At 41.5% G+C, this 251403-nt stretch overlaps 8 protein-coding genes across 23 annotated transcripts; 4 read left to right on the top strand and 4 right to left on the bottom strand.

The window, feature by feature from the left end:
* Positions 1-33440: 33440 nt before the first annotated feature.
* On the bottom strand, positions 33441-36156 carry hbegfa (heparin-binding EGF-like growth factor a). The gene is made up of 6 exons (XM_072395998.1): positions 35921-36156; positions 34996-35232; positions 34697-34895; positions 34459-34611; positions 34271-34357; positions 33441-34161 (listed from the first exon to the last, which is right to left on the bottom strand). Exons 1-5 carry the CDS (start codon positions 35961-35963, stop codon positions 34285-34287), a joined length of 705 nt encoding a protein of 234 aa, XP_072252099.1. The 5' UTR covers positions 35964-36156; the 3' UTR covers positions 33441-34161; positions 34271-34284.
* Positions 36157-37545: 1389 nt separating this feature from the next.
* rufy1 (RUN and FYVE domain containing 1) lies at positions 37546-42512 on the top strand. Its single transcript, XM_072395994.1, has 17 exons — positions 37546-37936; positions 38194-38373; positions 38452-38569; positions 38674-38775; positions 38915-39038; positions 39115-39176; positions 39263-39398; positions 39508-39609; positions 39687-39803; positions 39904-40071; positions 40155-40252; positions 40340-40459; positions 40804-40933; positions 41476-41570; positions 41661-41709; positions 41787-41864; positions 41936-42512. Exons 1-17 carry the CDS (start codon positions 37606-37608, stop codon positions 42077-42079), a joined length of 2154 nt encoding a protein of 717 aa, XP_072252095.1. The 5' UTR covers positions 37546-37605; the 3' UTR covers positions 42080-42512.
* Positions 42513-42651: 139 nt separating this feature from the next.
* On the bottom strand, positions 42652-50537 carry LOC140318260 (heterogeneous nuclear ribonucleoprotein H-like). 3 transcript variants are annotated; one of them, XM_072395996.1, is made up of 11 exons: positions 50475-50537; positions 47443-47539; positions 46779-46934; positions 46528-46671; positions 45522-45660; positions 44621-44799; positions 44338-44450; positions 44076-44211; positions 43905-43988; positions 43705-43797; positions 42652-43488 (listed from the first exon to the last, which is right to left on the bottom strand). In XM_072395996.1, exons 2-11 carry the CDS (start codon positions 47522-47524, stop codon positions 43388-43390), a joined length of 1227 nt encoding a protein of 408 aa, XP_072252097.1. In that variant the 5' UTR covers positions 47525-47539; positions 50475-50537; the 3' UTR covers positions 42652-43387. The 3 variants fall into 3 exon arrangements, with proteins under 3 accessions (XP_072252097.1, XP_072252096.1, XP_072252098.1); XM_072395995.1 differs by lacking the exon at positions 50475-50537 and adding an exon at positions 48476-48576; XM_072395997.1 differs by lacking the exon at positions 50475-50537 and adding an exon at positions 48476-48576 and having other exon boundaries at positions 43401-43488; positions 43701-43797.
* A 114-nt stretch (positions 50538-50651) lies between these two features.
* ankhd1 (ankyrin repeat and KH domain containing 1) lies at positions 50652-75113 on the top strand. 4 transcript variants are annotated; one of them, XM_072395993.1, is made up of 39 exons: positions 50652-51110; positions 54141-54294; positions 60494-60650; positions 60816-60963; positions 61102-61249; positions 61338-61571; positions 61688-61782; positions 62176-62331; positions 62778-62859; positions 63117-63308; positions 63439-63548; positions 63733-63820; positions 64336-64463; positions 64576-64719; positions 64819-64921; positions 65034-65296; positions 65432-65719; positions 65826-66240; positions 66352-66491; positions 66587-66698; positions 66824-66969; positions 67060-67202; positions 67874-68087; positions 68247-68422; positions 68639-68801; positions 68904-68999; positions 69083-69199; positions 69298-69466; positions 69572-69771; positions 69889-70250; positions 70433-70585; positions 70809-70958; positions 71249-72794; positions 72909-73098; positions 73250-73375; positions 73548-73799; positions 73911-74101; positions 74189-74356; positions 74470-75113. In XM_072395993.1, exons 1-39 carry the CDS (start codon positions 50832-50834, stop codon positions 74527-74529), a joined length of 8058 nt encoding a protein of 2685 aa, XP_072252094.1. In that variant the 5' UTR covers positions 50652-50831; the 3' UTR covers positions 74530-75113. The 4 variants fall into 4 exon arrangements, with proteins under 4 accessions (XP_072252094.1, XP_072252093.1, XP_072252092.1 ...); XM_072395992.1 differs by having other exon boundaries at positions 62170-62331; XM_072395991.1 differs by having other exon boundaries at positions 60801-60963.
* A 2272-nt stretch (positions 75114-77385) lies between these two features.
* higd2a (HIG1 hypoxia inducible domain family, member 2A) lies at positions 77386-78347 on the top strand. Its single transcript, XM_072395989.1, has 2 exons — positions 77386-77609; positions 78009-78347. Exons 1-2 carry the CDS (start codon positions 77417-77419, stop codon positions 78173-78175), a joined length of 360 nt encoding a protein of 119 aa, XP_072252090.1. The 5' UTR covers positions 77386-77416; the 3' UTR covers positions 78176-78347.
* Positions 78348-78824: 477 nt separating this feature from the next.
* cltb (clathrin, light chain B) lies at positions 78825-83399 on the bottom strand. Of its 3 annotated transcripts, XM_072395986.1 has the most exons (7): positions 82961-83399; positions 82033-82079; positions 81700-81817; positions 81371-81482; positions 80711-80731; positions 80219-80272; positions 78825-79866 (listed from the first exon to the last, which is right to left on the bottom strand). In XM_072395986.1, exons 1-7 carry the CDS (start codon positions 83121-83123, stop codon positions 79695-79697), a joined length of 687 nt encoding a protein of 228 aa, XP_072252087.1. In that variant the 5' UTR covers positions 83124-83399; the 3' UTR covers positions 78825-79694. The 3 variants fall into 3 exon arrangements, with proteins under 3 accessions (XP_072252087.1, XP_072252088.1, XP_072252089.1); XM_072395987.1 differs by lacking the exon at positions 80711-80731; XM_072395988.1 differs by lacking the exons at positions 80219-80272; positions 80711-80731 and having other exon boundaries at positions 82961-83397.
* A 1398-nt stretch (positions 83400-84797) lies between these two features.
* pdlim7 (PDZ and LIM domain 7) lies at positions 84798-113398 on the top strand. 4 transcript variants are annotated; one of them, XM_072395982.1, is made up of 11 exons: positions 84798-85019; positions 87139-87237; positions 94024-94175; positions 97585-97612; positions 98456-98652; positions 108564-108616; positions 108783-109020; positions 109494-109674; positions 109817-109937; positions 111911-112026; positions 112347-113398. In XM_072395982.1, exons 1-11 carry the CDS (start codon positions 84990-84992, stop codon positions 112431-112433), a joined length of 1302 nt encoding a protein of 433 aa, XP_072252083.1. In that variant the 5' UTR covers positions 84798-84989; the 3' UTR covers positions 112434-113398. The 4 variants fall into 4 exon arrangements, with proteins under 4 accessions (XP_072252083.1, XP_072252085.1, XP_072252086.1 ...); XM_072395983.1 differs by lacking the exon at positions 84798-85019 and adding an exon at positions 86241-86372; XM_072395984.1 differs by lacking the exons at positions 98456-98652; positions 108564-108616; positions 108783-109020; ... (2 more) ...; positions 111911-112026; positions 112347-113398 and adding exons at positions 100487-100503; positions 100801-100872; positions 101522-101676; positions 102086-102122; positions 103800-104033 and having other exon boundaries at positions 84799-85019.
* A 915-nt stretch (positions 113399-114313) lies between these two features.
* On the bottom strand, positions 114314-240412 carry unc5a (unc-5 netrin receptor A). 6 transcript variants are annotated; one of them, XM_072395976.1, is made up of 16 exons: positions 239868-240412; positions 176633-176848; positions 156190-156333; positions 154518-154621; positions 153145-153325; positions 148628-148795; positions 142078-142242; positions 136637-136864; positions 135628-135927; positions 132826-132913; positions 132198-132366; positions 129878-130111; positions 122231-122380; positions 120436-120600; positions 120119-120297; positions 114314-118025 (listed from the first exon to the last, which is right to left on the bottom strand). In XM_072395976.1, exons 1-16 carry the CDS (start codon positions 239959-239961, stop codon positions 117860-117862), a joined length of 2751 nt encoding a protein of 916 aa, XP_072252077.1. In that variant the 5' UTR covers positions 239962-240412; the 3' UTR covers positions 114314-117859. The 6 variants fall into 6 exon arrangements, with proteins under 6 accessions (XP_072252077.1, XP_072252079.1, XP_072252078.1 ...); XM_072395978.1 differs by having other exon boundaries at positions 136676-136864; XM_072395977.1 differs by having other exon boundaries at positions 239871-240412.
* Between the last annotated feature and the right edge of the window lie 10991 nt (positions 240413-251403).

The raw sequence follows: 251403 nt of genomic DNA, 5'->3' as shown, positions 1-251403 counted from the left end.
AGTCCAGACTAGCCCAGTCAATTTAGTGTCCCAGGACCCCTCATGTCTCGGGAGGAAATTGTTACTTGCTCTGTGAGTCTAACCTTGTCTCCAAAACTCAGACACACAGACGTGCACAAACACACATGCAATATACCATTTTGAGTATGAAGTATAGCTTAATGGTGATGTCATAGCCTGATCACTTTACCCGTCCTCTTCCTCCCCTTCCTCTCCTTCCTCCCAAGACCTGGTTGGCAGATCAATGAGGAATGGAAGGAATGAGAGGAGAGGACCTGAATATATGTGTGTGTAAGTGGCTGTTGAGAACAAGAGAGACATGAGTTATTGGCAGGACCAAGCTCTTTACTCCCTCTGTCCTGAATCACACAGAGCTGATGACATGTCTGAATTCTTATTGATACCATGCTATGTCAGCTATTTGCTTCATATTGTGATGGACAGCCCTCAAGGGCTGCAGCCAACTGCAGAGCGGTCTGGTAAATATTAACTTGAGGGAATCTCCTGGAAATCCGCCTTAGGTTTTGTTCACAAGTTCATTGTGGATTGGTGTGCATGGGTCACTGGATTCCTTGAGTATGACGTAAAACCAATGAGTCAGTTCAGGGTGGCCCTGCCTCGCAGTCTGTGGGTATTAGACGTTTAATAATACAGCCATTAGAGCTGCTGCCAGAAACATTAATAAATAAGTCTGTCGGTTTTTCCATGTAGAAAACAGCCGTGTTTATGTCTCTGTCGTCTCACTTAAGAGTCTGTTTCACTGGTCGTGTCATCATAAGTGTGGAATCTCAAAAGCAGTCTGAACAGCCCATGTTGGGCTTTAGAGGACTTAAGATCCTGCAGGGAGCTGTGCATTGTTACCACAGGTCAACACCACAGAGGTGTCAAACAGTTGGCACACAGATAAGCGAAAGCAGCGGGAATGGATGGTAATCTGTTATGGCACAAATAAAAACTGAAAGGTGAACGTCACTCTTGTACTTTGTTCGGTTTTGCCTATTAAGTGGGTCAAAGTTGACAGGCTGCAGCAGCAGTTCACAAGTCCTGTTCTGTAAAAAGGCTTAGTTCCAAATATAGACACAAAATGTATGATCCACAGTTTTACCAGCCTGACTGGAATGATGGCTTGTTTGTGAATTGTAAGGAGACATGAACTCATTTCTGAAAAAAATAAATAAAATAAGTAATAATAATGTGAGGTAATTCATAAAAGGGCGTAAAGTTGACACTACCAGCAAAGCTGTGGAGTAATTTTCTCTATGATGATAAAACCAACACAAAGTATCTTTTTATATTTCCTCCGCAGCTTCGATTTGTAATAGTTTGTTTCATTGTGAACAACAGATCATTTAACAACAGCTTCTAAAGTTCTTTCACGCACAGGAGTGATCCAATCTTTCAATGTTTTCAACTGTTTATTTTTTGTTTATTAAGTCACTGATATTTGTAACCTAACATGTAATAATCCAAGTTAAAGTATAACTGGCCCATTATTTACAAAAGTTATTCATCATAATGAATAGTAAATTTAACAAGAATTTCAGCCAATATCCAGTTTTTCCTACATTTCTGACATTTCTGATCATAAAATGATTGACTCTTTTTTTTTTAGCTATTTGTACATTTCTTTTGAGCTCAGACAGGTTCATTTGGGGGCATCAGTGCCCAGCTATTTCCAGGTGGCCCCTGACACGTTCTACTGGACTTAGGCCTAGGTTCTGTCTGAGTCACTCCAAGACTTACAGAAAGTTTTCCTGAGTATTTCCTGAAACAACTCTTTCTTTCAGTGCTGGGCTGAAATGCAAACCTTCGCCCCCCCTGCCTGAGATCTTGAGCCCTCTCAGGTTTTCATTCATAATTTCCTACATCCATCTTTTTATGTAAATTTTTTATGTAAATGAATACTTTACTTCTTAAGAGGAATCTGGAGCATAACAATGTGTGAGAGAGGCTGAAAATCTTTGAAATGCAACAATACATAATTTACTATTTCCATGATATCATATATCATTACCTCTATCTGCCCACTTCAGTCTGATATAGACACAGTTTCCCACACTCCAGGACTACTGAAATTACAGGGGTGAGTCCTTTGAATTGGCTCCCAGAACAGATGTGATCGTGGTGGTCATGGTAACCATGACACCTTAAGACAAGATGAGTGGGGAGAGTGGAAAAACAAACAATATGTGCAATAACTTAATAGTTATGTTGACTGGACACTTTGACATGCAAGTTTTTACCCTGCAGACTATTTTAGGTGAGCGTCAGATAGGTGTTATGTTTAATTTTCCATCCAAACATAGTGGGGTTTTTTTGTTTTTCTGTAGGCTGAAACCACCCCTGAGCAGATTGTTATTTTCTTTATTCTCTTAAAATTCCACATAACATCAGGCTAACAGTGATTCATCTAAGAGCCCATATACACAGGTGGAATGTTAGACGGCATGATGTAAGCCTTGTTTTCAGTTGTTATTGTGTTGATGGGCGACAGAACACTGCGATACCAGATAACGAGCTCCCTATTACATGGCTTATCATTTTTCTGATGTGAAGTAGACAGGACAGTAAGTGCCAACCAAGGAAAAATAAACAATATCATAAGAAAAACAGTTTTTGTTATGGAAAATGTCATGCAGGTTGGGCTGTGATCAGTGAACAAGTAAAAGAAGCGTCAGTAATGAACAATTGACGTTTGTGATGGAAGACTTTTTCTGTAGGAATGGGAAACGCAGGTGAAGTTCAAAGCGATTACGGTTTAAATCCATTTTGCTGTTTCAGAGTGTTGATCTTATCCAATGAATGAATACCACAGAGTTGTTGTCAAAATTATTAATAACATTTGTACTATTACCAGCAAGCGCTATGAATACAACAATGAGCTATTACTACATTCCAGACATTCTGTATGTGTGACTCAGTAATTTGAGTTTTACGATAAATTAAATATGTACTGAACAACACAACAGACTTAATTTTTAACATAGACAGCTTTAACCCTTGTGACAAGCTCTCAAGACACAGTAATTGTTGGAGTAATTGTTGCTACAGGATATGAGGTAGAGCATAAAATGCAACAGTATTCAGTGATGGGATTTGATATTTTTGTAAAATACTGGCTTGTTTTTGTTCTTTCGTGTACTTGTCTTCATAGGGGATGATGTACAATATGAATCAAAACTGCAGAAGATGAAGCACAGACGACGTATTTCGGCAATTGTAGTGCAGGGTGGAAGCAGGCAGAGAAGGCCTTCTATTGTTATGGAGAGAATAGCAACTCTCACACAGCCAGATTCCAACCTACCAGTATGGTCACGGTCACTTTGATAAGCTTCCTCTGAAACAGTCTCAAAGAATCTGTTGTACTGCTCTGTCAGATTAAAATCACCCCCACCCCCCTTTGAATACTTCATTGGTCTCTTTTCAGACAACAGCTCACAGAGATGGCTGAGCCACAGTGTCCTCGGCATGTGAATGTGAGTAGTGGTGGCTGTTTGATCTGACAAAGCATCTGTGTTAACAGCTCACCTGTAGGCACTGCCATTGTTCCGACTAGTTTCTGGAGCGCCTCAAAGTAAAGCGAAATTTCTTGAAGTGACATATGACCCACTGCTTTTCTTCCTTTTTTTCTAGATTTAAGTGCTGTCTGCGAACCTTTCATTCTGTAAGGTCAACTTTAGGCAAACTAAACATGACAGAGCACATAGTAACTGAAATAAATATCACATGCACACAAGTATACCAACACCCTCTCCTCCAACAATCCATAAGCTACAGTCTGAACGCAGATTCCCTCCTCTGAATGGCTTTCTGTAGGCTGTTCCATGGCGGCAGGTATGTGCTGTACCTTTTCAAGAAACACCCATCTGTCCATCCATCCATGCATCAATTTCTATAAAATATATATTCAGTTCAGGGTCATGGAGGGCTGGAGCCTATCCTTGCTGTCATTGGACAAGAGGCGGGGTACAGCCCGGACAGGTCACCAGTCCATCACAGGGCCTTTGAAGAAACGGATAAATAGTAAAGTTAGTCATTACAAGCAAAATCCATATGTACTGAACTCCGAAGGAAATTAGTTTAATTTACAGACAATGACAAGGATATATAAATAGAGAAATTGTAGAGTATATCCACCTTTGCGCACAGACTCAGGGTTTAAGACAAATGACTGTGCTGACATTCGTGTGGGTGCATGCTTATGTTGGCAATTCTGAGAATGACAAGGTTGCTAAGCTACTAAGAGAGATCATACTGACATACAGTAAATATTTCACTTTCCAAGTCAGAGGGAAAGGGGATTTTATGGAGAAGAATTCATCAAGAATGGCAACAATACAAGACTCAACAGACAAACGGCATCTGTATTCAAAGCAAAGTCCACGTGTAGGGGAAGGAATATAAAAGAGCAGGTAGCAATGGAAAGGTTAAGAAAAGGTCAGTAATTTGAGCAGGATTCTAAAAATAACAAATTCACATCCATCTGACAGAAGTAATTGTTGTCACCCACTAGAAACAACAGGACCTTTTTTGTTAGGTGTAGAAAATATGTCAGATAGGCAGGACATGGTTTTTAGAGTAGAGAAAGAGGGATTCATTGAAAGTACATTTTCATACAAGACCAGATCTCACTATGAGGACTGTACTATTGGGGACATTTGTAAGATTTCTTGATATAAGAATATCCAGTAAGATGTAAGCTGCTGTGAAACCTCAAAGAAGAAGTTCTTTCTCTTTTTGACCTTTGTACACATGGTTGGTATGGCAAGCCGCATGAATCAAAGCAAAACTGAACAGATGAAAAAATGCAGAAACTTACAAAGATTTTGTGTTTTAATATAACCAGAGATATTGCTGTCTATGACTCTTAACCAAATATAAACACAAATACACCTGGTGTAGTGAGTGTAAGAAAGCTACAGAACAAAAATGTAATTAATACCCACTTTGTCACATTTTTCCTTACAAAGATGCAGCATACATTTGGCTACATGAAAGGTCTTGCTACATGAGAATGACCTTTGACACTGTTGATTTCACCACAAATGCTTAAAGGGGAAGGAGGGAATGTTGTCATTAATCTGCAGACCTCCATGCAAGACACCGTTTCAGAATGACTTTGAGACCCATCTCAGACATTTCCACAGTCCTTCACTCTTCTATAACCCTCACACTCATAACTCCTCGCTATTCTACTTCACTCTTACACTCAAATTAGTATGTTAAGGAGAACAGACATGGCTAGGGCTGACATATTTTGCTATTTATGGGTAACGATGATTCCCGTTATGTCCCGCTATGATACTACTCAACTTATTAACACTACAAAGAGGCATGACCACATAACCTTCCCTTCTTAGTTCAGTCTTGAAGTCTTCAGTCTTCATTTAAAGTCTTAAATGGTCATGCTCTTACACCTGATAATTGTGTCATCCTGGACACTAAGATTCATACATGAAGCCCCACTGTTTACTCTCAGTTTGCAGTCTGAGTATCTCCACCACAAACAGAGACCAGGTTTTTGTTCTTAGAGCTCCCATTTTAAGGAACTCTCTGCCCACTGAACTCAGGCGCATTATGTCTCTCACTGCTTTGAAATCCCTCCAGAATTCTTCTCCATATGAAAACCTTTGGAAATGTCGAAACCTAACTATACCTTTTATGTACATTTATTTGCTATTACTCGTTTTACAGTCTAGCTATTCTATGCACGCGTTCTATGGCTCGGTTTGGTTTGATTTTTTTATTCCCTTTTCTAAAGCTTTTTGAACAACAGAGAATTATGCAATACAAATAAAGCTTATTATGTATGGTCCTTTTAATATTGTTCTTTTTATTTCAGGTGCTCATTGTATGAAACAGGTGTAGTTTACCATCTCTATTTAATGCAACACACCTGAATGCAAACTTCACAGCCACAAAGACATCACGGTCTCCCAATTTGCGTCACTTAGTGTGGTCACTGCTTGCTTTCTCTCTCCTTCTCCCCACAGCATTCATTTCACAAAACAAGGGGCATTTGAACTCATAGTCAGAGTTTGGCTGGAAACCTTGGTAATGACTTGTAACCGCAGCAGTGACTCGTCACTTCAGTCACCACAGCACTGGGCAGAGCTACTGTAGTCTGTTTCAGAACCACAGTGTTTCCCTCCACTGGCCTCTGAAAGCATATATCACTGTGCGGTTTTGGAGCTTTGTAACATGGTCTTGGTTTCTTTACGAAATGGTTCTCTCATTTTTCTCTGCAAGATTTATGCAACAGCCAGTCTAAACAACAGTTGAGAATTGGATCTGGAAGTATTTATTTTGGATATATATTTAGCTTATGACCACTGGCCTGGAACATGCGAGCCATGCTAACTAGCTTTGGTAGGGCTATATTTACATAGGGATGGGCATCCATCATAGCAGTGCGAAAGCACAAGCAGCCAGAGAGCAAGGAAGGGAAAGTGTAGCCCATCAGTCACCACAGTCCAATCTCACAGCTTGCCTATTTAAAACACCTCACAGTTTGACCACAACAGTGCAACAGGTCATACACACTACTGGGCCCACAGCTCAGCATTCAAACTCTGCATCCTTACAGCATGCAACCCCACATGTAGGAAAGCAGAACTGCATATTCTTCTTTTTGTTTTGAAATTTAACTAAATTAAAAATATATTTTACCCATTTTTAATGCTAGCATGCAAAATCTGCTCTGTCTCTTTTGCACTTTCTCATCAAATGCCACAGGGCACATTTATGCATGAGCATCTACAACTACACAGCTAGAGTGTTTCCGTGTTTTGGAATAAATTGCTCAAAAGCACCTCTGAGAGAGTAAGTCAGTCTTTGCAGTGCAATAATAAAGCCTAGCTTATATATGCATTATCAGAGCTCAGAGACTCTGAACTTTAAGACATTGTCCTCAGAATGCTCAGAGTCCAGTCTGTCTAGCGACAGAAGAAAAAGCACGAGCAAAAACAGCTGACGGTGACTCCTGGGCTTTTTGCCCTGGCACACTGCACCTGAATGACATCACTGAAAAACACGGACAAAATAACTCATCAACTGTCAAACACATGGAGGATAGACTGTCTGTTACTGCAAATAGATGACCAGACAAATGAGAGTGTGAAAGCAGACAGACAGATAGACAAGGTCAGAGAGCAGCTGACAGCCAGGCATGCTGGGTCACTGCCTATGACTGAATGATACTTAGAGCATCTTTTTTGCATTATGTGTTGTGTAAACCAAAGCATAGATGCATCCATTATTGCAAAATCAATCCCGTATATAATGATGTTATTTTGATAAATATATTGCATGTTTCATAACTTACTGCAGGAATATATTTGAATGCATTTTCACCAAATAGAGTACAGCAAGAACACAATCTTTACTGTATCTGTACTTTTCTGCACATTCTTTTTTTTTTTTTAAATTAATTTGTTGTTCTGCCTTTCTTTTCTCAAAGAAAAGCTAATGGGCGAGTTTATTTGTGTGTGCTCTGCACTACAGCCACAGTTTTATGCTACGGACCTCTGAAAAGCCCCAGCGGACAAACTGAGGCTTACATACCTTGTTTACAACATTAAAGATGTTGAGGTAGATGACAATGACTGTCATCCATCGCACACAGAGTTTCTCAGCATCTCTTGGGGCTTAAATCACATTTAGAGCAATCTGTTGACACCCTGGGCACAAGTTTGCTTTGTATCCAGCACCTAAATTGCATCCAACTTCTGTTTTGAGCACCTGCTGCCCTATGTGTGGATGTGTGCTTACTCCAACAGAGGAGTGTTTAGGATGTATTAAACTCGCCTGCAGCATAAGGTCTGCCGGGATTGCATCTTCAATAAGGGGGGCCAAGTCATTTGCGCACTGGATGAAGAAGAAACCCACCATGTAGGGACATTTGTCTGTGAGCTCAGAAACACTGAAACCCAATAAGCCTCTAAAATCCCCCCTACTGACTGCCTTTGGGGTATTAATAACGCACACCCATAAACACCCTTGCATCCACCTAATGATTAACATTGAGTGCAAGCTATGTTTTAAAAAGCTGTCAGTGATTTTTTGGAGCGTAAAAGTCGGGTAAGTTTTTCACTTTTTCTGAGTGTGAGCTCACTTTGAGCACAGAGCAAAGAGTTCATGTTCATGCTGGGGTCAAGTCTGGGCTGTGATAAAGGTGTGTGTGCACCCAGTTGAATGACATCATGTTAAATTGTAAGTGAACACCCTCAGCTACCCGCCGTCCCCTGACCATGTGGATGCACAAGCCTCTTGGATGGTGAGGTCATGGTGATCTCCTTGTCATGGATTGGGGGGGGGGGTGTTGGCATTGGCTGCTAAATACAGAGTCAGGATGGACGGAATGCTGGCTATGCAAACCCAGTGTACTGTATACTATGTTTGGTTCCCCTACCTTCACCTCTTTGCTTTGTGTAGTTGTTTACAACACCTGTACATATTTGTCTGAGCCTGTTGAGCATCAAACTCCACCACATTTTGTGTATTATTGAGGTGCAACATAAAATCCACAAATTGCCAAGGCAGTAAACTTGGGTCACAGCTGCTCCAGGCACCGAGCTCTGTGTTTAATGACCTCTGCGCTACGGAAAGGGAATGCAGATACAGTGGCAAAGATACAGAGGTGCTATAAATCATGCAAGTGTTGATAGCTGTAATCTGTGAAGTGTGTTTGTGCAGTATTGATCAAATCACATGCTTAAGAAACAAGACTAAGAGAAAAAGAAACACAGGAGGCAAAGAGTATACCACAAAACATAAAAACAGATTATATTCCTTTTTGGGGGGGTTTATTTTGGAAAAGTACTCCAACTCCACTTTGGAAAAGTACCACAAACAGTCTCCAACAAGACAGGGAAGCCTGCACTGCATTCCTGAGTTATGAGGAGGGTTAATCACTCAGTGTGATGTCATGTAGGTTCACAAGTTGTGCACACATACATGTCCAGACAGAGATCTATGTCAACACTATAGGCTACACACCTTAACCAGTCAGGTACATTGTATTCCCTCTACATCAGTTGTCTGAAAAGAACCTTTTTTCACAGTTGTGATGTGCTGCAACAGGGTGAAATGCTACAACAGATTTGTGCTTATTTGTTTCTTAGCCATACAATTGCTTGGATTCATCAGCTCTAAAATTTGGTGCAGACAGTTATGCTCTGCCAGGGATACATTTCAAATCCTTTAGTGATCCTCTGATTTTATTAGAACATTATTCTTTCAGTTTAAAAAAATGCAATGAAAGCCACTTATGATGAAATATTGTCTGAATAAGATGCAGCATTCAACATGCTATCACATCACAATCTTTCTTAAGCTTTTTGAGTGTCATTTTATGTCATGTAGCCTTGAAGAGTGGCGCACTGCCCCGAACTTCTATCCCGACCCAAATCATATCTCTCATCATTCTACAGCACTAAATGACAACCAAAGAGTACAACAATACAGAGTAATGACAGACAAAAATGTGCCCGGGGACACATTCTATTTATGCTCTTTTGGACACCCCAGATGCCGGGTGGTGCCCCAGATGGAAACGACCGTTCCAACTCCTGTATGTTTCTTTGCACATTGGAGTTGGATAAATGCAATTTCAGTCTGCTTGCAATGTATTGTTGTAATGCTTGATTGACAATAAAGTTTGCTTTGACTTTGACTTTGACTTTGACTTAAATGATGTGACGTTACTCTCAGCAATTTACAGTTCCACAATTTACCTTTGTAATGTAGATTTTAAGAGTTCTCAGAGTGGAGTGATTGAGAAATATTGATAGTTTCAGTTAAGAAATGCTCCCATGAGTACTTGAGTACTACATTTAAAAAATAGGAAGATTTCTGGCAAGTCCCACAAAGCAATGATGCATGAAGATGATACACACTACAAATAACTGCAATAAAAAATTCGGGTTATCGTCTTTTTCCTCAAACAACAGCTCAAGCTTCTCAAGCTTTGTGGACCGCTGCCATGAAATTCTGTCATTGTTTGTTTTTTTCATACAGTTTGTGGGAATGAATCGATCCCTCGTTGACTGCAAGGCGTCCAAGCCCCGAGGCAGCAAAGTAGTCCCAAACCACGATGTTGCCTCCAGAGTGCTTTACAGCTGAGAGGGTATTTTTAGGCCTTTGTCTATTTTTCCCTCAAAACACTGTGTTGTATTTTTTGTCTCACATATAAACAGAGCATTGGCCAGTTAGTGTTGTTGAAACCCAAAATTCAGAAATATCACAATATTTTTTTCTATCAATATTATTGTTTGTTTGTCTTACAAAGCAGTGGTTTCCTCCATGCTGCTCTTCCGGCTCCCTGTCAGTTTTCAGATTGTCTGAGTTTGTTCCTTCAGTCTGCATGAGTTCCCGCATCCTGCTTTTCCCCATGCCTGTTTCCACTTTGCTTACTGCCTTCTTATTTATAAATCATTATCTAAGTTTTCCTCTCACTTCCTTAAAAGTTTTTGGGACTCCATGAATTAACTTCTGATAACAATTTAACCTCCCAACTCAGTCAGGTTGGGTGTAGTCGGGGTCTCTAAACTCTCCAACCTTCACCCCATCTTTAACTGTAAAAAGGAGGCAACAAACTTGGAAGGATTTTATAGCCATCCAAGTTTGGAGTCATTCCGATGTAACACGCATTCGCCCTAATGATGACCAAACAGATGAGATTGTACTGTTTCTTTACTATATAATTCTATAATTTAATTTCATTATGACAAGGTTCTGCTGTTGCAGCAAATTCAATTCAGAATGTGCCGATTCCATTGAAATAATTTTAGCTCTTCCCATATGCTGCTGGGTAGGTTAAAAGCTGGTGACAGAAAAACCTGCTGGCTTGAGGAGGCTCTTAGGGGTTATCAAACATGTAAAACTGGCTCTTACGGGTGTGGATATAATCTGTGATGTGGGTTAAACTCGCTGTCGTTGCATCATGTCACCATCCAGCCCCTGTGTGTGAGCCACATCATCAGACTGTCTGTCCGCTTAGATTGGTTTTATTTCCAGTATCAAACAGAATAAGTCTGTCTCCTACATATCCTCTGCATATTTCACGTAATCCATGAGGCGCAGCTGAGGTTGTCTGTATATTCCCTCCCTGTAGTGTGGTTCATGACAGACAAATAAACAAGGCTTTTCATCATGGGAGGCAGCAGTCAGTCAGTCAGGAAAACTCAGACAGAAAGACTTCTTCAGACGTCTTACTTGTGTCAAATGGTTTTTCCCTCTTGTTTTTTCTTCCAAGTGAACACAATTGTGCTCCATACACATATCTATTTTATGCTGACTTGTGAAGGAGTAAAAGACACCGCATCATCCAAAACGTGTCTGCAAAGCTTAGAAAGGGAGGGATATCTTGGCAAAATGCACTGTTTAGTTGCTGGCCTTGGAAAGGGAAAAAAAAGGGGGGAAAAAACCTTTTTGTTTCAGGGATTCCCACCTCACACTCACATGCACACACACACAAACTGGCTGCCCTGCTTGTCTGCAGGCATTTCATTTGAAAACAGCCAGATCCTGTTAGTTAGGCACCAGAGGAGAGTCAGATAAAAGACAATTGCTTAATATTGTTTTGCATTTAGGGTCTGTGTGTGTGTGTGTGTGTGTGTGTGTGTGTGTGTGTGTGTGTGTGTGTGTGTGTGTGTGTGTGTGCGTGTGTGTGTGTGTGCATGGCGGGGGAGATTTTGCTGGAATCATATGGTATGACGCAGACAATGACTACCATGAGTCTCGTCTTATTATGACTCTATGCTAGATCAGAGATTAAACAATTGAACACAGCTGTATCAATGACATAAGTCTTCACACTAAGGCCCACACATGCTAAACCCACAAACACTACCTTTTATCTCAATTCACTAGAAACAGGGAAAGGTGCAGAAACTGTGAGTTAATCCTCATGATGCTATCAGTTCTGCTAATTTACACAACATCAGATTGTCACATGGTCACAAATGCAGCTTGTATAAGGAATACAATCCACACATGAATACCGCCCCAAGACAAAGTTACATCGGTCAGTCACTCAGATAAACATTTGTAGATTGTGGATACTGAGCAAATTCTTGACCATAACTCACTTCAGACCATCTTTAATGAAACAATAACCAGACAAGCCCAGAAAATGATCTCGGACCCCACCCATATCCTTCATTCAGAGTATCAGCTCCCTCCCTCAGGTCGGCGCCTCAGAGTTCCTGCATGCGGACTGAACCGTTACAAGAATTCATTTGTTCCACTCTCCATCAAAGCCGTAAATGGCAACAAAACACTTAACTGTGATTTCAGAACGTATAGATGATGATCAATAGGATTTTAAACTGTATTTATTGTTTTAATTGATTTTATCTTAATACTGAGACAGTGTGCAATAGTCAGTGGAAGGATGTGTATAGAATTGAGAATGTTATGTGATGTTTATGGATTTTAGATTTGGCAGCAGCCAGTGTTTGTACTCAAGATAAATTTCCTTTGGACAATAAAGCTAATCTAATATCAAAATTGGGGAACTAATTATGAATCTATTACCATGGCTAATAACAATATGGGTTTAGCGGGATTCAGTTTCTAAATCTCTAAAAAAAAGTGTGTGCAAAAAGATTCTTGATCTTTCATATAAAACCACAAAGAGGGCTTTCTTCATAGCGAGAGGCCACAACATGTAGTCATAATCTGTTGGCAGCACAGAAGCTGTAAATATTAGCCGAGGAGTGGATTGTGAAGAAGTTTGAGGAATGGCATGAGCAACGGACAGAGTGACAAACTCAAAAATCTTTATGTCGCTGACCTGTGAATATTTTTTCCTTTACAGTGATCACATGGATTACCACTAAATAACAGAAAAATTGTCATCTGGTGGATAATATGTTTTAAGATAGCCTGACATTAACCTGTTTCAGTCTATGTGTCTTGTTATGATTGGTTTTGTAAGTTAGGCGTGATGGCAGTCACATAGGTAAGCTCAGGAGTGCTTCCTGTATTGGCGTGTCTCACGTGTTCAGTTTAACTGAATAACTGGGTCGTCCAGCTCAGTGTTGGCCCAACCCTTAACTGACAGGACACAGAGAGAAGATGCTTTTATATACAACCTGTTACTCCATATTTTTGAAAATCACTACAATGAATCATGGGGTTAGTACCTCTGAACATTTAGCCTCTCAATGCTAGAAAATTCAAAGAATTTACAGTGTCCTCCAATTCAGAAGGAATCCAAAATTAACACTGGGCAAGCTTCAGTGTTTCATTGTAATAGATGAGACTGTGCATAACTAAACAAACATTTTTTTCCCTTGTTTTTTTAGGGGGGGTTGTGAATGGTACACGTTTATGAACTTAACAATGTAAGGAAGAAATTGTCTTTACTGTATACCAGATAGTACAGAAGTATATCCCTCTGTAGTATCACTTAAATGTGATGTGATTCAAAATTGTACTCTCTCTCCATAACTACATTTTACTCAATGCATTTTTTCTTAGGACAACATTTGCCCTTATGAACAAGCAAAAACAAGTTACTTAGTTACTGTACTAAATACACAGACCTACAAAGTAGAACGCCAAAAGATAATCCAACCATGATCAAACAAAGCTGAGTATGCACCAAATGACACAAAAATGGTATGATCTGATTGAGTCTGTCACCTAAGCTGAATCCAGCAGTTTACAGGAAGAGGTTAAGCAAAAGACCCCTTCAAGCAAAGAGTAGCTGAGAGAAACAAAAGTTGTGTCAATTATTACAGCACATCTTCAGAAATTTGTGGTGGTTCCTGATCATCTTCCTGAAGTCCACAATGATTTGTTTCATTTTTTTTTTTTTTTTGCATTAAGGCAGAGGTTGTTACCCAACATCAGTCCTCCAGCTGTTCCATCTATACCACTCATCGCTCTGAGAAATGAGTCCTATCACTGCTGTGTCATCTGCTAACTAGACAATATAATTGCACGGATGTCTAGTGGTGTAGCCACATGTCAGAGTGTACAGTAACAGACTGAGTACACATCCCTGTGGTGAGCCGGTGCTGATAACAATCTGGGAAGAAATTATGCTGTTGATTGTGTTGAAAGCGGAGCTGAAATCCAGAAAAATCAGTCTTACCTAAGTGTCCTTGTTCTCAAGATTGGTGAGAGCTCGATGTCCAACAGTTGAAACAGCCTTTGCAGTGGACCCATTCTGTCTGTCTGTATGCATACTGATGTGGGTCAGTGCTGGTGTCAGACAGTGTTACCCTGTAGGGTTATTTTTGTGTGCCAAAGCACGAAATAACAGCGCAAACTGAAAAAAAGAAAATTAGATTTACATGACGCAATTCGCCTCGATACTGGGTTGGACCGGGTCCACTTAACACATTCCATGTTGCAACATAGTGCTTCAAAGGGGATTGTTACAGTCTGTGGCTGTTCAGTGGTCGAGAAAACGTAGTCTCAAACTAATTAATTGAGGTAAAAGTGACACGGTGCTAAAAAAAAATACACTGTATAATATTTTGCTCAAAGCACTATGACATTTTTGGGATGTGAGGTTTTTAGATGAAGAAATCTTTGTCCTCCTGTGGCCCATTTCTGAACAGCTGTTAGCCTAGCTCCCGACCTCAAAATTCTCCCCTAATTCTCCAAACTGAGAGCACTTTGACCTTGGTTTATTGCAGATAAGACACTGATTACCCCAAAGCACTTTACACAACTCCCCACCTGTTATGGCCCAATGATAGCTGGTTGGCCCGAGCCCCCCTGCACCCCTGAGTTGGCTAGAGAGTATAGAAAATGGATGGGTGGATGGATCAGAACAAAACCAGCTAGGAATGAGGAATATTTCCAAATTTTCCAAAGCATCCTGATCAGACGCGTCTGAGTCAATTCATTCATGAGCAATGATTTCAGATCACCATCATGCATGCACAGGTCTTTATGGTTTGTCATAAAACAGAGTCGTGGCAGAGAGGAAGAGGCATTCCAAAGTGTGGCTGTTTCAGAAGGAAAGCTGATAAGAGTGCTAGTTATAACATCTGCAAAATTATTAAATGAAGTAAACATGGAAACAACAGCAACACACATGCTGTTCTATGATAACATTAGCACCATACTCGGGACATTTCCTTTGACTAAGAAAAGAAATCATAGAAAAAACTTTCTCATTTCCTCCCTTTTGACTGAGAAACTGTTGCTACAACTAACATTAGCCCTCATGCTACTGACAGCACAGCTAAATCCCTTCATACTGGCTGTGCAGGTAGGGAAAGTGTGAGGATGACTTAACCCTCTACATAAATAGTCTCAGTGTATGGTATTTTAAAGCGATTTTATCAAAATACAGAAAAGGAACAAAGCGGATCAATCTGCTATTAGTGGCTAACATGTAAAAAACATTATCACTGTTTCACAGAATGACTCAATGATTAAAATGCGCTGTTATTCTCAGTTAGTATAAGATCACCTTAAAATTGTTCCATAACCTTTTCTCAGTATCGCTGCATGACATTGCATTACTGCCCTGATGTGATGCAATGCAGTGAGTCACCGGCCAAGAGTCAACCCCACCAAGATTCAAGGTAAAAGTTTATCAGCTGCTCAACGATGGTTTCAGTAATTTGGTTGTCGTGAATGTCAAACATTTTTAACAGGCTTTTACAAGGGCTGGGACAGCCACGTGCAATGGAAACAATTCAAACAATCCATGGATCATTCTCCTGGCTCTTCAAGAGAATGTTGAGCAATTTCTTTAAAAAAAAGTTAATCCCTACACGACTGATCTGGTGTTTTTGTCATAGTAAATACATGTGAGCATCTTCCACACTAGCCATTTGTTTCTTTGTGAGATCAAACTTCAATAAAGCCCTACATGACCACATCAAATTATCTTGGGATGTGAGCGGTGAGAGGTGTGTGAGCAGAGATCAAAGGTTTCTCTTTCATGTCAACAAAAGCACTTATACGCAGCCTCCGACTGAAAGCTGCTGAAAGCATTTTGTTGGCAGTAGAACATTCCAGGAGGGCAATATAATATGCTTGCTGTTAAAGAAGCTTTGAAGATACCTGAGTGCTGCTGCCTCGTCATACATTTACTCAGGTTTCATCAGCTGGCTCGGATTGTATTGGGCCAACAAAGAAGAGAGACTACAATAAGGTTTTGTAAAAGGATGTTATTTCTGTGAGTCAGACATCCTTTTGTAAATCATGTTTTATGCAGTTCATACTTGAAGACAGGTAGCAGAAGGTGGCCTCGGGCTACACTTGGCACACTGCTCTCCCTCCTTCCATTGCCTCTAAACCAGGATGCCTCATATATCACATTCATGTGCGGTGCAATCTGAACTGAGACACCATGTGTCAGATAGTGTGTGTGCTTTGTGAACATCACAGAGGTGAGCTGTCTTTTTGCCATAGTCTAGTGTTGGCTGTTATCAGCAGTCAAATGTTGAGAAAAACACAGTGTATCACAGTATTGCTTTTATATTTGATTACGTTATTCATGGTTGCATTGTCACCTTCTCACCAGTGTTTTCAAGTGATTTGAAATCTTTTGGACAGCTATATGAAGAAGTATAATGCAGCACAGCTACAGGATCAGGCATTTTAATCAGAGCCAGAGTTAGGTTACTTTGTAGTGTTGCCAGTGATTGACAAATGCTGGCATTTACCCAAGGATGTTTTTTTTGCAATAGAAAATCAAGCTGTCCACCATCTGAAGGGAAACACACGCACATCTCCAATTATTTAAAAGCAAATAGGACCCATCGCTTTAAAAAGATCCGGGATTGGTCAAGTCTCCCCTCACAGATTTGATTCTTTAAGGCCTGGAAACAGCGGTAGAAGTTTCCCATTCGAATCACAATATGGTCATCACTGCCAACTGCAGCTTTAACTGTACCTGGTTGCAGATGATGGGGAAACGTTTTGTTGGCTGATTGCAGAGCTTGTTTAGTTTCTCTACATACTCACTGTTCAGCGCTGCAGTGGATTACCAAAACAAACTCATAAATCTAAATCATGAAAACCCAAATGGCAATGCAACTTCAGCTCTGACAATGCTTAATAGCCTCCATTACACATTTTTCTATCGGTCAGTCTTTGAAACAATCTTATCTTTGCTTTTAAACTGATTGACCATTACTGCATAATACATATGGAGGCCTAAAAGGCCTGGTGCCCTGCTGTCTCACATTGCAATGTTATACAGTAATGCTGCTTAGTAATGCCTGGCATGTAAGCAGAGCACTGGCTGAGGTGGGAACATACTTTAGAGTATCGTACAGTCCACAGGACTTTACGAGCATTCCACAGAAACAAAGTAGGAGCTCATAAAGGAAACTCTCTTTTTAATAGGAGTCTGAGCTTTTAAACTTTTAGAAGTGAAATTGCTTTTCTATGGAGACCAAGAATGCCATAAACGACCAGGAAGTGTGTTTGTGAAAATACAGACATAAAACTGAAATAGCAGTTTCCCAAAGGGATTATGTGAAAGTGCCACCACCTTGTGAATGGCTCCCCATTGTGGCATTGTGTATATGTCTCTGTATTGTGTTCTCTGGCAGTGCTTATTTTTTTCATTTGAAGGTCAAGACTTGTCGGGTGAAACACACAAAAATTTATCCGATGAAGCAAATGACAAAAAAAAATTGAGCTCTCCCACCCCCTCAGTCTGGCCTTTTATCCCCACAACAATCACACTTCCTCACTCACTTCAAACACTTTGTTATTTCAGCTTCTCAGTGTTTATGGAGGGCAAACTGAAGATCCACTGTTGACTAAAGAGCTGGTGAGGCCACATCCTCTTAAACTGTACTCTACTATTAGCTCAAACAGTCTATAAACACCAGCCATTTTACACTTGTACATCAGCACGTTTTTTCAATACGCTTTTAGATCAAAATGATCCTGCAGTGCCTGCGTGGAGGCTAGCAGCATTTCCATGGCATCACAGGAGAAGTGATCTCACCCAGCCACCCTCTCTTGACGTCTCTCCGCCTGTGACTGCAGCTAGTTTCAGCCCTCTTCTCTGTCTTTCTTCATGTTGGTACTCTTTTGAGACAGTACAGGAACTGGTCAGGGAGGAATGCGGTGGCACAGCAGCATGACACAGCCGGGCTCCCACACAGACATAACAGAATTAGAAAGAGGAGGGAGGGAAGAGTGAGAAAAAGGTGTCATGGAGGTGAAAATGTGTCAGTAAGGAACTTTACTGCAACATTGAAACGTATTAAAGAGAAAAGCCTTTAAAAGTAGGCACCATGAGTGAGTAAAAGAGGTCGATACGTTGATTTAACCACAGAATTTCAAAATAGGACGAGGAAGTGATTAATCAGCTAAGTGTGATGGGTTTTGATGGTTTGTACTTATGCATTGTGAAGAGCAGGACCAATCTGAGTTTTCTGTGAGTCAAAGAGCTGCAGGTTTACACTGGTATTAGCTTATGATGCAGTATGAAGTGATGATATTCCATGTACAGTGCACTAACCAGTGTGTCATGCACTGAGAGGAAACTAACCACTATGTGTCTCTCAGTTTATCATCACATCTCATATTCTACGCTTAGCAGAATCTTTACCAAGTGGATTTTGGTCACATTATGATCTTATCACCCAGACTGCTGAAAAACAGAAACATGGTACATCTAGAGATCACTGGACATTTCATGAACCAGACAAAGCTCACAAACTTTATCAAACTTTGGAGCGGTGGACACACCTGCGCTCATCTGTGTAGAAGACAAAACAAGTCAGCCTTTACAGGAACTGTCTTCTTACTGAGAAAGTAAAACAGGGGTCATGAAGATGCCCATGATTCATTTCACTCCACCGCTGCTTCGAAAGAACTGTATTTACTGAAGCTGTCAACAAAGAGGCCACTACAAGAACTGTTGTATGAAAGGGAAAATTCTAAATGCTAGGTTGATATTCTAACTTGTGTTTGTTGTTAATATGTTGTATTTATGAAAAAGGTTTAATTTATTTCGAGAGTTATAAAAGAAATATAAGCCCTTCCTTCCTGTCATTTTGCATGCAGTACAAAAAGATATATATTTAGACCCTAAAAACAGAAGGTAACATACTTTGACAGGCAGACCTACATGTTTGATTTTAAACAATAATCCTTTATCATAGAAACATGTCGGGATTTTTGAGTGGTCGTCAACCAAACTGCCAAGACTGAAACTGAGTCTTTGTTATGATGATTTAGGCATAGTGTAGTGACTTTGTGGAGATGAGCCACCATTGACAGAAATCCATCAGTTGTCATAACAATGAGGGCCATGTGTGGTGGTCTAGGGATGGTAGGCGCTGGACCAAACCACTCGGAGACAGAGAGAGGGAGAGGGCCTAAGAAGGGGACAGGTCATTACAGCAGCCAGGCTCACAGTTTCAGTTTAACATTGCCAGTTAATCGAACACGCTGTTCCAAAAGTCAGCATACAACATACAAACTCCACACAGGAATAAACCGGGAAGCCTCTTGAGTAATCAGCATAACAATCACTCTGAGGGTGCATTTGAATTGTCAAAAAATGATCTTAAGGAAAGGTGGCTGGAAAAATTTGTAAAGATGAAGGAAAAGATGATCGCACCTCTGTGCAACACTGAAACTGCAGCGGTTCGATACATTTGGTAAAAAAGTACTTAGGATATTTTGTCTAGTGTCATACAAAGGGTATTTCAAATATAAGAGATAATACAAAAAAAGCAACACTTTATCCTCAAGGTTTGGTGTTAAAAACAAGGAAAGAACATTTATGAAAGTGAGAGATAGTGTTGTTGCTCACTGTCACCCTCGTGTCCTCATATTTATCTACGTGAATCACAGCTCCAGCATGACTGGGTGAAAATAATCAAGCTTTGCGATGAAAGTTGTGGCCACAAAGAGTCGAAGGACGGCATTATCTCCTTTGTTTTATAAAGGATGGTCCAATGAATCCTGTGTTAAAGGAGATTTTAAAACAAGCATCGGAGCTCCTTTTCTAAGCTTTTGGAAAGTTCGAACAGCTCTCATCATGGCTGTTAAATACATTCAGGTAACTTAACTCACTTAAGAGGATTCCTAAACAAAATGGGCTATTTCCATCTAAATAATAATGATAATTAACTAAAGTAACTAAAGCAAGAACTAACAGCTATTTACAGCACTGAAAACAGACATATTTGTGTCTGTCCATATGAAGGCAGATGACAGCTGTGATGCTGATGATAAACACAAACTCGGTGTTCAAACATTTGTTTCTATTCCTCCACATCCTCTTCTTCCCCTGGTTCCCTTTTTTGTTTATTTTTAGAAAATTGTATTTTCGGCATGCTCGCTGTACTTTAGGCTGCGAACACCCACTTCTACAAAAAGCTCCTCAAAATAACACAACTGACAGACAAGTGGAAGAAAATTCGGTTGTGTTGGCAAGGGAAAGGGTGCTGGAAAAAGAGGAAAACAAAGAACAATGTTGATGTTTATGCAAGACAGACCTTTTTTAGGCTTGTAGGGTCAGCGGTGTGCCATTGGTGAGTCTGTGTGTGCGTTGGTGAATATGTCTGTGTGTCTCTACGTTTCCGTTTATGACTCTGCAGTAATGAGCCAGGAGGAAGAGCCTGTCCAAATGCAGACAGCGTATCTCCCTTTGCCCGAGGATCCACCCATTGTCACACACAATTAACAAAAACACATGTACGTGTGTGGTGTCATTTTACAGAGCACAGGCAACAATGTGTACGGCTTAGATTGCAAAAGTGTTGGAAAAAAATACCAGGAAGAAGCAAAAAAATAATCATTTAAAAGATAAAGGGATGATGACAGAAGGACAACAGTGTGGCACTGTGTACTGTGATATAAATAGACACAATGGTCTCGACAGAAGAGTTTTTTTTTAGTTACTGTGAAGCAAACTGGATATCAAGATAAGAGGATGGAAAACAGTTTGAGAGGACAGAATGCAGAAATGTGCAGGGCGTGAATTTGGGAGGGCCAAAGACAAATGTCAGCAAAACAAAAACTGAAAGAAAATTCCAGCTCATGGGTGAAGGTCAAGTTGCGTCAAAGATTGTGTGCTGAAAGGTGTTTAATGCAAAGGCCATGTACAATTTTTGACCACATATATTTGAGGTTTGCTTGTAATAAGAAATTAAAGATACAAAGTCCCGTAATTTGTGTTTTATTCAGTTATGGTCTGCTGTCATTATTGGCTTTAACAAGCAGCTCCAGATTTAATTGCTGTAATATTAAAAGAAATTTATAAAAATGTGGTTAAAAAATACTTTTAGGCCTCGTCATTCTGTTCACAAACAAACTAAAAAAGTATCTTGTATGTCCTTATAAGGCCGAAACATTAGCAAACATTTGAATGCTTTGTACATTCAGCAGGAACCAAAGTTGTTGAGGTCAAAGTTAAATCAATATTTTTTTTTCTCCACCAACTCTTGAGCAAAATATCTGGTTTGAGACCCATTAAACAAGACAGACTTCCTTTGACCCATCCTTTCACTTTTCCATTTCACTGTTCCTCACAAATGTCTGGGGGTCAGGAGTTAAAATATGTAGTCAGGGGTTACACACTTTCTACTAACTACTAACTTCTAACTACTACACTCTGCAGACGTGGACAATGTTTTCTGGTAAAAAAAATTGGACATCACAATGTATTTAGAAACAATTTTGTTCCTTACTTACGAGAACAACACTTATGTGTGGTATGTGGTAAACTTAAGACCAAAGTCTGTTCCGTAGTCTTTTATTTGCCTTTGATAGTTGGTTTTTTTTTCGTTTTTGAGAAAAATTAGCGCACCGTGCTGACTCATGTTTGGCGACATGACATACAGCAGAAAAAAACAGAAAATATTAGATTCCAACTTTGTCTGACAGAAACAATAGGAGACAAACATGTGTGTTGGGTGTTGGAGCTTCTAGGGATGACTAACTAACCCTGATCAGGAAAGCTTTAACTCAGTCTCATTGTACTGTAATGCTTCAGTGACACACAAGCACACAAAACCTCTCTTTCTGCCTCACAAAGAAACATCTGCAATCAATTACTCCCACCCAGCAAGCTATAGGATCCTTTAATGAGTGAAAAGCATTTCTCTTTTATGATGTTGCTTTCCCTTCTTGGCATTACTTTCAGTTACTATAGAGATGCACATAAAAAGGCTGAGACTGACTCTACAGACTGGTGTTCAACACAAAGGTTATAGTGAGGAAAATAAGCTTTCACAGTTACAAACTCCCAGCTTGACATTTGTTAATTTACAACTCCCACTATACAAGGTGCTATAAAGAAGTTTCTCTTTCTCTGTCACTATCTCTTCCTCTCACTCTCTCTCTCTCCCACAAACACACACACACAATCTGTTCTTGTGTGTAACAGGAATTTCATGGTGGACAGTAGCCAGAACTTAATCACTCTATAACAATCTTCCTCTGATCCAAGCAATGACTGAAGTAAACCCACGGTGATCTAAGCCTCTTAAACAAAGACTTCTGATGTGGTAGTGTCATTTCCTGGCAGGCCTTTATTCTGACTGATGTTGGGGTCTTTGTTGGTAGATGAGGGGGCGAGGCAATACCCCACTGAAACGGATGTAAGTCGGAAGCGAGCAAGGAGGAAAGAGCCCTGTTAATGAGCACAGAAGCAGGAGGATGTTGTGGTTGGTCACAGTGCAGCAGCTTGGTTTACCAAGTCAATTTCTTCCTAAGGCCTCTGTGGTCGTGACACATGATTGTTCCACAACAGCTGGGCTGAATGTGAGGTCAAAAAAGAAAATAACATAACCGAGATATGGAGGGACAGAAGTCAGTGGCAATTAATGATGTCAGGAGCCTATAATTAGTGTGAGGGAACTCCCACAGTTGCAAACACACCTGCACTCTCAAACAGTCAAAAGGCTGTCTTGTTAAAAAGAAGTGAGACCAAGAGGGGAGCCAAGTTGGAGAAAGGAAAACAGGTGGGAAGGACTGTGAATAAATTCCAGAGAAGACAGATCAGAAAACTGAAAACAAAATTACTACCCGTTTGTTTTACAAGAAGAACTGAAAGTGCTTTCGGTGCTTTTAGAAATGAAGTGAAATGAAAAATGTCAGTGAAGCTTTCCCTGGGTGAAATATTTATTGTTTATTTAAGGCCTAACCAGGAAGCTCTTCTTACTTTAACCAAGTATTCTTACCCATTAGAAACAAGTGCAGAAGAAGTAAAAAATTAAGACTGGAAGTCAAATATAGACAGAAAAAAAGGAGGTGAAAAACAGCACTGTTGAGGTTGGAGTCAAACTTTAGTCCCATGCTTGGCAGTTTGGTGTCCATCTTAGCTGTGGTTTGCACTTGAATAAGGGCCACTAATAAGAACTACAGGATACAAAAAAATGATCTGTTGTTTAATTAATGTAGTGTCCTTCACATCATAAAAAAAAGTGGGCTGGTCTTCAGCCTGAAACTCATGAGGTGAGATCTGGCCTCACAGCAGCCCTGCCAGGCGCATGAGGCAACCACCACAGACCAGCACAGTAAAGACTGAGCTGTGAAATGCACTGGTATTACATGTACACGTAATACATATCAGCCACACAGAGAGAAATAAAAAGACATAAACAGGCCATACCATTCATACCATAACACATTTCACCTCCTGTCTAGGCTTATTTGGAAAAACTTGTGGGAAGCTCGAGTATTTAAAGCTCGAGTATTTCTAATCAAATGACATTTTATGCTAGAAGTCATTTGATTTGAATGGTAGATCTAGTGCTATAGTTGCTGTTGTGATAAGATAAAGGACCAGAAATGTAAGTAATATTAACCTGACAGTGTTCTAGAATTATTAGTATTTTTCCTCGCTACTATAGAGAGGGACACCCTGAAGCTGGATTTAAAGTGCGATGATAAGTGTGCGAGCCTCAATTGTTAACAAAGTAGAAAGATGCATGTTATCCTCCAGTTTTTCATGAGGAAATGTAGTTGAGATATTTTCTCGTCAAACCATCTGAGAATATTTAACAAAAAATTGCAGCTTACTTCTCTTTGGTGTTTTCAGGTAGAGGTCTTTTAGAGGAAGTTATAAAAAGTTATAAAAAATGATAAAAGTAGCAATGACAGTGCTCAGTGGAGGCAAAAATCTACTCAAAATGCCTCTGTCACTATGATGTATTTTCTTGCATCAGTAAAGAAATATATGGAACTGAAACATCTCAATCTTGAACTGAAATCATAGCAACTCAAGCATCATTTAATTTCATTGAGTTTGTGAGGCAATGGTTTTGCAAGAGTGATCTCAGAGACTGATCTCTACTAGCGTTTGTGTTGTCACATCACTTCTGTACAAGTGGTAAATTTCCTCTTTTAGCCAATCCCATGCCACACGTTACTAAACATTGTTGTGACTTGCATGGAAAATCACCATGGCAGATCTTGAATCCGTACCTGGAGAGCCTCTTCAGAAACACGTGCTTCCATTTAGTCAGTCTTATAATGCCAGTCAAAGGTCAGGCAACGACCAACTGTGGATAGTCAACAACACGTTGCCTGAGGATCAACTGTTGCTGTCCAGTCTGTCAGAGTTTTGAAACAAGCGTCAAAGGTAGTGCTCAGTGAAACTTGTCAACCATCAAGAATGACTAGCTATTTCAGCTCACAGACAGAGGATCCAAAGACTTATAAAAACAACAACTGCTCCCTCAGCGATGTGTCACATTCAGATTGGGGCCCAATTGTCCCCCGACAAAGCTTTGGTGCTATGTCACATTCCCGAAATCCACGCTGAAGAGAGGGGCTCAGAGAGGCAAGATATTTTTCACACCGGGGCACAAAGCCACAGAGCGTCGGTTCCTTGACTCATACGAGAGGAGGAAAAGAGGCTGACTAATCACAATAACCATCATCCTGTTGTCTCGACAGTTGCTGTGCAAACTTCCTCACCCATTCAGTTCAGTTATACATATCAAATCCCTCCTCAAGATGAGACAATATTGCTGTTGAATCAGCTGTGTCAGCGCATATGCTTGCTGAGCTGGCTAATTGTAGCGTGTTACTAATCACCTCCATTTTTCATCCAGTAATGGGTTAGATTTTAGAGGGGCTTTTCACATGGCTAAGCCCACTAAAGTGGTCCACCAGGGCCTTGTGCAAAGCTGGCTGTCGTGTGTGGTGCGTTGATAAAGACGGAGCAATCTGGATAGAGAGATTAACTGTGGTGTAATGGGCAGAGATGAAAACTAGATGACATCGCTTAGCTTCCATAAGCTCTGCCCTGTCTCCTGCTAAGTGTGTATTGATGTGCACGTGTGTGCTCAGTGGCAGAGGGAGGCCAGGGGCGCGTCTGCCACGAGCAGACTCCCGCTCTGGGAGCGACCTCACCCATGACCTCATTGAAGGAAAAATCCCCCTCTCCTGATTCTATCTCCTCCCTCTTTTCTCCTCCGGCAGCTGAGTTCTCCTGCATTCCAGCTCTACGAACAGCTCCCACACTGTCTTGAGGCTGCGGCAAGAAAGAGGGAACACACTGAGATACAGTGGGTAGACAGATAGTCAGAGAACTGCAGAGAAAAAAGTCTTGCCAAGGTCACAGACCCTTCTAATAGTCTGTGGGCAGCTCAGGAAGCCTTAGAAGGGAATGTAAATCTGTCTGGGAGTCAGAGATGAATGCAGATGAATGGGGAAATTCAAAGGGGTTGAAATCATGTGGCCGACTCATGAGGCTGGCTATCATGCACTAAGCAGAAGGAAGCTTGAGTGGACATCTTACTAATGCATAAAAAGCAGTACATTTAACTATCCAAAGCTATGTGGTGTGGCTCAGTCAGACTTTCAGTCCATTACTTTGTTCTTGACTAAGAAAATCCGTCTTATATTGACACATCCTAATGTCTTTGGTTATCGACTGACTTTTCTTGTCTCCTTCAGGATTGTAAAAAGGTTTTTTTTGGAAAATGTCCCAGCAAGTAATGGATGGATCACCAGGAAATTTTGAATAGACATTGATGTCACATACTAAAAATGAGTTTTTCTGTTGTGCCGTTCTGCATTTGACGGCTTTCACTGTATTTTTATCTCACTATCTACAGTGCCTTACTGTAAAGATCTGTGTTATTGCGGCTCTTCAGTGGTCTCTGCAAAAACATTGACACTGCAATATTTTCTTTCCAGTACACCGTGACTAATAATCAGCGCCAAACTAATTACAAAAACTAGAACAGTGTGCGGTTCAGTCATGTGTGACGAGTAAACCACACAAATAAACACACACAACAATCACTGTAACACTCTCTGGCACTTGGCGACTTTAGTGTCTGACTGGTTGTGGCTTGGCTGCATCAGCACACTCATGCATATAAAAAGAGGGAGACTGATTAAAGATCCATCAGCTACTCTCCCTCACCTGGCTGTGTTCCCTAACCACTGACCCACTTCTCTCCCCCAACACACTACAATCATAAACCTCTATCTTTGACTCTTTAATGTCCTGGCCAGCTGTTTTATAGAGCACATTTTACTCACTCTATCTCAAATTGAAAATTTGTGGAAGTAAACCTGACTGAGGCATTTTTACCTCTTGACTGCTGAGGTGTGTAGGCCGACAGTGAAAAGTGACTTCATCTGATGTCAAAATTTTTTCACATTTTGATACTTTTTTTTCATCCCATGGATCTTAAAAATTGCGAATAAGCAATTTTCCATTGCTTTTCTCTCAGTGTGTGCAAAATTCATTTGAGCACTTGTTTAACAGCAGGTTTTGACATTAGCACACTGGAAATTTTTCCTATGACTTTCACTTTGACCCAGGGAGGTTCAGAGGACGCTGATGTTATGATTACTTTTTCAGTCTTGATTAGTTTGTATAATCTTTTCAGTGCAGTCCTCAGTCCTGGCTCTCAGTGAGGTGTTGCTGCTCTGGCACCTGCCTCATCAATGATATCGCAAAAAGTGCATCTCTATATTATCATGCAGGCGAAAACTGAAAAAAAAAGAAATTAAACATAAGGTTTGAAGAATTTCCTATGACTTTTACGCTCTGATGTTAATGTAACAGCATCAGTACACAAGTCACAGCTATTGTTAGAATATCTTTCATTTCCATTTCTGATTTGCATTTAGCAGATTTGAATAAGAAAAGTTGAATGAAAACAGCTAAATAAAAAAAAACTTTTGGGCACAGACACTCTCCTGAATCAAGTCTGACCTGGTAAAGATTAAAATCAAGTGAGTTACCGGATGTTTACGTTCTCATTTTTTCCTCCTGTGGATGTTCCCTGTGACTACTGGAGGTTTGTTTTTAGTTAGGATATCGTTTCTTCTGCTGAATTATAAACACAAGGTGCAAAGCCTACACCCGGACAGCTGACACAGTTCATCTTTTCATTTCCAGTCAGTGGAAGTCAAGTTTGGATTTGTTTTTTGTGGCTTTTCAAAAAAGATCACTTCAGATTTGCTTCAGTAGTCAAAACCAACTATTGTGTTGGACCAAAACCTTATTTAGTACAGTGATATGCTATAAATAACAGCTTACTGTGCTTTACAGTCTTCTAAAATGTAACAGGGTTTAAAGTAATTTTACTGCGGCAGGACATGCAGTGTCATCTGTAAAGCTTCTGCCAAATTTACTGTAAATTTAACTGAGATAATTTTCATTGCTCTCTGGTTAAACTGACTGGTGATTCCTTAACTTTTCATCTATCAGCATCTGTCACAATTACTATGTTGAGCCATTAATAACAAATAGAAGTAGTAGAATACCAGGAATTATGGGAAAAATTCCTGACTCAAAATCAGCATGTAAGCAGTGATACTTACATAATATTCACATTCTAATGCAAGCATGTAACCTTGAAGTACCATGTGGGAGACCTGCCAGCATGGTTAAATGTTTATCAGCTGTCTTTTAAGCACAAACCAAACTGTAATTAATCAAACTCCATATACAGGAGGAAACATTGACTTTCAATGGGACAAGAAGTCAGCCTTGATAGATACAACCTTTATAAATGTGTCTTTTGAATAGATTATCTAGACATGCACTGTTATCTGAGCTGTCATCTAAAAGTTTTGTCAGTTTCTTTCTGAGACAATGCATGAGAAAACGAAAACCCTGTCCTTGTTTTAGGGATTGGTTCAAAGGACAGAAACATCCCTCCACTGATATGCTCATGGCTTAGGCATGAAGAGGTATTACTCCATACAGAAAAATCCCTGATCCCTGCACTTTTTTTCTTAACAGTCCATTCAGGATCAAAGTGCAACAATAAAGATTGCTTAAAGTGTTTGCCTTGAGGATGAGAGGTGGTGGAGGATGAGGTGTTTCAACAGTGGCTGACCACAAAGGAAACACAGAGAAGAAGAATGCATGGAGCCCACTCCTTGAGGTAATTAGGAGCCTGCTGCCGTCCTCTGACATCTGCCTGCCCCTCCTTTGTCATAAGCCGCGGTGTCAGCCAACTCAACTAGCCAGCACGCGTTAGGCTGATCCTCTAAAACCACCAGTATGTGCCTCCTTCTACACACACATGTGCATGATGGGCGGATATTGGAAGAGGGTTTTTTTTTCTTTTGGATTTCAGAGAACCGCAGGGTATACTGTAAGAGGCAGAGAAAACAGATGAGTCAACCTTGCAGTCATTCAGTCTTCCTGTCTACTTACCCGCGTAGTGTTGTTTGTGTGACTGGTTTAGTTCAGTGTGTGTTAGATGCTTTCTTTTCCCTTTTTTTTTCTACTTCTACTCCCTCTTTTTGTCTGCCTTCTTTGCCCTCTTAATCCAAACTCTAGTCCCTCTCTCTTCTCGTCTTACCCAGTAAGTAATATGATGCTGCCATTGGTCTCAGTAGGGCCTAAATAGACTTCAGTGAGAATTTAATAGTGTGACCATGACACATAACAAGTGTCTGTCCAGCAAGGTGACATCAGCAGTGGGGAATCTGCTGGTATCCCTGGCCAGTGGAGGGCCAGAGCTGAGTTCAGGTGTTTTTACAACACCACTAGCAGAGCGAGTAAGGGCCAAGGGACCCTAAGCAGAAGAAAAAAACTACTGTAGACAAAGTGTTAAAATTCAAAAAGGTCATGTTCAAAGAGTTGTAACCCTAGCTCTTGAGTCAATCTACAGTTACAGCTTGACTTTCCTAGTTATTTGGACCTCTCCTCGTGTAAGTATACACGTGGTGGAGGGAAGCAAGTTGCTAAACAAAGTCTAGGATGCTGTGGACTGTGTGAAAAAATATTCAAGATATCGTGCCACCTGAAAACTCTCACTGTAGGAGATCATAGAGCATTTTAAGTTTAGCCTAATTCACTGCACAGACGCTGTCTTTACGTTACCTGAACGGTGAACTCGTCAGATGACGCTGATGTTATGGGATCAGAATTTATTTGAGCAGAGTGGCAGTCTGGGAATGCTTTAAGTGAGCTGACACAGAGTCTTATTAGGCTGCTTTCCGTCACGATTTCTGACATGTTTATCTGTCTGCTACAAAAACTTTAAAAGAACACGCTGACACTGAAAAATGTGCTGACTTGTTTTCTTGCTGATTAAAAAAAAACAAACAACAACAGGGATCAATGACACGCTTTGCTTCTCTGTGGAACTGGGGGTAGGAGTACATCAGTTTAAAGACTACAACCTCCCAAATTGTGTGGTCTGACTCGTAGATGTTTTTCAGGAAGTGGTAATGTCATTAATAGCTACTACTTTTGTTACTTTCCTTGTAAGCGCAGTGGTACCTCATTTTAATGAGGTTGTAGAGGGAGTACGCATGAGTTAAAAAACTTCTGTTTTACATGGAATAGATTTGTAGTGTTGTTCGGTAAGTAAAGATTAATCTATAAATGAGTAATTTATGTGATTATTATGCATATTTCTTTATTAGGCATACTTGAGAAACAAGCTTTCATTGCTTAACATTTCTGCCACTATGGCTGTTCAGCCACGTGCATCTTTTGCACCATGGTCAAACAGCCTGCATGTCATTTTTTGAGGTACGAAGGGGAAAAAGGGGAGACGGGAAAAGGATAAGGAAATGCTGGAGAGAATAGGGATGTTTGAGGGATACAAATAAAGAAACTGGTCGGCTTGTTCACAGGAACTGAACAGCAAAGGCCAGAAAAGGAAAAGACAGCTATGATAGGCGGTGACAGAGTGACTGTGACACCTTAAATCTTTTTCATCTACACACAGGCGAAGACAAGTCAGCGCCCTAATAAGTAGAACTTCTCACCTTGACCCACTCTATACCCTCCTTTCTTCATCTTTCTCTACCCCTCTCATGTTACTTTTATGACCTCTCACTTCTTCTTTTCATTCTCGTCAGCTTCCCCACCATCCTCTGTCCTGTGTAAATGAGGCAACACAGACAGCGCCCAACACACTGATCCATCGTAACCTCTTCATGTCATGCAACAATGGCTGGGCCTCTGTCATCACCTCATCAATCCGGGCCTGAGCTGCACGCTGACATAAGGGCTGACTCTTCATTGCGACTTCAGTCAGATGCCTTATCTTAGCTGCTGCCAGATCATGAAGGCACACACATGCAAGTTCATTTTATTTTGCTAGAATACCAAATTGTAAACTTGAACATCTAAAGCAGATTCTGGCACCCACACACACACTCATTGATCCCACATAATAATGTGTTCCTGTTGATGAGATCCGGCAAAAGCGTGATTACATTTGCAACTGTTGGCGTGCGCACTTCCATGTCAGTGTGGAAACTACCCATTGTTGCTTCTCAGCGGGGCAGGAAGCACCTTTCACAACACAACTCACCCTCCTTACACTGATTCAATCCATTGCAGCTACTATAGCATCTGATTACTGAAGCTTTTTTGGCAACATATCAATGTGTCAATTTGTAATGGATTTAGATCATTTAATAAGTAAAGTGAATTTTATCATATAAATTAATGTGTTTAATGTGAGTTTGCATTTGCCGTATAGTTTCTGTGTTTAGCACAGAAGGTGATTATACTGTATAGTCGTTCATTTAACTGCTATTACTTGCTGTGTGTATCATATTCAAACTGTATGTGTATGAACCAATTCAAGCAAGCACACCTCCAAGGAAAACAAATAAGGAACAAAAAACATTAATGATCTTGTTTTTTCCCACAGGCTTCTGGCTCACAATAAAATTAGCCCTTTCCCATGAATTTTGGCCAACCTGTGAGGAAATGCCTTCTGAGCTGTGGAAATATCCTCTATGGCTCTCTCTAGGAATGCTGAATAACAAGGCAAAGTCAAGTTAACTTGACTGGGTTTTGCAAGCCAGCCCCACAAGGAAAATGGGCCACCATGCTGGACATTATTTCCTGGCTGCGTGCCACCATTGCCACTGAGAAACAGTGGCCAGTGAACTCCCTTCTCTCTCGGTACGCTGGTTCTTTGGTGGCCATCAGCCCCGGGAATAGCAGCTATGTGAGCATGACTGCACGGCACTATTTCTGTGTGCTCTGCTACTTGACATTGAGAGGCTGGGATTAGGTGGCTCCACTACTGTAAATGACGAGCTCCCGTCACACATGCAAGCACCCATACATATGAGTACCCTGTAAATACACACATATACTATGAATGTAGCGAATTTGAAATACTGGATAAATGAAAAAATTACTTCATCTTGTTTTTCTGTTGAGAAACACTGGCTATCAGCATACTTCTCCCTGAGAAGAAGAATGTAAAAAAAGCTGAACTGCTGTTCTTCAGTTTCTCAACAGATGGTATGAGGAAAGTTACATTCTGAAACAGATACCACACCCTTGGTTTGACTGAACATCTGTCTTTAACTACCATCCCCCAGTGTGAACATGGAGTTGCCTCAGAATCGTATTCTATTCAGTATATATAGAAAGTATGGGAATCAAATCCACAAACAGTGTTGAAAATTATAATAACTGCTCGTGCTTTACTGGTCTGGTAAGCCCCTTGAACCCACAGAGTCAGGAATGAAGCATTACTCGACCACATTCCCAATCACACACAAACAAACACACACACACGCACACAGTGCCAGTGTAACAACATCCGTGTAGGAGGACTTCAAGAGGTGACTAACATTTGGCCGCCTTTTGAGTCCAGCTGGGTCTTTTGACTCTCCTTACCTACATTAAAACCTGCGGGCGGGCACACATGACAACGTCCTTCTCTTTTTGCCGTACGTGGTCTCTCTGATCCCTGGGCTGTTTCAGGTTTCTTGATACAACACAGGGTGGTGTGCCTTTGAACATGACATCTGTTGGCTGCGTGAGTAATGGTGTGTTGTGCTGTGGCATGATGTGTTGCGGCTGAAAATCAGGTGTTCACTCGCATACACACCTCACATCCGTTCGCCGTGGCTTGGCGCACGCACATCAGACCCTCAGCTGTGAGTGAGTACTGGCTGCACTCTGTGTGTGGTGTGATTGATCCGTCAGCGAGACTGGTGATGCTGCTGTCAACACATGAAACAAATGACGTCTTCATTTTTCATGTGTTCCAGAGAGAAGCCCTCTGAGGAACGTATTCATTTTGCAGGTGTCGTTTCTTCAACTTAGCCTCAAATAACCTGAATTAAACATAACAAACTGGAAAGGCTTTTTGACTCCATATCCACACACGTCTTACTACGAATATTTGCCTTTTGACTGCTAAATAAATGGTGCTGATGGCCAGGATACAGGTGCTTTACTCACACCAAAGACAGGAAATAAAAACATTATATCAGCTATAATTACAGGTCCCAAATGGGCCAAAGGAGCAAACTGGTGTTATCAACATCCAGATAGACATTAATGTGAGGTCCAACTCAGGAAGCCAGCGAAGGATGTGTTTCAGTGAAACATCTGGGTCTCTTGTTAATGTTGACCAGGTGTTCAGCTGTCCCACAAGATATAATGAAGTAGACACTACAAGAGTCAAAAATTCAGATTATCTATTTATTTTGCTCTAGAAAAAAAAAAGATCACAAATAAAAATCACTTCAAGACTGCAGAGCAGAGTTTGAAAGGGTAGAACACTTGAATTCACATTTTCTTTCATGACAGCTTGACAGTTTCTCTTCTGGTAAGACATAATTCAACCTATTCACACCCATTTCTCACTACAGTGCATTCAATATTTGACTCCCTTTTAAACGTTTCCTAGAAATACAGATTGTGTTGCCTTTAATCAGTACACAGCCAGTGGAGCAAACCATAATGACCTTTGTTGATCCGTCTTTATAAAACTGAAGCGGAACATGAAGCCTTTTGTGGCTTTAAGATCCCCGAGCCTGCAGGATTAAGTTGGATGTAGGGGGGGGGGGGGATATATGAAAGAGCAGAGCTCGGCCCTTCCTCTTTACCAATTCTAATGTGGCCTTTAAAGTCTTGAACCCACAACTACTGGTTGGACCTGGGAGCCCAGAACGACCAGGTCCAACTGGTCATACTAGGCAGCTTCCAGGTTTTTCTCTGAAGCACTGCTCATATTTTAATTACACTGAAAAAAAGAAGCCCAACAAACAAAAAAAAAATCAAATCTATTCAATGATCAATTTATTAATCACAGTGCTATTGATCATTTAACGAGTGCCAGAATTAAAGTCAAAAGATATCAAATACTTATGCGTTTTCATGAAATACTAAACAACTCAAGGAGCATCTGCATTTTTTTTTCCCGTTTCATAAATAAATATCGTCCAATAAGAAATATAAAAAGAAATGTAACATTAATATTTTAAAAATTGCTGAAGGTGGTTAAAAATCTCCATAAATACAGTAAGCTTAAATAAATAAATTAAACTTATAAATATAACGTTTACTGTACACACAAAAAACAAAACAAAATGATGATGGCCTTGAAAATATAAAATGCTGTCTCTTGAGAAAGGAAAAAAAAAAACATCCAGATTGAGCTGTCATTGCTGTTAAAAATTTCAGCTCCATTTGAAACTTTTCTTTTCACACAGCCAAGAAGCAGCACAGAGTCCAAACATTGTTCCTCCTTCTTGTTCCTTCGTGCTGATCACATCTCCAGTCCATCTTCTGAGCCTGCTGGTATTCCACTTTCAGACGGGCCGTGTTCTTCTGGGGCCATCAGGAATACGCTCAGCTGCCCTCTGTCCATCTGAAAAATCTGGCAGAACATCAGGCAGGTGCCCTCTGCTCCCTTCTTCATGAACGTTCCTGTTTCCACTGGGACCTCCGGTTGCAGTTCGCATTTGTTTTCCTAGCTTGAGGTAGAATTTCTGCATCTTTGCCTGAAGTGGCAAAAGAGAAAAACTGTGAGTAAATCTAATTTTTACTGAGGCGCAAAGAAAGAGTCAGTGTGTGTGTGTGTGTGTGTGTGTGTATATCTGCAGTACACACCTTGCTGCGTCTCCTCAGTGGTCAGATGACAACCCTAGTTTGACCTTCTCCTCGCTCTCTACATCATATGCTCCCCGCTTGTGAAACCTAAAATAAACAGGTGAAAATTAGCTTGGTCAAAAAACATCATTATCCATGCACTTAATTTGCGTGTGTGTATAGTGAGTGCTTATGTGTGCTTTACTCACCTCAGCATTAATAAAAGGCCAATGATTATGAGGCAGACGGACGACAGCACCACTGCCACAACGGCCAGGGCTGTAGTCCTGCTGTAGCCCTCAGGAGAGTGGGAAGGCAGCGTGAAAAACTCACACCTTTCACCAGAGTACTCTGGGTGGCAGCTGTGAAGAAGATAGCATTTTGGGTTAATGAGTGCGTGGCTTTTGGTGTAGGTAGTGTGAAGGCATAAGCAGCATCCATACTTACACACAGGATGGGGCGCGGATGTGCCTCAGGTACTGGCAGGTGCCGTGAATGCAGAAATCCTTATACTTCTTCAGACAGGGATTCCTCTTATTTCCTTTGCCTTTCCCATTCCTTTTCCCCTTTCCTTTCCTTTTCTTTACCTCTGTGCTTTCGGCCAACAGTCTGGAAGGCAGGTCTTTGGGTTTGCTTGACATGGCAACTGAACCAAAAGAAAATTAGAAAACAGGACAATCGGTTACACTCCTCTGTCTTTGTGTATGAGAATGCAACAACAACAAAGAAAAAAGTGGCCGCCTTACCTCGTGGCTCGTAGTCTCCAGACATGTCATATTCATCATCATAGTAATCATCAACGTAATCATCCTCCTCCTTGTCTTCCCGACCATAGTCCTCAGTTGTGGCGACCCCACTTCTGCTGTCCTCCTCAACCCTCCCGTCTCTGGAGGGCAGGAGGGTGATAAAAGATGCAGCTGAGCGCCGCTGCCTGTCCTTCTCATGCCTGTCGACAGCAGCACCACTGGCCAGTCTGGACACCACTGGGGGGAGAAAAAAAAGAGCATTTAAAACATCAGAATTTGTATGTGATTTTTCTTTGTTGCTCAGAATTAAGATAACAGTAATCTCTTCTTTTTTTTTGTAAAAAATCCAAAAATTCCATCCTCCATCAGGAGGATAACCGGTGCACTCAGGTTAGTATGGGCGGACCACTGCGGGCAAGTTGAAACATGTTCTTCAGAAGGAAGCGCCAGATGGTATTTTGGCGTTATATTAGTGATCCCGGTTAGGCAGCGCACAGGCTCAGACTGAATGCCTTGCTCGCGGGCACGACAGCAAGTGAAAACCATCCAGAAAGACATATTTGCGGATTTTGGTAGATAAATGGAGTGGGTGACAAATGCGCACTCTGCCTCACACACACGCACAAACGCACGAACAGACACTTAGCTAATGTTAGGCAAGAATATGAGTTAAAAATAAATGTATCCAGTTACATAAAGCATGTTCTAAAATAGAGAGATGACCCCGTTAGCTCCCGAGTAGCCTGGCATCACGAGGAGCGCTGTCTTAAAGGTTTGAAGTTTACATGTTACAGCCAGGTCGCGTTTACAGCAAGAAGAGAGAGTCAGGCAAGCGGACACAGAAAGCAAATGACAAACACTGCTGATGCAACTGAACAATGTAGAACCACAGCCGCAGTTTTACGGGAGCGCACACCACACTTACCCAAGGCGTGAACCAGCAGGAGCGCAACGGGGAAAATCCTCATGATGTCAACACTTAAAGCAAAGAAGTTGGGAAAAATTGTTGTATTCCTTTCTCTTGCGCCGACTCCAAATACTCCGTCTTTTTCTTGTGTTTCTTTTTCTGATTTTTTTTCTTGTCTTTTTGTGAATTTATTCCGCCGGTTCACGTCCTCTTGGTGTTATTAGGAAGTAAGACTGACGGAGCAGTCGGAGGCTGTGTGGACTCTCCAGACAGAGGCGCAGCAGTATTTATTGCTCTGCTGACCACGCCTACAGAGTGCTGCTCCTCTCAAGACTCAGTGTATGAGCTGCGATGAACTGGTGACACAATAATCAACACTGAACCAAATGTTTAAAATATAGCTAAAAAAAGTGGGGACTACCCCTTAATTAAAAAAAAAGTAATAACTTAACAGGGACAGGTAGAATCATGTCATGTTGTCACTGATATGATCTCATTGGTCATTGGTCATAAACTGAAGTAATAGTTTCCATGGAAGCTCATTTTAGCAGGAAAATAAAGGAGTCCATACATCATTGCTACTGCAATCTGTGATAATTAAACAATACACAATTGAGAACTGGAGTAATTCTCTTCCCCTGTTAATACAAGAACCTTGTAAGAGTCTCAGCGTCGATGACGCACAGTCTGTTTGCGCCACCACTTGGTAAAGATATTAACAGCAGCAGCACCAATGTGTCCAGATCAGTGGGCTTTTTGTAAAGTTCATTTTCAATAACCCAGGCTATAAAATGCAGAACCAATGAGTGTTTCGTTAAACTGATGTTTTAAACGCTTTATAGGATGTTTGTGGGTATGGAATATGAATGTACAGACATCAACTGATGGCATTTTACGAATTTGATACACTGCGCACTGGTATGAGGGGAAGGCTTGGAAATATTTCATATTTTATAGCCGGATCTGATCAATAAAGTCATAAATGTTTCATTCATGTTCCAAATCTTTCAGAGTCAGCATGAACAAGCTTTAGAGTAATCAGTCCAAGTTTTAGGCTGCATGGTCATTTCCTTTGGCTGACACATCTCTAGCAAACATGCCTCTGGGAGAAAGTTTAACAGCGTAATCGGTCCCAGTAGAAGTTGGGTAGAAACACAGTGATGATATCTTATTATCAGCTAGTGAATCTAACCTTGACTTTATTCAGAAGTTCTACTGATGATACTATGTTGAATAATTACTGTCATTTGTAATATTGCACTTACTAAATCACAGGATTTTACACTGTGACTGTCCTACACTCAGTTCACAAACACACAGCTTTATTGCGGCTCATTCTCAATATATGAACTGTGCTGTTTTTTTATTTGGACCTAAGGCATCAGCTGATTTCAAAGTAACTGTTCAGCCTTGTTAAGAAGGTGGGTGAAGACGTGTCTCTTTCTGTGGGGACAGACGAGGGACGGAGGAGAAGATTAGTTTGATCATTTGGTGTCAAGAGTATAATGGGATGTTCCACGGTGTTGCTTTACTGAAAAAACTACGTTTTTTTTGTATTCCGTACAACGGCGCTGATGCATTGTTTTGTTGATTCGCTGAGCGCCGCCGAATCCATAGAAGAAGAGTAAAGTTCTTACAGAGCGCGTGATTGCGCTGTTCTGATCACGTGAGCTCATGGGGGGTGGGAGAAGGGGGGCTTAAACATGGACGACGAAGCAGGGGAGGTAAACACAGCTGCTGAAGATCACGCAGAAAAACAACAGGTAGATGAGCCCGAAGTTTCGGCTCCCGCGACTCACGGAGAGTCTGACGGGACGTGCGGGCTGGACACGGCCGAGGCGCCGAGTCCGGCTGCGGCAGAGAACAGCTGGTCGGCTCCCATCTTCTCTCTGGCTCGGAGGGCCACGGAGACTATTAGCAGCGGGATGAGCTACGCTGCTGCCCCGAGAAAGCCCTCGCTGGGGTCCGCTGCGAGCTCTCCGGCCGAGAGGGAGCCAGAGGATGATCTGAGCAGCGCCGCAAATAAGCTTCCGGGTAGGCGAGGATTATTTCTGAGCTTTGACAGTCAAACAACAACTTTGCACCTTTTATTTGTCCAACTGTACACACCGAAAGTTACTTCCTCTTACTAATTGTCAGCTGCCAAGACACATGACTCCGTGACATGAAATTTCTGTCAGAAGGCAGTTTGAGCTGTAAATTCAGGATTTTATGGACACGGTCTCTTAAAGCCCTTTTTAATCGTGTTACTGCTGTAATATCAGGGCGTTTTCTTTGTTCTATCTTTCCAGCTCTGGCCCCCAAAGACCACATGGCAGTGGAGAGGTCCAACCTCCTCAGCATGATGAAGCTGAGCATCAAAGTCTTAATTCAGTCCTCCTTGAGTCTTGGCAGGACCCTCGACTCCGAGTATCCTCCTCTGCAGCAGTTTTTTGTTGTCCTGGAGCAATGCCTCAAACACGGGCTTAAAGGTGACACTTACAAACGAACCACCTGCTGTGATGTCACCATTAGAGAAGAAACTTCAGCATTTTGTCTTTTTTTTGCAGCTAAGAAATCCTTCATTGGGCAGAACAAGTCCATATGGGGACCTCTGGAACTTGTCGAGAAGTTGTGTCCAGAGTCGGTCAACATTGCCACGAGTGCCAGAGACCTGCCCGGCATCAGGTGTGAACCATTTCCCACCGAGACTTCTGAGCAAAGCACACCTGCTCTCACCCCCCCCGTGTGACAGTTTGGATGTTCAGGGGTTTTTTTTGTGTGTTTTTCAGGACCGGTTTAGGCAGAGCCCGGGCCTGGCTGCATTTGGCGCTCATGCAGAAAAAAGTAGCAGACTATATGAAAGCCCTGCTGGACCACAAGGACCTCCTGAGGTCGGTTAAAGTGGTCAATGATGTGGAGAGCGAGCGTTTCTGCTGCAGAATAGACAAAATAACATGTTGCTTTTTTCTTTTTCCTGTGAATCTCTTTTGTCGTGTCATTTGTTTTTTTGTTTTTTTTTTAACCTCCTAGTGAGTTTTATGACTCTGGAGCTTTGATGATGGAGGAGGAAGGAGCAGTAATGGGGGGGCTGCTGGTGGGCCTCAACGTAATTGACGCAAATCTCTGTATCAAAGGCGAGGATCTCGATTCTCAGGTCGGTGCTCAAAAGGCCTTCTGGACTTTGTCTTCTCTCTGAGCAGCAAGTTGATCCGTTTGTGTTTCACGTTCAGGTGGGAGTCATCGACTTTTCGCTTTACCTTAAAGACCCTGCCAACAGCGAGACTCCGAAAGAGTAAGAGCTTTCAGATTTCACCTGAGTCGCAGCTGTGCAGGCCAAAACGCACGATCAGCCTCTCATTTGTTTCACTCTTCCATTAGTGATACCAAGATGACAGCCATATTAGATCAAAAGCACTACATCGAGGAGTTAAATCGTCACCTAAGTGGCACCGTCACCGACCTTCAGGCTAAAATGGACTCTCTGGAGAAGACCAACAGCAAACTTGTCGAGGAGGTCAGACATACTTCGTCTGTGATGATTTCCAGTTTATTCGAGCCAAACGCACGCACCATCTGTTTTCCTGACTGTAAATCATGTGTTTGTTTGCCCCCCCCACACACAGCTGACAGCAGCAACCGACCGAATCAACTCTCTGCAAGACGAGCAGGAGCAGCTGAAAAAGCAGAATGAGTCAATCTTACAGTCCAGCCAGAAAAAGGAAGAGGTTTGACAGCAACTGAGTGCAGAGCAATTACTCTACATCTAAAACCTGATCTAATCTGTGCGTCGGTGTGTTTCCAGGCAGCTCTTCAGGACAGCCAGGTGGAGCTGGAGACTTACAAACAGACTCGACAGGGCCTGGATGAGATGTACAATGTGGTGTGGAAACAGTACAAGGAGGAAAAGCGGATTCGCCAGGTTGGGTATCAATACTCAGTGTTGCTATGACCTCACACTTTAGGGTATGTCACTCATATTTTGTGTTTTACCTTTGGTGTTTGCGACGGACCATTTTTAGGAACTGGAGCGTGAGCTGGAGCTCCAGATGGGCTTGAAGCAGGAGATGGAAGTAGCCATGAGGCTACTGGAGAAGGACACCCATGAGAAACAGGACACGCTGGCAGCCTTACGGCTCCAGCTCGACCAAGTCAAGACGCTCAACCTTCAGATGTTCCACAAAGCTCAGGTAGACGCAGGCGTTTGTCCTTTTTCTTTTCTCCCGCACACACTCAGACACTTAACACTCGCACAAATGATTCGGTTTGTCAGGAGTCGGAACGGCAAGCGGAAAAAAAGCAGGCGGAAGCTGTGCAGCTTGAGCAGAGGATGAATGAAATGGAGAAGACCATGATGGACCTAGAGCAGAGGTTGGCGATTGTTTTTTTTTTCTTAATGCTATAATGTATATAGAGGGTTCATATTTGTTGATATAAATGTTCCTTTTAATCTTTCAGACTGCAGAATTCGGAGCGAGAGCGCAAACAGAGCGACCAGTCCGACAAAGACCTGAAGGTGGAGCTGGAAGGAAAAGTGGATGCTTTAGAGAAACAGCTGACAGACCTGGATGCACTAAGGTAAAGTCCCACTTTTAGGGGGAAATTAAAGATGTTTGTAAATCTCCCTTTTAAAAACGTTTGGACTTGTGAGAACTGGCGTTGCGTGGAATGGAAAAAATAACTTCAGAGATAAATGTAGGGGCAAAATGTAAAAACAACTTGGAGCTGAGCTCTAAGAAACACATTTTAGATCAAAGACTGAAGGCAAATTCCGTGTCTCAAAAGGGAAAGTAAAGGGGACATCGCAACACAAGTCATTTTCTTGGTCCATTATGTTACTTTTAGAGCACTTGCAGGTTTTAATGTGATAAAGTTCTTGATGATTCTGTACGGAGGCGTAACGGTGTCTCTTCCCAACACAGGCTGGGTTTGGAAAACGAGCTGCGAGCCGAGAGGGAACAGCGACAAAACTTGCAAAAAGCTCTCCAGCGCGAGCAAGACAACAGCACTGAGCTCCGCACTCAGCTGCAGCAGCTGCAGGGCCTGCACACGGTCAGTGTAACGCACGCACACACAGATTAAGGGCAAGCTTAACTTCTACAGGCACAGAACAGCCAAATCTGCTCCCAAACTATCCCCCACGGAGCTACTAGCAAAGCATGAGCCTTTTTAAATATTTACCCAGGAAATGGCTAACGAAACAGTATTAATTTTTGGACCAGACACAGGTGTAGGTGATGTATAGTGGAAGACAAATCATCAGATTTGATTTCATGGCGATTTAAACCATTTTGTTGGCAATCTGAGGATATTCACATCTAAGTTGGAGGTTCCTCAATATGTAGATCCTTCATTTTCTTTTTCAGGGTGCCCTGATGTAACGAGACAGCTGCACACTGTCATAAAGAAAATAGGACCATTTATTATGTTGTTGGTGCAGTCAGCCCAGATGTGCGGTTTTGTCTGTTTAGATCGTTTGAAATGGTTTCAGCTGAACGCGGTTTTCATCCAACCGTAGCCGTTCTGCAGCTAGCCAGGCAAAAAGCGTCATAATGTTGTGGATCAGTGGCTGATCGGCCTCTTTCCCGGTGCAGGAGCTGCAGGATTTGAAGCAGGAGAAACAGCGGCTGCAGCAGAGGTGCGAGCAGCAGGAACAGGCACTACAGGAGATGGGACTGCATCTTAGCCAGTCAGTATTTCCATCTTTTCTTCTGTCGGTTTATCTTGTCATGCAGCGAGATTATTTTTTTTTCTCACATCATTTTCCTCTTTGTCAAAGGTCTAAACTCAAGATGGAGGATTTTAAGGAGGTCAACAAGGCCCTTAAGGTAACGTGTATGGGAGTAATGAATTGAGTGATTGTTTTGAAGAAAAAAGGCCCTGACTTGTATTCCCACTTCTCCAGGGCCATGCCTGGCTGAAAGATGATGAAGCCACTCACTGCAAGCAATGCCAGAAGGAGTTCTCCATCTCCCGCAGAAAGGTTGGCTTCTCGTAACTTTTAACGCCGTTGCGCGTCACCACAGAAAATCTCACGTTCCATTTTGTTTGCAGCACCACTGCAGAAACTGCGGAGACATCTACTGCAACGGCTGCTCCAGCAACGAGCTGGCCTTGCCCTCGTATCCTCGGCCCGTGCGAGTGTGCGACGTGTGCCACTCGCTCTTACTGCAGAGGAGCTCCTCCACGGCTTCCTGACGACGCCGCCACAAGCTTAGATGTTTCTGAAAGGCTTTCTAATACCGCATTAAACCCCCAAACACTGTTATTTTAAATGCTGAAGTTGAATAGCGAAAATCATCAAATCTGATTCCTGATTTGGTGTCCATGGCGATGGTAACCTGAAATTCAGGTTCGTGTGGTTGTTCTGCTGGAAGACGGTCACCTTTCTACCTTTCTTTGGTTGATAACCAGACTTGTTTTTCTTTTCAAACTGGATGTAATCATGTTGGTGCCCCCTCTGAGATCAGTTTGTTTCAGCTTTTACTGAGAATCTTTTGGCAGTTTGTGAGAAAACATTTACTTTTTATACTCAACTTGCTTTTTTTTCCTCTCTTAATGACAGCTCTAACACCTGGTAAACTTTGTGTAAATGACTGTAGAATGTTGACAACACTTAAATTTCAGAATGTAATATATATGTTAAGGTTTTGTGAATTTGCTACAAATCCATTTCTTTAATTTTGAAATGGTGACTCAAGTTTTTTTTTTTTTTTAAGAATGCTTGATATTTGATAAATTAATAAAGCCTCCTGTTTTTCCAACTCAAGTTTCAATTAGATATTCCAGACTAGTTTTATTCACTTTTTGCACAGAAAATACAAACAGCATTTGAAGCAGTAAAAACCTCCATGGCAGCAGATTTGAAATTCGTTTGTCCTCAATATATAGCCCTCATCAAAAAAAACAAAAACTGCCCTCTCAACAGTCAAAACTGTAGAAAACAAAACACACTCAGACCATGTGATGCCTCCCATTCAGAACAACATCTTAACTGGAAATGATTTTTTTTCTTTTCTAAAAAGTGGTGAACACTGAACAGAAATGAGGTCTAAAACATCATAGGATACCAGACATTTGCGGGTTTTTTCTGCTCATGCACTCAGACTTTGAAACTTGTGTAAATCCACCGGCACAAAGTGTTAGTTTTTTTTTTTTTTTGTTGCTTTTGCTTTTTTTTTTTTTTAAGAAACAGCAGTGTTCGGAGAACTGTAACACAAAATGGCACATTCTGGGTAATGGAAATTGAAAGCATGGTTTCTGTGATGTATGAATCTGTGAGGAATGGGAAGGAGACTTTCTCTTGAGACAACGGATGATCTCGCTTCTCCCTGAAGCTCATCCACCCCGGAGAGAAAAGAAAGGAAGGAAAAGAAAAAAAAGAAGACAAAAACAAACCCTCACCTGACTATCATGTTTACACGGTGAGACATTTTCCAGTCCTTCCAGCGAAATGCTGAGTTAAAAAACATCAAATTAAGGGAAGAGGGAAAAAAAGAAAAGAAACTACATTCCCCATCCCCCACCAAGTCCATTCATTGAGCCTCTGCTTCCTCCTCCTCCTCCGCCGCCGCCGTAGTAACTGCTTCCCATTCCGCCCTGGTTACCTAACAAGAGAGAGAAAATAAACACTATAAGACCGAGGAGTTCACTTTAAAGTCATTCACAACAAAACATCGGGTTGCATTTCTGTTCCCCTGAGGAAAACGTTTGAGGGGCTTGAGAGGCATAAATTGTAATTACTCCTCATCAAAACTCTTACAGATCAAAACAGTGTAGTGAGGGGTGGATGTAGAGAAAATTAAAACAGAGCTGACACTCACTATAGTCACTGTAGCCGCCCATGTTTCCTTGGCTGCTGTACCCACCAGAGTACCCTGAACTTAGCTGGCCTCCGCTGTAAGATGATTGGTTCCCTGTAAACGACAAATCAGGTTTGTTTCAAGGAAAAATTTAAATCACAAACATTATGTGTGATGATGCTAATTTTTGTGCAGCCCCTGTCTGCCCATCATCAACTTACCCATGCCACCCATCATCTGGCCACCATAGGCTCCATTACTACCACCTGCTGTTGAGTTCAAGAACAGCTCCACATAGCGGTGCTCTGAGAGACACACAAGCAATTGTGAACAAGCAGCTTGGAAAAGCCATTAAAGGCAGTTGTTTTCAAATGGACCTTCAGTAAACTTACGCATGTTGGCTTTGTCTTTGGACATGGCTGCCACAGCATCTTCGTGTGTTGCAAATTCTACATCTGCCTCACCAGTTACCCGCCCATCTGGGCCAATCTCAATATGGACTCGCACAGGATTCAATGGAGAGAAGAACTTAAATAAAAACAAAAAGGGGCAAATTAACCCATGATAGACATGTTTAAAACTGCCTGCCCAACCTAAACACCTTCACTAGTCCCAGAAAATGTGAGACGTGTGTGTGATCCTTCTCAATCTTACATTGTAGATGTCTGTCTCTGTGGCTCTGTATGGCAGGCCCCTCATGTGGACACAGTGGCCTGTTGTGCTCTGGAAGGAGGAGCCACCATCGCCATACCGTCCATCCGATACACCTGGATTTACAGTGGGATTAACACTAGGTCTTACCGGGACTTTACTTCCTAATCTTATTAGATATGTTGTGCAGTGTTAGCATGAGAGCACACAGGCTGACTTAAAACAACTGCACAGGTTAAGACCACTGCAACTGCTTTCAACCACTCTTCGGTCCACTTGCACTAACCTCCTCCATATCCTCCTCGACGCATTCTGTCATAGGATCCTCCTCTGCCCATCATGTTGTAGCCGCGACCACCAGAGGGCCGGTCGTAGGGGCCAGGTCTCTGCATGCCCATAGGCTTCCGCTGGGGTTCGTAATGAGTCCGCACCTCAGCGCGGCTACTCTTGAAGATCTCAATGTACCTGAGAGCATAGAGATACCACAGTTAGGGCAAGAAGAATGGATGAAAAAAAACTGCATTTGCTTAATACTGAGCTATGCAGATGCTGTCATGGTGTAGTCGATTGATAGAAATATCTGAATACTCTATTATTTGTTAATAAGATAAAATAAAAGAACAACTTCATTACTTAGTTGGAAAAATAAAAGGAATTATCCAACTTAACAAGGGCCTTGGTAACTTTGAACTTTTCTTATGGTTACCTGAGGCAAATAAGAGAGCTGAGATCTCAATTAGAGGTCGTTATCCTTGCCATGACAGCCAGTTTCCTTGTTTTAGAGGGTCAGAGAGAGCTCCATCCCTATTGCAACCCACTCTAAGCATTACCTGTGACAGTGGGCTCCAGATCCTGGTGTACAGTGGCCCTCTGATTTTACCACCAGGGAGACTCCTTACCATTTATCAACCTGGACTCATGTTTAGTGCTGAGACACCATTTGCTCTTAACAATTTGTTGTGAACTCCAATTCAAGACTCTACTCATATGACTGGATGGTGCCCAAGCACTAATCTTCCCACTGAACATTGTGAGTGTTTGGCAATGGTGCATCGTTTGGTGTATATGCGTGTGGTAAATATATCAGATGTGCTCAATGTAGCGTCAGTTTTGTATTTGGTTCAAATGTTGAAGGTGCACACCATAAGAAAAGCAACTTATCCAGCCAACCAACCAACCATCCCCACCTGTGCCCTATTCTTTCCTTGTGTTTCTTTAGAGCCTTTTCAGCTATATCCTGTGAAGCAAACTGCACGAAGGCCTCCCCCGTACTCCTCCCCTGGATGTCCACCGGCAATGTTATCCCATTTGGCACGATTTCCAACCCTTCAACCCAAGGACAGATAACCCCAGCAGGGGACATATTAAATCACATGCCCAATCACAGAGAGAACTTTGGCTAAAGAGAGTTAGAAAACTTATGGAAAACTATACATCACACACATACCAGTTTAGTTAACTGGCCATTCAAAGGACTTACATTTACTGTGTTCTGGGGATAAAGCAGAAATGATAGGAAAGAGGGACAATATGGAAAAGGGCATTGTGTGGGACACCAGGCTTGTATTGGTGTGTTGATGAAGAGAACAAGATTTTGGTGGGTGACATGAGTAAAATTACTGTTTGCCCAGTAGGTACTATTCTAAACTCTAGGATAAACTGTATACAAGACAAAAGTATCAAAAAGACAAGGGTATGAGGAAACGTGAAAAAGAAATGACACTGGGGTATGAGAGAGGTTATATCAGTGATGAGTGGGACTCCTTCTATCATTAATATATTAGCAACAGAGCGAGATAGCTAAGAATGTAACACCACATCATCAGAACCAGCTTAACCAGCTATAAAAAATATAGATATATATCAATGTGGGCTCAAGATGGAAATGATGTATAAAGATGGGAAATGGTATTTTATAAACAGACTCCAGCCCTCCAAGTTTAAATGTCAATTGCCTTCCTTTTCTGGCATCACTTCCCAAATCCCAAAATAAAATAAAAAAGTAAATAAATAGATAAAATGTTGATACTCTTAAATAACATGGAACAATAGCGATCATCCCCTATAGCAAACACTTCTTTGAAAATGAAAGGCAACAACTAATCTGTGCTGGTACGAGAAAAGATGGGAGAGAAAAAAGTTTAAATTATTAACCTCAAGGGGATTCAAGATAAACCCCTGACAAGACAGTACCTGAGAAAAACTGCACTATCTCCTCCTTGCTGCAGCCGAAAGGAAGGCCTCGGAGCCGCACAAGCCCATCTCCTGCTGTCTCTGGGCAGTTAGGGCCAGTATGCTTCATGACCCAATCCATCTCGACATTGTTGGATTTAAACACTGTTGCAGGAAAAAAAAAAATAAAAAATTTGTTATCACAGCTCAAAGCAAAAACAACCACTGTACTTATAAAAAGGGCCGTGACATTGGTCTGCGGTAGTACGCACCCTCTACATATCTGTGACCCATAGTTTCTCTGTCCTTCTTCACCGCAATCTTCAGGTCATCTTCTGCCTCCAGTTCCACGAACGCCTCGCCGCTGGGACGCCCTTCTCTTGTGTAGGTGAAGTGGATTCCACCTCCATTGTTGAGAATTTTACAACCTGTGAAATGTTTAGATTTATTTCACATTCCCCAACTGCAATACTTGCTCAGTTCCCCCCTCTTTTTTTAAGAAAAAAACCCCCTGTAATGTATACTTTTGAGATGCACCAATCGCTTGACCAGTGATCGTAAAATATATCCGGTGAACAGTCTCTGATAAATCCATCTCTGTGCCTGTCAAATATATCACAATCTGCATGATGGATTATATGCAAAATGTGAAACTGACTCTTGTGGCATATTATTTTTATTGGAGGCCATCATCGTGAGTCAAAGAGGAAGCAAGTTTGCAATTAGTACAGAACTTTCGGTTGATTAGTGCATCCCTGGTAACTATGTATATACTGCCAACGCACAAGACCATTCTCTACCCAAAATGCAGTGGATATCATGCTTTGACATTTTCACATTCTTAAATCCAATGGTCAGGTTTTAATGGTCTCAATCCATTAAAACCCGAATCAACCAGTCATATTAAATTAATTGGTGAACCTCCAACATACACACCTGAGAAAAACCTCTGTACTTCATCCACTGAACAGGACCATGGGAGACCCCTGATTCGCACAACATATCCCTCATCAGCCATGACAGGTCACAATCCCTGAGGGAGAGAGACACTTTAATTCATCATATTTCAGTGAGAGGGATTAGTACATACTGTTAAATATGCAAATGCATAAAAAAAAACCACACACAATTTACTGTACTAATTTTTTTGGGTAAAACTATTAAATTTTTCATACATTTTACGTTCAGTAAGAGTACTACACTGCCACAACTAACAGGTTCTTTAGTTACTTTAAGATGCACCCATAACATATTAGTTGTTTCTTTGTACTATGCGTTTTTTTTTTACAAATGCTTAGCTACAGAACATAGGGTTGTAACTTCCCTCAAAGGTTCGGGGTGATTTAAATCGATTCTGTAAACCTCGCTAATGGTGAATAACGGATGGGTAGCAGCGCCATCTTGAGTCCAATTTGTAGCACCAACTGCCTTGTATCAAGATATAATTCTTAATGTGGCGTTTTCCTGCACCAAAAGTCGGTATGTTGCCGCTGTAAAACTCATAAAGAATAAAGGATACAACCCTACACGCTTCTCCCAAATTGCATGCATCGAACTGATTTAAAGCGCGAACGCGCAGTTAGCCGCAAGCGACACAAAACGTGCAGCAAACTACATTCATTCGACAATTTCTCTGGAAGTGATGTGTTCCGATAGATGTTACACAGTTCGCAGAACCCATACCCCGTTTAAAAAGCAAAGCAATCTTTTAATTATTTTTACTAAATCGCGTGACCCATTGCACACTCTTAACCGCACTCGTATCCAAGAACAAAAGCGGCCTTTTCAGCCTTCGCCATGTTCTTAGCTTTCACGGTTAGCTTTTAAGCTAGCATCGCTAACAAACGTTGGTGTTATATAAGGACGTAAAATACAGACTAGCACATAAGTTGTCAAATTAGACCCACCACAAGTTATCATTTTGCTGTGATATAGTAAAGTTTAACAATATATGAATGAACATATTTACCTGGTTCAGCAAAGATGCAACACGCCGGAATATGTATGATAGGACCTACGTGATGCAGCTGAAACCTTTCCTTATGTTGCCAGGATTACCCAACCATCCCCCTTTCAGGACCCAACCAATTATGGCGCTTAGAAATAGTCTATGCTTTAGACCGTAAAACGGTAGCCATATCTAAACACGTTTGTGATAAATATGTCTATTTTTGTGTTTTGAATTATATTAAAATATGCATTCATTTCAAAGGCGCTAACTCCTCTAAAATTCCAAAAATGACACAAAGTGTGGATTTACTTACATACCTGGCAACCTCGGCTGAACAACCAGACGCCTCTGACTGGCCTGCGTTCACGCCCTAAACTGATGACGTTACTGCCCGAGGCTCTCTGGCCTGGTAGCATCTCCTGGCTACATATTAGAATAACCCTAATTACAATGTTAATGAACCTGTAAAGGGTTATAAGTCTGTTTTTTTAATTTATTTACCACTTTTTTAAGATAAGTACATACTTAACAGTCTTTTTACAAGTCCTCAGAGAGCTCATGCTAATCAGCGCCATCCCAAAACTGCCCAATTTAGACTAGGTAAACACTTTATGACATTAGAGACCTCTCATTCACTGACCAACCAAAATAGATATGTGAGCTTTCGTGCCAATAATGTGTCGCAGTAATTTAATTATGTCAGACTTCAGATGTGTTGTCACAGTGTGAATATAGTGCAATCCTTGAACTCTGGTTTTAGTAAAGTATGGTTAAGTTAGGTAATCATCTAAAATTTGGCATGAGAAGTGAAGAACCAGCATGCACATTTTTCACACAGAATTTCCAGTCCAAGGTGTTGTGGTGTCAGCCCAACGTAGTCCATTTACTGGCCAGATGGAGGCCAGACATAAAATTTTTAGAAACAGTGAAATAATAAATAGGGAACCCCTTGTTGAAATTTGTGCATACATTTTCCCTCCTTTAAGAATTTCCCATAAGGTACTTCATGCCATCCTGTTTTCATCAAGCTGTTTAGAGGCCAGAGGGTGGGCACTATGATAATCACAATGGGCAGCTTAAGTAATGAATCTGTGAATCTCCAGAGGTAGACATAAACTAAATAAACTATTACATGAACTCAAGTAATTAAATCCAGAGGTAAAAGAAAAAAAACAACTTTTTCATAGAATCAACTTACTATATATATCATACATGTTCTAATTTCTATTTCATTACTTGAGTGCTATCGTTTCGTGCTTTATTGCAATTTACTTTAGATACATTTGGATATGTGATATATTTCAGCTTTAATTCTATTCTACTCAACTTAATTGTTAAAATAGTGTTAATTCTGAATCCTGAGGGATCACTTTTATTTTCATAAAGCCTGCCTGTTTATCACAGACACTCTTTAATTACTGTTTCAACATATAAGTAGTAATTATGAGTAAAAATGAAAGGTGTTTTAGGATTTTTAAAAAACATTTTTTTTTATCTAAAGCTGAGTTTTTGCAGTTGCTACAATGGGCCAATCGGTCATCTGGGTTCACTGTGATGAGATACCAGAAGTCAATGGCAGTGCTACAAAATTCAAACCAGACGTTTGACTCTACGTTGTTCCTTTAAATATATGAATATTTAAAAATGATCTTTTGCACCAGAGGGCAACTTGTGTCATAAGAGTTAGCAAAATTACACCTATATAAGATTGTGGGTCTTTGACCAAACTCATCTGAGTACATACAATTGATAAATTTACTGTACTATAAATACCCATATCAAAACAGCTAATTTTAAACGTGAACTAATCTAATATATGCATAATAATGTATTGCATCACATGAAATTTGTCAGTTATATCCCGACAGCCACTATGTCATATAAAATCACACGAAATAAGCGTTTAAATTTCACAGGAGCAACCAATACACTCCCAAATTAGTCCATCTGTGCATATAGTTTTCGAATTTGACTCTAAATAAACTATAGAAACTAGTAACTAGTTAAGTTAGCCTACCATGTCATGTCTTGACGTTCTTTCTACAGCCTCGTGATATTGGTAAACCTAACATGACGTTGCGGTCTCAAGTTTGACAAGCATAAATTTGGACCAATTGAAAACTGAGCTTTTCCATGATAACCCAATAGCGTTAAGAGGATTCCTCGTTGAGGCGGTCTTTCTGAGAAACAGTGCGTATCGGGTTAGGTTGTTAGAAAGTTAATGGCTGGGGGAAAGAGATCCTCCTCAACCCTCGCTTCGGGAGAGTTTCTGGATTCCCTGAAGTAAAATCACGCAAATATCTTCTAAGAAAGCGCCTGGACGGACGTTTAAGTCAACGACTAGCTTGTTAACACACGTATCGTGAACATAAGTATGCAGGATGCAGTAGCCGGGACGGCAATGCTGACGGACGGCTTCGAGGACGAGATTGACTCGGTGACTCCTCGCTCCCCAGTGGCAGGGATGGGGGTAGGAGCGACACCAGGAGGAGTCGGACTAGGGGGCATTGGGATTGGTGTAGGTGGAAAGAAAGTGCGTTTGTACGGTGAACCTGGCGGACCTGCTGCAGAAAGACTGGATTTCAAACTAGCGGCCGCGGCCGTTCTCTCCTCGGGTCCAGGATCCGGCAGCGACGAAGACGAGGTTTCAGAGGTAGCAACGCTAAGCTAGTTAGCTAAGCCTAACCAGAGAACATTCCTCTCCTAGCGCGAGCTGGCTGGCTGCTAGCTAACGCATTAGCTTGCATTTGCCAACCACCCCCTCCCAGGCCGCTAAAATTACGTAAAATTAACCAGCAATGTCATGGAATAATACAACTTGTCAGTTCAGATGCTTCTGGACAGTTCGATGTCGACAGTGTTTGGTGAGACAAGGGCAGTTATTCACGCCAACCGGCTGAAATGTTTTATTTATGCAGCGCAGGCTGTGGCCACGGCCTAGTTCGGGTGGAAGCGACGACGGCCTCGTTTGGTGCTGTCGTCTCGCAACACCCATCACAAGTTTGCAGCCTTCCAACAGCTTTCCAACCACACAAAATAGAAGATGTCCACGGACCCACGGACGAATACGGCCAGCTAAATACCTGCCATTTCATAGTTGTGGTGCAATTACGTCACTTTTCCAAATCATGTAAATTAACTCCGATCGTCCCAGAGCTAACTTTTCAATACGTTTAGATCGTGTTTGTTTCAAGCGGAACTACTCGAATCGTCCACATTTGGTTCTGTTAAACGTGCAGGCTGGGTTATTCACGTTCAGCCTCGGTCGCTTCTCTGGCCACCAACACTGTCAACTTGATTTGTCTCGTCGTATTGGAGAGCAGCTTGAATTCGTGTTGTGAGGTGTCCAACTTTCCATGTCACACACGGGGACAGGTGTGATGGCATCTCCTCACCTCGGCTAAACATACTGTGGACGTGTTTGTAATCTACTCAGACGCACAGTTTAAATAAGATGTCTCTTCAGCCCAAATTTGATGCGCAACTCCACCTTTCGGGCGGTTTTGTAAAAAAACTCAACAAGTGCATGCCTTTTTTTATTATTGTGAGCAGCGTGGTTCAAGATCTTTAGACGTTCTGGGCACACTCTTGTCATGTAATTGACTTGATCATATATGACATCAGTGGACCCAGGAGCTAAAGTTGTTTGCCTGCTAGATGACAAATGATTGGTAGGAACAAACCTATCAAAGGTCTCCAATTTGACATTTGCATAGTATCCTGAAGGGTAATGTTAAAGTTGTAACACTACCATCAGATTGTTATGGACTGCTGAAAGAGTCAGCACCTGACCATCCGAGTAAACCTGTTGAGCTGTCTCTACTATACTTTACTAACATCTGACTCAAGGATTATCCGACCGAAACACTACAGCCATGGCAGTCTAGTAAGGATGTCAGCTGACACCACTGTCAATATAATCTGACTGTTTTTGTCAAAGCGTCAGTCTTGTCATAGTGGAAGGAGGGGAAAAAAAACATCTCAAATTAGTTTGCCACACCACAGGCAATCCGTTGAATCTGATTGGAAATGTATGGCTTATGTGTCATGTTTCCTCGTACCCCCCAAAGTATAGTATCGGGCGGATATGGGACATTTGTTATGGTGTTTCACTTCAATGGTGAACTTGCTGCTCTGGGCTGTAGCTAAAATCTGAGCCCCAGGATTAAGCAGATGCCATTCTAGGCCTTTCCAGCTCTGTGGAGACCAACACTCTGGGAACTGTAGTTCATTAATAGTGAAGACTCTTACCCATTGTTGATTACAAAGGCCTTCGTAGAACTACAGTTCCCATGAGCTGTTTTGTCCAGTGTTCATATGGTATAGCTGAGTTCCTCCTAATTGCTGAATGTTGACTCTCCCAAGATTCGTCCTCTGGGCCAGACCCTGAAAGCCTGCTACAGTTTATGTAATGACACACACACACACACACACACAGATATTACTGTTACTCTTTAACATTATGGAATAAGCTGTTTTACAAACTGTTGAATCACAGTGGTTTGTGATGCAGTCTTATTATTTTAGTCACACCTCCAAGGCACTCTGTTTGCTCAACATTTGTCATGTTTGTACAGTATATGATAATTGATCGCATAGAACATTTCAGAAGAAGGAAGAATATTGTTATATTAATCCTCAGTGCGTGGGGTCAATACGCTCAGGTACCAGCAGCAGCATGTCCCCGAAGATGAAAACCAGCAAAACATTTCTCACTGCAGAGTTCTACCCACAGGGATCTAATAAGACTTCATAATAGGAAAATAAACTTAAATAATCTGATAGCTTGATTTGGACTCTGTACGGATTATTAATTTTCTAGGTTGATTTACTGGCAACCGTTTATTGTTGGGTTTTGTGGGGGTATTGATTCACAACGTTATGAGGCTCGCTATGAGATTTAATCCACATGTCCAAAAATATGTCCTGTAATTTCAACACCATAAACAAGAGGTTACTCCGAAGATACCTGTGAATACAAATCATCGTGACATTGTTTTTTTTTTTCTTCTAGATAACATGTTAAGGTCATGACTTCTTTTTTTTTTTTTTTTCAGTGTGTTGAATATTGATCACAATTTGCAAAATGTTTACCCGAGCAGATAGAAAACCTGGAGTCGTTTAGTTTGACAATTAGGAGGCGCACTTGATCAAGGGAGTAGCTTCTACTTTCATTTGGGTCTTTATTTAGCTGAATAATCTTTTCTGCAGTACATGACAACAAAGTGTGCCAAAGCTCAGGTATGAGACTGTAGTGCTGCGCTTGGGTAGCTGACTCTCAGCTGAATCTCTCTGTGTGTAGGGGTTATAATTCCTCACCATAGTGCTTCCTGTGCTTTGACTCTTATCCCTGAGAGAAACTGTAAATAAACAAGAGCCACATGTCTGCTCCTTTTATAATTGGTGTTCATGTAGGGTGACATTTATACATCCCAATGTAAACTAATCTGCAGAATGAATTATCGTATGACGGGTCATATTTTCACCATCTCCCCCTCACCAGTTGTTCTGTTTTCTGTCAGTAAGCCAGATATTGGCTGCTGAACTTGGTCTGCTGCTTTTTAGACATTAGCTTGCATGTAAAATACAGTGCAAGCTAAGTTGAACATCAAAGTAGTGAAAGGAATGAAAAGAAAAAAGAAATCATCTCTGACCTTTCTCTCTCCCTTTCCCTCACTCTCAGGTGGAATCATTCATTTTGGACCAGGAGGACCTGGATAACCCCATTATGAAGACAGCGTCAGAGTTGCTCTTGTCCAGCGCCACAGATGGAGTAGATTTGAGGACTGTTGATCCAGAGACACAGGCCCGGCTTGAAGCTCTACTGGAAGCTGCGGGTATGACTGCTTTGTCTCAACTTAATTCAGTTTAAGACGTCATTCTCGCTAATTTGCAGTGAATCAGCGTCTTATTTGCCACACCCATTTTTATATAACCTCTCCTAACTTGTGCTTTTAACATGCACTAACTATGAACACCACATCTTTCTGCCTTACACCCCCCCCTCCCCCCCAAAAAAAAACAAAAAAAAAAAAACTACTTGTATCAAGCTGAAATGATCATTTCAAAATGAAGATGATCTTCTGTTTCTGTTAGTATCACATCTGCAGACAGCCTAAAAGTGATTTTGGATAAATTTGTTTAATTAGAACTTGTAATCTCTGTTTAAGAAGGCCTGTATCGATTAATCCAGTAGCGCTGGGTGTCCTGGCCTCATTTGGGCTTGTGAACATTACCGTGCAGATTAACACAGGAACACGCTTGAGCCTCCACAGCATGCACAGGGTTTGTGTTGAACAGCTAATGGCTAATCTCATTTTAGTCCCCTTTCTCCCAGGCTAGTCCTACTCGAAGAGGGGATAACTTACATAATCAGTTTTCTTAAGATCTGTTACAGTTAGTACAATAACAATATAAATTATTTGTTGGTTTATATATATATATATATATATCTCCTCTTTAGAAAATATTTAGTTGTAAATTCTTTTTTGTATAATACAATAATAATATTTGAGTGTAATGGTTGTGACAAAAGGAATTGGGCAGCCTCTTCCTTCTCAACTTGAACAAAGTGGCCACAGCTGTGAAGACCCTCACCAGGGAACATACCAAGAATCTGGTGATGTCTGTGGGCTGTAGACTCGGGACAGGTGTTAACTGTGAAAGATTCACTACTTAATTTGGGTAATTTAAACTTTTCAGAGTCCGTTGAAACGAGCAGTTGTTCACACACTGTTCATTTGAAGTGGGTGCAAATAACTTGGAATCAGGGCTGAGTTATGAAAATCAAACCTGTACATATGGTTGTTGTTAATTTCCATTCTACTGAGATCAAAGAAAAAAAAAAAAAAAAGAATAGACACCATCCTGCTACTTTAATCTGACTGTTAAACTTGAGCGTTTTTAACATTTTTAACAAGGTTTTTTTTTTTTTTTTCAAAATCTAGGCACAAATGTTAACAGATGATCCGCAAAGTATAGCTTATAGGAATACAGAACATCTCTAAAGGAGCATTTCGTTGTGGTTATTGTAGCTAAAGTGGATTCCGCTGTTTATATATCCTGCAAGACTTAGCTGCTTTCATCATAACGAGCTGGCACGATGATCGGCAGGATAAGCTACACGATCAGGCTGCAGTCGTGGGCTAGGCCTTCAGTTTTCTGCGTTGCCCATTTCTGACGGACAGCAGAGGCATCAAAAGCTCTATGTGCATGTGGTAGAGAACAGTGGTCAGGGCTAAGGCTACAACAAAACCGGCTGTCTGGTCTCCTGACAATCACGCTGTCTAATGGCCACTTGCCAAGAGCGTCAGCGATTGTTGGGTTTACCGTTTCATTCACGCTTTACCTGCTTTTCAAGACAATTGCCGAGAAAATCGTGTCATAAGCCTGTTTTCCCAGCATTGTTTTGATTTGCATGTCTAAGAGGTATAAAGAATTAAATGAAAATGATAAAAAATAAATTAATAAATAAACCTCCACTAATGCTCAAAAAAAAAAAGTTTGGACACAGCGCTTTAGGTGGTTTCTGCCTGACATTTTGATGAAAACAACTGAATTGCAGGTAAAGACAAAGATAACAGGAGTTGCATGCCGTTCGACTTATTTAGCCCATCATGAGGTGCATAAAATCTCACACAGTGGTCTGTGCTTTGGCTAGCTAGTTGGAACGCCAACCTCAGCAGGTGCGGCAGTAACACGGTACCGTACACACATGTACGTGACACGGCGTCATAGCTGCGTCTCAGCTTTCATTTAAACAAGAATGGTTTATTTTTGAATGTTAAAAACGGAGATGAAACACAAAATATTTCCAAATCAATAAACTTACAAATGATCATATTACTTCCACATAGAGCTGGCTGTACCTGTTATATGGATTGACAAATGAAAACATTCGTTTGGGATCAGGTAAAAAAAAATAATAATCTCAATGGTGACCTTTACTCCTGGAAAAACAAGAGATTAAAGAAAACTGTTGGTTTAGAGCTCTTAATAAATTTATCGAGCTGTTATTTCTTATTTCTTTTATGATTAAGAGTGTCCTGTAGGCTTATTTATGACGTATTCCAGCTGTAATACAAGTCACAAGTTTATTATTAATGAAGGCTTCTTTTACTACTAGCTGTACCTGGGTGACTCTGACGATTATCATCAGTTCTCTGTACTGGTTATAGATTTAGTCAGAGGCAAAAACAAATGTTGAAAAAGGTGATCGTAGAAAAAAAAGGTAAAAGACAACTGTAGTATGAACTAGAGAAGGTATGTACTTGTCATTGTCCTGTATTGCCGTGCCTGGACTGCTTGAATTGATGGTCACTGACTTCTTCACTGAGTTCTTGTGAGACTTGGAGTATTACAAATAAACATCATCTTAAAGTGACAGCTGTTGGTCTCGGCTGGGATCTGCGCAATTTTCCCCAGACTACATAGGCAGATTACAAGTGCAGTTAACCTTCAAAATGTCAATAATAAAAGTTAATTTGAACTTTGAACATATTCACATATTGCACACTTGAGATGTTCAGTCAAGCGGCGAAAAAAAACTGATGGTGTTTCCCATGTTTCTACGTCAGTAAAGCGGTAAAGAGGCTACTGTTTCTTTTTTTTTTCTACTTGCAGGCTGCAACATTGTATTTATGATAAAGCTATTGCCCCTATCGATACAGTGTAACGGACTGCATTTTAAGATCGTGGTAAAAGTATTTCAAACAGTACACGCGCCTCAGGAAGATGTAGGCTCAGCTACTATAAATGTCAAACATAAATAGACTTTGATATTGACTTTCATGTGAATTCCACATAACATATGCCTTATCAAGCCAGCAAAGCAGCAGGGCCGCACATTAGCCTTTAGTGAACTGTTATGTCAAGCACTTCCTGAACACATACGTATTGCATGGAGCAGCCTCGTGTGCGCTGATAAACATCTTACCTTTGATCCAGAGATGCAAGGCGAAGCTCACTTGTTGAATTATCAGGCGGCTGCAGCAGCAGCAGCAGCGTTGGAAACATCTTCCAACCCTGACTCGGTCAGGAGACCATGTGGGCTTTCATTTTACTGTGAGCGTTGTATTTACTGCATGCCACGGCTAAGAACAGTAGCACCGTCGGAACGATTTTTCACCACTTTTACACATCACACTGTGGCAAGTGTTCGACACGTTCATGTTCTATAGGCAGATTGATTTCCAGAGCTCTAATGTTACACGTCCAGACATGCCACTGATGTCACTTGCAGGGGAGTTTTAGTTACTTTGAAACCGCTATTAGTCCAGCAGAAGTTTATGTAGAATAAGATTATGATACTGAAATGGGTTTAAGCCTGGGAAGTCACCTTCCCAGCATGTGTTTGAACGCTGTAAGTTCTCAAGGGCAAAACCAAAATGACAGTCGACAATAAATAAATAATTATTTTCTTTTACATGATTTAAATAAATGTGCATTTTCAGGGGTTGACCTTTTAACGCTAAACATAAAGGTTAAATCTACAGGATTTTGAACACTGATGCAGATATTTGCGCTGTGACCATTTTGAAGCGTAAGGTCATCCTTACTGCTGCAAGAAGTCGCACCACCTCTGTATGTAATAAGTTCAACGATATAACAGCCAAACATGCTACATGTGCAGTTCAGTGCACAGTCTGCAGCAGCCAAACCTTCCCTGAACAGATGGCCGTCTTCACTTCTCACTAACGGAGCCGAAATTACCTTTACTTCCCTGCGATAGATCGCTCTAAATTGTTACTGTTATTGTCAGTGTTGTCACAGTGTTTGGTCCAATATTTAGCTCCTGCTTTTTCAAAAAAAAATATTTCTTTATCTTTTAAATCAAGTTAAATCAAACCATGATTTTTTTCCAAATTCCAAATGTTTTTCTTTTTCTGGGACCGATCTTAATACTCATTGACCAGACAAAGCGGAAACACTTGAAATAACTGTCGGACTTAAAGAATTTAAAGCACTTCCCATAGCAATGCTATAAGCAACACGTGACACGGCTTTTTTGGCAAAAAGAAACGCAGCAACAGATGCGAAGCACATGAGAAAATATGAGACGATGAAATAGAATATGACATCAGACAATCGGGCAAAGCTGCCTGGTGCTTAAGAAGTGTGGCTCTCCCTGACCAGTTTATTGAATTTGTCGTCTCAAACGTGTCGCAGCTGGTAAACGGCCTTTAGACCAACTCCTGTAGGTCGTTTATAAGTGCGTGCTTAATGTAACCAAACTGTTGCGTCAGCATTAAACGTTGGTCACTCGTTAGCAAAGGTTCGCAGCGGTAGTGTCGCTCCATTTTTCTCCAGGCTCCACCTGCCCTGACACATTTTGTCTTGGTACAACTAGATTGGAGAACTTGTTGTTTGTGTCAACATGGCGGTTTGGGGTGGAGCCGAGCAGCAACGGCTGCTTATGGGTAAACACGCAATGAAAAGATGGTTAACGGTGAAAAGTCTCTCATTGTCCGTTGACATGGTTGTTAATGCGAGATGTATTCCCCAGTATAAAAATGTTAAAACAGTTTCCATGCTCCGTTTACTCTGCTGTAAATCAGGCGAAGCCGTGGAGCTAAAAAGACCTCTTAGCCATTTTTAAAAAGCTTCTAATTGCATTCAAACCGTTTTCCTCCAGAGTAAATTGTTTGTTCCTGCTTAATGGGAAGTTTTCTGCAAGAACGTTGACATTTAGTGAGGTCTTATTTTATATACCGGCTGACACTGTAATCAACAAGTTGGATAGAAATGTTTCCACCGGTTAGTGTTTGTGGTGCTCTGGGTGTATGCAGCGCGGTGGGTAGCCACTAACCAGTTGAGGGAAAGCGAAAATATGTGCAGTACATGTGAGCTTGCCTTGACCTCCATGAGAGCTCTGTCCATTTTGGATTACTAAGAAGTGGCACGGCCTAAATTGATAGAAGTCAGTTACTAAAAGCGTAATTCAGAGCCGTCGTCAGTTGATTGTTTCATACAGAAATAGGGTCAAATAACTGAATTGCCCTCAGTTGATTTATTTTTTTTTTGTTTGTTTTCAGCTGAGGTAATCGTATGATGTCCACCCCCTATCTATATTCAGTCTGTTTTGGTCTAGAAAAGTGTTTGCTTTTGCTGAGCTGATGCAGTAATACATTAATTATCAACTTCCTTGACCTCCTCCCCTCTGCCTTTGGGAGAGTTGTGAAATCTTGGTCTCAGAGACATGCTAAGTTTAGCTCAAGTTGCAGTCCAAGTGGTGAAAACATAGGACCTGGAGGACTGAAGGCTCCCTTCTGCCCTGCTAATAGTTTTGTTGAAGCTGAGCCTGAACCATTCAAAGGATTTTTTATTTTTTTTTTTTATTTATTTATTTTTTTTAATTTTTTTTAGTTCTTCCTTCTTTTGGCCCCTCGTCCTTTATTTTTACACATTTTACACATAAAAGCCTGAGTGGGTTGTTGGTTGGGTAACGGTCCTTGTTCTCACTCTTGAGAGCTTTCAAAACAGGTTATTCGCTAAAAAACAAAAGACGCATTTTCTTTTCACGTGTCCTTTAGCACACACTCTTGTCACCCATGGCCCCATTTTTGGCTTTTTCTCAACGAGCACAACAAACACAAGCACACATTTCCATGTCTCGTGTCAAGTTGATGTCTCGGTAGTTGTTTTTCTCTCTCTAATTTCACTTTCCCGCTAGTTCACTAACAACTGAATCTTATGTTAACTAGTCTGCATCACTAACTACCTCCTTCACTGCATTCCTTGTTGTTGACACACAACTGAGATTACATTCACAATCCAGTTGTTCCTCAGCAGATACTGTTTGAACCTTACTATTCCGAATTATAGATATACATTGAAAGTAGTGACAGGATGTATTAAACGATATTAACAAACGCTTGTGTGTGTGTGTGTCCCCCCCCCCTCTTCTTTGTGTATGCTGCTACTAACCCTGGATTGGACTTGCTGGACTGGACTTGCTTCCTCATCTGGTCTGGTGTGGTTATGCTCCCCTGTGGTTTGCACTGCCCTATGCACCTCTGCCTTCTTGGTGTTCGGCAGGCATCGGTAAACTGTCCACTGCCGATGGTAAAGCTTTTGCAGACCCCGAGGTGCTGCGCCGGCTGACGTCATCAGTGAGTTGTGCCCTGGATGAGGCGGCAGCTGCCCTGACCCGTATGAGAGCCGAAAACACACTCAACGCTGGCCAAGCCGACAAGTATGTATCCCATACTTATTTGATAATCCCTCTGCCCCTCAGGTCTCAGCTGCATGTACTCTTTGCTTTGTGTATGCGTTTCTCTTCAGTGTCTGAGTTAATGTGAGGCGCATGTGTGTTCGCCTGTCACAGTGGCAGTAATTGTAGCAGTTTGGTTATTTTCAGCCGTAGTTTAGCAGAAGCGTGTTCAGATGGGGACGTCAACGCTGTGCGCAAATTGCTGGATGAGGGACGAAGCGTAAATGAGCACACAGAAGAAGGGGAGAGCCTTCTGTGCCTCGCCTGCTCGGCTGGCTACTACGAACTCGCACAGGTATGGAGGATATGAGTTGAATATGTTTTCCTATATTAGTTATTTACTTTTTTTTGAGTTTTTAAAACAAAAAGCAGATTTATTTATTTTTTCCTCAATCTTGAGTTGCTTAACCTTATTTTACTTGCTGTCCTTCAGGTTTTGTTGGCTATGCATGCCAATGTAGAGGACCGGGGCATCAAGGGGGACATAACGCCACTTATGGCTGCTGCCAGTGGAGGTTATGTGGACATTGTCAAACTGCTTCTAGTCCACGGGGCGGACGTTAATGCACAATCTTCCACAGGTAAAACTGCGACCATTTCTTTCATTGTAATTGTTCATTTTAACATCCGTTTTGCTGTCAAATTAACCTCACCGCTGTCTTCTTCCAGGCAACACAGCTCTGACGTACGCATGTGCAGGTGGCTTCGTAGATGTGGTGAAGGTTCTGCTGAAAGAGGGCGCAAACATAGAGGACCACAACGAGAACGGACACACCCCCCTGATGGAGGCGGCCAGTGCTGGCCACGTTGAGGTGGCCAGGGTACTTTTGGAGTATGGTGCCGGGATCAACACACACTCCAATGAGTTCAAGGAGAGTGCTCTCACACTTGCCTGCTACAAAGGTCAGAGCTCTAATATTGTGTTTGTGTGTCATTGGTTTTTGTAAAATCCTCTTTAATGAGGCTTTTCTTACCTTTTTTCACTTCAAACGGCATTTTTATTCCTCCCTTCTGTTTAGGACACTTGGATATGGTGCGTTTTCTGTTGGAGGCCGGGGCAGACCAGGAGCATAAAACGGATGAGATGCACACAGCACTGATGGAGGCTTGCATGGTGAGCATCTGACCCAAACCTCTATTTTCTTTTTCTTTCTCTTTTAAGCTAATAGTTCGTCTAAGACCTCAGGTTTGCTGTTCTTCATGATTTAATTTTTCATTAGTTTTGGTTGAAATTTCAACAAATTGACATATTTTATTCACATGTCATGAAGATTTCCTCACATTTATGTTGTGTTTTTGTTTGACAGTAGAGATGAAAGAAAAAGTCTTTTTATCAGTTGTCTAAGATTTAAGCAAGTGTGTGTGTCATCCTCATATTATGGTAACATTTTACGTACAATGCTGTTTTCAGACCGAAACCGACGATATTTCAGCTGAACTGCTTAGGGAGTCAGCGTATTTATTCAGGTGCTTATCTCTGCATTCTCTGTGTGTCTCGCTGTCCCAGGACGGCCATGTGGAGGTGGCGCGGCTGCTGTTGGACAGCGGTGCGCAGGTCAACATGCCAGCTGACTCCTTTGAGTCGCCCCTCACGCTCGCAGCTTGTGGAGGACATGTGGAGCTGGCAGCCTTGCTCATAGAGAGAGGTGCCAATTTAGAGGAGGTGTGTATAAGGATAGACCCATAAATAACAACACTAGTTTAGGAAAGGAAGTACACAGGAAGTAACAAAAGTAAACCTAAGAAGGCACAGTTCTTAGTCATCCCTTTGAAGCTGTTACTATAAATATGAATTAGCTGCTGTTGACTGATTTCTTTTCTGTGACGACATGCTGCCTTACTGCAGCTGAGATCTAGTGCACTGAACTATGAACCATACTTTTAGCAACAACTCCAGTGATTGGAGTCGTGTGAACTAGATAACTGAAAATGTTCTGGCAACATTTGATTTGATTTTAATCTTGAATACCAAAAGTGAAAAATGTTCTGACTTCATTGAGAGTACAAAGGGCGCAAGTCAAACGAATTTCCGCACCACATAGCAATCTTTCCATGAGTCACAGTCACCCTTGAATTTTCTTATCTGTTAATGCCTCCGATTGTGTCCAGGTTAATGACGAGGGCTACACTCCCCTGATGGAGGCAGCAAGAGAAGGCCATGAGGAGATGGTAGCACTGCTGCTGGCTCAAGGTGAGGAGCTTTGCTCTTAAATCGGGGGAACAGAAACTTGATGTCGAATGCCAGTCCACTGAATTGTTTATACTTGTTTGGCTGGGATCGGTTTTCCCATAAAGTTTCTCTACTTTTGAAAAGGAGGAAGCTGAAGAGTCTGAAAGGAATGCAAACTTGATAGTTAAATTATATGTGTAAGTTGTTCCCTTTTGTGAAAGCAAACAGTCATCGGTTTTTCTAACTTTTCCTTTTTTCTTTTTTTTTTTTTTGTTCAGGTGCCAACATCAATGCCCAGACAGAGGAGACCCAAGAGACCGCCTTGACTCTAGCATGTTGCGGAGGCTTCTTGGAAGTGGCGGACTTCCTCATTAAGGCAGGGGCCGACATTGAGTTAGGCTGCTCCACTCCTCTAATGGAGGCTGCACAGGAAGGTCATCTGGAGTTGGTCAAATACCTCCTGGCTGCAGGTGAGTAAGAAAGAGAAGGCAAGATGGTGCAGATCTGAAAGAACAAGGATGCAAATTATAGGCTTAGCTGCATTAACAAAGCCTTACTCGTACCTATGTGCTTACAATTCTAATCCCTTTTGCCATTCAGGGGCAAATGTTCATGCCACCACAGCAACGGGTGACACAGCATTGACGTATGCGTGCGAGAATGGACACACTGATGTAGCAGACGTGCTGCTACAGGCTGGAGCCAACTTGGTATGCCTCGTGTTTTAATTCCATTAGTCACTCATGATTGGACTTTTGTGTGCAGATGTTACAGTGAACACAGTGACAGAAAGCAAAAAAGAAAAGGCTTGTAGAACCATATCTGCATTATGATTTCTAATACAAATCATATCTCTTTTGTAACTCCACAAATGCATCTTTGTTTGTTCTCTAGGAGCACGAGTCTGAGGGGGGGCGGACGCCCCTGATGAAAGCAGCAAGGGCAGGACATCTCTGTACAGTGCAGTTTCTTATCAGCAAAGGTGTGTTATTGACTAGCTGTTTAGGTTAACTAATGAATGCACTTACTTGGAGATCAATAATCATTTGAACCTAACTCGCTTTGCGACTCTAGTTCAGTGCTTCATCTTCACCCCCCTTACGAGGCCAGCTGTATCATGAAAAATTAGCTATATGAGCTCTGTTAGAGATGCTTGTATTTCCTTTTTTTCCCCAGTTTTATGGTCATGGTTTTTATGTCCAGTTTCCATTTTTTCTCTTACATTTACTTAATTTTTTTGTGTATGGTAAGTTTATGAGAAGAGTATTGCAATAAGAAATGACAATGTCATTACATTAAGGGATCAGAAGTCTTAAATAAAATTTAATATTTTCAGCTGCTTCACCTGAAAATAACTTTGCTTTTATAGTCGATAATATTAAAGTTCTGATAAAGACATTTCGATAAAGTGTGTTTTTGTGAGTTTATCGTGGATATGATTGTGCCCAGGATGAGTTTCTAATTATTCTCATACTCGTGTATTTGTCTCTTGTTTAGGTGCTAATGTGAACAGAGCTACTGCTAATAATGATCACACAGTGGTGTCCCTGGCCTGTGCTGGGGGGCATCTAGCCGTGGTGGAGTTGCTGTTGGCACATGGAGCCGATCCAACGCACAGACTCAAAGTAATGCACTCGTTTGTGATTAACACCCTTTGTGATCAAAAGCCTGCACATCCTTCTGTGTTTGAAATGAACCGGTAATGAAAACCTTTTCTTTTTTCCACACCTTTTGTAGGATGGTTCAACTATGTTGATAGAAGCTGCTAAGGGTGGCCACACTAATGTGGTGTCCTACCTGTTGGATTACCCCAACAACATTCTGTCTGTCCCCGCCCCTGACCTCTCTCAGCTCACACCCCCATCGCAAGATGCCTCTCAGGTATATTCTTCAGTGGATGTTATGGACAAATGGTCTTCTTTTATTAAGCTATAGCTATTGTTGTCAATTGCCTGAGCCTAACATTTCCTGTCATAACAGGTTCCTCGTGTCCCATTCCAAGCTCTGGCCATGGTAGTGCCCCCTCAAGAGCCAGACAGAGCCCCATCAAACATCGCAACACCCCCACCCGTCTCCAGCAAAGGTAAAAAGCGCCATCTCCCAATGGGTATGCTCACAAAGTGAAGTTTTCTCTAAGCCGTTTAGCTTTTATCATATTTCCATGCTAACTTTGATCTCTTTTTGTTTAAATTCAGGCCTGTCCAAACAGAGACAAGCAGCCCTCCAACCCGGAGTCCCCAGTTCAGTTAGCAGGGGGCCTGAAACAGAGCCTCTGCCACCCTTCCACCTGTGCCAGCCTCTAGAATGCATCGTGGAGGAAACTGAGGGAAAGTTGAATGAGCTGGGCCAGAGAATTAACGCTATTGAGAAAGCTCAGCTACAGTCGCTAGAGCTGATTCAGGGGGAGCCGCTCACCAAAGACAAAATTGAGGAGCTGAAGAAGAGCCGAGAGGAGCAGGTAAAATTCATCATTTACTTCCAGTCTGATTAGAGAATTAAATCGGATGGACATGATTACCTTAAATGCTCTTTTGCAAATCTAACACTGTATTGGAGGTTTAGTCAAACAAGGATATGACGGTTCTGTCTTAAGGTGCAGAAGAAGAAGAAAATTTTGAAGGAGCTGCAGAAGGTTGAGCGCCAGCTGCAGTTGAAAACACAGCAACAATTCACCAAAGAGTACATGGAGGCAAAGGGCTTAAAGGAAGAGCAGGAGGCAGGACAGAGTCAAGGGCCGGGGCCGGGGCCGGGGAGTACGATGACTCCTCTAGGGCCTCTTCCCACCACACCGGGCGGTCAGGTACTCACTGGCTCTGACACAGATGAAGAGGCCAACAAAGATGGGGAGCAAGAAGAGCAGCCAGGAGAGGAAGGGGATGAGGTCAATTTCATGGTCATTTTAGTGTCGTTTATTAGTTTTTCCTAATGATGTCAGCTGTCAGCATTTGTATTGACATTGAAGACTTATGCTTTCTGTGTGTTTCCAGGAAGAGGAAGAAGATGACGAAGAGGAGGGTTCAGAGGAAGAGGCAGACGGCGAAGAGGATGATTATCCCAAACTTCCTCAAGTGGGCACAATCCTCTACAGGGATGGCCCACAGCAGCCTCCGCTTCCTCCTTCGCCACAGACTCAACCTCAACCACCTCCCCTGCCGCTTCAGGCCGCTTTTGTCCCCATCCAGCCCTTACCAGACTACAACCCTGCAGACTATCCGGGAAGTACCAGCCCGGAGCTGCAGAGGGTACTGGTGGGGCAGCAGATGCTGGGCCAGCAGCAGCAGGGTCAGGTTCAACAGCTAGCAGGGTTGGGTCCAGGAATGATACCTCAACAGGCTCCAGATGGGCTTATGGTAGCTACACCTGCACAGACGCTCACAGAGACACTGGACGACATCATGGCAGGTAAGGCCATATCTGGTTGCAGAGACTGCTTATTATTCTAACTGGATGTAAGACTTCCACAACCCTAACCTGTGTGTTTGGCTACTACCCCCCCTCCCCTCTCTGTTGCAGCTGTGAGCAGCCGCGTGCCCATGCTGAACACTACAACGTCACCCACACCCTTGTCCCAGCCGCCCACACAGACGAACGCAAACATCGCATCGCCCCCTTCGGTCCTGCCCCTCTACCCCTCTGTTGACATAGATGCACATGTAAGATGGAAAGCTAGTTTGACACGTTGTATTCATGGCCATACATATATGCACACGGTCTTATACCTTCTTCTGGAATGTTTTTTTCCCTACAGACGGAGAGTAATCATGACACAGCGCTGACGCTGGCATGCGCAGGAGGCCACGAGGAGCTGGTGTCTGTCCTTATTGCACGCGGAGCCAACATTGAGCACAGGGATAAAAAAGGTAGGGGAGAAGGATGATAAAATGAGCATAGGAAAAGGACTGGTAATGGTTTTCTAAACATGTGAGTTATGAGTGTGATTTTAATCCATATAAAGTAACACATATATTCTTTCTGGTCTCCACAGGTTTTACTCCTTTGATCCTGGCTGCCACTGCTGGTCATGTCGGTGTGGTTGAGGTGCTCCTGGACAAAGGGGGTGATATTGAGGCTCAATCAGAGAGAACCAAAGACACTCCTCTCTCCCTGGCCTGCTCTGGGGGGCGCCAGGAGGTAAGCGCATCATCTTTCAATGGAACCTCGCATTAAGGACATTGCATTTCAATATTTTTAAAAATGTTATCGTTCTTTTTCCCCCAACAGGTTGTGGAGTTGCTGCTGCTGCGGGGAGCCAATAAGGAACACCGCAATGTTTCGGACTACACGCCTCTTAGCTTGGCTGCTTCTGGGGGTTACGTCAACATCATCAAGATCCTCCTCAATGCTGGAGCTGAAATCAACTCAAGGTGAGCAACAACATGGTTGTAGTTTGTAAAGGTGGGTGTCATTTGGAGGATTCGACACCTCACAGATCATGGCATTCTTTGAAGTAAAATGATGGGACTTGTGTAATTACTTTACATTTTCATGTGTCCTGTACAAAAACAATGCGTCTATAAAGAGTTCCCTTGTCCAACCTGCATTCACTGTTTCACTACATATTGATTACCAATGACTTATTTCTGATGAGTAGTGCGTAGTTTTCCTGTCTACATGTGCAAACCGGTTTGGACATGCACACAGTCCAATAAATGCTACCTTTTGGTAGCTGCACCAGAGCTTCCCATGCATAGGCATCTAATCAGTCAATTATAAAGATTAGGAAAATTGTAGAAATGTGGAAAACAGACTCTCCCACAGAGTCTCTTCGTTACACAATGACCTCACAGCCAAAAGGACGTTAAAACCATGAATTTACCTTTAAGGCTATAACTTCAGAATCAAGGTGCTCTAAGTTGCTGCTCTTGTAAAGCAAAAATGCGTGTTGGATGGCGAGATTGTAATGGAATAATAAAATGGTTTAAATACTTATTTGATTTAATGGAAATATTCACCATATTCATTTAGCCTGAAGCAGACAGACGCTGTTGTGTTTTGGGTTTTGGTCTCTAAAGGATGTACTAACGTGTTTCCACAGGACTGGCAGTAAGCTGGGAATCTCTCCTCTGATGCTGGCAGCTATGAATGGCCACGTGCCAGCAGTGAAGCTGTTGTTGGATATGGGCTCAGATATCAACGCCCAGATTGAGACCAACAGAAACACAGCTCTGACCCTAGCCTGCTTTCAGGGCAGAGCTGAGGTTGTCAGTCTGCTGCTAGATCGCAAGGCCAACGTAGAGCACCGTGCTAAGGTGAGTAGTTGTGCATTTTTTTTGTTTTTTCTAATAAACATTAAAGCAGATGGCCTTCCATTGACTTGATTTAAAATGAAGGTGCATTTCTTAAATTTTTAATACAATCCCTATTCTGGTCCTTTGTTGTTTTTAACCACCGATTGATTGTTTAAGCAGACCGGTCTTACCCCTCTGATGGAGGCAGCGTCAGGAGGATACGCAGAAGTGGGTCGAGTCCTGCTGGACAAAGGTGCTGATGTCAACGCTCCCCCCGTTCCTTCATCCCGAGACACTGCGCTCACCATCGCTGCCGACAAGGGCCACTACAAGTTTTGTGAGCTGCTTATTAACAGGTAAGCGCTCCAGGGCTCTCATGTGTGGAATTGAATTCTAATATTCTTATGAGCCGTTTGTTCTGGTTTCCTTAGAACCACTGAATGCATAGATCATTTAGCAGATGTATAAAGGCACACATCTGGGGATTTCTAACCAGCTGTTAGCCAGAATTTCAGCTGGTTTCCAACCACCAGTTTTTTCTCTTATGGTAACGCTTCTTTCTTTCCTTTTAGGGGGGCTCATATTGATGTACGTAACAAGAAAGGGAACACTCCCCTCTGGCTGGCAGCAAATGGTGGTCATTTTGACGTGGTTCAGCTCCTGGTGCACGCCAGCGCTGATGTGGACGCTGCAGACAACCGCAAAATTACCCCACTCATGGCTGCGTTTCGCAAGGTGCGAACCCGAGATTTAACCCGCGATAGCGTATGATAGATAACCTGTGATGCAGCTCTTTGGCAAACTTCTGGTTACTAACAAATGCACTTAACATTTTAGGGTCATGTGAAGGTCGTGCAGTATCTCGTGAAGGAGGTCAATCAGTTCCCATCAGATATTGAGTGCATGAGATATATCGCCACCATCGCCGACAAGGTAGATATTGATTTCCTCTTCATTTGTCACAGATGTAATCAGGATATGAGCAGAGCATCTATAACTCTAGTTGTTCCCTGCAGGAGCTCTTAAAGAAGTGTCACCAGTGTATGGAGACAATTGTCAAAGCAAAAGACCAGCAGGCAGCTGAAGCCAACAAAAACGCTAGCATTCTCCTCAAGGAGCTTGACTTGGAGAAGGTAATGTTTTTGCCGTGCTCGGGGATATTAAGTTATCCTGAATGAAATAATCAGATTTCAGGAATCATATTTGAATGGGAATCTGTTGTGTCTAACAGTCTCGGGAGGAGAGCAAGAAGCAGGCACTGGCTGCCAAGCGGGAGAAGAGGAAGGAGAAGCGCAAGAAGAAGAAGGAGGAGCAGAAGAGGAAACTAGAGGAGGAGGAGGGGCAGAAAACCAAGGAGGAGTTGTCTGAGATGCAGGAGCAGAAAGAGGATTCAGCCGAAGGTAACCGTGCACTAATTCTTGCTCCACTACCAGAAACTGGACGTAGAATAAGGTTTGTATTGAACAGTTGACTGATACTCTGGTTTAATCTGAATTTTATTCCAGAAACCGAGGTTCCCATCGAACCTCCCAGTGCAACCACCACCACCACCATCGGTATCTCTGCCACCTCCACCACTTTCACTACAGCTTTTGGTAAGAAGCGAGGGAGTGTGGCCACTACCCCAAGCACCAATCGTAAGAACAAAAAGAACAAGACCAAGGATTCAGCGCCCAGCGAACCGATCATATTACAGGATCCACAGGTGAGCACTGCTCCTCCTGTGCTCTTTGGTTTTCTTTGTTTATTAGAAACATAGGAGATTGCATTGTTGTGCATTTAGAAAAAGAAAAGATTCTTATGGCATGAATTTTGTTTTTAGGTTGCACTAGCACAGCATAAGGCTGACAAGAATAAGATCCACGGTGAGCCACGGGGAGGAGGTGGGGGAGTGACGGGCGGCAACAGCGATTCTGACCCCCTGGATAGCACCGACTGTGCCAGTGAGAGCAGCAGCAGCGGGGGAAAGAGTCAGGAGCTCAACTACCTCCCTGACCTCACCTCATCCGCCTCCTCCTCTTCCTCTTCTTCCTCCTCTTCCTCCTCCTCCTCGGCCCCCTCCTCAGGAGCAGCCCAGTCCCAGAGCCTCCTGCCCGGCCCGGAGAAGAGACACTGTCCTCAGCTGCAGACTGAGGGCAAAGTGGACAATAAGGTCACAGTGTCCATCTCAAAGCCAACGCAAAAGTGAGCCTCTGATTAAGCTGAACACAATGTTTTTGTCTATTTCAGTTTTTCTTTTTTTCGTTTGTTCCCGCTGTCGACTTTTCATTCAGCCGGTGTCAGTGGCGAACAACAGATCTTATCCTAACTGTATCACATCGTGTCTGTACGCAAACTGAAGGCGAGTGCTGTCTGTTTTGTCACAGAGCTCCAGATGCAAGCGACTCCACCTCCAACTCTTTGCCCTCACCATTCAAGACCATGGCTCTTCCTGTCACCTCGCCCAACAGTAAGCTCAGCCTCACAAGTCCGAAGAGAGGCCAGAAAAGAGAAGAAGGTTGGAAAGAGGTGGTCAGAAGGTCAGTTCACGGGTTTAGCTAATATTTATACATTACCAAGATTACGTTTTGTCACTCTCAAAGCTGGATATTGCTCTGTTTTGTAAATCGTTTACACATCTACATTTCACACATACAGAGCTAAAGAATTAGTGTATTTCCATGTATTAAGTATATGCAGACTATTAATCTCAATTACCACAGTATAAATCTAAATGTTCACACATTACCGCTTCTTTTACAGATCAAAGAAACTGTCGGTGCCGGCCTCTGTTGTGTCTCGGATCATGGGCCGGGGTGGCTGCAACATCACAGCCATCCAAGACGTGACGGGAGCTCACATTGATGTGGACAAACAGAAGGACAAGAACGGAGAGAGAATGATCACCATAAGGTAAAAACAATGCCTTCTGGTGGACTGTAAATGCTATTGCAGCTTTAATAGACTATAGCAAGCTTTTTAAATTCCTATCCAAATGCAACATTAAACGCATTTGAAACTTTTGCTTCTGATGAGCTTACAAACTAAAATTTACAAACTAGCACCATGCTGCCGGGCAGTTTAAACATGACATTTTAAGGCTGTAGAGTCAGAGGTTTGGGCTTATTGTTTGTGTAATCAGTGTAAATATTGTGCTATTTCAGATTTTGATGTTCTGAATGAAATGTACAATTTTGTTTCAGAGGAGGCACTGAATCTACAAGGTATGCAGTGCAGCTGATCAATGCCCTAATCCAAGACCCAGCCAAAGAGCTTGAGGACCTGATTCCCCGGAATCACATCAGAGCCCCTGGCTCTAAAACGACATCAGCTTCCTTCCCCAGTACCACAGGGGCCACCAGTGGTTCAACCACCGGCCCAAAGGCTCTAAGCTCATTGGTCACATCTGCTGGTGTTTCGTTCCAACCCTCCTCATCTACGTCTTCATCCTCCTCTCAGCCTGGGGGAAAGATCGGGAAGGGGCTGTCGTCAAATGTCAGACAGCCTTTCCCAGTGTCTCTGCCCCTAGCGTATGCTCACCCTCAGCTGGCTCTACTCGCTGCTCAAACCATGCACCAGATCAGACACCCACGTCTACCCATGGCACAGTTTGGTGGCACTTTCTCACCCGCCGCCAGCACCTGGGGACCCTTTCCCGTGCGTCCCGTGAGTCCCGGCAGCGCTAACAGCTCTCCCAAACACAACGGAGGAACCAACAACACTGGGGCTCAGGCAAGACCTAACTCAACCAATAGTGAGCACATCAGCACAGCTAGCTCAGGAACGCCAGTCACAGCCACCAAGACGACAACCACCAGTGCGCCCAACACATCTGCAGCTGCAGCTTCGCCTCATACTCCTAATCCCACTCCTTATAATCCCCAGCCTAGCATCCCCACTCCTTCCTCTGTCAGAAAACAGCTCTTCGCCCCAGACTCCAAGCCTACAGGCGTCACACCTGTGTCTGCTGCAGCTGCTTCTAGTGGCGGTAATGCAGTACGGGGTACAGGTTCTCCCGCACATCATAGTTCCGCTGCATCTACAGCTAATGCCTCTCAGCTGCCAGTCGGATCTATTTCTCAGCCTCCCATCCAGTCAACTAAAACGGAGCCCAGTACCGTCGCCCCTCCTGGAAAAGACAAGCCATCTCTACCTGTAGAGAACCAGCCTGTGTCTGTCAGTGAGAGCCTCAACTCTGTGGGTTTTACTTCTCCTGCAATGGCTTTAGCTTCCAAGGCAGAGCCTCGACAGCAGTTACCACCCCCTCCCTCCTCTGTACAATCCACAGAGGCTCCTCCTCCTCTCCCCAACCCACAGTCCAGCTCACATCTTCCCTCAGTACCTCCTCCTGTTCTCTCACACAATGTTGCACACCCCAACAACACTGTTCCCCACTTCTCAGCCCCTGCACCTAGAGTCTCCCACCGTATGCAGCAACCAGGGCCTTACTATTCCCTCCCAGAGCAGCAGCAGCAGCAGCAGCAACAACAGCAGTCTGTGTTTGTACCCTTCAGTGGTCAGCAAGAACCCCCGAAACAGACCCAAAACCCGACATCCCAGCCAACAAGTTTGCCCCTACAAGCCCAAGCTCAGGCTCCAGGCTCCATTCAGGTCTCTGCAAATCTGGGGATAATGAACGGTTCTCAGATGCAACATGTTGCCAGTGCAGGCAAGCCTCAGCAGATCCCCCCTAACTTCGGTCCCGCAGGCCTCTTCAATTTCAGCAGCATCTTTGACAACAACAGCCAGGTGAGTTTAACCATGACATCTGGAGCATTGCATTACATTTAATCTTTGAGATGTTGCATATGATAAGACCGCTCGGTATTTATAGTTTGGTTAACCACTGTGCTTGACCTCCAGGTGGGAAACAGTCAGGTGTGGGGTGCATGCCATTTGCCTGCTCGATCACCCCCTGAGCAGTCGTACTCGGCCCCTCCAGCCTACATGAGCATGGGCCAAATGGAGAATATGATGGCCCCACCTCCACCAGACAGCTCCAAAGCCCCTGGCTACCGTTCTGCCTCCCAGAGGATGGTCAACAGCCCCATAAGTATGACTGCTTTCTTTGACTTAATAGACATTATTTTTTGTTCGTGTATAAATGACAGAGTTTGTCCCTGTTGGGGTTAGGCTTCAATTTTTAAGATTAATAAAGCCAGAGGAACCAAATTAACTGGATGTTTTATGGTCTGTTCCCACAGCTTTGACGAGCTATGCTACCAGTATCTCTGGCAGTCCTGTGTATCTGCACGGTCACGCTGGGGTTGGGGCACCATCATTCAGTCGACAGCACTTTTCCCCTCACCCATGGAGTGCTTCCACTTCAGGTAAGACCATTTTGAATGATCGATTTCGTACGGTGTATTTGAATTGCATTTTTCTTGGATTCTTGTTTTTTTTTTTTTCTCTTGAGGAGCTCAACAAATTATTCTTTGAAATAACACTCTGAAATGTATTAACCTGAGCGTTTTCCTCCTGTGCTATGTTCTTTGAAACCAGGTGAATCCCCTGTCCCACCTCCCCCCACGGTGTCGTCCTCTGCCCTATCCACCTCAGCCGTAGCCCCTCCTCCGCAGCCGAAGCCAGGCAACACTTCGCAGCAGGACCGGAAGGTTCCCCCACCCATCGGCACAGAGCGTTTGGCCAGGATCAGGCAGACGGGTTCGGTAAACCCACCTCTACTCACGACCAGCTACACGGCGTCTGTCGGACAGGGTGGCATTTGGTCTTTCGGAGTTGGTAGTGCCTCAGGTAAGAGATTTTTAGAAATCTGTAAATTCAACCCAACCATCACATACAGGATTTCAGTTGCATTGTTGCGATATAGAAGGAAAAGGTCCTAACACTGTTTTTTTGGTACAGAGGCCATGTCTGGTTGGTCCCAGCCCCTGATGGGCGGCCACATGATGCACCCGCACCCGCAGCTGCAAGCAGAGCAGTCAGCCTTTTCTCAGCACCAGCCCATGGAGCAGGACGACACGGGCATTGCAAACCCTGCTAACAGCTACCACCAGCCTCAGCATTTGCCCAACAGTTACATGGACTTCCAAAAGGTAACACAAAGCCCCAGTTTTATTGAAAATCCCCCCCGTTTTTCTTTTATCTGTGTGTTTCACCAATAATATGTTGCTCTCTGTTAGGGGATGCCCATGTCAGTGTATGGAGGAACCATGATGACCCCTCATCCTCCCATGGCAGAGGGCCCGGGTGGTCCAGTGTACAATGGTTTGCACGCAGGTGACCCTGCATGGAACCCCATCATTAAAGTGGTCCCAAACAATGCAGATAACTCTGACCCACAACAGCAGGTCAGTTAACATTTCATCAAACTTAGAAGGTGTGCGCAGACATGTGTCATTTATGAGATGGGTTATTTCAGTGGAGATATTCATACTCATTCCATCTTCATCCTGTCTTTCAGGTGTGGCCTGGTACCTGGGCACCTCATGTGGGCAACGTGCACCTGAACCACGTCAACTAGATGGCGTCCACAGCAATTAAACACACACAGCATGACCCACAGCGCAAACATGTAATACCAACAGAGGAGTATGACCGAATGAGACAGAAAAAAAAAAAAAAGTACACCATGTTAACTTTAGTAGAGACCTGAAAGTGCAGAGCAAAAGTTAAAGAATTGGAAGTTCTCTTGACGCCATTCTTTGATGTGCCTATCTCAAACAACTAAAGAGGAAATTGAGCTAAAGCCGTTATCCTGATGTGTCCTGATGATGCATACAAACATGCGCGGTCACCTGTTCAACAGGATCCATTCTCTGCGTAGTTTAGCGATTTTGACTTAAACCCACATACACCGTTCTTGGGCTGCAGGGGGGCTCAACATGAAGTAGCTATTTAAACTTGGCCCAGAACTAGATGATGATGATTACCTAAAGAGAAAGAGAAATCAGAACCTTTTAGAGTGGTAAATACATGTATAATTGTTTACATACTAAAAAGGGTTAAAATGAGAGTAAATTTCATGTCGTATAGTGGCTCTACTTTACGTAGCCTGTATTAATGTGAAATATTTACCTTAATATTCAATAAAAAGATTGAAAAGTATTTGTGTGCTTTTTTTTTTGTTGCTTTTTTTAATTTAACGTTGTTCTTTACATATTTTTCAGTGTTGACTGAACATGCCTTAAACAGACCAGAGGTCTTGGTATTTCATTCATTGGTGAAATTACACTTTTTTTTTTTTTTTTTATCCATTGAAGGCAAAACTACCATGTCAGCGAAGAAAATAGGGAGGGAAAATCCTCTAAATAATCACTTTGTGATTTTTATTTTTTTTTCAGTACTGCTTATGTTTTATTTTTGTGACAATACGTGTAATCGTGCCGAACCTGACGGGGAAAGAGGGAGAGCAAAGAAAAAGAAACTAAACAGAAAGCCCACAGCACACGCTCATGGTCCCCCGAGCTGTCCTACCTACCCAAAGAGCCCCGCCCACCAGATACCACTCAGCACACCCACCCCCCAGGGTGTAGTGTGTGTGATAAGTAGTAATGTCTCGGGTGTAATAAAAACTGAGGGGTGGGGGTATTGAGACATAGAAGCCTGGGAGGAGAGAGGCAGACGTTGTTTACATGCTAATATGATTGAACATTTCTAAACTGGTTTAACGCACAGATCGTTCTTCGCTTTCCAGTTCATGAGAATTGTCTTCTTTGCGATACAAAACACTGTGAGGACCATGCGTGCTGAGTTGATCTCCACGTTGATGTCATCAAAGTCACCCAGTATGCACAGCGTGGGGCATGCAGGAAGACTACACTGGAGCCATGTTGATAGGTCCTCACAAAGCTCAAGCCAGAACTTCTGTACAGGCGCACAAAACCGCAAAGCGTGTGCATAATCATCAGGTGTGTGATCTGTGCACAGTGTGTAACATCCAGCCTGAACATCTTTTGACCTGTATCATATGCTCTTGAATTTGGAGAGCTATATAGTATCCTTCTATAGTAAGTATGACCCAAACCCAAATGTGTTTAATGTTGCAAATAAGAATTTCCAGTGATCTCGATCAAATACTTTTTCTGCATCTGGAGAGATAATTATGGTTTCCAGCAGTCTATGAGATTAATTAGCCTGCATGTGTTAGTAAATGAGTGTCTACCCTTTATAAAATCTGTCTGGTCGGGATGTATTATTAGGGGAGTTATTTTTTTCTATTCTTTTGGCGAGGGCTTTACAAGTTATTTTGAGGTCTACATTTATTAGTGATATTGGGCGGTAGCTGGATGGAAGTATGGGGTCTTTTCCTGGTTTCTGTTGTAGGATAATGTTAACAGAGTTCATGTTTGGGTATAATCTGCCGTTATCCTGAACTTATAATACTATTTTGTGAAATGTAGGTGCCAAAACACTCCAAAATTCTTTGTAGAACTTTGCTGGAAACCATCGAGTCCTGGGGCTCTATTACTTGGCATATATTGGAGGACTTCATGGAGTTCTCCTATTGAGAGAGGCGACTTCAAAGGCATGGCCTTTTCAAGTTGTAATTTTGGAAGGTTGATGTTACTAAGAAACTGATCAATGTTACGGTCTGGTGGATGATTTTGTAATGAATATAAGGTTTTATAGAAGTCTCTAAAAGTGTTGTTGATTATGTCAGGGTCATGGATGATATTTCCTTCTGAGTCCTAACAGAATTGATTATTTTCTCTTTGCTTATCTTTAATTGATTGGCTAGGAACCTTCCAGATTTATTGCAATGCTCAAAGTTCTCCAAGCAAAGTCTTATTATCAGGAACTTTGTTTGTTTATCAGTAATTCAATTTAACTCGAGTTTAACTTTCCTGAATACAAAGCACGTTACAATGCATTTGTCAATCTGCCATTCAAAAACATTCAAACAGTGCGTCATATTGTTACATTATGAGCAAAATCGGTCTTTGGAGCACTGAACTTTACACAATACTGCCACTTGGTGGGAAGAGTGAGTGCATAATGGAGAGAAAATAAATTTGATAATCCTCACATCCAGAAACTATCAGAAATCACGTCAATGAAGCCAACAATTCAAGCTCAAAATGCAGCTCTTGAACAAAGACTGAGATCGCCGAACTACCTAACTTGTATTTGATCACTTAAATACATGCTTTCATTACGTAAAAATACTGAAAAGCGTTCCAGTAACGAGACGCATGCATAACTTATACACGTAAATATCTTAAGAGGAACTTTTAAATGTAGTTATTAGCATTTTTGTTTTCAAACTCTTAGATAAAGTTAAATGTGTGAGCGCTGTAACGATCATCAGTTTTCATCCGTGAGGTTTGATATGAGGACTTTTATTGCGAAGGGAGAGTTAAGTGTACCCGGAAGTGACGTTTTCAGTTCGTCGGTATTCCAAAGTAAATATGGCGGCGGCGGCGGTATCAACACCAGCGGCCCCTGAGCAACCACCCAAAGTCGCTCCTCCGGCGACTGTGCCTTTTGACTTTTCCCAGCCCCCGGTCATCGAAGGCTTCAATCCTTTGCAGAAGATCAAAGATGAAACTTTCAAGGAAAAATTTTTGCGGAAAACCAAGGAGAACCCCTTCGTTCCCCTCGGTGAGTTATGAGAGGGGAGACGCTGCGGAGGGAAGTTACACAAGTGTAGTACATTGCGTCCTCTGCGTGACAGCTCTATTGTCAACGATGTATCTACATCAGGTTAGCATGAAATGTTAGTTTAAACTAATGAGAAACGGAGCCAAAGTATGTAGTTATTTGAGGATAACTTGTTTTTCACTCTTATTATTTAGGTTTATGTACCTTTGCAGTTGACTGCTGTCTAAGCGCAACCTTTCAATTACAATGACCCTGATGGTTATTAAATCATGGTAGTCTTTGCTCTTTGAGCTTGTACCTGTAGCCAACGGTACAGTACCCGTCTACCGCTTATACCTGTCACCTGTATGCGGGAATTGAACCTTATGTGACGTTTTCGGTTTTTCTTTCTCCCTCCAGGTTGTCTGGGAACAGCGGGGGCGCTGATGTACGGCCTCCGTGCCTTCCATCAAGGGAAAACCAGACAGTCCCAGATGTTGATGAGGGGACGTATCTTTGCTCAAGGCTTCACTGTAGTTGCCATTATCGTTGGTGTCTTCACTACAACTTTGAAACCCAAGCAGTGATGGTGGACCGGCGGGGCACCGCTGCCATAGTCCAGTCAACTTTGAATCAAGACCAGATCCATCTTGGAGTTGGGACTCTCCGAACAAGCCACATGATGGCCAATGTGCATAGATGTTGTTCAGATACATATGTTAAGGACATCACTATTTATTGTTTAAAAAAAAAACAAAAGCCCAAGCAAACTGGGAATTGCCCATGGTGGAAAAACGTTTTAAGCCTGCAGAGAACAGCAAAGTAGAATGAGCTTTGTATAAGCAAGTTGCAGTCAAACTGCTATAGTAACACCGCTAAAGGGGGTTGGTGGATTTATTTTCAGATATTTCCTATGTATCGTCATCGGAATAATCTCATGTGTCTGATATAAACTTTACGCTTGAGTTTTGTGTCCTGTGTGTTCATAAAACATTGCACAGCTTTGTTGACGTCACACGTACTTCTCCTCTGCATCGCCACCTTCACTCGTCTCAACTGGAGGCTTTTTCAGTGAGGCTGGGACGAGGTTCTCCTCCAACACCCCAGATTTCACGTGAAAACCACAGGAAAAAAAGGACAGAAAGGTCAACCGAACATCGGATGAGGACGAGCTAGACTTGCGCCCTCAGAAAGAAACGTCGCTCTAAAGTAAATCCGACACACGTTAAACTGAGGTGATCACTCACATTTTTATTTTCCAGTTCCCTTTTTTTTTTATTTTTTATTTTTAAAACATTCATCGTTTTAATGCTGTAAAGTCCAAATAGGCAACATGTGAAGCAATGTGCAGACATCACTGTTGAAAAAGAAAAGAAAAAAAAGGCTAAAGTGTGTTGGGAGCAACACAAAAAAAAGTTAAATGAGGAACAAGGTGTGAATCCTGATCTCCAAATTCAGAGGATACGTCTTTGGTTGCGAGTCGCATTTTATTATTTTAATGGAAACTTGTCCAATTATAGATTTTAAAAAACCCAAAACATCTGGCTTGATTCTCAAAGTGGAGTAAGAGCTAGTTCAGAAAGGCCACAAGCTTATATTTGTGAAAGAGAAACACATAAGCTACCTTAAAAGTGGGGTGGGGGGGGGGCATCATGCAACAAAAGTGAACAACGATTCCACACCGATGAGAGGCAAAAGTGGTTACAATCTAATCTGTGTTCTGACCTAAATGTTAAGTTTATAAAAACAACTAAAAACCAGGCATCCAAAAGATCAGCAGGGAAACCCTGGAAAGTTCATTTATAAGTTACAGGGGAGAGGAAAGTGTGTAACGTACAGTAACAATATTCTCTCGGTATAGTAGTGATAAAGCTGAGCAGCTAAGGGACAGTGTAACAACAGAGCCGACCGTCGTCTCACAGGAGCAGCGGGTTAAGTACATTATGTGAGTGTAATGGGTGTCAAAGAGGGCGGAAAGTTTTGGAAACGTTAGAAACGTACTGGAAATTTTATGGAAAAGGGCGTAGAAATTCTTATGCAATGGGGGGAGGGGGTTGAAACCGAAAAGGCAATGTTACTAGAAGGAAATCCTCCAAACGACAGCGTCTAGCGAACTAGAGGCGTCTGTTTGAGAGAGATGAGGACGGAGCGCATTCGAGAAACATCCTTCGCCTGCTTGTTGGTTTTAGGATTGAAGTCACAGAGGCGGGCGACTCGCTCCCATTCGGATCCCGGGCTGTCCCCGTCAGTCTCTGCCAGGAAAGCCTCTTCAGACGCCCTGCGGGTGGGGGGGGAGAGCGGGGAAGAAACGCGAATGAGTTACAGTAGAGGGAGGGATTGGAGAAGAGTCAAACATGGCGCTCAACCAATCACACGACTAGCACCTGTTCACACGGTACAAACCGACTTCATGCATTTGGTTTTTTATACACATCGTTCGGAGTGTTGAATAAATATTTCATACTTTATTGCAAACATGTGAAACCGTCAAAAATGCAACAACCACTAAATTAGACCTTCAGAAAGAGACTAAGAATTTCAGGGTGGGAGCATGCATCGGGTGAAAAGTGGTCGGGGGGGGGAGGCAGAGAGCATACAACGTTAAGAAAGCATAAGAACGCTAAACCTACACAAAGCCTATAACATCAGAGTTGGGCTGTTTGTAGAAAGCCTTGTCAGCAATCCTAGTACGCGGGCCAAGGCAGAGAGAGCAGGAAAGAGAGGGAGAGAGAGAGGAGAACAGTTTCAGTGTCAAACAACAGGCAGAGAAAAGTTAGGGTGCCATTTAAAAAGGACTGAGAGACAGTTCTGATGAGGCGGACGTTAAACGTTTAAAATGGTCCAGCACCAACTGCTCCATAAAAACACGGCTGCCAATGAGCAAGCTTGGAAGGGCGGTGCATTTCGGCCAGATTAAGACCGCCGTGGCGTCGAGCCGCGGCCCAGATGGGAACCGTGACCTCCGCTCCTTTTAACTAGCACGCTTCCCGTTTGGTTTTCCAGCCGCCGGAACTGGACACGCAGCTCTGGATTAATGTCTCATCAGAGAGCTGTCTCTCAGCGCTCTGGGAAAAGAAAAGAGAAGAAAAAAAGAAACTACAGATGCAGATGCAGAGTGATACCGTGCCAGACTTGGACAGAGTCTGTTGGAGAGTGTGAGAGAAGAACCGGTTAGCTTGGTCAACAGAAGGAGAGGCACAGAAAAAAAACCCCACATTTGTCGGCACAACATACAACAATCTCCGGGGTAGAGGACGGTCTGTCTTTACAGAGGCAATAAACGCATTTGATATAAATTCAGCTGTACGTTATCCGCAGGTCTGTTCAATATCTACAGTCATGGGAGAAACAAAGGAAGCCTTTGCTCTTTCAAAATTCTGCACAAACTGTTAAAAAAAAAAAAACAAATATAGAAAAATAAAAGAAATCTTTTCCTAACCTCATAGTAAGCAGAAAGGATGTATTTAGCTTTTCACACACTGATTCTTTGTTCTTATTCACCTGAGGCTGCGTTTTAAATACCTGGTGTGGACCAGATGCTTTCTTTATCGTGTCCTGATATGTAAAACCTTTGGATTTATTTTCCCCCATGACTGTAGATGCAGTTTTTCTGTGATCACACATTGCCCCCTGGTTCGCTTGACATGGACATCACCAACAACAATTCTTAATCAATTTTAATGAAGAACAAATTCACTTAATTCCAAATCAATACTAAAGCTATCGGCCTGAATACACCCGAGTTAGGTGACATCGCCGGCTAAGCATGTCAAGACCCTCACCTGTTGTTGGCCTTGTTCTTCTCCATCTGCTCGTTCTGGTGTACATGCCAGTCCTCCAACTCCTTCTTTGCTTTCTCCCTCCACTCCGCCTCGGTCGCCTTAGAAGCCGAGTCTTGTTAGGTTGCAACGACGGAGAACAGCAAACATTGTCACGAGGTTCCCAGCAGCGGGCAAACGGAAAGAAAAAGGGATCCACGTTAGATCTGTTACGACATGTTCAGATATACTGCATCACTGGTCTTACAAGAAAAACAATATGTGGTGAAAAATTGCTAAATCCCAGTAGCATCAGAGCATTAAGACCGACGCTCTCCCACTGATTTGCCTACCTAAGGCTTCAAGGCGTGTCTTCTGCTCCTCCCTCCACTTGCGTAGACTTTCCGGTTCTTGCCTCTGAATATCCACCTGGGCAATGGCTGCATAGTTGTCCGTCGGGCCATTGGACTCCTTTTAGAGGACAGGAGACATTTACTGTCTTATAAACAGCTGTTCGGCTGATATGCGGTCTTAAACAGTACATCTGTGATTTTCAGAACACCAAACAGGACTGAAGCAGTACGATTAATATGATCAAATTGAAATATTTGCTTTTGTTCAGACGAAACTCAACTTTGCACACGTAGAAATGGACTTTTTGACAGCAGAGACAAGTTTGCGCTCACCTGAAACATATCTCCATTCACTGTGGCAAGCTCCTCCTCAAAGCCGTCTAACATTGCAGCGAGAGAAACAAAAAACAAGTGTGTTAAGATGAGTTTCCTCAAGTGTTCCAATGTCACCTGTCCTCACAATCTTCTGTAACTTAAGTGTGTGCCCACTGCCACCGTGTAAAGTATAAGCTTCTTGTTGAAATGGTCTGAGACCTCAGAAATGCAGCTGCACCTGTTTGGGCACTGATGTTGTCTTTGCTGCTTTATTAGCCAACATGACAGGATTTTCAGGTGTACAGTCAAAGTATGCGACCCCAAACAATTTATGACCTAAACCTCTGATGCATTACATGTGCTTATAAATGATCAAACTCATTCAAACTTTGTTACACCAAAGATATTGCTTCATAATGTCTTGGTATGGTCAGAATTATTGATAGCGGCCATTAATATTCAGCCATGGCTGACAAAATCCCAATAATTTACACTGAATGTAAAGGGTGACAGAGTTTGTATCATCGTAACAACGCTATTTAGGGCTGTCACTACAAAGTCATCTTTCAGCATTTTAAAATGTTATCAGAGTAAAACGAAATCCTTCATGGTTTAGAATCGCTTGGGAACTTAAGCAGGACGTTTTGAGTACTACTAACGTAATGTACGTAGCCGATGAGCAAAACAAACGCACCGCCGTCACTTAGCTAGGCTACAAAGCTAATGCTCCCGTAGTTAATTATAAAACACCAGGGTCACTTGTGTAAAGTTAATTCATACTTCCACCACCCAGTCGTTTCGACCGGTCATGTTATTTCTAGCGTATGTTGATGGGGTCTTTGTTTGCTGACTTTTACCATTCCGCTTTAAGTACCGGTATATTTATTAGCTAGTTAGCTAGTTTGCCTGCTAAGCGGCGCTGACATTAGCTCAGTCATGAACTTACCATAGTTGATCGTTTGCGGATGTGGCGACTCTGAACCGTCCACTCCTTCGAGCTCCCCAAAACCTTCGCCGTCGTTCTCAATCCCTGCTATCTCACTCTCTTGTTGGGCCAGGAAAGCTGCGGCCGGGTCCTCTTCGGTCGGGTGTGCTCCGTTGTCAGCCATCTTTCACGAAAAGTACAAGTTTAACTGAGCCTTGTAGGTTTTAGCTAGCCGAGGTTAAAGCCTCAAAAATTACGACAGCAGCTGCGCAGCGTTAAAACAAACAGTCCTGACAGGTTTCTTTAGCCTTCCCGGTGCTAAATAAATGATTGCAAACAGTGGTTTAAGTACTTGAATAGTCTCGAAATAAACAAGTTAGGCTTCTATGTGAAGGCCCTCACTGGTGATTCATGATTTCTGCACTTGTTCATCCACTGTGATGATGGAACAAGGGCAGCACCCCGAAGGTACCAGTTTTTTTTTTTTTTTTTGTGGTCGTCTTCTTACAGTTTGTCTCCATCTGCTGGCCATCAGCTGTCCTAACATGAAGCCATGGATCAAACTTCAGCCCCAGTGTCTTTGCTACAGCATCACCTCAGAGAGGTGTTTCAAATGTTGGTGTTATTCTCACTTATTATAGTAAAGATTTAACCCCTGTTCCAACAAGGTCGGGATGCTGTGTGAAATGCAGCGATTTGCGAATCGCATAAACCAGCATTTTATTCACGAGTGATGGAAGCAATGCTTTTTGAGAGGGTTTGGAGGAGGGCACAAATGCTGGAAAAGTAAATTATATTAAAAGGAATAGCTAGAAGAACATGCTACAACCAACTTGAGTACACTGGCAACGTGTTAGTGACGTTACTGGGTGTAAAGAGAGCACCTGAGCGAGGCAGAGTCTCTCAGGAGCGTAAAAATAAGCAGTGGTTCAACAATCTACAAAAAGAACACATCTGTCACTTGTTCCTCGATGTAAGATTGGGAGGACTTTGAATATTCCATCATCTAAAGAAAATGAGTGTGTCATAGAGATCACTGCAAAGGCAGGTTACAGCTCAAGCATGTGACGAGGACGTCATATGTGTGCGTGACCCGGAAACGGCATGGTCATCCCTGGGCTAAAGCGCATTCAAAAGGGACAGAGGCAAAGTTGAAAAGTAGTATGTGGTCACACGAATCCAAATTTGAGATTCCTTTTTGAGTTTCGCTCCTTCCGGAATAAATAGTGGCTTAATAGTTGAAGAGTCCAGGTGCTGGACTGGCCTGCCTGCCTGCCTGCAATCAAGACCTTACTTCTGTTGTGAACATTTGGCGCATCATGACGTGCCAAATATGACAAAGAAGAACCAGGAATCCTATATCAGAGAAGAATAGGACCATTGGGCGGGGGTTTATCTTAATCTGCAAAGACTATAGTTAGTTCAGTAAAAAAAAACAAAAAACTATATACTGGGTTAAACTGTTTGAGTACATCAAACTAATGCAATAAACGCTGTTTTCTGCTATAAAAGCGTCAAAGTGAGGTTCAGTTAAGATAACTTATTTTGGATTTAGTTTCTGCCGCTGCTGACTTGGGTCACTGATTGCAGTTTCTCCCATTTACTGCACTTGTGCCCTGCGAATCGGCGAGAGTTTGTAACATTTTCTTTCTTCTCATTCCCACACCTGTGCATCCAGATTAGCACCAGTTGGGAAAACTAAAGCATTATTATTATTTTTTTCTTGGTGGATATTCAATTCAAAGTGGTGTCGGAGCGATGGAGTGGACACGGACTGGCACGGGATGGTGGAGCAGCTGACATCGGAGCGGAACGGCCTCTGCTGGTTCACTGCCCTGAGCCTCGGCCCACGTGACTCTGACGTCTCAGGCGAGTCCTGCTAAAAAGAATTTGAGGGAATGAGCTCGCTGCTCATCAGAAGGATCTGCGGTGGCGTCCTGACGTCCGCATCGAGGAAGTCCAAAAGGTTGCATACAGACCGATTGTTGTCTTCTTCTTCTTTTTTTTTTTTTTTTACCTCCCTGTATTTGAATCGGTACACTAACTCGCGATGTCTGGTGGACAAGAGGAGGGACAAGAGGTGAGCTAATCCATTTGTCTACACATCCCTGTGCATTCCTGAAGAGGAACTTTCTAAAGCCGACTTAAAAAAAAAAGTCTTCGGTAACCACACAGGATATTATGTGCTCAGAACTGTTCCTTTTCTCTTTTTTTTTCTCCTAAGTTTGCTTGCCACCGCAAACTCCATCGGGCTAGCAGTGCTAAGTAATTTGTCAGAGCCGAAAGTTTGTGCAGTTTTGTCCCGTCCGGCTTCTTACACTCCGAATACTTTATCTCTTAACCGTTCACAGCATGAACTGTGAGCTGTATGAGCTCGCAAGTTAATTTACATTTCTATAAACTATCCAGGTATATACGGGAGTAATGTGACTCCAGAGGACGTTCTGAATAAGACTGAACAGGCGCTACGCCGTTCGCACAAGTCAAACAGAAGCGGTGTGTCTTCATTTATTGACTCGGCCTCTCTGATTGTCTGGACGGGTTAACGCAGAGGCTGGCGTTTAATTATCAGCAGCACATTGACGTTCACGCTCTTAAGTCAAATATCTTGATATAACCCGACTAAAACGAGAGAACAATCAATGTGTGACGTGCTGGTACCTCAGAAGTGAAATGTACCCTCATTACCTGTTGCTGCTGGGGGGGGGACACTGTGTTTGCTCCTAAGCAGCCTGTGTCGCTGCTCTTTCCTTGTTTTTTTTCCTGAGGACTAATCCAAGTCTTCTGCGGTTAAAACTGCACGTACGAAACCAGTTTGAATGATTTCTCTTTCTTAGGTTTTATTGATTAGATAATTTGGGGATTCTTGGCTGGCTGGCCCTGCAGTCTTTTATTAGGAGGACTGTTTCTGTGTTCTCTACGAACACGCCGCTGGTTTTTCCTTTTTGCTCTTCGTGAGCCGCCTCGTCTCTTTTTAGGAGCTGACGTTGAAATATAATTGCCGGTTTGGTTTAGCTGTGTTTCATGCCCCCAAGAAAGAATGTAGGCTCCCGTACGCTTCACTTCAGCCGAGGCCTTCTGCCGTTTCTCAAGTGCACTTTCCTACAAAAAAAATACTTTAAAAAAAGGACTCTCACTTTTATGTGGAGGACCTTTGCCAGAATTTAGGGGTAGCTGACGTTACCTCTCTCCATCCCTCTCCAACCCCCCCCCCCCCCCTCCCCTGTGACTCATGTGGGTGTTGGGCTGAAATAGTTTGGTGTAGTTTTACATTCCTTATATAGCCTCTGAGGAGTGAGCAGAGGCTGCCTGTGTCGCACACAGAGGCATCGGGGTAGGGTTTGCCAACAGAGGCAGAATCTGCTGGCTCCAGCTCACTGACTCCTTAGCTTTCTCCCAAGATTTGGGCTCCGAGCCGGCCCTTGAGGATAAGGTAGGTGGCACCTTGGTTGGATTCCTGTGTGTCTTGAAGACCAATGGCACCTGGGGAGGTTGAGGAGGAGCAAGGGCTGGAGTAGGGGTGCATGTTCAGAGGTCAGCGGTCGGGTCACAGCGAGAGCCAGTGACGTAGCGCTACGCTCGAGTTGCCTTCCATTTCTAAAATTACCTTCTTATTAACCTCCTTGCTATTTAGTATCAGCCGGAAGATAATGATGATGAAGCGTCATCTGATTTGCGTTTTGTATATAAATGTAGGAATGTTGTGACCCAAATGCAGCTCTGGAATGTTATTGCCTCCCAAAAGGAGGTTACGCGGTTGGTACGGTTTGTCTGCTGTTGACACGATTCCTCAAACTTTATGAAGGGATTTGCATGAAGGTTTTACCAGAGGTGAGACGAGGCCCAGCTTGGAAGCGATTAACTTACGGCGTTAATGAGTGTCCAGATCTGAATCTTCATGTTCGGAGGTGTACGGTCTTGGACTGCTTTCACTCTTCTGTGCATACTTGTAATATGATAAGCCTAATTTCAACAGTTTAATGGTTATTTGTGCCAAAATAAGTATTTAAAGACTTTTTCTCACAGGGTTGTTCTATTGGAACGGCAAAGAAGGCGACTTGAATATCATTTCCTTCGTGGAATGTGTGTGTTTTTTAGCTGGAAACAAAAACAGACAACCAGCAGCAAGACCTTGAAGACCTTTTCCTGGCTTTCAGCCTAATTTAAACATTTCCTTTTTTTCCCCCCTCTTCCTCAAGGCTATGAACATGTACACTGTTACCCTCAGCGGCCCCGCACCGTGGGGCTTCAGGCTGCAGGGAGGCAAGGACTTCAACATGCCCCTCGCTGTTTCAAGGGTAAGAAACAACTATCATAATCACCTTTTTGTACTGCTCTCAGTTTGTATGGATCACCAAGGCCTTTTTTCTTTGGCACTCCTCTTAAATGATTTGCGTGAAAGGTCACTCTAAGAAGCCATTTTATGTTCCTCGGCGCTTCTATTTGAAGTCTCTGGGCGATTGGCACGTGTCTTGTCAGTGTTAAGTACCTGTTTGTGTACCACATAATGATCCTGCCTGAGCAGATGCATATCACGTCTCTCTGTCTTCCACAAAAGGCATTGTGTTCAAACTGTGGCGTTTATTTTCACATTTTCATGGCGTTGCACCCCACGTCTTGCGCGGCCGGTCTCGGATTGCAGAGCCTTCTGAATGGGCCGCATTCACCGGGCACAGGAACGTGCTCTTATTTGTCTCACAATGCTTTGCACTCTCCATGTTAGGCCATCTTGTCGTGACAGAATTGAATTTGAAATAAAGTGCAGTTGCAGTCGAGCAGCAACCATTTTCCAGGCCTTATAAGTGCAGTGCAGTGCAGTGCCGCCTCGCCTGACAAACATACAGGCTCACACTTGCAGCTGCACATAAAATAATTCCTGCGTCGCAGCCAGCTGTTGCACTCACAGATCTGCTTTTCTGTTCTGCACGACTTTTCCACTTGTGTAAGCTCGGTTGATCCACAAATATCAAACCGGCTGACGCTTATTAATCAGTTAGTTCTGTCTCGGTTTGCCGGTTCCTTTTTAACAGAGAAAATTGAGTCGTCTCAGAACCCCCACGTGTACGCAAAGTCTCTCTTTCTGACAGAGCGTCAAGACGAGGCACAACGACCAGATGCAGGATTAAGTATTACTCTTAAGTAAACTGCAAGCAGCATCGCACCGAGGCCTGTGCTAGACTGATGTAATCCTGTGGTGATGACAGCAGTTATCACCAACCATGTCAGGACATGTCTTTCATCTGCTCTGCTCTCTGGCAGACATCACCGTCAGAAACGCAATGTTCCTCGTTTGATTCGTGACATTTTCTTGTTTCTACAAAAGAACGAACGGAAGTTAAAATCTTATTTGAAGAATGACCTCAGGAGGACCCCCCCTCCCAAGAAAAACTAAGATTTTGGGTGGGACATAACTCTTGACTTAGATTAATTTCAGTCTAGACAGGCAATGTGTACTGCTGGGTGAATATCAATGGGGGTGAGTCAGTAGTTCTTGTTGAGCTGTGCTCACTAAATGAGTGTGGGAGGCCAGTTTTTCTGCAGTCCAGGTACATTACGCATGCTGATCATTTCCCCGCTGACAGAAATAAGGTTTGTTTTTGTTTTTTCGATTCAAAGCCTACCCGCATCTCCATTTTCTTTCTTTCTTTCTTTTTTTTCAGACTTGAAATATTCATTGCTTCCAATCTTGAATAGGGGGGGAAAGCAAAACAATTGTTTTATAAGCTTGAAGCTGTAACAAGTGGATGGTGGCTAATATCCCGGACACCACCAGGCCTCAGGGTACAAGAGTTATTAGCATGTGCCTTGTTCTGTCTCTTTGCCTCTCAGGGACTGTTGGCTCTCATCCTGATTGTCATAAAGGAAGAGACCGAGAATCCAACAGTCGCAGAGGATGAAAACAGCCCAACAAAGGGCTGTAAACCTCAAACATATACAGCGTCCCTTGGCAACGTGACAACAGAGAACTCAGGCCTGTGCTTACTGGGCTTGCAACGGATGAAATGAGCTAGTGGTTTTACTTTACTGGCTTGCGGCTGATGAGATAAGGATCTTAACTGAGACAGTCATTTAAAAGCCATTACAGAATGAAGAACATGTGGAGTGACAGGACTAAAGGTTTTTAGAATGTCAGTGAGGCAAAGCGATCAAAAGGGATAACTGCTGAAAGATCCAAACTAACTGGGTTTTGCGTAGACAAGATGGAAGACGTTTAGCACAGCTTGAGACAGGATTGTTTATAGTAGAACAGTAACTTTATATTTCACAGATGTCTGTTTGACGCTCTGCAAGTAGGTTGTCTTTTTAAAAAAACAAAAAAAAAACACTTTATATTGATTCGGAACGTCGTGGTTCTATAACTTATTGCCTCTTGTTAGGGAGTTGGTTTATGGCTTTCCTCTACAAACGATCCCATTTCCCTCCCTCTGTCTGCGTGCCTTGAGAGCTATGCTTTCTCAGCATTCCAAAGATTTTTCTCATATCCACCCTGCCGCTGCCAACAGACCATCCTGCTGTCTCCTCCCTGCGTCTGTCTTCCACACTCACTCTTCTCATCCATATGATGAACTCCCCCACTCTCAAGGGGACTCTCTCCCAATGAGATCAGAGGGATGATGAGCATTACTTTTAAGTCACTGTAAATGTGGAAAAGGATGGGGGGGGGGGCAAAAAGAGGAATACATTAACATGCATCAGTTGAGAAAACATGCAGAGTTTTTGAATGTGAGCGTTCTATGTTGGGTCCCTCTGATTTTTCTTTAGTTCTCTTAGTCGAAGCAGAAGTGGTGGTGGTGGTGGGTGGAGGAAATGATGATTTATTTAAAAAAAGACTAAGAAAAAAAAGCCCTTCTTTCAACTTGCGAATCCTCCTGCCTCCTAACAGGCGCTTTGCTGTGCGTTAATAAGGCCGTTTGCCCCCTGGTGTCAAATAGTGCGTCGGCTCATGTGTCCTGGAACCGGCACCAAAAGGCACCTCGTGAGTTACTTCCAGTTTTTTCCAAGGAGTCGGTATTTGATGTCATGGCAATGAGAACATTTCAACATATGGGGGGTGGGGATGCTAAGACGATGTCGGCACATTTTTTTTTTTTTTTTGACCATCCAACCCTTGTGCCGTCTTTTGTTGTTGTGTTCCTCAGGACTTGTGACTTAAATAGACTTTATCTCTCAGCATGTGTTTGTGCCGACATCCTGTTTCAACGAGTTGAGAATAGAATTGAGGATGTTTCAGTTGAGTCTGCCTCACTCTTTTTTTTTTTTTTTTTTTTTTTTGAGGCCTGTCCGTAGATCTACCCCCAAATCTCGGCGCCGTTGCGTTCCATAAACATTATGACACCACAGCTAAGCCTCCTGAGCAGCACCATCTGGTTTCTATCGACAAACACATGCCACACCACTAACATCAAAGCTGGGGTGAAAATTGCAAATGATGTCACATTAATAAGCGAGTGGAGAGAATTTCTTTTCTTTTTGAATGCCTGTCCGGCCTCCCCACCACAGCTGGATGTGTCATGGAGTCTGTGGTCTGTCCGACTTGAAGGCCATCTGTTGCTTTATCACAGGCATCCTTTTTAACATCACACACGCATACACGCTCAGGGGGAAAAGAGAAGCCTTGTTAGAGGGGTGAATTAATAATTCAGTTTGTGCTGATAGATTGGCCACAGGGGGCATTTCTTCTGGTGGGATATGTGCTGTGTTGTGAGCAGTGTTTTTTAGGTGAGTTAGTGCTAGGTGTTCCACTGCAGTCATTACAGGGGCACAGGGGGGAATCACATACTTGCAGGTTTAGTTTTCCATTTCTCAGAGTGATATTTATGGCATTGCATCAGCTGTGCTGTGTGAGTGATGTAAGGACAGACAGTCTCTCAACCCCCAAATAGCCGTGGAAAGAATAAAAGTGAGATGGTGCAGAGTTACATTGCCAGTATATCACCAGTTGTAGACAAACTTTTGTGCAAATTGCCAAAGCAAGCCTAACCAGCTGAGAGCAAATATGAGCCCCTGGCTTTACCTGTAAGGTCTCTCAAGAGAAACTCTCCAAAGCATTGCTGCATTCTGCGAGGTTGGCTAACGGTTTGAAATTTGATAGCAAACCAAAACGGCTCTCCTGCCACGCTCTGCCAAAAAGCTTTGAAACAGGCCACGAATGTTGTCACGAACACTCCAAGTTGCACAGATGTCTTGCTATTAATGTGACTGGAGCTCCTAGAATATTCATACAGAACATGTGGAGTCTGCCTTTCATTTATTAGGTGTCCTTGTCAGGAAGTAATCTTCTTGATTATGCCAACACGGCTGCGTTCAAGCTGTGGTTCTTGTAGGTTATAGTGGTGTGTGTGTGTGGCAAGAAAAAGTGCATGTTTTCCAGTGTCCTTCCCTGTATTGACAAACTGCCGGGGGGGGGAGGACGAGGCAGGTATAGGGTTTCTCTGTCCCTTACCGACCAAAGGTCTGAGCGCAGCAACTTTAACTGCTGCCTTCTCAAGTGAGGGAGCAGCTGCACTCTGAACCTGAGCCAGAAAGGCAGGTGTCTGTGTCCGTCACCGCAGCTCACACGCATGCATATGATATAATATTAAGTCCATAAACTTTAGAACTTTACATTTGTCTCTAACAGTGCATTTAGGTGTCCGCTGCTGAGTGTAAAGAGATCATACTCTGCTTTCTGAGTTTTCTCTTTACCTGCAGTGTTATAGTGTCTCTTTGCTTTTGTGTCAGCGAGAACTGAAAATGCCTTCCAGATCAGAGGTGAAACGTCTTCAAGAACCAAGCAAAGAAGTCCAGTTGCCCAAACACTACGGAATCAGAGAATCTACACCTGCGTCACTCTACGCCATATTTGCATAATTCCAGCCTCGTAGCACATTTGGTATAAGCTAACCAAACCAAACAATGAGCAGCTGTCTTGTGTTCCACCATTTTATGCCATCAGCTGACCAATGGGAGCAGACTCGGCTAATGTAATGCTGAATGGTCTAAGGTGTTGGACCACAGTGAGAGTGCTAGTTAACGCTTTAATTCCATTTCTTTTCAGCTGATATCAAAACGGATGAAAAAGTCATGGGATTCAAAGAGTGATTGGAAATGCATCTGTCTCTTGAACCACAGAGGCTCTGCACTCGTTCGCGATACGTCACATGAAAGCTGTTAGATCTTAAGATTCGTGGTAAACTGGGTTTAAAAACTTCTTACCTAACCCTTCTAATTGCTTCCAGTGACTGCAAATCAAAGGCAACTGAAGTGCTGTTTGAACTTGGCTGTAAAACAAGTGTGATTTTTAAATAACCCCCGAGGAATTAATCTCTTCCCATTTATAGCTCTGCCATGTTTTCACTCGGAACCGACGTAAACTCTTTCCAGCCCGAGCCGTCATCGGTTTGCGGTGCACATTACATCCCAGCTCACGCAAGTGTTTGTGTTTAATGTGCAGCAGAATCAAAGCAGCAGCGAGCGCGAGAGCTTAGCCGAACATGGCAGAAAACCCCTGATTGAGCTGCCGAGGCCTTTGAGCTTGTGATCGAGCGAACATTTACAGGGATCCATGACACCAGAGAATACTCCTGATATTTTTTTATAAAACAGTTTTTTGGTCTTTTTTTCAGTGCCAGAAATCCCGACAGTTGTTCTCTTATCTGATGGCGCACACTTTGTTCTCTGTTTTTCTGTGTATTTGACACCGCTCTCAGGTTTCATTAAGCTGCATCGGTAAGCTGACGAAGCCCGTTCTACTCACAATCTGCCATCTCTTCTCTGTGTATTAGAGGACATGGGTGGAAGCGTTACAAGTGCACATGTTAATAAAAAAATAAAAGTAAAAAAACATTTCCTTTTATAGCGAAAGCTTTGTCAGGTTTTTCCTGTTGTAACAAGACTCCATCCCTGACTCCTGCACTGACTAATATGCCTGCAGCCTGCCCCACAGCCCGAGAGGATGATGTCACTCTTTTGTCAGTCAATGACATACCCATCAGGGTGGGGGGAAAAGGTAGATGGTTCATGCCGGTAAATGACGTGACTCATGGTAACACATGGTGCTTGTCTGCCGCCATCGAGCACTTCTCTCACAGTCTCAAAGTCACATCTGGGCTAAATAAGACGCTGTTGACTGATGACATCACGATAACCCTAAAATGTGTGTTGCTGTGAGTGAAACGGACCCAGACACGCAGGCTCCTCGAGTAAATGATTAGCTGTTAACAGACGGTACAGAAGAGTCAGCTGAACATGGCTTTTGGTGTGTTTAGAAATGCGCGAGACACAGCTGTAACAATGACAGGAAGTTTTAAATACATCCTACTTCTTTGTGTTTGGAGGGGGAAAAAAAAAAGACACCAAGATTATTTGTGTTCTTTCTTATGTCTGATAAATGGTGAATCAATATGGGGGGAAAAAAAGGCAAATTTGAGAGCCGATTGGGAATTATTGATAAAGTTAGCTCTTTATTTTTCCCTCGAGGGTTTTAAGACTCTTATAAGTGTTAAATACCTCCAATAATGGGGTTGGATGCGTCCTTGGTGGATGAGGCTTTGTTCGGCTGAACACATTTCTTCATGATTCTCGTCACATTTTATGCAAACATGAGTCAAAACACTGCATGCACCTACATTTTTATTGCACTTGTTTATTTCTTGGGGCCAATTTAAAGAATCTATCTCTCAAAAAGAAGACGTTCTGTTAACTTTGTCTGATCTTGTATCATCGTCTTTGTTGGTTTCTATTTCAGTAACTTAAAAAAATCTATTCTTAACCTGATGACTGGATAAGGTTAGACTTAAAGCAGTAATGTGTACAGTTTAAATAGTTTTTTTGTTATCTTATTTGGACTAAAGTAAGATGCTTATTAATACTTAACTACACATGAAAGCATTACGAAAGTTAAAAATATTTTGACTAGAGAAACTGTAAGATATGATGGTGAAACTTAAAATTCTTTTTTGTATTCCTAGTATTTTGAAAGGTTATATTTTGATACGCAAACCACACTAAAATGTATATTTCCTATTTATTTTTTGATGATGACCAGTGGTGGGCTTTTTATATTTACTAGAGTTGCACCCGTGTGGCTGTGTTATTTCCTCCAGCTTACACCAGGTGGAAAAGCAGCCCAGGCCGGAGTTGGGGTGGGAGACTGGGTGGTGTCCATCTCTGACACCAATGCTGAGGATATGACCCACGTTGAGGCACAAAACAAGATCAGAGGAGCGACGGACTCCCTCACCCTCACCCTCAGCAGGTAAGTCGTCTGGCAGCGCACGATGCGGCAGAATTAGACTTTTATCTCATTCATAGAGCGCCACAAAGCATCGTGTACTCGCCTTCATTTGTGCTCGGACAAGATGCCACGAAGACCTCAAAATGTACCCAAGTATGACAGCTAGTTGCAAAGTATGTTAAGATTATCATTGGACACAGCCAATCAGTTTTACTTTCCTAAAGGTTTTGGCACAAATTCAGTTTGACTCGCATTTGCAGCAGAAGTTAGTATCTGTGTGTGGGCATGAGATTTTTTTACAACTTAGTCAAGTTTTGCCCAGCAGCTCTAGTTTAAGCTACAGGTGTGTGTGCTTTTTTTTTTTCCCTTTTTATTCTAATCCTTCTCAGAGAAACCTTATGTATCTTGTGTTGTGCCCCAAGTTAAAAAAGAAATGAAAGAAACTTTCTACAGATGGAGCCGCTCTGTTAATCGTGGGCCAGAAAACCTTTTAATTAGCAGTAGAAAGCCCTCCTACAGGCAGCGCTTACACCTGCTCACATTGGTCTCGCCTGAAGTTCTTAACAAAGTGTCTCTGAGGTAAAAGAAGAAGGGGGGAGGAAAAAAAAGTTTCATCAGAAGGTTGATTAGAAGAATAAAAGATTTCGCTCCCAGAGAAAGATGAATTCTAATCATTCAAGAACCCTAAACCCTCAGAAAATGAGAAGGTATCGACTTGTGAGGTAATAAAAGATGAGTTTGCTGCTGTCAGGGGAGTCGTTTTGAATTTTTTTTTCTTTTTCTTGATCCTCACAAGTAATGGGAGAAAAGCTGTTATCTTGTTCAGCTCTTTGTTGCTTACCAGGAGGCTCCGCTTTGAAATTCCTCCACACCTTTCTTTGCCAACTTGGATCGAGGGAGCAGCAGTAGGATATTTAAGAATTTCCAAAAAAGCAGAGCCATCGCTTTGCTGAGCAGTCGGAGCTTTAGACAGCCCGGTTTGCTCTGCATTGTCTCAGCACAATCGACACTCGTCACATTCGTACGACGCAGACTTCACTGCCAGTGGGACTACCCGTGAGAATTAGGGTTTTCCCAACATAAAACCTTGTATTATATGGTGAAGCTAAAATGAGTCGTAGTTTCTTCTTCAAGCAGAACCTCGATACAGTTTCTGAACATATATTTTTGCATTTTGAAATCTAAATGTTTCTTTTCTTTCACCTCTGTATCATCAGTTTTACGGGGACTATTGTGATAGAGCTTTAATAAGCTGGAATGTTTACTTAACACCAGGCATATTTTTCCTGCACTCTGCGGTTTCCCTTGTCCATTTCTCATGTCCTCGTGGATTCCAGCTTTTGTAAACATTTCACTTTCTTCCTCTCTCCTTTTACTCCCCCTGCCGATAAATCCCCAGTCTCCGCTCTTGATCTCTCTCTGTCCTGTTGTCTTTATATCGCAAGAAAAGCAAATGTTGTTTTCCTGAAATGCCATTCAGAGAAGAGCTATTGTCAGTATTATTTATATCACTGCTTTTGTTTTTGTTTTTTATGTCAGGAGAGGAGGACAGCTGCTCTGTGAAGAGATATGGGCTATTGTTTGTTTTAGTGTCTCATTTTGTTCAGTGTCAATGATCATCTGGTGTCTTTTTTTTATTGCTAAGGTTTAAACTTTATCCAGGGCCTCTTATTTAGGGCGCGGACTCAAAAAAAAAAAAAAAAAAAAAAAAAAAAAAATATATAATATATAAAAAAAAATAATATATATATATTATGTATGCAATAGATCCTGTGCTTTGGACAGAGTAGACCATGCAGCGTCTCCACAAACACATAAAGTCCATACTTCAGTGTTTCAGTGTCAGTGGCTGGCCTCCTGGGATGTGATTGGGTTATGTTTGATGTGTGCAAAGTTGATCACAGTGCCATGGAAGATTTCTTTGCGGTCAAATTTCTGACTTTATCTGACATGCGCTTGAAAGCCAAGCACGGATCGGCTGAAATAAGTGATCCATGAAATGAGGTAGGAAATGATGTCATGCAGTGTTCACATTCGGCTCCGGCGCAGATCAGACTCGGCCGCAGCGAGCTAATTTCTTCCAAGAAACGGTGATTTTAATCTTCTCCCGTTCCCGTGTGCCAAAGTAAATCATACACATCCCTGATATTCCCCCCCCCCCCGATTCCATTTGACTCATCAAATTGTGGGATAAGTTAATCTCAAGCTCTATGAATGTCACAATCATTCGCTTCCCAGAGATATGACATGTGCAGACGTGTCAGCACGCCTCCTCTTTTCCCCTCTGTCAGTCAGCGCTGTTGTCGTCCTCCCTTTAACATCGCTCTATCAGTGGCTGAGCAAGCAGTGACAGGAGCGGTTACACATTTCTCATCGTCTCAGGAAGTGCTGCCCATTGTTTTGTGTAGCCTGAAACAATGAGGACAACTTCAGGACTGGTTCATTCTTGCATAACCCTCTCCTAGCGCTGTGCATTCAAACATTGGTCAGGGGATGGTGGTGAGTTATGTTGGGACATGTGCTGTATTTTCTCATGGATGAATCTTTTCCAACTACTCATTTTTTCTTTGAAAAAGCCCCCCTCAGCTAATTAGCTTAGTTGTTGAGATGTTGCCACGGATTGGAGTCCTCCGGGCATCACAAACGTAAACAGTATGAGAAATCAAGTTTAGTTTATTCCACTCATCTGAACCACATGTTTGATAATGAAAAACAAAGAGGCACTTATAAGGAGTTGGGAATGTGACAAATCCAGGAAATGTATTTTTTCTTTTTTTAAGCATTGAATGGTGACTAGTACAGCCTCTTTTAGCTCTCTAAAAGGGGTATTAGGATGATGCTGAAGATGTTAGGACACAATTTATTAAGCTCATCAATAAAAGTGGAAATTAAGCAGGACTATAAATCATATTTCATGCAAAGTTTTTCTTAGTCCCATTCGTAGCCACTCGCATTGTTATCCAAGATTTCACATTTTAGTCGATATTTCAACATGAGTAGACTGGCTAATCAGACTATTAATATATATTATTTATTTTCATCTTGTAAGTTCATTTTGAGGGATTTTGCAGCTATATGTGTAATGACTTGGAGCGGGCTTGAAGTATTGACTTTGCTCTGACAATAAATAGTTTTTGGTTTTTTTTCTTTTACACTGATCAGCCACAGCATTGAAACCTTGTGCCTAATATCCTCCAAGTTCACTCCATGCTGCCAGAGTGGCTCTTACTGCAAGACTGTTCAGGTGAACGTGCACATGAATACAAAAAAACCAACGCTTACATGCTGGTAGATTTTCAACAAGATGGTCACTGTTCAACACTTGGCTTAACATACGTGGTTTTAATCTTTTGGCTGATCAGTACAAGAGAAGCATGAGTCTGAAAGTACGTCATTATTTCTGAGTACCGTCTCTGTCTTCTTTCCTCAGAGCTTTCAAAGCGAGCCAAGATACTAAGGTAAGACTGCATTTGTTTGAAAGTGTGAGCTCCCCTCTGCACCTGGAACACCTGGATGATTTGCTGTGGTGTGTTGCTTGACGACAGAATTGGAGGCTCCCTTTAATCCTTACTCACTATTGAATTAAACACTGCACTATGTCACTTTGTCTTTTACATTCACGTGAATCTCCTGCACTATTCATGCCCCGTGCATTAGCCAAGCTCCAGTGAGCCTCTGAATGATTTGTTTGCTGGATCAAGTGTTGTGAATGTTGCTTTTGGAATTTCCTGTAGTTTCTTTTGTTGCGCCTTGCACAATCCCTGATACCAGAGTACTGATGCATTCAGTCTCTCTCTGACGCTTTTTGGCAGCTTCTTGCCCAACTGATTGCCGTCTTTAATAGTACAATAGGGCTATGAGCTCCCACGTGCCGCACATTGTTATTGGTGAAGAACATACAAATACAAAATCGATGTTCCGGTTTGGTAGGTGTGCTTTTGCAACCCGTGCATAAAGCTCGGTGAGAAATCTCGTTAGTGAGAGATGCCAGTAATACATGACACTTTCTCACTTTAAGCATTTTCATTTTAACTGCAGCAGCAGATTACTTGGACCAGTCCTCTGCTGACAGTCAGTTAGAGTAAAAAAAAAAAGCAGTGTTCCACTTCTTAAGCATTTCTTCTGTGTAGAGAAAAGGCCGCAGGCTTTTACAGAGCTGCTGCTGGAGTTCACTGTACTCAATTGCTGTGAGAGACAGGAAAAGCTCGGGATTGTGCAAGGGCGAAACTTCTTTGTGTGTCAAATGGCTAACTGCATGTTGTGCCTGTGCTGCATTGTCTCCCTCTCCCACACACCCACAGGACTCGCTTCCTACGGTTTCTGCTCAGCCAAAATACTCCTTTGCCCCAAGCACAACCATTAACAAGATGGCGCGGCCATTTACAGCAGGTGGTGGTAGTGCCAACTCAGGACCTGCGATTAAACCTGTGGCCTACTCACCCAAACTTAACACTCCGCGCTCACAGAGCCCTGCCAGCACACAACAGCCACAGAATGGGTAGGTGGAAAAATCAACACTATTACCTTTGGAGCTGTAATGTGACTAATGTGATTTTAATGGTGCTTTTGAAGCCTCATTATTCTAGCTTCCCATTAAAAACAGAAAGCAACTCCATCAGGATGTAAAAGAATGTAGTTTGGTCATTTCTGCTGTGTACTGCCAACAGTCGGTCACCGACTCAAACGCATCACAGCAAAGAGGAATGCAGCTAATGTATGCTGGCTCTCTGCGGAGAAGAATATTTAGTTATTATAGACTTACGACAAAATGGGAAACACGAGATGTGCCTTAGACTGATGTGATATAGAGTGTATCATAATAACCTCTGGAGCTGTAAGTCAGCTTGGAATACTTGGCTGAATTGCGTATTTCAAGCTCCAGCTGATATATCTGTATAGTGGAACATAAGGGATGACTAAAAGCTGATTTAATGTGGATCATTGGTGGATGTGCTTTAGTTCTCAGTCACCGCTCTTTAGTTCTGTAAACTGCTGTGCAGCCATTCTCTGCAGAGGTACGTATTCACTTTCCCACCTTTTGGGAAACAAAAAGCAAACGATGCAAGTCACAACTGGAAATTCTCTGGAGGACGTACGTAGAATTAATCAATGAATGAATGAATGAATGGAAAGCAAAATGTGGGCAAACAGAAAAGAGAAGGCAGCATCAGTCACTTTTACCTCCTGGAGGATGGCCTGTTTCACTCACACATGGTCTCATTCAGAACATGAGTGAAAACGGCTGCACAGAAGCTGTGGACATCGTGGGATCGGGGAGCTGCGTTATGTGCGAAAAGTTTGATCATAGCACATTTTAACCATGATGGGATCCTTTTTCATTTGTGAATTAATTTCATTTTTTGGGAGCACGTCATAAATGGGTCTTGCCAGAACTGAGAGAAATACATAACCCTTGGTGTTAATATTTGATTTGTTTCTTGGCGAGTCTCTTGAAAACCTTACACGGATTCTTTTTCAGGGGGCGGATATTCTTTAACGGATTAAAAAAATAAAAAAAAGTGTCTGTATGGCCCGAGTTTCTCGAGCCATACAGACGGGCCAGGCCACTTCCTGTCATTTGGGTAATGGCAGTGCTCTGATGGCAGCTGCTAGTGAGATGTGGTCTGTCGCTGCATTTAGCTTCACTCATAAATTGTTCTCACACAGCTTTTACTCGCGCACTCCGGAGAGGCTCCGTGTGTGTGAGGCTTGTGCGTAGATGGCTGAATGTCCTCTTGGAAAAGCGGAGAGCCTCATCAAAACCGTTTAGCGAAGAATTTGTTGGATTGGCCACAAAAAGCAGTTGAACGCTTAGCAGCTCATGTTTAATGTGTCCAGGCCTGATGCGACAAAGCAGGTTTTGTGATGTTATTTGTACGGAAATTTACGCTGTCGGCACGTCACTGCTCTGCTATTTAGAATTATTTGACTGAACGCGGTGTAACAGAGATCACGCAGTGGGTTATTTTTATTATTTCCTTTGACAGAAACTGCAGCCATTTGCATATTTCCAAAGCATTTGTGCAGATGGGATGAGGGGATCACAGAAGCAAAGGTTCTGTGCCAGTCTACTGAGTCATTTTGGGTCACGGTGACAGCGGATGATTTGACAGACAAGCAACGCTCTGTTTCTCTCACAAAGCTTGTTGACAATAACAGCACGCCTCGTGTCACCTCTTGCCTGCTGTCTGCATTTAGTTGTATCTTCTATCTCATGTTGTGTCCAACCTTTTGTCACGTATTGACATGTTCTGTCCACCCCCCCCTCCCCCTCTGAGCTCTGACCTCTGTCTCTCATTTTGTGCTTTTCTTCTTTTCTTTCAACTCCACAGATGGAAAACCTTGACAAGTTAGTATATTTCTTTCACGTTTGCAGTCCAGTGTGAAATGTCAGTTTCTTCTTTTCCATTTCAATCCCCATTCACACTCATACTTAGTTACTCCCTGGTAAGTTACCTCTCAACCACTTACCCGTGTCCCCCCCCCAATAATGCTAGAGTTCATCACACCATTTTATGTTAAATGGAGACGTTTACTATCCAGTTAAATGCAACAATCCGAACAAACAAAAAGCTTAATTTTGTATTCGGTTCTTTACTCATTAAAATCCTCTCTCTCCTTTTTCGTTCATGCTAATTTCACACAGTCTTGATTTGGTCTCTGGTCTGTTCCACAGGGGTGAAGCTACTTATTATGACGATATCTACCAACAGTCCAAGTAAGGGGCAGCTGCATGCTGGCTGGGCTGTCAGCTTAGCAGCTTATTATGGTCAGGTTGTTTGTGAAAAGAAAGCGAGGCGCTGATGCTCTTTAGTAGATTCAGTTATTTGGCTTACAGAACGAAGATGGCAGTTCATTAGTGAGCATTCATCCTTTCTCCTCTGCTTGCTTCTTGATGAATGCGTGCATGCTGTAGTTGACCTAAAGCTGCGCTGAAAAAGACATTTTTTTGAAAGCAAACGGTTCTTCTTTTGCTGCTTCTTGAGTTGTTTATCAAATATAAAAACCTTGAGTTTTTTTTTTTTTTTTTTTTTTTTTTTTGAGTTTTTTTGAGTTTTTGAATGCCGAGGTCTGTCGGCTTTTCTAACTTTGACTCCTGTTCTAAATGTGATTTCTGATGTGGTCATTTCCATTTATGAGCCGACGGTATTCCAGTGAAAAACTGTTAGTAATGGGTGCCTTTTAATTCCCTCCTGGTGTGACACTGATGCTTGCTCAACTCGTGTTGAGTGCTGCATGATGTGTTCAGAAGTCTGTAAAAGTTCCCTGCTAACCTGGGTCGGTGCAGTGGGCATTTCGCTACCGTAGATTGGGTTGAGTTAACCACGCCTGCTGTGTGCTGCTGCTGGGTTTGTGTGTGTGTGCAGGCACAGCCTCAGGGTGGAGAACTTGCCCTGTTTTATCCCCAACGACCGCAGCAAGAAGAGGCTGATCCAGGACACTGAGGACTGGCAGCCCCGCACCGGCACCACTCAGTCTCGCTCCTTCCGCATCCTGGCCCAGCTCACAGGCACCGACTTCAGTAAGTCAGGGCCCGAGCCTGGCATGTTAAGAGTGATGGATTAGTGTCTCTTTGTCAGGAGAAAGTGTAGGAGGGGCAGTTGCTACTGATTAAATGATCATAGCAGCTCCCAGGTGATAGCTGTGTGAGTGACAGAAAGGTGAATAACAGGTTTGTCCATTTATTTATTTTCAGTTTTGTAGCTGCAACTTTCAGATGGCCGCTGTCTTCTGTGACAGCCGTGCATTATTTCCCATGACTGTCTGATAAAATCGATTAGATGAAGTAAAAGAAGAGCCTCTTTGAATACAATGTTGAGTGCATTCTTAGTGTGATCTCTTGCCTACATGTTTGAAGTCAGTCAGTAGGTTAGGAGTGCCTTTATTAGCCCGTGAGACGATCTGATGCGTGTCTCTCCTGAATCTCTCAGTGCAGGACCCAGATGATGAAACTATGAAGAGGTCAAGGTAAACATTTGAGTGCCGCTGATTTAAATAGTCACGAGTATTTGTGTTTGTGCACGTGTGTCTGTGTGTGCAGAGGCTTCAGTTTGGCAGTTTAAGAGATGGTCGCAGCTTCTTTTTTTTATTTTTTTTTTTTAAATCTTCCTCTTGTGTGTTGTGATATATTTGCCACTTTAAATTCTGGCATTGCATTTTAATTTCCTAAATGCTGTGCTGTGAACGTGAATGCGAGACTCTGCGAGATGGCGTCGCGAGGTTTTGAAAATGTTTGCTAATTTGCTTTGCTGCTGAAATGTAGACTGGACTAAAAAGTGTGATTCTCGTGTGTTGATGATGATGGTTATTTAAAAAAAACTTTACTCTTAATTTCTAACAGTGGTGCTGAAAGGTTTGTGAACCCTTTAGATTTAGCTTTTTTTTCCATATAGATGGGAGCAAAAGCATTTAGATTTTCAGAAAAGCTAAAAAAAAAAAAAGGGAAAAAAGAGGAAAGTCATAAATTTGACATGAATATCAAACTCTGATATTCATTTGAAGCACTGATCAAATATTGCACACCCGTGTGAGTCCAAACCGAAGGATTAGCCATTCATTATTTAGGGATTAAGTGACAGCGATCCGTCTTGTCTTCTTAAGCCACTGTTTGTGGAAGTGGATCATCGTGGTGTAGACAAAGGAGACTTCAGAAAACCCTAAAACAAGAGTTAAAAAATATTACAAAAAGTATCCCTGAAGAGTTTGGACCTCACAAATCCACAGACACCGAGAAAATGGAGGAAATTTTAAGAATATGAATACCCTCCTCATCGACCTGCAAAGTTTAAGGTTCACAACGCCGCCGAGGAACACAGGCAGCGGTAAACAGCTCAAGGTTTTTCTCACATTAGTTGATGTTAATATTAACACAATGACTTCGGCACTAGTGGCAAAAAAACAAAAAAAACAGAACATCCTTAACGATAACATGGACAAGACGGATGATTGTTTAGACAAAGGAAAATGCTGCATTCCAATATAAAAACGTTTCTGTGGAACGTGGTAATATGGCTTCTATTCATTCTTTGAATCCTGGATTATATCAGCAAAATCCACACCATCAACACCAGAGGTGAACTGAACTTGTGTGGATAACTGCCCAACATCCACGGGACAGTAACGTCCAGGTTACAGTTACGAAGGGCGGCTCGGATCCTTTAGGCACTTTATTGTAAAATATTGTATAATTTTCCTCACAGAGCAAATAGTTTTTGTATCGGTCAAGACTTTGTTCAGCGGAGTTCTCTTCATCTTCTGTAGGACTAAAAATGAAACGACTTTGGTTGTATTTCTGCGCTAGTAAAGGGAAAAATCTGAAGAGGTCTGACTTTCAAGCACCACTGTATGATGATGATTATGAAGCTACAATTCACTTGGATTAAAGTCCAATTATTCTCAGAATTAGTCTTAATAAATTCTTAAGAATCTTTAATATATTATGACTTGTTGATATTTGCTTTGCAAATCTGGTTTGACGTGTGTGCTGTTCCACCTGCGTTACTCCTTAACTACTCTGTCATCTTGTCAATTTGTGCACTTCACTCCACTTTCTGCTCCCCCTGCTCGTTAATTTATTCTTTGCTCTGCAATCTGTTTCTTCCTTGTCTCTCTCTCTGTTTTCATATCTGTCTTGCCTGCGGTCAGGGAAAAGTTCCTCACTGAGATTCAGAGTCCTCGCTACGCTCGTCTGAGGGACTGGCACCACGACAGGTCTGCCCGCTCCCTCAATATCAAATCTTGAGCAGCGAGAAGCCCCGGGACACAGAGCCTGCAAGCGATAACTGCACTGCAATGACTACGTAACAAAGACGACGAAGATAGCAGACTGTCTGATGGCAGTTAGCAAATTCACCTTCCACATACAGATGGGGTGAAAAAGGAAGTTTGGGGAAGCAAAGAAAATCAAATCAAAAAAGAAACATAGCCTTGATGACAAAGCCCAAAGTGGAACCTTGCATACTGAGCCTAAGCGTAAGATCTCCCTTTGTATTTCTGACTTGATGACGGTTTTCCATTTCATGCCGCATTGCTGGGAGTAAACTGGTGGGAATTCTTCTTTAATGGTGAAGTTCAGAGCCTCCTTTGATCTGTCTCTCTCAGCCTGTTTACATTTATTGATCCCTTAAGTTTTCATCTCTGATCTCCTCCTCTAATAGGCATCTCTAACCATAAAGAAAGAAAACCAAGACAAATCTGTGCTTTTATGTTTTTCTTTTTTTTTTTTCCTGCTGTCATCACTAATATCTGAACTATAAAAAAAGAAAAATCTGAAAAAAAAACCTCATGATCTTCTGTCCTTTCTTTCGTGTTTTCATCTTCTTTCATTCATTTTTCAAGCTTAGAATAATTTTCCTCTTGATAACCGACAATGTCTTTTGTTTTTCCCGTGTCTAAGTCGCCTCGGTTTCTTTACTCGACACCGAACGGAAATGATTATGTAGAAGCAGGGGGTTCCTCGGTATTTACGCAGGTCTGAATTAATGGGGTGTCTCCTCAGGTCCTCTGATCAGGGTTCAAGGTTTACTTTTATTGCCTCAGAGGGAAAATTGTTGTGCGCTCGGGCATAAAAACAACAAATGGGCGCACACACACATGAAGTAATACACATCCATAAAAGATGGAGGCGAACAATGAGCGAATGCAGTCTTTTGTCCTTTGCTCTGGCCTGAAATAAACACCAGTGTTCAGCGTGTAGTAAAGATAAAAGATCAACAGTGCCATATTCATGTTTTCAGAGTTTCAGGGAGACTGGTTTCCAGAAGCCATTCCAAACGGGTTTAATGTACTTTTTTTTTTTTTTTTTTTCCTGTCTTCGGTGGCTAGAGGGGGGGAAAGATGGTGCAGTTATAAGCGGCAGCATAGTTGGGCCTTGGCGTTCAAGGCTGCAGCCCTGAGAAAGGAATGGAACCAGGATCTAGTCGTTTTTCAAGAATTTCACAAGGCCTTCTGATATTCTATATTCTCATGAGATGCAAGCTGAGTCATGTTTCAAGATGCAAGCGATGCCTCAGAGTTGTTGCGGTTCATCATATGACCTTTAAACTTGGCTGATGAAGCCTGGAACCTGTTGTGAGCAACTGAGGAGATGGACTGAATTATAAATGTCCCGTCCAACTTGGTTTAAGAAACGAATGGCTTTTATTACAGCGTTGAATTGGATCATTTTCTATCATAAGAAATAAAATGAAGGAAAACGGTTATTTTCGTTACGTGCTAGAAACTGAAACGGGAATTAAGGTCTGTGGACTATGATTTTTTTTTTTTTTATCACTGGCAAGGACATATTTGATGGAAATTGTATCCAAACACTTACAACCCCATGGCTTTAAAGTGACGAGGTAAGACGGTGTGTGTGTGCGTCCACACAGAAGCCTCATCACACAGAACCCTTGGAGACCGGGTATGGTAACATGGGGAGAGTCGTAACGCCACTAATTCTACCAATCGGGGGTGAGATGGGAGTCAGATGATCATTTCCGTGTTTGACCACGTTCTACTCCATCTCTGTGTCGAGCCTGGAAACCGATGCATTCAGATTTTGAGTAAAACGAGATCTTGAGGTAGGAAAGTAATATTATTGGCCAACACCAAACTGTTTACTACTTATAACTTACAGAAATTGAAACTGTAGTTGGTTAGGCAGACAGCGATGCATTTTCCACCGGCTAATTTCAAACTATGCAAATACAGTTGGCTAAACAATGGCTGGCAGGGTTGGGGTGGGCTGTAACATATATCTTAAAAGGTGTTACAACCATCCCCTGACAGAAAACTAATATTTCTTTATTTTTATTCATTTTTAAGCACACCTAGGCAGTGGAAAATAAAAACTGAGAGAGGTGTGCCTACTGATGGCTTTTAAAAAAAAATAAATAAATAAAATAAAAAAAAAAAAAAAAGCATCTGATAAGGTTTCAAAGAAGGGCAAGTCAGTCAGATCAGTGGTGGAGGAACATGGCATCTGCCATGTTAAACTGAGCAGATACTGCAGAGGTTGAGGGACCAGGGAGCCAGTGATGTGCCTGATGTAGGCTACAGGAGCATCTTTAAACACTCATATTGTTACCAGAGTTTGTGTGTGTGTGTTTAAACAGTCTACAAGAACAAACTCCTGGGAGAACCATAGTATGTTTGAGTTATGGTCAGTCACAGATTGTTCTGGATTGTTCTATTATTCCATTTTTTTTTCAAGCATATTCTATGGTGTGGCCTCTGCTTTTGCTTAATTTAAAGTGTTACAACCCACCCCAGTAGTGGGGTAGGTACTACTGGAACACCATGTGTTTGACATTAAAACACAAAGGTCTGTGATATTTGTACAGGGTCTTACATAGATGTAATTTGTAGTAAAGTATTTTAGATAAAAGCACAACCACACGTCTCCCCTACTGTAAATCTCGACGAGTGAGGAGGAGTCGACCATAAAAATTCTAATGAGATACAAAAACACATCATGGGGTGGGGGACGTATAAATGGTTAATAGCGGAAAAACCAATATACCCTTAGAAATGCGGCCTCTCTGCCTTATTTGGCACAGGTGCATTCGGGTTCTTGCAGAGCTGTGGTATCTTTGCCTCCTCACAGTTTGGGGGTGACTCATGTCAGTGGCTTCTTACTCCATAAGAAAAGAAAACACTCTCTTCCTCTGCTGGATGTTCGGCTGCCAACAAACTCCCCCGTTTTCCTCATTGCTCAGCTTGATGCGTCCCACAGGAGTGGAAGCTGGACAACAGGTAGAACAGGAAGAGTTGAAGGAAACGTTCCACGTCAGAGACTTAAAAAGTGAAAAAAAAAACAACACCTTTCTGCTGCGGGTCTGATGTGGGGATCGTGCACCTGCATCACATCACGTCTCTCGCTGCTAAGAGGAGAGCAGAAAGCGGAGAAAATGTCAAGTAAACACGAGCCAGGTCGCTCCAGGTGGGAGAAAAAAAGCTGCTGTAGAGGATGTACTTCAATTTGCACCTGCAACCTTCACCGTGGTGAGGTGCAGTTCAAGAAACCTCTGAAAGTTGTGGGAGAGCTCTTTGCCGCTGGCTCGTTGCCAACGTCGGGCAGCTCGGCAGGGAAGTGAAGCCGGGGCCGCTTGTGTTGACTCGGATGCTGTTTTGTGAGTTGTTAGGTGGAGTCCCAAAAGGCCTGCGAAGAAGAGGGCAGCTGACCCAGGGTCTGCGAGTCAAACTGACTGAAACGGGCTCTGCCCTTCGTTTAACCCAGCCACAAGAGCTCCGTCTCACATGGCAGTCTTTTCACCCTGCTTTGCTGGATTCTTTTCTTTTCTTCTCGCATCAACCTCCTTATTTAGATGGTGTCAGAATGCTGCAGGGAGAGCTCTCAGTTCGCCACTGTGCAGGCAGCGTTCTGGCTTTTGCTCATGCAAGAACAATGTCATTATTTCTCGCTCGTCAGTTCTAAATGATATAGTTGGTTTTATTTATTTTTTCTTGCTGAACTGCCCCTGGCTCTTAGTAACGGCTCCTTTCTGTGTAACTTTTGTATTTGTTTGGATGTGTTTGGAGTGTGATTGATCCGCAGACTAAACCTGATATAAGCTGAACTTTGGAAAGAGGTTGTTGCAGGGTAATTAATTTCACATTTTCTTTTTATCTTCGCAAATGAGACACGATTTCATCATCTTTCATTAGTACATTGTTGATGGCACAGTTGATGATGTAAACAAGGAGCGATGCCTGAGGGGGATGTCATATTTTTCTTCTTTTTTTCCAAGATTAAATGTCTCCAGAGCTCACTGCCTCGTCTCAGAAGCTGTTTTTCCCCTCCCCGACGTTGTTTGAAGATTCTCTGAATATAGTGACGCTTGCTTCGGGTAACATAACTGAGAAATGAGGAAACACTTCTCCACACTCAGGCCTGAAGCCAGCTCGTCTGCATCCAAAGCTGACAGCATGACGCGTCTGATGAGTTTCTCTGCTCTTTGCCTGCGACTGTCAATCAGTGGGAAGAAGATGTTCGGGTTTCTTAATGTCCTCATTAGAGAGGAGCCTCTTTTACCTTTCTCATGCAGGTGTTGCTGGTGTTTATTGGATGCATGTCTGTTCAGCAGTGGTTATTGAAAGGTATTGAATTACATGATTGATTTTTATTCATTTTTTTCCTCACATGGGCTTGTATAATCAAGTGAAAGGGTGTGCAGACACCACAAGCTGTTAGCAGTGGCTCAATAATTCATCACTACTGAGGCGGGGGGGGGGGTCAAACCAGCTTGTTTCACCACAACAGTTATCCAGTTCATACTGATGCTCAGAGTCCTTCACGTAAAAAGGTGATTGGTGGTGGAGATGACCGTGAATGCTGGTATCCAAACGGGACATTCTGAGAAGTAACTATGGTTACCGAAGTGTATGAGTTGTGTGTATCTTTTCTAATTAGTCATCCTTTCCCCACAGCCTTGAGCCAACTCCCTCTCCTGCCAAGGCCCAAACTGCAGATAAACCAGATGGTGAGTTTCTGCTCCTGCTGATGCGTAAAACGAAGCCCAGCAGCTTCCAGTAGAGGTTGTGCTAATAGATGCTTATTCTCAACAGTCAATACCTGTGCACTGGCAACAACAAGGTGACATACAAAGCTGTATGTAAAATGTAGAACTGTCCCTCCTCCTGACCCAGGCTCCAAGACTGCAGCTGCAGGCAGCTCTGGTCCGTCCTGCAGACCTCCGTGGGTCACTGACCCTAACTTCGCTGCGCGCTATCGCCCAGACAAAACCAGCACCGTCGTGACCCAGCACCAGCAGCCCGTCCAGCCGACACCTATGCAGAACCGCAGCTCCATCCTGCAGGCAGCGCAGCAGGCGCCCGAGGACAGCGGGAGGACCCCCTTATGTGGTGCCTGCAATAAAATCATCAGGTGAGGCTGCCGGACAGCGTCGACACAACCAGTTCGATGATTTCTCTTTACAAGAGTAATGTAATGTCAGCGTTTGCTCCTTTCAGAGCCATTTAAGAGATGACTCATATTTTAAGACGGTTAATATGCACAGCGACAGATTGTGTGTCTGCAGCAAATTAAGTCCGTCAGCATAATTCACACAGTCTGGCGACATCTTTTATCACAGAGGACAAGCATTATCCTGTCATTTCACTGATAAAGAGGAACCTTGGTTTTTATTCTGGTCACTGTTGCCAGCAACGAGAAGGCACAAATTGGCAAAGAACAAGAAAAAAAAAAAAAAGAAGACATGTCTCCAGTTTCTGTCAGTGTGCTGCTCCTGTGTGCCATTGTTGGAGCTTTCCACACCTGCATTTTCCTAAGTTCCCAGTTGGGTATCGGATTTCAACACCGACTCTGTAATAATAACTAACAATGTGTCTGTTTTCCAGGGGTCGGTACCTGGTGGCACTGGGGCGGTCTTGGCATCCTGAAGAGTTTACATGCTCGCAGTGCAAGGCTGTGCTGGAGGAGGGTGGGTTCTTTGAGGAAAGGGGCTCCGTCTACTGTACAAAGTGCCACGATAACCGATACGCTCCCAACTGTGCCAAGTGCAAAAAGAAGATCACGGGGGTGAGGGCGTCCTTCTCATATCCAGCAAAGTCTTTCTCTAAAACTTCAAATATATTGTTTCTGAATAAGACTGCCGTGTCAGCTGGTGTTCTGTGAGTAGTCAAATAAAAATCCTGTTTTTTTTTTTTTTTTCTGCAATCAGGAAATCATGCATGCCCTGAAGATGACCTACCATGTTCAATGTTTCAAGTGTGCCGCCTGCAAGGCTCCCATCAGAAACCAAGCCTTTTACATGGAGGAGGGCGAACCCTACTGTGAGAAAGGTGAGAGACTGCAGTCATGCAATCACTGTAAACTATGCAACCTAACTTGCAGAACCACTGCGACACTACACTGACTACTCATGGGTATAATCCTACTTTAAAAAAGAAAAAGATCCTTTCTCTATTGATCCTCTATTGATTTCACATTCATTTCCAAACTTACTGCCAATTGTCAGATTCTCCCATCACATGTTCGGAATCTAAGTGATGATTATTTGAAGAACCTCGGTGTCATTCTATGAAAATCCTCCTTTCATGTCTTTAAAACTGCTCAGATGTTCCTCTACAACTCAGCCTCATTTCACCAGTGAATGCACAAATTAGCAGCGCCTGGCTGCAGGTGCTCGCCCTCACCTGGTGAATGGCTTTGAGTAAAGTTTCGCTCTTGGATTTGGCTGCGTTTGTTTCACACTGACAATCTGCTGCTCTTGTGTCACGCTTTGGTTTTCTACGGCTGTTTATCGCCCCTTTGACTCAAGGTGAATCTTTCTTCAAATTGCCAGTTATGTCAGGTTCCACCTACAAGTTGACAGGAAACGCAGACCGTCTGATTCCAACAGCTACTAAGCACAGTGTGGAGTCCTTATTCGTCTCTTGAGGTATCCTCATTATGTGTTCCAGCATATTAAAAATATAACCGGGACACGTTAAACAGATTTAAATCTTGATTTTTATCAGAGGGGGTCTCAGCTTGGAGCTTCATGAAAGTTAAGAGGGCATCAGCATGGTGAAGAATTCTCTGCTGGCAATGAAGAGTCATACTTACGTGGTTTTGAAAGAAGCTGTTGGGGGGGGAAATGAAATGGCTGTAATCACTTGGCATGTGGTGTCAACAGCCCCACAGAAACTTAAGCTGTAATAGAAAGTTTGGCTTTAACTCGGTTTTGGAATTAAACGGCATTTAACAGTGGCGCTTCAGCAGAAAATATGACACAGTGGCGAAAGAAGAAGCGTGCTCAGAGGGGGGAGTGTGCAGATTGATTAGTTGCAGTGCCACATGGGGAACATCTCAAGCCATGTAAGAGCCTCACGCATGGGCCGAGTGTTACACATTTATTATAGATCTGCACCGGCTGCAAGTCTATGGGTGAATAGAGAAGAAGCTACGTCCCAACACACAGCGTTACGTTTGTGATGGATGTCGTGACTAAGCACAACGTAGCGTTTTAAATTTTTTTTCATTCTATCAAGCCTTTTTGTTTCAATTTTTTGAGGAATTGTTGCTTTTGAGGGGGTTGTGTTGTAAACCTGGCTTTGCAGGCTACAGTCAATCATAAACTGTGATGTTTTCATTTGCTCTAATCTATTTAACTCCAGTTTGCTCTCTGTTGGGTTTTATGAATGGTGTGTGCGCCTCTATTATGCCATCAATGATTTAGAGGGACAATGTGCATCTTGCTCAATACCGAGGCTCTGACGTGTACCGCTGCTTTGCAAAGCCAGAACCCCGAGTACTCGTACTCTGAATAATGCCTTTAGCTCTGATAAACATTCTGCTGCCTCAGCAACTTGCAGGGATTGTACAGCTCTCAACCACTTACTCCTGAGAAGCGGCATTATAACCTGACACTTTCTCCAGAGTCCTTGTGATGAAAGAGACTGGCAAATCCAGTCAAGTATCGGGAGCAATTTCCCCTCATCCTAATCCCCCCCCCACCCCTTACACTATGGAAAGGCACTACTTCTGAACAAATATCTCAAACAGCCACATTATCGAGAGGAGCCGCTGTTTGGCATCAGCACAGCTTCCCCATCGTTATTACCCCCATTCAATCCTTTGAGTGGCTGTTTGGTGGCATATTCCTCATCTTCAGCAGCAGAAAGCTCCAGTTTTTTTTCTAAAAGATAAGTTATAGAACCAATTGACACTCTTTAAGTTGATAACATCTTTTAGATTTGAATGTTGTCATATTTCTCACTCACATCTTGTCTCTTCTTTTTTGTGTGTGTGTGTGTGTGTGTGTGCTCTCCAGACTATGAGAAGATGTTTGGCACCAAATGCCACGGCTGTGACTTTAAGATTGATGCTGGCGATCGCTTTCTGGAGGCCTTGGGCTACAGCTGGCACGACACGTGCTTTGTCTGTGCTGTAAGTCATTTTGATTGATTTGGCTTCTCGTGGCATCTCTTTGCCCTGTATCTTGTGTCTGTCCCAGCACAATGAGACCTGAACAATCTGCCTTCATGTCTCAGCCTCAAACTTCGCCTTCACTCTCTGTCTTTTAACCCGTCACCAGCTGTCCGATCTGTCCACCGCTCTCATTCTGTGAGGAAAACCGAAAGTGAATCCGGTCAACTAGATAATGTCTGCCCTGTCCAGTTGGAATCTGTGTAAATTCACATACATTGGTTAAGTCTGATATCTCCTTTGCCCTGGTTTCTCAATCTGTCTCCTTTCATCTTTTAAAGCTCTGCCAAATCAACCTGGAGGGTAAGACGTTCTACTCAAAGAAGGATAAGCCTCTGTGCAAAAGCCACGCTTTTGCTCCAGTGTGAGAGAGCCAGCTACATCTTCAGAGGAAGGAGCACTTCTTCCTCCACCTCCTCTTTACCCTTTTCCACCCTCTGACACACTCTACATCCCCTCTTTGCCAGCCACACACAGAGTTCAGCTCAGTCTTTTTTTTTTTCTTTTTGCAGACTTCGTTTCTATGCTCAAGGCTTAACGCTAGCCTCACATGCTGTCACTTTACTGGGCTGTTAAGTCAGTTCAGATATCACTGGCTGTAATATAAAAAGTGTTTTACAAAACTGGAAATAATCAAGGAATTATTTCATAACATCGCCAACTTATGGATGTTTTCTTTGAGTTTCTGCATACAAAGTCACCTTCAATTTGCCTAGATTTAATTGTAGTTGATAAAGAAATCATTCTCATTCAAGTCTAAGGTAACATCTTCCAAGTTCAAGGAGTCATAGAGCTTCTAATAATCGCACGTATTGCAGTAATGATCTGCCTCTACTCCTGCATTAAGTGCTGGCCCTATGCTGGAACCTGACCCACTCATTGGCTCTTACCACTGTGCCCTTTAATCTAATGGCAGCCAGTCTGGCAAAAAAAGGAGTAGTTGCATTTCTGCTTGAACAGACCCAAATCCTCAAGAGCTCAGAGTGCAGTATATTTGACTTTGGCTCTGGCAAATCGCAGCACAAACTGCGATCTACATATGGAATTCTGAGTCATGTCGAAATCTTAAATTTATCTGATTTTAATAGTCACAGAAATGGTTCATGGAGAACTTTCTAAATGTTTCACATTCCTGCAGTAAAGAGATTAAGTAGATGAGATTTTTGGACATTTTTAAGTCAGCAAAAGTGATTCAAGATATTTTTCCATGTTACAACGATATTGTGATGAGTACTTTCAGGCCATTGTTGATTATGTATTTATATTGCTTCAGAACTGGCATGTAAGTGTTTTATAGCTGCTGAAAGTTTCAAATAAAACCGTTTAGAAACGCTCCAATGGTTGAATGACTTTCCTAACTGTGCTTAGCGTAGAAATGTATAGAATCCACTGTGCTGCACAGCCGTGTTTCTACAGAAAGCGACGACAAAGCAAGTTTTTCTGTGGTTGGATGTTGGGTATTTGGCTGGTTACAACTTGAAAAATTCACCAGGAATTGTTACTGAATCCTACACACCACTCCTTTAAATTTGCAGTGTAAAAATAAAGTTCTATCCAAGAGGGGGGGTTTCAATTTGTATTTAATAGCTTTGCTAAATTAACTGGTTTTATCGCCTTAAAATGAAACATTTGTTTTTGTAGCGTGGCTCATTCTGCATGGTAGAACGGCTAAATGTCGGCCATAAAAAGATACCTCGAAGAAGACTGAGCAGAAGGAGAAAAGAAGACAACCGTGGAGTAAGTGGTTATGGATGCCATTTATGAAAAAGTCTCAGGGTACAGAATTGAGAAATGGAGGTTCGTGCCTCTTATGTAATGCAAAAGCAGGCACCAGCGCACGAATCGACAAAGTTAAGTGAGCAAGAACATGAAGTGGAGAAGAAGCCAATATAAAACGCGGAATTGACGTTGGTGTGGATTTTAGTAGAAATTGCTGATGAAGAAGACTGTCTTTCAGGTGACATTAAAGTTGCTTATTTCCTCCTCAACACATGACGAAACATGAAAAAAATAAATGTTCTGAGATAGTGGGGTGGAAGGCATTTGAGCTGCCATCTCCATATTTGCCACTAGATGTCACTAACTCCTACTCATTGCTCCTTTAACACATGGCAAGACAAATGTGCATTTCCCCAAAAAATTTCACCTTAAAACAATTTTAAACAAATACACATGCTGACTTTACATGTTCTGTATACGCCCCTTTAAAGTTAACAATTGGATTTTAAGAAAAGAATCCAGTCCTTGATTTAACAATATATAATTTATTTACAACAATTTCGGATTGAATTACTATACATACCTTTCTGAAATGTCATAGATAGATATATATACATAAGGCCAAGTAAATACTTGAAAGCACTTAGAAACGAATTTCCAAAATTCTACCCACAAATCCATATCATTGTCCAAAAAGTATGGAAAATCTCCCTCAGAAGTTTTTCCATTGCCACAAAAGTTTTGACAACAATTTACACTGACAATAAGGAACACAAAAGGTTTAAAAAAAACAAAAACAATAAAAGGATTATACAATTGCATAAGCGCTGTGGCATGTAATAAATACAGCATTTTTGACTTGCAGAAAGGCAAGGGACATTGAACCAAGGAACTAAATAGAAAACCATTCACAAGTACAGAAGTCTATTGTTCTTAGTTCAAAAAGAAAACAGTTCAGTTCGTGACAAGGAGGTACGCACACATCCAGTTTTACTCACGCACATTCGCACAAACACGCACGTCCTCGACACCGAATAGTAATGAGTGACAGAGAGTACAGTGCTGAGATGAAACTTTTTTTCTTTTTTCCCCCCCTAACACAGGGGTGAGCCTACAGTATAAACTTTGACTGAAGCGTGTGTGTGTTACTGACACGAGTCTAAACGGCACCATCAGGCCCAGATTTGAACCGTATTCGTCGCACACGCACGGTAACTGCAGATCTGTTGGATGTGAAGATGGATGCTGAACATCTTGGCGGCTGGTGAATTACATTACTGAAATGTGCTTAGGCAACACATCCAAGACAATGACAAGGGTGATAAAATTTCACATACAGTCTGACTGTACAACTGCCATGGCTCATCTAAACATGCTGTGTCGACACTGGCTTGTCAGTGTCCAAGAACTGATGTCCTCCTCCTCTGATTAGCCTTCACACAGTCCCACAGCAGTGATTCACTAAGCATTAGTGACTGCTGCCACCTTTGCATTTAAATGCTTCGAGTTCTAGAAGTAATCCGGCAGATGTACGCAGCTTAAGGACAAACAAAATGTGTAGAGAAAACGTCCAGTGACACAGCCTCTAAACCCTTAACACTGCAAATCACTGCTAGATCGCCAAAGAACAGTATATAGGCAAACACGTCACGGTTTAGACTTGACAAATGCTGCGCCAGTTAAGTGTCTTTTTTTGGCTTCATATTAAAATATAATTTACATTTGTTTACAAAGTGATAAAATAAATTGACCCATATTACTGCTCAAACAAACTGCATCAACTTGCGAAAGGACAAAAGGCAAAGAAAAGCAGAAACACTAATGATTGGGGCTTTATGCCCGCCGTTTAGACGAAACATTAACTCTGACTCATTCTATGCTAGCGGCAAGTTAAAAACAGTGCTGAAACAAAGTTTTAATGGATACAATAAGAGGATGTTGTGGACTCAAATAATGTTCATAAAACTTTGGTTACCAATTCTGCTGATTTACAATATGCAAAGTGACAGCACATGGCTGGTATAGAAAAAGTATTTACATATTACATGTGGCGATGATTCGGGGGAATCATAATTTCATTTGATAAGGGAATAATCCAAGTGTTTCTATTTCTAAAAAGGTAACAATTCATCTCATGGCATCTCCATATAAAATAGAAATGGATGTGTCAGTGTTCATAAAGGGGAGGCATATCTAATAGGATGGGAGGAATAAGTTTGATGAGTCAAGTTCTGAGATGCCATGTAAAAAAACTTTCAAACTCTGAAAGGGCATTTTTTCCCTCTATGCGAAAAACTGAACGTACATTCCAAATATCTGACAATCATAAATGAGGCTCCACTTAATCTTAAAGGTTGGAATCACTAGAAATGGTAGGATTGGCTTTCCCAGATGTTTAAATGAGAGCTAATTCGATGAGAGGGGCTTTCTTTACAGCTTTAAACAGACAACTTCACATGCAACCCTGAGGCAGACAGAACTATGGCTAGTTTGGGATTGCTCACACCTTTCCGAAGTACATTGCCAAACCTGTGGACTTGAACTGTATTTATGTTGCCCGGTAAGATAAATCCATTACTAAGAAAGTACTGTGTTCCATAATGTAATGCAGAGAAATATAATGACCAAGTGTGTGCTTGCGGTTTATGGATCCTTGCTTGAATTAGCTGGATAACATTTGTCATTTTGGTGAGAAAAAGAACAAAAAAACTTTTTCAGTTGCAGAGGAGCGACAATATCAATAAGCCACTCTCAGTTTTAATCTGAGATACGGGCCTCTCTCTGATGTGGAAATACTGTTTGCCACACAGCAAATATTGAATTCCCACCAACGCTGCTTTATGAATAATATAAACAAAGCTGCACAATTACTGTTTCAACATGACTAATCTTGTGAAGATTTTGAAGAATTTGTCGTCAGATTTTCTGTGGCAAAGTGCTTTAAATTATTCATGTTATAATAACCCTTTTGGCTACCTTCCTATACTGAAGCATTAATGTAATCAAGGGGAAAATGTCATTTTAGAAATGAGTTCTGACGACATTCAGAGCTCACATATTTGTGGCTGGAGAGCCTTGCGGGGCTGTGGCTCCTTAATTAGCTGTGAAATCTGAAACAGAAAAACACCACAATGAAAGACTGGGGTAATATACTGTAACACGTGAAATAAAGCTGATGGATCAAAATCAGGGTCTATAAATAGAAATGGCCTCTGAAATATGACTTTAGTGAAAGAACAGTATTACTCCCTCTTCTCTTCAGAAAAGAAAGGTTCAGAGAGCCCAAACCTCACATATATTGATTTAGAAGCAGGAAAAGCTGCAAAGCTTCTCACTGAATCAAGATGTCAAGATGTTACATTCACAGTAGTGATACCGGCTGGACTAAAAAGCACACACACACACACACAAACGCGCTAGCCAGACGAGACGGGTTTCTGGGGATCTCGCATATAATCTGTTTGAAACCTGCACGCAGGTACAGGATGTGCTACAAGCCGTCTTCGTGTTCAACAGATCATTTACACGTATGACAAACCTGTCACGGTGATAAGAATGTGTCTTGTGATAATGTCATGGTAAAAACCCGTCAATTGCATACAGCACGACGCCTTTTCTATGACTGGCACCTTTAGTTTCATTTCTTACATGTAATTCAGATTTTCTTAATTCAATTACAAAAACAATTTCATGAATTTGCAATATTGACATGTAGTTTTCCATTAGTCAGTGTTACATTTGCATATAGCTCCTATATGACCAGCCAAAAGGTGTGAGGTTAGTTTAAAGCAGGTGTGGACTGATTCATCTTCAAATCTTTGATATGAAATTAAGACTTATCTGACACACACACACACACACACACACACACACGCCTAAACTCTTCCAAATTAGGTTTGTCAATGATTTTAGCTCTGGTAGGATAAAGAAACTCAATCCGTTATAAACCATCTTTTAAAGTGAAGAAGCGAGACATTGGGATAGCTCTGCATTTCAATTCCTGCTGCTGTTGTTGTTAAGATGCTTATTGTGTTGTGAACTTCTACTTTGCACCAGTCTCTCCCCTTTTTCTGGGTTAGCACTCGCCATCTGAGACCAGGAATATCATGGCTTCCTGTTTGCCAATGTCAGCCATGACCGTGGCCAGCTGGTTGATGTTGCCAGTGTGGAAATGTTGTGCCTCCCACAGGTCCAGGATCACAGAGGTTGGGCTCGCTTTGGATGCAAAGAAACTCATGTGTCTGCAGAGTGAAGGAGAGAGGACAACGCAAAAATTAGAGTGCGAGGATAATGAGGGATCAGGTGACGTGCACACAGACAGGACCATCTCTCATTTTCTCTCCAGCAGAAGAGAATCCGGAAAAGCTTTTCAGTTGCTCTTTTTATTGTCCTGCTGCTTCTAGTAACTCTGTCACGGTCGGGCTTTATGGTGTGTTATATTGCTACACCCCGATTTGCTGTGTTAAAGTAAAAAAATGATAAAAGTTATAACAACACGGCCTAGCTCTTGAAGCTGCCATCAAATAGAAAATGGCTTGCAATTTTCATTTGAAGATCAACTCCATAACCCTCATTCCTCTTTATTTGATGTTGAAATTGGCCCTAAATCCCATATAGTAAATCCTATATGGACTTTCACAGTTAGGCCGGATGTGACCTTTTCCATTTTAGGAGCACCACCTTCACGATCAAACCCAATCAATGACAACAAAGCAGTGGCCCCAGCCGGCTGTATATTTGATGTTGAGTGGGAGCTGATCCCCACAGTACCTGAAGATGCATGTTTGATTTAATGGCCTTTTTCTGTTCTTCAAATGTCTAGGGCCTCAAATGCTCTGTAAAGCACACATGGCATTAAAAAACAGAACAGCGTACACCTTTGGCACAAAGAGAGATTGTGCTGTGTGAGTGTTTTGGAGGGAAGGGAGCACACAACCCCCCCCCCAAAAAAATATAAAATCCTGTTCACCTTAAGAAAGGTCTGTCATTTCCTCGTACTGTCCGTTTGCCTACTGAAGCATTCTGTGGTGGCTATAAACATGTGACTGCTTTGGCAGTACACGCAGCCCTGAGAATGCACTGTCACTCTGCCATTTTGAAGCAGTATGATTTTATAGCACAAACAGCTCTCTCTCAGCAGGACAGAACAACAAAGACAAGTGATGGTCATAAAAAATGTCTGAAAATAACCTTCCCGTGCCATAATTCAAATTGGAATAAAAAGTGGGGGGGACTTAGCCTGGCATCTGACATGCCAGCCATGTTATTCACCTCACTGTGTGAGACACCAGCTTATCTTGTAAGGCTCAAACAGAGTTGTTTGCACAGTCTTTAGAAAAAAAGTTCAAATAAGAGGTTCTTGGCATTTTAAGTTTTATTGATTGGTCTCGTTCCGCTAGGTCTTAACGCTTTTACGCAGTCAGAAGCAAACACAGAAATAGAGCATGACTGAATGCCAAGGAGCTGCCGCCTTTCCAGGAAAACATGTTGTTCAGAACAGATCTAACAACGGAGAAGTTGTTCCTTCCTGAGGTCTAAATGAGAATTGATTATGTTGAGCAAAACATTGCTAATTAATCCTGTAGTGCATCAATTCAATTTGTAATTAATTGGGATAAATAAAGTTGATTGGACAAATTATGTGTTACTATTCGATTTCATTACAAGGTAGAAATTAAATTGGAGGATGAGGGATCAATGCCTGGCTCCACTTTGTCTCAGGTACTCTGGTGATAAAGTACAGTGACTGAGAGAACCAATTGGTCTGAGGTCGGCACTGATCCAAACCTATTCCATCTTTTTTCGCCGCTGATGGGCAGCTAGCTCGCAGCCTTTCCAATTACAGCTGTTAAGCAGGATGTAGCAGGTTGCAGTTTAGCTGCAGACTCTAAGCTGCTTACCTGTTTGTGAGGAAAAAAACGAAGATGGGGGTCATGTTTTCTTGCAGAAATGATAGCTGTATCCATCAAGTCCACATTAATCCTATAATGTTAGCCCAGTCAAAAGAGGATTAGTTCTCCAAGGCATTACTTTGTTTACCTTAAGGACAAATACTCGAATTTGGTGAAACACTTCACACTAATTGATAGCGAAGGGTTTTACAAATGTAGAGAAAAACATGTAAATATGAAATCCCACTAACTAAACACAGTCTGATTGCATGTTCTGTTTTCAAGTAGTGCACATCGACTGCTGCAGCCTCCTCTTACTAAGAGTTTGGACAATTGGGGCTATTCAGAGCTTTAGTATCTAAGCTGCCTTTTCCGACACGCTCCGGTGATAATCAGATCTGCAATCAGATGAGGCATTACGGTCTTGTAAAGTCTGTATTTACCTCTCAAGCTTAAGTCTTTGTGCTAGCATTCTCCAATCAGCTCCGTTGGGACAAGGAGCATCCAGGCTGCTGCAGATCTTCTGCCTGATGAGGTATGGGATCTGAAAGGCGCTGGGTCCTGCCAGTGCTGTCGCGCTACTGTCCATTAACAGAAACTCAGAGTCCACTGCTCGAGTGTCCTGGAGGAAGTACCGATAAAGCACAGAATACGTTTTTTTGTTCTCAGTCTCTAATAAAAGCAAGTCTTTTATGAATGATCAGACAGCATATATCACTTGCTTGTTGTTCTAAGTGAGTGGTTATTTAGTGAGAGTTACCTTGGCAATGTTGAAGTCGAGGCCAAAGCTCTGTCCCTCCCCCTCCACCTGCCACACACACAGCTGGCAGGTGAGCTCACAGGTGCTGAGGCTGAGCCGCTCCAAAGTGAACGTGCAGTGCAGGTACCGCTGGGAACCGTTCCAGATGTGATAGAACGGGATCTCCTGCAGAAGAAACATTGCCGAAGCACAGTCAGAGCCGCGTGTCTGAAACACATCATAACAGGACCACCTGCCTAGAGTACAGAGATTATCATTAATTACGCCGACATAAGCTTCCATCGTCAGGTGAAAATCGCTAAGTAAATCTGAGGGAGCAGACTGACATCATTCAAGTAAGCAAAATGGAATAAATGTTCTGTTACTGAGAAATAGAATATCTAATGAGAGTTAAAAGAATGAGTATATTTACAAAAGATAACAAATTTGGGATTTTAAGAGATTACACAGCATATCTGTTTTACATTTTTAATTGAATTATTTTTCTGTATTTACGAACCATTTCTAGGCAGAGCTAAAAATGATGCTGAAACATCATTATACCATACCATTACTTTGAATGTGAACAAAGGACAAACACCTGTATGCATAACAGCCATGAGGCTGGTATCTACCTTTGTTAGCTTTGTTTTTCTTTAAAACTGTGGGGTAGGATTTCCTCAGTACTGACTATTTCAATGTCTTTGTCTCTGCTGCTGTATATTTACTAATTTTATCTTTATTCGACTTATTTGAATAACCCAAGAGAAGTACAGAGGTAATGCAGCAATAAAAGGGCTCACAAACCCCCCCCACTTCACTCCGAGTTCAACCGCTAAAAAGACCTCAGATTGAGGAGTGAAGTGGGGCTGCAGCACACACTGCTAACCAAATGGGGGCACTGTTACCCAGGCAGACCTAATAAAGAGTGAGCCGGCTGAAACTCACAAATGTCTTCAAGGGGCTCCAGGGAGACTAAAGGCCTTTTTGACTGCACTACTGAGAGGGAAACAACACTTCCAAATGAACAGGCACAGTCCAGAGAAATAAGCCTGTGCTCTGGGTGCATTGTTGCTGTCGCTGCTTGCTTGGCACAGCCTGTGTGCTCTCTTTGGGGACCTGGTGCTCAATGCTTACATAGTTACAGCCAGAACATTTCCTAGTTCTCTTTGAATAGCCCTTGTGTTACCATCACTGGGCTGCAGTGCCTTTGACCACGCACATATGGGGAGTGGGATAGAGGTGGAGAAGTTCCAAAATTCAAGTTGCATAGCTCCAGATGTTCACATGGTGCTCTATATTTCAACTGGGCTCCTTCTGAGAGAGCACCAGCTAATATAATCAATCAGCTTGTTCCTCTGGGTGAGCAACCCAGCTCCAAGCACACACTTAAAAAAGATGCACAGTCTATACACATGCAACCGAAAAGGTTCCTTTGACTTAAAACTTATGAGGTAAATGCTTCTTAGTGCTAATCTTTAAAGTGACCAAGAAGGGCTGACTAAAATTAACAAAACTTTCCAGACAGCCTAGCAAACCATGAACTCTCATTAACAATAATAAGTTGCTCCTGAGTAACTCTTAAATGATTACACGTGTACTCAATTCTTTAATTTCACAAGATGGCCAATTTAAAATAACTGTTGACAAGACGGATTTCAAATGGAGAATTCAAACATACATAATAGAAGGTCCAATAACTGCTGATACACTAATTTGACAGATCCAGCCAGGCACTTGTATTACATGTCTGTGCTCCTGCTCTGATCTGGTGTGACTCCTTGCACCTGAAGCCCCCCAAGGCCAGCCAACACACCTGGTAGCCAGCGAGGAGCTTGCTCCTCCAGTGCGCCTGGGGCATGTCATGGATGGACAGGCGCAGATTGTGGTAGCTGTCTTTGAAAAGCAGAACGTGAGGCTCGTCAATCAGCCGGCCGCCGAGCTGCCGCTCCATCTGCATCACCTCCTGAGGAGAGGGAGAAAGAAGCACATTTACTGTCACAGGTAAGTAAAAACATGCAAAACGATCTAGAACTGTTGACATACCGAGTCGGGCATTACTGCTATACAAAACTGAATAACGGGGAACAAGAATGTCTATTCACACACAAGCAGAAATATAAAGTCCAGACGGACAGTCCAGCGGCAGGAACATCCAAAATTTGGACTCAAACAGACACACACACAAAGGCTTTCTTGTTCACACAAACAGTGACACACACACACACAAGCAGCATGAGCATGAGGCGGGGGTGCAGTACATCTTACGATCCAGTATATAGCTTCCCTGTATGCAGCTGCAAAGGACTGGACCGGCCTGTCTCCACAGAGCTTTTATGTCCCCACAAGGCTGGTCCCCTGCCTCAGAGTGTGCAGCTTCCAGCAACTGCATCTGAATACAAATGCAGCAGCACATCCCAGCTGACTGGCTACCTGGGCTGTGATGAAGTAACTGAACGAGCCATTAGTCAACTGCTCATTGTTCTCGCATGGCGAAACTCCTTAATTTCATTTTTGTTTTTGTGCCAGGAGAGATTTGTAAATGCATGCTTAATATTTTAATCTCTGTGGGACTTGCTCAGTAGACCATTTGTTGCCATCCAAATGACCATCTGGAATGAGATGATAATATCCGCCACATTTTCCTCTGATTTATCAATTTGCCTTGACCTGGATGCTGCACAAGTCCTTAGAATTCCAGCTCTCTGGATAACTCTCGCAAGTGCCACCACACACTCCAAACAGACGAGCATATTACAACAGAGAAAACAGACCTTTGAAATTAGTAGTGTGAAAAGAACTCAGAAATAAGATATGTTATTTGAATCTGTCTGAAGGGGAAACAAGAGGGGAGCAGAAGGAAAAACAGGCAGGCAGAATGTGGCACGATGACAAGGAGACATATCTTAAAGACAACAGCACCAAGCGCAAGACATGCGTATAGATAGTGGCCATATGTTGAGCGCTGCATGCCAGCATGGCTGTCCATGGCATGATTTTAGTAAGGATATCTAATTAAGGAGAAGAATAGCTGTCATTTCTATGTGCACAATACTGATTTAATTTTTCCCAGGAATGGGCTGAACTGAATCCCATTGTAATGAAAAGGAAGCTGTTAATTATCATTTGGAATCTCTACCTGCGTTATTTGATATACCCACTCCTTGACTGACTGAGCTCTTTCTGGATCAGCTCAGAAACTGAATTGTCCCGTTCCCTCAGCACATTACTAATTTCCACATTTCCTTCATGCTAGACTTTCTGTTAACATGAATATTACACATTTTGTGATTATCCACCTCAATTCCTGAATTAACATTGTTATTTTTTCTGCCTAAATGCCAAATTACATTAAAAATGCAAAATTAAAAGATTGGATAAGGCCAACTGGAATATAGTGCACACTGTACTGCCACACTAGAGACTTGTGATATAAGCCAGCCCACTTTCTCAGAGAGGGAAGGTCGGACAGCGGCTGTGAATCAAAGCGCCGAGGTCTAATGAGTTAATAACAGAGGGCAGTGCATTCTCCACAGAAAAGCCCCCTGCTATTATGCCTCTTACGGGTACAAAAGGCACATTATGTGGGCTTCCAAAGAGGTTCATTTAAACAGTTCTTAAGCACAATTATTTGTTGGAGGCGATTAGCATTGCAAATTGGCTGGTGGACTTTGATCAGGTCCCTGACCTACAGACACAGATCTATAGGTCTGCTTGGAAGAGAAAGAGTTCAGAATGCCAATTATCTTATTATCAACATCTAGCTGCTACCATGAATACTAAGTGGCCTATCCAGCAGTTTGTCAGGTTCAAGGATTACAATCAAACAAGGTCTGGGACACGGTACTCCTGCTACCCGACAATGACACCAAGCTTAAAGAGGAAACAAACACGATATGAGCACTGTCGCACTTCCTCCTTTTAAGTGTGAATATGTCCTTTAAAAATGACACTGTGACGCTTGCTGTTGTTTATGTGTGTCGAGTGATTGTGAGCGTGTTTGTGAGTGTGTCTCTGTACAGGATTTCAGCATATGTTCTAGACTGAGAGAATAATGGCCCTCTTTACGCCCCATTATCCTGTTAACAAATGACAGCATGAATGAGCTAATAGATTAGAAGCTAAATTTGACCATGTTATTTAGGCTTTCTGGGGGAAAACAATGCAAGCTTTTGAATTAGTTTATCAAACCACATATTAATCATCTCAGAGCTACGTTTTGTTTCCATTCCGTAAAAAAAAAAAGAAGCTGATTCTCTTAAGGCACCTGTACATCTATGGAGATACTGAAAAGCATGAGATGGTCAAGAAGTTCAAGTAGTGCTGGAAAAAAAATCCCCTTTTGTTCTGAAGGAATTCAAGATAGCCTGCGGTGTATGTGTGTGTGAAGACTGAATTAAGAGTCCGGCAGAGCCAAGACCACCCCCTGACATTCGATGAAACTGGCTAAAGAGAGCGGGATGAAGCGGGATGAGTGAAAAGAGCAGGAGAAGGAAAGAAGAGAGACAGAGGCAGCTTAACATTTGTGTCTCCAGGTCACCAAAGTGCCCAGCTTTAGCAGGAGAGATAACAGGATTACTGCAATCATAGCCACAGTTTTCTATGACTTCAACACCCTTTTCTCGCCTCTCCTCACCCATCCCCTCATCCTCTTGGCATGGACCAGAGTTGGGAATGTGACGGACTGGGGCCGGCTCCACTGGGAAACAAGACGCACTCGTACAGCTAATCTCCTCAGGCTGGTGCTGACAGAAAGAGGTTAGCGGCTGCACCAAGCTCACTCTCGCAACAAAAACAACCTGCCATCAGAAAAGCAACGCAAGCTAAACAAATCAAAGTATTAGCAGAGGCCTATAATATTAAGAGCTGGACAGCTACAAAGCGGCAGCCTTTTTCCTCACAGCGAGATCAGGTTCTTACTTGAGGTCTTCTGTTGTACTGGCTTTGTGTAAAATAAACTGATGAGCTTAACTAGCCCTGATGGGGATTATGAGCAGCGTTTGATCAGTAATTAGTCAAGCTACATGCTGTCTGAAACATAGAGGCTCCTCATAAACTTGTACTCACCCCTCCACTATTACCAATGTCGAGCCCTCGTGTTTAAAAATGTGCATTCATTGGGACGATCCATTTTCAGTGCTGCTCTTTTCAGGCAAATGCATTTGTTTATAGAGAGTAGGCTGGCTATGTGGGCTCCATAAATCTGTGTATTTGTCAGCAGGATGTGACAGGCTTTTCCTCTCTGACTGAGAGTCTATCAGTCTGAGCTCCAGTGGCCGTGCCCGCTACAGTCAACTCTGATTAATAACTACAAATAGAAGGGACTTGTCTACTCAGTAATAAATGGGGACTGTGTTTGCTAGGGAAAAGATGCACATTCTGCCTGATAAATCACAGAGCAGGATGGGAGGAAACACTGCACACAGGAACACAGAAATATAATATAGAAACAATTTCTCAGTTGGGCTCGGTGATAAAGCTGACTGTCTTGTTTAACTTAATATCACCAATTACTAGTCTGTGCTCTTCTGTTTTTTTCCTCTAGAATTTCTTACTTGTAACTTTTCTGATGGAGAGATCAGAGAAGCAGTTTGTGTTGCAGTGCGCACATGCCGCTTTTCCCTTCTCTGATGTTTGTGCTAAAATGTAACTGGCTACTTTAGAGATAGCACGAAAATGTCAAAGTGAGAGCACATAAACAGTTTATGAGCCTTTTTAAAGGCAAATAATAACCACCTCTTGAGGTCAAACACTGTACAAAAGAATGCAGGAGTTACTTAACCAGCAAGACATTTAATTAAACATCCATTTAACCCTGGGACATACATTTTTACAATCAAGAGACAAAGAGTCAAATGTATGAGCTGTATTGCATAAAGATAATGATGTTTTAAACACAACAACAGAGATGGAAATTTGTGGCTGTTAAATGTTAATCCCTACACCTAAGAATGATAGAGGATGGAAGAAAAGTCTACATCCATATGATGGCTGCTTCGTGGGGGGTTGGGGTGTACATGTTTGTAGGCCCACTTTTACCTTGAAGGAAACAACTGAAGTCAGAAAAGCTGGAGCTCTTGGGACTAACAATTTTGAAGGAATTAGCTGATAAAGTTCTGGACTAAGTAAAAGTGTGTACAAACAGCTATTCATATATTTTAAAGGACATAATTTGGAAATCCATCCAATACATCAGGAGATAATACAGTGTCCCAAAGAGGTAGACCGACCACGGCCATACCATTTAATGGTTAAAAAGAGATAGAAGAAAAAAAGCATCCAGAATTTAATTACAAACTCTGTTGTATTATGAGCTTATTTTGATCTCTAAACAGTCTCCTACACAAAAGCTGACTTGTATTTCCACCTCTAAAAGATTAATCTGACAGATTGTGGGTGGTTTTTAAATCATTCTACATGTGTTCACAACAACACTTGCTTCCCAAAACACAGACATGTAGGTGTATGGGTGGAACATTTAGTTATCAATAAACACAGATATTTTTCATTATTGTTCCACTGTTAAAATATGACATTTGTTCAGCAGAACACATCCTAAGCCTTCACACTGAAGTCTAAAAATCTGAAAACAAAGGTGTCAGAAAAGACACCTTTGTTGGCACCTTTCCAATTCATTAGTTGTTGGTGATGGGTGTTAAAGGCTTGGTTCACTGCAGGTGTTTCAGATAGTTGTAAAATGGCAGAACATCAGTAATTCTCTCTCACTGGTCTTGCTGGGAACAACCAAGAGCACAGTAAGGGCGCTACCAAATGGCGTTTATGTCTCCTCTGCTGCTGTGCCAGCCTTGGCTGGGCCTACCAAGAGTGGGACACACATTAAATATTAACTTAATTGGTCCCGACAGAGCCCCACTAACATATGGCATGCATCAGACGGAAATGTCACTGTTTCCCCAGAGCTCCCGTACACTTAGGATCAAAGACAATAACATTGGTTCTAATCTGCTGTAATAGGGAGATAAGAGATTCTATGGTGCAGCATGCTCAAGCGCAGCATGCATGCGTGTGTTTGTGTGTCTGTCATTCTCTCTGATGGAAGCTTGTCATAGGAGATTGACAGCCAGCGACGGAGAGAAAAGCTCAGCCCCCTCTCTGGTTTCTACAGTTCTCCTGCCTCTGAACAGCTTTCTTTCTGTCTCCATCAAATGTAAAGCCTGTTTAAATAATGGAAATTTGACTTCTTGACTCAAACACAAGGTGCAAAAGTGCAGGCTGCATGAGCAGTTAAATTCATACGTGTTGAAGGTTTACCGTATATCAACACAGACACTCCACTGAACCACCCCCTGCTACTCCACCACAGTTATATACTACACTTAAGTCTAATAGCAGCCATAGTGAAAGTCTAATCATAACTGGTGTATTTTGAAGATAGTGATTAGTGATTAAGGCCCAACCTCTCCAGGGAAGTTTAATCTCCACTCAAAGTAGTGAATGCACTTGCTAAATGAACTGCTCCCTCCATTATAGCACCAAGAGCAGCGTGGAGTCGTGATTACTAAACAGTGATGGCCACATTTTAAATCACTCACTAAAAACTACAAAGCCCTGGAGAAGCCGTGGCTTACCACAAGACCAGGTTGTGTGAGAGATGCGGAGCTAATGGACTTGAGAGTGTCGAGGGAGGCGCAGAGTATGGCAGCACAAGTACAGAGATAAACAAGCTCAGATGTCCTTTTCCTGCCTAAGAGAGATGGAGAACGGTAGAAGAAGAGCTAGCTTTTGTGCACCGGGACCCTACCTGCATCCAACACAGGAGGCACAAGGTCACAGCAACAGTGACACTGCTGCACTGCAGGTGTGCCACATTTAATGTTTATTTCTATATTAGAACGTGCCAGCCAGCAATTTCATACAATAGCTGTAAGAAGCAGAACTGTGCCACAAAAAGACAAAGATAGATTCTGTAATCCTCACTAAACACCCAGAACCTGTGCACAGCTTTCATTTCATCATCATCTTCTGGAATGTAAAAGTCCCACAGCCATCCATAGATTGTGCTGGTGGCACACTATTGCATGAGGATGTCAGCCATTACAGCCAGCAAAAGTGGATTCCAGTGGGAAGTGGCACTTGTGGCTGTGGGTGGTGTCAGAGGAAGAGGAACAGCTTAAAGAGAGACAGAGAGGTGTGGAGAGCACAAGAGGGAGCACTGAGGGTTGCTGGGAAAAGATTGGGACAGACTCTCCTTTTAATTTACTAATTAACCATGCAAATGAAATCTTAACAGGCTACTCAGAGGCAGTTCTCGGGGGAGGGACCAAGGCATTAGTGCCTGATTATACTCCGTCCATGTGGAGGGGAAAAAAAGGGAAGTGAAATATGCTGCTGAACAAAGTGATGGGAAACTTCTTGGCTTATGGCAGCCAAGCAGAACCTCCGATGGCATGAAAGTAATGAAACATCTCGAGGCATGCAAAGAAAACAAACACAAACATGTATTATTTCAGTCGAGGGAGACCCGTGCACTCCACTTATCACACACCCATGAGCTGCATATTGTGTAATCGGGACTGTGGCATTTTACCATTGTCATGTTTAATTCCAACATGTCTGTACAGATCTCACTAAACTTCTAATATGACAAAGAATGCTATTACATATAATTGTCAACCTATTACTGGGCTGATGTTTACTTGACAAGTCTTCAATCAGCCTAAAAGAGCACATGTCACCCCTCTGTTCATTGAGCTCCACTGGCTTAGCCGCCCGCATCAAATTCAAGTCACTGATGTTAGCTTACAAAGTGCTTAATGGAACGGCTCCCATCTACTTGAATGCTCTCGCAAAGGCTTACGTCACGAGTCGGTCACTCTGGTCGTCAAAGGACTGTCGTCTAGCAGTGCCTACACCATGCCCAAGTGTCGTTCCACCATCGTGGAACTACGTAAAGACCTCTACAAGAGCATTCTATCTATCTTCAAGAAACTCTTGAAGACCCAGCTCTTCAGAGAGCATCTCCTATCCTAGCACTTGCCCTGTACTTCCCTACCCACTACTGCACTTTCTCTCTCTGTACTTCCCTCTATGCCTGCTCTCTATTTCTACACTGTCACCTCTGACAGAGCCTGACTAGTGGTTTTCCTTCTATGTAGCTTATTGACATATTTGTCTCCACAGCCAAAAGGCTTTTTAACAGTGACTGCTGACATGTTTTTCTCAAATGTATTTATTCATTTATTTATATATATTATCATTATTATTATAATAATATGTCATTGTAAATATTTTTTTTGAGCTACTTGACTGAATCCCCCCCTCTGGGGGATGACTAAAGTATTTAAGTAAGTATTTTTCTATTCTATTCTATTCTATTCTATTCTATTCTATTCTATTCTATTCTAATGATAAGAGCATCTGCCAAATGCATAAACATAACAAGTCGTTGCAATCTCAGGCTTCAGATAAAGTAACGGGCACTGCTACCTTTGCCACAACTTACCTTGAAGACGTCCTGTGTGTCGTCCATGCAGTACACCCTGATGTTGTATTCCAGAGTCGAGCAGTATGCGTCTGAGAAGAGCACGAGTCTAAGGCGCTTGGCTGCGCCCATGTGCAGGGACTCTCCCACCAGGGCGAATGTACCCAGCTGCTCTGAGAACAGCCTGCACGTCTCTGCCTCGAGCTGGCAGTAGTAAGGCTCCGACACCAGCTCCTCACCCATCAGAAGGACGTCCTGGAGGAGGTGAGGGGGGAGGAAAAACACAAGGTGTGGATGGAAGGTCAAGCACCCAATTTATGTTCGAGGGGAGTGTAATGTGTTTGCCTCTGTGCTCGATGTGTGTATGTGCAGGTGCGTGTTTGTAAAGGGCTCGTTTGGAAAGTGCTGTCGTACAAAAGACCCCAAACTTAATTCATCCTGCAGTGTGACATCAAACCTGAAGGTCTTTAAAGGTACGTTTCTTGGTAACAGTTCAGATCAGGGAAAAGGGGAGTTTTTTCTTGTTTCAAATTTCCTTTTCACCACAGTACAGTTTACATACTGACATAAAGACGCACATTCCCCTCATACAAAGACACATATCCTATAGAACACCATCAATTTACTTAATAATGCATGAACGAGGTACTCAATTGACATGAAAGGAGACTCGAATAGATTCCTGGCAAGAATAGATGGTTCTGGAGAAATAAAAGACCTATGGAGGTGCAGTGATTATTGGATTATTGAGATTTCCGGAATTTCCATCCATGTTTGTTCAAAAAGGTGAGAACAACTTGCCAACTTATCTTGAAAACAACATTATTAGCTGATTGTAAAACGTATAAAAAAATACAGCACTCAGAGGAAGAATTAAGTGGATATTGAATTTGCCATGGGGGGGGGGGGGGGGGGGGGGGGGCAGATTTAAACATGTTGGAGAAACAACACCTTGAATTTCCTGAAGCTGAAGTTTCGTATCATAACAGCATCCCTAATGAGGACTTGTTAAAACCTCTCGTTCCATCACAGTACAGAATGTCTTTTTTTTTCATGAGATAATTTCATTGCTCCCTTGGCTAATTCAATGAAGACAAAATGGACCCAAGGTGACAACATTTTCTCTAAAATCCTATCATGCCAGTTGACTGACTCTTCCCATTAGCCAATCACGCTGAAGACTAGCTTTCTGCCTGCCAAATGCTCAGTGAGCCCCTCTAGGATCGATTCAACCAGACACAATCTACATCAATAGAATTAGTATTGACACAATTCATTTGCAATGCAACCACAATGCAGTCTCACTTTTTCATCATCTTAATATTTGTTCAAAGTGAAACCGAGAGTGAGGCGGCTCAATTACGCCACTGAGCATTCATCTCTCCTTCTGCATGTCTTATATCAATCTTCACTGTCTTTATGTCACCCTGTCTTGCAATTTTTCTTTTCCCCACCAAATCTGCAATACCTGCTTGTCTACCCTCCCTTCCCATCTGTCCCTCCTTTCTTTCTTCTTCCACTGTCTGTCACACTCTGTGGTTCTTTTCAGCCTCATTCTCCCATCCACCTGGCGCTTCTTTACTGTGCTGGCCACGCAGTTGGGCCGTTGGGCTATATTTGGTCCAGCTGATGATTAAAAGTGCTGGTCTAACCTCTGCCTCAGACAGGCCAATCCATCCCACAGACACCCCACCGCTGCCACACAGGGGAGGCTGAATAATTTATGCAGAATATCGAACATGAAAGAAGACCTACTAAACCTCTAAAGCTCACCAGCACCCTTTCCAAACCACTCTGGATTGTTGAGATGGGTATACTGCCTCAAACTGCATTTGTTTGTGTGCAGGTGTGTGTGGACAAGAATGGTTCTTCCAAACTCTATACTGGTGCAGTCCAGCAGTTCTGGTTACGTTCAGATTTCAAGGTTAGAAAAATGGGGAGGGAACTATGTAATTGGAAGCAGCAGTCAAAAATGGTCAAGGAGCACTCAGAAGAGTACTTTGAGGATCAGTAATTTGCTTAGAGAAATCCTGTTTTGAGAAACATGTTGCCTAGCAACCCTTGAGCTGGAGAGAGCCTGAGCTTTGAGGCTTTTGTTCCAGCCCAACGAGAAAACACCTGATGGTCAATATAATTTAAACCCTGTGGAGGAGCGCTGGGCCAGATCTACCTGCAATATACAACACTGAGTGCAGTGCAGTGTGTATTTCAAGCCACGATCGGTAAAAGTTTGTACTTTTTACACAGAGGCACTCAGTAAGTTCAGTTATACTTTACAGATTCATCGACTGACTTTGTCTCTCTGCAAGGGATTTGTGTTTGAGTTATGATGCAGTCTCACCTCCCAAGCGCCCTCGTAGTTCTGCTTCTTGAGGCGGACGGCCCAGTTATCAAGGCATGCGTCAAAGCAGTGGTCCATGCTGAGGATAACTGGCCGACTCAGGACCACCCCAGGAGGGCCACAACTCACTACGGGGCTCAGGAGGGTCTGGCAGCCTGCCAGGGGTAACCTACGCAAGGGAGAGGTGAACGAACAGAGCTGAAGCGCCTATATTCATTGAGATATTAGTGAGAATTTACTGGTGTCTTCAAAGCAGGATATGATTCTGTCACCTCTGCAAATGATCTAACAGCTGTAACAGAGAATAATTAAAGTCTCCTGGACTCACTGAGTAGCTGGGCCAAGACGTGAGGACTGAGCAATAATATAACACTGTCACAGCGGGCTGCAATGACTGTGCCTTGAGAGGAGGAATGCAGCAGGCAAGATAAACAGAGCTTTTCAAACAATTCATTTAACTTAAATAGTGCAAATCCTGTTAAAAGGCTATGTTATTTATTTACATCCCTCCTCTGTGGTACTGGCACAGACGCTTAAGCTTTTCCTAATGGAAAAGCAGAGCATCAAAACAAACAGCCTTGTAGCATTCAGGGAAGACTGCCAGTTAGACAGTGCTAAAGAGACCCACCTTAAATCTTCCTTCCTCTGAACAGTGAGATAAATCTCATAGATCTTTCCTCTGGGGATGGCCTCGGGAGGAATGAGCAGACTGATTCCTAATGCAAATAACAACAAAGGGAGAAAAGGGGGGGCGTTAGCAAGAGAAGGACAGGCTCATTTGTTTTGACTGAACAACGCTTTTGTCATCTCACAAAGGAAGTCAGCCCACTCGACAAAACTGTACGGCTGCAAAAACAAAAAACAAATCTATTCTGAAGGTCAGAGGCAGCCTCCTTCAGGTGCAGCAGATGCAAATCTCTGCACTGGCGGCAGCACGCATCCCAACGGTCAACAATTAGCTGAGACAAAAGCACACGCTGCATCGCAGTTTAAATGTCCTCCGTCTGCCACCGAGTAGATAATTGAGACCATGGAACAGACTACTCCAGGAAATTTTCCCATCCCCAGGAGAATGCAGGAATGCACATCAGAGAATACAGAGAGCTGCTGAAGTAGTTTTAGTGCTGTGGCATACATGTTGTGATTCCCATGCCCAAATTACCCACTCAGAGTGCTTTTTATAATGTAGGGCAAATAGTGACTATGCAACGCTATTTTAACAGTGTCTTGAATGTAAACTGGGTCTGTTAACCATAAGAAAAACATCTGTTTGAATTAGGTGAAGGTGCCTGAACGCTCACAGCCTTATCTGAGGCCATAAAGCTTGTGTTCAACGCGCCTGCTCTGAAACTGTGATAAATGACAGAAGAAATCCTTCCAGTGAATGCATGCAAGTGTTTCTCTCTTCCTGTGTCCCTATGAGAAGATGGTGCCAATGTGTGGTACAGTCAACATGGCTTTGAGTTAGTCCATGCATAAAATATCTGCAAGAGACAGAGAAAAGAAACGCATACAGAGAGGTAAAGTAGTGGCAAAAACATCAGTAAGAAAGAAAAGAAAAAGACCTTTTCTTCCACAAGATACAGCCGCGCTAGCATCAGCTAATCCAGACAACCTACAATGAGCCAAGTGGCTCATCCTTCAGTATAATTATATAAGCTCCATACTTGGCTACTGTGAAAATGGGGAGCAAAATGGGGGAAGGATGATGGTAATGGACTTTTTAAAAAAATGATAGCTTGTGTCAGATTAATCTTCACTTTGACTGTCTTTATTCCTCTTTCAATGCTCGTAAAACACAACTGACATTTCTAGACATTGACAACTATTTCAACCAGCTTTGTCATTAGTCAGTGGCCTAATTGGAATAATTTGTTCAAGGTTTTATTTCAGGGATTCTTCAGAGTATAACATTTTTGGCACACTTATTTCATCTTGTCTCATCACTACCCTGACCGTTCATTTTAACTATTCATGCCGTGCTGTCTAGATGTAGGTTACTGACAAAGCGTTTTACAAAATGATGCATTTCAGATGCCGCAAAGCAAAATCCCGACTTCCTGTGTGACTTAACTTTTTAGGCCATTATGACCTGATCTAACATACTGGGCTATCAGTTACAGTTCACAGGGCGCCTCAGGTATTAATCAGTTGAATAAACAAAGGAAAGCACTGCAAACAATTTACCTAAATCAGCTGGCTAAAATAAGCCTTTTGTGCATCTTGGCCCCCTGGTAGTAATCTACTTCCCAGACAGAAGTACTTCTTGTATCTGCTTCGTATGAAGCCCTTAAACACTTTTATGTGTGTTTTATCCTGGTGGAAACCTTATAGGAATCCCCGAAGTTTAAGGCTGAATAAGACAGTAAGATGTTTATAGGACTCAGCTGTTGGGGATAAATTCTCCTTGTTAACGTCCAGTCAGACACATTAAATTAGGTGTAATAAAGCAAATAAAAGAGCCTTGTTCTCACAGTATGTTCTCAATATATTAAAGATAGTAAACTGTTTAGATGATGCTTGTTTATTTGAAGTGTAGCAGCACATGGGGCAGCTTGCAAATGCTCGGCTAAATCTCTCTGCCATTATCCTACACAGACTTACAATGCAGTAAGAAGAAAGCATGACTGAATAAAACTCCTTTACCTCAAGGGTCTAATTTATGCATCAAGGTTTTTTTTTCTCCATTTTCATAAATCATATCCACATACACAGAAATTGTCTCTAAGTTGGTTTCAGCTCTTAAGACAAATAAACTATGAGCTGTAAATACAAAAAAAAATCTAATCCCAGGGACTGACATGCAGCACTTTGCTGCTCCTTATTTGTACAGTGCAGTCATCTTGTCTGGTGTCAAAAAGCTCACGGAGAAATAATAACAACGATGTACTGAGTGCCCTCATAGTTGAAAACAACTGAATTTCCGGTCATGAACAATAATGGACAGGAGGAAAGAATGTGAGCTTTTATCAGCCTAAATCAGATGATATAAAGGCATCCACTGGGTCAGTCTTACTGTGAACCAGACAGAACGACCAGACTGAGACTGTTTGGAAAGGAGGGTCTAAATACTTCTAAATAGACTTATTTAGTATTGTTTGATGGTGGGAAAGACAAATGGATTTTCTAATGGCTGATTTAGGCATTAATTGAAAAGCTAAACTACTGTAAAATCTGCTAATTATCATTAAGAAAGTAAAGTATAGATTATACCATGCCAGAATACATGCAAACCACAATTTTAAGATAAACTATAAATCTGTTGAACTTGTATCCTACAATAACGCTGCAGCATTTCCACGGTACTTATCCCTGTGCTACTCAGGTACTGGGCTGCAGAATGAAAACACCAAACATACAAAATGCATATCAGTTAAGTTCAGTGGGTGTAACAAACAGAAACCTTAAGGGACCTTAATGAAAAACCCACCTGTGTTGGGGATTGTCAGCCTCCCACCCAGGAAGTTGAACGTCCCGTAAGAGGTGTTGGCTACATCGCGGGGGAGTGTTTTAAAGTAGCTCTGAGTGGATAGCCTGCTCACAAAATCAGCAGGGTCCGAGTTTAGTTTGCCATTGTGCAGAGTGTGTGAGCCGTTGGGGAGCGGGTCCAACAGAGGCCCGTTGGACATTGAAAACTTCCCAGTGGCATCATGACGAGAGCGCAGGGTGCCTTGATAACTGGTAGTGGTGGTTGTCAGATCAGGCTGGATGGTGAGCAAATGCGAATTCTCTGTTTAAAATCACAAAAACAGAGACAGACAAAAGCAAATGTGTGACTCTCCAAGAGGGGCAGGTGGAGGGGGTTGGTGGGATTCTACATCACAGAAACAGACCTCACACTCTCAAAAGCTGTTGCAACACACACAGAAAACTGAAACAAACACAGAAAAAGGCACATGGTTCAGAAAAGAGAACATTAACGCGCACACATGCTCGACAATACACAAACACAAAGTGCCCCTAAAGCCAGTCAATTCCTGCCCCCTCCCTCTCTATGTCTGTCTATTTAGCAACCGCACAATCAATTCCAAATTGAACTAAGATGCATCTTAGCAACTTGAACGCATAAAGGCTTGTTTTTTTACGCTGAATAACTGCCACTGCAGTCCAGTTCCAGTCTCCTCCTCAGACAGTTGTATTTCTATTACTTGCTGTTGAACCTCTGAGGCTCCGCACAGGCAGTAAACATAGTAAGTACATTTTCTTGACAATGAGGTGGCGGCGAAGCATAATGTGTCAGGCAGGCAAATAGACAGCTTGTGCACCACACACATACACATCCGTCATAAATCTTTCTTGGACCACAAACACATTGTAAACACATTCGAACCACCTCTACAATCACAAACTACGAGGTTCGGTGGTACACGTAGATGATTGCTGCACAGTCACGGTGGGAGGTCGGACAGACGAGGGTAAAACAAAGAACAGTGTCCTACTGCTGTGGGGAGGCCTGCGTGGCCGAGGTGCCCACACACCTGGCTTGCTGGGCTTGATGCCCATGGGCTGGAAGCCAGTGGTGAGGATGGAGGAGTCTGCCACATCAGCATCCAGGCCCTCCTTCTTGCGCCGGTAGACCAGGATGACCACGATAAGCAGCAAAGTCAGACACAGAGCCACCGCCACCATGCCTACGTAGAGCGCCACATCCTCGGCCCCACTCACAGCTGCAAAGAGAGCACAATGAGAAATCCATAAGCAATAAATCTTCTGTTTGGTGGTGTTGTTTTCTTTGCAAGGGTCTAACTTGATCCTGCCATTTCAGGCGGATGACGTTATGCCTGACTTTTTAATGCAAAATGTGGATAAATCAAATGTTGGATAAACATATCAACTTCCAAAGATGAGACTATCCAAAGACAGCTTGGGTAGTGGATTTTCATCGCTATCTTACATCACTTCATACAGGATAAATATATCTTAGGCCAGCATGTTGTTTCTCTCTATTGTCTTTTTCTGTCTATGTAACACCCCCACACGAGACAAGTAAAAAAATAAAATAAAAATAAATAAATAAATCAAGCTTTTGCTCATGAAACTTGAGCACCTGTTTTTGAATATCTCTAGTTAAAGCATAGGAGCGTCTACCTCTCAAAAGTACAGTATGAGGATGACAGCTTAGCCCAGAAAAACATCAGTGTATGTGTGTGTGTTTTGGAGGAGAATGGGATTTGCTCCGGCTGTCTCTCTGGGCTGGTGGAATTTTGTGGTGGTGGAGGAGGCTCCTGGGGCCTTTGTGGAGGGCCATTGTGCCTGGGAGGCACGGGGGCGTAGCGCTGTCAACTGAACACAGTCAAGGAGGGGATGCATTGAGCAGCTCAGCTTTGAGCGATGGAGAACAACAGCAAAGGTTAAAGTGCTGCAGGCTGGCGTGTGCTGAGTTGACAACAAAAGGAAGAGAACAGAAGCGGGAAGAGCAAAGCAAACGTACCAGAAGGAAAATTAGAATTAAAAAGACTAACAGGAAAGCAGAATGTGACCGTGACTGACAGCATGTGCGCGATTTGCATTTTAGGAATAACATGTCCGCAAAAGGTTTGTGTCAAAATGAACCTGATTAACATTTGATTCATCATATTTTGATGAATACTTGAAGACGATCATGTTTTGTTTTTTGCCCATACCATTGTGTCATTCAACTGCTTGACAGGAGCTGCACAGAACTTTGGAAACATCTATTTGACACATTTTAATTGGTGTCAGTGAATCTGTGACAAGAATGACACAATTAAAGTAGCAGAGTGGTATGAGACAAATTTTCTTAAAACAGTATCTTTATCTCTGCAGTTCTCATATCCATTCTTCAGTTTGTACCCTTCGTTCTACTTCTCCCTTGTGAACTCAGTTTCTTTGTCAAAGATTTACCAACAGTTTTTGAGACTAAAGCCAGAATCTATTTCATGTGTGATTATCTCAGTATAATCTGATACTTTAAGTGGTGGGATTATACTCAGCTAACCTCTATTGGAGCTCTGCATAATACCAGAGATCTCTTGACAAGTAATCAATTGTGAATGACTGGCTGGAGATAAACAAGATCACGTGTTATGTTCTAAGCACATGTGCACAAATCCCACTTGTGGCATGAGGAGGCTTGTTGAATAGATACATCCTCCTTGCACCTTTCATGTTGACCATTCTTATATATTCCTCTCTCCTCTGACTCCTCTTTCTGCCGATCTCTGTCCTCAGGGAAGCATAGAGGTGCTTAACTGCAAGCAGTCTTCCACCTCATACAGTGAGCTCCAGAGGAAAAAAAAAAAAACAAGAGAGAAAGAAGGGGGTGGGGGGGCTGAACCTCTTGTTAAAGTTCCAAAATCCAATTGTATTGGTGAGTCAAAGGCCAGATGACGCTGTGATATTTAGACTTCTCAGGTGTACTGCGAGATGTGCAGTCTTAAAAGACAAAAACAACCCCCGTCAGCAAGGAGACGAGCCAGCTTTTCTACTGATTGGATAAACATACCCAACACTGGCCGGCTGCTGTTTACTTTCTGAGGGCACATCAAAGACACCTGGCTAACCTCAGATGCAATGATCCAGTATCTCTACACTTGCTTTCCCCTGCGCACACCATTCTTGCAAGCAGACAATAAAGTCAGACAATCAGACTGCTCCCCTCCCCCTGTCTTTCTTCCTCTCCCTCCACCTCTCTCTTCCTCTGTTCTGACTGTAATCTCTGATGGCTTATCGGAGCATCACTGAGTGAAGTTTTATCTGACCCACCAGGTGTCACAGTGAAACGATCCCAATGCTCACTGCAACTGCCTTCAGCTCCTCCTGGCCTACGCTCATTGATTTCCATGATGCCAGCCAATAATTGAAAGGACATCCATCAAGATTTAATTGACATAGCTAATCAGGTTTTATAATTGGATGAGCTCTACTTTAGTCCCTCTCCAACGTGCCCTCTCTTTTCACACACACTCTGTACCAATTTACATCGCTTCCTCTCTGTCATCCGTCATCCCATCCTCCATTTCCATTTGACTTAATTGCAGGAAAGAACTTCTGATTCTCTTTGTTTTTGACCTCTCGTCATGATTGACACCTGCCTGCCGATAATCTGTAGATGTGATGAGCTTTTTTCTATGATGACCGCAGGCCAGTTTCTGTTTGCTCCCCTCTCCCTGAGCTTTCACTTCATCTCAGACTTGCTCCAGGGCTGGCTGGTTAGGGATCAGTTTCTGACTTGAGATGGGGCGGTATAATTTATATCCTCTGAGGAAATGTATCTGGCCTCTGCTGAAGTTTGAACTCTTGCTGTATTGACAGTCAGCACAATGTCCACACCTGATAGTCCCCTGCTCTTTCTAGTCTACCTGCTCTTTTCTCTCTGCTGCTGATAAATAAGAGCTTTGGAGCCTCCCGCGCCTCTTTGCTGCACATTTATCAGGAGACCAGAGAATATATTTCATCCCATGGCCAAACCCAGTCACTCACCTGAAGATGAATAACCCTGGAGTTCTTAAGGTCAGGGAAATATGGCTACTAAAACTCTCAAAGTGAACGTGACCATTACTATCTCCACAATACAGTTGTCCCATCCCTCAGCGGGTCCTGGTGAAATATGGCCCAAAATAAATGTTCAGCCATTTTTCACACAGCACCGTGACCCTGCTCTGGCAAACAGATGCATGACGAAAGCATCAGCTGCTTTGAAATTAGACGTCAAACTTAAAAGCAGACAAAAGACAAACTGGTGTGATGTGCTTTGCCCAATAATTAGCAACCCCCAAAAATTGGATGCTACTAAAAATTAAGTTAATTACTTTCATTACACACACTAAGCCAAATAATTGTTTTTATGTTGTTCTAATTTCCTGCGCCTCAGAATACGAGCGCTATTATATTTCCCCACTAAACTTCTATGCCCTCTAACACCTGTCTGCCATTTTGGCTTTGGCACGCTGCCCGCACATTAATCATCTCCCTGTGCTGATTTTGCATGGCTACATATTGTGCTTCACTTGTTTGCTTTATGAAAATGATCCTGCTTGGATTAGATCTGTTTGCTTTCAAGCTGTAACACAAAGCTGGGACTGCGCATTGACTCTCATGTGCGCAACGCCCAAAACAATAACCTCATCTAACATATGTCATTTCTGGCTTAATGAGGGAGATTAGAGATGTTCATGAGGTCCTGAAAGCTTTCGTTACATCACGAGTCCCTATGCAGTTGTTTTGTTCGATTACACTGGAAGAGAAGGGGGTCTTTTGTTTCAGGAGGAAGTTTTCCATCTTCGGTAATAGCCTGCAGACATGGTTGAAGTCTGGGAGTTGCTGACAAGCCAAAACCGTCTTGCTGCTTTGCTTATTTTAATACTTCACACAGCAATTGTCTATGGAAACACATCTGCTAGGAACAGATTGGGACAGGCATTCTTCAGAGCCCAGTGCTTCACTCTGCACTGTCAGTGTAAATACCAAGTGACTCTGTGTGTAAGTGTGTGTGTGAGTAACAATGACTGGCATTTTTGTGTATATATCTTGCCTCTCTGAGGAGGTGCTGCTGACCTTTGATGATGGGCCGACTAAGCTTCCTGGTTCACTGCACCAGCCAAACTCAGCTATTGCCTGATATACACACATTTGCATAGACATACCCACTGAGTGCTAACACATATACATAATGCAACATTTGCATGCAGTGGATCTAAGCAGATATTCTGCAACCCTACCCCACTCCCCACCCCCAATGCATCAGTTCGTTTGATCACATCAATCAGTGTAAGATACATAATTCAGTTTATTAATTCACTGGCTCATGTCAAATGAATCCCCATTAAGACTCCAGTATTTACTGACTATATTAGCCAAAGATTACACTATTTATAGCATTTTCTATTTAAGATGCCACCCTCATTGTCTCTGGATGGGAACTAGCAATATGTTTCTGTCTTTGATATCTAGGGAATGACAGAGCTTTCTCTTCATGTCCATCTGGTCAGTAGTGGACCCTGTGGTGCCTCTTTCTTCTCAGCTGCTGGCTTTGGCCCCATGAGCTCTGTGGTTTCTAGTCCTGACAGAATAAACATGCACTATTAATGACCCACAGGGGAGTGTCACCATCACATTAGCTGCATTACATAAAATAAATATTGCACATTGGCTAGTCAACTGCCTGTATCAATATGTGGGTATAACAGAAATGTATGTTCACCCTGAGAATAATCACAGCCACCCAGACCATGTGGTCATTTATCCGGCAGGTTATGTTTTTATCAGTTGATCAGAGATGCTTCAATTCTCACCTCTATTAATAGGTCAGGCGACAACACAGCACATACCCATGTGGCAATAGTGTATTATCCTGGCAGCAAGTGTTGCACTGGTGTTAATTAGAAATGATCGCCTGAAAAGGTCACCCAGGTGGAGGTGAGCCAGCAGTGGTCTGCAGATGAATCTCTTATGTGTGAACAAGTGCCTGATGGGAAGAGCAGCTTTCCTTTCTGAAGCATTTCTATGACGAACTAAACACTAGAATCTGATGCCACGAGGAGGGATGACTTGTTTATTTAATTTGAAGAAAGGAAGGTGTTGACTCTTCCATCTACAGTCGTATTTTCTTTTTAAATGAAAGAAAAGCATGTAGACAACCTTTCACTCCCATCATTCACTAACAGCCTCTCTTCAGGCACTAATTGGTGCTAATCCGATATACCCGTTCAGCATGTATTGTTTCAGAGGCTAGTTATTGCATATGATGAAAGGTTGTGAGCTTTTTGACTTTTTTTCTTTTCTTTTTTTTTAATGTAGTTTCTAATAGTAGGACCCCTGGCTAAAAACATTTCCAAAACTTCATCTTTTCTATTTTTCCACCAGTTGGAACACTGAGTGTAAAGTGTAAAGTTTGCAGTATACGTGGTTGTACACTCACTCTGTGGGCACTGCTCACTGGTACAGTTTAGAGACTGGAGGTCCAGCCCCTGGCAGTCTTTGCCCCCGGTGCCGGGTGAGGGCTGGGTGCACTCCCTGCTCCTCCACATTGAACAGTCTGCTCCGCACGCCGACCACTTGCTCCACTCGCTCCAGCCTCCGTCCACTAGAAACACACACGAAACGAATAAACACATAAGTTGCATGTACACACAAAGCAGGAAAAGCTCAAAACTGATTAATTTCAAACTACTTCATTGTAGTTTACACGGAAAAAGTATTGATCAACAGACATGCTGAACAGTTTCAACACTTGAACAATTCAAACTACACAAAAGAGTTCAGATGCAGCAGTGATGTAAAAGTTGTGGGGTATTTAGTGTGTGAGATGAGAACTGGTATGATGCCCTGTTGCAGCTCACTTTTGATCACTTTTTAGGTACAAGCCTGGTCTCGCTACCTTATAAAGACATGCAAATCGACACGCGCATACTTAAATCCAGCAGCTGCCCAGGGAAACCACAGCAAGTAAAACTGCTGAGGGGAGCCGTACTGTCTCTATTCTGCTTTTGTTGTTTACTTTCTATATGGAAATCAGATGCAACTAAGTTAAACCCCATTGGTGTGAAGGTGCTTCACACAGTACTGTGGCTTCATAGTCCCAGCTGTCAGCAAACCATGTCTGTACAGGAATACCAGTCTTCTTTCATCTGTCAAACATACACGCACCAACTAATAAGCACTAAAGTGCTTTTTTTAAAAATAAATCAACATTTGTGAGAGAAAGCAAAGGAAACAAAGACACTTTGGTTTGATTAGTTTGTAGAAGAACATCTTACTTTGGTGGCTGTGATGTAGCTTGCAGAGTAACTGGATGCAAGACATAATACAGGTGGTATTACTCTGAGCAGAGAAGAATGTGCATTACAACTGCAGTATAGCTATAACTTTGAACACCCTGTCATCAGCAGAAGCAAAATGAGATAAATGGAAATGGGCTTGTAATAGTTCTGAGCACACATGGCTGTAAGAAAGATCAGCAGCTTTTCCACACACAGAGAAAGAGGCCGTTTTCGCAAAGCTGGGGGTAATTTGGCATTGCGGCCAGTGGGGGTGGTGGCTGAGAGTGATATTGAGAGTGACACAGCACCAGGCCTGGGGAAGGTTACTGTTGGGCTGATGGGAAAAAGAGCAGTAATGAGCTCTCATGGGGGGAAAACAAAACAAACTCTTTTTCCCAAATGAAAGGGTGAATGGAACCTGATGAGGACACACACAGACACATCAGAACACATGAAAGATACTCACACACCTCTATGACAGCAGCGACCCTTCCCGTGACTGACCTCAGGGGCAAATAAACTTTAGTGCTCGTTAATCCCGGCAATATAGGGACATAGCCCTCAGAGAGCAGGTCACAAGGCTTTGCTTAATACAACACAAGGGAGGCCGGCTATTATTGCATAATTGTACCAAAAATTGGTTCCATTTGGTTTTCAGGCAAATTCCCATTTGGAAAACCAAGTAAAAGCCACCATGAGCAAATTAGACCAAGTGTGTGAATTAAACTCTGCTCCCACACAAGCCAGTATGTTTGTCCATGAGTGTCCTCAAATGACTGTTGGAGTGCGTAAGCGCATTCGTGTGTAAGCACGTGTGTGATGGGATGCTGACACAGCTTGGGCCTTTTTGCAAAGAGATTCGTTTGGCATAGAGAGTGCAGAACCAATCAGATAACTGTCCTTGTTTGGCATTGAGTGGACCCATCCTTTGGCCAGTGGGCTGATTATCCAGGCTGGGAATGAGAACGACTGAATAGCAAATTACATCCTAATGAATATATTATGTCGCCCCACAGTTTATCCACACCACAGTGAAATGAAGGGATGAGATCAACATCTGCCCTGATGAGGTGATGAAATTCTACCTCTCTTTTCTACCACAAAGCAAGACTAATGGCCATGCAGGTGACATTTTGAAACAAGGAGACTGGTGCAGAAACAGTGATACTTATGAGAATGTGAGACAAGCGCTGCGACCAAGAGCGGAGGAAAAACAAAGAAAGATGAAGGTGCATAAACACTCCTCGATTGCCTGTCTCTGACACATGTCACAAATGTCTGAGAGGGACGCTTTTCACTCAAGTACAGACCACAGAAGGACAGAATAAAAATATCCCTCTCTTAACTCTTTACTAGACGGTAAGAAACATTATTAAATGCAGTTAGGTAAAGAAAATTACCCTTTGCCCCTTTTTTTTCAAAATTTGATCATGAAATTGCAACCAAAACTTGTTCTTTTACCTTGTTAAGAGTTGACACAAGAGAGCTATAATCCACAGCCATGGTTTTTCTTATCAAATTCCCAGAAAGAAATTGTTACAACTACTGCAAAAAGCACCACAGCTGATTTTCAATCATGCAGCACCACAGGTTTCAGGTCAGGCAGGTCTCTGAGGAGGGACAGTAATACAATAACCCAGTGGCAAGTCCCCATTTGGACATGTTGCCAAGGAGAGAAGCAAAAAGAATCCAACCATTCTTTACAGGTCAGTGGGAGGGCCTGTTTGAGACTCTGCTGTTCAAAATGACAAAGGCTGCTGATGGACACAGTCCGAGATCATCGAGCACCTATAGTTTCCGTGTCCTTGAAGGGAACACAAGGAGGTGGACAAGTACTACTGAGATCAGCAGGACGCTCCTCTGCTCCCACTGTATTGTCAACACACATGCACCATACCCACTCCTAATCCCAGTGTTCAAAGGCTGATGGAAATAAAGAAAAAAAATTAATTAAAAAAAAAGTATAAATCCTTTTTCTTTTGTGCATCACACAAATGGGTGATACACCAGAGATTACACACCACGCCTTTATCTGTGGAAAATTCAATACCTATAAAATAATAAGATTTTTCTTGCTGATTGTGTTGCAGGCTATAATCAATAACTACCCAAAGCTGAGTTCACTCCCTTGTGGTGCCTGAACCACTGAAATAAACCAAAACTGAGACAGAGTGCAAAATGAAGGAGGCTGTCCAAAAAAATGATGCATGCCGTCACCAGATGGCCAACGTCGTTTCACAGTGAACTAACGTCCTTTGCCGATACATTTATTTTTTTGTAGCCTTCATTTATTCCATAGATAAAATACGCAGCCTGCAAAGCAGCCTATGATAATATCCACAAACACGTATTACGAACTACATACTTCCAAAGTAGAATCAGACTTTTGCCTGCAGTGCAGAAACTAGACATATGGGTGCATGTGCACAACACTGCCACGCACAAACACATGCTCACAAGCACAAATGCACCAGCCCCAAGTCTGTATATTTTCCATCTAGCTGAATTCTCAAGACTCCTCCGGCATGCCAGAGGGATCAGTACCATATTTAAATTATTCACACAAGTTAGAACTCTCTTCAGGTTGTTTGGTGTTCTGTCTAATTTCAGGGAACAGTTCATTCGTGTGGAGCGAGTGTTATTGTGTCACGTCCAAACTGGAGAATACCATTAGCTACTGGCAAGGATTTTCTGAGTCTTTACTGGAAATGTTGGCATGATCTGACATTTGCCGTGACTATTGGCTCTGACCACAAGTCAGTGCAGAGGCAGAGTCAATATAGGGTGAGGGATGGACTTCAGATTTATGTGGGATACTTCAGCCGGATATGCTGGCACGGAGACAAAAGAAAAGAAGAAGGCAGAGAGGGGAAGGAGAAGTGGAGATAAGCTCTTGCGTAGTTTGGCTACTCGCTGTCTCAAGTGTTGATCTGCTCTGCTCTCAGCCTCGGGCTTTAGCCTCAGCCTCCTCCACAGCTCCCTGCGTCTCTCACAGCATGGAGCCCATCTGATCTGCCACACAGGCCTACGCCAACTCTCATTAAACACTTCGGAGACTTGGACAAAAATACAGATGAGCCTTACTGGCTTCACACTTTTCCAATGAGGTGGGAGCTCACATTTAGATACAACAGTCATCGTGAATAGACGTGGGTAGAGTTTTGTTACTGATGGTGTCAGTCGCTGAAAGCTCAATGTATGTGTATGAAAATATGCTCCTGTGACTGTACTGTTCTGAAGGAATCCTGCTACTTTTAAAATGTAGTAGAGCAAATGGCCATCGGCACTTCAAAGAGAAAATATACATAACGACTTGGCTGGGCATTGCAGAGACAAATTACCCATCTGCATTCCAAATTTGTCACCAATCAACGTTCATTCAGCTAAGAGCATTTTTGATCCCTAAAATAAGAATACAGCAGAATTCAGACGTATAATGTGTGTAAGACAAAATGGACTGCAATTCCAGTATTAGTAGGAGCAGCTAAAAAAATATATTCCTGTTTTCTGTTAACCAACTGGAAGCCCTAATGCTGAAAGTTAAATGCCCCAGAGAGCCAGTGATCAACATGAAATCTTAAGCTTAGATAATTAATGAAGTCTTGATACAAGACCAGCATTAAAGCATGTAATTTTTAGAGCTGAGCTCAAAAACAAAGGCAGTGTAGAGGAAAAATGTCTCTCAAGGCCGACATAAAAAAATAAAGAGCATTACTTCTGAATCCAAATGTCAGCCGTGTCTGAATGAATAACATGATGTCTATCTGCAGAATTACAGCTCCCAATGCTATTGCTTCTTCTCAAGTCTCTTTGTGAGTTGAACTATCTAGGTCCATGAAGGCTACACATACAGAGATGACTAAAGTTGTTATGCAGTAAGCAGTGATACTCTCCACTTGGCTGGTCCCTTGTCCCTTACTGATTGTGACTATGAGAGTGTCTATTCATGCTTTCAGGCTGATGATTCATCTATTTGTAAATTGTGAAGTTGATGAATTGAAATGAGGATTCATATGTATATGAGGGATGCAATTGCTAGGTTGCGAGTGATACTGGGAGACAAAAATGACGGGAACAGCCAGGACTTCAAAGGCATGTCTGTGGGTACACGAGAGCTTCGGTGCCACTTGTGATTGAAAGCAGCAGCTCATCATCTCCAGGCTCTGGTGTAGTAGACTTTGGCCTTGAGGGGAATCCTCTCCAGGTGCAGACATCTGGGGCTGTCTGTGCCACTGATGCTACCAGACAGGTAACAAGTGAAAAAAGAAGGCAGAGGCTGTTCTGTTGCCAAACAACAGGACTGACAGGGGTAAGTGGGGTCACATTGCTCTACCATCTCTCATCAACAGAAAAAAATTGAGTTCTTTCTCCTCCAAAGTCTCTGTAAAATGTGTTCACTGGGAACAATGCAATTTTTGCCACAGCACCCTCATGGCTGGAATTACACACTTTCTCGTTGTGGAGTAAGAGAAAGAAAGAGGAAGGAGGGGTTTGGTCTAACAATAGCAGCTTGGACAGACATTAATCTCTTTAAGCTTATGGAGGTCAGTATCCTGCTTTTTTGTGGAGGAATGTCAAGCATCCCTGGGTACTCCTCTAATTTCAGTTCCAGTACCAGTGGCCCCCGCTCCAATAATTCAAACTCCATCCAGATGATCCTTACATTGCACCATGCATTTGAGTTTCTTTTGTCTTCCTGCTGTATTCCAGTGGGCCATGTTACTTACACTCATGCTTGACATCTAGTGATGTCTTTACATGGGAGATGAGTAACACAACACCCTGATTCACAAAGGAAGATAACCTTTGTTTTAGGCAGGGAGAAGCTGCCACTGCCAGAGGTGTTGTATTTCTTTCTCTGCATTTTACTGAGCGTGGGAGATTTCTCCTGCGGTCAGCATGGCTGCAGCGTCCCAACTGCCTGTCCTCACGCAGATCTGCTCGCAGGCAAACAGCCAGCTCTCTACTTCTCTCTCATTGTTCCTGGTGTCTTTCTCTTTGGCTTTGTTCTTCATTACACTGTATCCGATTCCATCCGTCTCTTTCCCTGCTTCCATCTTACACCTTTGTCGTCCTATCCCCCTCTCTCCCTCACCATCTCCCCCTGTCAGGGGGCTAATGTGGGACTGTAAATGAGGCAGCTTGACTTCCATCTCAGGCTCTCAGAGATCAATATGTGTTGCTCACTATCAGCCAGAACACTCTCTGCCTCTTTGACGCTCTCACAAGGGAGACCGGGCCAGCAAATGAAGTGCCCTGAACTCCTCTCACGTAAACATGGCATGCAAGCCATCATAACTCAGCTTTTTATTGCCTAAATTTACTATGCAGCTTGAACAGCAAATAATAACACATGTACTAGCTGGTTGGACACAATACCATGGCTGTTCAAGCACAAATTTCTCTGAAATAGAACTTGGGTCTGTGCACAGTGCAGATGAACAAGAGGTATGTGAACAAAGTGTGATAATAAGCAAGTTTTAGGATGAGGTCTTAATGTGAAGACTTTTAGGCTCTGACACTGCGTGGGAGCAATCTAACTGCAGAAAGCAACAAAAGCCTGGCAGATCAAAAAAAAGACTTGAAGGTGCTTGTGCTAAAGGGCAGCCAAAATAAAGATGATTTAATGACTTCAAGATGCAAAAAAATGCAGAAAGGAAGCCACAGGAAGCCAAGCGCCACAGGACAAACAGGGTTGCCTGGAGTTACCTGGACAGGTGGCCACACAGGCACTTTTCTGGACGTTCTGCCCTTCACAGGATGTGCCTCCATTCAGTGGCGTGGGATTGGTGCAGCTCCGGCTCCTCTTCTGCCAGCCACGCCCACACACAGCACTGCAGGACGACCAAGTGGTCCACGTGGACCAGCCACCATTGACTGTTAGAACGGCGTTGGGGAGGGCAGGATGGAGGGGTGAGGTAGGGGGGAAGGTTGGAGGGAGGGATGGATGAATGAAGGGACAGAGCAGCCAGGATTACCCGACATGCAGAAAGGAAAAGACGTGCGCTGCGCTAGGAAAATCGTGACTGTTTTTACACTCCTTGGTTCCTCACTGCAAGGTGAGCACATAGAAGAGCAGGAGCACAGGGGGCTGCTTCCTGTGCATGAGCTGGAAATACAGCCAAATCCTGAGGAAACTAAACTACTTCAACAGAGAGCAGAAAACAAGCTAACAGCTTGCCATCTTTCACTTCATTTCTGAGTACAACACAGTTGCTGCAAAGTAACTTGAAGACATTTTAAACATCCCTTCTAAATTTGCCAAGGTTATGCAAAAATATTATACACAAAACTCATTATAAAGTCTGAAAATAATCGCTGTAAAGCCGTGCCCTTTAAAATCATTGCTCATAGTCATACATGCATAAAAAAACAACACCTGCTTCTTGGAAATGCCAACACACTTCTGAAAAATAACTTCACTGTAACATTATTTTTACAGAAAATCAAATTGTCCTTCACACATCCACCTCTGATTTCACACCACTACAAGTTGTTCTATAAACTCAGGATTCCTTGAATGGTAGAGAGCACATTTCTATAATTCATTCCTATTTTATATTTGGAACCGAAAGTTCAGGCTGATCAAAAACTGCATGCTGAATTTCTGTCATTGTAGCCACTTACTGAACCAGTGCTCATGTTCTAAACCCTAACCGTCAATTGACACATAATTGATGCTATTCAGTGTCTCTCACTCATGGCAGGTGATTACATCAAATCATGCAGGTTCAGTCCCTGTATCTACTGTGCTTACGCGGAACAAAGATTTCTGATTTATTGACCTGAACAGAACCGTCGTTCCCTCGCTGTACATACTCCCTTCCTAATTTCTCCCTCTAACTCTCTCCTGTGCTTGTCGTGGCTGAATCATTTCCTTGCCCTCTCCATGCGATTGATTGCCCGCAACAGCGAGGTAAATTGCCAGGCAACTCGGCCCCTGATTACCTCTTAGCACAGAGTAGAGTCACACCAGCCATGCCTTGTTAAAATGCATCTCTGGCCTCCTGTTGAACTCTCTTTGAAAAGTAGCAGTTATTATGACTCGCTACAGCTAGGTAGATTAACTAGCATGCTACAATGCTATGCTCTCAGTTAAATATTTTTTTTCTGTTTTTCAGAGAAACTGTTGTTTTTCAGAACAATTCACCCTCTATCACGATGTAACCCTAATAATACACGTGTCATCGTACCAAGCACATCTCGAGAAGGGGAGTGGTTGCATATGTGGGCACTTAAGCCGTTTTTTAAACATTTTATTGGGTCTACAAGTGAAAATGATTGCCTGATAATACGATTCAATGAATTCTCTCTAGAGAAGTTAACGAAACATTTCTTTTAACAACAAACTAATCAACTATAATCAACACAAGGATTAATTTAGCTTTTTTAATTTTCATGCTGGAGGCTTGGAGGAATGCACCATAATGAGTGTTTTGACACCTCAAGCTCCAAATGAATACATTTCAACTATCGGTAGTCAAAATGCATTCCTTAATTGTCAGTTTTATTCAGAGCAATGCTGCCCTTATTTGGACCCACTCAGAGTTTGTACAGTTAGTAAAACTAAAAAGGGAAAACAGCTAAAAAAAAGAAAAGGAAATTGAAGTGTTTTGCAACGATTGAAAACACAGTCCGTTTCTATGACACGATACAAAAATAAATCTGCTCACAACCACCTTTCCGAAAAAGTTGGAAATTAAACCTCAATTTGAGGACTTGAATGTCATTCAAATCTTGGTTAATTGAAATTGTGCAAAGACAACATGTATAATGTCACAAGACAATTCTGTATCTTTTTTCAAAAGTTAGCACATGTTTAACAGTGTTGAGTCAAATTATTCCCTCAACCTCATGGGTTTGTTTAAATGGGTTTTAAATAAAGTTCATAAATGAAAGTTTCTAGTTTTTTATTACTCTTTTATGCATTTTCATTAAACACAAAGGCTCTAACGCTACACAACAGTATGATCAAGCTTTCTGAGTGCCAGCTCATCCCAATGCTCAAAATCATTTTTAGCTCTTGGTGGCCGAAAAGGTGAAATCTTCAGTGTAATGAATGCTCAATTAGTGTAAGATGACTGAAAACTGACCAACTAATACCACGTTTCAATTCAATTATTTTCACGTCAGGACATTACTGGTCCCTGCACCTATTTCAGAGTAGATTCTCCCCTGCATACATGTGGAATTGACCAGCAAAAAGCAACTTTATATTGGTTAACCAGACAAAAATATAAAATATTTTTCTTAGCATGACTTAATATAAATTTTTCAAATTATGAAAATTATAGGCATATCAAGCTAAATATTCCCTAGTGCATAGAACATTACTACTGTGCATGCAGTTTCTTCGTTATAAGTTTCTGTGACCCCTCTCCCGACTGAACACTCGTGGGCCGTAAGCTAAGATAGCAAATGAGGCCGCAGACTTTATGTTGAGCACGGCAGCTGTCAACAAATGGCCTTTGTTCGTAACTATACCACTTATGGTGTAGATTTAAAAATACTTTGAAACTCTGCTTCTCTAAAGACAGCTTTACAAGCTATTCTTTGGCAAATTACCTCTGCAGATTTGATGCATCTGTCTAAACAGCCTAAGCATTTAGAGGCTGTATTTTTTTTAATTTGTTTCGGGTATTGATGTTCAAACTTTTCCAACATTCAAACGGATGTTTGACCTTCGAAGAAAAATCTGAAAACTCTCACTCCCACTGCCAAATTTTGTTTGTTTATTGCTATTTGCGGTGTTCGTGACTTTTTTCGACTGCAATCTTTTATTCAGAGCATGTGACATCTGCCAATGACAGAGCACAGGTGCAGGACTAATAACATAGCCATCAGTTAAAATCGCTCCCATCTTCTTTTTGTTTAGACAGTTTGCCGAGACACACATTCACACTCCACTTTCACTTAAAATCCACTGAAGCAGCCCTTTCACAGGGAGTTGTGTAGAAGTGGGGAAGTGTTTACTTGTGTTTCACAATGTAACTGCTGTGAAACAATCGCTGAAAATGCTTTGATTCTTTAATTTCTTGCTTTTCTCTATGACTGACTGCAGTGAACCTCTCACTTCCTCATACTAACAGCTAGTAGTAAAGTTCAAGATACAGCGTTTAAAAACAGTAACCGCTCAGTATAGCTTTAATATAAGAGGTATAATCTCAGTTTTGACAAATAACACACCATTAGTTTATCATTAGCTTTTCTGTTTTTTTTTTTACGCAATGTTTGTATTTGAAATACATTCTAAATCAGTAATGATCATTAAACAGGGAATACCCTCTGGAACCTTAAGAGGTGACAATAAATACTCATAGAGCATTACATTTTGTTTTTTTAATTATTTCAAACATATTACTCTTACCCCAAATAACTAATTATATTTAAGATATTGTTTAAGTATCAAAAACCAAATAGATCTCAAAGAATATATGTTACAATTAGTGCATGTGCTTTTCTGCCTTTACAGCACATCATGGTATCTTTTTCTGGCAAACAGCAAAGAAAAACAGATGTGTCAGACCTTGTGCCAAAATCTACATTTCTCATTCATAAAGTGGTCATCCCCGGACTTCTATGTCCTATTTGCAACTGAGAATTACAATGGGCTACAATGCATGGATGCTTTCATTGTGCCAGTACCTATGGAAGTCTCTGTGATAGAAAATATGTGGTTTCTCTGCATTTCAATAAAGGTCAGTCTGCTTATCAAGTCAAGTGATTATTTACAGTGTGCTGTTAATTCAATTTCTCCTCTCTTACTGGATCCACAACAGAGGAAGAGGAGGTGGAGGATGGCAACCATGACATCAGAAATTGCCAGCTTTTTCACAGTGGATGCCAGTAGTATTTTAAGTTGGGCTAATTAATGTGCTAACACAACTATAAATCAGTGCTTGGGGAAATACGGAGCTGGTGTGTGCAAGTTGTCATCATATGCAACTAATATGTTACACTATATGCAGTTATTCTGTATTTAAAACAACTAGACTCTAAGAAGTGAACCTAATGGTACAAGAAACTATGCACCCAGATATATTCCATACCTCATACAACAGAGCATAACAAGCTTAATATGGAAACAAGATGCAATAGAACAGAACAGAACAGAAGCAATAAAATCATTTCCCCAATCTGTTCTTAGGTTTGTATATTTTGGAGATAAATTGAGCTGCGACCCGTTATGAAGCCTTTCACGTTGGGTAAAAGAAGTTATCACCTACCATAGACTAGGACCGTGGCAGAGGTGCTTTTGCGGCGAGCGACGATGTTTTTGGCCACACATGTGTAGTTCCCTGTGTCTGCGAGGCGGGCTTTTTTGATGACAAGATTATGGTCAGCTGTGATGAAAAAATTGGGGTCACTCGCTGGGTCGATCACATCCTCGTTTCTCTGCCACTCCACCTGAAAATAAATATACATCGGTCATTAAAATTGGCTGTGACTCAACAGAAATCTGCTCAGAAGCGGCCAGAGAGGATGTGGACGAGACACATCTGCATGTATGAAAAAAAACAGTGAAGTACTTCTTTTGTTGTGCAATCAGACAGAGAAAAAAAAGACCAGATATGGGACTGGCATGGTTCAGAGAATTTTTTCACTTATATAGTTTATTCACTGGAATATTTATCACTTTTTTTACTTTGTGGAGATAGCAGCTTGTATCTTGCTGTTGGTGGTTTGTGAGCAAAGCCCTTAATGCTCTGTGTAGTTTCTGCATTCACTTGCAGAAGACAAAACTGATGTTATTCTTTTCTCTGTGTATTTTCAGATTGGCTTGCTTGTTTTTTTTTTTTTGGTCTCACTTGACCTTGTGCTGTCTCGAGAGAAGCAACAGTACGGCAGCATTGTTGTTGGTATTACTGCCAGTTGTGATACCGCATGTAATTGGGCTTTTCTTCCTCTTGTGCGCTGTCTTTATTTTCTCCCATGGTGACTTCTGCTCTGATGTTCATTTCTATTGAACCGCAGTTGGCACCTTCCGTCCAATTTCTCTGCAAACTGTCCCTACACTGTTGAGCTGTGATTGGCTTGTCTGCTGTCTCTGGTCTCTGGGCGGTCTGAGTGGCTGGCCTGAGCTCCTGTTGTGTTGTTATTAGAGCAGTTAGTGCCTATCTGGGACCAGGAGGATGCAGCACATGAGGTGAAACAGCTGGCACCACTCTGGTCCTCTAAACACAGACACACCACTGAGAGATGAGCAGAGACTTCAGCAAAACAAGAGTGTATATGGGAGATGCAGAGCATGGACAGACAGCAGAAACACAGAGTGAGATAAGGACAGACTGAGGCAAATAGATCTATTAATTATGGATAGGCCTTTAGAGATGCCAAACGGGGAGTGAAGCCTCTGAGCCTATCCTGAATGATACGACAAGATGATGTGATATATGGCTTCTCAGAGATGTAAGAGAGATAATAAATCAATAATGGGGAATAATTAGAGGTGTGATGGGTTGTCTGTCCCTTGGTGGAATGTGGAGAGATGCCGTTGACCTGAGCCTGAGTCACTTTTTGCTCCTCAACCCCTTGGTGAGGAAAGGGTAAAGGGATGCGAGATGTGAGCCTAAAAATGTCTTCTGTATTTGTGTCTCACCTCGGCTTGTGGCACTCCCTCGGGAGGATGGCAGCGCAGTAACACCTCCTGGTCCAATGCCACTTCTTTACCCTGCGGCTCCTCCTCAAAGTTCTTTCGCAGGTCTTGCAGAAATAAAGATGGAGCAAGACATAACCAATTAGAACATTTGTAAGAGGTAGAGACATTTGAAATAAATCCCCCTGTTTGGAAAGCATGGCCTGGCAATGTTTCTAAATTCCACTCCTGAAATGTCCACCCATGGCCTTACTGAGCACGTCGCACTCTAGTTGGCCCCTAAGCCACAGTGGGATCGGTAGCACCAACCATGTTGCTTATTACAGGCAGCCTGGCTGGTTCAGGGATGTTTGTCTGCTGCCAGAGGGACCAGCATCGAGTAAAAGCAATTGCATTACCCCTCACTCCCACCCACTCTCCTCGCTGGCATCCGCCAGCCTCCAGCCTCCATCTGTATGACGGTTTGGAGCAGCCACACGAAAACAAAGCCCTGAGGCGCCTGGACAAGAGCTCCTGCAAGCCTGGCTGCCTACATGGGGCTTCACATTACGTCTCATTGAGCACTCTTACTGTTGCACAAAGTCCTGCAATATATTAGTCTGTAAGCCCTGGCTGTGAATTACACAGGTAAAAGTGGAAAAATTTGCTCTTTGTGGGGAAAATAAATGCAGGTCTATTTGTACCAGGTGATCTGGGCAGGCTGCAGATAGCTTGTCAGGTTGATGCAAATTTGATGTGTTCCCTCCTCGTTTTGACTCAGCAGAGAACAGTTTGTTATTGTGTTGGGTCATTGTGAGAGTGAATTATTTTTAAAAAGCACGGAATTTCATGACATTCAATTTCATTAAAGCAGATCCAGAAGGAGTGGAGGAAACTTTAGATTTCAAAGACTGTACCAATCTTCAAAAGCTCCAAAGTACGAGATTATAAGAGTGTGCATATGAGTAGCAGGAATGTGCGCCTATGTGTCATTGTTCAAGCATGTGTGTGTCCTTATCTTGCATCTGCCTCACTTTGTTAAGCACTAAACAAGGGTGATAATGATTGTGTGTTTTCAAAATGACTGATGGTTGTGAGACTGTGCAGCATTTGGCTCGGTCTGGAATAATACATATTTATGTGTGAATTAATACAGAGAATGCTTTAAAATACTCAAATGTAAACTGTCTCCTCCTAATAAAGCTTTTGAGGCTGCAGCGAGGGACGTGTCTGTTTTCCCTTGACAGATTTACGACTGCTGCACAGCAATAAATTTCAAATCTGTTTTGATAGAAGTTACATTCACAGGGCTCACAGCTGATAATACTGTAGCTAGTGAAAAAAAAATGCTCATGAATACCAAAATTTAGTGTTCCACTTTTTTATTTTTTTTTAAATAACTGCCTTCATGCAAATACATTACTTCCTCGTTCCGACAGACACGTTCTGACAATTTTGTTCTCTAAGTAGAAGCACAAGATTATCCTTTAACTAAACTGTAATGCTGCAGTTCAAGAGATAGAAAATGCTTTCTGAGCTAATTGTTAATTGAAAGGCAGTCCCTCCACAACCTCTCAGAATTAAAAAGAAAAAGAAAATTAATACCCTCTTATTACAAATTGACATGCAATATGCAAGTGCCTTTTTGAGCAGCCAAATGCATTTGACACCTAGATCATTTTTATAGTGCACTTACAAGCGATCCTGATGTATGCTTTCTGGCTCTTCTGGGTTCCGGTGGTGCTCCATGCGACACACTGACACCAGTACTCATCGAGGCCGAAGATCTTCTCCACCTGCTGTCTGGTAATTTCAATTGTCACCTGCATAACTGGCAGTGCTGCGAAACAAGCACAGAAATAACAGTCAGAGTGGGTGGTCTGAATGGGGCTTGTCCCCATTAGCTTGTATACCAGCAACAAAGAGTTAAACGATGGAGAGAAAAACATAATTAGTTGAACTGAAACCTTCAGAGCATTTTGTACCTTGAACTAAACCAACAAAGTAATTTAAAAAAAAAGCCTAGTAGAATAAACAGGCAGAGAACCATAATCATATATAAACAGAGTGCTTGTTAACTGAGGAAAATGAGACAAGAGCCTCACAGCTATCCTTGGTGTAATTTGCGGGGCGTTAAAACGGCAACAGTTGGAAAAGGAACATGGAAGCGCCAAACAAACAGCAAACAAAAATACTCAGCATAGCCTGCTTCGGTTTTATCAAATCTAGAAGGGGTGGAAGAGTTCACAGTCTATGGAGCATTTCCGCAACAGTGTTGATATAAGAGATGCTGCGGTGACACATGGTAAAAGTGGCTTTATTGCTTTTTTAGGAGACAGGAAAAATAAGCCTTTAAACAACACAAAACTAGGACGAAATCCATTCTGCTAAACTGTCCAAACAATACGGCGTTAAAGTCCTTGTCTTTTTTTTTCCCCCCATGTTTGAGAAGCTATCTTTTATTCCATTTTCTTCTAACTTATATTTGGTTATTTTGCAATCCAGAGGCATTCTTTTATATATTGAGCTGGAACCTTGATCCTCTGCACATGCACCCTTGTGTTTTCACTCCGATAGAGATTGAGACGTTTTCCCTAAGCTTCCAGCTTTCTCTTTAACTCATATTTTTTTTGTTTTGGAGAGAATCATTCATTTGAACGCATACTATTACTTTTTTAGTCACAGGGGACACATCCTGGAGACTGACGGGAGAAGCACACACAGTCCAGTTTATTCAGATTCAAAGGGGAACCTCTCTTCAACTGCCATTTGCATAAAAGCACTTTGTGGCACTCTTACACTCCCCTCACACACTTGATCTGTCTGCACTGATCATTTTGAGCCTCAGACTGAAGCTTTACAAAGTGGCACCTGTCACGACACCAAACCTATACGGCAATTACATACAACTGTTGTTGCAATACATCACACAAAAGATGTCACCCCCCCAACCCCCATATTTCTTTTTTTCTCGACAATTTCATCCAAACCACACATGCTCTGTACAGGCCTGTGTGAGAGCAGGCTGGCCCAGCGGTGACACGAGCTGTCGGGGAGGAAAGTGGAGTGGCTCCATCGCCAGCGGCAGCCGCAGACAGGGATAAGTAGCTGTGAGGGTCACTGGCAGAGCACCGTGTATTAGTGTCTAAGTGCAGCAGATTTTGCTATATGTGATCACTGCAAATGTGAGTACACGTGCTGTGAATCTAGCCCCGAAGCGCCACTCTGAGCATCAACAACACCCTATGCAGCGTGCAAAATTTCACCAACATGTCTGCGCTCATGTATTTTCAACTCATTTGAAAAGTAGAAAATAGTGATATTTTTATACATTTCTATAGGCTTTAAGAATGCACCCAAAAAGTGAAAGTGATTCATTTAAAAACAACTGTAAAAGCCCCCCCCCCCCGTTTAGTCTTTTTATCGTCTGAAGACGAGCTCTTTTGTAATATGCGTTTGTGAGCTGATGTGTGCAAGTCTGCAGTGAGTGTTTGAAACAGACTGAGAGAGCCCTAAAAGCTAAAACAAATGACTAAAGTAACAAAATGGGCACTATAGAGAATGAATAAATGGAGCGGAAGAAATCTCTCTTTTTTCCTTCAAATCAGCAGTGTGGCAACATTCACCCCCCCCCAAAAAAAAATCATGGAAAAAAATTCAGTTTCCACATGCAATTAAGAGATAAATCTCATTGGTGTTGCATTTTGTATATTCAGAAAATAATAAGCTCAATTGTCACATTGAGGAAATTAGACCTCAGACACATCAGGAGTGCAGCAGTTATTATTGGTTAGCTATTTAGAAATATGCCAGTTATATTTTGCACACAAAGAAACAATGTGACAGAGATTTTTCTTTTATTGCTATACAATATAACCATTATGTTTTCATAGTTAATAATGAAATTCATGGAATGCAAATTAGAGAAACATGACTTTAACAACACAGTTGTCGGGTGAAACTGGCTAATCAATATGAAGCGCGGCCTCTAACCTGAAAGTTCAAACTAAATTCTGAAAATGCCTCCAGCCTTGTATATGAGAAACAAAACACTTCTGATGGCCATAATTTAGATTGAGCTCATAGCAGTTCATGTGCACAATATGGGTAAATATATCTGAATGCATACATGATTTGAATACATTCAATACGTACATTGAAACCTGGCATTAGGCGGTGTTCTGGGCTTAATTTGGCTCTACTTACAGTACAAATTTGTTTGAATAATGCAAACCATATTTCTTCTTTGAGCTAGAGGTTGAAAAGATCTGTATGGAGATGCAAACCATGAACAATAGCAACCAGAGGTGAGAAATCCTAAGAAGAGCAATTTGAAGCTCTGCCTGTCAGGCTAATTGCATTCTGTTTCCTTATCTTTTCCTGTCTCTATAATTACCTGCTTTCTGTGTCTGACACCTTCCAGTAACACTCCTCTGAGTCACTCTGTCCAATTTCACTCCAATTAATAAGTAGGACAAGAAAAAATCTCATCACTTTGTGAGCAAAATACAAATTTTAGTGCAGTTAAGAATGATTGAAATTGGGCCCCCCATTTATGGGTCTTTTCCAAAGTTTACTTTATTCAGAGAGATAAAAACAAAACTTTAGAAATACTCCTCGCTCACTGGTAGAGCAAATACTCTGCTGATTCATAGAGTGCCATCTTTCTGGATCACTTATGACTCAATTATATTAATATGGATATCTAATAATATGCTCAGCGACCTCAGAAGTGTTAGGAAATAAAGAGAGTAAGAGGAGATTTACACGTCCTTTCCTGCTAGATCCTAAGCATGCACTTAACATTCCTGTTAAATGATCATTAAAACATGACGCGATTCCCTCAGCTTTCAGTCTGATCTGACGCCCATTTATAAATGAGTTCATATCCCAAACCTCAGTGAAATTACCGTGAAAGTTTCAAAGGGTGATCATGTGATTGACACTGCATGAATCCTAGGCTTAAAGCTGGAACCCTGACGATTTTTATAGGAGTGCCATGGAGCAACTTCGCAGGCTTTGCTTAACCCGAACATTTCGATACTAAAAACAGTAGAATCAGCTCCTTTAGTTGTTCAAATCACCGCTCACTGTCTAAATGTAAAAATAAAAAAGTTATGCTATGAAACCAAAATAGCATCACATTTAAAAACCCACTAGTGCATTTAGAACAAAGAAAAAGAAAATGGCCTGCAGTGTCTCACCTTAATTGTAAATACTGTAGCTTTTCCATCCTAAACTCTAGTGTGTTTTTTAGAAGAGAACTATATATGAAAACATACAGCTTATATGACATACTTAGACACAGTACTGTTCAAACATATAGATTAAGGCAAAATTTCTTTAAACATTGCCACTGAAACAGGAAATAGGTGCAGTGATTCACAGAAACTTGCAAACATAAATGGATAAGGCAAAAACAACAGTTTTATCAAGCTTGAAAGTCAATATTTCATGTTACTTTTGATGTGTCAGTCTTTGCTAACTTTTGCATTTGACGTAGATTTAACCAAAGAAATGGGAACCAATTATGTGTCTTTGTGACAGGCTTGTTAGCAACAAAGTTTCTAGATAAATACAATCAACTAGATTGAATTTAAAATGTAAGGAGTAGATGCAACATTGGTTCATCCATTAAGCAATGTGCCTCTTTTATGCTCAAAAGATTCATAAGTCAGTGTTAAGTGGCATGAAAAAAACAAAAAAAAACACTGACAATCATCATGCAAATAGACTGGACTGAAAGTAACAGATAAAGTAGCCCATGTCCAAAGAAAAAGCCCGAAGAACTACTGATTGAGATCATTTTAAGATTACAAGAGAAAAAGTTTCATCCAATTGGAAAACTAAATTGAAAAAGGTTGTACCTGGTTGAAAGGGAATATACTCGTATGCATGTTGCTAGAAGGGGACTTTCTTTGAGTGAAAGAAAGTGAGACAAAAATGGAGAGACTTTTTCATCTGGATATGTTAGGATTTTTTCCTTCGTGTCACCTCACATTGGCCATGTATTCTTTTGACAGAGGAACACAGACGTTTTGCATTAATATTCTCCAACAAAGACAATTACGAGAGAGCGTGAAAAGATTTTTGTTTTGCAAAACTAAGCATGTTTTCTTTATAGTTTGCCACATCTATTGACGTTTTCTTTTTTTTTTTTTTCTTTTTTTTTCTATTGACGTTTTCTAATGTGCAACATCCATGTCTGCCACTACAAGTAGTGTTTCCTGTTATTCTTAACAATTGAAGGTGTAAAGCAATAACTGTAAAACCAGACAGTTAGCGGGGAATGTTTTAGAGATTTAAGTGGGTGAATCAAATGGGTGGAAACAAATTCAATTTTCAAAATGATCCAATTTCCTGGTAACATTAATTGTCCTGAACACCAAAGTCTTGACTGTGCATGGAACAAAAAGAGAGAACTTGAATCTATGAAGAGAGAAATTCTATCAGTAAAGGGTCAGCTGTTAAAGCATACTGACCGTGGGCTCGGGCTTAGAGACACTCAGCAAACATTCAGATCTTCCTCCAGACTTCCAAAGTTTAAAAAAATGAAACAAAATAAATAAAAGACTACTACTGCTGATGCATATGCAGAATAGCTGACTTCATGAATAACCTGTGTTAACCTGTGGCGAGTCTTCGGGCAACACAAGCTATTACAAGATCCACTTGCACACACAGGCTCAAAGGCCGCATCCATATTTACTGTGGTGTGTTTAATCTGTGGCAAAGACAAGATTATTTACACATTCACTCCATTCAAATGCGCAAGAAGCAGAGTAACAGTTAACAAAAGGAAAGAGGTCACACTGTGAGAGCTCAGACATCCATCTCTGGGTGTGTGTGTAAAATGAGTGTGTGGGTAAGATGAGTCTCCCCCTGAGCCAACAGGGGCTCAACACAAACAGGGTAAACATCACTGGACTCAATCCTGGGTGAGTCGATACTGGGCTTGTCTGAGTGCAGGACTTTATTTTTCTCCCCTTCACTCTTGTTTTTGCTGGCTCTGACCTCAATTCCATAGGGGTCATTTGCTTATCAAAGGCAAGGACTAGAACTTGCCGGTCCTGAGTGTGTGTTCATTGTGAGCAAGGAAATTCAATTAGGCGGCACCCTACAGTGTGTGTGGCTGGGATTCATCAGTGGATATAGGAGGATTAGGGTTGGGTGACTACATCAGGGGAACGCACCATTTCAAGGAGGAGAGTTCACAATGGTTGAGGGGAGACATCACTGATGAATGCTTTTAAGAATGTACTGTCCACGCACCCAGGCAACCAGTTAAAAGCAAGCTGAGAGAGTTCCATTTCCAACCCTGGATCTTCTTTGTACCAGATGGCATCGGTGTCATCACCGACACTGCAAGTGTCCACAGATTTTTTTCAGAAGCCTATGATGCACTCTTCCACTGACAAATTTAGCTTTCCAAGATGAAAGAAATTGAAACACTAGGCCAAGGTGTCAAAACCAACTTTGGAGCTAAGCAGTCAGTAAAAATGATTCCAAAAGCCAAGCCACATACTGGGGGGTGTGGCACTGCCACATATAAATATTAAAGAGTTAACCTTTGGTCACAGAGTCAAGGGCGTATCCGTCTTATCCTCAAGTCTTCACCCTTCAATTACCATGTAAAGAGGCACACTGATGGGTGGCCTATGCTACCTGACGAGGAGAGCAGAGAATGGCAGATGCTGCCATAAATGTCTGTTTCCTAACAAGGATAATGTGGCCTTCTAAGTGAAGCATGGCTCTATTAAATGGCAAAAGAGACATGAGCAGAAGGGGGTGGAGCACACTGAAGCACAGGGTTCACCAGGAAGACACAAGGACCTTCCATTCAGGGATGTTGGTGAGGCTGCGTCTTGAGTCAGTGGGACAGTGTTCTGGGTCAAGGCTCTGCCTCCGGTTATGACCAGCTTTTCAAGAGCTTCTTTTGATTGAACTGTCCATTTTCCACAATGAATGCACACTGCAAGGCCCCTGCTGATGCACTGAATGTCGTTACAGATTATTCATGGCTGACAAACAGGCGCGCAGGTAGTGCTCCAATCAATGCGGCTAGGTTCAGTCCAATGTCACTCCAAGGAGACAAGAAAGCTTCTACTGTGGAGCGGGGGTGAGAAAATGGTGCAGGCTAGATGAAACACTATTGACAGTCACGAAGCCAAATTAAATTCTGAAATGCATCTACTGGTATTATCTGACAGATGTCATAATAATTAAGTAATTCATGCATCCCAACATATTGCAGTAAAAAAAAAAAAAAAAAAATTTCATCTTGTGTGTAATCTAAGAATAATTGTTCTCAATTTAAAACTCCAAACAGTTCAGGGACTTCATTATGTACAACACATATTATTAAAATAGTCAGAAGTAAGACAGAGAAAACTCCAGAATTAAAAAAAAGTATTAATGGGCTGTTCTTCTCTCTTTCAAAACAACCATACCTCAGTCAGGAACACCTCTGAAAACCATTGGCAGTTAACAGATTCCAGTACTAAACCATAAATGCAAGGTAAAACTTTAAAATGCTGAGAAACTATATAACTCACAATATTCTGAGTGTTCCGATTTATTTAAGATGGGCTGAGGAAAGGTGGGAAACTGTCCTGTGGTCTGATAAATCAAAATCATGGACTTTGCATCCTCCAGGCTAAAGAGGACAGGAACCATCCAGCTTTTTATCAGCACACACTTCAAAGACAGCCACTGAGTTGGTGTGAAGGAGAATAAGTGCACATGGTGTGAGCAACATGCACATCTGTCAGGACACGAATAATGCTAAAAGTTTTTTATTTTGTTTTTATTTTAGGTCACTAACGTACATACCTCACATTAATATTAAATGACCCAAAACCCAAGATTTCATTGCAGAGAAACAGCCTCAATGCAACGACTTGAACTGATAGCATTATAAGGCTTACAATGACAGGAAGTGACAAAATGACTTGTGTTCCGTATCCATTTTCATTTCAAAACTAAAATATAATGGATGAAAGCCACATCACACAAGATATGGCTTTATCAGGTCGGAGAAATAACTTCAACGCAATTTCACCACATAAAACGCACTCTAGACTAGATTTGACTTTGAGAAATAATTGTGTCCAATAGCAATAAACCGGTAATGACGCATAAAACTTTAAATGCCACAGGAGAGTGACATGTGTGAGAAACATGCTTACTGCACACAGAACCTCACTACATCCCAGGATATTGTTGTTGCTTTAAATACGCAGGTGTTCACAACTTTGGAATGTGATAATGAGCTGATTCACAAAACATCAAAATAGATTTTCTGTTACAGAGAAAAGACAGCTCATAGCAGTCAGTAAGATTAGGTTCCTACTAACATATTTCATAATTACGCCTGGTTGAGAGCTACCACACAAAAGTCACAACTGATTACATCAAATGGGCATTAATTCAATGCAATAGATTTTCTATTTACGCTGTCCCTCCATAATTAGTTTGCCTAACCTTTCTCTAATGGCAGACATACACATGCACAGTGACAGTGCTGTGATTTACCACAGTGCCCTCACCAACATGCCCTTGTTGTAATTACTCCTCATCCAATATCCTGACCCAGATGATTGGCAAGAGCAGAATGTTCTTGATGCCACAGTCTTCAGACTGGGACCTGCTCCTTTATCTCCAACGCACACCTTGTCCTACTGCGAATGAGAACATGTTGGAAGTGAAGGCCTTAAGCACTTTACTTCTGCTTCTATTACACTTTCCAGAGTGGGAGGATCTGATAATATGTTACCCACATGAAAGCCGTGATAATTTGCTCCATCTAACGGGTTTCTCTCCCCGTTGTCTGAAATGGCCTTGGGTGCTGAGGTAAATAAGGAAAGCCGCGGTAAGGTAAGCCAACCTGGCTCCCGTCTGGTTGCTGAGCGCTCGGTGCCAAACAAATTGCATTAAGGCTTTCCCCTCCCTCGTCGCAACTGAACAGCCCCTTTTGGGCCTTTGGCCCGCAGTGTTGTCTGAGTTGGAGGGTTTTAGTAATCCAGTGAAGGTGTGCAAGCGAATGTAAATATTGAGCATGACAAACAGCATTCAGTAAACAGCCTGAGGGCCCACAAAGGCTACGAAGGTCTTTCTACCAAACTCCAATATTTCATTTTTCTATATTTCTGAAGTTCCTCTGAAATTACGAGTTGTTCTTATTATAACTCCCACTAATCTTAATGTTGACTTATACAGCCACGTCTCCAAACTAAACAAGAATGTTTTGCAATTACTTTTTTTAAATTAACCTTTTTTGCTATTCTGAGTTGCCGAACTGTTCAGAACAGTTCCAGACTAACGTGCACTAAAGCAACCAAAACACAGCATTTGTACAATATCCAAAACCTAATTAAACATATTCTAATAGTGCAGACAAAACATACTTGCAATACTAAGCACAAACATGTTTGACTTGTCACCCTGTCTTTTTCTGTTGGTAACAGTAATCTTGACACTGACTGATTGACAGCCAATTGATAACAGTTTCCTGTCATTCTGAACATTTTGTGCGAGGTATGAAAAATCCCCAGCTAAATTAAGCTTTCATGATTTCTTACACCGCACATTAATGATTAATCAAAGCTAATGAATTCATAGAAAATTAATCAAAATCACACACGTTGAGTAATCTTTCAGATATTGAATATTTTAGCAAATATATTCAGTTCACGCCACAAACTCCAGGTCTTCTGTGAGCTAAATGTTCAAAGAGTGGTAATGCCTGACAAAGAGCAAATAAGGCCTACAGCCAAGGAGGATGGAATTATATCTTCACAATTTAAATGTTATATTGGATCTGGCATGGAAAACACATCATCATGAGGAGTAGAAAAACTGTGGCATAACACTGATAAAAAGATGGTGTCCAAGGATCCATCTCCTCTGAAAGGACTAAATAATATCCTCAAGTCTAACAACCCTTGAACCATGACACAACAGTAGCTGACAACGGCTGCTGGAGTAGGACACGCTTGAATAATGATGCAAAAATTTTTAATTTGACAAAAATCTTTTGCAACGTAGCTAAAAATATACTTGAAAAAAAGTGTCCTGGAAGTGGGATCAAGAAAAGGCTAACCCTGTTTACCAATTAAACATCTAAATTACACTAAATAGAATCGCTGGAAGTTATTCACAACCTCTGTGTGTAATCTGCTTAAATCCTCCACCTACACTGGCTGTCACATGATGCTCCGTTTACAAGGTTTGCATTTGAGCACACACCTTATTGTCGACTCCAGCCACAACTCTTATGTGACGCATCAGTGCTTGAAGTGCTGCAGACTGAGCACAGGTCGAGGCTTTAAATATTCATTTCTTTGTTCAAATGTGACGGTATTAATTATTAACACTGTAGTTGCAAGACAGACATAGCAGATTTTTATAAATATCCAGTCACTGAAAATTGAGAGAAAGGGGTGAAAGTACAGAGTGGACCCTTGATATCAGAGGCAGCAGATGCTGGGAGGTGGTGTTACATCAGATTTAATTAGTCTAGGTGAAGAAAAGTATAGTATATTAAGATTATTTAAAAATTATAAATGTAAAGATAAACCAGGCTGCCTGAGACTTTCAGAGGCGACATTTTATAGTCTAAATTCATCAAAATTACAGTAAATGAGGGATCATTCTAATATAAAAGGTCGTGGATTGTAAGACAAACAGCCCTGATATTTTGTTAATAATGAGCATATATAAATATAACCCTGATTCCAAAAAGGTCTGAACACTGTGAAAAATGCAAATTAAACAGACTGAAAGCAGGAACCCATATTTTTCTCAATTGGGGCACTGAAAATAGAAAGTGTTGAAAGTGCTGAAAGTGAGACATTTGACGATTTCATTAGCTCGTCTCGAGTATGATGGCAGAGCCGCATCCAAAAAAGATTGGTATGGGGGCAACAACAGCCTGGAAAAGTAAGAAAAAAGAAACAACTGGAGGAACATATCGCAACTAATCAGGATAAATAGCGACAGGTTAGTAACAGGGATGGGCACAGATGAAGCACCTTAGAGAAGAAGAGTCTCTCTCTCTCTCGATGGGTTCAGCAATCTGCAAAAAAAAGACATGTCCCTCAACATAAAATTGTGAAGACTTTTTGATATTCCATCTTCTACAGTATCATCAAAAGATTAAGAGCATTGGGAGGAATGTCTGATCGCAAGGAAAACGGCTGAAAGCCAGCACTGCTTTAAAAACAGGCATGATTCTGTCATGGAAATCACTGCATGGGCTGAAAAACACTTCCATAAATCATCTGTCTGTGAGGACAGTTCATCGTGCCATCCACAAATGCAGATTAAAGCTATATTATGCAAAGAAGAAGCCATGTGTGAACATAATCCAAAAACAGCACCATGTCCTCTGGGCTAGAGCTCGTTTAAAATGGACTGAGGCAAAGTGGTAAACTGTTTTGGTATTTTCTAAGCCAACTATGAAATAAAATCTCTAACTGGTGTTTTTTTTCTTTTTTTTCTTCCCACCCCCAGTCTGGCTTCGGAAATTCTAATTTCTCATTTATTACTGACTGCATTATCATCAAGCGCCGCCATTACTAAAATGAACTTGTCAGCTTCAGTGAAAAGTAGCCAATATAAGCAACAGCTCTTAACATTAGCCTCTTAAAACAGAAACAAAACAGATGACTGGATGACAGTGAAGCCCAGTGTTTATGGAGATGATATGTGATGGAGGAATTACTATGAGAGTTTTACAGCAATATAAACTTGCAAGCTGGCCGTTACGCCCTGTGGTGCAGTGTCTTAACAACTTGGGCAAGTTCCATGCATGACTTGCGTTGAGAGAGAGATGAAAAATTGCTGGTCAAGTTTTTCTCAGTCAGTTTGGTGGGTGGTAGTCTGAGCTCAGTGTGCTATGTGTCCAAGTATTACCTCTCAGGCTTTTCCCAGTATGCTCTGTCATATGGTAATAATGTGCTTCAAGGGTTTGAGAGTACTACTGATCTCAAAATAGGCAGATCCTGCAGTGGACAGGAGTGGAGTGTGTGGCTCACTCCACACAAGCCCATGTGGAATGCTGTCTTCTATCTATATGTAGTATTTTGACCAAAGTATGCCAAAAAACCTCTGGAAATCATGTCAGCTTGTGAAAAACAAGCAGGGTATGTCTACTTACTTAGTTATTTGCAGCTTGCCTCTTCTTATTTTATCAAAATGGTCTTGGACTTTGAATTGATTAAATACGAAAAAAGTGAATCTTTGTCATCTCTGTTTCAATACACGCTGCTTTGCGATATCTTGAGAGACACAAGGAAAAAAAAAAGAAAAATCAAGGTCCTAACAAAACAACCACATGTTCTAAAACAACACCAATGAATAATTCATTTGAATCATATAAAATCCTTAGGGTTGCTTCAGGATGGCTTCCATAACAAGACCTCAGCTCTTGCTGTTGTTTTCAAGCCTCATTAAACTTCAGCTAAAACATGTGCTCCACCCTCTGCATTTTTCTTTATCTGGTGTTTGTGATTTACACATTAAGAACACAATACTGCATTCACATGTGTTGCAAGAGGCCAAGAAAATGCTGATAACCGACGTGGGTTTTTATTCCTTGAAACATGAGGCAGAACACATTTTGCCTGCTTGTTTTTCACTCTGTCACCCAGCTGACCTGAAGTCAGCCTCTATTTGAGGTGTACCGTTCATGGACGGTACATTTGAGACTTCGGAATTCAAAAAGTACAATCGGGACTATGCAGGTTTAGATGCCTGTGGTTATAAATGCATCACCCCACTGCATCTCACCTCTTATTTGTGACACTTCCAGTGGAAATTCTTTGTGCGTTTAATATCTTACACAGCACTTTGTGAAGGGATTGAAGCCATTCTTCTTATTCACTGCACAAAATAGTCCTTTCACTGTGGTAGAACTATCCAAGAACCAGGACACCTTGCAAGTTTCGGTTTAAAAAGGAAGAGAGCAGCAAAGTTGATGTTTATTTGAGGACTGTGTAAAATCCCCATGCTGAAAGTCTCCTTGGGGCCAAACACACAAAGCATTAACTGTCAGCTACCGAGTTCCTCTGTCTATCAAAAAAATCTCCAAGGACTATTTAGCTGTCAGCCACCCAACTACACCTCCCAGCTCCACTGTTTCTAAACGAATTTGAGCAGAGCAGGTGTTGATTGACACCACAAACTCCCACTTTGCCTCCCTCTGTCTGCAGAAACACTAACTTCTTTCATTTCCGAGGGAGGTGGAGGTAAGTTGAAAGATAACATTACATTACAGTTAAAGCAAAAAAAATAGACTGAGGCAAAACTTCAAAGTTCATTGCTGACAATCAAAGCAGCAAAGCAGGGAGGAAGTTTCATCCAGTTCATTTCAGCTACATGCTGAATCCAAATGTTTTGAAATTGGGTAATTTTGGAAGCACCGTGGTGAATCTTAGCAACTCTGACCTCCATTTGTACAGCATAAGTGAAGCAGAAAAGGTCTAGCTAATGCATGGGTAATGCTTCTGGCTGCAGCATCCAGACCACCTTTTTCAGCAGAAGTCTTGGTTAATGTAAAGAAAGTTCAGAAATACAGTGATCAGAGACAGAACCTCCATGTACTGTTGCTTCACAATCAAGCAGCTTTCTCCTCTGAAATGTGCTTTAAATGCAACATTTTTGGAAAAGGAAAAAGCTACACTAAAATGATTAATTCATCAAAACTCAGACTTTTGATACTTTCTGCAGACAAACTGCAAATGCAGGATCAAAGGACTGTATGATAACATGTCTGTACCACAGTAGGTTAATAAATAAAGTTGCCGTAAAAGGAAACACTAAGACTGCTGAATGCATTCCAACCTCCGGCAAGGCCACAGCTTTTGTAAGACTGACAAATACGGAATTACTTGAGAGAAAGCAAAGCATGTAGCTGACGTGGGGTATGTTTTGGTGGGAGGACAAAGGCTGTGCGTGTGGGAGAGCGGAGTGGCAGTGTTGTTGTTTGACAAATGGTAATTATCTTTTTTTTTTTTTCTCCCACTTTTGTTCCACTAATTGCAGTTAATTTTGAAATTCATTATTCGTGCATGTCAAGACCAACTTCACAGGAGCATATGCCAAATTTCCAAATAAAAACACAAGATGCGCGGACTTTGTACGAGTCTACTGGTGAGATCAATCAGCGCAGCTGGTTGTTTTTTTTTTTTTTAATTCTAGCTGTCTCACTTTATTCCCACTGCTCCAAACACACTTGCCGTTATCTCAAGGCCAGACAAACACAGGCTTCCATTAAATCCACTTTGAGGTGTGTTGGTGTGCTTTGAGGAAGGGCTTTCACCATGCACATAAGCACACACGTGGATGCAGGCTCTCAGCTGACCTGCCTGAAAGGTCTAATAGAATGTGCTGGCAGATGTGTCACGGGAACAATTCACCTTGCCATCTGTTTTTCAGTGCTTCATTGCCAAATCCTTCCCCCTCCATCCTGCAATCAAGGACAGGATGAAATACAAGTCCCATTATGGGGAAGCAGCTAATAATGCATTATCAATTAGTCCCCTTGGCTACTGATCAATGCTTCGCAGGTGGTACAAGGCCATTTTGTTCATTTAGGACTATATTGTCCTCTTCGCTCCGATACTCTTATTTCCTTCTGCTCATTACATCTTGGCATGCAGACCTATCAGGTTTTGCTTAAATTGTGGCAGGACTTTTCTCCAATATTCCCTTTAAGATCTTTTTAATCACTGTGATGTGGCTTCAGCGCCACGAAGGCAGCTCTATTCTATAATGCCCTAGGACATTGTTGATGCCAATAAATGTCACTCAAGTGAAGTCTTCTGTAAAGACATTTGTCTGGGTCCATGTTAGTGACCTAAACAGAACTGAGAAAGTGAGAAGAAAGAAAAAAGTAATACAGAACGAGGGAGAAGGGAGAATGAAGTGAGTGGAAATTGACGTGAGAGGTGATTGGCTGCTATAATACCAAGGATAAGCACTGCCATATTGAAATAAAGGTTAGAGATCATTTAGGCTAAGCCCAGCTTATCCCCCCTTAGATCAGAAATTAAATATGTCATCACATTACAATCCAGGATCAAGTCAATCAGAAAATATATTATTTTATACAAATTAAACCTCTCTTGCTTGTAGACATCAGGTTTAGTCCCACCGTGGCATAACCCATTATTAGTTCTATTCAGCAAGCGGTGGCTTTAAAAGATTTACTGGCTACGTCATATGCGGTATTTAGACTTCAAAGGATTGACACAGGACATGCTGATAAACCTGCTGGTTATAGAAAGGGCCTATATTCCCTTCCCATGTGTGGTTTTAAATGATTTTTTTCCAGTTATATATAAAAAAAGGAATATTACTTCATCAATATTCTGCATATGATTTCACTGGGAACTATTTCATAAAGCACAAAGCAAATACGTCTCTGTCATCTTCTGTTTTCATGAAGAAGCCTTGTTGACATCCAGTTCAATCAACAAAGAAAAAAATATATAATCTCCCATTTTTATAAGGCGTTTGCTGAGGTTTATTGAAATAGGAATGTGAAATGCATGCATTTTCCACCTGAGAGGGTTTGCTTGCTGGGTGACAATACGAAGCGTGGATCAAAAACGTTTCCATCAATGCTGGCAGATGAAATGCAAACACAATCAAATCAGTCTGGCCAATACAACGAACCGCCGCTCAAATGCCAATCTCCCTTCTCCTCATCATGTGTCTGATGAGAAATCATAGAGTGGGAGAATGTCCTAATCTATGCAAACACACTGTCAGCATTGATTTGTACAGAGGGGATATTTCTTTATTAGGACTAGCCAGACGTCTCCTCTCGGCAACCTGGGAAAGAGACGAAGCTGGTCGGGGCCTCGGAAGCAGTCACAGCCATAACAATTGAGATAAGTTACTGTAGACAGGTAATGAGAACCGATAGACTCAAGGATGGATCAATATTGGACATTGAAACCAAGAGAGGAAGGACAAATTGTGACATTTCTTTCCTTTTTTCATGTTCCAAAGAGTATATGAAACAAATGACCCTGTGTGTTTGTGTGTATGAAGGATGGAGTCCAAACCATTCAAACAATACAAAGGGACATAAACTGTAACTGAGTAGTGGACACAGAGAGCTGGAGAGGCTATTATGTTGCTGCTGCGCTGAATCAGATTCAATAAACAAACCTGTCTGATGACATGTGGATACGACTAATGTAGTCATAACCACGTGTCCTGCTTTTTACCGCTTAAGCTTTCAGCACTGAGTGGCCAGACAGAAAAATGCCTGCATCAGTCCCGAGTCAGTTATTAATTCAAACCAATCCAGTCTCTTTGGCATTTGACAGGACATGGGTGAAGTTTGTCGAATCTTGCCTGTGCTGTGCTGGGCCCAGACAAGCTGCGTATCTGATATTCCTTCAACTCTGGCCTGCAGCGTGAAGGTGAGGGGATTATCGATTGTGGCTTCGGCTCTCTTTGATCAGTTTGTTTTCCATTTGATATTCTTTAGTAACAACAGTCTGCACAAAGTCATTAGGACCCAGGAATCCCTTGATGTTCTCTTTGTGGAAAAAACAGTAGACAATAAAGGGCTTCTTCAAGTACAACAGATGTGTATTTAGAGACAAAATAGTCTAAATTTCAAGTTGTGCCACAGAGAGAGGTAGCAAACCGTCCTATTTTACTCTCACAGTGATTTGAACTCACATGGTGTCAGTAAATTAAATAATTTAAATTATTTTATCAAGATAATGAGGAAAAAAAACCTCACACTGAATTATTTTTGGCTTTAATACAGAGTAATTGATTTTGATACTATCACGCTGAAGCCTAGCAAATCTTATCAAGGTTTTCTTTTTTAATCACACTGAAGAAAAAAACAAGAATGATAATTTAATATCGACTTAAAGCGATCCTAGAGCAATTTTTGGAATTTAGAAAACAAAGTCTAAAAGTATGTGAAAAGGAGCGGCTTTATTTGCTCTGCTTCACCTCCAAATCTCATTTATTGAGCTTTTTTTTTTCTTTCTTCAATTAGCTGTTTTTATGGTTTTATACATAAAACCATAAAAACAATAATATTGTTAGTTGTTTAAGGTGCCATTTTCCTCCATCCATCCATAACAAATTTGTGTTGCCTTGAGTTTATAATTGCATTCCCGTTATCATTTTACTTGTAACTTGTTATTGGAGCCCGTTTTGGCAAAGACACTCTCACAGAAGAGGTTTTTGTTCTCAGTGAGCCTTCCATGTAAAATACAGAACTTGTTTAACTGCCGATTAAAATCCAGCAATGGAAATGATTTCAAAAATATTCAAACAAACTAAAAAAAATGTTTGTGGAGCCAACGGCAGTTATATTTATCTAAGCTTATGAATTATAAACTTAATTTCACAGAATCTTTGTATCCGCCCCAAAGACATGATGTTGTCATGAGATAGCTTCTGGTGAAACCCCAGTTGCTTGGCAACAGGTGCGAGTTTAGAGTCCAGTGTGACTGTGACGACAAGGGTGAGAGGACAGCCTGTGCTGCACACATACCACATTTCGATGCGAGGGCCTCACATGTTTCTTGCAGGAATGACGGAGCTGTCAGTAAACTCCTCAGGGCAGTGGTGACATTAAACAGTGCAAGTGTTTGAGATCGATGTGGACACAGCCAAACCTCTGGACAACCACATGTCCTTCATAACTGCACAGCTCTACATAGGACACATCCGATATGAAAGGCAGTGAAAATGCACAGTGAAGTTGAGAGCTGTGAGGAAGCCTTCGAACTTCACAGAGTTTTCAAAGATGGAGCCCCACACTGCAGCAGGAGTCTGTGGCAGCCAGCACGACAGATTTGTTTCATAGACAAATAAATGCCGACTGTAACAGCTCATAATCACACATGGCAAATGGTCCATCGTCATTAAACGCTGGCAGAGATGTTGTATTTGTAATGCGATGTTCCCCATAAACTCTGCAGTTTATGGGGCACATCATGTTCTTTAGTTATTGACAAAACAAGAGTCATATTGTCAAAGTTAAGGAGCAGCCTCCACAACGTCACCCATCTGATGGCTGTGTAAAACACAGTCTTGCATGTAAAATAATAAGTTTCCTTGAATTAGAATAATGAGATGTGGTTTTAATCTCTCACAACTCGTCCCTAAGAGGTACTGTTAGAGAAGTTCCTTCTCAAAGTGCGGTGTAAAGTCACCGATCATGGAGGACTGAAGGACCATGAAAGTACTGAATAAAAGTCGGGATAACAGCACATTTTCAGACAAATTCTCCACAGTAACACTGATAGAGCTGCAGTGACTTATATGCTTGAAAAGTGTCAGAAATAATTAAGAAAAAGCTTGAATAAAAAGTACATCACCAAACACAGCATGGATAGGCCTGACACAATCGTTCAATCATTTCAATTATTCTAAGTGACTGCAGGGAATTTTTTTCTTTCTTTTTTACAAAAGTTTAAATAGTTTCCATTTTGCCTGTTTACTGAACTAAGAGATATTTCTCCATTAAAAAGTGCTGCACTGTTTATCTTTATGTCCTTAATGGCGAAAATTCGGCTGACTGTGTCTCTTAGGTTGTGGAGCTGAACAACACATTATCGTGGACACATTTTGGTCTTATGCCAAATGAAAAAGGAGACCCCAGTAATTTGGCTAAGGTGAGCTAACAAAGTTACTGATCAAGACCTACACAAGTGTAGAAGACCAAAGTTTTAAATCTGATCTTCACATTTAATTTTCTAGGCTAATTACCTCTAAAACATTCTAATCAGACCATCTGACATTTAGTTTGGACCATAAATTCCGATTTAAGAAATCAGTTTATGCAGGTAATTATGAAAATGTAAGGACAACTCTTCAGATATGTGGTCCTTGCGAGGTCTTAAAATGAGGTAAATACAACCTCAACTGAACAACACCACATGACATATTAGGCTGTCATTATTTTCTTAACAAAGCAAAGCCATAATGAAAACGCAGTGTGTACTTTTTTCTTCATGACTGTTCATATTAAGAGTGTGTAGAGACAAGCAGATAGGGTGCAGCTTTCCCCTTCAAGGAGTCTAACATTTAGAAAATTAATCTAAAGCTCAGCTGGCTTGTTTAGCCCTCTAGAGGCCACTTTAAAGTTTCAAGAGTGCTTGTATGAATTTCAATTTCAGTTGGACTTTAGATGGAATTATTTCAACTAATCATCTCTCCACTCTGAACTGCTTTTCCTTTAGTCCGTTCTTTTCTCTTGCACACAGTGCTCTTAAAAGGCTGTGTAAAAAAATGGGTTATCCACACACAGTGCCGAAAATGTGCTCTTTAAACCAGATCTCCCTCCAAAAGTTGAGTTTCTCTAAACTTAAGTCACATGTCCGATACGTTTACAGAAAACTAACAAAACAGTGATTGTGGTTCTACAGCATGTCACGGTTTGCTAAGGCTTTAAATCAGAAAGAAGCTAGAGAAGTCAAACACCTTTTTTTTTTTTTTGCCGACTCTCTAAAGAATTTCTCCCTTTTTTAAAATGATAAAAATGTACAAGTGCTATTGTATGCTTACTTACCTTTCAGAAAACACAAGTTCTCATACACATTTATTGTCATTATTTACAGCAGCATGACTCCAGCATCCAAAACTGTGCCTCAGGCACAAGGTAAAACAAATCAAACAAAACTGTGTGAGAGATGGCAAGGTTGTGGGGCATAGCGCACTGCTCGTCACCACCTGGATTTAACTAAGCAAATAGGTAAGAGCCTCCCATTGGATAATTACTGCATGGATGATTATGTTTCAGATGACAACAAGTTATTTAACCCTAAGTGATGCAGTGAGTAGCTTCTCATTTCTTAAACAGCCATGTCGGAAGACATATCCTGTGGTTGTGGAAAAGATGTTAATTTGTTCCAGAAGGGTCAAATTATTGGCATGCATCAAGCAAAGAAAACATCTAAGGAGATTGCTGAAACTACTAAAATTGGGTTAAGAGCTGTCCAACGCATTATTTAAAACTCTTGATAGTGATCGGTGATCACTTAAACGTTTGGTGAAATCAAATTGTAAAAAAACAGCAGTAGAACTCAGGGCTATGTTTCATAATGAAAGTAGGAGCCTTAAACACGCACAATGCAGAAGGGAAGTCACGGGATTGGGACTAAACAGTTGTGTAGCCTTATGAAAACCACTTAACAGTGAGGTTAATTGGAAAAAGAGGCTTTGAATTGTAAGGGAGCATGAAGATTAGACTCTGGAGCGATAGAAGAAGGTCATGTGGTCTGATGAGTCCAGATTTACCCTGATGGGCGCATCAGGGTAAGAAGAGATGAGATCTTTTGTTTTTATATACAAGATGTGAAGTGTGTTCAGTTCCTCTTTCACCTGCAGTCAAATGTGTCCACACAACAGTGGAACAAATTAAACTGTACAGCTGTCTCTGTACAGTTCTGCAGTACAAGGATGGATAGTTTGAAGTTCTTCTCCTTCTGAGTGCATGAAGCTATATGTGCAAAGAATGATTTCTGAGTTCATCTTTTTGTGTAGATATCAGTTGTTGTCCATTATTAGATTTAGATTTGTTATGTATATCTTGAAATGCGAGTGCACATTTGTGTGCGTGTGTTCCTGCTGTCCCAGAAAAACCTGTCATTTCTACGTTTCTCATTTCCAATCAGTTGTCAGGCTGTGAATGGGTGGTTTGAATTTGCAGATCGCTTCTGAATCACACCACATCACTGTCATACATGTTTATGACACTGATGGAGGAGGCGGGGGATTGCTACACAACAGACAGAAAAACAAACAGGTCTCCAAGGTGATCGAGAACATTTCTGAGACTGAAACCAATGTGCTTATTATGCGACTGGCAGTCTAAATAGGCTGGGGGATGAGCCAAGAGTCTGATGGAGCACAGTAATCACTGGCAAATTACAAACCTTTTTACAAAACCTAGTTTCACTACACAAACAATTTAAATAATTCTTTCGAGAAAGTGCACGTTTGTGTCAGAAAACTTACAAAAATAGGCGAAAACACTGCTCCTGTTAGCTGTTATGCTTGGAAAGGGCAAATTTGAGACATAATTCAATAGAAATAAATTATCTAGATGGCAGACATAGTTTGTTTTTCAATTTTTTAATATTTTGTACCTGTGGCAGGATCGACAGTCCGCTCAATCAAGTGGTCATCTTGGTGAACCCACTCGCCGATGCACTTGAAGTAGATCTGTGTGGCAGGGGTCGAGCGACAGGTCAGGGTCACAGGCTTGTTCTTTACGATGTACTCGTCCTCCGGCTCAACAAGGAAGTGAGGTAACAAGTCCGAGAATGCAGCAGGAAGCGCCGCTGTGGCATCATGCTCCGAACCTTGGAGAATAGTGACAGAAAAAAAGGAGAAGAGATTTTAGAATTTTACAGGAATGCCAAATATAGATGAAAAAACTTTCCAAGTTTTTCAAGTTGTCAGGAATGCAGGCGCTTAGACTTTTTTTTTCGTGCTTTGCTATTCGATGAGAAGACGCAGCAAATATCTAAAGCAGAAACTCAGCATCCTTGGTGAAATTCAGCTCATGCATATGCATGTGAACCAGCCAGAGAGAGACAGACAGACAGTGAAAGAGACAGACAGAGCTGTAGGGAGCAGAGTTGACAATGACAGAGCTTGGCCTTGTGTGTTGTTAGCTGGGTCAGAGGGGGTGGCAGAGTCCTTACTGTCTTTACTCCAGCTCTTAATCACAGCCCTTTTAACATCACTGCTGATGGACGAGCAGCTATAAATCCTGCCTCAGCCACTAGACCACTTCACACTGTGTTTTACCGCTCTTCTACCAGGACTCTACCCACTTTAAAGCACAACAGAGCGAAAGGTGCAGAGGTTAAAGATGACTGACAGCTCGACAGCCGGTTGACTCAAAATTACTCACTTCCTGTGCTGCTCCAGATGTTTCCTTCTCTTTTGTATTTGATTTTGCAATTTCATGAGAATCTGATGTGACAAACAGGACATGCAGGAGAACAGGAGGGAATATACTCCTTCACTGCAGGGATGCAGGAGCCGTCGTTGCTTGGACAATACTACAATTTACAACAGCCTGTGCTTCTTGAAAAATGATCAAAACAAACACTGGATGACACGAAAGTGCCTACAGCGCACACGTCCTTCCTCCATGAACACAGTTTCGTTCTCTCTCTAAACATATTAGCCTTGTTCGAGAGGCACCGAGAGGACAAAGAACAGAGCAGAAAGAAGGAAATAACCTCTTTACACTACCAATACTCGAGGGAGATCAGTAAATCCCAAAATAAAACCCCTTTAAAAGAGGGGTAATATTAATTTACTGCCCTGAATCCAATATGGCTGACAGACCAGACATTAACAACCTTCTCAATCACTCCCTGTGCAGCAGGAGAGGATGGGAGTCCACATCTCTCATTATGAAGCGGCAACACTCATGCTGACCTTTCTCTTCTCTCGTCCTCCCTTCCCCCACCCGGCCTTTGTTCATCCTTACAGCTTGCTGAAGCACAGGTCACTGATAATATTAAGTTGCGTCATAAATACCAATCTTTTGATGAAGACATTATCTGTCAGTTCTTCCCCCACTACACGTTATATTAATGTCTTTCTTTCTATGCCTTTTTTTTTTGGTCCATGCGCTGTTTCTAATTCATCAGGATGAGATAGAGTGAGGCATGCCGGCGCTGCTGTCGCTGAACCCCATTAATGTTCCGTGTACATGTTTAACTCTTAATGAAAACTAAATGTTCTGTGTCCAATGAACGACATACATCACTGCTGACACTTTACCATTTTCCCCATTTTCCAAGCACATTTTATTACTGCATGCATTTTCAGAGAAAAATATGGCATCTCTCCATTCAAGACAACACAACTGCCAGACATTATTTACTATGTATGCAAATGTGTGTTTGTTGTCTCATGGTGTCGAGGAAAAGGCCACAGTTCATCAGGAATAGTAACTATAATTGCTCTAAACCAGAGCCAAAACTTTGCTAATAAACAGTGGGGGACCAGAAGGTCAGGTTGTTTGAAAATGTGTTGGTCCTAATGATGGTGGCTTCTTCTAATGGGCCAGCTTCCAGCTTTGTGACCGTGGCCATTAGCTGGCTGGGCTGACCCACTGTACTCCTTGCAGACTAAAGACGACAGCTCACTAAAACTGTAGTTGAGACCCACCCCACACCTGCCAGGTTAATCATCTCATAAAAGACAGATAATGTTCAAGCAGGGAATGACACCAAAGCCACCTGAGAAGGATGACAAGTTGAGCAGGCTTGATGTTGTTAACACGGCGCTGCTTCTCATTTGCAGGGGTCACATTCGGTATGAACTCCCAACTTTTGATGATGTTCCCAATTTGTGTTTGCCTGTGTGGGTGCATATGTGTGTGCATCAAAAGAGGAGGGGGGTAAGTCTTCCATTTTAGCACATGTTCCTTAGGTTAATGAGGTTAAACACGTAATTTCTTTCGAGAAGTGAATTGTCATTTTATGGTCGGGGATTCTAGTCACGCACTGCTTTATGTCAAACCCATAATGGAGGGATGATGGGTACTAAATTGGCTTAGATTATTGTCATGAAGCAGCATACTTCAAAGTCAATGTGCACACAGACAGGCACACAAACACACACAGAATATGAGCCACTTAACAGACTTATTGCGGGTCAATGCACAAATCAAATAGACATACAGCAGTCTATGGACACTGCATTAGAATCCTCTGAGTGTGATCAGCTAAGGCCATCATTAATTGTCAACTGCATCCGAGGTCATTGCCAGATTACTGTGTAAATGCACAAACAACCAACACTAGAAGCTAAATGTCTCCCTGGCCGATCGTACAGCCAATGAAGATGATTTAATTGATATAATATACTGGATGTGTTGTCGGGCCAGACAGAGACTGCGTGGCCTCCCGCACGGCTGAAAACTCTTACATGAAAAGAATCTTGGAGGATAATTCTTATTCTTAGAAACGCACAAGGTTTTGACCTCATATTTGGCTGCAGCTGCTATTCTCTGCAGTGACAATTCAACTGACCAAGCACACACACAAAAACGACACACACAGAACAAGGGTGCACCAGCTGTCAGGATGCTGAGCCATGATGTCCAGGGCAGATTTCCTGCTGCACACAGACCCCATGTCTCATCTGTCCAGCTGACCATGTCAACTCCCAAGTCAGGGGCTGAGTGCATCCACAAGGGGAGGAGGTGATGAAGTGATGACGCAGGCAAAAAAAAAAAAACCTTGAATACATAGCGATATATTAAAAAACTAATAGAAAAAACAAACAAACTGTTATATTGTTATAATCACAGTATCTGTATACGCAGACATCACTGCATTTTATAAAACCATCCACCTTCAATATCTAATACTGACTAATGCTTTAATATTAGAATTTGTGCCACTTTTTTGTACAAAAAAAAACAAATCTCAAGTACAATTTTCAAAAACATTTCCACACTAATTGGCTCACTTATTCTCTGCTAGTGTTAGTGAGCTGTATGCTGTCAACATGGCCGGTAAGCATCTGTAAAAAAGTATTCATATTCGAATTCCAAGTTACAGAGTGCACACAGCCAGATGTGGCTCAAGAGGTAGAGCAGTCGTCTACCAATCATAGGCTTGGTTGTTCCATCTCTGTTTTCCCCAGTCTACGTGTTGAGCCAAATGCCACACTGCCCCCAACGTGTTCATCAGTGTGTGTAGGATAGAATAAAGCACTCCGTAGGCCAAGACGGCATAGACTGCTGTACGAGTCTGTGAGGGGATAGATGAATGTGGCTTGTAGCATAAAGCACCGAGTGGTCAAAAAGACAAGAAAAGCGCTTTTATAAATGCAGCTCATTTACCACTGTAACAGTACAAGGATGTCAGCAGGGTGGAAAGCCAACGCTGGAGAGAAGATAACCTTCCTTTGTGTTTGTCCCTAACGGCATCAACACATCATGTGCCCTTTGGAGCAGTTTTTTTTTTTTTTTTTTTTTTTTAAGCAGCAACACGTCCCTGAAGGAAAGCATCATTGAGCAATCACTGGGCATAATTCACATCACAGTGATGAACAGCAGCTATAACAAGTGTTTTATGACACCATCAATTTCTTATGATGTTCTCTGAGATTAATTCAATTAAAGTTACTATCCAGAGTATTATACAATCTCAAGTATAGCAACCGTTAAAAACAAAGAAAAGATCTGACTACTCTTTCTTCGTGGTGGTTTGTTCAAGTGATTTTCTGGCAGCTTTTCAACCACTGAGTGTCTTTAATCAGATTATCACTCTCAATATGATGCTTGCGGTTCTAGCAATGTTCCTGTTCGGTTAGAAAAACTATAAATAAAACTGTGACAACATTTACACTGGGAGGTATCAAGCAGAGGAAATGAAGTAAAAATGGGTTGTGCAAAAAAAAAAAAAAAAAATAGGCCCACTGATTTATGTTTGTCCCCAGATGACAAATATTTAGCTATCTGCGTGTGTGGGGTTCGGAGTAAATTTTTCAGTGAGACAACCATGCTTCAGCAAGCACCCCTTCAACCACAGACACTCGGTCTGTGTCAAACACGCACCCGCTCCCTCATACAGGACATACACACTCGTGGAGACATAACTCACAAATAAGAAAGACATGCGCACGTATGCAAAACAAACGCAGCAAGAACGCAAACTAGGGGGGGCAAAAAAAAATAAAAAAACGCTCACAAACAGCTTCGTCTTTCTCTCAATCAATGAGAGATGCAGAGTTATTCATGCAAAAAAAAGCAGGTTTAAACAATAATGCAAGAGAATGAAAAAACAACTAATTCAAAACCCAAGCAATAGTGCTGGTCATTAAGGCTGGTCTGAAAAACAATCAATTACTGTCAGTAGCTGCACGTGTAACCTGTGTGGAAGCAGCTTAGTGCATTAAATAAACATGTGGGAGAGCTGGCAACCAGAGCAACCTAAACTTCATCGCATCACGTTTGTATCTTTGGTGGGCTGCTGAGAGGCTTAAAAGAAGATGGAAAAAAGAAATAAGAGGCTGAAGGACAGAAGGAGAAGATGTGCCTGGGAGGATGTGGGTGAATATGGAAATTAGTCTCACACATGCCCCATATGACATTATAACAATCTTCTCCCATTTCATTTAATACAAAACTATCTGCTAAGCATATACAACGATGCATGGCTGCACGTCTGGTTGAATATAAACATACAGGATACTAATGACACGCTGCCTACAGTATTCCTGATAAGAATATTTCCATGATAGACGTACTCCTAAAGCTTGGGTCACATCTCCAGCTTTGAGTGGAGATGATTTATGCTGCCAGCTTTTTGTTTTCTCAAACAGACAGCTCTTTGAAAGACTAAATATAATTTTTTATTTTTTTCCTGAGCAATGTCATTAAACAGTTTGACAAAGAAAAAAAAAGTTGGAGTTAAAATATGGTACACAGGAACACAATTAATGAGCTTTACACCTTTGAACAGGAGCTTACACATCTGCTTATTCCGGTTTGTTGATTCCTGTTTATTAATATTTCTTGTCATCTATTTGAAGATATGCCTCAGCGGGGGATCCAGGCAGGGAAGCGACTTTGTGCCGTTTACCATTGACACTAGTGTGACACTCCCAAACACCTTCGCTTCAGCTAAAAATTCAAGGCACCGTCGTCTTGAAAGGCGCGTTTGCCTTGAAAACCTATGAGACCATTCTAAGTTCCTGTCAGTGTAAAAGAGCTGACATTTTGAGAGCTCGACGTAAGTGAGACCGGCTGCATGCGTGAGTATATTCATCTGTGTAAATGTGCATGTTTGTGCAAATGAGTGTGAGTAAATGGTTGAGAGTGAGGCTTCACAAGATGAACAGCTAAGAGCTTGACTCTGTGTATATCACAGCAAGAGTGAGGCAAATTCGTCTTTGCATTTTAAATAGTCGCCTGGTCAAAAATGGAATTCTGAAGCCACAATCTTTACTTGGAGGCATCATTAACAGTGTTTATTCAGTGTCTAAATTGGAAGAAATAATCATATTCATCGCTCAAGTGCCACAGCTGATGCTTTGTCCCTTATTCACTCCCAGATGTTTCCACAGACGGTCCAGCTTTGGGGCTAAATCAGCCTCTCAACAATAATTTCTGTACATTAGGGGTTTAATCATTGGCTGTTGCTTTTACATAAATTCTATAGGCTCTATCATATATTCAGCGATTACACTAATTTGAGTATTTTACAAAATACATAATTCATACTCAAAGAAAAGCAAAAATTTAGTTATGAGTTACAAATGTGCTCCCTTTTGGGTGTTGATACAAAATAATCTAAACAGCACAAAAAGCTTAATTCGGAAACTTGCATAACATATCAACTACTGTCCTGTGTCCTTTTATATTCAACTATACAGCATATTCATCTGTAAAAGAAAGTATCTTTTGCCAAGGATGCCAAGTGTCCAAGTCCTTCAAAACCAATACATTTATTTATTTCAGTATGTTCTGGGGAGTTCAAAAACAGGCAAATAAATGCCTCAACAGCCTTTGCAGAAATTTGAAACACTTGATATATTTGGCTCCATGCTTTGCTATGGTAAAGACTGCAGAGTAAATGCGTCAAACTCTTCAGAGCATCATCTGATTGGTATGTCTGTGCGTGGTGTTTCAAGAAATACACAGATATTTAAACACTTTTGACTAAATAACTACAAGAAATCCTCAAAGGAACTGAAAACATCCAGAACTGTCAGGAGGGGCAGACGTAGGCTCAGACTTTACTATCCAAGGCGCACACATGCTTCTGGATTTGTTGTCCCCTTATGCTAAGCCAGAAAACGAGGTTATCCAGACGCAAGTTGATTATAAAGCTCATAGCAGGCGGGCGGAAGCAGAAATGCAGGCAGAGAAGAAGGCATTCTTAAATCTTTGAAATAGAAGTTGAGGAAATAATTGGAGGAGGGAGGAAGAAAAAGACAAGAGACAATTTAGATTACAAAATTAATCCTTTAATTACAGGATATGCCCACAGCTACATGGAGGTTTCACTGACTGCACTTTACAAATGGAGAAAAAGCCTAGCTGCTGCGCATGAGCCACATGGTTATAATGATCACGAGTCTTAAACATGAAAATAATAGAATGGGCAGGAACATTGTAAATCCATATAGTTTGCAGTGTTGGCAAAATTAAGCATTAAAAAAAGCAAAAAAATAATAATAATAACAGAGCAATAACAGAGAATAAAAAAAACTGCCTCCATTTCACATTTCTCATATTGAAAAAGTGTTATTTTAAGGCCTACAGTCAGATAAAACATATTCTCCCTCAGCTGGCTTTGCAGCATTTCCTTTCAAGAAGTACACAAACAAGCTCTAGCCCAAGCAAACTGAAAAACCTTTATTTTGAAATTACAATAGACAGTCTACATAACTGATGATGCCTACAGGAGCTTCCTAAAGCTATTCTTTCAGCTCAAAATGTTTTTGACACAAACCATTGTTACAGAGCCCGGTGACACCCATCTGCCACCTCAACCTGCCTGTTCATTATTCTTCCTCCTCCCCGTGTCATCGTGCACCACAATCCCAGCAAAGATCTGGGCGGAAACAAAAGACTTGAACCATCTAATTAGTGTGACAGAGCTCGTAGGCTCCCTCAAGATCAAACAAAGAATCAAAGCACAACACAAAGATATTATGCATATGACGCTAAGTTAAAACCTCACCTGTTAAGTTCTAATAAATGTAGCACAATGCCACTACCGAGTTTCTACCTTAACAAGCCAATAGTTCTTATAGCGGTGATGCACCATAGCCCTGGACTTACAATCCACCGTTAGAACAGTGTAACACAGGCCTCGATTCGGAAATTAAGCAGAATTCTTGTGTTATTCTAGATGTTATTTGTTCTTAGATTTATCTGTAGAAAAAAAGAAACGTGAGTTAATCTGAGGTGTGAATGCACGCAGAGCGAAGACAGAATGCAACGGTCCGGCTCAAGACTGGATCTCAGGTGGCTGGGAACGCAAGCAGTGCAGCACGATCACGTTGAAAAGGAAAAAGTCTTCCCAGACAGTGTAAAGAGCGTTCGACTCGGCCTCCTTATGCTATCTAAATCAAGCATGTAAAAAGCTCTCTCAGCTCTTTCCTCGAACTGGAATGTGCTGTGATTGTTAAGTCTACCTCTGATTTTTTTTTCCATGTGGGTAAGGTTGATGGGGAAAAAAAAGGCTAAATTCAATCTGGAAAAAAGATTGAAGCTCAAACATAAGGTAAGCCTGTCATATAAATGATTAGCATCATGATGAGTTGTCAAAGTAATTGTCACGATGTGTGAATTATTGTCATAATCTTCCCAACTCACCACTATGAACACATCTGGGTGAAAGGAAAAGAAATGTCCACATGATTCTCCACCATTTGAGACTTTACTGTCTGATCAATAAGCCATATTTCATGTTCATCAGTTATATTTTTTTGTTTTAAAAAGCTGCTCTTTTTCATGAGGATTAGGCGATTTGGTAAATTTGGGCCAAATATAAATGTGCGTTATAATTGGGGGAGCAGGTGAGGTCAAGGTGACTGTTTATTACTCCCCTCAGGTTGGAACTCCCCATCTTCCATAAATATAAATAACAGTTTATTTACTTCCGTTTAACATTCTCCTCACCGTCAAGCCTTTATGGTGTTTCAATTTATATGGGTCTTGCCTGAATAAATGCACAATGTTGGTGTTTCCAGCCACACTTTATTCATCTGCCTTTCCCTTGGTTATGCGGGCCCCACTGAGATGACGTGTCTGCCCTCTCCTTCCTGTGTTTATCGAAGGGGGGGGCATATTTTGTACTGTAGACTTGTTGATCCTCAGCTTGGAAGCAGAATGGAAAATCACACTTGACACCAACATTTTCATGGAAATAACATCTCATTTGTCTGAGGAGATGAAGTGCGACTGACACCTTTGTCTTCTGTAGTTTCCATGACAGTTTGTTGGCTTATGATAAAATGATGGCATGAAAAACTATTCAAGTTGTTACTCGCGATTATTTGTATGAACATTAATCATCTACTAAAAATTCTGAATTGTTGAAGCTCGAAAAAGAAGATGGAAAAACTCGGTTTAAATGAGTTAGCAGTGAGCTCATGAATGATCACGAGATTCCTCTTAGTTTCATTCGTTTCCTCTTTTTCAAGGTTTTCTTTCCAGTTAGCAAGATGGGCACCTTACAGTCTGTTTTTTAAGCCACTTGTAACCCATCCTCTAGCTGATTTTACTTATTAAGCTATTCAGTTTTTTTTAAGAACAAATCAAATGGAAACATGCCTGTATGTATTCTTGTTTTCGTAACATTTAACACTTTTCTGTATTATCATCCTAATTCTTGGCACCAAGAAAAGCTTGAACCCAACATACAGATATCTGATTCGATAGCAGAGGACAGCCAGCCACTGCTACTCATACAGCATTACAGTCAATATGGCTAAATATTGTTTTTGCACATTTAATGAGCTATGAAAACACAGATACACAAGCTAGGAGACCAACATAAAATGCCAAGTCCAGTATCTGTAATCCACGACTGATGAGAATAATGAATGCTCTAAGAAATGCAGATGTGAGGCAGCTGCAACATCAACGGACAAACATGTTTACCACAATGCAGCATGTTCACATGTAGCAAAGACTCAAATCCAAAGGCTGTGAACCTCAAAAGAGAAATAACTGGGAATTATGTAGATAAGTGTGAACCTGTCTAGAAATGAAAGGCAGAGCTGGTTATCTGATATGACTTTGCCTCCAAAGCAAAACCGAAGCACATCTCAACCTTGCGCATGTTTAGGGTATCAGTCGATGGCAGCAGCAGCGTGGAGAGTGGGAAACTCATTTCAACCTGAACAGCTTTCTGATTATTCTTTACTTTTCTTTTCTTTTTTTTACCCCAGTTCTTTCGACTCTTCTTGACATCACAAACAAAAGCAAAGACACACCGGTGGCTCTGGCTTAGCAATGCATGAATACAGATGGGTTGAGGAAGAAACACTGCTCTCCATATACAGACCACATAGCATCCTCCATCTCTAAAAATGACTATTTTTAAGGAAGTTACACTACATAGGAGAAACTTACTTTAGAGAGTGAAATGAGGCTGCGAACGTGTGACAGCAGCCGCATGTCAAAAATAAAAACATGGATCCGGATGAGGTCCTGATGAATCCCAGAGACAGCTGCTGACCCAACAGCTTAACCTTCTCACTTCGATGAATATTATTCTTTATGAGAATGACTCATTTTTATTTTCGCCTTCATCTATGCACTGGTAATCACTCTTGTAATTTGAACGTGACTTCATACAGAGCCGTGTACATCAACGCTGATGCCAGCCTACCCTTAGAACATGCAGGGTAAGTCTGTACACTGATATCTCAGAAATAAGAATAATGATGCACGCTGATGTGCAGTCACTGCAGATGTCAATAAGGAGAAAATTGTGGAAATTGCGCACAAGTTTAAAAAAGTGGTTAATGGAAAATGTGAACAGCTGCTCACCAACACATCCAAATAAAACCTCCTTGTTTCTCTTCCAGACAGAATCTAATTTGCTCAGCATTTAAAGCTTTGAGACTTTTTTTTTTTTTTTTTTTTTTTTTTTTTTACAAAAGAGGTAAAGAAGAGATGGTAACACTCTTGAGCTCATCGCTTGCTCTGCCTTAACCCTGGGGCTCAAATGTGATGTGAAGGGCTTTAGGCTACTTGAGGCCTGGACGGCTGATGCCTACACAATGTAATTCACTACACCTGCATCACAAAATTCTTTGCCTCGATAGAAATTAATGGTACATCCCCTCATCAATATTAATTTGGCTCATTCAGATGTGAAGCACCCTCTAAACATGGAAACTGGTATAAGCCGATGTTGTGTTAAAAAGGCCTGAACAATGCATAGCATGTCAGTGGGTTTATCATGTTTTAAAGCACTAAGCCTTGAGGGAAATGAATGAAAATGAGGAATTATGATTAGCAGGAGGAGCAAATGAGTTGAGTTAGTCTAATTTAGTTTGAATTCAAGTTTCTTCAGTGGGGAAAAAGAACATTTTAAGAAGAAGACTTATAGTTTTATTGTTTATTTGGCAGCAGTATATTTTCAGAACAAATGCTCATTTTAAAGGAATCTTACTAATGTTCTAAAACACAAGAACACAGTAGTTTTCAGCAAACTTTATTCAAACAGTGTACTTCTGTACAGTGCATTTGTTAGGGAGTAAGTTCAGCTATGGATGAATATATATTTTGCTGTCTTGTGTGTATTCATGGCCCCGGTTTGTTGTATGTGGACTTGACACAAAATGACCAGCAATCTCCATGTTTAAGGTAATGAAGTAATATGTCAATCTGTGCAATATCATGGCTCTCAAATTAGTTTTTCCAAGAAACAATGTTTGCACCTTAATTAAAAAAAATTTTAAAGGTTTTTTTTAATTCAGTTTTGTGGTTCTACTTGAATACATGCTCAAACATTCATAAAGAACATTTATTCTTCCCTTACTGTATTGTCGCGGCACGTCTTTTCACTGTGTCTGAAACGCTCTACTTTGGCTCCCTTTAAGCCCTCTTGAAGGGCTCAGTCTGCTCTGATTGGTGTGCTGATTGATCAAAGGTGCTGAAGAACAAGACAGCAGCTCATTCTTTGTTTGAGACATGTCAAGTAAAGTGCAAGGACAGAAAATCTCCCACCAGCAGAGTTAAAGTGGCATATATATATATATATATATATAAAACTCCCACATAATAAAGTTTGACGAAAGCTGCCTTAAACTTATTGTCTTCATGTACACTGCCTTAATATTCGCCTACAACTAATGTTTGAACTTAGATTGTCACCCTCTACAATTAAAGGATCGTCTTCATCTTTGATCAGTATAAAAAAAGTATTAAAATATTGCATTTTTCCCGCCTGTGTAAGTTGTGAGGTGCCTAAAATTGTGTCAACATGTGTACCTCGTGAGCCTACTGAAGATGTCTGCAACTCACTACTACTTGCTGAAGAGCTTAGAATGGCTGTTAGACTGTACTTGTTTAAAAAACTAAAAACATTTTACACCATCACTAACTTTTTCTCATCTGCGATGACTTATGGAGTCTCTCTCTTCTCAAACGAATCCCCCACGACAATCACTTTCCATAGTTAATGGTGCCATTTATGAGGGATTTCCTGATCAAGATTTTTTTTTTGTCCCCGATATCAAGCAAAGTCATACAAGAGTCTCATTCTGATACTTGCATTCTCCTGCAGCAGGGAGTTACAAACTGCACACCATATGTACATTGCAGTTATCAAAATCAATATCTTGTAGGTGGTTGGCAAAGGTTTTGTACAACTTGGATGGAGATAGATAGTGTTTTATATAAAGTACTGAGAGAGTAGGGCATATTGTGGCTTCAAAAGCACCAAAAATACAACAAAACCAATATTCTCAACCAAAGCGATGAGATGGTCATCATTCTCTTTAATCTTTAAGCCTTTTTCGCTTTCTCATGGAAACTTTCTCTTCCCCTTTAAGTTTCCTCCAGAGCCTTGGTCCGAGCTAGCTGAGTGACCTCATATTCAGCCCAATGTTTAAACTTTAGGTGTCTGGTCAGATCAGTAGGACTCAATCAAGCTCTGTCACAACCTCTTCTTGACATGTTGGAATTGGAGAAATGATGTGGCAACTGCATTGCCCTTTTTTTCCAGATAAAAATATTCTTACGCTACGGACAAGTTTCAAGCTCCTGCAGCAACCCCCTGAGGGGAGCCGTCTACGGGACGGCTGGTCCACCACTGATATTGATAAATCAAAAATGTCTATCAGGATCCTGATCTGACACAAGATATCGACCTGGAACATCCCTTCCATTTATTCTTTGTAACAGTAGTACATGTTTAAATCTACTTCAGTTCCTCTTCATCTTTCACTTTTTTTTAGTTCTACCTTAATTGATCTCATAAAGAAACATTACCTTTTTCCGATGCATATCAAGCAATTTGTGAGTAGCAGCACTATAAATGTGAAAGCAAGGTTTTACCGAAAATTGCAGTGAGTCAACATGTTTACCTCTAGTGAGCCTACTGAAGACGTCTGCAACTCAATTATTCAGTTCTGTAGTAAACTAGAATAGCATTTGAAAAATTCATCATGCTGAACTTATGCGGTGGCTGTTTTCCAACACGGAAATTGAAAACCATTTACTGTGAAGTATGCTAAAAACGGCAAGACGTAATAACATTTTCAAGGTTTACTTAGCCAGAAATAAACACACTACAGGTGCAGTTGGTTGAAGCCGGTGAGGATGCCATATATCTGCTTTACAGCAGATGCCTTCCTCTGTAACCTGAAAAAGTAAGACGGTTGTATTTCAAACAGTTCACAACTCCTAAATCTTCTCTATTGTTTTCAGTTCATGGTCAACACGATAAAGTCTTCCGTGAGTCACTGTAACACAAAGGTTGTGCAGACGAAGACTCAGGTAAAGTGAATCTATCATCACAATGTTTCTTTCTCCTCGCTCACATTTACAGAGAGATTATGACCTCACTCACATTACACAAATCCTTTAAACTGTCCTTGAGCTCTTTCTATTGAGATTTGTTTTCCCATTCAATCTTTTATCCGTGCATTGCAAATAAAAACACTGAGTAAAAATTCATAATGTTTACTTTGTTTTTAAAGTATACATGTTCAGCATAGCAAACCTTTTTCCTGAGTTCTCACTGTAATGGCTGTTCTGTCTTTTTCCTTCTCTCTGCTTTTTCAAATCCGTAAAGAGCCTTGATGGCCACGCTCTACATTACAGAGACAGAAAACTGCCTCCATATCCCACCGAATAATGTGCATGAACAATAGCAAAGCATTAGGTGGCTGGCAATAAATATCTGAAAAGAGGCACTTTGCTCATGGAAAATACACCAATACAATTCAAGCTCTGAGGGTAGTGGAGTAATCTTACAAAGATTGCCGAACACTGCTCGTAACACTGTGAGGAACAGTGGAAAATGCAGTAATGGCAAGACAGATGATTATCAAAATTAACAAGAACACTTTTCATAAATTGAGTCAGCATGTCATACTCTTTCTTGTACGCAGTATAGAAAAGAGGAGTCTTGGAGACTAACTGCAATTGGGGCTTTTCACGTTTGACTGTAAAATTACTTGGAAAATGTGAGTATTAAACCATAGGCTCACTCCAAGAGCTTTTGAATGTCATTTGGATAATGGTCCGGTATTCAGGGTTTTTTTTGAGGAACTGTTTTAAATTGCAAGGCAGGTACCGACCCTGAAAGGCCATGTACCAAGGAACCATCCGGTGAATTTGCTTTCAATGACCATTCAAACTTTGAAAAAGGGAAATGTGAGTGATACTTAATCTAGCATGACAGGCCGGATTTTACTATCAGATATTCTTTGTTTAAATAATGAGCCACTTCGCTCAAGAGAGCTGTACATAGATTGACTTCCAAGGTAAATGTAGGCCGAGTAATGCAGGTCCTGTTAAAAATATTTTGAAGTTTTTGTTTTTTTTTCCTCTTGTACCTCAAATTAAAGAGAGGAAATAGTGTATGGATGCCTCAGGTAAAAGAATGAATTAGGAAGAAACTAATAACCTTGCTCTGTCAAGTACTATGTTCAATCTATAAATGTTCTAATAAGGAAAACACTTCAAACCAGATAAGAACAATAAAAGAATCAATAAACTGGAACAATAGGTTACCACGAGCATAAGCAATTAAAAGGAATAGATAAGCATCACTTTAAATGGGTACGCAACAACTGAGAAAAAATGATACCAACAGGCAGAGGCTGTACGTCTGACTGCAGATTAACTAACACAAACTGGTTAAAGCAATTTGATTGTGCACACTGTTGAGAAATGGACACATCAAACAATAGCTGTGCTCTAAAAGGAGTCATGAGAAAATCTAGAAAAAAAAACAAATACAGAGGGGTGTTATGAGGCTCATCTGAACTGATAAAAAAAAATAGCGTATAGGTCCATTTATTTCTGTGTCCACAAAAACCGAACATTTATTTATCCAACGAGCACGTTGATTTGATTCCAATAAATTTCTGCCTTCAATGTGCACATACAGTATTTGGTAAATGATACGACTATTTCTATTCTAAGCTGTCGTTGAATGTGGACCAACACGACAGTATGACTCAAAGGGCTTTATCAAAATGCAAAACAAAGATATTTCAGTTAGAATTAAGTTTAACAGAGAGCACTGTCATGTTATTTTATACGAGTTCTAGGATCCTCTGCACTAAAGAGAGGATTGTCAAAGCATCTCTGTAGATAAAAGCAGATTGTAGCCACAGTTCACAATCAGGGACTTTTTTCTTCTCTCCAAATTTTATGATGAAAGCTTTGTAGTAAAAATATGTTGGTGTTACTGTGGCAATGCATTGAGCTCTGTAATTAAAGCCACATTTGTAATGAATGCACTGATTACTGTCTTGTCTGCTCTACATGAGTTTAGTTTCCAGGCTTAAATCTACCGCACAGATTCAACAAACCAGTGGTGGCGTATACATGCACACTATTATTATAATTATTGTTGCATTTTCATTAGTGCTGATTTACTGATTGTGGGGAAATATATTAGTAACTTGAGTTGGAAAATATGAACCTAAAAAAAAAACACTGAGGACACTTAAATTACAATTCTCAATTTAATTTGTTTTCAATTAAAAGTCAACTTAACTACCGAAGTCATCTGCATAGAAGTAGGCATATAAAGCACAGCTCACCAATACATGAGTGACCTGAGAAATGGTCATAGATGAGACACCGAGCCTCACAGTGAGGCTGAACCATCACCGATGCCTGCAGTGATTTGAGGAAAGTGTTATTAGTCTCGGTTATGAATGTTTGTCGTTGTGTACAACAGACCTTTTGTTCTGTTTTGTGAAGGATCAGAGTTGTGATGTCCAGTGGCAACCCAACACCACAAATTCCACTCTCCCCATATACCCCACTAGGGGAAAGACAGATTGCATATTTCCTCATCACCTGTGCAGGGGCTGGGGCCCATGGCACCTGCTAGGCGAGCACAGTTTAGTGCTTTCCTTGTCACCTAACGTATGGGTCTATTGATGTGCTGTGACTGGGCCGGGCTGATCCTACCCAACACACATTAAAGCCAGCTGTTGTGCCTCATCTGTCTGTGTGTGAGCTCTGATAACCACTAACAGATAGTAAACACAGGCTACTCCAAACAGAGCACTGCATCTGCCTTCACCCTACATCCTGCAGCTTACAGCAACCATCCTCTCCAAACCATCTAAATCACCGTAGCGATCACTGTGTTTAATTGAGTCCAAGAAAGTGGTAAGTGGGGAAAGAGTTGACTCACTGCACGTATGGTAATTGCGGCCTTGATTACATCCGCCTGTGAGGATTCGGGGAGACTTAATAGAATGGTTTGTGCAATTGCAATCCCAGGAAATGACAATGCAACCTAAACACTACAAATTGCATGCTGCTTTGTTTGGCGCTCATAATTAAGGTTAAAGAATCCAATGATTACAGTAAGTGCACGTAAAAAATAAACAAAGGGCCTTGATAAATGTGTGAAACCAATCCAAACTCATCAGCTAATCAGTAAAATAATAAGCAACAACCGAAATCACACATTTCCTGTTATCCAAACATGATCTAGCAGATAAGTCAATGAGATCGGAGCCATGGGGACACTCTACCTCCCCTGTTGAGAAAGATGACGGAGACGCCCTTTTCAAAGTTGAGCCCATGAACCCCTGAAAGGTCTGTTCATGCCCCTGCCGGCATGAATAATCACCCCCAGCTCCCCTGTAATGTGCTGTGGATGATATATTGGGCCACATTTATTACAGTTCGCTTCCACCTGGCTGGGAGCAGCAAGTCCTCCATTAATAAAAAAGCCAGGCTGCAACAAGATTTCTGCACAACCTATGACTGCAGGCTTAGATCTACTGTTAAAACTGTGTGACCTAATTGGTGAAAATTAGAGTCATGGAGTAATTTTGCCTATAACAAAGTATGATATAAAGTTCCCTTGGTTTCTTATAGTCTGGCTGTAACAGTTCAGGGTCACTTTTTCTGCAGATACTTTTCTGCAGATATAGTTGCACGTCTTTGGTGGTCATATTATAAAATAACATAATCTCAGCAGGGAGAGAAATCAAGAGTCCAAGACACATCCAGCTTTAGTTAGCTAAAACATATGTTGCTGGTAACATTTAAGATTAGCTGTGCAGGATAACACATTCTTATTTGAATGGTAATATGGGATTAAAACAGCTGGCAGTGGTTTTAGAGGATTAAAGCGCCACTACATGCCATCCTTTAGCTGCAAATTAAATGCACAAATCTGCCTGACAAACATGCCACACCAGCTACTTAAAAACAATGCGTGGAGTTTCTGACATCTGGGTTCTGCTGACATGCTTATAAGAAGGCATCTTGAAGAGATGAGACTCCGGCACATTTTAAATCATTCTGTTCAGTCAGGGGAAAAAAAATGCAACAGATTAGTACAACAAAGAGCAGTCTGGCATCTAACCCACGCTGTCTTTTCATAATGACCGTCATGACCTACAATATGAGTCTTTCAGTATAGCATAAGGACTGATGGCATTACTCTTCTTGATGGATAAATAGATTAAAACTAAACGACTAGAAAACAGCGACCCATTCAGACATCTCTGGCAGATTTACCCCAGCTTTTACAAGGCCCACCTTCTCCTTCAATGTGTGAAAGTTTCTGTTTTTCTTGCTGTGCCTCTCCCTTCTACATTATAAGCAGCAAACATGCAAATGCAGGCCTGCAGTTGATAAAGGTCAGCATTGTTAAGGTTCCTGTATGTGTGCGGAGATTGCCTTTAGTACTGTACCGTCTTATGCTGAAAGCCCAAAAGTAGCTCCAAAGAAAAATGTTCCCAGCAAATGCACTATCAGAGAAAAATAAATGTGTGTATATATGGGATTTGTACATCTGTGTCTATGCTGCAGGTGTGCAAAGAGTTCTCAACATGAATCTATTTAAATCCATCCTCCAAAGAGAAATTGCTTATTTGTCCAATTCATTACAGAGTGTTTCATTCTAAAGCGAGGGGCCTGAGAATTCACATGCCTCTTGATTGAAATCATTGCCACTGGGAGAACGTAGCCAACACCCTCGGAGGAGCTGCAATTCTGAAAGTGAGTGAATCATTGATTTTCAGCAGGAAATCATCAAGGCGAATCTATGGTAAATGAGAGAGTTGAGAAGGCAAATGGTCCAGTTCAGCAGGATATTCAGTTATCACCGTCTTCTGTATGAGATGTCCAGCTATTTTTAAGCTTCTGGTTAAGTGAAGACTAGTCGCTCACAGAGGGGTGTTTGTTCTCACTCTTTGGGGAGGTGTAAATGGAAAGCACCCTCAAGTGAAAGAGATTGAAAGAAATTGTGGTCTTGCTAAAAATAAAAAGCAGACAAGAAGGCAATAATATCCCGAACAAACAAAGAGAGCCTATTGTGGGTTCAGTGCCAAAACGGAGCTCTATGAAAATGAGCTGCTTTGATGTTTGATTAAAAAATATCCCTGTTCTCAGAATCTCTTCAGGAACAGTTTGAAAATGAATAATACTTGAATTAGATAATCTAATAAAGGGCTAAAAACTAATTCAATAAAAACACATTTCCTTTGCTTTTTTCCAGATAACAACAGATATAACATCTTAATGTTAACAAATTGTGGGCTTTAAAGTCCCACTCCAGCAGTTATTAATCCCCTAATAATAATTCATTTGTGTTCCTTGAAATGATACATTGTGTAGATTTTGCCATGAAAAAAAACCCTTCAAAGTGGCTTAAAACAGGTTGGGATATGACTCTAGAGAATTGGGATCTTTGAATATGCTTCAGTATCTCTGCCCATTGGCAGATGACTTTGCCTGCCTTGTTTACTCTGACCCCATTTAAGATCTGCTCTGTTAAGCACTTCTAATACTGGAGTCATTCCTTCATAAATGTTTTAACCAGAAAGTAATTCTCAAGAAGAGGAAACTAAATTATACAGGGTAGAATTTGATCGGAAGTGTCTGAATAGTGATGTGTTCACTTTCGATTGCTTTCTACAATATTAGAAAGGGGGATGTCCCAATCAAGAATCTTTTGTCCCAGTTACTGATCCAGATAATTCAAGACTGAGTGTCTGCCGACACCAAGTCTCCAGCTGACACTTACATGTTCTTATAGCACACAGTTGCAAACTAGTTACCATGAGTACATTAAAGTTATTAAAAATGATTTTAGTCAATAACAACCATTCCGATAAATTAACTATTCCTACCAATTCTACAAAATGGAACATGAATTCTAGTTTTCTTTCCAAACAAAACCATACTGAGAAAAAAATGACAATGTAAACAAAGCAAAAGTGTTTGGTTACCCCCCACCAGACAACTAGTGTTACATCACAGAACTAAAACTGGGACATAAAACAGTAAATTCTAAGATAAAACCTGGGGAAAAAAGCACATAATACCTAATGGTAAATGTTCCATAATGACACTAAAAGCAACATTTTGTGCCGTAATGACACTGAACACAGCCCTGGAACATGGATTCACATGGGAAAGGTCTCCCACTGATTCAGTGATACTGGTGAGTTGCAACTGTTTTATTCATCAGAAAAGTATGTGCTGTGGGTATATTTTCAGTGACTCGGTAATGTGCGTTGGCACAGGGTGATGAGGGGTACTCACTAACACTAACCAATACCTATCAATTAAAAAATACCTTCAGCGGGACATCCCTAATTACAAAAGCTCTGCTCATGGGTCGGTCAGTCCTTTCCGACAGCTCATCGCTAGACCTTGCTTTATTGTAGGTGGTGCTCCACAGATCTAAAGCTAAAACCCTTAGCCTGAGTATCAGTGGCTGATTTTGCTTATGATGCGTCATGTAACATAAATAAAACAACTTTAAAGTTACCCAAATTCTGTCCGTCAGTCCTCCGGCGTTTGGTCAAATGGAAAAACATGGTTTTAAAGGATTACACTGTTTACCTAGAGTTATATCAAAGAGTTTTTCACAAATAACTGTCTGCAATTAATCAAACCTTTCTTTACCATTTGTCAAATGACAAACATCGGACAGCAAAAACACCTGAAACAGTAACAGATGCAGTAGACCCTAGAATAAGGTGTTTGGCTGCGATGCTGCTGACAGAAAGAGATAAAAGATTGAGGCAGAAAAAAGCTCCTTGTTCTGAGTGCAGATGTCCTTGGCATGGAAATTATTTTGAGGCAAAAGAATCCAAGATTATATCAGGTTTTAGCCACTTTCTCCCATGAAATGTTACAATGTCGGCTTCTGTTTTGTCACCACGCCCATTTTCCATCTCTCTATATAAAGCACGTAGTAAGAGAAAGTCAAAGTCACTCAGTAGCTATGAAAAAAAGACACACACACACACACACACACACACACACACAACACAATTCAACTCGCAATTATTTGATACATATATTCAAAGTTGTGAACACCTTTTAAATTAACTCAATTAAAGCTTTGTTGGCACAAACTGATTATCAGCTAACAAAGAAAATGCTGAAATTGCCAGTGCATTCCAGACTGTTTTGTCGTCTGATATTTGAATAAAATACATTAAGTGATGTTACAGATGAGTTATGACTCATTTAAACATTCATCTGGCTGGGTCAGCTTGTAACATTTTGAGATTATGCAAGTGATTGACTTGGCCAGCCTAAAGCTACTTGTTAGCTGTGATGGACATGTGCCAGAACCTGACAGGAGAAGGCAGAGAGACTGTTTAGTTTAAATGTCCACATGCAAATCAGCGTGTAAAGGGCTCTTTTTCCTTGTAGTATATTTTCAAGTGACAGAAAGCGTCAACAGGACAGAGGATGCTACACTGCCCTGAAGTTCACCTGCTGCTTGATAAGAACAATAAAAAGGTTGCCAATGTGTTATGGACTGTGTGCACACATCTGTGTGAATGTGTGACTGGATCTCCACAGTAGCTTAAAAGAAAGTGAAAAGCAGTAGAAAAAGGGTTCCGCAGCTCACAAGCTGCTTCCAGTGATTGCTGGGAATTCATTGCTCAGGCAGGAAGAGAAGAAGGAAAGTGTATTTAAAGGATTTTCACAGTTCTTAATGTCGTTTATGACATCTCACCGGCTGCAGCAAGTTGTGGCAACACGTAATTGTGGCCGTGGATCCCATGGCTCATAGACAACCAATCAAGATGGATTCTTTTTCTGTTGCTGGGATTGACCGTGAGTGAATCCTGGTGACTTAGAAAAAGGACATTATTTAACATGGACCCAAAGTGACACTAAGGAGCATTAGGTTTGGGGATGGTTAAAGCACTTGTCACTTTCTAAAGGCATCCATCTGCACAACACTAGCTTCAATCAATAGATAAGTAATCTGCTGCAATGAGAGCCAGCACAGTATTACTCATGGAGTCCATCCTGAAACAGCTTCACCGCCCAGTGCGTGGAGCTGCACAGAGCATGCAGCTCCATCATGAGCAAACTTATCTTTCAGCTGAGCATGACAGTATTGACAGGCCAGAACTAAGAGCGCCTTTGTATTGGCACGATCACTCAGAACGATTGTTCTTTCGTGTTGTAATCTTTTTCTTTCGCTAAAAAGTCAATGCACAGAGTAAACCGAGTTAGTACACTTCACATAAACCTCACCTGTGACACAATCTATGTTGTGAGCTTCATCTAAGAGCTGTACTGGCTCGATAAAAAGGCAAACAAGTGACAATGTTGTAAAGCAGAGGTAACACAGCAGCCCAAGTGTGGCTCAGTTATAGTGCGGTATGCGACATCGCCTCCCTGACATTTAGTTTTCTATTAGGAGCTGTGAAATGTTGCACATGAAATGATGGGCTTGAGACCAGTGAGGATGAAGCAGATCTGTGGGAAGCACCTCTGGAAAAACTGGAATCAATGAGCTTACAAAGGTTGTGGGAAATAGCACCAAAGTAATGGTCAGTGTTTGAGAGTGATTGACATCCACCTCTAAATCTTGGCTGCTTGGTCCACTTTCTCAACCAGCAGGACATTTATAGGTGATTATTCTTGTAGGAAAACTAAAAGTAGGACAAAAGTAATCCCTTTCCTCATTTGGCTAACCTATTTAAAAAGGTCATTATGTGATGAAATTCTGAGTAATTCAATTGTGTTTTTTTTATAACTGCATTTCATGCTATATAATAGGATATATCGAGTATTTTACATAACATTTGCTAATGATCCATGCAGAAGCTACAAATTATTTCACGATGCTTACGTTAGCCGCATTATAAAAGTCAACAAGCTCCTCGGCACACTATAGCTTATTAAGAACAATGACTATACTGTCTGAGAAAAAGATAATTAGTTCTTTAAAAGAGAGCCTCCCCTGCTCCACTTTCTCTGTATATTAATGTCATGTATCATCAAGAAAAAAAAAAGAAAGAACAAAGAAAGAAAGAAAGAACCCAGAATTGTGTTTGTGATTATTTTTGACCAATTAAAAATCAAGAATAAAATGCAAAAAACATCATCATTAAACAGCCGGTATGACTTCGGCTGGAAAGTTAGAGAGTCTGCTCAAATGTTGGTAGTGACTTCTGTAAAACATTTATTCCTCCAAAAGATATTTAACAGGAACATGTCTGAGGATAAATCACTGCTGTGAAATAGCTTAAAGTTGTTAGGGAGGAGCAGCAGCTCTAAAGCAAGAATACATCAAATTTAGATTGAGAAAATGGTTGATATGTCCACGAGTGTCTCATGTAGGAGGCGGCAGCGGTGCTTTGGCTTCTTTCTGTGCAGCTCCTGCCACTGAAAAAACTGAATCTTATTGAAAGCAAATGGCCTCAGCGTTGTGAAAAAACAAAACTCTGACATGAATTTAACAGCCAAAACAAGACTATCACAAGTTTCCAAGGGAAAGGCAAAGGTTGGCTAATGTGCTTCACTGCATAAGAATACAATAAGTCTTCACATGTTCTGCATACCAACCTTCCCCACAGACGTAATTACTGCGGGCCATACCTCCTGTCTGCGCTATTAGGAAAATGGAAGCAACGTTTTGATGCTGTGTGATGATGCATTCGGTGTTTATGTAAAACATTTCTAATAGATGCTAAATCAGTTAATCATCCAGCATGATTTTCAAATGCAAACTACATTCACTCTTTTCTCTTTTGTTGGGAAAAAAAAACTAAAAAAAACCCAAAAAAATCCTTTAAACAATGCATGAGCACACACCATGCCATAGATAAATTTAGAGCCATGATGTTGAAGGGGATGTCCTGCTGGGATTTTTCAGAGCAGATATGGACAGCAACACAGTGGGAAGCTGCATTCCCATTTGCTTTATGCACAACAAATAGATGCAGGAGATTCTCTTAAGAAAATGAAACATGAAACATTTCGTTATTCATTTGGTTTAAAATTCCACTGCTCGATGAGCCTCTGTACAAGTGTCCTTGTGATTTTACTAATGCGCACACTGAATCATCACACTGAACATGAACTGGACATGCAAAGCAACAGAACGCTCACGCCAGTCATTACATTGACATTATAGATAAAGCCCTAACACTGCATGTTGTGATGCTTTGTAACTCACTTTTGCCCAGAATCATTTTTTTTCCTTTTTCAATCAAATGTATTATAATGGACTTAACACATTTAGAGTAAAAAGTTAATGAGACACACACACACACACAAAAAAAGACTATCTGACGTTTTCAGACAAACATGAAAACCTATACACCAATCACATCGATTAGCCCTCTTAACAGAACAACTGGCTTTGGCTTGTAATCTTTCCCTGCTCCATTCGCCATATTTAGTAAAGACATGTCAATTCTTCTGGCGATAGTGGATATTGATTTTTGGGCCACTTTGCTCTAAATATTGCACTTGTACAATAGAGTGGGCACAAAAGCTATTCTCTGGATGAGATTGCTGCGTAGGAGCAGGAGCACTGCTCCAGAAATTTAAAGGAATTTTTGATGTAAATCTGAATGTTTTCCAGCAGGCTCATTGTTACTGGTCCAGAGGCATGCACCTCTGATGGAGGAGCCTCTCTTGTGGTAGACACGCTGTGAAAGGGAATTACAATGTGCTAATGTGAGGTCATGATAATCACAAGAAACATAGCTTCAAGTCCCCTAAACCAGCCGACCGCCCCCCCACACACAGCCACCTTCTCATGCCCAGTACTTGGCTTGATTCCTACCTTAGCTCCTCTTTCCATATGTTGCAGAGATTGGATTATTTGCCATTTTCCAGTTCATTAATGAAGACTTATGCTGCATTTGTAATGAATGTGTCCTAGTTGAAACACGATCAAGTTTCTGGCCTCACTGAGTGCCTTTTCACATGATTGCTTTCACCTCAGTGGTTTGTTTCATGGCAGCAAGAAGCCACTGCAGAGGCCCGGAGAACAAAAGGGGAGTTCTAGCACTGGAACCTAATTACAAAAGGATTTGTTTCAAATGTTACACAGAGAGCACATGAGAGGCTCAGAATTTAAAATACTGAGAAGTGAGATGTACTTAAATATAATACTAAAATTTCTTCAGTACTTCACAGCTTGAAAAAGATTTTTGTCTTTTAGACAAAGTGTCATATTTTATTATTACACTTGTTTGTGTACTTGTAGGATTTAAAAAAAAAAAAAAATTTTAACACCACCAAATGGACAACCAGCATCTTGCTAAAAAAATGAGTCCTGATTCACATCACTTCTACAAACAAGGGACCTAAACAGCTGAGAAGCCAAACATTCAGCTATGTCTTTCAGCCAAAATCTAGCTGCATTCAGACTCTGCAGATGGGGCTGTTGATGCACATCAGCAGTATTCACAAGAAGCCGGATATCTATGGTGACATCCATTTGCATCCATACTCCCTGTACCAATCACGCCCAGTTTATTGTCACCAGCATGTACAGTAATTACAGCTTATACCACTTGTGACTTTTTGCACTTCAGTGATATGAATCTTTTCCTCAGTTTTCTGGGTGACTTTGGCTCTGAAGCCCTGCATTATAAGGAATTGGAGCTCAGCCAAAAAATCTTTTATATATCTCCATTATCACTCCAGGATGTCTTTTCTTTTTTTCTTCCTTTTTTTTTGTTAAGGAGTTAGATGAGGGGATTTATAATGTCTCATTGCCTACACATGCTCAGTCTATATGTTGATGAATGGAGACAGAGCCAGTAGCTGAAAGTCAGTGTTAAACACAAATAATGAAAGAAGGAGAAAACAGCTAGACTTGCTCTGTGTCTCAAGTTCAAAACTAGCACATCTACACTCCCTCACTGACATGGTATGTTGTTGTCTTTTTTCTAACCCATAGACAAGCAGAAATATAAAAACTACACTTCTGTGCTGCAGTCTTGTCTTCATAAAACACATTTGTTTGTGGAAGAAATGAGCACATCTAGCCTTTTGAAAAGCTACAGCATACTACTTAGCAGGGTAGAGCTCAAATTCTAAACAAGTCATCGAGATTATGAAATAACTCCAAAAGGAACCATTAATATTTGGTGGAAAGATCATCTGACAGCTTTCTCTCGGTCCGTTCTAGGAGCGCTCATTTGCAACTTTAATTCCACAAATGGACTCCAAAGCTGTGTTTAAAGGGAGCTAGACAGCCTTAGCTGTGACAGCTAAAAAGCAGTTTCCTTGTAATAAAATAGACTAATGCTGCATAATCAAGTCACGTGCACATTACGTTCTACATGAAAGCTCCTCAGAAGTCAATGTGGTCACACAGTTGTATTAAAAAATTTATCATATGTGTTTCTTCTTTTTTTTTCTCGTGTCTACATCTGCTGTATTTGTCATTTAGAAGGATGCACAGTGGTGCAAACAAGAAATCAAAGCTTCATGGCTGCTAATGGTAATAAGCTGTAATAGGAAATGGGTCAAGAACCGACATTAGGGAGTTGATTGCTGATGTTATTTTATTGCCCTAATACAGTACACCACACACTTTCTTTCTTTTCCACTAAAGCGCCACAGACACACACTGGCCCCCTAATCCTTCAGTGCGAGTTCACTGCTATGACCAGACATCTATCCTTACGCTTTTTCCAAAGTGTGGTCATTTTGTTATGCGTGTTAGATTTCTCACCCTTGCTTTGCTAAAAGCTCAGTGAGTGTGGGGTCGAGTCACTGTGAAGAAATTATTCTTACACAAATGTGTGTGTGATGCTGGGATGGGTGGTGATGCCACTGAGGACGTGTTGGCTTCTCATGCCAGATGAGTGTGGAAATTTGCAGAGCAGAGCGAATTAGCAGCTCCCTGCTGGGACCAAACTGATGGATGCAGAGAAAAAAAAGTAAGGGAGGAGAAAACTCCACGATGGGGGAGAAAATAACCTCAGAGAGAGCAGGAACGAGCGACAGGGGCCAGAGAGCATGGAGCATGGGTGGGTGGGCTGTAAGGGTGGGGGTCCTCTGGGAGAAGCTCGAAGAGGGATCCAAAGCCAGGTCACCTACTCCAGAGAGAGCAGCTGTGAACACTGTGCCCCTGGGAGGAGGGTCACAGTCGAAAGCTCTGTATCTTCTACACCAAGGCTTAGATTCTCTCTTGCTGTCTTCACCCTGCACAGGTCTGCAATAACAAAGCCAATTAAGAAGCCCAAGAGAAAAGCGAGCGCAGTCTTACAGTCGCCTCTCGCTGACTTGGCAACCGGAATTATAGCTCAAGAGAGTACCTTTCAACATCAAATATAGAGAATACCAGCAATTACCATTTTACATTCTCCAGCTCCATCTCTGCAACTGATTAGGTAACTCACAAAAGCCATTTTTTAATTCATCCCAGATGCATGCACACCCAGCACACTGAAATAATTGATGCAACAGCCTAACACCTAGTAGTTTAAGTATTAATGCTGCTAATCTCAGTGGACAGTTTTATTTTCTAATGATAAGCCCAGTGCCGAGTGTTCCCTGTATGCGGTGTTTCAGGTGTCATTTGTTTTTGTCTGGATGTCACACTGCATGACATTAATTCAGATTCAACTGCAATAATCAATATCACAGTATCTACTGTGAGACATGCAGGGGGCTGACAAGTTGATCTCTGCTGCACCGCCTCCATCATCCAGGAGCACATAAAGGAATGTCACTGCAATCATCAGACAGGTGAGGCTGCCGCGTCTGTGTGATGTACTGAAGAGAATGTTTGTAGTTTTTTTTTTTCTAGCAGCTACTGCCACTGTGGTTGAGGCCCCAAGGCTGGATATTATTCCTTGCTATTGTTCTTCTATTGTAGCCTTTGCTTTCAGATTGTCTCTCTGTATGCTAGGAGCCCTATACAAGAAAAAGTGATTGTGACCAAAGGATGCAAGCCCAGATCCTTTTCATGGGTGGCCAGGCTTTAGTAATGTGCTTCTCTGTAACTGTCATCTTGTAGATTTGAAATCCCCTCCCGATCGATTGTACTAAAAGCTCTAATCTGATTGTTAAAAGAGCTGATTTGACAAAGCTGTTATCAAACTGATTTAAGTACCAATCAATAGTGCATTATGTGTGGGTGTCTCTTTTCTTTCAGGGTTTAGAGAAGTTATCCGCTGAGGAATGTCCATCACCTCTCCAATCGCACTAAAACATTCAAACGCACACTTCTTCCACAGGGCATCGTGTCTGGCTTGTTGAAACAAAGTCGAATAATGCACAGTTGCTCAAGTGTGGAAATGAAAAATTCACGTAATCTATTTTGATGTTATAAAATTAACTGGGTGTCTATTGAAATGAGCTCCAAACTCATGTGTGATTGTATTATTTAGGACAGTGTAATGGCCCATGCAGAGTTGTGTAGTTCCGCTGAAAGGATAATTTCTCTTTGAGAACGGGAACGCACATAGACAGCCATTTCAACTCTTTCCCTCTTCCATATTTCCAAGTCTTTCAGTATTCATTCCACACACGTATTCAACATTGGAGGGCAAATAAACTGATTACCAGCAGCTGAAGACACTTATCTTTCAGTGCGATTCAGCTTTGCATTGGAGACCCCTATACAGAACCAGGAAGCACTTCATTATGCTGGTGCTTAACAGTAAGCAAAAAGACCAAACACTGGAACAACACCAGCAAACTGTGGTTACCAACACACCAAACACAGTAAAACCAAGATGGAGTACGACACAATAATCAAGACCTTCGGGCTAAACAGTGTTCATTAGTGGCAGCAGAGCAGAATGAATGGAGCAGCTAACTAATTCTGCAAGCATCTCTGTAAGAGAGCAGCAGGAACAGGGCTAGCCTTAGCCTCATGCTTGCCTGGGTAGTGATGGCCAATTAAGCTCCTCTCTGATGAGCCACGCATACACCCTGTAAGCAATTAGGAGGCTAGGAATCTCTGTTCATTACTGCTGCGTACTACATGGCATTGTCCTGTGAAACGGACATCTGCAGCCATGACATTCCAGAGATGCCAATTACATGTGGCGTTATTATTCAATCAGAATAAGAGAGACATTTTCCTTCATTCGCTGCCTTGATGAGAGTGTTACTGCAGTGAAGTCACCGACTGATGAGAAGCCCTCTGCAAGTTCTCACCAGCAGCCGTTTGTGAATAGAAAGCTTCTATGATTTGACATTCACTATTGTCTTTTCAGATGTGATTTGTCAATATGAAGTTGATAACCAATGAAGGAGCTGACACAAACTAATGCATCACAAGTGATATTGTCTTTTGACTGACAGCTTGCTGCCTCCTGTATTGATTTAGCTCACAGTTCGGGATCCAGTGCCAGTTTGTTTTTTTGGGTGGGGGGGGCTCTAATGCAGTCAAGAAGTCCAGAGACAGACTGCTATTGTAAAGATAACCAAATCTGATAACAGGTACTGTGCACAGAATGCGAGTAACGTAAAAGGCTCTTAAATGTGACCACAGCCATCAATCAAAAGACAAAATATAGCCACGTTTAAACACAGGGAAAAAACATGAGGATTATTTAAAGATGTGGAAATCTATGTGTTTATGCTTTATCTGATTACACCATGACAGAAAACATTTTCAACACATCTGCAGCTGACTGATGCTGTTTTGAGATAAGAATCCTGTTGTGATTTCCTAAATTTAAGGAACAGAAATACGACTGCTGCAAGTGAAGACTTAATATGCCAAGAAAGGAGATGACTTTTATAACAGAAGCCGCTTGAGTAGAAATAATTGTATTCCAAAAAACTGAGGTACAAAATACGTATAATTCACTTTTAAGTGTTCTGTGTTTATACAGTACTAGTACTAGGAGGGTATTATAATTGTTTGCTTTTCATAGGACTTGGGGCACAGATGGAATACATGAGAGCCAGAGGTGAACTAAATAATAGTAGTGTGCAACAGAATTACACAGAGGCTGAAAATAACAATACCCTACTGCTGTAGTTCCACTACTGAATGCCTTATGTTCCAGATGAAGCCCTCGTGTGGAACAATATCCATCTCTGGAACCAGATGAAGTCCATTACATCTGTTTGGAGTCGAGATTTTTCTGCTCTTGTGGCAGATAAATCTGCCAAGGTTCAGGTGGCACCGGCTTTCCAACCATATGGCCATTGCTTGCAAGAACACCAGTATGTGGTCAGCTCTGAGAGAAACGCTGTGATGGAGATCAAAGGCAGGTATTTATCACCTCAGGAAGGCTACTGCATGGGTTTGTTTGTGATATTTGTAGAAGAAGTGGAGTGTAGGTAAAATAAGATTAACCTGAATGGCAAAGTAAGAAAGAGAACATCAGGGAATGGTTGGTAATCAGGCTCAACACGGTGAAACTGTTAGTTTGAATGTGCAAACCTACAGGTTTATCGGGCCAAGGGGAGTAATATGTTCAAGAAAAGAAGAATGTGGCTCTTTCCCCAAGAAATGAAAACTTCCCCCTGGAGGGCTATTGACTAACATCCAACCTGGGGCAGGCGTACACAAACACAAATGAAGAAGCTCACACTTCCAAGCTTTATGATAATTGAGCAGGTTTTATGAGTAATTATACACTATATTCCATCACAGAAAACCCTACTTTTCTGCATTTCAAAGCACATTCAGGTTTGTTGGCTCTAGTCGGTCATAAATTCTGGATCACAGTCATCCAGAGACCAAAGGGAAGCATTCAGTTAAATAACCTCAAGTATAAAACACTCAGACATATCAAATCATAATAGCTCTAGAATCAGCCAAAGAGCAATCCATCTCAACAACAACACTTGGCGGCTGTCGTTTTTGCAGCTGAGCAATATCAAAACTGAAAAAGTGCAAATCAAAACAGGATCAGCATTTTTTTTTTTTAGCTTTTAGACTATAGTCCAACAATGACATGAGCATCTCTAAGAACAAAACACACGCAACAACAGTGGGACTTGATATTCATACTCCAGTAACCCATGATTTCTCATGGCACAGTAAAACAGACAAATAAACTCATGGAATGGAAATCCCTCCATAAGTGAGGTTAATTTAAGATATACCTTTAAACTTCAAGTCTGAGCATGAGTCTAAATACATTTCAGGACAGGCAGGCCAATCCTGCAGTCTCAATGGGCCCTGTTAAGTTTTGATGGCTACTGAATGACATATGACTGAGTAGCAGAGAGGTATTCAGGGGATTCGGAGCTCGGTGCAATCATGAACATATGGACATTAGCATAGGCTGTCGGCAGCCTGCTGTCCCTCAGACTGTGAATTGGGACTGGCCTACCTGATGCAGTGCCTGGCTCTGGTCGGACAACAAGCACACTAAGCTGGAATGGTTCCAGCTTTGACTGGACAGTTAAGAAGCTGGGTGATGGCCAAGGTCATTTGTGGAAGTTTCTGTTAAGTGACAGTAAAAAGTGACAGCATACTTAAACACATCCTGATTAAAAAAAAATATATATATATACACACTTACACTTACATGGGCTTGTCTTGGCTTTCATAACCAATATCTGCAATCATGCAATATACAGTAATTCATCTGGTTTGGGAGGCGACAGTGAACTCAGCCCGCTTGGACTGGTAGCAGGAGCTGATCTCAAAAATCGCAACAAATCAATTTGAACTAGTTGATTTTTTGGGGGGCCAGTTTACATAATTAAAAATTCCAAGCTTTGAATAATAACAGCGAACTTGCACAAACGTAAATATCTCAACAGCAGCGAAGATTAAAAGAGGGAAGCTCTGTTAGCACAGTCAAACAAGTCCGCCACTGAAGCAAAACTGACTTACCCCCTGAGTAAGCACGACTGCACGGTGTCAGTCTAAACAGATTAGTGGGTTACTGTCTCTTCACAAATACTCTGGAAGATCCTGTGCATGTAAACTATGTCCTTTTATCTCCAATACTCCCCGATATGGATACTGAATGTGCAATGTAGTCTTTTTGAGGCCATGTTGCCAGCATCATGTATTACTAGCTTGGGTGTAGGATGCAAAGGTATAGGATACATGAAACTCCCTTCTGCCACTGCAGGGTGAGAGAATCAGATGCATTCTAGTTTGTCCAAGAGCAATTTTGATTGATCTCTACCTTTAACCATGAAACTAAGCTATGCGTTACAAGTACAAATAGACAGCCCAACAGTTTAGCTCTAAGTCTTGGTTAGTTCCTTGTGGGTCAATAATTTCACTCAACGTGGTTAGAGTGGGTCGGAAGGTTGGCGGTTCGATTCCACCCTCACCAATCTCGCAAAAGACTGGAGAACTTGCCGCGGCCCCCAGCAAGTACCCCCATGCTCCCCGGCTGCTGTGAATGGCTCCAGTGCATATGGCATCTGTCTCCATGAGTGTGTGACCCTGTGCATGTGTGTGTTCAACAGGTGCCAACCTGGATGGGTTAAATGCGGAGGAGTAATTTGGTGCATCTACACGACATCTACAATAAAGACTTAATCTTAATTAAATCTAAAAGAATTGATGCCAAAATCCATAGGCACATGGCAGTGGATAACCCTTCTGCTCCATCACTGCTCAGATTTAGTCAGAGCTAAAAGATCTCCCCTATGGTGAATTTTCCTCTTTGAGAAACAGGACAACTTGTGTCAGTGTGCTTGTAGAGATGCATAACAACTCCGGCATTCTGCTGACAGAAATGCCACTACGGAAACGTTCTTTGCCGCCTACGTCTTAGGAATGCAGAGTTCTTGTCGAGGATGTAATATTTATCTTGTAACAACTTGCAGGAGCAGCTTCTGCTTCTCACTGCATTCGATGTGTGCGCTTAGTTATGCAGCTCAGCACTCCATCCATGCCACATTAGCGGCTCTGTGCTACAGATACACTTCCTTAAACGTAGGCATTTCAGAGGACATTTTAACATTGGAGAGACATCCACTCGGCCTTGCACTCTCTCTCTCAATTGCTTTGCTATCAGGACAGCAGGATAAACAGACATAAGCCTGGTTTACTGAAGTGGGCAGAGATATTCTGTAGCACATAAGGGCCAAAGATGGCAAAGGGCTCCTTAGGGCAGATGTGCCTGATTCCCATCAAGCTGACTTACTTCCACATATGGATCACTTGAAGCTTCCATGCCGGAGGGAAGGTAATAACATTTCACCTCAATGAACAATAACTAGGAATCTATAGTTCGGAACAGTCCCCCTCCATTCTATTATATACCAGGTCTTACAATGAAATAATCCTGACCATGATCTCACCTCCCTCTAGTTTCCCCAGCTTGAATGTTCAGCTCTGCATGCAGATGATTCTCCCCTTCCCCCTTGTCACCGGGGTGTCATCTGACGTGCACCTGCACTTAGCCACCATGCGAAGGGCATGACTAAATGCAGGATGTGATCCCTGGGTCGTGGCGCCTTTCAGATTTACATTCCATTAGAAGGCTTGATTAAATCCACCTGCCTTGTGCACCCAATCACCCGGGCAAACTTCTGCTCAAACAATCTGTAGGGAACAGACTGGGTCCACTGAGTGAGACTAGATGTGAGGAACAAAGCAAATGAGCTCTTGGTCAGGGATTCATGCACCGGTCCAGACTTATTATTCTACCGCAGGAAGCATTTATTTTTACCCTTCTCCTCCATTGTAGATCAATATCTTTAATCCCCCAGTGACAGAATTCTGTGGGATATATCAGGTGGGTGGAATGCAGTTCATAAATAGCATCTAAAAAGTTTGGGTATTTGAACTTGATCTCAGTATGAAGAGCCTGCCTGTTGAGCTCAAACACTTTATTTTCTAAAATGGCTTTCTGTTTGTATCTAGTCGAATAAATTAGTAAAAACAAAATTTGACTAACCCTTGGCAGTCAAGCCATTTGCCATCCTGTCATCAATTTTGGTTGTTTTGTTTTTCCAAAAATTATATTTTCAGTAGGTCCCCAAAGATCGGAAAAGTCGAGTCAATTTTGTATGTATTAAATCTTAACTTCAACGTCAATTATAAAAAAAATATGTATATAAAAAAGTTTCAACTTGCTTTTCCCTTAAAGGAGACACAATTTAACATGTCCATCCACCTTTTCTTTAAGGTACTTAAACGTGCTGTAAAGCTGCTGGGTTTCTATTCCTTGTGCAATTCAGGAGCTTTTCAAAAAGCAAAGTCTGAACATTAACCTGCTCGTTAAAAAAAGAGGATCCAGGTCAGCTAATGTCATCAGCTTCAACAAGATCTACATATATTGGTACTCTTCTAGACATCCAGTCACCCAGTATAACATGGCAAAAAGGATATATGTGAATCAATGTGAATTTTGGACTGTACATCTTTGAAATATTAACCCATCAGGAAGCACTTTGCTGGAGACTTGAAATAATTAGTCAATTAATCTATTAATGGGCTGACAGACAAATAATCCAGAATCAGAATACATCAGCTTGGCCTTTTGGACTCTCAAAAGGCTATTTGTTGCCATTTGTGACCTTTCATTGATCAAAAATATTCAAGAAAACATCACATTAATTAACAAAGAACATTACGCAATTATAAATAATGATGAATAATTGGAAAAACTTCACGTTATGATGAGACTTATTTTGTTTCCATGCTTCTTTCATATCATTGCCTGTGCAGGTTATATCAGTGCTGATGTTGAGTATAAAGTTTGTATCTGTAAACGGGAGTTATAAATCCTAAAATAAAAAAATACAAACGGGCTGATATGATTCTGCAGGCAACAAAGCACAGACGTAAATGCAGCTATGAAAATATTATGATGCATTGCCTGAATAAAAGATATATAGGAGGCAATTTTGATTTATGATGTTTTCTTCCACGTGGTTGACCTGCGTATATGTGCATTAAGAGGCATTAGGAAACAATTCCTCTGTGCAAAAGCAGCGTGCTTGCCTGGTGTTTGTTGGTTTTCTACATCTCTAACAGATGTTTATTAATCATGGCTGCACTTCTCTGACGCCTGCTCGATGCTCAGAATGAATAGGCTATTACGCAGATTTGACTGAATGTTTCTAAAATTGCAAAGTAATCTAATAATTTGTTTGAATATGTTCTAAAGCTGTTGATTTGCTCCACACGTGCATCTCATTCAACTCCAATGTGACTGCCTTTGTTTAGAGGTTAATTAAAAGACTTAACTTTGTTCTGAAGCAATTAACTTTACGTCTGTTTTATGCCATTTGCTTTCTCCGAATGACTGAGTGCAATTTGCCTAATTAAGTAAAAAGCATAATAGAAGCTAGTCAACATTGTGATACAATGGAAGTAATGCATCATATGAATAAGTTTAATAGAAAAAAACATATCAAAAATATCTATTGAGCCTGTTCAGGAGGGTTAAAGGCTGTTAAACTATGATAATGAAAGTGTTGTATAACAATTCAGTGCTAAGGAAATATATTATACAGACAAAAATACACGATGTGGATCATTTTGCCCAATAGCAAAAATGGATAAACACTAGGATTTGTGTGACTGGTCATTTGAAAACTCATGTGAAGCAAATCCAAATAGCATACCCTGTACTTACAACACAGCCCAAACCCTTGAATAAGTTCCAGCAGCTCGGAGCATTCCCACTGAGGGTCCTGATCCCCCGTTTGTCTCTGTGGGACGGTAGCATCGTGATACACAAGACCAGGGTAAATGTTTGTGCACAAAAGCCGACCCAGGTCACATTCATAACCATGGAGAGCTCTCTGATTTACGATGTTGCATTTACTCCCTATTGAGCGCAGTTGCACACAGCACATGCAGCATGCAAGCAAGACCCAGATAGCAGCCATTTTGTGCTCCAGAAAATATGAACTAAAGGTGACAAAGGTTTCCAAAGAGGGAAAGGGTTTTCTGAAATAAAATCTCAGAATGTAGGAATAAGTTGAACACAGAGCTGACTAAATATGTAGCGTTTTATCAACCATCATCACTGCCTCTCTGATTTGCTCTTTAAAACTTGGCATAACCGCAGGAGATGCCTCTCTGTAGGTATGACTCGGTACATCAATACATTTCCATATACTGTGCTATCTCACTGATGCAGCTGACATATTCTGTGGAGGAATTGTGTTTCATTGATGATGCAGAGCTCCAAACTGTTTTTTTTTTTTTTACCCCAACTCGTAGCATTTTCATTTAGGTGCATCAGCACATAACTTATGAGCACCACTTAAATCAACTTCCTTATATCAAATTTGTCTTTTCCATCTCAACTGAATTACTGATAACATGTGTTGGTGGAAAAAACAAATAAAAATAGACAACTTACAGAAATACGAAACTGCTGTTTTATCAAAAAAGAGCAAATGTCACACGGGGAAGTTGTGCTGTGAAAGAAAAAGTAAGTTGGAGTTATTTTTCCTAAGAGACAGTAGATACAACGAATCCCTTAAACTTGACCCCTGCCTAAATAAAACACTTCAGTGTGTATTTCTATATATGATCAATTGTTTTATCAAATTGTCAAAAATTCAGTTGTGATGGAAAAAAAAGTATGAATGTGAGAACACTGCAAACACTCTGGGAATGTATTTCACAGTGTGGTAAGCTGTTTTCAATCACATAATCATTTCAGCCTCTTCTGTAGAGCAAAAAGTCAATTCTGTCTTTATGATGCAGCTGGCAGAGAGGCCACAGTTCCATCATTTGTACCCGTTTTTAGTTGCTGTGCTTCACATTAGGATTTAAAATGTTTTTGTTTAAAAGAATTAATTGATAGAGCTAAAAGCCAGTCAGGGCGATTGTGCTTTCTGGATGGACACAAGCATATGACAGGCTGACAGCCAATAAATGATTGCGTTAGTTTGACCAAAACCTGACTTTTAAATTAAATACTAAATATGTTAGTCAGACCAAAATCGTATGAAATCATAAAACAGTAATGCGTAAGTGTATATTTATATATCCAAATTCCCAATAAAGCTGCTCTCATCCACATTTCTTTTGTCAGACTGTAAAACAGCCCATTAAAGAATCGAACATGGGCATCTGTAGGCTCTCTGCTGGTCTCCAACAAATTCATGGCTACATGTTATAATGTTTTGCTGCTACTTGGGTGCAGTCTCATAAATATTTACAACAACTTAAGCTGTGGGCTGCTCTTAGTTGTGTTAGCGCAGTTGTTGGTCTTTTAGCAGCTGCAGTAGAAAAGACAAATCTTTTCACCAGAACCTTGCGTTAAACTCCATATTTTTTGCACTATTCCAAGTGAAACACGATATTAACGATGGATTAGTGTGCCTGTTCAGAGCATGCACAGGTTTCACGTGCAGCTGACGGCATTTTTACAAGTCTCTTGTGACAAACTGCTGATGCTGACTCAGAGGAATAGTAGGTAGTCAGTCAAAGTTTGAACACTTACAACACTGGTGTGTTTATGTTGTTCTTGTAGAGTTAAAAAGCTACTTTTTACAAACTTAACAGAGCCTGGCCATAAATAATTTCTCCTGTGTAGAGCCCAACACATGAGAGTCTACTCTGCTCAAGTGGATCATTATAGTTTTTTTGGATCAATGTTTGGATTTTAAATAAAGGTAGCAACCCTTCTAATTTCCAAACAGCTGTTTTAAAAATATGAACTGCAATGAATTAAGTCCAGAAAGGTGAAAAAAAGTTCCCTTCAATCACCTAAAGTAGATATAAGACCAAAAAACTTTTTTTTTTTAGATTTGATCTCTAAACTCGTTAACAAGACAAATCCAACTGAACTAGGCGGAAGATCAAATCCAACACTTTAGAAACAGGAGACAATCTAGCTGTAGTACAATGTGATTGAAATGGAGATTCAAGGTGGCTGCACAAAAAGGAGAAGTGAAAGATTTATGCTAAACGTGTGCTGACTGACAAAGCAACATCTTCTCAAGGCTCGGCTGGAGATCGGCTTAAATCCTGCTCATAAAATTTATATTAATGCCAGAGGTAACCAAGGTTGTTATTTCACAGTATTTCTCCCAAGTCCATTAAACACATCTAATATACCTTAACATTCTCCAGTTTCCTTGTCTAAGTAGTTTGCCTGAATTGCAAAATTTGTACACATAAAATGTTTATCCCTTGCAGAGTCTTGATGATTTCTGTGACTGTGCCTCTCTGTTAAGGTTGGCTGGTTTAAAGATAAAAAGCTAACAACTCACCCTCCTCTGCACCTGTAGGTACTGTAACCTTGCCATTTCAGGAGATAATAAGACGAGCTGTCTAAGTAGGGGAGGATGTGGGGGGTAATCTCTCTCAGATCTTGCTTAGCACTCTGTCGTAGCCATCTCCTCAGGAATGAGACTTTGACTTGATAACAAGTCACAAAATCTTTCATTCCCAGAAAATACGAGAGCTGTCTATCAACATTTTTGCTGTGAATATGAGAGAAAAGGGAGCAATTTGTTAACTTCTATGCAACAGACTCAGCGGGTAATTCAAAGCTTCAGCTTTCACACCTTTTTTAGCTGACCTATTTTAAGATGTAGAGTTTTTCCCTCCTTATTCCCTGTACATAAGAATAAATCCCAATGCCATAGTTTGCAGTCACTGCCATCAAATTTACTGGCTACCATGGAAACTACAGTGAACTTCAGCATCCATATACCTCATTAACAGATGATAGCGAGTAGACTAAGATATTCTTTATCCCAGGCATACTAAGGCATTAACATAATGTTGCACGTGAATAATAGGCCTACACACAAGGAATGAGTTCTTCCCACCCTTGTGAACAGATACACTGTGCTCCACTGTTGTTCACTGACAAACTAAATTAGCAGATCGATTCATCACTGTACAAACTTTGGATGCATACTAATAATTTGTACTAACAAAGAGACTCACCAGCTTAGAATGTTAATAAAACAACTCTAAGGTAAAAGCAACAACTCGCCTTCTCAGTCAAAATGGTGTCTGACTCTCTTTCTCAAGAGAGAGGAGAAAACATGTCTCCCAGCAAGACGGCAGCAACACCAGTAGTTTGATCTCTGCTTGAGCTCCACTTCTCAATTGCTAGTCACCAAGATGTGAGAGCATATGTCTGGCACTTAACAGCCATGAAAAATAGTCATGGAAGAAACTGGGGGAGAGAGACGGTGACTTTGACTTTACCCTGAGACAACAGCGTCTCAGTTGTCAAAAATATGCTGATAGACAAAACATGCAAACAGAAACGCACGCACACAGGCAATTAAAAGACCTCTGGAGACAGCAGACTGATAGTTTATCTGCATTGTAGCAAAGAGAATTGAAATCCACAGCCACAGATAAGACATCAATCTTCCTCAGTGGGCTGCGTAAATAAATCTGATTATGGACAGAATCATTTCCTCTTTAGAATTGTTTTATCTGCTCATTCCATGCCTCAGTACCAGATAACTAACAAAGTGCTTGGCACAAGGTGACTGTTCGCCTCGTGCTTGACTCGAATCGCTGTCACGAGCCTGTTGCTGAAGATACGATATCGCATCCCATTCCAACTTCAAATTCGGTGTAAAATCTTGCAGTAATACTTTTACATAACATAATTGTTCAAACTGATAATAAAAATTAATGGTGACTGGTGAAAAAAGTATTTTGTTAAACTCGGGAACTATTTCCAATGTTTTTGTAAAGAGACACAGGCTGTGTCTGGATAAACAGCAGTGGGATGCAACTGATAATTACCCCATGAAGACAGAAGTACGCTAGAGTGAACAATTCATGCTGAAACTATAAAGGAGTGTAATTGGTTAGGTTTATGAAGTTTGTACAGTCCAGCATATGTAAGGGGGAATCGCAGGATCAAGCCTGGGGTCAGTGGACCATCCGTTCCACATCCTGAGCCATGCAACATTCACCCGGTTTGGTCATGTCTGGCCATCATGCTAACAGACTCTGCTCCAGTGAAGTTGAAATACCGAATCGAGGTGAAACAGCACCTTTAAGGATCCTTCAAAAGATTCATCCTCATCTTCTGAAATTTCAAGGATGCTTCTGTGAATCCTCAGTTTTCTTAAAAAACCCACAAGGATCCCAAAGATGCTGCAGTCAGAGGATAAGTCACCGCAATGTACAATAAAATGGAATACATTTGTTTTCACCAAGGTTTTTGGCATTGTAATGTGCTCCATCAAAGTATAATTTACTAATATAAATTGCTGTTTGGTAGCTGAATAACAACTAATACCTAATTAACAGCTATGTACATTTTTCAACTGTGTAGAGTGTAAATGTTGTTGGAACTGCTGCCCTGACGGCTGCCCATGTGTTCAAATAGGTTTCTCGAATACACAGAAAGACTCTGCAAGCCCAAGTAGGACGTAATTTGGAAATATCCGTCCTACCAAGGAAGCGTCCTTGACTTTGAGCAATATTCTGTGCTTAATCCACAGAGAAGGAGTTATATCAAACTGACAACGAAACGTGGAAAATAAGAGACAGGCAGAAAGAGAACAGACTGTCCTGAAAACCAGGAATGACAGGAGCCTGCTGGTTCCTTTGGTCGTTGCTCTGTTGCGTACAATTGAAAACGACTTGCAAAGAGAGGCTGATGTCGGACTTGGAAGTTTTCTTTGCATCTGTTGTTAAAGGTAATCCCAGCTGTGAACCTATGTTTAAATCAGTCGACAGTTTTGATAAACACCGTCACCTCGAATCTGTTTAAACTTCCTGAAAATCAACCACAAGGAAAGACCAAGACTGGTTGCGCAGACCAATCAGCTCAGCAAATACAACTGAATATTGTGCGGTTTGCCGTTTTATTTTTTCCAAATTGGAAACTTGCAGGTATGAGCCATTATATCCGATTTTCAATTGCATCTCTGGTATGAACGGACACCAAAATGGAAAGCTCTCTTCAGCCTAATACAGACAAACAAACGGGCTGATGAAAATGCCAGTGATTCAGTCAGCTTGGAGCTATCCTGGATGGCTATTCCTCGCACAGTTGGCCAAATAACCATCTAAGGTCACCAGTGTTTGTGTCTGCCCCGCAGCTGTTCTGCAGCTGGCACTTTTGGAGCGCCTTTCTTAAGGTGAGGAAACTGATCATTTTTAGTATTGATTTCTGATTTCGTGCACACAAAAACTCAGAAAATACAAAACATTTATGACAATCATAGCAAAGCTATTTAATTCAGTTGTCAAAAACAGTTTAGTTCTTCTGTTGACAAATTCAATTCCTCAAACAAGAAGTTAATTGTATGAGTTCTCATAAAAACTTTGCCTTGATCCAACTCTCCAAATCATATAACACACAATATCAACTCAATATTGATTAGACGCTTCACTCGACACGCAGTATATTTAGAGAGGCTATAGTGGAAGAGATAAATTCCTCTCCCTGTAGGTGCCAAGAACACGAGGAGCACAATGAGGGGGAATCAATGTCCTTTATGAATTAATAAGAAAAGTTATAGACGTGTCAAAATATTCACAGCTTTTAAAAGAAAAGTAATCATTTTAAACTTGAACCATTTCCCCCCTTAGACTAAGATGTTGGATGTCAAAATATGTTCTGATTTTGTAAACGATTGCTTTGAAACATAATTTTCTGTATCTAAGACAAAAAAGAACTCTCTGACATAGGAATAAATTAGATCATGTATTACTGGAGTGTACTTTAGGACAAATATTACTGTTCATTATCACGGTTTAAAATGTGACGGAATCCTCCTCAACCAAAACAAACTTGTTGGTAATTTTTGCTAGATCTGATTAGGCGTTAAAGGCATTCGGACTGAGGTCACTTCTCTTGTACGACCTTAATAAGCACAGACAGCCACTAAAAACCAATTTGGGCAAATCAGACGAGCCAGTAGCTAAGCACATCTACATTGTAAAAGGTTACATGCAGCAGAGGAGCGTGGTGACAGAGCATTTTCTTAAAACACACCAGATAAAAGACTAATTTGGTCCAATTTTGCCAGGGGGATGCTTATCTCAGAATTCAAATAAGGTCAAAACAAAAAACAGCCACAGTGGGTGATAAGATTGTGGTAGAAAAGCAAAACAAACCGTTGTAATCCTCCTAAAAATTAGATGCAATTCGGATCCTTGTGGATGTGGTTATGCCTCTTGGTACCATTTACCTCCAGTGGGGACATGACTCACCACAATAAAGGTAAATAAATTAGTGATGGGAGCAATAAAAAAGGAAATGCAGAAGTTAGGCTTATCAGAAGAAAACAACAGCCAAATTTCCTTTCCACACCACGCAAGATAAGAAAACCGGACTTCAATGGAAATAAACGGGAATCATAAATCATCCCAGATTAAATGTTCTGCATACAAAACTTCGGTGTAATCTCCTCCACAACAGGCGACTGTTGTTTTCAGAATTTATCAGAGACACAGTGTGGTTGCACTAGAAGGAAGAAGGAAACTACTTTGAATCACCTTCAGGTTTCATATCCAACACCACATCAGCCAAGTGACAAGATACCAAAACAGAAGTCTGCAGGTTTAGACTTCATCGAACTATTTGATAAATGATGTCAAGAAAAGGACAAAAAGTGCAAGAGCGTATAAACCAAATGTCTCAGATCTTATAGATGTTGGGTTCACCTCCTAGCAGCAATGAGCCGCAGCACAGAAAGTGCAAAATGAGACAGAAATGAAAAAAAGTGTTTCCCTCAGCTTGCTGCTTCACCTGTCTTCAGATGAGGAAAGAAATGAGAGATTGCTGCAACAGAACTGTCTATCATTTATGAAGTGAAACCCATCAGAGCAGGATTCCTCTCTGAAGACAAACGTGGATCAAAACACTTTCTCAGCACATTTCCCTGCTTTTGATCAGTCACTGAAGATGAGAGTTGACTGAGTAATTGACACAGAAAAATATATAGTGGTAACAAATGTGATTAACCATTTTTTGGCATCAAAGTGTGATGCAAAGAATGATGTACAGGAAGTTTAACTATCAAACTAACAACACAGCCTAAGTCACCTACAACAGTCAAATAATAATACTCTGATTTTCTTTTCTAGTTTTGGTCCTTACAAATATTTGTAATGTTTTCAAATGTGATCATTTACAGATCTGAGCTGCTTATCCAAAACCCAACAATAATCAGTTTACTCTCAGTGTCTTATCTAAGCTGAAGCTGGCTGCCTCTCAATTAACTTCTTAATGACAAACAAATTAACAGCAAAACTGTCATTAGAATACGGTGTTATGACACCGTGTCCTCAAACTTGACATTTGCAGCTTTTCTAATTTAGACAACATGCGGGCACATTAACCTACTTTGGCTTGTAGATGATTTGTATTAGAAACACTGTTCTTTTTTAACACTGCACATATGCACTATATGAACTTTTGCAGCAGGTGCACTGAGAAGAGGACCGATCGAAGTGCCAGTGGCTAGAATTGGCCACTTTTTGGCTTCACCAGTCCTGTCGAGATGGGCTGACCACATTCAGATTGTCTGATTCTGGGCAGGTCACATGAGTTGCTGCACAGTTTTCACGCCATGTGCCAGGTTGCAACAATATACTCCAAGTATGTTAAGATCCTTGATGCAAATTAAGAAGACAAAGATCACAGTTTGCTCTGCAATTCTGGTTCATTTGAGCAAGACGGAAAGTGTTTCTGTGAGAAAAAAAATAAAAATGTTGCCTGCCACTTTAGGTGTCATCAGCACCCGATTTCGGCATGATTACACGCACAGACAGATTCAAAAGGTGAGAGCTGTATGACAATAAAGCCTTGTTTAAAAGCCAAGGTGTTTTAAATATAAAGTTAACTAAAACAACAACAAAAAAATGTCCTCCTTGAATTATGACAAATGGAGAGTCCTGAATCTTTTTTTTCCCCTCAACATATCACACTGGATCGGTTGGTGTGGCTCAAGTTGCTGCCGCCATTCCACGTGCTGTAGCTACACCTCTTGTTATCCGTCATACTTCCTGTGCCGTAGGAAAACAACTACCGGTACTTGCACCTGGTAGCATTTAGAGAAGAGGTATGACACTAGCAAGGCTTAAGCATGGGTGAAAGTTGAACAGTTTCTTGGAAGTGGTACAGAAAGAAGAAATCTGATTGAAGATTTCAAGACCACAATGGGCATTTATTCAGGTGTGAATATAAGGTAGCTGTTTCTGTTCCCTCAGCAGAGCTCTGATTTTTTTTTTGTCTAAATCTAAACATTCTCGACTTAAATTCTAAGAAAACAATGAGCAAATTCAACATCCATTTCTCAAAAAGTCCTCGTAACTGACCTCACAAATAAGTGACTTCATCTGTTTAAAATCAGTCTGGTTGAGAGCGGTGGGGGGGCTTTTATTTTTGTTGCCACCTTAAAATCAGGTTCTGATTTTTTAAGTAGATTCTAGTTCTTAGCTAAAGTATTCCTAGAACTTAAAGCCATTATGGGAAAAGATGACGCATTTCATCAAAAACCATCACTGATGGTTCGATGAGGACAAATAAACTGAGTTTTTAAATCACTTTTTGATTTTAATCACATTTAGACATGCCTCAAATTCAAACATATTCTCATGGACAAATCCTGCTTCTTCCACTCCTCACTTCCTCCAATCCACAGCACATTCACACGTCATTATTGTCGCTAAAGCTCAACTCACATTGCCATTTGTTTTAGTGAGGCAGGACGGATGATTCATTACTCTACTGTCTCAGACCTGAAAAAATGAAGGAGAAAAAAACAACTACAGAAATACATTTTGAAGCATTTAAAAAAAAAAAACACAACCTCTTTAACCCACTTCAGTTTTTATGTGAACAACTCCAATAAGTATAATTTCAAAGCTGTATAGATAATCATAGGGAAAACAGCTTTTCACATGCAGCTGCAGAGAGGGAAAAAACACAAACAAACATAAAAACATAAGTAGTATGCAGATGTACAGCAGCAAAGGCAGGAGTAAACTGTACATTAGACAGTTCTTCACAGCTGCAGCGTGCCACCACTGACAGCAACATAACCAGTGTGGTCGTTCTGAAACTGAAAACAATTTCCCCTTGTTCTGGGATGTGCATACATAATGCACGAACCCAACACTAACCAATAAATCAGACTGCCAACCCACATGTGATGAATGATTATGACTGTATGCCAAGAGAGTGAATCAGTTGCACCTGTAGGCCAGTGGTCATTTGTTTTGTGATCGCAAAGGGCACAATGAGCGATAGGCACCCTGTTTGAGTGAGCCCGATTTGGTTTGTCCTTTGTGCTGCTCTATCTGGCTGACCTGCCACAGCTGTATCAAAGGGAGGTTTATTGGATTTAGAGAGCGCGCTGTTGCGGTTTACGCCTACACCTTCAGCTGTAATGGGTGCTGATCGGCATTTTTGCCTTTTAAGCCCCGTTTCAGGCACAAGATACACAACATTAATGGCTTCATCAGTCCGTTACAGCAATGGTGTTCAGTCATTTCTGGAATTTCCATGTTACTTCCAGATTCATTTCTGACATGCCTGTCAAAGCGACGTAGAGAGAGCAACTGCTCACGCACAATAATTGCCGCTTAAGCAAGCATGGACAGTAAATCCAGTGAGGTTTATGAATCAAGTCCTGAAAGTATTACGGTTTTTCTCACAACAACGTTTTATATGAGCACAACAATCTATTTCACTGCCAAGAACACAGTGGCTGTGTAAAACATTTTGCCCTAAAAACTTATATAAAGCTAACAAAAGCAGATGTGGATGGGTGCAGTTGAAGGTAAATACAAAAATTGGAAAAGGCAAGCTTCAGCTGCAGCTCAAGCACTTTTCTCTCATGCATTTGGCTCAAATGCTGATAAACTAAATAAGACTCTGTTCTGAAGCTAATAATTGTAGGTTGAACACTGTAGGCTTAACACTGTAGGCTTTGGACATGACTGGTCTTTATTATTTGAAAATGCAACCTGTCAGTTTTTCCTGAGAAGCTGATGATATGCCAAATTAACCCAGGCCGTGCATGTCTGTCTGTTAATGCAACCGCTGCAGTTCACACCTGTGCAATGTTTAAAAAGAAAAGAAAGAAAAAAAAATTGGCAAAATGTTACAGAGAAAAGCACCAAGGGGTTCATTCTGACATGACACCACATTCAGCAGCCATCCAATTAATGAAAAGCAGAGCATGTCTGAAAGGGGCTCGAGTTACCGGTGTTCCCTCCAGTGTCTCACTTTAAGACCCCCCACCCACAGCAGTGCAGGCTAATTAGAGGAATGCAGATTAATGCTGATACTCCCAAGATCTAAAATCGATTCAGATATTTGAAGTTCAGTACTGTGTTTTGGGATAAATGTGCTTTTTATGAACAACAGGGAGCACAGCTGAAAGTAACTACCAGAAAAACGACCAGAAAAATCTAGTTTAAATTCTACCACTCTAATAGGAGGAAATAGAAGTTCTTGTCAGTCATATGCCAACTTCTGAGGTTTAAATGAGTGAGAAGCTGCGCTGAAAAGAAGAAAGGTGCTGCTGAGGTGAGACGGATTTCTTTCACTGGGTTCTTTGGCGGAGGCAAGTTACATCCATGTACAGCAGAGAATGTAGTTATTGTGACGTTTGTTACAAAAAGGCTTTTTTTTTTTGCCAATACTCAAACTTACCAGCATAATATCCTTTGGAAATTATTTACCACATGGGAAATTAATCTCACCATCCTAAAATATAGGCCTATGAGCAGCCGGAGACACTCATTGACGTGTAATTTTTTTTCCAATTACAGATTACAGATTGACTCATTTGTTCAGGGTGACATTTATTTCATATATTGTATTTCACTGATGAAATACAGCATCATATACCAAAAGATTTGTTTTGTACACTGATGGCTCATATGATGCAGATACTATGATAATACTATGATAAAAACTGTGCACGTCATACTTCACGTGAACTAGTTCAAAGCTCAGTTCTCATAGATCAAAACTGTCACCATTTGAAGTTTTGAACGATGTTCACTGTATCAAAATTAGCTAGTTTGTATCAGTTTCTCACTTTTTTTTTTCTTCTTTACCTCCACTGAATTATTGTTCTTACCTTGTACAATAGTACAATGGAGAGCTATAAAGTAGTGGAACACTGGCACCATGGTCATTTGAGTAGATGCACGCACATTTCTGCATTTATCCGTTTTAAACCCGCAGGCAACAATTATGGAATCCCCACACTTGAGGGATATTCATCCAGCCTTTTAACATAAAACACAAATATGACACAACAACTTTTTTTTTAAACAGTTGAACATTCTGGTCCCCAGATTCTTTCGGCAATACATTAACTATATTTTACAAAGAGCATAATGAACATAAACGCTACAGGAGGGCAACTTGACTCCTTGCTGGACCATGAGTCATATTTTTCTGCCCCACCAGTAAGCTGCTTAAGTCAACCTCTCAAAGTGGAACTAGTGAGGGATAATTCAATAAAGTGCAGCTCTCAAAAGATCATGCCTTCTGGCCCCCCCCACCACGCAAACCCAGGACACTGCCTGAAATCTACAATGACAAAACAGACAGCTGTTGACTGGGGACGTGGCATTGAGGAGAATCAGGTTCCAGCACACAAACTCATCCTGGTGCTCCCGTATCATCACAGTGACAGGGCTTGCAACCCCAGAGCTGAGACGGAGGAAGAGGGGACTCTAACAATAATGTTCCATTCATCAGAGCGCCACACCCTGCCTCTGCTGCAATAGGAAAACATAACTGTAATGAAAATCCTATTGATCTGAGTCGCTTCCTTTCAGATATATTGCACTGGTTTCTAAGCCTTTCGGTGTTTGGAAGGCAAATGAAAAAGAAAAAAGAAAAAAAGATAAAAAGAATTAAACCCTCGGGACATCATTGCCGATGCTCCATCATGACAGGCAGACCTTCGATCAGTTTTAGCTACAGATGCAGCCTTCTGCAAAAGAGAAAAAAAGATTTTTTACAGTTCCCACTGATGACAAACTAATCAATTATTGCATTCAGTGAATAAACTGGCCAGCGAAGTTGGTAGTATAACAAACAAGATTTCTTTCACTTAGATTTCTTATTCTTCTTTTTAAATTGGTGTAATTTTTAGGCTTTGTCAACGTGATTTATCATTAAAAAAGAATGATCAAATATACTGGGGAATGTACTGTATTTTGCTAGAAACCAGAAAATCTAAATCTACCTGCGTCATTTTTAAGAGAGGGGGCTTTGTGGTTGGAGATTTACCCCCCCACCCCCCATCAACACCTCCGCAGAGATACTTGACCAAGAAGCAGCTTAATGGAAGCGACTCCTGGTTTACCCTCTGTGTGCACCCCTTTGCTGCAATGCCAACATGTCTCAGAGGAGAAAGCAATAAAAGCGCATTTCAAAGCTGTAATGCTCAGGTCAGTAAACTGGTTAGTTAGCACCCAGTTGTCTAGTCTGAGGTCTCAGAAGCATCAAGATGGAAATTTTTAGAAATTTCTGCCTCCATCACCCTTGCCAGCGGTCACAAGAGACAGAAAAAGACAAAGAAAACCATTTTCGAGTACCATCACAGAGCCTGTTATGTGGTCCCAAAGGACGCTTTTGCAGAGCCAACATGCATGAAGAAACAAGACAGACAGAGTGTGGATAACCATCTTACCCATGTGGAGTCTTCCTGCATTTCTAAATTAAAGATAGGGAGATAGCACAGCTGTAATCTCTGCACGGGATCTCCATTCACTGGTGAAGTAAAGGGACGCAAGGGAAATAAATCATCCCAGCACCTCTGGGGTCAAGGGTTTATTTAATGAAGTCATATCAGTGATGCCTGAACCCTTATGCTATCATCAGGTAGAGTTTATATCCAGGGGGTGCTTTTGAAGTTCAATAATACACGAACTGCTACAAAAGCCGCTGTATTTCGTTTCATCACAATTACTGAAAATTTATTCTGTAGATTTCTTTTAAAGACTCCAGAGTTTCTATATAACATAACGTTATAGCCAGTTATCATTTCATTCTTACTGTTCTTAAAACAGACATCCAGTTCATCCTGAGTGTCTTTGTGCAAAATGACTTTGAATGTTAGCATATCAGCATTATTAAATTCATAAGCTACATTTCCAAAAGAGAAGATTCAATCATTTGAAACAAATAAAGCACCACATCAAACAACAAAAGAAATCCGATGCCAGTAACATTAAAGAAATGAAAAACAACTGGTGGAACACCTCGTAGTCACATTAAGAACAGGTCAGGAGACATGGCTGCATGTAAAAGTAAGATGATCCCTTATCACATGCAAAGATGAGGAGGGGTGAAAGACTGACGATAAAGTGTAGAAAAAAAGATGCAGATAATATGGCAATGTCAACATCTCTGTTAAAGCTTGAAAGAATACAGAGAAACGTCTAATTCAAACAGACCAGACTGAAAACCAGAGCTGACTGGCTGTGATGTTTGAGCCCTCAGGCACCACTGGAATAAATACTGAAACAATTCTCGACATTAAGCAACAAGAAAAGCGTTCCGAACAGTCAGAAGAATCAAAAATTCAATTATTCTTGGAGAATGTTTTAAAGCAGAGAGGGATCATCCAACTTGTTATACACACACACACATCATCAGTGACGGCACTCTGGTACATCAAGGCACATGACATGGGTAACCTTTTTGTATTCGTATCATACATGTCGACAGCTTTTTTTTTTCTTTTTTTTTTTAAATAAAAAGGGAGGCCCTTACTTATTTAATCAAACCATTGAGAAACCTCATTCTGCATGCAGAGTATTATAACAAGATGGCTCTCAATAGTAAAAGCCTGATCTGTCCAACTTTGACTTTTGACACATTATGAAATGAAAACTAGGACAAAGACGGGTCCAATATGTTGAACATGTCAACTCCTATGTCAAGCAAGAATGGGAAAAAAAAACAATAATTCCCTTCCCTTGGATACAGAATCATAAAAAAAAGATTGTTAATCGACCATAAGCTGCTAAACCCTCATTGCCCCCCCCAACTGGGTAAAAAAATTTCAATATTTACCACTGTGCCACCAACTGTTCATGGTGAATAACAAAATGTGTGGGTGGGGTCTCCTGGACGCAGTTCTGCTTCTATAAACACATCAACAGGGTAACAAATTTGTGGTGACAGAATTAAATCTATTGTATTTGACAGGGTACTTGAATCTTTATAGATACAGAAAAAGAAGCAAAAGAAAATCTAAATCGATCAACACATAATCTGATGAGCATATGTGCGTGTGTGTGAGAGAATGATAAAGAAAGACAAACGGACAGCTCACACGCTCAAATGTGTCTATGGGTGACTCAATCATAGTAATACAGAGCAATAAAGCCATCAGTGAAAATGAAAGACTAAGCCAGAATTTGAGGATGAACTGACATAGGAGCTTTAATGACAAAAACCCAGCATGCAAGGGAATTAACCAGGGTATTAAACTAAACCTGTGGGACTCTGCGGCTTTGTTAGGGAATCTTTAACAGAAGAAGCAGCATACAAGCTATGACCAAACAAACAGGGAGAGAGAGGAGATAGAGAGCAAAAAGCAACATTCTTTCAATATTCTTTTGATTTATAATCTCTGCAGTGCTTTTTGAAAATATAAGTTAATAAACATCTTTCTTTAACTCTTCATTTTGTCAAAGCCACCAGCAGAGGAGCGAAGTAGTGTCTACCATGAAACTAGAGGGGAATGCATTTCCTGGCTCATGTTTTGACTCCACGTGTCATAAGGACAGAGATTTAGTGTGACAACACCGTTGTCAAGCGTTATCCGTCTGCAATGCAATGCAGAAACATGGCACATACGGCTTTCTCACAGTATTCCCCAGGTCTCGAATTAACAACGTGGAAAAATAGCATTACTGAGAAATGATATTTCTTTCAGAGGACCTCCACCAGAGACTACGTTAACTCTTATGAATCAGTCCTGACTGGAAACAGTGCCAATGAACCTAAGGCAGAAGAATGCTGAATTCAAATCCTTTCTGCAGAGGCTGAGCTTCGGCAGCGCATTTTTGTTCACGCTTTTTTCCTCTTTTGGGCTGTACGTCCCTTTTGGGATGACAACAGTGAACAGAAATGAGAAAAAAAAAGATTTGCAGATAAGCTCGTCTTTAATTTGAATCCAATAGCTGATTGGATGCCAAAATTACCACCAAAAATGGGATGGGACCACAAAAAACAAACAAATTCAGTGGGCATTTTCAAAGCAACAAGGGTTAAATGAAGAACATGCCAATACCAACTCATTTCATTGTTGGCAGCAGTTTTTAAAAAAATGCCAATTTAGACTGATTATTGGTAGGATATAGCAGATCTGTATCTGATCAAAGTTAATTAATAAGAAAGCCATCAATGGCAGAGAAATACAGCTCAGTCAATTTAATTGATTTATTGTAATAGCCACAGAAAAATGGCTAATTACACTTCATAACAATTCATTTTGTTGTTATCCAGCATATGGCTTTGTTTTGTTAGCACAATCACCCTCTAAATGTACCCTCATGAATTAAACATCTGGTTCCTGCTTCACTTTACAATTTTACCAGCTTCATATGTTTAAAAAATCTTTGCAGGTGTGTGAATGTGTCAGAGCGGGTTTGTGTGCAGGCGAGTGTTTGCTGTGCTATCTGCTCAGCAAGTTCCTTCTTCTTCTTTTTTTTTTATTTTAGCTAAAGGAACTGCCATCTTAGCTTGAAGCGCGCCACCCTATAATTGTTCTTCATTTCATATCTGTCATGACACTTCTATAAATCTGCAGCTGCTGTCACAAACCACATCCTGCAACCCTAATGGGGTCACTCTATTTTTTCCTCTCTGTATCTCATACAACCAGCCTTTGTTCCTCAAAGCACAATCTGGAGATGCCATTAGGGAGGAAGACAGTGATGCTTAGTGACAGCAAATGACTCCTCTGGTCAAGAGTGCGCCCCGGAGTCATCAGAGTGTCACACACACTCCTCTACTTTGACTGAACACAGTCTCAGCTCCCTAAGTTCACCTTTGTTCTAGCCATCCAAGAAGGAGGGAGCTAATTGTATGACAGGGGTCAGAGTGGGCAGTGCCCACGACAGCCCAGGTTGTGCTACTGCCAGGCGATCTTGTCAAACACACTGTATAAAAATCCAACAGAAAAAAAAAAAAAAAAAAGAAAAAGAAAAATTGGGCAGGAGTGGGAGGTTCTCATTTTGCTGCGAGCTGCAGTTTTTTTTGTCTCTGTGTTACGTTCATGACTGTTGCCGTCGCATTTAAGGCTGAGCTAAAAAACATGCAGAAATTCCAAAAGCGGCTGGGTAGGATGATAAGAGAGAAGCTACATGGCCTGTTTAGAGCTGATAACTTAAGACTCAGCATAAATCAAACACCTTCTGGCGATTCAAATATTCTGTACAGTGGGGCATCATTTGCTGAGAAGGGACAGAAGAATTCACAGTTAGAAAGTATCATGCCTCAGTGCCCCGAAATGAAATGTTGCAAACTTGTCAAATTGTATCTTCTAAGTGAAAAGCTTATGCTCTAATTTATCAACTTTACTACATACCACACAGCATTCGTTTGACAAAACTAAGCTGCATTAAATCCAGCATCTTCCATCTACTTCCACTGCAAATTTGGAGTGATGTGGACATATCTAATGCCATTTAAAAGAATGAATGGAGTGTCGTCTTTGCTCCCAGATCGTGGTTCATTTGAGCATGTGGTAACAACAGCACAGCCACACTATAGGCAGTTAATGGGTTTACCAGGTTGCTTCATACTTGTGGGACCTCAGACCCTGCTGTTTGCTTTAGGCGCTGGCAATTTCCAAGATGCTGTGGGAAGCTCCCTGCATCAGTGTTGGCTTAGTGCAAAATGGCAGCCTGTTATAGAAGATGGGCAAAGATAAGGCTTTAATTTATACTGGGGAGAAAAGAAAAAAAAAAAGAAGTCTACCCATATATCTCAACCAAAAGGTGCAATTTGGCTCAAAGGTGGAAATGTTTGCGTTTTACTAACAATTTGAAGTCCGATATGTAATTTCACTAGGATAAAGCTGATAGAGTGGATCGGACGAAGAAAACATTTCCAAACGATCTACTCTCTGTAGCCTCTCAGCTCCCTGTAAGGAAAGGAGCCAAGGTATGCCGCTGATTAATAAAAGGAATCTGAGAGGTAAAACAAAGTTGATGAAAAGAAAAGTTGCAAAGGCATGAAAAAGAAGAAAAAAAAGAGCCTTTAGAAATCTTATCCAAAGGAAACAGGTACTTTTTTAAAAAAAAACATGGGACTGATTTGTTTCACATTTTCTTCTTGATCCTTTGAACACAAGTCTGGACAAATCTTCTTTTACAAATGTGGACGGGGGCTTGTAGACTTCTGTAGCAAAGTGCACAAAGATAAAAGTTTTTTTTTTCTTGAACTAGAAAATGATTCACTTTAAAAAAAGATTACTCTGCCCTTCTTTGTAATCGTTGGAATTTCACAGTTTCTGCTATAAAAATAAAGAAATATCAAAGGAAAAAAAGTTTAACAAAGACATTTCAACATGCTGACGGAGCCAGAGAAGTTATTATTCAATCATTACACTGGTGAAAAGTAAAGCCGTATGCAGTATGTTGCAGACCAAGAAGTTAGAAAATAAGCCAAATTGCATTGAGCTCTGTAATGTGTTCAGTCTGAAACCAATCTGCCTGGGTTTCCAATTGTGTAATTTGAACACCAGAAATATGGTTTTAAATAACTGAGTGTGGACAGTCGAACTCCACAACTATCATAGTGGCTCTTCCATCACACACTGAGGGGGTGACTTAGAGATGTGGTCTTATTTGTTGCTCTGGGAAGATGTGAAAAATAGCAAATATGGTGACTCATAAGAGCACTTGAGATTTCAACTGAGGAGCAGCAGCCACAAAGGGAAAGGTCTAACACATAGTAAGGTCTTTTTACTCAGAAACATGAGCTGACGACAGACACGCATCACATCCACTATACAAACTTACTGCATGAGTGGAACACAAAGAGTATTCATTCGAATTATGCATACAGTACAAATGGAGTATAAAAAGCTCAAAACACAGCAGTACCTTAAATATTTCAATGCAAGTGGAGAGCAAAATGTATGTAACAACAAGCTGAAATATTGTTTCATCTGATAATGACAGCTGACAGTTCCTTTATATTTTTGCGTTAGCTAAAGTTATGTTGATATTAATAAAAAAAAAGAAGGCAATAACAGATGAGGCTTTAGCGGTAAATTTAACAAGACCAGCAGCAAGGTAGTGAAGGGCTAATAAATAACGTTCCTTTCCTTTTTTCTTCTCTGTAATTCTTTCCCTTTGCACTGTAATTCATTATTTCCTACCATTTCCTTTCTAGGCGCTAATAAGGACTCAGAGGGGTAATAAGACCCTAAGAAGGGTGCTGCCCAGGGTACACCCCGAAACTCTCCAGAGAGAGAGACTGCTCTTTGTGGATTAATGTGTCTTTATGAGGCTGTCGTGACTGGAAGAGATTAAGGGGGTCTGTCCCCCTCAATGGTTTGGCCTAGAGGAGCCCTCGGTGCCACGAGGTCTGGACCGGAGGAACATGTCACACCAAAACCTCTGTGGACCATCCAACTGTTAGACTAGAATAATTACAACAAAATGAGTCAATTATGCCAGAAGTTAAAACACTTTAAATACACAGATGGGAACACATTTGATTTAATTACCCACAGAAAAGTCAACATCTAGTGTTTCTAGTGATCTAACAAAGGGTGTAGGAGCAGGTCTATGAGGGCATGTGCCCACTTCTGATGGTACAGATTAAGGCTGATATTTTTCTGTTTGATTTAAATAAAACTGGAGCTCGGCGAAGGACCTTTCAAACTGAAACGCCTAATTCCAAAGAGTGAGTGAGTCATAACTGTCCTCCCTCTATATCATTATTAGCAAGGTCAACATCTTGTGCAAAGCATGAATACATTTCCAATTAAAAAAATAAAGAACAACGCATTCTGCTGATTTCTGACATGCTAAGATCTGAAGAAAACATTTCAGAGACCAAACAATGTTTAATGGCATTAAACATTGTGTGATTCTTATTCGGTCAAAATGTAGCTAATGGTAGCTAATAATCTTAATACCAAATCCATGACCCCCCCCAATCTAAGTGATCAGTTTTTCAGTTTGCGTCAGATCCAGTATATCCCAGCTGACTTTTCAGCTCCAATTACTGTGTCAGATCTGGAATAATTGAGATGAATAACACTCTACAGTGTCTTCAGCTTATGAGTGATGAAATGTTTGGAAATAAGATACTTTGATTGTGAAATAAAGCATTGAGGGAGTCATTAGGGGAGCTGTTTCCAATATCACATGAACCGAGCGTCGTGAGAGGTCAGCACACTTTCAATAATAACTTTAAATTGGACGCCAACTCACATCCATGAAATGACAGCTACATTAAACAAATAACTCCTTATATTCTAATCTATTGGACAGCAGATGTCTACCCACCCAAACTGCATGTTAAGCAAGTTAACTAAATGAACAACCTGAACAAGGCTTTGCTGTTTCTATGAAATGTGTGGAACATGGCCAACCCCTGAAAGAAGCAATGGTAAAAATACAATCAATAATCTACAAAAGCACATTCAAATCTAAAAACAGCAAGCCTGAAAATACAAGCTATTCAGGGTCCAATTAAACTAAAGTAGCATCTGTTAGGCTACAGAGGAGACAGTTTTATTTTTTGTTTGTTTTTTTTTACAGGAAAGGCTTGAGCACCAGCTGCATTGTATCTTCTCTCCACCCACATAAAAAGTTCAGTCTGCCTTCAACATACATCTTCCAAGATGACTACGCTCAGCTTTCCTAACCCATGACCTGTGCACTTAATGATGGGTATATCAACTTACCGTATACAAGCCTGAAGAAGTTAATTAAAAAAGAATGAGATGGAGTGTGGGCTCCCTTTGCGTGCATATCTGACTGGTTATCCTAACAGGTAATGCTTTTTATCCTGCATCACAACAGGATCCACCAGCACAGGAACATTTGCAGCTTTATACGTAGGAATCCAGGCAAACAAAACTGTTTGTCGCTGTCAGTGACAGCCAAGAGCGACCCTTGAAGAGACAGAAGTTTCAATCCCCAACTAAAGCAGACTGACTGAAAAAACGGTTGCAGTTTTTAGATACGACTTCCACTGAAATCCCAGAAAGTGTAATAACTCTTGCTGTGTATAAAACATATTGCTGGGACAGTGCAGCCACAGATGTGGGTGAGAGCAAGCAGCCCACTCTGGTTTGCTTTTCATTTGCCGATTCGACTGCCTACACTAAAGTTCATGGTTTTCATTTCATGCTTGCGATGCTTAATTTTCCCTCTGTTTCTTTAAACAAGATCCTGGAATTGAGCTGGTTTGTAAATTCAGTGTTGATAATAAATAAAATGGTGTTTCACTGCAACATGAACAGCATCTTATAATTACAAATATCCACTGAAAAACTACTCATATTAGCAGCATCTCTTAATTTCCACTTTGGTTCCCTTAGGCATGAGCAAACATTTACCAGTGTCAGTTTTTAAAAGGATTATGGTGGGATGTTCTCTCCAAGACAAAGGTACATATTGGAGATAGTTGCCTGCCAACTTGTAACTGAGTAAATCCAGTGTGGGTATCTTATAACTCAGTCATGTGGATACAGTTGAGCAAGCATAGCCAACCCAATAGCATAAGAAGGCAGAGAACTCTGCATCATTACAAGGGATGTACAGTGTACGATTTTACCATAAAGAAACAACTTTAAGTGGCTCTTGGTTGCCCGGGATTATGTCCTCCAAAGAAATGAATTCGTTTTCTGCTCATTATGTTTTGATGGGACTAATCAGTAAACAGAAAATGTATTGTGTTTAGATTCACCATTTGCAAACTTTTGACATTTTAAAGATTATAATCTAATAAAATGTTATATTCCAATCACATGTGCATATGCGAGCCAGCACCTTTGATGCAAAGTGACTACCAATGCTTGCAAATATGCAAATAAATATAAGTCACATACAAAACAATGGTGGACGCTTCAGTTCAGGCTATAAACCAGACTGAATGATCCATACAAACCAAAATTAGATATATCCCTGAACCAGTGTCAGCCTCTTATGTCATCTATTTAGTTGTATACATAATGTAGGCATCGTAAATCCCATTCATTATTAGCTGTGTCTCAAACATACAGCAAAACCAGTGGTATTTAACTAAAAATATCACCAAAGCACAGGCACTCTGCATTCAACTTTTAAGATTCAAGCACTGGTGACAAGAAACTGCAGGTATAAAAACACTTTGATACAACATAAATGCATTGTCAGTATGTATTTAAATCCCCCCAAAAAGTCAGAAACAAGCACGCAGCAAGCTGTAGAAAACACTGCATAAAGCCTCAGTGGTAGGTGTGTTGTCATGATTAATTCTATAGTAGTAAAGACTTAAATGTGTTTTCAGTGAGCCTCGTGCTCCTGATGGCCTTGCCAAGAAAAACTGCTGCTTAGCTTTGAGCTTTGAATCTGTAATGTTTAAACCTCATTTCACATGGGAAATGGTTTGTGAGTGGGGGGGGTGGGGGGTGGGAGGGGGCGACACAACAACAGGGGACCTACATGGATCAGAGAGGCTGTTCTCTCGCTGCCACACACTGAGAGTGGATAATAAATGGCTCATGTTTTGCCGGAATCAACTTATGGGGCGTAATCTCAGAATTATTCTTTAGAGATGATTTCGGGTACGAGTGTAAAAACAACACCAGAAGACGCAGATGTGACCCGATCCGTAAGTTTGTTTCTTCATAATCGAATACAGCGAAAGGTCTCACTAAAGACATCAGAAAATGTTGTATCAACAGGGAATTATTAAAAAGCTTAACTTCTAAATCTAACAAAGCATACCATTATACAGCATGCTGTCTGGACCTGAATGTGCTACAAAAGTCACTGCTCTGTTGTCTCAGTTGAATAGCTTGCCTAAGGGCACTGGTGCCTGGACACATACACATAATTAGGAAAGGTCACTGTGCCTCCTGTCTTGTGAACAAAACCACCTCAAGATGACAAATTCTGGCTCAGCCTGAGCCAGACCTCCCTCAGATACCCTTGCCAATCAAGCGCCAGCAAGGCTGTCTGGCCTTAGGTGATTTCTAATTATGCCTTTTACATGCCGTGCTAAATAGGGGAAAGCATAACAATGAGCCATACATTTGGGTGAAGGTGCATACCCGGGCCGAAGTATAATTTTGTTTGGAGAGAGAGAGAGAGAGAGATGGGAGAAAAATAAAATTCAGTTTCTACTATGAGAAAATTAGCTCTATAAGAAGATGTGGAAATATATATGTTTTAGTTAAGAGATGTATGCAGTCGTTTGGTTAGTTGTACGTTAAAAAAATAATTAATCTCAAACTTTGTTCATAGATTTGGTGAGGGAGGCTTTTTTCAAATTCATTTGGGCACAGGAGTGTTCTTCCTTTTCCTTCTTCTCTGCCAACTGTGTAGTTTGACCAAAACATTCAGTCTTCTTTTGTTAACTCCAAATAATACAGATTTTTCTAGCCTTTCAGCTTCTTAGGCTTCATGTTATTTAAGACAATTAAGTGTTAAACAAGGTTGGATAAGTCAGAGAATTTTCCAAACTCGAGAAATGTCTTCAAGGGGACGTTTGCTAATGACAGTCCTAATTAATGAAGAAAAAAAGAAAGTGCATTAACGCTTAAAGAAGGCTCATATTTTGTAAGGAAGGGTTGAAGACTTTTGCACACAAATGCACCAGCCGCAAACACACACAAGATCTGAAATAAATACATTGATAGTTGAATAAATCAGTAAATATTTCAAAAATTAAAAAAAAAAAAAAGCAAACAAATAATTCAAACACCATTTCACATCAAATAAGCCTCACAGCATCTCAGAGCTTCCTTCTCATTGCATGCTCCTCACACGTTCCATCCAGTCCACTGTATGATGAAGTGGAAATGGCTTTCACATCGCTCCCTGGTGGCCTTACTAAGGAACTATTAATCTATGGCTCTCCATATTGCATTCAGATCTGCCTTCCCCAGCCACCACCAGGCCTGATGTAAAGGCCAAGAGAGGGCCCAGAGGACCGGACCGGCTCTTATTATGAGCTGCACCAAGACACCTCTGGGCTTCTAAGCACTTCCTCTGACAGTGACTGATGGCCAATTAACCATTTGGAGAAGAGTATCGATCACTTGGAGAACAGGAAGGACCCGAAACATCTCCTTACACACCACTATTCTCACTGTACAATGTGAGCAGCCAGGCAGAACATCATTCATAATGAAAACAAACACAAAAAGCATCATCACTCAATAATGAATCCCAAGGCTAATCCCTAATTGAAGAGTTTTTGACATATGCCACTCACCCACCCACACTGACTTGCCACGACCCCCTGCATTTATTCTCCCTCTGGTGGTCTCAGTAAAGTGAAATCTCTACAGACAGCTCTTAAAAAAAAATCCCTCAAATCTACTCGTTTAAAGCATGAGATAAGAAATGATAGTATCTCATTACTGAAGAAGGCTTCTAGTATCACGATGAACACTTAAAAACACGCCGAGTCTACATGAAAACTATTTTGTCTAATTAATTTTTGCTGTCAATCAGCTTGGTGAAGACTCCTTTCAGGTTCTCTGCTCTGCTGAAAGCTGGTTCGGATGACACGTGGACTCATAGTCAGTGGCTGAGCATGTGTGCTATGTGCTGCTCATATCTGTTATTTAATGTGGTGCACCAATAAAAACTGTCAGTTCATTGGTTAACAAACAGTCAGCCAAGTTAAGACCCCAAGAATCAGAGAAAGAAAACCGCAAAACACTGTCTTTTGGCAGCACCAGTATTCTATACTGTGACTGACCTCCGGGATTCAACAGCAACCTTCATATGCCCTATGTTTTCTTTGTTTTTTTTTTTGCTGAGTTGATTTTTTTATTCCCTTTGCAAGAGAACCCAGTGGCATCCAAGGCTGAATGTCAGCTCTCTGCATGTTCTTTTTCTCCATGACAGTGTAAGTGCGAGGGAGAGAGAAGACCCTGGAAAGAGAACATTCGATTAAACCCTCCAGCGAAAGACCGGGAACTCAGCTCAACCAGCTCACCTCAGCTTCTCACCGGTGACCTTTGTACAAGATGGTTGGCAGCAACAAAAACACAACAGCATCAACTGAGGCTGCTATCCCTGTAACTGTGACCTTCCATGAAATGACATGGGGTAATCTCATCCCACATCAGGTCAGTTTTATGGTACCTAACTGAAAAAGCACAAATTGTGACTGTGGTGTGCTGCGTTTGCGGCACTGAGCCTTACCTGCATCCTCTAAGCGCTTTTCACACGGACCTGAATCATAGAAATGGGGTAATTGAAACAAAAGGGCAGGGTATGACAGAGATGTAGTGCCTTCGCAGAGCCTCTGCACAGACTGCAGAAAATAACACCCAACTCCTCCCCACCGCAAGGTTCATCCTCCCTACGTCCTCGGCAAAGCCCGTGTCCTTCCTTTACTGTTCAAGACGGCCATTTGCAAATGATAAGGACAGGTATGTGGCCCTCTGAAAGATAAGGCACCTGGACATTTGTCACCAAGCGGAGCGTGCTCCTTCCCCGTTTAAAGCTGACCCACGTTGACACGCACTGTTTACCTACTGTTCGTTTATTCTGAACCATTATCTCTGTCTTCATTAATCACCGCAACACAAACACAGGAAATTACTTTGCAGGGCTTGGACAGGAAATGGATTAACTCAGTTCATCGGCATTCTTTCCTCCGAGAAAATAAAAATGCAGTATTTGATTAACCGTGTCCAGCAAATAAGCAACTCAACTCTGTCATGGCGATGCTGTCCATTTCAAAAATTTGTAAGCAAGCATAAAATTCACAACAGCACTTTCTACACCCGAGGAGCGAAAGCGTCTCTTTTGCGTGTGTAATTGCCTCTTTGCAAGATACATTCTGCATATGTACATCATGCAAATTTTCCGGTTGAATATCAGCAGTTGAGAAACTAAATAGTTTTCAGTAAAACTTGCTTGCTCCACTGTTCCAAGTCTGCCCGTTGCCTACTTTATTTGAATTAATCTCCAATGACTAGAGGGAACAGAAACTCTTTCTGGATGTAAATTATCATTCTTCTGTAAAAGACCATATCCCTGCAAATACACGGCGACCATTTCCCATGCATTAGCTATGGGACAAAAATGAAGTGATTTTAAATTCCTTTGACCAGAAGGCAATTTTCCCCAATAAATTATGCTAATTTTGGCTTTTGCTCTCCTTATCGCATTCTTTAGCGAGTCAATGAGGAGAGACTAAATTGGCTGTGAGAAAGACAATTCTGGGATGATTCACATTAGAATGATGAGAGAAGTCGAGCAAAAGCATCTCTCATATTACTGTAATAAGAAACAGGAACTCGCAAATTACTGCATTATGCAATAGATTTCTACTTGTTGTCATTTAATGGCCACCCCCTTGCATCATCACAAGATTGCTCCGAGGTGGCTGTTCACACGAGTAGAAAGGTGCCTGATACCAAATCCCATGTTCCCTCAATGAACCAGACAACAATTGCTTGGCAACGCTCTCAATGGGCAGAGGGAAAAGCAAACAGAAAAAGATGGATTTTCATTCTCTCTGCTCAGATAGTTCACTTCTGATCTTTTTTGAAGCAACACCAAAGTAAGAACAAGCAACAGACCAAAGTTTAAACAAATGGAAAACAACAGCGGCAACAGGAGATAAGACACACACACGGCAGAAATACATGTATGCAAATCTTTGTGGAAACACCCTCCCACACACACACACACACACACACAAACGCTCTTTGCATGCTGAAAACATCAAGTGGCGTGGACACACAGGCAAAGCAGAACAGTTCTTTGTTCTGGAGGCTCAAAGCTGAAAGTGTACCATTCTGTCCGGCCTGCCAGATCACTCACAGCACGCTGAAAGGGAAAGTGCTCGGCCAGCTCAAACCTAAATTGACAGCCTTACCTTTATTACTGACTGAGTTATGACTGAGTTTCCCTGAAAAAAGAAAAAGTAAAAACAGCTTTGATACCGACAAATGCCGAGTCAGCAGCTTGTCTCCCTACAGAGGATGGCTCGACTGATCTTGGATGAGACCGTCCCAACCCTGATGCAGAAAGAATTGACTCCCAAATCACCCTCCAATCCATGTCTGCAACCCACTTTGTCCACTAAAAGAAGCCTCTAAGCTGCGATGGGATCTTTTTAAGGATGCTCGTACTGGCCAAATAAAACAAGAAGGGGTCTGAAAGGAATACTGAGAAATAAAACAGACGACCCTAAGAGAATCCCAACAATGTGCCCCATATTTCACATTACCTGATATATTCTATTTGGTTTTCAGGGCAGGGTTGTGAGCCCATTCCAGCAAGCACTGGTTAACAGGAAGAGAAACACCCAGCGCAGAACGCTCCAGTCCATCACAGAGCCAACAAAGAAAGCGCATCCCACCTTTGGGAACTCAGAGTTTTATTATTCTAGGTTTTGTGGGAGAAAACCAAATGAAGACGGCTGGAAAAACACGACCTCGTCACCAAAAGGAAACACCACCCCACCCACGTAACCAAGCAACCCAATCAATCAAGATGCATCAACTCCAACATGCATCACAAAAATGACCCGTAAATACCACCACGGTGCAGCTTACTTTGCTTGATATACGAGGTCCCTCGAGCATGACTGTTTGTTTAATCCTAACATATTCATAATTATACACCAATTAATGCAAGCAAAAGGCCCACTTAATTCATCATCTCAGTGTCCTGGAGCAGGAGACACAATTACACCAACTTTTCAAAGCAAAGCCAACCAGTTGGAAACAACACGAGGCAAATGATGTGTGTGAATTCTCACATAGTGGATTACTAACCAGCATCTTCCAGCTGTGTGGCACTGTGAGGATACTTAGCATCAGACAGAATGTGTAGCCAGTGTTAGGAAAATAGTCGACTGCACTGATCTTTTTTTAGTAGGTTGGTTTTATTGTTTTCTCTTTTTAACAGACAGGGTTTTTTTGGCCAGAGATGTTCCAACTTTTATGAGGGAATACTTCCTTATAATACCATTTTATAAATTACTTACATGTTGCCACTGAGACAAACTTCTCTCCAGTGCACTTGGGCTCACCTCAGCATCTCAGTGATTGTTTTGTACATCAGAGCACATTTGCATGCAATCTGGAGAGTCTGGCCAGGAGGTCGGCTACATCATAAAATGTAACTCATCAGTGCGAGTAGCTCGTCTACCAACTCAGTAAAGCTGTCACCATACTGCAAATGCAGCAGGAATGAGTCCTGGCCGGGGAGAGACGTGGAGTTAAATGATCCTGTTTGCAGCCAGCAGAGGACCCGGCGAGATGCACGACTACGAGCCGTGCATATAGACGCTTTGCTCGGTCTATACCTCCACAGTTCCAACTTTTATGGCCAAGATTGTTCTGGAGGCGTTACTGAGCGTTGTTTATGTGACAGTTTGAAGGGAGCGTAATTTTACTGAGCACTTCTTTATGTTGCTCTGGAGCCCTTCCGTTTAAGCAGCCCCTATGCAGCAGGTTTGCGTCTACAAGCCGGTGGAGCAGTCACGGCGATGGGAACATAAACAAGAAATAACTAAATAAATAAATAATGCTCCAAACTTCCAAGTGTTTATCAAAATACACAAAATACCAACATATCACGTAGCTGGAGAAAAACACTCTATGTCTGCCTCAAGTTTTCACCTTGAAAGACGCTACAGACTCCTCCGTGTAACCTTGTGGGTGCAGGCTAATTGATGAGTGATACGGCTAGCAAATTATAGAACAATAACGACTGCCAACGTGCTCCGTCACGAGCTCCTGCATTTCGACAAAATTTTTTAAATAAAATAAACCCACAAGCAAACAACTTGTCGCGTGCATTCTTTCTTATGGTACTAACTGTCCTACCCCCCAACCTACAAAATAACAGTGCAGTAAACTAAAATATTATAACTCACCACCTGCGCACGTGAAGCCAGCAAACACGAGCCAGAGCCCAAGGAGCGCAGCGCTGAACCTACAGCGGACAAAGGGGCCCAGAACTAAGGGCATGTTCGTGGTTTTTAATCACCCAAGTTTCAAAAGGCAGAGGAGCTGAGATAAAACTGTGGCACACAGGTCTTTCTCGGGTCCGGAGAGTGTCCTCTGTTGCACTTAACGCCTTTTTTTTTACAACGCCCAAGTGTTTTCCTCAGCACGTTTCCTCCTGCCGTGCAGTGGCCATCAGTATCCCGGTCGCGCGTCTCCGTTGCTCAGAACAACGCATCACAGGTGTGGTGAATAAGCTGCTGCCTCGCACGCCGCCGCGGGTTTACTGTAGACTGTACTGTATTTGTCCAAAGCCGCTATCCGTTCACAACTCTCCCTCTGTCACTGGGCCGAGGAGGGAGGCAGTTCTTGCCGGTTCTTGTCACTTTGCAGCCCTCGTGCGAAAGACAAGCTTCTCCAAATGCGAAAATGGTAAGAATTGGCATCGGAGGACAGAACATCTGCTTGCACAGCAATGCTGGAGTGCTGAGAGTCAGGGAAGGTATACGCTGCGATAAGCAGAGGAGCAAAACCAGGAGCGGATTCCGCTTGCTTGCTGGGATTGGAGCGTCCTGTGCACGCACCGCTGCTCTCCTGTTTCTCAGGGAAACATTTCCATATCACTAGTAAGCACAAATAACCACACACTAGGAGTGCACGACAGAATGGATTTTATTTCACCCGGACTCTTGCAAGTGTGCTTTTCATATCCTCTGCCTTGCATGAAAATGATGGATCTGCCATTCAGCCCTGCATGATGGGAATCACGTCGCTGCTTTGCATACAAATTCACACAAATCACATCTGCATGTCATTGAGTTTCAGTTAAACATGCCTTTAGTTTGTCTTGGGGGTTTTGTGTGCCTGCTGCGGCGCATCATTGACAGACAAACACAGACGAAGAAGCGCGAGGATTAGCGCTGCTCTCCCACGAGAGTGTACACCTGTCAGCAAACTCAGACCTGAGTGTGACTTATACTCCAGATAGCTTTTCCTCATTTTCTGTGGGTGTCGGTGGAGTGATTATCAGGCTGTTCGGCCATGCCTTTTAAAACGCTGCCCAGAAATCGACAGCAGATTATTAATCCACTTTAAAAAAAAGGGGGAGGATTGTGTCTTTGTTTATCCATTTTTCCACTCCCACACGTAGTCAGCAGAATAATAAGTAGCAGCACAGAGCTGGACCACTGTCTTACCAGCTAATTATGGGTCTCATGTAGATGGATGATTCCTTAGATAGAGCTCAGCTATAGCAGCCTACAAACTCATTAAGCTCCCTCTCTGTCCAGCATAAAGGTCAAAGTCGCAGTCAGAATGACAGACGTGTATACACACGCAGAGACGCACAGCCTCACAGGCATGGCGCATGTGAAGGAGTAAGAAAGGCAGATGCAAGGCTGCCAAATGGAAGGCAATGACTCAGCCTTGGTCACTTGTGAGGTTGCTTGTAATGATCTTTCTCATACTGCTAATCTACCCTGAGTCCTGTCAGGCAATGGAAGCTGAGTGTCTCTTCCATTCCCTTGAATGTGCCTCTTTTTCCGAACAAGCACCCAAGCTGCATGCATTTCAAATGAGGAGCTGAGAATATGTACATACATAGTCAGGTATGTTATCTTCTAACATGGAGGAAACTGTGCTTCAGCTGTTTGAAAGAAGCGTTTTTAAGTGCCTGTTTTCTTGCTGTGGTGTGTGTTTGCAGAGTTAAATCAGGGCATAACCTCTTCCACAGTCCTCTGGCCACAGCATCTTCCTCCTCTATTTCCTCAATCAGGCTGCAATGAGCAATCACAGCTCTTTTGGGAGTTGACACATTCAGTTGTTCATCGATCTGTGGCGTTGTAATTAATTTTCTCTCCGTCATTGGCTTGAGTTACAATATCCTGAGACTTGAAGCAGCTTGGTCTCCTGCAATCAATTACAAAACCTAGGCGGAACCATCATTTCTTTTGTGGCGTCTTGAATGAGTCACAGCAGCGACGATCCAAAGAGACCATGTTCAATGACCTGACAAGTTAATACACAACATGTATTTGTGTTCCTGTGTGTTCTCACATAAACTTCACAATCACCCCCACCCCCCACCCCCCATAAAGACAACTGATTCTCTCGGTCGATGTGTATCGATCCAAAGAAGGTGTCCAGCATGAAATTAATATTATTTATTGTTTACAAACATCACAGGAAGTCCCATGAGGGGGATGCAGGCCACGGCCGTCTGCATTCCAGCACAGGCTTGTGGAGCAGGAGAGACTTGAGGGTGTATCAACTTCCATCATGACCACAGCTTCACAGCCTATTGTTTTATTTATATCAAATTAAATCGCAATGCTACTCCAGAGAGATGTAATTGACCACAGTCTTAGATTAAATGACTGTAAAGATCTTAATAAGCCACCAGCAGATTGCATGTTACATCGCAAAGCACTTATGAGGATGCAGTCCTGTGGGAATGAAATTGAGGTTCAAATGTGCATGTTGCAGCATTTCTGCGTTTAATCACATGCAAAATAACTGTATGACGATCAATAGTGTATCAGTTTAATTAAACATTATTGATATGGGGTTAGGGAAATTAATTAAAAGCCAAATGAGTTCCAGTGATGTCAAGAGAATGTATCTTACTTTAATATCATAACATCCCGAGTGTGTCTTTGAAACATTTAGTGGATTATAATGAATATAGGTGACCAAGTCCTCTACCCTTAAAGCGTGTTTTATCTTTGAGTCCAGTAAGAGCTATCATTATCACCACATTAGTAGCACAACTCCCAATTCTTGTATCTGCTGAAGCTTTTACTCTCCTAGTAAAAATGTTATGATCCGGACATGCAAGGCGTAGCTGTTACTTTGTTTAATTAAATGATTTCACACAAGTGCATACGCACTAAGATATCTCATCACATGTTTGAGCGAAGAGCAGAACCAAATGAGGTGGAGAGATGGAGAGTTTTAAAAACAGTGAGGAAGAAAGTGGAGGGAAAGGCGACAGAGGGGGAAGGGAGATGAAGGAGCCTACTGAAGGTCTCTCATTTCAGCAGCACAGACTGCTGATGAAGCTGAACTTCCAATATCCCGCCACTTCAGCTCTGATGATTTCTCAATTTTACAGATATGGCCCGAGAATACGATTTGATGAAAATGTAAAATGAGATAACCACCAAATCATATGAAATGGGCTGCATTTTAATTCACGACTATAAATCAAAAGCAGACACTCTAGAAATTAAAGTTGATTTTGTGTTTTGGAATGAGAGTATGGTACTCCTGACTCGGAGGAATCAAGGGTGTCCCATCGTTGCCTGAGATGAAGATTTTCTTTTATGCAGATTCTTCACATTCTTTGCAGGTTCAAGAGCTTGACTACTGACAGTGGTCCAGGGGAATGCTGGAGCGTGGACTTGTTTCAAAAGGGAGCTCAAACAATTTATTCATAGACTGTGTTTCCATTCCAAATAGATTCCCCTAATCTAAAACACTGCATGAGTGTTTGGAAATATATGATGATTTCATTTTCTTTCAGTCTCAGGGTCATAAATAAATTTACATTCTGTCAGCGAAATGAACTAACTGGCTTGTAATTCATCAAATCCACTGCTTGGCTCTTAAACAGTTCAACACATGGTCACCTAATTTTGTAGAGTTGCTTTACAGTTGTGTGGTGCAGGAGGGAAAAAGTACACTCACGTTCTAAGGCACTCATAACCCAATAAACTACAGAGGAGATGTAGAGAAATTAAATGAGCCATTCAAGCAGACTTAACATTGAAAAACCTACATGTATATGTAAGGAATACATAATGTGCTCCAGCTTGAATCAAATTGTAGAAAAAGCTGAGGGAAAACTCATAAGGTATCTAATTATGTTCAAATGAAGTTTGATTCACTCAGAAAAGATCCAGTATAAAGTGAGGATGAGCGCTCCTTCTCCACTTGAAGTGTTTTTTCTATTAATTAAAACATCTGTGAGGCTGAAAAATAGCAATAGTATGACTCTACTGGATCCTCTTTAGCAGACAATAGGTGACAGTAAAAAGTGTCAGACTGAACCGTTACCCTCCTCCACCCTTCATCTACATTTCATTATTCGCCCCAAAAATGGTTTCCTGATCTGAGCTTCCTGGACCAACATTCTCTTGTTGTTTTGAATGTCGCATTGTGCCAGCATGCATGGGAGAGGAGACTTTGAATGATGTTGAAAGTTTTATGGCTGAGCGCTTTTGTTTGAGTTCCTGTAAAAGCTGCTGGTTTAGGAGAACCTCACCAAATGTACAGCCGCTGAGCTTGATGGCATAGGAGTAACCCAGACCCAGAGGCTAGTCACACTTTACGAATGAGGAACTTCCCTTTGAAATGTTTCAGCGCCCCAAAAATATGACCCAAAATGTATTACTAAAGAATAAGAAAAGAAATGCTTCATATAAATTCATGGCCAAAAGCTTGAAGGTCCTGTCACTTGTAAGTTCCATAATATGTTTTCCGCTTCTTTACATTTAGCCGTTTTCTATCCAGATTTACTCTAAAGCATCCTTTATGACTTACATAGATACAGTGCTGTGCAGCAGTACCAGATAGTAAGAATACATGTTTGCTTAACTACCTCCAACACTTATCAGCTGCCTGTTGCTGTAGATGAAGATTTGATTAGGAATTTAAATGAAGTCTTGCGATTTGAAGGTTATTAATCAACTTCAGGTAAAATCCCATTTGATTGATAGATCAAGGACTTGAAATGCAGAAAATAAGGCATTGTTGGAAAAATACTTTTGTTATTTCCACAAGAAGAGCATTGCATATCCAAATGTCTTCTTTTGTCCATGCTGTTGATAGAGGAAACATTGTTATTAGAACGGGGAAGATTTTGCCAGAGAATAATTGGATTAATAATTATACAGGAAAGGCAGTTAACTAATGCTTTCAGTTCTATCACAAACGTGATGTTTTGTTTTACATGAACTGCATGGGAAATACGTAAATTATGTCTAATTCAGTCCACTACAAAATTAAAATGGATGAAATTGCACCTCAGAAATTGCCCACAGGAGCCACACACACACACACACACACACGTACATACGTGTTCACACACGTTCATACGTGTTCAATTTCTCTACCTAAAAGTATCATTGTTAGAAAAATAGTCTGTACAGCACAAAAATGACCAGGTACAAAATCATCACTGTCATCTAAGGGAACTACTTAAGTGTCTCTCTAATAAACTTTATGTATAGGCAAAAAAGCTGAACTATTTAACTAAGTGACAGGATATATCTCATTGTAAGTGATTTAATCAGAGTGAACTGCTTTAACTTGCCAGTTACTCCCAACATACACTTTTTTTTTAATTCTTTCAAACCATCATTTTTGTTGAAGTATTGTTGAAATGTTTAAATAATATCTATATGTCAGTATGTTGTGAAGGAGACTTTGGTTCATAAGATGCACTTGTGTTAATGAAAAGGCACAGGCAAGAAGTGACAAAAAAAGCTACCCAGTGTACTGGGGCCAAAAAAAGCACATGTACCTTTGTATATGTACCCTATACAAAACAGAATGACCACCAGGGACTCAAACTAATAATTTTGCTCCAGTAAAAAGTCTCACATAACCAGAATAAATGAGATATGTATTTGTCAAATCACAGCTCAATATTTTTTTTGACATTTGACATGCAAATAGATACAGTTACTACGTTAATGGAAGGAATGGATTTTTCTGTCACCCAAGCCAGCCGATTCGATGACACTTTAATTAACAAATATTTTCTGAATGCGCAGGTATGAGCACGCTCTCAATAAGATTTATGCTGCAATTACTGTATATTTCAGCTCAGAGGCATTTCTTGGAAACCTCGTTCAACGTGTTCTGACACTCACCTGATGTGATCCATTTCTGATGCTCACTGCTTTCATTCAGAGGGACTTTGAAAATAAATAGCGGCGAGTAGACAAAGCATGTACGTGTTTAAATCTTTATTTTACCTCTCAGCATCCCTTTGTGGGACATCCAATCAACCGTTTTGAACATATTCTTCTAGAGATGTCAGAATGGCATCTGCGGAGACCAATCGGGAGGCGTGCGAGCACATTGTTCATTCCTCACATATCCAGTTCATTCAGTTCTGGGAAATTGCTCTGCCTCAAAAAAAAAAAGATTGTCATTATTTTGTCACTCTGTGTCCCAGGTGACATTTACGGCAAATAACCTCACTGGCTAAAAGAAAAATAGCACAGAGAATGTATGAAGTCATGTTTTCAACCCGAAACAAGGTTCTCACACATAAGGAACTCAAATATTGACTATACGATGAATTGAATTTGATTGAAACGCTCAAAGGAAATTGAAGAATTTGAAGAAACCTTCTGCAATATAGAAAAATCCACTCGAGTCAAGAAAATGACCTCGACTGGACTTCAATTTTTACAGAGGAGCTTACAAAATGTGACCATTAAATCATAGGAAAATTGTTTTTGTTTTTTTTCTCTTTCTTTCTTTGCTGGCTGTATTTTCTACAAAGTGGCAAACATTAAAGCCCAAATTGTCTCCACTTCCTCTTTTCACACACCCCACATGCTTTTGTGACATTGTTATAGTGCTACAAAAAAGGCCGTTTGTAGGATGTTCTCAAGGCCATGCCATTATTTTCATCGTATGTGGAATAATCTTAAATGTGCTACTAACTCTCTACGCATAACATCCTCTGCAACACAGCCACGGATTCCTTTTGAGGGTGGCACGCTATGCGTCCTGTACTGTACCTGCCAGAATGACAGATGGCTGCGTTACTGATGAAGCCAATTCAAAAATGCAGCCCTCGATTTGGTTTCTCTTCTTCTCTTGTCTACAAACACACATGCATACACACACACACACACACACACACACACACACACACACACATTCACAGAGAGATTCACAGAGAGATTCACTCACAATCATCAACCAATGTGCAACCAATTCCCAGTTGTGTAAATATATATACATCAAATCTTCCCTTATGCTATCTCAAAAAGGTGAACTTGCACAGATCACATAGATTCAGCTGATGACAGTAACTCACATCCATTTACCGTCCACACTGGTGGATTTCTAACTGAGATACTGAGTTTCTTCCAGCTATCATAAACTGACTACAGCGCTCACAACTCTTAAGCTGCATATTACATTAATGGAAATGGGAGACACTGACCCCCGCTGAAGAACTTAATCACATGACCCAGGTCAACAGGCATCAATGTTGCAGACCTAATTCATTAAAGAAAATACTCCAGTCTCCTCTCGGGGCCAGTGTCTTCAAATGTTAAAACCTGTGAGTTGTCAGTTTAAGTGACGACAGCTCTTCTAGTTAAACCCTCTCCACAACTCATTCTGGAGACAGAACAGATCATATTTCTGCTTTTTTACATGCCCTCTAACACAGAGAGAGGAATTAAAAGAAGTGAAATTATGGCTGAAACTGAGCAAGATGTTGTTATGCGACTGAGGAAGAGGGGGTGTACTTTCTTGGGAGCAAAAACATGCACATATTTTGTGTGGGCAAAGAGCATGCAGATGAAAAAAAAAACAAAAAACACTCATCTAGAAGTGTGACATTTCACACTTGATCTGCAGAAGATTTTAGATTAATATTTAAGAGATTGATTAATCAAAAAAATTGAAGAGATTCAACACATATAAACTTTACTTTGTTTTTTTCCTAGGAAGAAGACATCTACAGCAGGTCACCCACACAGATCGTGGTTTCATATTCGTGATTTTTTGTCCCTCCTATTGTAAGTCAATTGAAATGACAAAGTAATAAAGTAGAAAACATTAAATCAATCCTTTATTTGATGACTGTAGTTAATATGCATTTTAGAATAATTCAAGTTTCATAGTCACTATGCTTTACAACAGAACATCAAAAACTATTGGACAACTGAGTCAGGCTCTCAATTTTGACACCGCACCGCATAGACATCCAGATTTAAACAGACCACACATTTTTTCTTGTAAGCCTGTGCAGAGAGTTTGTCTTAGAAGCGTTGGACCTTCCAGCAATCATGGAAAATAAGGCAGTAAAAATAGTTCAAAGAACCATAACAGCGGTTCTCAGAAAATCCCTTTCATCATTTATCTGCTGAACCTCTCCATCAGGAGAAAGTGCTTTGCTGGTACTGTACCATCATCACAAACAAAGACAGATTTAGCTGGAGGGGGAAAAAAAAAAGCCTTTTGCGGTGGAGGTACATACTCACTAGCCAGGAACGGTAATGACAATTCTGCAAAGCTTACCAACGATGGATGTTGATGAAGTGCTGCCATGGTAACAATAGCATGCGATCGGCTTTGCTCGACGCCTAAAGCATTTAATGTTGACAACGCCTGAAGCATTGGATTAGTGAAAGTCTAAAGTGTGGGTTGTCTCAGAATGCCTGTGTGACATATTGTTAAATGTCTGCCAGCTATTGAGCGTGCGGCGTATCATCTGTAGCCCACAAACAGGGTTGAAATTGATGAATGATGCAGCTTGAAAGGGCTTGTTTAGAGTTCAGTGAGACAAGCTGTCCCAAATAGATTCAGAAGATCACATGTCAGCAGGATACAGAGATATTCTTACTCAACCAAGGTTGTGTGTGTCAGAGAAATTGTATCCTACTTCCTGATGGAGTTCATTTTTCTTTCTCATGCCTCTGCTTCCCCCCTCCCTTTATAGGATGAAGTGGAATTTATGAGGGGATGACATATCAGGACAAAAGTTACAGTGGTGTGTTTTACTGCACGTCAGCCAACGCGGGCTAGACAATGCGTGTGTGTGTGGGTTAGACAGGGCAAAAAGTCACAAATCAACAGAAATATTATTATTTTCTGCCTGTTTCTGGTTAATTAAACAAGGCTGCCTAAATGTTGTTTCTATCATTGCTTTCCAGCTGATCTGGTGTTGTCAGTGCAGCATTTCATCACTGTTTAAGACAAAGTGGTGTGTCATCGTTCTGTTTCCAGTCACAGAGCAATTTACAACCGGTCCGATAAAGGTGACACACAGTTCCTTCCACCTTAATCTCAATTTGTCAACCCCATAGAGGAAATTTTATCATCAAGATTGGACTTTTTTAACCACGACTCACATGATCCAATGTCCCTCTTGGATGCATTAAATGCTTGATGCGGTTAAATATCTACAGGAGAAAGCCAGGGATTGGATCAGGAAAGGAAAAGGATAGTTCAACAGGTGATAACTTGTAACCAAACAGTGAAAAAAGCATTGCTTAATGCAACTGGATCTCATGACAGAACATACACTGATCAGCCACAACAACAACATTAAAACCCCCTGACAGGTAAAGTACTTAAAAGCTATATTGGTCCTAAGCACCATTTATTGTATTTTGACCATAAAGCCTCAAAATTGTACCATCACAATGTTTTCCAAACAATTTTTGTCCTTTTCTATACAGAGAAGCAGCTTAAGGGATGACATAGCAGTTAAACGTCCACCTATGTTCTCGCTGTGTTCCATGCTCAGCCACTCCGTGTAACTATATGATGACGTTGTTCATCTATGACAACCTGCTGCATAGCAACGCACTGATGGACATCGGTGATTGGCCCACTTATAAAAGGGACGGATGATGACGTGCAATGCTGCCTTTCATACCAGAGACCACTGGACTGAAAGCTGTCCAACATATTTTGAACAGACCCTGCAATTTTCTACCTCACTCTTTCTTGTGAATGATTTGGTTTAGGAGGTAGAAGTACAAGGTTAGTGTTAGATCTTAATCACCAGGGTTAGAAAGATATGCATTGTTAGTGCTCATATGTTTTGATATTCATGTATCAATGCTACAGTAATTTCACAGGGAAACTACCCTACGCTAATCAATCCACACACTTGCTGCCTCTCATGGTTTTCAATCCTGAATCGTGTCACTTTGATTTGAACACATGGACAAATGTACCTATTAAAGTCTTTTGCAAAACTGAAAAGATTGATGGCTTTAGCAATTTACAAGGGTAACACTCTATCCTGCTTTGCTTCCTTCATGTGGCATAGGATGATCACAGTAATGAATGTATGCAAGACTGGACAGATGGATGAATGGATAGACGTTATAGATAAGGAAAGGAAATAAAGATCTCATTCACCCCCAGTAACATGGATTGTTAGCAAAGTATCAGAGACCTGGGCAGTAAATGGATCTGAATCAAAGGGTTCTATCATTACAGACAGTTCTCAGTCTATTAAAGCCAATATATGCCACTTAGTGTCGAAGTTATCACCCACCTGTGGTATTCCTGTTGCCTGCATCATCTTTTGATCTTATAAATCTCTTCAATACTCTTTGGACTTTCTTGCAACTGACAAACTTTAGAGCTTAGTCCCTCTTTATTGTACAGACTGAATTTCACTCAAATTCTTGAGAGACAGTAAAAATAGAATTAAATAAAATACATGCCCCTCATGCTGTGTGAAAATGTATTATGGCTTTTAAATCTGATATTTTCTTTTACAGAAAGAGAAAATGAACAATGGGGGTATCACCAGATGGCTATTTCCAAGATAGAGAATATCACAGTCTTACTTTAAGTTAGCTCCTTAAATGTCAGGCGGTGCTAGCAGTGGCATTGAAAAGCACTGTTTCTGAAGTTGTCACACCTACAGTTCTTTACAGACATGTTTACAACCTTAAAGTAGTAAGGCAATACATCTACTCTTATTTAAACTGTGAGTGAATAGACTGTTAGCATCTGAAGCCTCTGAAGTAAATCTGTATTATTTGTATTCAAATAAGCTTCGGGTTCATGTTTGTTATTATTTGTGAGTTACAATGACTGTGCTTTTCATATTTCTATCATAAAATGTGTTTTGGAGAAAATAAAAAGTGAAAATGCTACGGTCATGGTTGTGTCTGTTAGAATGCTGAATTCTGTCTGCAGGATGGAACACGAGCCGTGTTACTCCAATGTCTGGTTAAAGCTGCACTTAAGGAGCAATTAATCTCAACCCTGAATTTACATTAACAAATTAATAACTGTAATTGTCTTTGCAACTATGCCGTATATCATGTTACGCAATTAGTCCTTACACAACATAATTTGGTCTTTATTCAATCTGGGTAAATAACATTTCAACCACAACAGCACAATTCAATGCACTTTAAAACGTTCCCTTGCAGCTGTTTAAAAGTATCTGTCATTGGAGTTTCATGTGTAGAGTCATTCTACAGTATTTGGTGGGAGGAGCTGACAGGTGGGACTATGCAACAATGATGCGGTTGACGTGTGGATCGCTTCGAGCTGCAGCACAGAAGTGGCTCCATGAGAAATGTGCAGGGAAAGACACAAGATATATATCTTTACACACACCCACACACACAAAAACCTGCAATTGTTCCTTTACCAAATCAACCAGCCATACTGACAGACTGCAAAGTCCTATTATACGTCATTGAATTATCAGTCAGCAGAGCAGAGAGGTCAGCA

Source organism: Leuresthes tenuis, unplaced genomic scaffold, assembly GCF_036924035.1.
Source record: "Leuresthes tenuis unplaced genomic scaffold, fLeuTen1.0.hap1 SCAF_11, whole genome shotgun sequence".
NCBI lineage: Eukaryota > Metazoa > Chordata > Actinopteri > Atheriniformes > Atherinopsidae > Leuresthes > Leuresthes tenuis.
This window is presented reverse-complemented; position numbering and strand designations above follow the sequence as displayed.

Bases quoted from the DNA above. Each gene is read 5' to 3' on its own strand.
- hbegfa (XM_072395998.1), bottom strand. From the start codon at position 35,963: ATGAGGATTTTCCCCGTTGCGCTCCTGCTGGTTCACGCCTTGG. The intron at 35,233-35,920 runs GTAAGTGTGGTG...TTCTCCCCCCAG, and splicing joins CCTGCTGGTTCACGCCTTGG to TGGTGTCCAGACTGGCCAGT. The intron at 34,896-34,995 runs GTAAGGCGGCCA...CTTTTGGTTCAG, and splicing joins TGGAGACTACGAGCCACGAG to TTGCCATGTCAAGCAAACCC.
- rufy1 (XM_072395994.1), top strand. From the start codon at position 37,606: ATGGACGACGAAGCAGGGGAGGTAAACACAGCTGCTGAAGATCACGCA. The intron at 39,039-39,114 runs GTCGGTGCTCAA...TTTCACGTTCAG, and splicing joins GCGAGGATCTCGATTCTCAG to GTGGGAGTCATCGACTTTTC. The intron at 41,710-41,786 runs GTAACGTGTATG...CCACTTCTCCAG, and splicing joins AGGTCAACAAGGCCCTTAAG to GGCCATGCCTGGCTGAAAGA.
- LOC140318260 (XM_072395996.1), bottom strand. From the start codon at position 47,524: ATGGCTGATGAGGGATATGTTGTGCGAATCAGGGGTCTCCCATGGTCC. The intron at 44,212-44,337 runs GTAAGATTGAGA...TTTTTATTTAAG, and splicing joins CAGAGACAGACATCTACAAT to TTCTTCTCTCCATTGAATCC. The intron at 43,989-44,075 runs GTAAGTTTACTG...TGTGTCTCTCAG, and splicing joins CAAAGACAAAGCCAACATGC to AGCACCGCTATGTGGAGCTG.
- ankhd1 (XM_072395990.1), top strand. From the start codon at position 50,832: ATGCAGGATGCAGTAGCCGGGACGGCAATGCTGACGGACGGCTTCGAG. The intron at 68,088-68,246 runs GTGAGTAGTTGT...TTGTTTAAGCAG, and splicing joins ACGTAGAGCACCGTGCTAAG to ACCGGTCTTACCCCTCTGAT. The intron at 69,200-69,297 runs GTAATGTTTTTG...TGTGTCTAACAG, and splicing joins AGGAGCTTGACTTGGAGAAG to TCTCGGGAGGAGAGCAAGAA.
- higd2a (XM_072395989.1), top strand. From the start codon at position 77,417: ATGGCGGCGGCGGCGGTATCAACACCAGCGGCCCCTGAGCAACCACCC. The intron at 77,610-78,008 runs GTGAGTTATGAG...TTCTCCCTCCAG, and splicing joins GAACCCCTTCGTTCCCCTCG to GTTGTCTGGGAACAGCGGGG.
- cltb (XM_072395986.1), bottom strand. From the start codon at position 83,123: ATGGCTGACAACGGAGCACACCCGACCGAAGAGGACCCGGCCGCAGCT. The intron at 82,080-82,960 runs GTAAGTTCATGA...CTGCAATGTTAG, and splicing joins TCCGCAAACGATCAACTATG to ACGGCTTTGAGGAGGAGCTT. The intron at 81,483-81,699 runs GTAGGCAAATCA...CAACCTAACAAG, and splicing joins GACACGCCTTGAAGCCTTAG to ACTCGGCTTCTAAGGCGACC.
- pdlim7 (XM_072395982.1), top strand. From the start codon at position 84,990: ATGTCTGGTGGACAAGAGGAGGGACAAGAG. The intron at 98,653-108,563 runs GTAGGTGGAAAA...CTTTCCCCACAG, and splicing joins ACACAACAGCCACAGAATGG to CCTTGAGCCAACTCCCTCTC. The intron at 109,938-111,910 runs GTGAGAGACTGC...TGTGCTCTCCAG, and splicing joins CGAACCCTACTGTGAGAAAG to ACTATGAGAAGATGTTTGGC.
- unc5a (XM_072395976.1), bottom strand. From the start codon at position 239,961: ATGCCCTTAGTTCTGGGCCCCTTTGTCCGCTGTAGGTTCAGCGCTGCG. The intron at 148,796-153,144 runs GTAGGTGATAAC...CCGTTCTAACAG, and splicing joins TGCCACGGTCCTAGTCTATG to TCAATGGTGGCTGGTCCACG. The intron at 122,381-129,877 runs GTAAGTTGTGGC...CCCTCTCCTCAG, and splicing joins ACACACAGGACGTCTTCAAG to GAGGTGATGCAGATGGAGCG.